This window comes from Aphis gossypii, chromosome X (assembly GCF_020184175.1).
Source record: "Aphis gossypii isolate Hap1 chromosome X, ASM2018417v2, whole genome shotgun sequence".
Classification (NCBI taxonomy): domain Eukaryota; kingdom Metazoa; phylum Arthropoda; class Insecta; order Hemiptera; family Aphididae; genus Aphis; species Aphis gossypii.
Genome location: NC_065533.1, coordinates 6171616 through 6382309, shown reverse-complemented (window position 1 = coordinate 6382309; position 210694 = coordinate 6171616). Strand labels below are relative to the sequence as shown.

At 31.3% G+C, this 210694-nt stretch overlaps 5 protein-coding genes, 1 long non-coding RNA gene and 2 pseudogenes across 14 annotated transcripts; 6 read left to right on the top strand and 2 right to left on the bottom strand.

Moving 5' to 3' along the window:
- The first annotated feature begins 8076 nt into the window (after positions 1-8076).
- On the top strand, positions 8077-11384 carry LOC114132290 (uncharacterized). Its single transcript, XM_050206994.1, has 2 exons — positions 8077-9692; positions 11036-11384. The coding sequence occupies exons 1-2, from the start codon at positions 8077-8079 to the stop codon at positions 11382-11384; spliced, it is 1965 nt and encodes a 654-aa protein (XP_050062951.1).
- Positions 11385-29640: 18256 nt separating this feature from the next.
- Positions 29641-87679, bottom strand: LOC114130439 (putative nuclease HARBI1). Of its 4 annotated transcripts, XM_050205540.1 has the most exons (8): positions 87450-87677; positions 87276-87379; positions 79269-79378; positions 34134-36726; positions 33765-34054; positions 33189-33584; positions 32110-33107; positions 29641-32045 (listed from the first exon to the last, which is right to left on the bottom strand). In XM_050205540.1, the coding sequence occupies exons 4-7, from the start codon at positions 34218-34220 to the stop codon at positions 32933-32935; spliced, it is 948 nt and encodes a 315-aa protein (XP_050061497.1). In that variant the 5' UTR covers positions 34221-36726; positions 79269-79378; positions 87276-87379; positions 87450-87677; the 3' UTR covers positions 29641-32045; positions 32110-32932. The 4 variants fall into 4 exon arrangements, with proteins under 4 accessions (XP_050061497.1, XP_050061496.1, XP_050061495.1 ...); XM_050205539.1 differs by having other exon boundaries at positions 34134-34230; positions 87276-87679; XM_050205538.1 differs by having other exon boundaries at positions 87276-87677.
- Positions 37571-38938, top strand: LOC126552301 (uncharacterized). The gene has a single exon (XM_050206993.1). The coding sequence runs from the start codon at positions 37571-37573 to the stop codon at positions 38936-38938; it is 1368 nt and encodes a 455-aa protein (XP_050062950.1).
- On the top strand, positions 41206-43704 carry LOC126552300 (uncharacterized; annotated as a pseudogene).
- LOC126551635 (uncharacterized) lies at positions 44897-45901 on the top strand (annotated as a pseudogene).
- LOC126552299 (uncharacterized) lies at positions 64355-65332 on the top strand. Its single transcript, XM_050206992.1, has 4 exons — positions 64355-64492; positions 64828-64905; positions 64963-65040; positions 65099-65332. The coding sequence occupies exons 1-4, from the start codon at positions 64388-64390 to the stop codon at positions 65330-65332; spliced, it is 495 nt and encodes a 164-aa protein (XP_050062949.1). The 5' UTR covers positions 64355-64387.
- A 7612-nt stretch (positions 87680-95291) lies between the features above and the next one.
- On the bottom strand, positions 95292-100633 carry LOC114131882 (uncharacterized). 3 transcript variants are annotated; one of them, XR_007606092.1, is made up of 5 exons: positions 100383-100633; positions 99753-99945; positions 99281-99593; positions 97698-99218; positions 95292-96486 (listed from the first exon to the last, which is right to left on the bottom strand). It is a non-coding gene; the product is annotated as an uncharacterized LOC114131882 (long non-coding RNA). The 3 variants fall into 3 exon arrangements; XR_007606091.1 differs by lacking the exon at positions 95292-96486 and adding an exon at positions 97257-97625; XR_007606090.1 differs by lacking the exon at positions 95292-96486 and adding an exon at positions 97257-97608.
- An 8121-nt stretch (positions 100634-108754) lies between these two features.
- LOC126552874 (homeobox protein ARX-like) lies at positions 108755-176323 on the top strand. Of its 4 annotated transcripts, none has more exons than XM_050207970.1 (4): positions 108755-109535; positions 159444-160143; positions 161613-161658; positions 171635-176323. In XM_050207970.1, exons 1-4 carry the CDS (start codon positions 109292-109294, stop codon positions 172937-172939), a joined length of 2295 nt encoding a protein of 764 aa, XP_050063927.1. In that variant the 5' UTR covers positions 108755-109291; the 3' UTR covers positions 172940-176323. The 4 variants fall into 4 exon arrangements, with proteins under 4 accessions (XP_050063927.1, XP_050063926.1, XP_050063925.1 ...); XM_050207969.1 differs by having other exon boundaries at positions 159441-160143; XM_050207968.1 differs by having other exon boundaries at positions 159438-160143.
- The last annotated feature ends 34371 nt before the right edge of the window (positions 176324-210694 follow it).

Below are 210694 nucleotides of genomic sequence, written 5' to 3'. Positions count from 1 at the left end.
AAGGTGAATTATAACAAAAATTTACATATATATATAAAATAATTAAATTTCAATTAGATAGTAGGTATAAAGCTTTTGTTTTAAAAGATTCACGAGACATGAAAAAGAAATCGACTTCATTACAAATAGAATTACATAATAATAGAGCTTTAGGAAAAAATGAATCAGAACATATTTTTTTTTTATAAAAAGGTACAAAAAATAAATAAGAGTTTTTAATCGAATAACTATGAGTACAAGTACTAATTTTACTTAATAAATCAGAACAATCAATATAATTATTAAGAAGATCATACATAAACATGACGTCAGATAACTTACGCCTATCCTCACAAGGCTGAATATAAATAGAATTAGCTACTAATGAAAATGAATCTCTAGAAATGGGTAAGTTTAAACGAAACTGTATAAACTTAAGGAATTTATACTGAACATTCTCAACCAATTTATCAGTAAAATTTTGAGCCCAAATTATTAAACCGAATTCAGTATGTGACCTAACAGGAGAACAATAAAGCATCTTTAATGCAAATACATTTTTGAATTCCTTAATATTTCGTAAAATAAAACCCAGCATTTAAAAACATTTATTTATAACCATATTTGTATTAATAGAGAAAAATAAATTATTATTAAAGAGAACACCCAAATCTTTAACCATTTCAACTCTGTTAATATTAATATTAATAATTTGATAGTTAAAAATTATAGGATATATTTTTTTAGTGAAAGAGATAGCATTGCATTTATCAATATTAATTGGTTATTTATTTTGTTCACACCAAATACTAAACTTATTTAAATTAGCTTGAAGATTAAGTGCATCATCTTGATTTTTAATAGTAGAATAAAATTTAGTGTCATCGGCAAACATTAACATATTGACTGAAGAATCGAGAACAGATGGTAAATCGTTTATAAACAAATTAAATAGTAATGGCCCTAAGTGCGAGCCCTAGGGTACTCCGGAACTTCAAAAATAACCTTAGATAATGAATTAGACAACTTAACTAACTGACATCTACCCGTTAGGTAGAATGTGAACCAATTAAGAAAATTACCATGAAGACCAAATCTTTGTAGCTTAATTATTAGTAAATAATGGTTTACTTTATCGAAGGCTTTACTAAAATCTGTGTAAACTGAATCAATTTGTACGCTATTTTCAACAGAGTTAATTAAATCAATATGGTAAGTCAATAAATTCGTAGACACAGATTTTTTAAGCCGAAATCCATGTTGGTTAGAACAAATATAATTAGATAGTAAATTAGATAATTTTTTTGTAATTAAAGACTCAAACAGCTTAGGTATTAAAGATAATTTAGAAATTGATCTATAGTTAATAACATTACATTTATCGCCACTTTTAAAAATAGGGACCATTTTCCAGCGTTAGTAGATGAACAACATTACTTTTTATGGTATGAATTTCTTTCTGCTGATTATTTAATTCATTATGTAATGTTTTGTTACTTGACTGAATATCTAATATAATTTTTTTAGAATCACCAGCTTGAGAACCTCTAGACACGTTCATAGCTATAACGCGACTGATACTATATTTTGTTAAGAACCCCTGAATATTACATATTTAGTTTTTATATATATAATAGAAGTATTTCATAATCAAACAATCATAATGCAGAGTGTGTGTCGTACGACGCTGCTACCGTGGGATCCGCTGAATAAGGGTTTTTTGATGTACATGGGGCAACGTCTCGACGACACACAGGGAGCCAGTCAGTCGTAGAATAACCAGTGTTAGATCAACATTTGTAGCTATACTTAAGATTTTTTACTTCCAATTATATAATAAATATATTCATTATTTAAATATACAATTGGAGCGTATTTTAATTTTGTGTTGTGCGTAAAATCCATAACATTTTTGGTGGCAGCGGTGCGATCCGAGTATTCCGGTGTTACGCTTAAAGTAAAAAATTTCTTTTTAAGTGTTAAAATAGCTAAGTCGATCACGCACTGCGTCGGTATAAACAAAACACGACTCACGGAAAATTCAAATCCTCCAGATCAACTCAGAAATTTCAGACATTCTACAGAAAATTCCAGAAAATTACGTAAATAATATATTTTTTCCGGTGTCAGCAAATTCTTAGGCTGGGCGTTGGTCGCCGCCTGATTCCGACATCGATCGAACCAGTGTGAGCAACGGTAAGACATTGAAATCGATTATCGTTATCGATAGTCAAAATTGAAATCGATTATCGCAATCGATGATCGAATTATCGATATTGATAAAGGTTATCAAAAAAAAAAAATTGATAAGATTATTGATAACACTGTTTACATCAACAATCAACAATAACGGAACGATATTCGAAACCCATTACCAGTAGTGGTCCCTGCGCCAGCTGTTTCGGGGCAAGCGAACGTCCATTCCACAAGAGCTGTCGAAGAGGATTTACATCGTTTATGATTATTTTCGCTGAAGACATCCAGAGCTAATCGAATTTACCCAGACTCTTTCAACGACAACACTCATGGCAGCATCAGTACAGTTAGCGGTGTTGTGAGTAGCAGAATATTTACTAACATACTAACAATTTAAATTAGTTACATACTGAAAATACTTTTTTTTTTTATTCTTACTCTTAATATTAATATTACCATCAAAGCTAGTAGTGATAACAGTTGTAGTTTTCTGCATAGATCGTTAGTGAGTAATTTGTAGTTCATGAGTGATACAGGAGACAATAGTAGTAGGACCTCTACTCCTGAATTAGGAGATAGTAAAGAAACTCCTGAGGACCCTGTCCCTACCCCACGTCTTAGTCTTCCTGTTAGATTTGCAAATCCACAAATGCCTGAATCTGAACGACTCGTTGCAGAGATTTCGGTTGATAATCTTTTTATAGACCAGACCATTGAAGTCATAGACTGTAACGAGGCGTTATTGCAAAACGTAAACCAAACATTAGCTGCCGTAGATAGAGTGCTTGTTCATACGAACCATACTTTGCATACAAATATTCTAGATCGGACTATCGCAATGGACAATAACGGAACCTTACTAGAACCAATAAATCTCGAGACAGAAAATTCTCAACAGTCAGAAAATCTAGCGACAACTGTCTTATCACCAAAAATTTCACAAGAACTTTTATCGCAATCAGGGAAGCCAGTAGACACGATCGGATTAGAAGCAGCCTTAAAATTATTACCGACGACATTCAGTGGGGCAAATCAAGAAGACCTCGAGCTGTTCTTAGAACAATGTGAATTTGCAATTATGTGCGCCAATGAGAAAGCCAGACAGCGACTACTCCAAGGCATTATTATTCGGCTTACGGGAAAAGCCAGAGCTGCAGTCAAATTCCGTTCGATTCAGTCATGGAGTGAATTGAAAGAAACCTTAAAGACTTCGTTAGAACCACAACGGACTACGACCCATCTATATCTTGAACTTTATTCGAGTAAACAAAAACCAGAAGAAGACGTTATGGCGTATTCTACTCGTATTGAATCCTTACAGACCCTTATCTTAGAACAAGAAACTAGCGGAAAATCAGCAGAGGTGGCTACAGCATTGGAAAACAGCTTGAAAGCACAGACTATTCAGGTTTTCATTGAAGGCCTTGGAAAATTGAAAGATTTTATCAAAGCCCGAAACCCTCCGACCTTGGAGAAGGCAATTCAAGCTGCGCGAGAAGAAGAGAGAGTAAGGAGGTCACTCGCAGAGTCAAAACGATTCTACGAAGGAAATGGTAAATCGAGTACAAAAAAACCAAGCACGCCCTGTTTTCACTGTAATAAAATGGGACATTGGGCCCGAGATTGTAGGTACAAAACTAATACAACCAAGCCATCAACCGGAGCATCAACAAGCACTGCACCTAAAGCATCTGTGAGCACAATTACTTGCAGATATTGTAGAAAACCGGGCCATACAAAAGAAGAATGCAGAAAATTAAAATATGTAAATGCTAAACGAGCAGGTGAACCTACCAACTCATTAACTCAAAATTCAAAAAACTCTTCACTGTCGGGAGCCGACGGCGGGCGACCGGCAGGCAGCCTCAAAACAGCCGCAATCTCATTCGCAGAAATATTTTAAATAATACAGCTCGTCAAAAAATTGAACAGGATCATGTACAGTGTCAAAGCCCTCAGACCATTCCAGCAGACAGCAAATTTTTAATCGACTCCGGCAGTGACTTAAACTTAATTAAACTTTCCTCATTGCGCGATGAAGTAATAGTATACGATCATACCGTATACGAGCTCAAAGGAATAACAGAGAATTTTGTGACAACTCTAGGATCCGTCACTATCAAACTTCAAATTGGAGGAGAAAAAAGAAGTGTTGAATTTCAAGTCGTTGATTCTGATTTCCCGGTTCCAAATCAAGGAATCTTAGGCAAACCATTCATAATCGGACAAGGAACCATAACTAACTACCAGTCAAACGAACTAATCCTTCCTCCGCTTCCAAATATAACAATACAACCACGAACAGAAACTATCGTTGCTATTCCAGCTCCAAACAAAACAGAGGATTCAACCATTTTAATTTCTAACCAAAACATTACAAATACCATCACCTGTGGAAATTGTATTACTACTGTAAGAAATCATCTTATATACGTCCCACTTATTAATACAACAGAAAACCATGTTCAATTACAAATCCCTCAACTAACCCAGATTGAACACGAAGATTTCAATGAAACTAATGTTTACCTATCACAAGTCTCAGCAAATACAGAACCTTGTGCTGATGGAAACAGAATACCTCACTTACATTCAGCCCTTCGAACGGAACATTTAAACCCAGAAGAAAAATCCTCATTGCTTACTATTTGTGAGAAATACTCTGATGTGTTTCATTTAGAAGGGGATAAAATAACAGCAACAACCGCCGTGACGCATGAGATCAAAACTTCTGAAGCCGTTCGCCCAATTCACGAGAAACCTTACCGTCTACCTCAACGACATCGGCAAGAAATAACAGAACAAATGGAGGTTTTAGAGCAAGAAGGGGTAATCGCATCTAGTGATTCTCCCTGGAACGCTCCTCTCTTAGTGGTTCCGAAGAAACCGGATGTTAACGGGGTGGTAAAATATCGAGTATGCGTTGACTTTCGACGGCTCAACCAAGTTACGGTGGGAGACGCTTTTCCACTTCCCAATATTACGGACATCCTCGATCAGTTAGGAAAATCCAAGTATTATAGTACACTTGATTTAGCTCAAGGATATCACCAGGTGCCAATGAACCCTGCGGACCGAGAGAAGACAGCTTTTTCTACGGACAAAGGCCATTTCGAATTCCTGCGGATGCCGTTTGGTCTGAAAGGTGCCCCCGGAACATTCCAGAGGATGATGAACAAGGTACTTTCTGGCCTAAATGGGTTAAAGGCGTTCGTGTACCTTGACGATATCATTATTTATGCTAAGGACCTCCCAGATCATTCACAGAAACTTACAGAAATTCTGGAACGACTAAGACAATTTAATCTAAAGCTACAGCCCTTGAAATGCGAATTTTTGAGGAAAGAGGTCACTTATTTAGGTCATCAGATTACCGACGAAGGTGTTAAGCCCGACCCAAAATTAGTGGAATGTGTTCAAAATTTTCCAGTACCTCAAACCGTAAAGGGAGTAAAATCATTCTTGGGACTTTCTGGATATTACCGACGTTTCATACAAAATTATGGACAGATCGCTAAACCACTAACTTCGTTACTCAAGAAGGATGTACCCTTCAAGTGGAGCGATCTATGTCAACAATCATTCGAAAGACTGAAAACCCTCTTAACAAACTATCCAATCCTTCAGTATCCAGACTTCACCAGACCCTTCAATCTTACTTGCGATGCAAGCAATTATGCAATAGGTTGTGTACTTTCTCAAGGACCTATTGGGAAGGACCTACCAATTGCTTATGCATCCAGAACATTAAATAAAGCAGAAATAAACTATAATACTACCGAAAAAGAATTAGCGAGCATAGTATGGGGAGTTAAAGTTTTTCGTCCGTACCTTTTTGGTCAACAATTCAATATTATAACCGATCATCGGGCATTGGTGTGGTTGTTCAACTTAAAGGACCCTGGTTCACGGCTAACGAGGTGGCGTTTAAAATTGGAGGAACATCAATACACCATTCATTACAAACCTGGCACTAATAACACAAATGCAGATGCTTTAAGCCGAATAAATCAAGTCGTCACCAGATCATCAAAAGATGCAGAAAACTCCAAATGTCCAGACAATACAGAACCCTTAGAAACTTCCGAATCTCTTGATGTCCAAAACTTACATCAAGCTAGTTCTTCTGGAGCTATAAAAATCACCAAAAATTATCAGGAATTTCTGCAAGCAGATTCCAACCTTAAGAGACCAGCTAAAAATGTTTGTGAAGTATCGGGGAATATATTTGAGATAGATTCCAATATTTCCCTAGTACATTGCGTTTCGGCAGATTTCGAAATGACCCACGGAGTAGCTTTACAAATGAGAAGAAAATTTGGCAATTTGGCACAGCTACGTAGTTTACATAAAAAGGTTACTGAAATAGCATCACTAGAGATAGCAGACAGACACATATTCTATCTCATTACTAAAGAAAAGTTCTGGCAGAAGCCGACATACGCAGATATCTTCCAGAGTCTTCAGAATCTCAAGAAAATTTGCCTAGAGCGGAAAATAACGCAACTCGCTTGTCCGCGTTTAGTGACTGACACGGACGGTATCAAATGGGAAACTATCCGGAGTATGCTATACTACATATTTCGAAATTCGGGAATAGAAATAAAAATCATAACACAAGAACAGTTATCGAAAGATGACCAGTTACGGATCATTCGAGAATTTCACGAGACCCCTTTAGGGGGACATCAAGGAATAAATCGGACCTTTCAGCGAATATTACAACAGCATCATTGGAAAGGAATGAGACAAATGATCAAAACATATATCCTTTCCTGTGAGACTTGCCAACGTAATAAAATACCAAATAGATCAGTCAAAGAACCAATGGTTATAACCACTACGTCTTCCAGACCCTTTGAGAAAATCTTCATGGATATTGTAGGACCATTTCCTAAATCTCACAAAGGAAATATGTTCATCTTAACTCTTCAGGATGACCTTTCTAAATTTGCATGGGCAGTTCCTATGATCAATCATGAAGCAAACACTGTAGCATATCATTTTGTAACCCAATTTGTGTGTTTGCATGGAATCCCTAAAAGTCTTGTCACAGACTGTGGTACTGAATTTCTAAGTCACGTATTTAAAGAGGTCTGTCAACTCCTTAAGATTAAACAAACTTCAACAACTCCATACCATCCTCAAAGTAATGGCTCCCTTGAGCGAAGTCACAGAACATTAGGAGACTACTTACGAAGTTTCGTCAACAAAGACCCTCAAAACTGGGACACTTATGTTCCATTCGCAATGTTCTGTCATAACTCAACAGTACATACTGCAACAAAATTTCAACCATATCAATTAGTTTATGGTAACGAAATAATAGTTCCTCATTCATTCACTCGAGACCCAGAACCTCAATACAACTATGAGGACTATCACTTTGAGATGAAGAAACAAATGCAGGAAACTCACAAATTGGCGAGAGCAGAGCTATTGGAAAGCAAACATAAATCTAAAGAGCATTATGACAAATCGATTACACCTCTAACCCTAGTCGAAGGAGATAGAGTCTTGATACAAGACAAAGCCCGTAAAGGAAAACTAGCTCCAAAATGGTTAGGCCCTTATCCCATCATTGATAGCCAACCAGATTCTCCAAATATTACGATACTTAAGAAAAACAAACCTGTAAAAGTACACCGAAACCTCTTAAGACAATTTCATGAAAGAACCTAACTATGTTTCAGACTCATCCTAATTTCAACAACAATCGCAGAACCTTTAATCAATCATTTGGATTCCGATAACTATCACCAAGTGTACAATCTAACTCTATTCAAGAACCAACAAGGAATCTATTATGAATCGCATGGAGTAGCTAGATTATCTCATGATAGTTGGGAATTAGTGATTTCCTTGAATGTACAGTCACTGATTTCCAAATACCATGTTATTATGGACCACTATGAAGCAACCACGACCATTTGCAAAAAGCTGTTAAACAAATTCGGTAATGTGGAAATTGAAGAGATTTGCTCTCTATTTATGCAACAATTTTCAAGAGCAACTTTGCCATATTTAAACGAGATCGAAGCTAATCACAGAAGTTTGATGTTAGCAATTGATAATGATGGAAATAGAGTTCAACGGGGACTAGGGCAAGCCTTCAGGCGTATGGCCAACGTTCTGTATGGTGTATGCTCGAAGATTAATGTTGAATTCATTCTAAATCAAATATCAGAACTAAACCGAAGCAAAGGACCTAGCATAAGCAATATTTCAGAAAAGACCAGATTCCTACAAGCAGAAGCAAACTCTACACAACAATTAGAACTTCAACAGCAAAAATTAGAACAAAACCTCCAGTACCTACAAGAACAAACAAATACTACTATCCAAAACCTTAATAAACTGGTGTTCCGAACAAAAGTATTAGAACAAGCATTACTATTTGAACTGGTATTGAATAAGTACGCTTATGAAACGCAGAACCTTATCTCTATAATAAACACAGCCTTAGATGGTAAAATTCACACTAGTGTATTTACTCCGCAACGCATTATTAAAGAACTTCTCGAAATTAAAGTAGACTTGCCAATTGGAAATACTTTTCCGTTGGATATTAATACAGAATCTCTTAATGATATCCTCCGAATCTCTGAAAAAACTATATTCTTCAAAGATAGCTATCTTATCTACGTAATAGAAATTCCACTAATTTCCAGTGAAGAATATAGTATATATCACCCGATACCTTTACCCATACCCCACAGTAAACAAGCCATCTTCTTAGTCGACCCTGAAATAGATTATTTAGGTGTGAGTAGAGACAACGAAAATTTTATCGCTTTAGACAACGGAAAGTGGGAAGAATGTATAACATTAAAACCTTATAAAGTTTGTAGAGGTAATCATCATATCCAACATTGTGCAGGAGCAGAAGTATGCGTAGTTTCATTACTAGTCAATAACCAACTTAATCCCGACCATTGCAAATTTAAATTCGTTTCCTTAAAAACCCCTATATGGCATCAGTTGGTGCAAACTAATTCATGGATCTATTATACCCAACCGGAATTAGGTATCATCACTTGCACAAATCCAATAAAAAATTCTAAGATCGAAATTGAGGGCGTAGGTAGAATAACTATACCTCCATTTTGTAAAATAAATTTCAGAAACTCTATATTATTTTCTAATAATAAAGCCAGCAGGGATATGGATTCAGATATTATACCAGAAAATTCTAGAAATGAACTGTTACACGCACTCTCAGACAGAGTTACAACAATTATTCCTCAGAACCTCCCTAATAAAATTCTAATACGAAATTTGAACCAAGTGACTAACAACGCAGTTGAGTTAAATGAACTTTCACATACCTTGGCTGAACCTTTCCTAATTTTCAATATCAAAGTTTATATTATTATTGTCATTTTTATTATGTTAACACTAACAATATTAACAACTAGTATATTAAGTTTTAGATTAAGAAAAAAAGTCATAAAAATATACAACCCTGAAATACCAGAAACAGAACAGTCTAATGGTATTCAGGAAGACACAAAAGTGTATTTTATTTTATTTTTTTTTTCTTCATTATTATTATTATTATTATTATAGTTTTTTTTTTATTTTTATTGTCAAACTGAACTGACTCCCAAATAACGCAAATTCGAACCTTACGGAAAATTTTAATTTAAGTGAAACACCGTGATCATTAGACCCCCGTGTTTCATTTAGTCTGGGGGGTGTTAAGAACCCCTGAATATTACATATTTAGTTTTTATATATATAATAGAAGTATTTCATAATCAAACAATCATAATGCAGAGTGTGTGTCGTACGACGCTGCTACCGTGGGATCCGCTGAATAAGGGTTTTTTGATGTACATGGGGCAACGTCTCGACGACACACAGGGAGACAGTCAGTCGTAGAATAACCAGTGTTAGATCAACATTTGTAGCTATACTTAAGATTTTTTACTTCCAATTATATAATAAATATATTCATTATTTAAATATACAATTGGAGCGTATTTTAATTTTGTGTTGTGCGTAAAATCCATAACAATTTTAACATCACGTAAATTTATCCAACTATTATGTGTGTTATCAAATCCAAGCTACTTGACAAGCATTTTATTTAGTTTTTTACGTATAATTTTTCCAATCAGATATTCGTACGGGTGATCGGTTTTATGTATTTCCGCCGAGTAAAAACAACAGGCAATCGGTTTACCCATATAATCTTGTAACTGATAAGTGACGGGCAATGTTCTATTTATTTTGATAATCTCGAATATTTCCGTTGACCAATTGGTAAATAACCTTTTGTAAACAAACCTTTTTGTGTACTGATACGGACGTAATCACCAACTTTGAATTAAATTTGTAGGGAATATAGTGTGGTCACACTGATAAAAACTATGCATGATAATAATCTAGTTGTTATTATATTTTATGTTGTTGCTTTTTCGTTGTTTTTACAGTACACACATGTGCTAATAAATATAATCTTTTTTTATTAAACTTATACAGTTTTTCTTACTTTTATTAAGTAAAGGAACAGTCACTTTACAATTGGTGACCTCGATAGAATAAACACGCAAAAATATGGAGAACACGAGCACTAACAATTCGAACACGGTGGACACGACAGTAGCGGCAAACGTTGGTCGAGTATCGGTAAAGGCACCGCCATTTTGGAAAGGTGATCCAATATATGGTTCGCGCAAATTGAAGCCCAATTTGCACTGGGCGGAATCACAAACGACAAGACAAAATATTATCACGTTATAAGTGCGATCGATACGGAGATTTTAACACAAGTAGCAGATATTATTCAAAGACCACCGGAAGTGAATAAATACGACACTCTAAAGGTACGGTTAATTAATTTTTTCACGGACAGTGAGGAAAAGAAATTGAGAAAACTCCTGAGTGAAGTCGAACTAGGCGACAGGAAACCATCGGCGCTATTGAATGAGATGCAGAGCTTAAGTGGTAATGCACTGAGTTCAGAATTACTTAAATCGCTTTGGTTACAACATCTGCCGGTGGCCACACAGTCCTGCCTTGTCGTCACAAACGGTACCGTTGAAGAGTTATCTAAGTTGGCTGATAAAATCGTAGAAATAGGACAACCACGGTCAGTCGCAGTAGTTTCAAGTGATTCGACAGCTGAGTTACTAAAACAATTAATTAAAGATGTTGAGGAACTCAAGATAGAACGCCTTTCCAGAAGAGAATATGGTAAATAGAAGAGAAGTTCTAGCTCGAGATCACGCTCAAGTTTTAAAACATGGGTACCAGCTAGTGATGGGTTGTGTTTTTACCACACTAACTTCAAACATAAGGTGAAGAAGTGTGTGGAGCCATGCAAGCAGTATGCCACTTTTGTTGCTAAGTCAGAAAACTAAAGACTGTATCTACTCGGGCAGTGGTAGATACACCCGCATCAGACTGCCACAATGTAGACAACAACAACGCAAGTTACCGCCTTACGGTAACAGACAGACTATCTGGTCAACAGTTTCAGGTAGATACTGGTTCAGATGTCTCAATAATTCCATGCAATGCCAAGCAAGGAAACACAGCAAACCTCAAATTATTTGCAGCCAATAATACAGTGATTAACACATAATATATGGTAAAAAAATTAACTACTACGGCATGTGTTTAAGTGGGAATTCATTAAGGCACCAATATATAAAGCAATAATATTAGCAGATTTTTTGCACGATTTTAACCTAATCGTAGATATTTGGAATAAAAGGGTAATAGATAAAATTACTAATTTATCTACTCTATGTATCGAATCGCACAGTTCAATATGCTCTATCAAAGTATACGAGTCAGAGCAGAATTTTACGAACTTAATTAAACAATTTTCTAGTATTATTACAGCACAATCATTTACTACAAAACATGCACATAGTACAGTACACTATATTGAGATCTAGGGGTCACCAGTATTCGAAAAACCGAGGCGTCTGGCACCAGACAGATTAGCCATTGCTAAGAAGGAATTTCAATACATGATGGAACTTGGCATTTGAAGAACTTCAAAAAGCCCGTGGGCATCTCCCTTACGAATGGTGAAAAAGAAAGGACAAGACCAATGGAGACCATGTGGGGACTACAGGTGGCTTAATGGAGTAACGATTGATTACCGTTATCCGATAGCACGTATACAGGACTTCAGTCACATGTTGTCAGGTAAAAATATATTTTCAACTTTAGATTTGAAGAGGGCCTATCACCACATTCCAGTACATCCGGAGCACATACCAAAAACTGCCATCACTACTCCATTTGGGTTATATGAGTTTGTTCGAATGGGATTTGGTCTGAAAAACGCTGCGCAGTCATTTCAACGATTCATAAATGAAGTATTCATTGGACTTGATTTTTGTTTTATATACATTGATGGTATATTGGTTGCTTCACAGAACAAGGAAGAACACAGGGCGCATTTACTTTTAGTCTTTCAACGTTTAGAAAAATTTGGCTTAACAATTAGTTTACAATAATGCTGTATTGGTAAGAAGACTGTGAAATTCTTGGGCTATAATATAACTGATAAAGGCACTGAACCAGATCCAGAGAGAGTATCAGTTATACAAGATTTCAAACGACCTAAGGTAATTAAAGACCTCAGATGTTTCTTGGGGATGATTAACTTATACAGGAGGTGGATCCCTGGAGCGGCAAAGAGTCAAGCAATTCTAAATGATTATCTGAAGCAATCAACAAAGAATGACAAGACCCCTGTCCAATGGACATCAGAAGCAGTAGAAGCTTTTAATATGTGCAAAACCAAGTTAGCCGAGGCAGCTATGCTAACACATCCACGAGTAGGTGCTAAACTTGCACTAACCACAGATGCTTCAGACAACGCATTGGGTGCAGTGTTGGAGCAGAAAGAAACAGATGGCACCTGGGCACCGATAGCATATTTTTCTAAGAAGTTGTCTTCTACACAACAAAATTTTAGTACGTATGACCGAGAATTGCTGGCAATATATTCGGCAGTAAAACATTTTAAGCACATGCTAGAGGGACAAATATTTGTAATTTACACTGATCATAAACCACTAGTTGCAGCGTTTGAACAAAAGTCATTGAAGGCATCGCCAAGGCAATTAAGGCAATTAGACTATATAGGACAGTACACTACTAGTTTGGAGTATATAGCCGGAAAAGATAATATACCAGCAGACTTCTTATCAAGAATTGAAACAATAAACTTTCCTGGTACACTAGATTATGAAAAACTGCAGATTCAGCAGGACAGTGACCCAAAGCTGAAACACCTGCTGACATCCAAAACAGGTTTAAAATTGAAAAAATTACAATTTGGTTCCAGCAACACATTTATTTATTGCGACATTTCCACCCATAGCGTTAGACCATATATACCAGTGAACTTCCGTAAGGCTGTGTTTGATTTGATACACAATATAGCACATCGAGGACAACGCCAAACAGCAAAACAGATTGCATTGCGATACGTATAGCCATCCATGCATAAAGATTGTGCGAAGTGGGCAAGATCGTGTATACAGTGTCAGAAGGCAAAGATACAACGACACACGAAAAGTCCATTCCAAAAGATCAGTGTTCCGACTGCCAGATTTCGACATGTCAACATAGATTTAATTGGACCATTACCGCTAGTGAAAGGTAACAAATACTGTCTGACCTGTATTGACAGATATACTGGTTGGCTGGAGGTTATTCCATTACCAGATATGACTACGGAAGTGGTCGCAGAAGCATTTTTCGGTAGATGAGTTGCGAGATATGGAACACCAGAGCAAATTACAACAGATCAAGGAAGAACATTTGAGAGCAACTTATTTACCGCATTTACAAACCTACTAGGTATTAACAGAACATGTACAACACCTTATCACCCACAAGCCAATAGTAAAATAGAACGTTTCCATAGGACATTGAAATAAACCATTATGGCATATGGCAAGGCAGACTGGGTAAGCGTTCTACCTATGATATTGTTAGGATTAAGATGTGCGTTGAAAGGTGAAGATGGAGTAACACCAGCTGAAATGGTTTATGGACAAGTTTTACGATTACCAGGTGATTTTTTTACTGAAGAAAGTACAGCAATATTACCTTCCACATTAGTAACACGACTGAAAGAAAACTTTAATGTAATGTCACCAGTATTGGCGGTACACAATATACCAAGAGATGAAACCATTTATGTCGGTAGATCTTAAGTCCTCATCTCATGTATTCATAAGACATGATGCGGTGAGAAAAACGTTGCAAATGCCTTATGATGGTCCGTTCAGAGTGGTCGAGCGTGCAGAAAAATTTTATAAGGTAGACATAAACGGGAAGGAAAAGAATATATCGGTGGACAGACTCAAGACTGCATTCATGCCATGTTAAAGTTCAACGCAACATGATCACTCATACGCAGCAGAAGTAACAATAAAAAAAAAAGTATGAAGTCAGTACATTTTAAAATTTAATATGATATTCCTATTAATTAGTATACTTGTAATAATTTTAATTGTATTATTATTATTATTTTTTTTTATGTTATTTTTTTTTTTTTAACTTAACTTAGCAAAAGAACTGAGAATTATTAAATTTTATATAATATTATGTATTTGATATTTTGTTATTATTATTATATTTTTTATTATTTTTATATAAATAATATACGACCACAATATTTTTTTTATGTTAACCCGACTCCGTCTCTCGGAGGGGAGTAATGTAGGGAATATAGTGTGGTCACACTGATAAAACTATGCATGATAATAATCTAGTTGTTATTTTAGTTTATGTTGTTGCTTTTTTGTTAAATCTTACCACGGGCATGACGAAGTGAAAACTCTCCTGAACCTATCAGATTTCAAAAATCTGTGTCCGATTATAGTTGTTGATATGAGCAAGCAGAACGATAATGTAAAAATGTCAACTATCGACCTTAGGATTGAACAAAAGCAGACGAAACGTTTCCAGCTTCCACTTCAGCAAATTGTATAATATTACACGACCAAATTATAACTTATAATCCGTTTAACGAAGAAGTATGAACCTTATAAATATTGTAAAACTTAATATTAATAAATGAAAATACTATTTTTTATACATATACATGTCTTTTTATTTTACACAATACCTATCTTAAATTAAAATAGTTTACGTTTTGGTATAAAATACATTTCCGATACGGCTGAATCAAAGTTACGCGTTTCCGATAATATTCGTATGTTGAAATGTAACGGCCCATCGTTTTCATCGACTGCTCTAATAGAAGATGCTCCACATTTAAAGACGCCCAAATGGTAGATGGAGATTATTATTCAGAAATCATCGAATTAGGACATGCGAGATGTGATGATTTACATCAAAAATTAATTTATCAGACCCCATTCGGAGATATAATATCTGGCTTAAGAATAAACGAAACTTTCATCACTTTACTTACAAGTGGGGATATATTAGAAAAATCTCAAATAGATTTTTAAACATATTAGAACGCGCGAAAATACGCCAAAAGTCAATGCTGTCAACATGTGGTTGTATCGCAATTACCATCAACTGTCACCGGTTTGCGGGGACGTCCAAAATTCGGAAAAATAGGAAAGATTTTAACATCGTTACATTTCGATTGCATTTACGTCAAAGGCGAAGAAAAACGGCAGATCATTCAAGACTTCATTCCCAATGTCAAAATCATCGAGATGGGCACAGATTTGGACTGTCCGCGTCTCGACCAGCTACATACGGGGCCGGGAAAAAATATACAACCGTGCTGTTTATACCATATGAATTTAGATAGCACGCAATGTACATATAATCGAGTTTTCGCATTGCTTAAATGGTTTAAAAATAATATGTAAAAATAATGTGTTATATTATTTAATTTTTGTATATAATATTTCTGAAATATATATATATTATATTATATAATCGTGTAAATAACGGGGACCACCCTTTTCGACCGTGATACTGACAAACACATGTGTTTATCAATCACTGTACCCGCTAAATATTGCGCGCGCCGAACGGTGTAAGTGGGGTTGACCGTCGATGACAATAATTTTGGACACTTGTCCACTGTCCACTCAATATTGAATCAGTCCTATTTTCTCACTACAAGACTAAACAGACCTCTCCAGATATCATCACTCGTCAGTTCAAAACATAAATATTACAACATCTCCGTACGAATAAAGTGAGTTTTATTTAATAATTATTATTATCATTATTATATGCAGTAATTGTATTTGATTCTCAGTGGGAAATTTTTATATTTTATATAAAATTTAACAAACGTTTTTTTTTTTAGTTCTGAATTAATTCCCTCGTCACATTCAGCAACTACGTCAAGTCATCCACACACAAGATCTACTAAAAATAAAAGTGAGTTAATTTTTACTCTAATCAAATAATAAAAATATCTATTCACGCATAGCGGTACACACGTGTATACAGCTATCGTTTAGACGATATAATATTTTTTATCTAACATTTATTTTTTCTATTCCCAGTATGCCATTTTTACAATCGTTGAAAGCACAAACCATTTGCAGAAACATTTCAGTTGGGGATCTCTGTAAGGACGTTCCTTACCCAATTAGAGCGATGAATAATATCGATACTAAATTCGGAACTGCGGTGTCGTGCACGCTAGCGGATCCGGAAGGCGTTGGTTCAATCAAGGTGTTCCTCCCGAAGGCGATCCGGATGAGCGATATAGACTTAGAAACATATAATCTGGGTGTAGTACCCACTGTTAACCTCATTTACAAGGGGATGAATAGAAGGAGTTTTATTATAGATTTCGAATGAAATCACCATTAATTTTGTAATGTAACTTTTAAAAAAACAAAATAAATAAATAAATATTTTGATGTCTTGTTTTTAATAAAAAAAAATTAAAAATATGTTTTTATTTTCATTTTATCTAGATCCTATAGTTTTAAGGGACATATAATATAATTATATACATTTAACAAGTTATATAATTATTTTGTCCGAGCAATGAGTTGGTTTTAAAAAATATATTATTTAATAATTATTATAAAGTTTATCCTCGCAAATACGAGATGGTGAAATATTTTATATTTATAAGGTTTTATTATTTAATAGTCGACATTTGTGTATACGAATTTAAGAGACGTATAATATAATTATATACATTTAACATGTTGTATAATTATTCTCGCTAAGATGAGATGGTTTTTGAAAAAAATAAATATTTTATTAAATATATTTTATAAAGTTTGTATTATTTAATAACAATATCGATACGCATTTAATGTGTCGTATAATATTTACATATAATAATAATTATATGGAGTACAAGGTGTCTTGACATCATAATAATAATATTCTACAGTGAAAATCTAATATCTAGATTTGGAAAAAAAAAAACTAGACTTCAATATTCTAAATAATAATATACTTGATGTCTTTACGGCCTAATAATAATAAGGTAAGATAAGATAATGATGAGAAGATAAAGATAAGATAAAATATGATAAATATTGAAAGATGGATCTGTGATACTAAAATAATAACAATTTAAAACCATAGATAATAAAGAATGGATAGGCCACGCCTATGCTTATAACATTAGGTGCCTCGTTCCTAAAGAGCAGATATCTTCTGTCTCACAAAGGTGCCTGTTATCTCAACTTTCGGTTATCCCTTATTGAAAATCTGATATATATATATATGGATTAATAATAAAAGCACCTACATTCATAATTGTTTGAGAACGTATGATAAGGTCGAATGGCCTATCCATTCTTTATTATCTATGTTTAAAACACGGTATTATATACAAAATGTAGTTAATATAATTTTTTACAATTTTTCATACGCATAATTTTATATACGTCGAGCGTATTTCTTGATTATACAATATATATATATATTCAGTTATTTTATCGGGTTATATACGAACATACATGTGATAATTTAACGATAATAATAAAAATAATAACAATATAATAACAACAATAACAATTTAATAATTTATGCGGTGATGACCGTGAGCGTACGTGGAAATGTTATCGGGTAACACATGACGCTTATCGTCAGCCCTGTTTAAAACTAATTTCATAGTCTTAATCGTACGCAATTCGTGTTTAAACGACCGAATAGAGACATTTTGTCTATACGGTGTAAAAGGCATATAGGTATAACAATGTGACGGATGTGTGGTCGACGGTGAATTTGTTGCAGACGTTGAGGCGTTCCGATGAATTTGAGCGACAGCTTTCAGTGCGGAATCGGCTGCGATCATTTTCCCCATATTTGCGTCGAACTCATTGTCACACTCGTCGGATTCTGTATTGTCGTCCACGTCAGCGAATAAGCACCGCTTATGGTCGGCGAAAGTGAGGTGATTACGAATCACGTGCCTCATAACACCCTTCGCGCGAATGGTAATCTCCTCTTCCACGTCGTACGCATAAGACTTGGCGCGCAAAGCTACAAATTCGTAAACGGTTCTGGAGCCACACTCGAATTTAAAAAGATAGACATACGCTGACGAAATATTGGAAAATCAAGCTTGGGAAGTGTTTAAATCTAAAAACACTGGTATTAAGGAAAAAGCTGCGTCCTGGTTGGTTACTACAGCTATGAAGGCGAAACGCAAGTTGGGCGCTGGTTGCGGATTTAAACAGATGGTTTCGGCAGCAAAAAAATCAATCAAAAATAAAATTAACGAAAAAAATATAACCAAGTTAGTAAGAACATGTCTGTCGGCTGCGAAAAAAAATCAAAAAAAATCTAAAAATAAGAAAACTCCAATACCGATACCGAAAAACGGCGGTGTTCTACCTTTAATACATATTTTCGCTGGTTTATCGGCGTTGGGCGCTCTTACCGGCGGTGTCGGTAATATAGTTAAAGTCGTAAAAGAATTAAATTCCGGTAAAAACACACCTATTCATTTAGGGAAAGGTTTATATCTTACACCGCAAAAGGAGCAGTCTTATAAAATTGTTAAAGGTAAAGGTTTATACCTAGCACCTTACAAAGGCGGATCGGTAAAGAAAACTAGAAAAACGACAAAAAACTAATTTCCACGTTACCCAAGAGAACGTTGTACGACTATGAGATTATAAAATACGCTGACATATTGAAAATACCTCATTTCATCAGTGTGTTTTCCAGAGATAAGTTGCCTCCAAGAGCTAAGCATCAAGAGTCTGCTGTGGTTAATTTAGACATCGAAAACGGTACAGGTACGCATTGGGTAGCGTATAAAAAAATCGGAAAAAAAGTTAAATATTACGATAGTTTTGGAAATTTAACGTCACCGTTAGAAATACAAAAATATTTCAAGGGGTTGTGATATCGAATATAATTACGATAAACACCAAAAATATAATACGACAAACTGTGGACACTTGTGCTTAAGATTTCTGTCATGTACACCATAACCTTATTTTTCTAAATTGTCTTGCGACTTTTTCCCGCCGATAGAAGTCAGTAAAAATGCTAAGATTTGTCTGCTGGGGTTTCAAACAAATAACTCTATTCCAAATATAAACGACAAGTGTAATAAAATAGGATTCGCATACAACGAGCACACAGGTTATGCGATCAGTAGCGTTTTTACAATACCTACTGGTTCTTACGAATTATATGAAATCGAGTCAGCAATACATCGCATATTACATGATATAGATATAATATTCGAATTGAAAGCTGATAATAATACACTAAAAAGTACAATGTGGTGTAACGAAGCTATAGATTTTACCATGCCTAATAACATTAGTCAGTTGCTGGGATTCAAAAATCGAAAATATGCTGATAATGTAAAACATGAATCTGATACGGTGGTTAATATTACAAAAACAAACTGTATATATATCGAATCAAACCTAGCCACAGGTTCATTCATCAACGGGAAGCAGTGCCATACAATACACGAGTTTTACATGACTGTACCTCCAGGTTATAAAATAATAGAGGTGCCGCCGCATTTGGTATTTTACTCACTTAATTCTACATCTATAACGCATGCTAGTGTTACGGACCTGTACTGTCCGTATCAATTATTTTATATGCATAAGATCATACAATGTCAAATTCCCTAACTTATAAAATTAATACTACAGGCACACAAGTACAGGACACGAGACAGTGGAATATTATATTAGTATAATAATTTGACAATTAAAGTAAAATCACACGTCTCTTTACAAAAGTCGAAACTCGGTGTCTTAACGATTCGATAAGAATCATGGGTAAGAATACACAAGCAGTCATTCCGAGACCCCTCGTATGACGGAATCACCGCCCACTCTTGTAAGAAATCATATATAAGAAGGACCGAGACAAGAGCTCGACAGACGGTTACTGTATAACCAACGAATAGGGATATCTATGACACTCAGAAGCCGGTCGTAACACCACTCAAGTCATTTTGATATCAGTTTCTGAGGCAGGTCGTAACACCACTCACCATCTTATTTTATATATTTTACTTTAAGCTTATAATATTTGTATTCGTGCAAGAACTATTTTAATAAACAATTAACTTATACTTGAACAACACGACGTATTTATTTTGTACGTTGATGCATGAATCGACCTAGTCGGGACGCAACAGAAAAATTGGCGCTGTGGACAGGGTTGATTTCCGAGAACGAGATAGATGATCAAAAATATTACTAATATTTTCCTGTCAACTTCTTCAAACAGAGGCAATTTCACCAAGTGGATCACCGTTGGATTGAGACGTCTTTCCAACAACTCTGTGGAAATCGATCTACAATCATTGTTGCAGTTCAGGCACGGCGAGAAGATCAAGCAAGCAAAATGAAAACAGCAGTCTTGTAAGCATAATTTATATATGTAATCGTCTCCTTTGGTCTATTGGTCCATCGTAGTAGGAAAAAATTTATTATTTTTATTTTGGGAGTATATAACAGTAAGGTTATTTGAGATTTTTTTTTATTATTTTGAGATTTATATGAGATTATTTGAGAATTTTTATTGAGAAATTATGAGATTATTTGTGAATTTTATTTGAGATTATATATGAGAATTATTTGAGATTTATTGAGAGAAATATTAATTAATGAGTACGGGTTCTGCAGAAAAGGACGCCGAAATTATTGACGAGTTTGAAGAAATACCTCGAGAAACATTAGATAAGATAATAGGTATAACAGAAAACGATAGTAGTATTGTAGATATAAATGATAGTAGTAGTGAATTAATTACTGAAGCAGAAATAAGTAGATTAATTAAAGAAGATATAGAAATAAGTAACCCAGCAGATTTAAATAAAAGTATTAGGTTAATTAATTTAAAGGAGTTTGAAAAAAGTCCTATTACAAATAATACGTGTATGATAGGATTAAGAAGCAATAAATATATTGTTCATTCAGAATATATACCAGTAAAAAGGGCGGTAAAAATTAAAAAAATGGCAACTCCAAAAATAACTACACTTAAGGTAACCGAAGCTTTAAAAATAATTCTCCAATACTCAGGTCTAGCAGAGACCACTTTTCCGTTTATTTCCGCATGCAAAACCATAATTGATGCAGTAGAACCCGATCAATTACCACTTTTATTAAAAATGATTTGCAGCAACTAAATTAACTGGTAAGGCTTACAACGCGACTAGGTACAAAGAAATTAATGCCTGGGAGGACCTTAAACAAATAATTTTAGACGCGTTCGAGTCACCATATGGTGCCGCGAATTTACAGATAGAATTAAATATTATAAAATTAAAGCCTAACGAGTCCATACATTCTTATAATAATAGAGTAGAGGAAATATTTCAAAAACTTTGTAATGCGGTAGCCGTAGGAAAAACATCATCTCAGACAATGACATTACGCGAAAATATTGGAGAACAGACTCTGATTAGCTACATTAATGGATTAACAGGAGAAATACAATTTGAAGTAAAAGCAAAAAATCCGACTACCCTTGAACATGCTATGCAAATAGCTCTAATGGCCGATAAAAATATTCGAACTTATAACGAAGTACAAGACATTTTTAAAAATAATGAACCGCCTAATAGACCTTTTAATAAAAAATTTTCTTATAATGAAACACAAAACATGTTTAGAAATAGCGACCAGTATAATAATAGACCGTATAATCAAAGCTTTAACCACGAACGGAATAATAATCCGCCGAATTATAATAGATACAATAATATTAATAACACTAACAATGGGAATACTAATGGCAACCAAAATACTAGGTACAACAATTTAATTGTTAGGCGCTGTTTTACGTGTAATCGCGAAGGTCACATGCCGCATGAATGCAAGACCACCCAATCGATATAATCAAACGCACGACGGAAATGGCTTCGTAATATATGCGAACGAAACGTGTTCTTATTGTAATAAATGGGGACATATGGCCGATGTATGTTATAAAAAACAGCGCGACGAACGTGGAATTATTATTAACTCGGGAAACGGACGGGTGTCACACGTGACTCGCGGAGCTCGTGCGATAAATTACGTATCCGTGAATCCGACAGAGATTGCTTCCCAATCATACTCACAACAATAAATAATAAGAACCATGTTAAATGCATTTCACCTGTTTGTATAAACGAGTTAGAATTTCTTGTAGACACAGGTAGTGAAGTGAACGTTATAAAAATTGATGTTTTACGTAGCGGGTTAACTATAGACGATACGCGAAAAATTTATTTAAAAGAGATAAGTGATAAAACAATACAAACGTTAGGCATAATAACAATACCTTTAATAATACAAGGACAGGAAATAAGTACAGAATTTAATTTAGTAGATAAGCATTTTCCCATAAGGAAGCATAATAGTATAATAGGTAATAGTTTCTTAATAGGAAATAATTCTATAATAGATTTAGCAAATAAAACATTAGCGAATAATATAAATGTAGACAATAGGAATATAGTATTAAAACCTAGGACAGAGACTATAGTATCTATACCTATAGCTGCGAAATATGTAGAAAATAAGGACATTTTTATTCATAGGCAAGAAATTAAGGAGGGTGTATTTTGTGGAAATATTGTAAATACCGTACAAAACGGTGAAGTAGTAATAAGTATGTTAAATACAACAGAGGAACCTCAAAATATATGGGGATACGATCTAAACAAAATGCAATATGACCGCGATTTCGATTATAACATTCAACCGGTAATAACTAATAACAATAATAATAAGCGCGTAGATAAAATTAAACAATTAATTAGAAGTGGGCATATGGATAACGAACAAAGGCAATCCATAATAGAAATTTTTGAACAATTTCAAGATATATTCCATTTAAAGGGGGATATATTAACGCACACAAATACTATGACGCATAAAATAAATTTACAAAAAAATCAACCACCTATATATAGGAGGCCATACCGCCTACCCCATTCGCAAATGGAGGAGATAGATACACAAATAAAACAAATGGAAAAAGACGATATTATAGAGCCATCCTTTTCACCATGGAATGCTCCATTATTATTAGTGAAAAAGGAACTTGACGCGAGTCTAGAGGAAAAATTTAGAATAGTAGTAGATTTCCGAGCTTTAAATAAAGTAACAATTAATGAATACCACCCGTTACCTAACATAACAGAAATATTAGATCAACTAGGACAATGCAAACTATTTAGCATACTAGATCTTGCATCAGGATTTTATCAAATAAAATTAGATAATGACAGTTAGGAACTTACCGCCTTTTCGACTAACAAAGGGCATTGGCATTTTAAAAAAATGGCCATGGGGCTAAAAACCTCTCCCTCTACATTCCAACGTCTAATGAACAATGTAATGACCGGAATAGTTGGCATAAAATGTTTAGTCTATTTAGACGATATAATAATATACGGGAAAAACCTAAGTGATCATAATAATAAGTTACGTGATGTGTTTGAACGATTACAAAAACATAACTTAAAAATATAACCGGATAAATGTGAATTTTTAAAACAAGAATGTTTATACCTAGGACACATAATTAGTGAACACGGCATTAAACCCGACCCAAATAAAATTAAATCAGTATTAGAATTTCCGATACCCGCCACCGTAAAACAAATTAAATCATTCCTTGGACTCTCTGGTTACTATGGAAAATTTATAAAGTCATATAGCTTAATTGCAAAGCCAATAACAAACTTATTGAAAAAAGGGGTTACCTTTAACTGGGATGACAACTGTCAAAAGGCATTTGATTGTCTAAAAAATTCGCTTTGCTCTGAACCTATATTACAATATCCAGACTTTACAAAACCATTTATAGTTACCACCGACGCAAGTGGAAAAGCACTAGGCGCAATACTATCACAAGGGGAAGTAACACAAGAATTACCTATTGCATAAGCATCAAGAACATTAAATAAAAGTGAAAATAATTATAGTACAACCGAACTCGAATGTTTAGCCATAATATTCGCAGTAAAAATCTTTAGGGCGTATTTATATGGTAGAAAATGTATTATTTTGAGCGATCATCGCGCACTTTCCTGGTTATTTCATCTAAAAAAATCACCCGTTGGCGATTATTTTTAGAAGAATATGATTATGAAATTAAATACAAACCAGGCGTACAAAATTCGAATGTAGATGCGTTAAGTAGAATGTATACGATAACTGAAATAAAAAATGAAAGCTACCCAACATTTTTAAATAAATTTGAAACACAACTTATTACTAATAAAAACATAAAGGAGGTGCACGGTACTTTACAAGAAGCACCTGAAGAATATTATATAGTATCGGAAATAGCAAAACATTACAACTTCATGTCAGGAATAAATTATGAATTGAAACAAAAATTTTGTAATAATCAAATATTAGCACCGTGTAAAGCTGTAGGTGAAATTAACTATATAAAAAATAAAGACAGGTATATAATGTTTATGGTAACAAAAAATAAAAATAAACAAAAAAACACATACGAAAATATCTATTTGGCATTATTAAATCTAAGAATGTTCTGTGAGGATCAATCGTTACATAAATTATCAATGAATAAATTAGGAGTTAACGACAAACTAGAATGGGCGCAGGTACGTGCTATGATTCGTCATGTATTCCGAAGCACTGATATGAAAATTATAATTTGTTCTAAGTTCGAATTTAGTGACGATGAAAAGTTAATAATATTCAAACAATGTCACGATTCTAAAATCGGTGGGCACGTAGGTATACACAGGACGATAAAGAAAATAAAAAACCAATTTAACTGGAAAGGATTAATAGAAGACGTTGTAGAATACATAAAAAATTGTGAATCATGTCAAAAGGGGAAGGTTACAAATAAAAGGGTAAAACAACCTATGCAAATTACATCAACAAGTTCCGAACCATTTGAAAAAATATTTCTAGACATCGTAGGCCCACTAGTCACTACGTTATCAGGGAACACATATATATTAACATTACAAGATGACCTAACTAAATATTCAATGGGGATAGCATTGCTCAATCACCAAGCTAATACAATAGCCGAAGCATTTGTAACGAACTTCGTATGTTCACACGGCATACTACAAATAATATTAACCGATCAGGGAACCGATTTTCTAAGTAAAATATTCACCAAAGTGTGTAATTTATTACAAATAAATAAAATAAATACTAGCCCATTTCACCCACAAACAAACGGTAGTTTAGAAAGATCGCATAGGACGCTTACAGAGTATCTAAGGCACTATGTCGACAAAAAACTCAACAACTGGGACGAATATTTACCTTACGCAATTTTCATATACAACTCTACTGAACACACATCAACAGGTTATCAGCCATATTCTTTATTATTCGGAACACGCTTAGAAATACCAGTAAAATTATCCCACGAACCAGAACCTAGATATAATTATGACAATTATTATTTTGATTTAAAGCAAAAAATGCAAGAGTCGCATAAAATAGCTAGAGAAAATTTAATAAAGAGGAAAATAAAATCTAAACAAAATTATGATAGTAATGAAAACCCTATAGAAATACACGTAAAAGATCAAATATTGTTAAGAGACAAAACACAAAAAAATAAATTAAATCAATTATGGATAGGTCCCTATGAGGTAACGGACGTATTAGATAGGGAAAACATTGTAATATTAAGAGGGAGGAGGCACGTAACAGTGCATAAAAATAATATTAAGAAGTTTAATGAAATTAATTAAATTATATAAAACAACAGTAAATAAATAAAAGTATATTAATTTAAAATATATATATATGCGTAATTAAAATAAATTTTTAGGATTATAATAACATGCTCCACGCTCCAGATGGCGTTGGCTCAAACAAAACCATATCGTATTTCAAGGCTTACCCAAGAGAATGGGATGTACTTTGAAAACCAAGGGCCACTACGTTTAACTAACTCTGGCTGGAAATTACTGATTTATGTTAAATTAGATAATTTCAATCGACGTACTAAAGACACAATGAACTTTTACGAAAAAACTTTAAATGTATGTAACTACTTAACAATAGCATACGAAGGTATGTTTAAAGCTACTTGTGACAACTTTAAACTAACATCTAATAGTCTCGAACAGGAAGTTTCTAGGAAAAGATTTTTTATGTTGCAATCGATAGATGAAACAGATACAATTAACCGGGAAAAGAGGGGCCTAGTAAACTTAATAGGACGAGTACAAAAAACATTATTTGGAACATTAGATGACACTGACGCGGGACTATACGATAGACAAATTAAAAAATTACAATCTAGTCAACAAAATTTATTAAAAATAATAGAAAAACAAACTAGTGTACTAAAGGCGACAGCAAATACATTTAAAGAGGCAAGTCAGATGGAGGCTCAAATAAATAGATTAAGTATACTATATAATCGGTTGGCAGATACAGTAAATCAAACAGTAATAAATTTAGATATAGTAGAAGCTAGAACTAATATCAATGAACAAATAAATACATTAAATCTATTCTTTCAACAATTAAGTTTTGAAACCGACACAATATGTGAAATAATAATTGCTGCACAAGGTGGCATAATGCATTTTAGCGTAATAGCCGTAAATTAATTAAGACAACAATTAAAAGACATTTCACTAATAGTTCCTAAAGAACAAAGCCTACCGTTTAATTTAAACCAAGTATCACTATACGAATTAAGTAAAATATCAAAATTTAATATTATTTATAAAAACGAAACCTTAATCTTTGAAATAATAATACCTTTAGTAAATTCAGTAGAATTAACATTGTATCACGTAATACCACTCCCCGTAGTAAAAAATGATCACTATATTCATATTATTCCTGAATACTCATACATAGCAATCTCAAAAACACACGAATATTATCTTACATTATGTATGAACCACCTTATGTTATGCCGACTAATAAACATGGGTACTTTATGTCCCGAGACACAACCCCTTAGACTAGGAGCAAGTGAATTACCATGTGAAGTTGAATTGTTCGTAAAACCGTCAAGTATACCAACATCTTGTCCCATACACTATCTTGACATCACCCGTAGTATTTATCACCGATTAAAATATCAAAACGCATGGATTTATACAATAAAAACAACTGACAATGTAGCTGTCTCATGTGAAAATAGGGACCAGGCCATAAATATACAACTAACTGGAAATGGGGTGCTAGCATTATTCGAAGACTGTAGGGGTCATACGCCACAAATGGTGTTAACACCAAGTAGACATTTAAATTCAACACACTACAAAGATTTAATCTCCGATGTAGGTATCACAACAAACTTAACAATTCCCACGACTTTAAAAAGAAAAATCAGTAATAGCAACACACACACCAACTCCGTAATAAAATTAACTGACTTAGGACAATACTCGAAATCCATAGAGGAAATCGAACAACTTATACAAGAAGAGAAAGACAAACAAAACAATAAAGATACTACAGACCTTCACTCATATCTATTCTATCTCATTCTAATAATAGTAGCCGGGATACTTATAATAAAATATAGACATAAAGTAAATCAAATACGATCAATAAATAGAACTAGACGACATCTAATATTATCAAGATAAATGAATGAAGTTACGCGAACATAATAAATATTACATTAAATCTTCTCATGTTACAGATAAGAAAACATTGAGAGTCAAGATAAATTTTATTGTACATTTCAAATAATTAAGTAGTTGCCAAATTAGTAAATTAGTAATAATGCCAATTCAAGAAAGGATACCCAGACGTATACTATACCTAATAATGCTACGCCATTCACTTAGACATGACAATCACGTATTCCAACACGTGCTAAACAAAAATAATATTCATAATGAGCCTACGTGTTTAACAAACCATATATACATTGCAAACGAACAACTAAAAATACCTTATACAATGATTGAAATGAATAGAATAATCGAAATTATTACGATGACACTTAATTTAATAATACTAGTACGCGATATACGTGAGTCAACGTGTAACCAAATAGCAATATTAATAGACGAACTAATACAAGCTTCTGGAGCAGAATAAAATATATAAAAAAAAAAAAAGAGAGAGGAAGGAAGGGATTAATATTATATATATATATTAATTATTATATTATGTTACAGTGACAAGATTAAATTTGTCATAGTGGATTTTGAATTCACTATGATGAATTGGAAGGATTTACTACTTGTATCGGGGTCAATGTCAAACAGTTTAGAAAAATATAAACCAGTAAAATTAGAAGGAAAACCTATAGTCTTAACCACGACAAACAAACTCAAAATGCTTCAGGATAGGGAAGTTAAAAAGGTAATGCAAAGTGTTGGTAGAATATTTAGAAATAAGCCAGAGTTGTTACTACCATAATTGGGGCAACTAGAAGCTAGTCTAAAGCTTAAAGGGGGAACAACTCTGTCTACTACATATATAAACCAATATTTGCACACTGACAACAGAACACCAGTCATAGTTTTTTGGAATGGGACAACAGACAAGGAAATATTACAAAAATTAGGACTAAACAGGAGAATGCTAAACATTACATCATACAGCGATAATAATGACAACTATTTCAACCTAAAACTTCTAGAGATAACTGGACCAACTAGTAAATTATTGTACTCAAGCGAAATAGGTTACCAAGAAAAGAATGGGAGAATGTTAAATTTAATGGAAACCCATGTTCTAATTTGTAAAACCAACCATAATATAACCCATAGTCATGACCCCATAGCAGATGTAACAATCACAAAATGTCTGTTTAACTTAATTATAAAGGATATGGGACCGATACAACTTTATAAGTTGTGTAAATGAAAGAAGTTAGAAATATTTGACCAATAGATTAGGGAGCGTCACATATATATATTATAAATTATGTATAAAAAAAAAAAAAAAATGTTTATGTATTTTAATTATAAGACAAAATTGTATTTTAGTTGTAAGACAAATATATATATGCCATATAATATATTGTTTAAAACTTAAAAGACTAAAAAAAAAAAAAAAATAATAATATTTTTATGTTAAAATTTTAAAATTTTGTAAAACACTAACACTAAGTATTAAGAAATCTTACATGTAAATTTTATTTTAGATTTCTGTTTAAAGATTTAAACATAAATCTTTTTTTTGGTAGGGAGGTGTTACGGACCTGTACTGTCCGTATCAATTATTTTATATGCATAAGATCATACAATGTCAAATTCCCTAACTTATAAAATTAATACTACAGGCACACAAGTACAGGACACGAGACAGTGGAATATTATATTAGTATAATAATTTGACAATTAAAGTAAAATCACACGTCTCTTTACAAAAGTCGAAACTCGGTGTCTTAACGATTCGATAAGAATCATGGGTAAGAATACACAAGCAGTCATTCCGAGACCCCTCGTATGACGGAATCACCGCCCACTCTTGTAAGAAATCATATATAAGAAGGACCGAGACAAGAGCTCGACAGACGGTTACTGTATAACCAACGAATAGGGATATCTATGACACTCAGAAGCCGGTCGTAACACCACTCAAGTCATTTTGATATCAGTTTCTGAGGCAGGTCGTAACACCACTCACCATCTTATTTTATATATTTTACTTTAAGCTTATAATATTTGTATTCGTGCAAGAACTATTTTAATAAACAATTAACTTATACTTGAACAACACGACGTATTTATTTTGTACGTTGATGCATGAATCGACCTAGTCGGGACGCAACACTAGTATAATTTTAAAAAATCAGAACAAAGAGTTGATCGATCTACGAGGTGAGCCGATATCGGTAAGTTTATTAATTCAAGACTCGTGATATGGGTTTGCAATTTTTTAATATATATAGGACTGCACGTGTAAAGTCCATTAGTCGCGTTAATAACACAAACCGGACAACAACTCTGAAGAAAAATTCGACACGAAGACAAGTTGTACACAGTCTAACAGCATCCAATTTAGCTTTTTTACGTTCGTTAAACGCTATTTAATATGGACGACATGTATTTAGATGTTACGGCCGGATAAACCGACGATTGCAGAATAGCAATGATAACTGAAATTGAATATCATTCTTTTTTACCTTATTCTACGTCAGCTCTCTCCAATAACGATGAAGTGCGTATCGCACTACATAACACAGAATCTTAACTTTACCATGTGAGAGTTATATTTACATCGAAGGAACAATAATGAAACCTGCAGATATTACTGATGACATCCGATTTATAAACAACGGGCTGGCGTTTCTTTTCTCCGAAATGAAATATGAGATAAACGGCATTCAAATTTAAAAACTCGCTAATCCAGGTATAACGACTACATTAAAGGGATATTGTTCGTATAATAAAACGAATATTACATCACATCACAACTCTGGCTGGGATCACGATATTAAAAATGCAAATAAAGATTTTATTGAAAGCGCCAATTTTAATGGTTGTAATAATCTTAAAGATTTGTTCGGTTTTTGTGAAGATTACAAACGTATTTTAATAAATTGTAACCAACAACTTATATTAAACAGAGCATCACTGGATATAAAGCCGTTAAGCAGTATAAGAATAATGAAGTTGTCGCAGACGCTCCTAAACTAAAAGACGTGAAAATAAACATAACAAAAATATTATGGAGAATGCCCATAGTCAAGGTCAGTGATAAAGAAAAAATAAGATTGTTGAAAGTAGTAAACAATCAGAAACCGTTGGCATGCGCGTTTAGATCGTGGGAGTTGTGTGAATATCTTTTTTTACCTCAAAACACTTCGCATTCTTGGAAAGTGAAGACATCTAACAAATTAGAAAAACCTAGATATATCATAATCGGATTTCAAACTGGTAGGTTGGCTACATTATACCGCGCCTATGTAGAGTTTCAAAAATCTTACTGCGGCCATGACGAAGTGACACCTCTACTGAACCGATCAGATTTAAAAAATCTGTGTCCGATTATAGTTGTTGATATGAGCAAGCAGAACGATAATGTAAAAATGTCAACTGTCGACCTAAGGATTGAACTAGAAGCAGACGAAGCGTTTCCAGCTTCCACTTCAGCATATTGTTTAATATTACACGACCAAATTATAACTTACAATCCGTTTAACGGGGAAGTAAGAACCTTGTAAATATTGTAAAACTTAATATTAATAAATAAAAATACTTTTTTTTATATACATGTCTTTTTATTTTACACAATACATATCTGAAATTAAAATAGTTTACGTTTTGGTACAAAATACATTTTCGATACGGCTGAATCGAAGTTGCACGTTTTCGATAATGATCGCGTGATGAAATATACGGCCCATCGTTTTCATCGACTGCTCCGTTCGGCGATTGCATTGTGAAACTCGGTGGTGGTGATGTCGGTGGTGGTGTTGACATCGGTGTAGGTGGTGACATTGGTGTTGGTGACGATATTGGCGAAATGACCAATGACCGTCGTTTCATTGGAATACTAAAATTTAAAAAATATATTTAATAATTGTTGTTTAAGGAATAATAATATATTTTTTAATTACCTCATGCGAGTTGTTTACCCTCTGGTGTAACAATGATTCAGCTAACTGTTCAGCTGTACACATCTGTATTTGATTGGAGAAATTTGGTGTTTGCGCCGCAAAACAAATTGATGTTGTATTATTTATGTTATCATATTCATGTGCATGTATCGGTGCGTTCCACAGTTGCAGCCTTGTCGGCAGACGCTTATCAGGCGTTCGTGTGTGACCGGCCAGCTGTGGAACCATTATCAGTGTTTTCTATTTTATTCGGTTATGTTCAAAACTTTTAAGTTGTTTCGGTTTGTCATGCTTTCAGTGTCACAAAGTTTCTAATTTTTCCATTGTTTAGTGTTTGGTGTGGTGACACTGAAAGACCGTTCATTTGAGTATCTTCGTGTATTTCATCCGTGACATGTAAAAGTCAACTACTTCACTTTTTGTCGCTGTCCAGTCAGCATTGTTTTTCGTTCTACATATTCTGTTTGCAGTCGTCCCAAACCACGTTGTTATGATTTTGTGAATTCGTCGTCTGGTAATTATCGTTCTCAGCATTTTTATTGCCTTCATTAACTTGTTTATCCCCAGTTTTGGGTGGTCAAAATTACCAGAGATTTGTGTAGTGATTTAACGTGTTTTGATGTACCTTGTTGCTCGTGGGGACAGTAGCGTGTGCTAAAGATCCTGTCCCGGCTGCATTCAGTGTTTCATTGGTGTGAGTTCTTCGTGAACAGTTGTCGGCACACATTCGCAGGTACGCAGGGTCAATTTTGTTTTTATTGTAACTTATTTGACATATTTACAGGCCCTGGTGCGGTAGCGTGGGTGTAAAACCAGGTGTGTCTCAACTGTTATGTGAGTATTGGTATCTTTCAATGGACTGCCTAGCACGTGACAATGAAACATTAAAAAACTTTTCTTGTTCAGAAAGGGTACCTCTATCAATATATGGTGGAATGCACCATTCGAGTATTGGATATGCCTTATCTGCAGCAATGAAATATTGACCTGGAACATATCTAATTAAAATACCATTATTTATATAATATATTATGTAGGTACAATGATGTACATTTAATTAATGTAATTAATATATTCACCTATTTTTGTTTTGCAAGATTCGTTCATAAATTAAAGAGTTAGTGAATATTCTTCTATCACCTACAGATCCAGGATAACCAGCAAATGCATCAATAAATCTCAATCTATCATCACATACACCTTGTAATGTTATTGCATGAAAACATTTTCTAGTAAGATAGGAATTTGCTGATTTCTTAGGTGCAGGTATTGGAATATATGATCCATCAATAACACCTATTATATTATTTAAACCAGTCTTTGACATCTTACCAAAATTAAGTTGAATTTGATTCATTTGTTCAATTTCAGGCCACTTAATAATTGTAGGGAATAATCTATGTAAAACAGTAGTTACACGGACAAAACTATCATGCAGAGAACTTTTACCAACATCAAATCTGTCAGAAACTGATCTAAAAATTAAATACAAATTTTATTTTATTAATCATGTAAAAATATGGAGGATATTGTCATTATATCAAAAAATAAATAGAGGAGATATATTTTATATGTACAGGAGTAAATAATACTATGACATCTTTTAGTAGGATAAACTGTCTAATTTTATTAGGTATTTAATTCTTTACACAAACCGAAAACTATCTGGTGTAGCCAATAACCAAATAACTGACAATAGTTGTAACCTCTCATCTGAACCTTTGCGTCCTTCTACACAAGTTTTCTTTAGAAGGGGAGCACAAATTTGTAAACATCTTTCAAATGAGGTTGGTGACAACCTAAAGTGCTGTTGAAATTGTTTATGTGTGAAATTTGGTATTGTCTGAGAGATAAAATCTTGCACTCTAAAAGGTTTTACTCTATTGCCCCGTAAACGATTAATAAATTCATAATCGAATTCATCATCTGAACTATCAACGTCAATCTATAAACAAATTGTAAAATAAACTACGAATTAACAAAATTGTATTACAAATGTATGTTATTATAAATGTTTATCTTACAAGAACAAATTTTCTTTTTAACTCATTGTTCAATGTTTTCCCCATTGAATCTATCATCATAAATAGTTCTGTACTCTCGTGACTCATCTTGCAATACCTAATTGAATGTTATGTATAATTGGTAGACAAACAATAGGACAGGTAGTAATTAATTAGTTTAGTATAATTAATGTTTCCAACTCCAAAGTGTATATTTAAATTTAAATTGATTTTCTTATTTTTAAATATTTTATAAATTGATATGGTATAGTTTATCATTTATCAGTACGTAAAGATTGATAACAATATATCGTTCGGTTATTCGGAGTAATATGGTTTAGAGTACAGCTGATAAACTCTACTCTACTCTAACTCTACCCTAATTAAACGTACTTTTTTTAACTATTCATATTCGAACGCACCCCGGGGAGGGCGATTTGAATTCGTCGTTATCAGTAGTGAAAACGCGCGTGATAACGGTCGTTACAGGCACGGCTTCGTCAAGTACGTCATTATATAAAAAAACGGCGAGCTCAAATTTGCTGCATTAACTCGGGATCATGGATAAGGAGAACAACTCGACAGCATCATCGCCTACGATATTGACGGATATAATTCAAGCGAGGACGAATATCAAACAAAAATATAACGCGTTAAAAACGGGCAGGTTTGAAACGGATGCGTTAATAAATAACACATTAGTAGTATATAATAGACAGTTCTGAAACATAAGCCCCTGAGCCCATGAGCCTAACTGAGCCTTACCAACCCCGCAAACCCCTCCGCCCACTACGTGTGTGACGTATGTTCCGCATGAGCCACACCGCCTGATCCACTACGTGTGTGACGTATTTTTACACCACTGCCCCCTGACCATCATATACCCCCGCCTCCTGCCGCAGACCCAGCCACTACGTGTGTGGCGTATTTTTACACCGCTGCCGTGGTTATCAATTACGCTTATCATATTACCGTACACGTACCATTGAATAATTGCATTTATATTTTATATTAGTTACCATTTTGTTCTGCATTTACATTATATTGATTAACAATTGTTTGCATTTATATTATATTGGTTACCAATTATTTTATATTATGTTGTATTAGTTTATATCATTATAATCAAATAAACTAATTGCTACCAACTCTTCATATTATTATTATTTTATTTGAACGCACTGAGGTAGTGCTTCATATTATGTTGCCTACCTCACAGTCGTGAAGGCACAACTTATTTATATTATTAAGCGCTGAACGCGGTATCATTTGGTATAGATTTAACAACTCGATCGTCTTGTATGTTCTTAATGAAAACTACCATCTCGTCAACAGTTTTCGGTGGTGATTTATGCTGCCTACATTTCTTGTCGAGGTACACGACAATTTCTTCATATTGTTTTATAATCAACAGAGCGGTGAATACTTCTTTTCGCACGATGCTCTCGAAAATAGAACATTCGAGATATTGAAGTCGAAGAAGGTCGCTCCGATTCAACAGTACTCTACATCCATCACGATTTTTATTTCGATCACCAACACATTTTCTCCGCTGTACGTCATACCTACTCGATAGTTTCATTTTTTCGTCTTCATAAAATATAACTCGCTTATATTTTTGTGGTGTGTCTGATATGAACGACAAGATATTATGTCCCATGAACCCGAATATTTTTTTCATAAAATCTGTAGTAATATGCACGTACCGCGATGAAGTTAATAAATGAACAACGACTTGTAATTTTTCAATTACAATATATTACACGTACCATATTACCGTACACACACCATATTATTGTACATTCACCATTTACCGTACTCGCACCATATTATTGTACATGTATTCGAGCCACCACCGTAAATTTCGTTTAATAATATTATTTAAAAATAATTTCGTATGTTTCTCCAACTATCATACAATTCTCAGTATGTCATCATCTATTCTTCAAAGGTTTTACTGATCAGCCATTGTGTATAAATCTTTAGGTGGGATATATTTTTAAACCAGATGTGTTATAATACACATCACAAATTATTTTTACCAACACAGTATACTATTAGATTTATTCAGATACGTTTGTAGCGAAACATTATTTTATTTGACATTACGTTTACTTAAAATATTTTTTTATATTTATTATTTCGTTCGTGATTACTTTATCTATTATGTCTAATAATTCAACACCAAGTTTTGACGGGTATGAATATCGAAGAAAGGACGATTACGAACAAGATGAAAACGGATATGGGGCCGTAGTAAGTTTATAATTTTAAAATAATAAAATACACAAATAAAGTTAATATTATTTATTATTTATTATTTAGACTCCATCCGAAGATAGTGGGTACTCCACCCACCGAGTGTCGCAGATGGGTATTTGGTATCGTATGTTTTCACCATTTCATTCACCCGCATCACCATCATTACCACGGTCACCTCAAAACCCTTTCCGATCTTTGTCACCGATTCAGTCTGAACCATCCTCACCCGACATGTTCGTGGATACAACGCCGAGACTGGTTGTGCTTAGAGTGGGAAACGATTTGTTGCTGGAAGGTGAAACACAGTCAACTATCTCACCCAGCATGTTAAACCCGCCTTTGCAAAGACCACCTGGGGAACATAATTTAATTCCTGATACATTGCAACGAAACATGAGTCCCGCTCCAAATGAATCCGATGATGGGTATGACATACATTTGATTGAACTTATGAATGCGTACGAGAATAATTGGAGTGAAGACGGTAATAATGAAAAGATGAATCGTCATATGGATGCATACAAAGGTTCAAAAAAACAAATGTAAAAAAAAAATGTATATAGTAATAATAAATTTTTCTTTATAACCATACGATAGCTTATATTATTTTTTAAATTATATTTAATAATAATATCATTTGAAAATAATATCGTATGTTTCTACGAGTAACATACAATTCTCCGTATGTAGGCATCTATTCTACAAAGGTTTCACTGAACAGTGAACAACCATTGTATATAAATCTTTAGGTAGACTATATATTTCAAATCACATACATTTATAACCAGTCGTGCTATATAACGTTGACCAGTCGTATAGTGTTATTAAGAGATTAGTTTTACTATATTATTTTACTTGAAAATTGAATATGTGTCGTGTTCACGAAGATGACCGTTTACCGACACCTGTTGGATTTACTACAACAAACGAAAACATTTTCCTCAATGGGTAACTGTTAATATTTAAATTATATTGATATATATATATATTTAATTTATACATAGTGAGATAAGCGAAAATAATGTTACTCGCCGCATAAATACCGCTTTGAGAGAGGTCTACTGTTTGTTACTACAAGCGCGTATATCTGGTGAGGGGATAAGGGAATGGACTTATCGAGTTACATCGATGTCTATTTGTGAATATTTGTTTTTTTCTTGTGTTTGAATACATTTTTGTACAAGGATCTATTAAAAATGTCTTTAAGTAATAGTGATACACGCAGCCAGAGTAAACAAATTGTTTATAATGTTTATAAATATTTAAAAGAACTGTCATCAAAACCGGATTTAACTGCCGATTTCTTTAAACAAGCTCAAATACGTACCGGCGAAGCTTGTGGATTGTCAGAGCGCACTGTCAGACGTATTTGTTCTGAAGCAAAACATGCAGAAGATAAACCCGATAAATCAAAGTCAGTTGTATCATTCAAATCTCCACGCAAAGGCTACAAACGTGCGAAAATTGTATCAGAGCTCGACGATTTTGATTCAGATGTCGTTAGAAGAACGGTACATGAGTTCTACGATCGAGGTGAGTACCCAACTGCGAATTTAATATTGAACGCTTTAAGACAGAAAATCAATTATACTGGGTGCTTACGTTCGGTGCGAAATCTATTGAAGAATTTGAAATTTTCTTATAAAAAGTGTAATGATGGTCGAAAAATTTTAATGGAGAGAAATGACATTGTTGCACTTCGATGTAAATTTCTTCGAGAAATTTGTACGCTGCGCAAGGCAAAAGATGATCGCCCTATCGTGTATATTGACGAAACATGGGTCAACCAAAACCATTCGAGGTCAATGATATGGCAAAATGAATGTAGCACTGAAGGTTTGAAAGTTCCTACAGGAAAAGGAGGTCGGCTTATCGTGTGTCACGCTGGATGTTCTCGTTACGGGTTTATTCAAGGGTCCAAGCTAGTATTCCGTAGTAATACAGGCAATACCGCCGACTATCATAGTCAGATGAATGCTGAAGTATTTCAAAAATGGTTTATTGAACTATTAAATAATCTTGAAGAACCGTCTGTCATAGTTATGGACAATGCGTCATATCATTCCACGTTGGCAGAAAATTATCCAAAAAGCAATTGGAGAAAAGCTGACGTACAAAAATGGTTAACTGAAAAAAATATTGAATTTAGCCCGCTTGAAACGTTACCAGAACTTCACCAAAAAATTAAAGCCTTAATTCCACGCGAAAAGCAATATTTGCTTGACCAAATTGCTTTAGAAAATGGACAAGAAGTAATACGGTTACCTCCTTACCATTGCCAATACAACCCAATCGAACTTATTTGGGCCCAAGTTAAGAGTCGAGTGGCGAAAAACAACAATACGTTCAAGATGGTGGATATCGAACGTCTTACCCACGAAGCGTTAGATGCGGTAACCAAAGAGGATTGGGAAAAGTGTGTAAGACATGCCGAACAATTACAAGAGTTAGATAACCAAAAGGAAATCCTTAGAGACACCTTAATGGAACCAATAATTTTGACGATAATGCCTGATGATAGCGATTTCAGTGATGAAGAATCAGATACAGAGGAATTGGAATAACTATTATTTTATTATTTTATATTATGATTTATTTTATTTAATGTATATATAAAATATATTTGTAAATTGTTTTGCAATTATTATTAACAATAAATAAATTGTATGTATAATATATATATTGAATAATGTTTTATAATAATAATTTTTTTAACCATTTTGTCCCATCATTCGTATAATAATAAATGAATATAATATACCATGTTAATAAATTAATTTAAAAAAACGCGCCAATTAGTTTTGGAAGTATAACGACCCCTGAGTGGAAATGGCCGCTAGAGTCGCGCCGGTCACCAGACAGTTTTCGTTGCCCGGACTATAGTGTATGGTCTGCGAATAATTGCGTCTATAGACTCCGAATGCATAAGGGGGAACATGAGCGTAGATCGGACGTAGAATGCGTTAACGATATTATCATATTTTGATTTTGATTTTGACACAGCTAGATTTATACTACAAAGAATAAGAAATTTAGCTTAATTTAATTTAAATAAAACAATATAAACCTATAATGTATAAATATGTAGTAATAATAAACTTTTCTTATTAATCAAACGATAGTTAATATTATTTCAGAAATCCCAACAACCTGTTTAATTTATAAGTATTACATTTAAGAATATACTGTGTGAGATAAAATACGTAGAATATCGATACCTTGAAATACGTCTTTATCATCTTCACCGAATATTTCACCTGAATCGTTTGCAGTTGTATATCATCCATCAATACCCATAAAATAATTTTTATTAAAATCACAACGCGATCATCATTCCTCATAAGCACATCTAATTTTTGATTATAATCAGTCCTGATAAGTATATTTATTTATTTCTATATCAGACATAATATAAAATCTTTTCAATTCATTTTCAAAAACGAAGACCAAGTGTATTATGGATACTGAATCATGTAAGAATATTTTATATTATATTATTTTATGTTATATTAGATTGTTATTTTTTTTATTTAGTCAATGAAGTATTAAACATTATTTTCGGAGAATCGTATGAGGAAAGATTTATAGCTACATGAGGTGTGGAATGCTCGATTTCATTTTTATGCAATGATTGCCGAATAAAAAAAGGAGGGTTTTGTAAAAATTATCATTTAGTTAATAATTCAAAGTGCTTTTCAATTATAAGTAGGAAATTTAATAAGACTAAATTAATATGGTTAATAGACGAGCTTTCGAAATTTTCAGGATATGATTTCGAGATATTGTTACGTGAGCTATTTGAAAGCGTATATGAGATAAAATGTGACAGAGGACGTGATTTTTGGAAAAAAAAAATTAGTCTAAAATGTATCACTCAACGATCAAATCCGGTTAGCTCAAATTATTGATGTAATCTAATTTTTAAGATATTAGAATTAAAATGTAAAGATGTCGATTTAAATTGTATTATAAGTAAAAATAATTTAATTATAAGGAATAAAATTAATGAAAATTGAAAAAGAAATAAATTTTTAGACGAATTAGATATTATATACGATGTAAAAAATATATCTACTATTGAAGATGCACGTAATGCGGAATTCGGATCAAGTAGATCTGAAATGTGGTAGTACTTCATCAGTTTTTATTATTTTAATACTTACGTATCTACTTGATGTATTTTAATTAAATAATCTTTCCTATCAATAAATATATCTATATAAGCAAACAAAATTTATAATTCTTTAAGTATAGCGAATCTTAAAGAGGTATATGTCGATAATAACAACTATTTTTATGAAAGTTAGCTCGAAATAATATAATAATCATAATTTTTGTCAAATGCTGCGTAAACAACACGACGGCACGGTATGCGTTATATAACATGTTCTATTGTTAACGGAATGGCCTGTCCCAGCCGGTCTTTCGTTCAATTGTGCTCAACACGCGCAGGTCAGTTTCTAGAATCGGTAATGAAATTCTGTCCATTACATTGATACCCAAAATAGTTAAAAATCTATAGCGATGTATACAATTACCATGGTAAATACCTAATTAATAATTTACTTAGCCCTGGCTGAATTTGTCTTCACCACCGCAAATACTAAGACACTTGCTCCGTTGTCGACCGATGGACAATCAGTCTGTTCTAGACACCTATAGCGTTTACTTTGCCTTTGCTCTCTCCATATTTTCACAGTCCTTACACTACAGTATTATCAATTTTTCTCAGTGTAATTTTTTTCAAGTGTTTAAACACTTTATTTTCATCCGTTTTATCTTAAACATTTACATCATGTTTAATTGTGATCAGTGTCAGTCAGTTTTCACCATGAAACATAATTTGCTCGCCCATAAAAAAACTCATCTCGGAATTCGATTCCCATGCACTATTTGCCCAACGACATTTAAATACAAGTCAGATCTTAATAGACACCAACAAAATCTTCATGGTACGTATTTATATAATATTATTTTTCATCATTCATGATATTAATTTATAATAATTTTTTCAAGATATCATTAACGTGCCCGCACATCGTCAACCCGCCGCACGAGAGAGCGTTATTCGGTATGCGCCTCCTATCGCTCCTCAGATCCAGATAGCACCTCAAATTTTTGTACCAGATGTCCCGGCTGGCGGATCGCACGTGTTAACTGAAGATGATATTTGTATGTTCGCAATGGATGCATATGAAATGCATGACGCCGATACAGGTTAGTTTTATTTATTAGCGATGAATTTATTAGATTTGTAAAAGACCCACCGATTTTCTTCCGTAGATTTTTTTTTTTTTTTTTTTAAATAAATACATCAGTAGATTTTATTTATCAGACGTGATATTAATTAGAAATTTAATAGATTCAACATTAAATTTAACGCAGTAGATATTAATTAGTTTTCTTTTTTTTTTTTTTGTTAAAGAATCTTACACTACTGGTGAAAATGGTAAACGCGTTTCGACGGTCAATACCGTGTCGGCTGCTAGGGCGAAGAAAGCGCGTATGGACCTCGTTAAATCCCCTGAGTTTAATGAAATTTCGTCGTCTGCAAATAGGAAGATCGTGTAGTACTACGCTAAAAATATTAATTACGAAAAAATTTATTCTGACTTTCTCCGTCCACTTATACCTGAGCTAATAAATTTATTGAAAACGCATATACAACACCATGCGATTAAATTTAATTTGAAACTTGAGGCTACCTATAACCGTCCGAAAGTACCAAATTCGTCGGAGAATAGAGCGTTCAAGACAATGGCGGTTGAAATTTTTTCTGACAGTGATATTAGAACGATTGTAGAGATAGCGTGTATGAAGTTGATGAAAGAGAAAGATGAGTACAGCGAGAGAGGTAGCGGTTTTACTTCAGAGTCGATCGATGGGCTGTTGCTGGCGGTATACAAATATACTCCGATGGGCGGGTCATCGTATATAGAGTTACCGGCGTATATCGACAGGAAGCGGGCAACTATCAACCCACAGAACGTAGACCGGTATTGTTTCAAGTGGGCGATTCTCGCGAGGCATGTGACGAAGCCACCGGTATATCGTGTCAGAGAAAATTACTGGCAACATGAAGATAAATATAATTTTGATGACATCACCTTCCCTACACCTCTCTCAGATATACCGAAATTTGAAAAAAATAATATTAACGTGTCAATAAATGTATACGGTCTAGACAAAAAATTCCAACCACCTCGTGAGTACCCGACATATGAGGTTTACCCACTGCTAGTAGCCGACGAAGAGAAGACCGAACATTTTGACCTGTTGCTAGTAACGGACGGTGACAACTCGCATTATACCTTCATTTCAAATTTTTCCCGGCTCATACGTAAACAAAAAACCGGGCATGATGGGCGTGTCGTGTTTTGTAAAAGGTGTTTTACCAGTTTTGATAATCAAAATTTAAAATACAAGCTGAGCGGGCAGGAGGCCCTGGACCAGCAAAAACTGATTTGCGGGACGCACAAGCCGATTCTACCGGAAATGCGGTATGGAGGGGGAGTGTCTACAATTTGAAGCGTGGAAGAAGACTCAAAGACATTCCATAGTAATTTATGCAGATTTTGAGACGATATTGATAAAGACTGACAAAGGCAAAGGACACAACACGAGGATAATACATAAGCACGAGGCAATGAGTTATGGACTCATTGTGAAGGCGAGCGACGACGTACCGGCGGAATTATTGGATGAGTATGAGATAACGAAAGAACCAGTGATATACAGAGGAAGCGAGAGTAAGACGGACGTGGCGAAACATTTTATTGAAACAGTGAAAGAGTTAGCGATAAAAATTGAAAAATTATTGAAAACCAATAAACCTATAGTTTTCACGGATGAACAACGGCAGTCACATAATACATGTACAGCTTGTAATTTATGCAAGATAAACTTTACATACGAAAACCATAAGGTTGCAGATCATTGTCATCTCTCTGGAAAATACCGACAAACTCTATGTAATGTATGCAATCTAAAGCTTCAAACACCTATCTTCGTACCTATATTTTTCCACAACTTATCCAACTATGACGCGCACCTGATAGTGATGGAACTGGGTCACGACACGAAAGCTATTAACGTTATTCCGAACAGTGAGAAGAAATATATATCTTTCTCTAAATACGTATCAAATACATTTAGCATGCGATTTATTGGCATGTTCAGATTCATGGCTTCAGGACTGTCAACTCTGGCCAAAAATCTCACAACGCCGGGTCTAGAGAACTTCCGTGAGACAGCCAAACATTTTGTCGCCGGAGATATGCCGCTGGTTACTCGTAAGGGGGTGTACCCGTATGAGTACACTGATAGTTGAGGGCGGTTGGAGGAAACGAGTTTACCGCGCAAGAGGGACTTTTATAGTAAGTTGACAGAGACCGGGATCAAGGAGACTGAATATGACCACGCGAAGGAGGTCTGGGACCACTTCGGATGTAGCAGGTTGGGCTAGTACAGTGATTTGTACCTTAAAATCGATGTGTTACTGCTGGCAGACGTTTTTGAGAATTTCCGAGACGTATGTATGAGGACGTATAACTTGGACGCTGCCCATTACTTCACCGCCCCAGGACTTAGTTTTGACGCGATGTTGAAGTTCACGCGGCAAAAGCTCCAGTTATTACACGATTATGACATGTTGTTGATGTATGAGAATGGTCAGTATATTATTTTTAAAATGTATATATAATAATAATAATAATAATAATAATCTTATATATATTTTTATAGGTATACGTGGTGGATTGGTGCAAGCGAGCAAACGGTATGCGAAGGCGAACAATGTTAAAACCCCGGGCTATGATGAGACTAAAGATAAATCATGGATTATATATCAAGACTGTAAGTATAATTTTTACAACAAATTTTTTCAAACTTAATTTTTTTATTTTATAGGTAACAACTTGTATGGATGGGCGATGTCACAGTACATGCCGTACGGTGGGTTCAACTGGGTCGAACCCAACTTGAATGGATTAGATGATTTAAACGATACCTCACCCATAGGATGGGTGTATGAGGTAGACGTGGCGTATCCTGAAAGTTTGCACGATCAACACAATGACTTACCTTTCCTACCGCAAAATAGTGTGCCAAGTGGTTCGAAAGTGCGAAAATTGATGGTGACATTTGAGAGGAAGACAAATTATGTTATACACTATAGGAACCTACAGCAGGCTATTAAAAACGGTCGTCTAGTTGAAAAAGTAAAAAAATAAAAATATATTTGTAATTATTAAGTTTCATTTAAAAACATTTTTTCTTATATTTATAGGTACACACTACACAGAGTTATTCAGTTCAATCAGTCGGATTGGTTGGCTGAGTACATTAATTTGAACACTGAAATGAGGAAAAAGGCGAAGAATGATTTTGAGAAAGACTTTTTTAAACTTATGAACAATGCTATTTTCGGTATTTTTAAACTTTTATAAACTTATTAAACTTTTTTCAAAAAAAGATTTTTTAAAAAAATTTTTTTTTTTTTAATTTTTTTTCTAGGGAAGACTATGCAATCGAAAAGGAAGGAGATGAATATGGAGTTGGTATCGTGTGAGAGGAGGTTGCAGAAGTTGATAAACAAATGCACATTTAAACATTGTACTAATTATAATGAAAACCTTAACGCTGTTGCTTTAGAAAACAAATTGATTCGATTTGACAAACCTATCTATATTGGTAAATATACTTTTTTAAATTACATTTTTATCATTTATTAACACATTTATTATTTACAGGATTCACTGTGCTGGACATATCCAAGACGATGATGTACGAGTACCATTATGATGTAATGAGAAAACATTAAAGAGACAAAATTGAGCTAATGTACACTGACACAGGTAAATATATTAAAAAATACTCTCTTGTAATAATATATTAATTATTAACATTTTTTTTCCAGATTCACTTGTGTATCATATCAATACAGATGACTTTTATGCAGACTTGGCTGCTAACCCTAGCTTGTTGAACCGTATGGACACTGCCAATCTTCCCAGTGCCCACCCATGTTATGTGGCAGATAGGAAGAAGAGCCCAGGGTTCTTCTCTGATGAGGTAGACGGTAATATAATTACCGAGTTTTGTGCCTTGAGGGCGAAATCGTATGCATTCAACGTTTATACAGGAGAGAACAATGTTGGAGAAGGAGAGAAGATCAAGGCGAAGGGTATCAGGTCTCATGTGGTTAAGAATCACATGACGTTGGAAGACCATAGAAAGTGTTTGTTTGGTGAAGCTGGAGTGGAGGCATACAAGGAGAATGTATCAATACGGTCATTCAAACATAAACTCATGACAATCAACACAAAAAAATTGACATACAACAGTTACGATGACAAGAGGGTGGTGTTAGAAGACAAAATAAACACATTAGCCCATGGTCATTATAGTATAGAGTAAGTTATTACAATATATATTTAAATTATTTTACTAACATTTTCTCTTAATTTTACAGGAGAGATGAACCCTAGTACGATTGCCCCAAAATAGATGAAGAGCAGAACTGGAACCTTCTACATTACTTTTCTTGATTTTATAGTTTTATTGTAAATATTATACGTTATATAGTATGTTATATTTGAGATAGATTATTGTATATAACCTTAGTATATATATTTTTTAAATGCAACACATAAAATTAAAATTATTGTAAATATTGTGTAATAATATGTTTTTAAGTTAGATTAGTGTATAAACTTACAGTATTTCAGTTTGATTTTTAAGTTTTTTCATATTTATAATGTGTAATTGTTAGATATTTAAGTTAGTTTACAATGTTTTCTTATAACATTTTTTTTCCTGTTAATAATCATGTTTTTTCTGTTTCAGGTTGATGGAAGCCCATACATATTTAATTTAAAAACCTGTGTAAATGCTATCATATATAAATGTATGTTAGCATATAAATAAAAACAATGTTAAAAATATAATATAATCATGTTTTAAATATGTTAAATAATGTTTATAAAATAAATTGTATACAATTTTTAAGAATTATTTATAAACCATTTTCTTATAGCAAACACTTTATAGAATGTACACTGTTTAGAATTTAAGTCCTTATGAAAGATACAACAAGGTAAATTTTCTTCATCACATATTTTATCCAGTCGAGGACAGCCCAGGTCTTCAATGTTGATGACTGCGACGTGTGGTATGTACTCTATAAGTAGTTGTTTTTTCTGTTCGCCTTTGGTGTAAATGCAGTCAAACTTTAATGAATTCAATATTCTGTCAAGTTCTTCATATTCTATATCACCATAATCTATAGATAGCTGATGAAAATTATGCAGTAGCCACTTGTTAGTTTTCTGACTCTTGCTGTCTTGCATAGATTTTGAATTTTTAAAAATCCAGTGTTGAGTCGCCCATGTCTCTGTGTCTACAATAGACATTTCCTTAATAAAATATTTGTTGTTTACTCCAAAACTGCATTGAAAATCTATGATGGCTGTAGACATTATGACTTGTATTTAATATAAGTTTCATCAGTGTTGAGATGACTTTGTATGCTAGGAAATATATTTTTTTTTTTATCCCTTCGATATTTTCTCTGATATTTTCTAGTGAAGCTGCACTAATACTTATACGTTGCACTATATCTACACACGTTAATTGTAGGTTTTCTGTTTGTTCTTCCAGCACAAGCATAGATTTGTTATTTTGCTCGATTAAATGTTCGATTTTATCAATTTTATTTGTATATAATTTGATCGACTGTTCAAGATTTGAAATATTTTTTTTTGTTTCACTAGCTGGAGAACTTCTGAACACGTTCATGGTTATATTACTACTGACACTATACTTTATTATCGCATGTATTTATCCAACTATTATGCGTGTTATCAAATCCGAGCCACTTGACAAGCATCTGATTTTGCTTTTTACGTATAATTTTTTCGATCAGATATTCGTACATGTGTTTGGTTTTATGTATTTCACCCGAATAAAAACAACCGGAAATCGGTTTACCCGTATAATCTTGTAACAGATAAGTAACTGGCAATGTTCTATTCATTTCGATAATCTCGAATATTTCCGTAGACCAATTGGGTAAATAACCTTTTGTAAACACACCTTTTTGTGTACTGATACGGACGTTATCACCAACTTTGAATTTAATTCTCTCATTATTAATCTCACGATGTTTTATTGTAACCGATGAAGGATTTAAATCTGCTTGCGTCGGAGTCATTCCTATCGTTCTATGTTTTGAATTGTTATATTCGTTAAGCAGCTTTGGTAAAATTGAAATCCATTCGTGTGAACCTCGCGTCGTAAATTCTCTAAACATTTGTTCTTTTAATGTATGACTAAATCGTTCGACAATGCATGCTTTCATGATGCTAAACGTAGAATATTTGTGAATATTATATTTGGTCATCAATGTGTCGAAAATGGTGTTGTAAAATTCTTTACCGTTATCTAGTTGTAAAAGTTAAAGGGTCCTTTAGGTCAAATGTATTCTAAGATTTCGAAAACCAGAGTTATCGAAATTAGTTGTATTTTTATCGATCAACAAGCAACATCACATTTCTACTTACATTTTCTTTACATTTTTTTTCTTTTAAATATGGATCTCATGACACGTAAGTACCTTTATAGTTTTTTTATATGTAATACATCTAAGATTTTTTTTTTTTTTTATTTTTTTAGTATATGAAGTATTCCATTTTTATTTAAATACAACATTATAGTTAGTAGTTACTATATTTTCCAAATAAATCATAATAATTGGATTGAAAAATTATTAAAAAAGTGTTTTTTTTGTAACTCCTCCTCCATAGGAAAAAACTATTGGGAGGAGTTATTATATATGATTTATATTAATAAGTTAAATTAGTAAAATAATGTAAAAATTAGTTTAAGTAGTATTATATTTAATTTAAATTTAAAATTGGGCGAAAAATTAGAATGTAAGAAAAAATTAGAATTAGTAAAAACGAAAAAAATTTGATGTTTAGTTTTAGATGTGTTAAATATAGAATATAGTTATAAGATTTTAGAATACATCAACAAAAAAATAAAGTTCCATAATAAAAATGATGAGGAGGAGTCATGGTGAAAAACGTATAATACAATCATATCTTAAAGTGAATAATACATCTGATTTTTTTTGATTTTTTTAGTATATGAAGTATTCCATTTTTATTTAAATACTTCTTTCGAAGAATTAATTAAGGTCACTTGTAAAGATTGTAGTCTAGATTTGTTATGTTTCGATTGTAGGTTAAGAAAAAAAAATTTTTGTAGTAAATACCATCTTGTAAAAAACTAAAGATGGTATAAGTTTATTATAATAAGTTTTGGTAGACCGCAATGGTTAATCGAGGACATAACCAAATACTCGAGCTTCGATGTCGAATTTTTCTTTTTCTACGTGAAATCTTCGAAGAAGAATATCAATTACATTGCGACGATGGGAATTCCCAATGGAAGCTTCATTTATTAGATAATAGTTTAGTTTGTAATTTTTATATATACCAAATAAATCATAACAACTGGATAGATAAATTATTAAATAAGTGTTTTTTTTTTCGTAACTCCTCCTCCATAGGAAAAAACTATTGGGAGGAGTTATTATATAATTTATATGTATAAGTTAAATAATGTAAATAATGTAAATATTAGTTTAAGTAGCATTATATTTAATTTAGATTTAAGATTAGGAGAAAAATTAGAAGATAAGAAAATAATAGAATTAGGAAAAAAGAAAAAAATTAGCTGTTTAATTTTAGATTCGTTAAATATAGACTATAGTAATAAGATTTTAGATTATATCAATAAAAAAAATAAAGTTTCACGATAATTATGACGAGGAGGAGATATGGTGAAAAACATACAATCACAAACATACAATTTTTCTTTTGTGAAATCTTCTAAGAAGCCTATCAATTACATTGCGACGATGGCCATTCACAATGGAAACTTCATATATTAGATAATAGTTTAGTTAGTAGTTTCTATATTTTCCAAATAAATCATAATAATTGGGCGAAAAATTAGAATGTAAGAAAAAATTAGAATTAGTAAAAACGAAAAAAATTTGATGTTTAGTTTTAGACGTGTTAAATATAGAATATAGTTATAAGATTTTAGAATACATCAACAAAAAAATAACTAGTAGTGGACGAAGTTTTCACTCCGACACCCCCTCCGACGAAACCCGATGACGTTTACGAGTTTAACGGGAGCGACGATGGTACGCAAGCCGTAACGCTGTACTATTTATTTGTCTATTTTATTTTTAACGCAATCACGCTTGTTTCAGAATTCCAGTCAACACCACAAGCGCTCAGGACTCGGACCGATGCACCAGCGGCACCGTCAGTCTCGCCGTTATTCAAAGGCCCGGTCGCGTCGGGAACCTCGCAAGACCAAGACGAGGAAGACGACGACGATGAGCGTTTACTGCGGCCCAAGCGGCTATCAGTCGTCGAAAAATTCGCCAACTCGACCGACACCCAGGTACGTCTCGTCCACCTATTCGAATCGCAATCGTTGTTAACGATTCGTCCTTGTTCCGTAGCTCGTGAAATACTGCCCGATGTGTGATTTTATGACGTGCGGTCACAAACTCGGCCGTCACATCGAAAACAAACATTGGGACCAGATGACAAGGCCGTGGAAAGAGAACTTGAAGAAGATTAGCGACTACATTGCAAATGAGTCACGAAAATCGTATTCTGTTGTACCCATGAGGGCCGTGAAAAAGAAAGTAGGTCCCTACTGGGACGACCGGTTCTACAGGGAAATCGTCCACGGGTGAGTTGAAATACGGGTTAGTGCTTTTTAGTAACGATGTTATTCATGTGTTTCGTTTCAGGCTTACGCTCATGGGGAGAATGAAATGTTACGGGGAGTCATAGAACCTCCCGGGTGTCAGAGATATGCCGAATCCTTTCGCCGGTCTCTTCAGGTCGGAGGGGGATGACGCTGTCTCTGGACCAGAGCCGGTCCCAGAACTGCCCACGACAAGTGCACCTCGGACGCGCTATGTACTTGTAACTTCATTTATTAGATAATAGTTTGGTTAGTAATAACTATATTTTCCAAATAAATCATAATAATTTGATTGAAAAATTATTAAAAAAGTGTTTTTTTTTTCGTAACTCCTACTCCATAGGAAAAAACTATTGGGAGGAGTTATTATATATGATTTATATTAATAAGTTAAATTAGTTAAATAATGTAAGTATTAGTTTAAGTAGTATTATATTTAATTTAGATTTAAAATTGGGCGAAAAATTAGAATGTAAGAAAAAATTAGAATTAGTAAAAACGAAAAAAATTTGATGTTTAGTTTTAGATGTGTTAAATATAAAATATAGTTATAAGATTTTAGAATACATCAACAAAAAGCGAGAATATACGTCGTAAAAAATCGGATGGCATATTTACGTACCGCGACGGTGTGATTATTTGGACTATGATATTGAACTTGTCTTCCGAATCAAGTCCTACATTCAAAAACTTACGGCCAGTGAAGTCAAGTATAAAATTACTGCAGTCGATGAGTTCGGCAGGTGGTGTTGGTGGAACATAGGTAAAATTCTTCTTTTTCTTGTAAATTTCTTCCATGTTTCTGATAGAACCAGCCATGTTTAAAATTATTTTTGAAAATAAAAACTCACTAAAATTTAAAAAGACGGAGCGAGCGAAAAATACGTGTACACCAGTTTAAGGTGGCAGACGGACTAAAGACAAGTGTCAGTTGTTTCAGCGTAGTTTGCAACATTAGTATAATAGTCATGTGAATTGTCTCTTCTACGATATTTAAGTGTATTCTAATGTATCCGCTATTAAAGATCAATTAATATTGCTAAACATAATACATTTTTAAACTACTAGTTATACTATTAAAATATTATTAAGAGTATGCGAAATCCTTAGGCTTTTTGTTAAATAAATATCTTAATGACGGGAAACTTAAGCTGTCAGAATATAATCAGAGCTATTAGTGAATATTTAATTGAATAAGGATATGTCTCTTAATGCCGATAAGGCGGAAGTGTCTTTCATTATAAATGGTCATTGTGGCTATTAAGATTCCACGACATCCTGACGACCGGTAGGGCACATTAAGAAGACATTTATTTGTGATTATTACTACCATTATTAAATGTCTTTCAATCACTAATGTCCAGGTGGTATGTGAATAGGTATTTAATTGAATACGGATAATATACCTATTATTGTTAAGTGTCTTTCAATATAAATGGCCATTGTGGCTATTAAGAGTCGGCGACGTCCTGGCAACTCGAGCGAATATATATACAAAAGTATATTCACTTATTTTTCTAAAATTATAAGTGGAGACTATAGAGTATTTATATGATTATATTATTTAGCTTGTATTTAAATGTAATAGTTTCAATGGGTGGTGGTGGTAATAAATATATAACTGAGTCTAAATTTAATTACATTTTTTGTATATGATTTTCCTAAGTATAAGAGTAGCTATAGAATATTTATATGATTATGTATATTATTTAGCGTGTATTTAAATATAGCAGTATTGACTATATTGTTCAATGGTTAGAGTCGAGGTGGGAAGGTGGTAAAATGATACGCTCATACCCTCCCGGATCGATTCTAACGCAGAATATTATATTTTTTAAATATATGATAACTGATAAAAATAAATGATTGATAACAATTTGATAACTGATAAATGATTGATAATATGTGATAACAATTTTATAACTGATAAATGCTTGATAACAGTGATAAGAAAATGATAATGCTTGTACGATATGTCGGTTACGTAGGGAATATGGCGGCGCGGCGGGCGAGGAGGGATGTGGGATGCGGTGAGGGTGCAGTGACGCGGTGGGCGCGGAGGGATGCGGGATGCGGTGGGATGTGGATGCGGTGGGATGTGGATGCGGTGGGATGTGGGATGTGGATGCGGTGGATCAGCGGTCAGAATCCCCCAAAATATACTACTAATATAGTTATAAGATTTTAGAATACATCAACAAAAAAATAACTAGTAGTGGACGAAGTTTTCACTCCGACACCCCCTCCGACGAAACCCGATGACGTTTACGAGTTTAACGGGAGAGACGATGGTACGCAAGCCGTAACGCTGTACTATTTATTTGTCTATTTTATTTTTAACGCAATCACGCTTGTTTCAGAATTCCAGTCAACACCACAAGCGCTCAGGACTCGGACCGATGCACCAGCGGCACCGTCAGTCTCGCCGTTATTCAAAGGCCCGGTCGCGTCGGGAACCTCGCAAGACCAAGACGAGGAAGACGACGACGATGAGCGTTTACTGCGGCCCAAGCGGCTATCAGTCGTCGAAAAATTCGCCAACTCGACCGACACCCAGGTACGTCTCGTCCACCTATTCGAATCGCAATCGTTGTTAACGATTCGTCCTTGTTCCGTAGCTCGTGAAATACTGCCCGATGTGTGATTTTATGACGTGCGGTCACAAACTCGGCCGTCACATCGAAAACAAACATTGGGACCAGATGACAAGGCCGTGGAAAGAGAACTTGAAGAAGATTAGCGACTACATTGCAAATGAGTCACGAAAATCGTATTCTGTTGTACCCATGAGGGCCGTGAAAAAGAAAGTAGGTCCCTACTGGGACGACCGGTTCTACAGGGAAATCGTCCACGGGTGAGTTGAAATACGGGTTAGTGCTTTTTAGTAACGATGTTTATTCATGTGTTTCGTTTCAGGCTTACGCTCATGGGGAGAATGAAATGTTACGGGGAGTCATAGAACCTCCCGGGTGTCAGAGATATGCCGAATCCTTTCGCCGGTCTCTTCAGGTCGGAGGGGGATGACGCTGTCTCTGGACCAGAGCCGGTCCCAGAACTGCCCACGACAAGTGCACCTCGGACGCGCTATGTACTTGTAACTTCATTTATTAGATAATAGTTTGGTTAGTAATAACTATATTTTCCAAATAAATCATAATAATTTGATTGAAAAATTATTAAAAAAGTTTTTTTTTCGTAACTCCTACTCCATAGGAAAAAACTATTGGGAGGAGTTATTATATATGATTTATATTAATAAGTTAAATTAGTTAAATAATGTAAGTATTAGTTTAAGTAGTATTATTTTTAATTTAGATTTAAAATTGGGCGAAAAATTAGAATGTAAGAAAAAATTAGAATTAGTAAAAACGAAAAAAATTTGATGTTTAGTTTTAGATGTGTTAAATATAGAATATAGTTATAAGATTTTAGAATACATCAACAAAAAAGTAACGTTCCATAATAAAAATGACGAGGAGGAGTCATGGTGAAAAACGTATAATACAATCATATCTTAAAGTGAATAATACATCTGATTTTTTTTGATTTTTTTAGTTTATGAAGTATTCCATTTCTATTTAAATACTTCTTTCGAAGAATTAATTAAGGTCACTTGTAAAGATTGTACTATAGATTCGTTATGTTTAGATTGTAGGTTAAGAAAAAAAAATTTTTGTAGTAAATACCATCTTGTAAAAAACTCAAGATGGTATAAGTTTATTAATAATAAGTTTATTGGTAGACCGCAATGGTTAATCGAGGACATAACCAAATACTCGAGCTTCGATGTCGAATTTTTCTTACGTGAAATCTTCGAAGAAGAATATCAATTACATTGCGACGATGGGAATTCCCAATGGAAGCTTCATTTATTAGATAATAGTTTAGTTTGTAATTTTTATATATACCAAATAAATCATAACAACTGGATAGATAAATTATTAAATAAGTGTTTTTTTTTTCGTAACTCCTCCTCCATAGGAAAAAACTATTGGGAGGAGTTATTATATAAGATTTATATGTATAAGTTAAATAATGTAAATAATGTAAATATTAGTTTAAGTAGCATTATATTTAATTTAGATTTAAGATTAGGAGAAAAATTAGAAGATAAGAAAATAATAGAATTAGGAAAAAAGAAAAAAATTAGCTGTTTAATTTTAGATTCGTTAAATATAGACTATAGTAATAAGATTTTAGATTATATCAATAAAAAAAATAAAGTTTCACGATAATTATGACGAGGAGGAGATATGGTGAAAAACATACAATCACAACATACAATTTTTCTTTTGTGAAATCTTCTAAGAAGCCTATCAATTACATTGCGACGATGGCCATTCACAATGGAAACTTCATATATTAGATAATAGTTTAGTTAGTAGTTTCTATATTTTCCAAATAAATCATAATAATTGGGCGAAAAATTAGAATGTAAGAAAAAATTAGAATTAGTAAAAACGAAAAAAATTTGATGTTTAGTTTTAGATGTGTTAAATATAGAATATAGTTATAAGATTTTAGAATACATCAACAAAAAAATAACTAGTAGTGGACGAAGTTTTCACTCCGACACCCCCTCCGACGAAACCCGATGACGTTTACGAGTTTAACGGGAGCGACGATGGTACGCAAGCCGTAACGCTGTACTATTTATTTGTCTATTTTATTTTTAACGCAATCACGCTTGTTTCAGAATTCCAGTCAACACCACAAGCGCTCAGGACTCGGACCGATGCACCAGCGGCACCGTCAGTCTCGCCGTTATTCAAAGGCCCGGTCGCGTCGGGAACCTCGCAAGACCAAGACGAGGAAGACGACGACGATGAGCGTTTACTGCGGCCCAAGCGGCTATCAGTCGTCGAAAAATTCGCCAACTCGACCGACACCCAGGTACGTCTCGTCCACCTATTCGAATCGCAATCGTTGTTAACGATTCGTCCTTGTTCCGTAGCTAGTGAAATACTGCCCGATGTGTGATTTTATGACGTGCGGTCACAAACTCGGCCGTCACATCGAAAACAAACATTGGGACCAGATGACAAGGCCGTGGAAAGAGAACTTGAAGAAGATTAGCGACTACATTGCAAATGAGTCACGAAAATCGTATTCTGTTGTACCCATGAGGGCCGTGAAAAAGAAAGTAGGTCCCTACTGGGACGACCGGTTCTACAGGGAAATCGTCCACGGGTGAGTTGAAATACGGGTTAGTGCTTTTTAGTAACGATGTTTATTCATGTGTTTCGTTTCAGGCTTACGCTCATGGGGAGAATGAAATGTTACGGGGAGTCATAGAACCTCCCGGGTGTCAGAGATATGCCGAATCCTTTCGCCGGTCTCTTCAGGTCGGAGGGGGATGACGCTGTCTCTGGACCAGAGCCGGTCCCAGAACTGCCCACGACAAGTGCACCTCGGACGCGCTATGTACTTGTAACTTCATTTATTAGATAATAGTTTGGTTAGTAATAACTATATTTTCCAAATAAATCATAATAATTTGATTGAAAAATTATTAAAAAAGTGTTTTTTTCGTAACTCCTACTCCATAGGAAAAAACTATTGGGAGGAGTTATTATATATGATTTATATTAATAAGTTAAATTAGTTAAATAATGTAAGTATTAGTTTAAGTAGTATTATATTTAATTTAGATTTAAAATTGGGCGAAAAATTAGAATGTAAGAAAAAATTAGAATTAGTAAAAACGAAAAAAATTTGATGTTTAGTTTTAGATGTGTTAAATATAGAATATAGTTATAAGATTTTAGAATACATCAACAAAAAAGTAACGTTCCATAATAAAAATGACGAGGAGGAGTCATGGTGAAAAACGTATAATACAATCATATCTTAAAGTGAATAATACATCTGATTTTTTTTGATTTTTTTAGTTTATGAAGTATTCCATTTCTATTTAAATACTTCTTTCGAAGAATTAATTAAGGTCACTTGTAAAGATTGTACTATAGATTCGTTATGTTTAGATTGTAGGTTAAGAAAAAAAAATTTTTGTAGTAAATACCATCTTGTAAAAAACTCAAGATGGTATAAGTTTATTAATAATAAGTTTATTGGTAGACCGCAATGGTTAATCGAGGACATAACCAAATACTCGAGCTTCGATGTCGAATTTTTCTTACGTGAAATCTTCGAAGAAGAATATCAATTACATTGCGACGATGGGAATTCCCAATGGAAGCTTCATTTATTAGATAATAGTTTAGTTTGTAATTTTTATATATACCAAATAAATCATAACAACTGGATAGATAAATTATTAAATAAGTGTTTTTTTTTTCGTAACTCCTCCTCCATAGGAAAAAACTATTGGGAGGAGTTATTATATAAGATTTATATGTATAAGTTAAATAATGTAAATAATGTAATATTAGTTTAAGTAGCATTATATTTATTTAGATTTAAGATTAGGAGAAAAGTTAGAAGATAAGAAAATAATAGAATTAGGAAAAAAGAAAAAAATTAGCTGTTTAATTTTAGATTCGTTAATATAGACTATAGTAATAAGATTTTAGATTATATCAATAAAAAAAATAAAGTTTCACGATAATTATGACGAGGAGGAGATATGGTGAAAAACATACAATCACAAACATACAATTTTTCTTTTGTGAAATCTTCTAAGAAGCCTATCAATTACATTGCGACGATGGCCATTCACAATGGAAACTTCATATATTAGATAATAGTTTAGTTAGTAGTTTCTATATTTTCCAAATAAATCATAATAATTGGATTGAAAAATTATTAAAAAAGTGTTTTCTTCGTAACTCCTCCTCCATAGGAAAAAACTATTGGGAGGAGTTATTATATATGATTTATATTAATAATTTAAATAAGTTAAATAATGTAAATATTAGTTTAAGTAGTATTATATTTAATTTAGATTTAAAATTAGGCGAAAAATTAGAATGTAAGAAAAAATTAGAATAAGTAAAAACGAAAAAAATTAGATGTTTAGTTTTAGATGTGTTAAATATAGAATATAGTTATAAGATTTTAGAATTCATCAACAAAAAAGTAACGTTCCATAATAAAAATGACGAGGAGGAGTCATGGTGAAAAACGTATAATACAATCATATCTTAAAGTGAATAATACATCTGATTTTTTTAGTTTATGAAGTATTCCATTTCTATTTAAATACTTCTTTCGAAGAATTAATTAAGGTCACTTGTAAAGATTGTACTATAGATTCGTTATGTTTAGATTGTAGGTTAAGAAAAAAAAATTTTTGTAGTAAATACCATCTTGTAAAAAACTCAAGATGGTATAAGTTTATTAATAATAAGTTTATTGGTATACCGCAATGGTTAATCGAGGACATAACCAAATACTCGAGCTTCGATGTCGAATTTTTCTTACGTGAAATCTTCGAAGAAGCCTATCAATTACATTGCGACGATGGGCATTCCCAATGGAAGCTTCATTTATTAATTTATTAGATAATAGTTTAGTTTGTAATTTTTATATATACCAAATAAATCATAACAACTGGATAGATAAATTATTAAATAATTGTTTTTTTTTTCGTAACTCCTCCTCCATAGGAAAAAACTATTGGGAGGAGTTATTATATAAGATTTATATGTATAAGTTAAATAATGTAAATAATGTAAATATTAGTTTAAGTAGCATTATATTTAATTTAGATTTAAGATTAGGAGAAAAATTAGAAGATAAGAAAATAATAGAATTAGGAAAAAAGAAAAAAATTAGCTGTTTAATTTTAGATTCGTTAAATATAGACTATAGTAATAAGATTTTAGATTATATCAATAAAAAAAATAAAGTTTCACGATAGTTATGACGAGGAGGAGATATGGTGAAAAACATACAATCACAAACATACAATTTTTCTTTTGTGAAGTCTTCTAAGAAGCCTATCAATTACATTGCGACGATGGCCATTCACAATGGAAACTTCATATATTAGATAATAGTTTAGTTAGTAGTTTCTATATTTTCCAAATAAATCATAACAACTGGATAGATAAATTATTAAATAAGTGTTTTTTTTTTCGTAACTCCTCCTCCATAGGAAAAAACTATTGGGAGGAGTTATTATATAAGATTTATATGTATAAGTTAAATAATGTAAATAATGTAAATATTAGTTTAAGTAGCATATATTTAATTTAGATTTAAGATTAGGAGAAAAATTAGAAGATAAGAAAATAATAGAATTAGGAAAAAAAAAAAAAATTAGCTGTTTAATTTTAGATTCGTTAAATATAGGCTATAGTAATAAGATTTTAGATTATATCAATAAAAAAAATAAAGTTTCACGATAATTATGACGAGGAGGAGATATGGTGAAAAACATACAATCACAAACATACAATTTTTCTTTTGTGAAATCTTCTAAGAAGCCTATCAATTACATTGCGACGATGGCCATTCACAATGGAAACTTCATATATTAGATAATAGTTTAGTTAGTAGTTTCTATATTTTCCAAATAAATCATAATAATTGGATTGAAAAATTATTAAAAAAGTGTTTTCTTCGTAACTCCTCCTCCATAGGAAAAAACTATTGGGAGGAGTTATTATATATGATTTATATAATAAGTTAAATAAGTTAAATAATGTAAATATTAGTTTAAGTAGTATTATATTTAATTTAGATTTAAAATTAGGCGAAAAATTAGAATGTAAGAAAAAATTAGAATAAGTAAAAACGAAAAAAATTAGATGTTTAGTTTTAGATGTGTTAAATATAGAATATAGTTATAAGATTTTAGAATACATCAACAAAAAAGTAACGTTCCATAATAAAAATGACGAGGAGGAGTCATGGTGAAAAACGTATAATACAATCATATCTTAAAGTGAATAATACATCTGATTTTTTTAGTTTATGAAGTATTCCATTTCTATTTAAATACTTCTTTCGAAGAATTAATTAAGGTCACTTGTAAAGATTGTACTATAGATTCGTTATGTTTAGATTGTAGGTTAAGAAAAAAAAATTTTTGTAGTAAATACCATCTTGTAAAAAACTCAAGATGGTATAAGTTTATTAATAATAAGTTTATTGGTATACCGCAATGGTTAATCGAGGACATAACCAAATACTCGAGCTTCGATGTCGAATTTTTCTTACGTGAAATCTTCGAAGAAGCCTATCAATTACATTGCGACGATGGGCATTCCCAATGGAAGCTTCATTTATTAATTTATTAGATAATAGTTTAGTTTGTAATTTTTATATATACCAAATAAATCATAACAACTGGATAGATAAATTATTAAATAAGTGTTTTTTTTTTCGTAACTCCTCCTCCATAGGAAAAAACTATTGGGAGGAGTTATTATATAAGATTTATATGTATAAGTTAAATAATGTAAATAATGTAAATATTAGTTTAAGTAGCATTATATTTAATTTAGATTTAAGATTAGGAGAAAAGTTAGAAGATAAGAAAATAATAGAATTAGGAAAAAAGAAAAAAATTAGCTGTTTAATTTTAGATTCGTTAAATATAGACTATAGTAATAAGATTTTAGATTATATCAATAAAAACAATAAAGTTTCACGATAATTATGACGAGGAGGAGATATGGTGAAAAACATACAATCACAAACATACAATTTTTCTTTTGTGAAATCTTCTAAGAAGCCTATCAATTACATTGCGACGATGGCCATTCACAATGGAAACTTCATATATTAGATAATAGTTTAGTTAGTAGTTTCTATATTTTCCAAATAAATCATAATAATTGGGCGAAAAATTAGAATGTAAGAAAAAATTAGAATTAGTAAAAACGAAAAAAATTTGATGTTTAGTTTTAGATGTGTTAAATATAGAATATAGTTATAAGATTTTAGAATACATCAACAAAAAAATAACTAGTAGTGGACGAAGTTTTCACTCCGACACCCCCTCCGACGAAACCCGATGACGTTTACGAGTTTAACGGGAGCGACGATGGTACGCGAGCCGTAACGCTGTACTATTTATTTGTCTATTTTATTTTTAACGCAATCACGCTGGTTTCAGAATTCCAGTCAACACCACAAGCGCTCAGGACTCGGACCGATGCACCAGCGGCACCGTCAGTCTCGCCGTTATTCAAAGGCCCGATCGCGTCGGGAACCTCGCAAGACCAAGACGAGGTAGACGACGACGATGAGCGTTTACTGCGGCCCAAGCGGCTAACAGTCGTCGAAAAATTCGCCAGTTCGACCGACACCCAGGTACGTCTCGTCCACCTATTCGAATCGCAATCGTTGTTAACGATTCGTCCTTGTTCCGTAGCTCGTGAAATACTGCAAAATGTGTGATTTTATGACGTGCGGTCACAAACTCGGCCGTCACATCGTAAACAAACATTGGGACCAGATGACAAGGCCGTGGAAAGAGAACTTGATGAAGATTAGCGACTACATTGCAAATGAGTCACGAAAATCGTATTCTGTTGTACCCATGAGGGCCGTGAAAAAGGTAGTAGGTCCCTACTGGGACGACCGGTTCTACAGGGAAATCGTGCACGGGTGAGTTGAAATACGGGTTAGTGCTTTTTAGTAACGATGTTTATTCATGTGTTTCGTTTCAGGCTTACGCTCATGGGGAGAATGAAATGTTACGGGGAGTCATAGAACCTCCCGGGTGTCAGAGATATGCCGAATCCTTTCGCCGGTCTCTTCAGGTCGGAGGGGGATGACGCTGTCTCTGGACCAGAGCCGGTCCCAGAACTGCCCACGACAAGTGCACCTCGGACGCGCTATGTACTTGTAACTTTATTTATTAGATAATAGTTTAGTTAGTAGTTTCTATATTTTCCAAATAAATCATAATAATTGGATTGAAAAATTATTAAAAAAGTGTTTTTTTCGTAACTCCTACTCCATAGGAAAAAACTATTGGGAGGAGTTATTATATATGATTTATATTAATAAGTTAAATTAGTTAAATAATGTAAGTATTAGTTTAAGTAGTATTATATTTAATTTAGATTTAAAATTGGGCGAAAAATTAGAATGTAAGAAAAAATTAGAATTAGTAAAAACGAAAAAAATTTGATGTTTAGTTTTAGATGTGTTAAATATAGAATATAGTTATAAGATTTTAGAATACATCAACAAAAAAATAACGTTCCATAATAAAAATGATGAGGAGGAGTCATGGTGAAAAACGTATAATACAATCATATCTTAAAGTGAATGATACATCTGATTTTTTTTGATTTTTTTAGTAAATGAAGTATTCCATTTTTATTTAAATACAACATTCGAGGAATTAATTAAGGTTACATGTAAAGATTGTAGTCTAGATTTGTTTTTTTTTGATTGTAGGTTAAGAAAAAAAAATTTTTGTAGCAAATACCATCTTGTAAAAAACTAAAGATGGTATAAGTTTATTAATAATAAGTTTATTGGTAGACCGCCATGGTTAATCGAGGATCTAACCAAATACTCGAGCTTCGATATCGAATTTTTCTTATTATTACGTTGGTGAATACTTTATCTACAGGTTAGATGTCTAATAATTCTACAACAAGTATTGACGGCTATGAATATAAAAGGATTCTAGAGGGAATGCCATTCGAGGATGACCTTTTAGCTCAAAGAATGAACAATTATGAACACGACGATAGCTGATATGGGGCTATAGTAATTTTAAAATAATAAAATACACAAATAAAATTAATATTATTTATTATTTAAACTCCATCCGATGATAGTGGGTACTCCACTCACCGAGAGTCGCTGATGGGTATTTGGTATCGCGCGTTTTCACCAATTCATTCACCTGCATCACCATCATTACCACGGTCACCTAAAAACCCTTTTCGATCTTTGTCACCGATTCAGTCTGAACCCTCCTCACCCGACATGTCCGTGGATACAACGCCGAGACCGCTTGTGCTTAGAGTGAGAAATGATTTATTCCCGGAAGTTGAAACACAGTCATGTTAAACCTGCCTATACAGAGTATTAACGATGCTTTTGCGTGAATATCATTATAATCGTTCGATTCCGGAAGATACAAGCATAGTAAGTTAAAAAAAAATATTTCGAATAATATGTCACGATTTCTAATACCAGGTAAATCATTATAAATACAGATTACATTTCATGAATTATTGACCTCCCAAAGTAGGATCCGTCGTCATACACAATATTATATAATCACGCAGCTAGTGTATGGTCTGCGAAGAATTGCGTCTATAGACTCCGAACGCATAAGGGGGAACATGAGCGTAGATTGGACGTTGAATGCGTTAACGATATTATCATATTTTGATTTTGATTTTGACACATCTAGATTTATACTACAAAGAATAAGAAATTTAGCTTAATTTAATTTAAATAAAACAATATAAACCTATAATGTATAAATATGTAGTAATAATAAACTTTTCTTAATAACCAAACGATAGTTTATATTATTTCAGAAATCCCAACAACCCGTTCAATTTATAAGTATTACATTTAAGAATACAATGCTTTAAATAATAATATACTGTCTGAGATAAAATACGTAGAATATCGATATCTTGAAATAGGTTTTTAACATCTTTGCCGAATATTTCACCTGAATCGTTTGCACTTGTATATCATCCATCTATACCCATAAAATAATTTTAATTAAAATCACAACGCGATCATCAATCCTCATAAGCACATCTAATTTTTGATTATCATCAGTCCTGATAAGCACATATATTTATTTTTATATCAGATATAATATTAAATCTTTTCAATTCATTTTCAAAAAACGAAGACCAAGTGTATTATGGATACTGAATCATGTAAGAATATTTTATATTATATTATATTATTCAATGTTATATTACACTGTTATTTATTACTTAGTCAATGAAGTATTAAACATTATTTTCGGGGAATCGTATGAGGAAAGATTTGTAGCTACATATGGTGTGGAATGCTCGATTTCATTTTTATGCAATGAATGCCGAATAAAAAAAAAGAGGGTTTTGTAAAAATTATCATTTAGTTAATAATTCAAAGTGGTTTTCAATTATAAGTAGGAAATTTAATAAGACTAAATTAATATGGTTAATAGACGAGCTTGTGAAATTTTCAGGATATGATTTAGAGGTATTGTTATGTGAGCTATTTGAAAGCGTATATGAGATAAAATGTGACAGAGGACATAATTTTTGGAAATAAAATAGTCTAAAAGGTATCACTCAACGATCAAATCCGGTTAGCTCAAATTTATGGTGTAATTTAATTTTTAAGATACCTATTAGAATTAAAATGTAAAGATGTCGATTTAAATTGTATTATAATAATATTTAATTATAATAATTTAATTATAAGGAATAAAATTAATGAAAATTGTAAAAAAAATAAATTTTTAGACGAATTAGATATTATATACGATGTAAAAAATATAGAGTATTATATATTTATTAAACAATATTAATTTGCGGTATTTATATTTTAGTTCTGTAACCATCGCACTTGACAGTTACCATTCACAAGATCGACATCATCGCACGACTCCGCGTCAACGTTTTATCGTTAGAACACCCCCTTAGATAAAGTGAGTTTATTTAATTATTATTATTATTATTCTAATAATAAATAATTATAGCCTAGCGCGTATAATACGCAGTAACGGAGTAAATTAATTTTTTCTAACATTTTTTTTCCGTTCATAGTTTAAAATGGCATTCTTGACATCGCTGAAACAACAGACGAACGTGTGCAATGCTTCAATAGCGGATTTAAGAATGAATGTAGAATACCCGGTGACCTCAATGAAGGAGGTAGACAAAAAAATTGGATCTTCAATCGTCTGTGCGTTGAGGGATCCGGACACGGGTGGAATCGTTAACGTATTTCTCCCTAAGACCATATCATTGAGCATGGAAGAAATAACCGCATATAACTTAGGAAACGTCCCACCGGTATCCCTTGACCCTTATATATAAAGGGAAAAACCATAACGTTTCAAGATCCCATTTTAAGAAAAAGACGGACATTCTTTCAAGGTAAAAACGTACACCCCCTACCAGTGGGGTTGTTAGGTACATTTTACGAAAAGCAAACATAGTTTTCAATTATTCAGTCTGATATTTTCCCGCGTATAAGCCAGTACAAGATTGCTTCAGCTAAAGAAAAATTCACCAAATGCAAGCTGTTAAACGTAAGTATTTGGTTTTACAATAATAATTAAAATATTTTATAAGTATACATAATCTAATTCTTAGATGACGAACAACTACGATGAATTCGATATTCAAGAAATAATCAACGAATCGCCGATATTCCCGTCATCAATGATAGAGAGTACGACTATTCCATATAGTCCCATAGTAAGTTATTAATTTTAAAAATTATTTTTTTTTTAAAATTAAATTAATTGTTATTATTTAGACTCCATCGGAAGCTTTTTCCCCTGACATGTTCCGTCATCAATGATAGAGAGCATAACTGCTCTATATAGTGCAACAGTAAGTTATTAATTATAAAAATTTTTTTTTGAAATTAAATTAATTGTTATTATTTAGACTCCACCGGAAGCTTTTTCACCTGACATGTTCCCGTCATCAATGGTAGAGAGCATAAATGTTCCATGTAGTGCAATAGTAAGTTATTAATTTTAAAAAATTATTTTTTTTTTAAAATTAAATTAATTGTTATTATTTAGACTCCATCGGAAGCTTTTTCCCCTGACATGTTCCCGTCATCAATGATAGAGAGCATAACTGCTCTATATAGTGCAACAGTAAGTTATTAATTATAAAAATTTTTTTTTGAAATTAAATTAATTGTTATTATTTAGACTCCACCGGAAGCTTTTTCACCTGACATGTTCCCGTCATCAATGGTAGAGAGCATAAATGTTCCATGTAGTGCAATAGTAAGTTATTAATTTTAAAAAATTTTTTTTTGAAATTAAATTAATTGTTATTATTTAGACTCCACCGGAAGCTTTTTCACCTGACATGTCCCCATCGCCAAGCATGTTACACATGCTTCCGTTGAAGACTCCTCGCGAGTTTCACAATTTGATTATCGGGGTTATTAAACAATGCGAGATCAAGACTTCTTCCTGGGGTGACGATGAGGACGAAAATCACGCGCTGAATATGGCTATGGAGCGGTATGAAAATACCATCACCGCCGCTTCCGACGACGACTGGGGGGGGTAACGAAGAAGAAAATGTTAGGTTAAATAACCTTATGGATATTTATGGTATTTAGGAATTGTAATATAAACATTAGAGAGCATAGACGGGTTATTGTTGACCATATATAAATATATGTCGATGGGAGGATCGTCATACATGCAGTTGCCGGCGTTTAATGATAGGAAACGGGCCACTATTAACCCTCAAAATTTAGACCAGCAATGTTTTAAGTGGGCGATTCTGGCGAGGCATGTAACGAGCCCGGTGGCATGTCGTATCGGTGACAATTATAGACAACATGAAGGCAAATATAATTTAACAGCCATTTGTTATTTACGTTGATTTCGAGGCCTTATTAGTCAAAACGGACTAGGCAAAGGGTGGAAATACAAAAATAATTCATAAACATGAGGCGATGAGCTACGGATTTTTGGTAAAGTCAAGCGATGACGTGCAGATGGAGCTCATCGAAGAATATGAAATACCTACAGTACCGGTAGTATACAGAGGCGACGAACAACATGAGGACGTAGCGAAATATTTTGTTGAGGCTATAGTTGCGGTCAGTGGGAAAATTGAAAAGTTAATGAAGACTAACATTCCTTTGACCATGACCGAAGAGGAAGAAAAAACACATCAAGAGTGTAATACGTGTAATTTGTGTAAATGTATTTTAGTCAGTGGCGAAAAAGTTAGAGATCATAATCATCTGAACGGCAAATTTAGACAAACTTTGTGTTCAAAGTGTAACTTAGAGTTACAACAGCCTAAATTTGTACCGGTTTTTTTTCATAATCTCTCCAACTATGACTCACATTTCATAGTCACTGAACTTGGTTTTGATACTGAAAGCATATCCGTTATTCCGAATAGTGAAGAGAAATTTATATCTTTTACAAAACATATAAGTAGTAAGTTCACTATTAATTTATCGATACGTTCAGGTTTATGGCGTCTAGTTTATCGTCTCTGGCTGAAAACTTAATTACACATAATTTCGAAAACTTCCGTGAGACAGCTAAACATTTTGTCCGCGAAGATATGCCTCTTGTTACTCGGAAAGGTGTTTACCCGTACGAGTACACAGATAGTTGGGACAAGTTGGATGAGACATGTTTACCGGGAGAGGACGAATTTTATAGTACACTGACCGAGTCGGGGATTAAAGAGGAAGATTTAAGCACGCGAAGGCGGTCTGGGACAACTTCAAGTGCAAGACGTTGGGCGAGTACAGCGATTTATATTTAAAAATTGATGTTTTGTTGCTGACCGACGTTTTTGAAAACTTCCGTGACGTTTGCATGTCCACGTATAATTTGGACGCAGCCCACTATTACACAGCACTGGTGCCTAAGCTTAGGGTAAAGTATACAGGTCAAAAATTAGAACTTTTGTCTGATTACGATATGTTGCTGATGTGTGAGAATGGTCAGTACATCAATATTATATTTGTAAAAAAATGTTTTTTTAATAATTTATATGATTAATTTTTAGGTATTCGTGGCGGATTGGTACAGGCGAGCATGCTATATGCAAAAGCTAATAATTTAAAGTCCCCGAATTATGACGAAACGAAAGAGAAATCCTGGTTGGTGTATCAAGATTGTAAGTATAATTTTATATACATTGTTTAACAATTTTTTTTTACTTTAATAAGTAACAACTTGTACGGTTATGCAATGTCGGAGTACATGCCGTATGGTAATTTTAACTGGGTTGAGCCAAATTTAGACGGTTTGAGTGATATAACTCCCAAATCGGCTAGAGGTCGTGTATACGAAGTAGATATATCATACCCGAAACACTTGCACGATAAGCATAATGATCTGCCATTCCTACCACAAAATAGTATACCACGAGGCTCAAAAGTGCGGAAACTTATGGCGACGTTTGAGCCTAAGGTAAACTATATTGTGCATTATAGGAATCTGCAGCAGGCAATCGATAACGAGTTGATAGTTGAAAAGGTAAATATTTCATTTTACATTATTTTAAAATAAATGTTTTAACTTTTTTTTTTTTTATATAGGTACATAGAGTCTTGGAGTTTAGCCAGTCGGATTGGCTTGCCAAGTATATTCAGTTAAATACCGATATGAGAAAGAAAGCGAGAAATGATTTTGAAAAAGATTTTTTCAAGCTCATGAATAATGCGATTTTTGGTAACTACTGTTAAACTTTTTAACTTTTTTTTTTTAACTTTTTTTACAGGGAAAACGATGCGGTCTAAACGTAAGGAAATTAAAATGGAGTTGGTATCATATGAGCGGCGACTCCAAAAACTTATAAATAAAACTAAATTTAAACATTGCACCAGATATAGCGATACCCTTAGCGCTGTCACTTTAGAAAATAAAATAATCAAATTTGAAAAACCTATATATAATATATGTAGGTAAAAATTTACTTTATATTTTATATTATACATTGATCAATAAATTTTTATTTTATTTTCCATAGGATTCGCGGTATTGGACATTAGCAAAACTTTGATGTATGATTATCATTATAATGTGATGCAGAGGCACTATGGTGAACACATTAAGCTTATGTATACTGACACAAGTAAATGTATATTAAAACTATTCTCTTGTGTATTTATTATTATTAATTAATATCATTATTACAGATTCACTAGTGTATCACATTATGACTGATGATTTTTACTCTGACTTGTTGGAAAATCCAAATTTGATGGATAGGTTAGACACGGCAGACTTGCCATCTAACCATCCGTGATATACAACAGCACGTAAAAAGGTACCGGGTTTTTTTTCTGACGAGTCAAATGGTGATATTATATCAGAGTTTTGTGCGTTGAGGGCGAAATCTTATGCCTATAAGATTCACTCATCAAATACGTCCGATACTGCAGGAAGGGAGAACATTAAAGCTAAGGGGGTCCGACATCATGTGGTTAAGAATCACATGACATTAGAGGACCACAGAAAATGTTTGTTTGGGGAAGCCGGTGTGAAGGCTTAAAAAGAAAATGTGTCTATTAGATCATTTAAGCACAAGCTGTTGACAATCAGAACAAATAAATTGACGTCCGCTGCTAGTTAAAAAAAAAAGCGTATAAATTTTGTTCAATCCTCCGGTTTTGTAGAAATCTCAGCCTCCAAAGCCCGAACAGTTGTGTGGTACTATGCTAAAAATACAGGGGGGTATCAAAAATTATACGGACTTTCTCCGCTCTCTCGAATCCGAATTAAAGCAGTTGTTAAAAACATGAGTACAGGAGTACCCTATTAAGTTCAATTTAAAGCTTGAGGCCAGCTATAGTATACCATCAGTGCCTAATTCATTGGAGAATAGGGCATTTAAAACATCTGCGGTCGAGATTTTTGTAGAGAGCGATATTTCGGCGATAATACAGGGGGCGTTTGATAAATTGTTAAGTGCAAACGAAACATACGCAAGTAGAGGGAGCGAGTTTACATTAGAGAGCATGGACGGGTTATTGTTAACTATATATAAATATATGCCGATGGGAGGATCGTCAAATATACAATTGCCGGCGATTATTGATAGGAAGCGGGCAACCATCAACCCTCAAAATTTAGACCAGCAATGTTTTAAGTGGGCGATTCTGGCGAGGCATGTAACGGGCCCGGTGACATGTCGTGTATGTGAAAATTACTGACAACATGAAGGCAAATATAATTTCAAAGATATTTCCTTTCCAACGTCTCTATCTGATATAAAAAAATTCAAAAAAAATAATACGCACGTGTCCAATGTCCATAAATGTTTACGGCCTTGAGAAAAAATTTAATCCGGCGAAAAAATATCCTACTTACAATATATACCCAATTCGTGTAGTTGATGAGAAGTCGGACCATTTCGACTTGCTATTGACAACGTGTGATGACAACTCGCACTACACATACAACTAAATTATCACGGCTAGTACGGTCACAAAAAACGAGATATGAACATTCGGCATGATTTTGAACTTTTGATAATAGAATTTATATCTTATTTTTCATCCAAATTTTTATTCAATGGTATAGCCGTTAATATTTGTATGGAGATGTAGTCATACAGAAACAATAAGATAAATTTGATAAATATGATAATTCTACTATTATGCTATTAATCTATTTGTTTTTTTTTCTTAAAAATATTTTACAATTCTGTCAAATTATGTATAATATGATAAACTAATATATTATTAAATATATATGATGCAATATACAAACATTCTATTGCAACATTTAAACAGAAATTACTTGATTATACAATTAGTATTTAGTTTTAAATTAAATTTATCATCAAACACTTTAATGTATTCTCACCAAAATACAAATTGCATATAATTGTATTTTTATCTCAATGTATATTTAATATATAAATACACATATTTTAAAATTACTAATTATTCATAGTTGTCCACTTTGTTGCATATGTGAATACTTTTCTAGTTAGGTAGGTACTTAAAGATACACAATAATTTTTCTGTAACTGTTGCAATACATGCACAATGCTATTTTAGCACTAGCCTATGTTCATATTTAATTTGTAATTTTGATCGCAAAATATTGATCTCTCAAAATATTAATAGTATGACACAAAAGCAGTTTTATATACATACATTCAATAACACTAAGAACTTACAGACCGCAATGTCTTGCCAGAGGTTCTTATAGTGTACAGACTTGTCAATTTTGAACTCTAAGATCAAAAACATACGGCATAATAAAGTAAAAAACCAATGGTATGTATTGTACCTATTTATTATATGTGAATGTAATGCCTACATAAACAATAGGTCAATCAATCCATCTTGTAAGTTAACTACTTAATCTCAAAGTTTTTACTTTTGTCTAAGTAAATACATCCCTAGTAGCGACACTTGTACATATTTAAAAACAGTACTAAGTACCCCTATACAACAGATACAAGTGGACAATCGACGCAAAGTCTCTATAAATAATTAATTAGTCTTGTGGTTGGTATATTTTGATTAAATTTCATATTATGTAAGTATATGATGAATTACTGTTCCAAAGTAATTTTAAATGAATAACAATTAATTTAAAACTAAATAAAAAATGTTATACATATAAAACAATACAAATTTAATGCTTTGGTATAACACATATAACTGATATACTTATTGACAAATTAAAATTATTTTTTGATTGTAAGGTTTTTATTATTTTTACTAGTAATCTACATTCAAATATTGTTTCTATATGACTACCTACTTTTAAGTTAGCATTAATAACAATTAGCTCGGATTAAATAAATACATGCGATGTCATCAACTTTCATTAGTTTTGTATTTTAACATGAATGCTCTATTCTTATTTAAAAATAAAAACAGATCGTTTTGTTGAATGTTTTGAAGAAAAATTAACTAAAAGAAATAGAAATTATTACTTGTGCTAATTATTGTCATAATCAAATGTACGAGTATATGAATTATACGACAAAGTGGTATATTTTTATTACTAATGACTAACAAAAACAATTTATGTATGTGTAAAAAAAAATGTAATCCCTAACAACAGTACTAAGAATATTATATTTAATATGAATTTTAGATATTTTTTTTTTTAGTTGGGAGGTGTTACGGACTCCGTACTGTCCGTACTGATATAACATATAAGAAGGTGCAATGGCACATTTTTATATATAATAATTAATACTGAAGGCATACGAGTACAGGAGTATAGGACACGAGAGTGTGGAATATTATATTAATAAATGAATATATTAAAATAGAACCGAAAGTCTCTTTGTTAAAAAAGTCAAAACTCAATGTCGCTTCAATTCGATAAGCTTCGTGTTTTAGAATAGGTACACAAGCAGACTTTTCGAGACCCCTCGTATGACAGAGTTACCGCCCACTCTTTATGACAAATCATATACAAGGGAGACTGAGACAAGAACTCGACAGACGGATATAAATGGTTAGAGATATCACTGACACTCAGAGCGCGGTCGTAACACCACTCAAACTCTAAATAGCTAAATACTTACAATATATACCCAATTCGTGTAGTTGATGAGAAGTCGGACCATTTCGACTTGCTTTTGATAACGTGTGATGACAACTCGCACTACACATACAACTAAATTATCACGGCTCGTACGGTCACAAAAAACGAGATATGAACATTCGGCATAATTTTGAACTTTTGATAATAGAATACTTGAGTTCAAGTCTAGTGTACATGAGGCGTTGGAAGAGCACAAATTAATCTGTGGGGCACATAAGCCTATTTTTCCGGAAATGCCAAAAAAGGAGGAATGTACAAATTTTTAAAAATCGAAATATAATGTAAGACAGCTATTTGTTATTTACGTTGATATCGAGGCCTTATTAGTGAAAACGGACTAGGCAAAGGGTGGAAATACAAAAATAATTCATAAACATGAGGCGATGAGCTACGGATTTTTGGTAAAGTCAAGCGATGACGTGCAGATGGAGCTCATCGAAGAATATGAAATACCTACAGTGCCGGTAGTGTACTGTCTTTTTGATTTACTACAAATTTTACTCCTAAAGAAAAACATACTCGTGTACATCAACGAAATACACCTGAATAGGTAAATAGACAACAAATCTAAAACAATGTTAAACTTGGGTTTAGAGCACACAAACAGAATAGGAAAAAGATAAAAGCAAAATAAATGGGTGCACCATGTAAATGCAAAAAGAAATACTCCAAAAAAGTTAGCGAGGAAATACGTAAGGAATTTTATTATTTGGTGAATACTGGGGTTTAGGAGACCATTCAAGACAATGGGACTTCTTAGCTAGATATGTGAAAAAATTTGATAAAAAAAGTCTTAACAAACTCATCTTCAGGCAGACAGATTTTCAAAAAACATTTTTTATCCCTTAAAAATAATAAGATTCAATGTGTGTACAAAATTATGTTTCTAAACACTTGCTATATCAGTAAAAGTAGTTTCTAATATGGGGAAAAAACTAGAATTATCTCCAGCAATAACAGCTGACAAAAGAGGTACACATACAAATTGACAGTATTGGGGAGTAACTTAACTTAAGTTACAAGCTACTGTAACGCAATTACTTTTTAAATAATTTGATGGTAATTTAATTACATTTTATTGTAAGTAATTTATATGTAATTTGAGTTACTTTTTTATAGTAATTATTACAAAATTACTCGTTACTTTTTTTTTTGGTTTAATACAACTATATAATACAAATATTTTTAAGAGGTTTGTAAATAATAACTGTTAAAAATGAAATATTATTTGTAATACAATGATTTAATTGTTTAAATCAAAAATGTAATGTATCTAAGTGTAACCAGAAAATTATAATTTCTGTTTCAGAAGTTATATTGGTATAACACTACATTGGTATGAGCCAGAGAATCTTCAGAGATTATCTGCTGCACTTGCTTGTCGTCGCATAAAAGGTAGACATACGTTTGATGTCTTGGCTAAAATCTTGCATGACGTAATTTATGAATATGGCATTTTTATCAAAATAACAAAAATAGTTACTGATAATGGTTCAAACTTCATCAAAGCTTTTCAATAAGAAATAATAACTTATTACTAGTAAACTGATTATGTCTTTTACAAATACAATAACTTGTAATTACTATCAAAGCATTAGGACCTACTTAATTACATTATATTTTTTAGTATGTATTCAGAATCTGAAAATGCAATTGAAAATATGGAAGAGAAGCAAAAAGTTGAATTAATTGAAATAAGTAATGTTTTAAATGAACAAATTACATTTGAGACAGATTCTCCATATTCCCTTCCTCCTCATCATCGTTGTGCCAGCCATACACTCAATTTAGTAGCCACTAAAGATTCTGAAAATGCAATGTCTGATCCAGTGTATAAAAAACAACTTAGATCATCATTTGCAAAAATGCATGCACTTTGGAATAAGCAAGAAAGGACAAGTTTAATTGCTGATACCATACATGATAAATTAAATAAATGTATTATTGTACCTAACACTACTAGATGGAATTCTACGTTCCAAGCCATAAAATGTCTGAAAGATCAACTTATAAAATCAGAAAGTGAAGTCCAACGTATTTGTGACAAAGCAAGTTTACCACGGTTAAATAAAAAAGATCAAGCTTTCATGGTGGATTATTGCAAGGTAGTAATTTTAAATCTAGTATAAAAAATAGTTAAGAGGATATTGTACCCATATTTCGACACCCCCTACGAAGAAGGACGTAACTCAATTTTTTCATTTTTCGGTTTATTTCATAATCTGATAGCCGGTTTTTTTCTTTATCTCCGACGAAAACGGCATTAACTCAACTCTACCAGAGAGGTTATAAATCAAATAAAATATTAACTCCTATTATTTGACTTATCAGCGAAAAAGTACGTAACTTAAGTTACGTTTATTTTTAAATATAAATTGCCGTCGAATAAAGACATAACTCAGGAAAATATTAATAGTATTGTTATTAATATTATGATCGTTCTAAAATTAGAAATACTACAACAATAAAGATAATACAATTATTATAGAATAATAATGATTGATATTACTAACCACAATAAATTGTTATTATTCATATCATCGGTATACAGCAGTGTTGTTAGTTTGTTACAGCATTACTTATATTATTAAGTACAAACTAATTATTAATGTTATTATATTATATTTTTTGGTTTGAATTACTTGTGTTATTGGTAGTTTTTGTACTCAATAATTAATATGGATAACATTACACCAATATTTATCAATGAAGATGAAATGGTAAGTTTCTTATTCTTAAAACTATTGTACCTAAAATCTAATGACTAATATTATTTGGTATTTTACTTTTTCACATTACAATATAAGTGAAAATAATGTGACAATAAAAATATGTTATTAGATTTTAATTGTATGGTAATTTTAAGTAATTTATTGTAGCTATTGTAGTTTATTTATTTATTTATTATGATTTTATTTCAATAAATTATTATTAATTTTTTTGAACAGTATTTGTCATCAGGTGGTGAAACTGAAAGTATACTGGATACATATGAATATGGGACTATAAGTAGCGATGAAGTAAGTAAATATTTTTAAATTGTAACCAAGCAATAACTCACCTGTATCAGTGTCATGGTACTTCAAAAATTTCTGATTATAAATTTATTTCAGTATAATTATGAAGATATAACGTATGACAGTGATAAAGGCCCTGAGTTTATACCTGCAGCTATTATATCAAGTTCAAGTTCTGATGAACTATCAAATACTGCAACCCTCACTGTAAGTATATTATTGAGTTTATTTTAACGTATTACAATGATTATAATATTTTGTTATTTATATTATCCTTATTATTTTCTTAAGTATTTTGAGCTTTTGGAACTCAAAACTAATTTAAATTTAAAAAACAACATTTTCAACAATTTTCATAGAGTATTTTATTTTAAACAAATCATAATATAATTTATTCAGCCTTTGAATTATAATAATAATATGGCCTAAATTAACATAATGTTTAATCATATTAATTTATGAAACTACATTTCAAACAATATTATAATATTAGGTATTACAAAAACAGTATTTTTTTGAATCTGGCATTATATACTTGGCATGTTTCTATCCACAATACAAAATGTTTGTATTTGGAAAACTATAAAAAATAATTTTTCATGCCTTGAAATAGGCGTATCTCTACCTACCTATGTACCTACAGCTAATTACATTTAATACACAATTATTGTAGTTTTTTGTTTGATGTCAACAGGTTGAGAATGCTGTCATTGTAAAAAAAAGAACACATACAACAGGCATGGAAAAATCTCCAAAAAGAAAAAGGTAAAACAAATAGAAAAGAATGGAATGATGTTAAAAGTAAGCAACTATTGAATGCTGGGGTTGAACATTGTAATCGAAAGGGCAAAATTATAAAGGCAAAAAAACTGGGATCACCTTGTATAGATAAATGTAGAATGAAATGTATTGACAAATTTAATAATGATGTCTGTAAAACCATTTTTGATTTGTACTGGGGATTGGGTACTCATACAAGGCAACGTGATTTCATAACTAAATATATAAAAATAATTGAAAAAAAACAAATAACTATCTCAATAGTGCCGTAGTCAAGAAGAAAGAAGTCTAGAAAATATTATTTACCAATCAACAATTTAGAGATTCAGGTTTGTCAAAAAATGTTTTTACAAACATTGGCTATATCCGACAAAGTTTTTGATAATGTCTGCAAAAGATTAATAACATCTCCAGTTTTAAATAAAGATATGAGGGGAAAACATTGCAATCGACCACTATCTATAAAAGAAGATGTTAAAAATGCTATTAGGAAGCATATAAATAGTTTTCCTATAGTTGATTCTCACTATGTTAGGGAAAACACAGCAAAAAAATATCTTGAAAGTGGTCTCTGTATTTCTAAAATGCGCAGGTTATATTTGAAATGGATTTTAGATGAACCTTTGACTAATTCCAATAACAGTGTAATAAATGCAACTTTAAGGCAATATACTGATATATTCAATACTGAGTTTAATTTGTCTTTTTTTACACCTAAGAAAGACCAATGTGATGTGTGTGAGGTATACAAGCTGGCTTGTCCTGAAGAAAAACTTAAACAAAAAGATTTATATGATGAACATTTACTAAACAAATCATTAGCAAGAGAACTTAAAAATGAAGACAAAAGAAGGGCATTTAGCAGATCCCACATTTTGTATTGCTGTATTTGACCTGCAGAAGGTATTGACAGCTCCTCAATGCAAAGTCATTAATTTTTAATATAAACGTAAATATGCAACTTACAATTTCACTATATTTGACATTGGAAAACGACAAGGTTATTGTTACATGTGGACTGAGTCTGATGCTAAACGAGGATCAAACGAAATTGCTACATGTTTGTTAAAGTTTATGACACTTATGAAGGACAGTGGTATTAAGGAATTCAGTTTTTATTCTGACAACTGGGGCAGTCAAAACAGAAACCGATTCATTTATTCTATGTGGGAATATGCATCTGCAACTCTTAAAGTCACCATTGTCCATCGATTTTTGGAGGTGGGACACACCCAAAATGAAGGTGACAGTATGCACGCTACAATAGAGTGTGCTAAAAAAGGTAAAGTCATTTATGTACCGTCTCAATGGGTTACATTAGACAGATGTGCCAAGTTGAATAAAAATTCATATTTGGTTTTTGAGATGTCAAATGAAGATTTCCTTAACTTCAAACCCATGGTTGAAAATGCAGATTTAAATTGGAAAAAATCAACTAACAACGAAATCGTTAAATGGAATAACATTAGGGAAATATCGACATCTTTTGAAATGCCTTTTACTTTAAAAATTAAGTATGATTATTCGAACACAGATTATGTCATAATGGATATGATTTTAAAAAAAAAAACCAGGGAGATATCAAGCACGGACCCATTTCCCAGTAAAAGCATATAACTCTAAAATTCCTATAGATACACTTAAATTGCAAGATTTGTTATATTTATGCAATAAAGGACTAATTCCATCAATGTATCACTATTTTTTTAAATCTCTATACATTTTTAAGATGTTATTGTTTAAATATTATTTTATTTACATTGATCACAATATTATTACATTGAGTTTTAAGTTTTATTATTTTTTTTATTTTCATAATATTTTATTTTGTGATCTTGACAATGAAGGGACTGATATTAATATTGTTATAACCTAATATTAAGTATTTTATTTTTAAATTATCTAAGTTTACTGTTAAAAGAACATTACTTTTTGTCATATTTTTTTTTCTAACAATATTTTATTTCGTTTTGTTAACAGTAAAGGAACTGATATTATTATTATTATAACTTAAGTATTTTATTTTTTAATAATCTATGTTTGTTGTTATAAAACAATACTTTTATAGTAGTATTTTTGTAATTACATAATACAGAACATTATGGCATTGAATTGACAGTTGTGTCATTTTATTTCATTTAAATATATTTTTTGTTAATATTTACAGTGAAGGGACTGATAATATTATTACGGCATTGATTTTTAAGTTTTATTATTTTTAAATTACCTTAATTATTTGTTATTAAAAAAAATACTTTTTGTAATTAATGATTTCTTGGTATTTAATAATTAGTAAAGAAGGAAAACTTAAGTTTCCTAATGAAAGTTTATAATATATGATTATACACAGTTATGTTTGCATATTATTTAATTTTATCCTCAAATAATGATAATATAGTTAGCTTTATGTCTTCATTAAAATAGTTCTTTCCTAAAATAAATCGACTCATCATTAATTAAATCGAGATATGTCTTCATGAAAATTAAATATTTCCCACGAAAAAAAACTTAACTTGAGTTACGTCCTCGTTAAATTGAAACATTTCCAACGAAAAAAGACTTAACTTGAGTTACGTCTTCAAAGTCTCAAAAAAAAAAAGACGTAACTCAAAAACTTAGGTCAACAAAAGGTAATTAAACAAAAACAATACATTTCCAGCAAGCTACAAAAGAAATAAAAACTAACTAGTAAAAAAAATTTTAAAAACAATCACCATGGGAATAAGAATTTAATTCCGAAAACGTCTTAACACTCTCCTGAAAAGTAGTGAATATTGAGTTATGTCTTTCTTTTTAGGGGGTGTATGTGTAATGTCAGTCTTTACACATATACAACATAACAAATTTTTGTTTTCCAATTTAAATAGTGAGCTATTAGTATTGATGTATAAATAATGACTTTTAAAGTCATAAAATATAATCAATTGATGTATTACAAATCTTTTTAATAAGTTAACTTAATACTTAGTATACAATTTATACTTGAAATTAAATTAATTGTAATCTGTTACATTTCAGGTAATGCAGCCGTTGGCCCAGGCTTTGGATTTACTTTAAGGAGATAATAAATTTGTAGCTATGGGCTACCTTATTCCTACAATAAAATGGCTGAAAAAACGACTTAAAGAACTTCTTGTAACAGCAACAATTTGTAAAAGTCTTGCAAACGCATGTTTAGATGGTGTCTGTTCTAGGTTTGACCTAATGTTGCTTGACAAATTTAATATTTTAGCCACTGTTTTTCATCAAAAATTTAAGTTCAAAGGTATGTCAGTAATAGAAAAAGAAGAAGCTACTGATATGCTTCAAAGTGAAATGGAATATTTCAGACCAGTTAATGAGAATAATTTGGAACTTAATCAACTTGAAAAAGTTAATGATAACATTGTTTTTGATTAAGATATAAAATATGATTTAAGTGCTTCAGATTTTATCAAAATCAATATAACACTTAAAAAAAACATAGGGAAAGACATCAAAATTGCTGTTAAACCAATAAAAGCATACAATGGAAAATTACATATTGAAAAACCAAAAATTGCGGATTTGTTATCACTATGCCCAATGGGACTTGTTCCATCAACATACTATGACTTCTACAAGTCTCTTAAATCAACATAACATAGGTAATAATAATATTTGTTTTAATTATTTACTTTTTATTATTAAAATATTTTGAATATTATGATGTTGTAAGAAGTTTATTTTATTTTATTTTGTTATAAATCTATAATAAAAGTTATAGCATTTTTTTTTTATCATTATTTAACCATGTTTAATTATTAATCTGTGCTAAAAGTTACAACATTATTTTTTTATATTTAATTTTGTAAGAAAGTTAAGTTCTTTTTTATTATTTAATTTTATAAAAAGTTAATTTTGTATTTTGTTACTTATTAATTTATTCTCTTAAAGAATATGATAAATGTTTATGTTTATTTTCTTCATACTGAAAAGTTATAAAAATCGAATTACGACCTTTTTTGTTGGGGCAGTGGAATACTGGATATATATACAAATTTTTCATGAAATTTTCTTACTACATAATTATTTTAAAAATATATACCTATTTTAATGGTTTAATAGGTGATAATAGATTAGACTATACAGTATATAATTATTTGTTAGTTATTACAATTAATGATTTACCGTATGATACAGCAATTTCATTTTCAGGTACAGTTGATTAAAATTGTAGTCTTCCTGTGTCTCATAGGTAGGTAGGTACATGATTCAAATCTGACGTCATAAGTGGTATGCTGCAAAAAATTTAAAAAAAATCATGTTGAAATATTAAATTGTAATTAATATTACCCTTTAAAATGTTGTTATATTGTAGATAAAATAAAATTATAGGTACATTTATAAAAAAAAACATAATTAAAAATAACATTTAAGAAAAGTAACAATAATTAATAAGGTATGTTAAGACTAAGCAAAGTACCTTAAGATTAAATATTTATCACTAAATCTTAAACAGTGAGGTTGCATAATAATACAGATCCACAGATATTTTTATATATCTGAGTACCAATTATATAATATTATCATACTTATAAATTTTCGAGTATATTTAATTATTTTTCACAGCATGATAATTTTTTAGCATTTTTTTTTTCTTAAACATTTCTGAATATCTGAATACAAAAAAAAGAACTGAAATAATTTTGACCAAAATGGTTTAAACCACATCCTTGGCTCAAATACTGTGAATTGGGTAATGCTTATTATTGCTTTTCTTATAGATTTTTTTAATAACACAAAGTCAATGTTTTTAGTAGTTTCTGCTACCACAGAACAACACAAACAGCACTAAGACTTGCTATTTGTTGCCATTGAAGTTGTTGTCATTGTAAATTGCTATTATCATTTACTATTAATATTTATCAACATACTACTGATAACTAAATATTTTGTGTGTAATCAATTATAATTTTGATTTGTATGTGTGACTAAGACGAATGGATCATAGCAGGAAAAATTCCTTACTGTCCATGACGTCATTATACTGTTTATCACTGTTGATAATTATTGGAAGTAATGTAATGATATTATAACTGGTGGGGCGTTGCCTAATTATACAATATTAATATAATATAGGGTAACTCCAATAGAAATAATAAACAGGTAAATGTAGTTAAGTGGACTGTATAATTAATAATAATATAAAAAGATCACACAAGTAATAAATAATAGAATAATACCAACTTGTTTAACAATATAATAATAACAAATAAATATATCAAATAATATTTTGTGCCTCAGACGGCTCTTATAACAAATATAGGTGACAATATTACAATTAAAAAAATATATAATAGTAAAGTTAATGATAAATAATAAATATAACCATGTGGTGCACCACGTACCTTATGGTATGATTATGGTGTCATGTGTTGCCCAGATCCGTATATAGTAAATTTAACAGATTACAATAAAAAAAACAGGTTGATCTGGCACAATCACATGAACACCGCTAAAACATATGAGGAGATCCGCAATAACCATATAATTTAAATCTGCAGCAAAGATACAATACAACAACCGTACAGGACAAAACCAGAATTCGCTCGATAAGCAGACTTAATATAAAATGACACTCCTGTAAAAATAACAATATTTACTGACTGCAGCAGAAAGTAACCGAACGATACATACCAGATAGAAAATAATAATGTTCACCGAATATTAAACAAGACACGTGGGAAAGCCACAAAGAAAAAATGGCCGCAGACAAAACTGACACAACCGACAACCGAAAATAGAACATAAAGAAAACCAAAACAAGCATTCGTCTCGAGAGCACTGAGAAAAGTGAAGAATAAAATGGCAAGGCAGACCACAACAAATATAACGTTTAAAATAATAATATGAACGTAGAAACTAACTTTCAGTGTCACACACACAGTTTGATAAAATATAAGAATAATTGTACATTAGATGGCATTGATACAATAACTACACAATGGATTTAAAAATATAACACACAAGGTACTACATAACATTTACAATCATAATAATAATAAACAACATTGGTTGCAAATACCCTGCTTGTGTGAACGTGAACAATAACCTTAAACCTAACTACCAAGACATCTACCATGACATCGGCAAATCGCTGTCCTACGCGTCTTGTTATTTATTCTTAATATAGAACAGTAAAAATGTAGCCTTTGGGTATTATTCTATTCTGTGGTATTATGTATTATGTAAACAGTTAAGCAGCAGTTGAGCAGTCATTAACTTGTTACTTGTAGTCATTTTTTGTGGACTGTTTACGGTTAAAGTTTTTCTTTTGGGTTTTAAATAATAATGATGTATTGTTGTGAAATTTCAAATTTGTGATGCAAATTATGTCCCAGAATTTGGGTACTATAAACACAAACGTACCAAACACAGTGAATTAATTTCTCTCCAAAAACTTAAAAGTCTGTACTCCTATAATAATTGTAATATGTCATTTAATATAAAAAAAAAATAATCCAGCACGTTAAATGCCACTTACAACAAAAAACTGGTAAATTAAACATATATGTTCATTTCAACATTGTCTGAAATTGTTTTATACCATGGCTGGATATATTTTACATTTAAAATCTTATCATGAAAAAAAAAATTGAATTGGAAGTGTTAAATTTTGATACAATGAAAGGTAATGTTTTATTTATAAGTTTATAACACTATGTATATTTTAGTATGTATAATATAAAATAATGTTTACAATATTTATATAGTACACTTAAACTAATTATTAATTTGTTAGTTTATTAACTTGATAATATATTTAATTAATTGAAATCAGAAATTTTAATATGTAGCTACTAATTAATCTCTAAGTAAGTACCTCCTAGTTGGTATTAGTTAAATCTAATATATAATTCAATGTTATGAAAATATAACAAAATAATAAGAAAAATAATGAATACGAAGTATCAACAAATATACAAACTATAAAGTATAAAGACATAAAATATTCACTGTTGTTCTATATAAAACAAATAAAATTTAACTAACACTTAAAGTTAGATTACATTTGATGCTATGCATAATATAGATTCTTTTTTTTGTCTGTTGACTGTCATCACCAACACTGATTGTATTACTAATAGTAAAATAAATTACTTTAATGAAACAATATCATATAAGATTAGGTATAACTGTAAAATTGTTTAATCTTTAATATTTATCAGATTTTAAAAAATGGAAAAGATTTATAGAAGAAAAGGATAACAGCCAATATGTTAAAAATACAGCTGTAAAAACAACTCACAATAAAGAATAAATTTACTATTTTTGTCATAGATCATTTGTCCCTAGAACTTAAAATAAAGTAAAAAAAGTAAAAAATATTTTGCAAAATATTAAAAGAGTAATGAATGTTTGTACTTTGTATGATTTATGTATGTTTACAGGGGTGTAATAATTCTAAAAACAGTGGATCTATTAAAACTGGTTTTGTATGTCCATCAAGTATAAAAGTACATGTAAATAATTTAAAAGTGAATGTACAATATTGTAGCACACATATCTGGCATGATATGGAAATAGGTAAACAAAGATTGTTTACATAAGATAGAAGTATGATTGCAGGTACCTTTATTTCATTTTTATTTTTTATAATATATACTTACATACATTACAATTAACTACTATTACTATGGTTATAGTGATTTATAATTTAAAATAATTAGCCACTTAGTCTGATATTACAATAATTAATGTTTAGGAAAATTGGCAATGGGTGTTCCTGTCAACAGAATATTATAAGACATAAGAGCATCAACACTTCAAGGAGACTTAAAATGAATCCATTTGTTAGAAAAAAAAGATGTGCATAACATTAAAAGGGATTATAATATCACATATTCAACAAAAAAACATGAAAATGATGCAGTTAGTGTTAGACTTTGGGTTGAAGAAATGAAGAAAAAAGGCAATTCAAATCCTGTGTTGTACTATAAACCTCAAGGGAGTATAAATAGTACTGTTCCTCATTTTACAGTTAATGATTTTTGTTTAATTATAATGACTCCATTACAATTAGAATTGTTTATATAATTTGGCAACAATAAGGTGTGTATTGATGGAACGCATGGGCTGAACGGATACAATTTTCAATTGTATACAATTGTTATAGTAGATGAATATGGAAACGGGTACCCAGCTGCCTTTTGCTTTTCTAATAGATCTGATACTGATACTTATAAGCATTATTTTCAATGCATTAAAAATACTATTGGCACCATTATTTCTTTTATTTTCATGTCTGATGATGAGCCTGCCTTTTATAACGCTTGGTGTTCTGTAATGGGATTTACAAATAAACAACTTTTATGTATGTGGCACATACTAAGATATTGGGTAAAAAATTTAAACAAAATTAATGGTAATGAAAAAAAAAAATATTATTTTTAAAACATTAAAGTCACTTATGTTTGAAGTACATGAAAGTTCATTTTTTGTTGAAATTGATCAAGTTCTAAATGATCTTTTAAAAGATCCAGACACAGTAGACTTTGGAAAATATTTTGAAAAATGTTATTCAACACGAGTAAAAAAATGGGCAATGTTTAATAGAAAACATGTAGGGATAAATACCAATATGTATTTGGAATTATTACACAAAAACATTAAATACTGTTGCCTTGAAGGGAAGCATTGTAAACGTACATCTCAAGGTATGATTACTAAAGTTAATGACTACTGGTTGGTGATTTCTGAAAATGATATAAATATTTAATATAAAATTGAAAAATGTCAATCTTTTGATGGCTGTGCTTTGCAGTGTAAAGAATATCAGATTTGTGTACATTCCTACAAATGTTCATGTATGAATAATATTATTTATTTGAATATATGCAAACATATACAATATACATGCATGTATTAAAACAGAAATAAAGATTCCAGCTCATAATGACAATACCATTGTTCCACTGTCACGTGATTTGGTAAGTGATAATGGTTTTATTCAAACAGATACTGAGAAAATCGATAAAAAGAATTGTGAGATTAAAAATAAAATGGAAATTATGTGTGGTATGTATAATTGTTCAGATTTAAATGAAGAGGATCAAGACTTTATCATAAAGCAATGTGATAAAATAATTTCAACGCTATCCAGGGGCTCAAGATTTAAAAAACCAATCAATGAAACGTCAAAAAGAAAAATTGAACCACAGACACGCTTTTGGGCAAAACAAAAAGTGCAAAACCAACAACCTGCTCTCATTTACTGAAGCTAAACATATAAGACAATCTTTAAAAAACATTTCAAAATACACTTTAAATGTCAATTAAACTCCAGCGTTTGATCATTCTTACATAAAATATTAATTTTGAATATTATTTTTAATAGGTATACTGAAATAAAATAAAAAATTGTTACTTGTTAGTATAATTTAAAATTGTATATAAAAATAAATAATAGATTTGTTATTTGATCAAAATAGTAATTGTTGTTATTATTGTAAACAAAAATTAAGAATACCTAAATCCCACAAGAATTGTTTATGAACTTTTAAATTTTTATGAAATGTATATTTAATATTTATTCATAAAACAAAATTTGTTTTTTTTTTTTTTTTTTGTTCATAAAGTATTAACTATAGGAACTTGAAACTAGGTACTTAAATTATCATTTTCTATATTCAATGTAATCTCAAAATATTTAAACTTATTTTAAGCTCTTATGGGAACAAACATTTTTTTTTTTTTTTATTAACTGGTAAAAATTTGTATGCTAATCTAAATATTTGAAAATGTAATAGTAGTTTCCTCATCAGTTGTCTAATTGCTATTAATAAATATCAAAAACACATTGTTGTGACAATTACCAAGTGATTAAAGTTTAAATTTTGATAAAATTTGATATTATTTGAATAAAAAGTAATATTTTATTATTATCATTTACTTTGTTGTAATTCAAATAACTGTTTGTATTTCATAGAGTAAATGGATGATTTCCACTCCCGACTATTTTTTAAATAGGACATTTTCTGTTCCATTTAATTTGAATATAAAATTCTTTTGTCTGGTGTCAGATTTTTTTTTTAAGACAATATTTCGAAAAATCTATCTAACATCTTTTGGAAAATCTTTTAGTATCGTATATAATCAGGGACACTGCAGAAATTTAGCTAAGAAGGGAGAATATTTCAAGTACCTAAATACTTATGGGAAGATTTACCGCTAGCTAGTAGCTACATCTTTCATCTACTCATACTTTGTAATAGTATCGTTAATATTTTTTTAAAATCAAAACTAATTTGTTAATATAAAATTACACTATTAGTTTCTAATATTTATAAGAAAAAACATTATAAAGTTTTAATGAAAAACAACTTTATTTGATTGAATTTACATATTCTTCATATTTTATTATTTTATTCAAAAAGTAATGACAATCGTCTTTTGTTCGAAGCAAATAAATTAATTGAATCATCAATTTGTCGATTAAAACATTTTTAAGAACTGAACTCTTATTTGTGCGTCTTAACGAATATTTTAATTATTTTAACTTAAAAAATGGTTACTTTGTAAATTGTAAATTTATAATCGTGTATGCTTTCCAAGTATTTTGATTTTATTATTATGTTTTTCATACACGATTCATATATTCAACCAGCTTTATGTAAAAAACTTCCAATTTAGATTATTAAATAATCAAAAATTAGTATATAATATTTTAGTATTATTATTGTAGAAAGTTTTAATTATTAAATAAATATTATCAAATACTTATACCTATTTATCTGATATTAGATACTTGATAACAAAAACAAATAGTATAATGACGTCATGGACAGTAAGGAATTTTTCCTGCTATGATCCATTCGTTGACTAAGTGACTTGTGTAATGTAATTTGAATGTAAATATAATTGCACCTAAATATTTTATATTTTTAAGATTTTGCTATAATAAATCTTTTGCATGATCTAGTCGTCTTGTTACAAATACTCCATATATTAACTTAGGCACGGTAAATAAACTTCTGAATAAACTCATCTTTTCTAAAGTATTTAGTAGATAAATAGCCATCTGGAGCTATGAGAAAAACAAGAAAACCATTCAAACATTCCAAAAAATGTATCTTCATATTATTACTGGGCCACCATGGTATGTTTCAAATAACTCACTTCAATAAAATTTTAAAATTCTCTCGTAACTTTATTTTAAAAACATTTTCATTAAAAACTCAAGTCATAACTAGTCAAACTAGCTTATACAACTTGCCTCAAACATGCTTCCCAGAACGGCTCAATTCAAAACTGATGCCAATCAAATAAACTCAAAGCCACCAAATATCTTGGCTATGGTACTTCCTAACATGCCATATAATTGCTACTTTAAAATACACTTATATAAATTATTTATTGTACTGCAGCAGTTCTCAAACTTTTTTTTCGCGGAGCCCTTGAGATGCTAAAAAAAATTGACGGAACTCCAAAAACTTGAAATACCAATTTTACAACTCATAAAAAATATGGATCAATAAATGGCTAATATACAAATGTTATGCAATATAAATGTAACTTGTAACAATTTAACGAATAATAATATATGTGCTTAATTCAGATGTTCCCGTGGAGTCCCTAGAGTAGTTTCGCGGAGCCCCTAGAGTAGTTAGCGGAGCACAGTTTGAGAACCGCTGTTGTACTGTATATTATATTGTAATTTTAAAAAAAATGTAAAGTAATAGTGAACATTTATGGATATGTGGCAGTCATTATCTACAAAATGTATTTTGTTAACCATGTAAAATATTCAAAATGTACCAGGACAATTAAATTATAGACTAAATTGTTTATTTAATAATTATTAATGTACCTATTATTACAAATTATCTATTCGACAAAATATAATTTTAAACTGTTTGATTTTGAAAACAACACATTATTTAATTTCACTTCAATATACCATTGACATTATTAATTTTGTTGACATGCGAGCAAATCAAATAGGTATGAAGAAAATGTTATTGCTATATAGCTTATAACAGCTTAAAACTATTACGATTCGTAAAAATCACTTAACAAAAAACTTAAGGATAAACTCCACGCTTTACTTATAAATTAAAATTAAAATAGTGCTTACATCTATAAACATAGTAATATAATATACATTACCAATCCCAGTATCGAAAAAATACTTACAGTTCGATCGTCGTCATTCGGGGGTTTTTCAAATATCGAAACAATCCGGATCTTGCAGTAGATGAACGGAAATACGTGTAGGTAATTACAAAAAAATGAATTGTCTGTTGTGCACGTTCAATAAAAACAGTTAATATAAACTATTTAAATGACTTATTACAGTCAGTTACCTACATTATTATTTAAGTCTGAACGTGGGAACAGAAAGCGTCAGACGCCACAAGTACGCTGTACAGAAGACGAACTGCAGAAATACAGAATACAGACCGGCTATCGTTTTCGTAGCGTGGTCTCATTGTCATTTGGCCGTACCGGGCTCGACAGGCACGTAGCGGCGCCTTTCGGCGGCACAACTCTGGAGGGGGTGACTGCGATAGTCACTGGCTACAGAGCTATGTGAGAGCAGCTGAACATTTGGACAATATAATACAATACGTTTGACTATATAGGTATACGACAATGCGAGTGGAATTCCGACGACACGCATCGGAACGTTCTTGGAAGGCAAATATGAAATAACAGATGTGTACAGAACATCTGCAACGTATTATTTCTCTGTTGGAAAAAAAATATAAAACTCCCTATTTTATTTCTTTTCGTATCCCGTAACATTCCCAGTGTACACAGGGTGTACGATTTTTAATGGCTCACCACTAAATAATAAAAATATGTTATACACTTAGGTTACACCCTGTTATTCATACAAAACGGCTTGTAGATATCGTTTTTTTCCCTATATATAATCATTTTTGTTATAATACAGAATAAGACATTCCTATAGCCATAGGCTATCTATATATTCTATGGATATTTTGACACAGAATCGCGGAAAAAATGACCACGGAAAAAAAACCCACGGAAAAAAAACCCCCCAAAAAAAACCTACGGAAAAAAAACCCAAACTAAAAAACACACGCCGGAAAAAAAGCCCACGGAAAAAAAGCCCAAAAAAATATGTTATACATAATATATTTACATTTATTTATAAATACATATTTTAAATAATATTTACAGTAGTAAAATATAATACTTTATTAAATTATACATACATACATACATACTTTTTAGCAATTCAATTAAATTTTATAATGTTTTAACTTAGCTTTTTATTAATTATCATTATTATACAGTTAAGTTAATTTTAATTTTTTTATGTATAGATATAGCCTACAAGTTATTATTATAATTAACCTTATAATTCAACAATTTAATATTGTATAAAAGTAGTATTAGTAGTACTAATAGTATTAACTATTGATTGTTATCGTTTTGACACTATTTTATTATTGTCTCAAATGATAAACAAATGTAATCAATGATTATTAATTAACCCTTAATCAATGTTGATTTTGCTTAAATGAGTTTAACTTTTTTTTTATAGACTACTATCGAAAATTATTTTTTTAAATTATTATATTATTTAATTATTATGACTATGCGATCTCTCGTATTATAATTATTAGTTATTATTATGTTACCACAAACGAAAATATTTTGTATTTTTAATATTTTGTTCCTATGTTCTATTAAATAATTATATGATAAAATTATTTTAAAAATATTATTATTTATTATTAAAAATATATTATATGATTGTAAATCCATTGTATAATTAACAATCAACTACAGTTTATAAAATATTTCATAATATAAGATTACAATGATAGCACTTTTTTTCCATGGGCTTTTTTTCCGGTGTGTGTTTTTTAATTTGGGTTTTTTTTCCGTGGGTTTTATTTTTTGGGCTTTTTTTCCGTGGGTTTTTTTTCCGTGGTCATTTTTTCCGCCTCCCTTTGACACAATTACAGTAGTTTTAGCAGATTAACGCAATGATTATGAATGTTTTTACAATTTAGTAGTAAGTAGTAAAAGTAGGTAAAAACTAACAATAATAAAATAATATTTACAGAAATTAATAACTACAAGTATAACAGTGATTAATGTGTATGAGTGCTTTGAAAGAAACGCATGTGTTGTATGAAGATTTACATAAATATTATGAGGATGGATTAGCGTAGAAGATCGTGTGGAACACCTCGTTTTAATCGACGTTGAGTTGGATAAGTAAGAAGATTATATAGTTTTCGTTAAAATGATGGCCCCGATATAAAAATCACATATTTTCAAACTCGAATAACATTTTTTGCACTTCGGATATCAAAAAATAAGAAACGATATTTTACAACTAAAACAAATAAATACTAATTAATTTTTAATTAATAAATAACTAAATTTTTCTCCTTTATTATGTGGTGAAAATTTCGTTTCTTAGTTATGAGTTATGAATAAAGACCAGATTTTTATGCAGCTAACAACTAAAAAACTGCAATAAATTGCTGAAATATGAAAAATCGTGAAAAACAATTTTTATAAGGAATAATGTTACACATTTTTTATTATAGCTAGTAGCTACTTCAAATTTATTTTTATTTGTAAAACTATTTATTTTTATAATATTATTAATAATAATATATTTAATAAATAATTATTTATTATTTATTAATTTATTAATTAACATTAACTATTAAATATTACATAAAAGTATAAAATTTAAACTAATTTACAATAGTTACCTATTTGATTAAAATTATTTACATTCATTACCAATAACTTTACTACACAACGTGCAAATAATAATTTTACCTTCTGTTTTCAGTTCTGGATATTTTTCAATTCAATGTTTTATTACCTAATTATTTTAGAACAGAGCTTAAAATTTAAAATTTTCTATGTTTCGAACTATACACAATATTCTTTTTTAACAAGTACCGTTCTATATGTGTACAAAATGCCTGCAGTGGCTAGTCTATTAGTAAAAGCAATTAAGTCTATGCTAAATTCTAACTGATAAGTGATAATTAAATAGATGAAATTAAAATTTAATGTATATATCTATGAATAGATACAAGATACTAAATGAATAGTAATAATATAGAAAAAATATTATTATTTGCTACACAATTTTGAATTTTGTAGTACATATTTCATTTCTTGAAAACAAATATTGTTTTAATCCCATCAAAAATAGATTTGTAAAATGAGAGCCAAGTTCTATATTACCTATATCTTGGTTGTTGACTTTAATGACAAAAGATGTGAGATCTAAATGGGTGCCAAGTTCAATGGTCAGGTTAATTATTTATAACAACTTAAAATATATTTTCTTCTTATAACTTAGAATAATATAACGAATCCATCATCTGACTTGGCTTCTTTTTATTTAATTATTATTAAGTATCTACCTACTAAAAAATTAATAGAAGAGACAGAAGAGTGAAGATGGTTTTCGGAAGAATAAAATAAAAACTCTCAGCTTTAGAACTTGCAAAGGCTATATAGGAAATATGATTCATAGCCAGTCAGAGCTTAAAGCTTCAATATATTATCCCAAGTTATAAGAAGAAATTATATTTTAAGTTGTTAAAAAATATTTTATATTGTTATAAATAACATATAGATATATTAAATATTATAATATTGAACTTGGCTCTCATTTTACATTATATGTTTTTGATGGGATATCATTACTTTTTGTACATGCATTATTAATAGCTACTTATTCATAATAAAATTATTTCCAAATGGTTTTTGTTATACTATTGTATTTTCATACGTCTACGAAGTGAATTGTCTTTTTTGTGTTATTATTTATATTTTCTTGTACTTTTGAAATGTTTGTATGACTTTTTGAGTATATTTTTAAGTATCATTTTATTTACTATAATATTTACTAGTCGGTGGGTAATTCATAATCGTAAGATAAATCACATAATTATTTTAATTTTAATTTTTTTAAAAATTAATATTAATTACTTAGGTACATCAAAGTATGATCTTGTTGCGCGCAGGTCGCCAATATCGACACATATTAATGACTGGACTAAAACAATTAAAAAACAAAAAAAAAAATTAAAAAAGTCAAAATTTTTTGAAAATTTAACTATATACGGATACCACTGACATTAACATTTGGTGAAAATTTCAAGTATTTTCAGTGATTAGTTTTTGAATTACAACCATAAAAAAAAATCGATTTGGTCGAAAACTGGTTTTGCGTAAAAACTTTTTTTGAGTTATTTATAGACAACTGAAATTTTCAATTTTTCTGAAAATTGTTTTTTTATGTGTCGATAAAATCTTTTTGGCCCTATCAAAATACTTGAAAATGTAATGCAAAGTTCCTCATAAGTTATTATTATTGTGATTAAAAAATTATAAGAATACATAGGCACAATTTTTTTTTATTAGCATTGAACTTCAAATATTGACAAAAATTCGTCAAAATTATGAATACTTGCAAATTATTTTGTAGGTATATTTCATAAAAATTTTTGTATAAGTAGCTACGAGTTGAAAATTTAATACAAGGTTTTTCATAAGTGTAGCTTACAATTATTATAAAATAACTTAAATTTTGTTGTATTCAGGCCATTAAAACATAAACCACCTTTTTCACCAACCACTAAAAAATTATATTCTAGGCTGACAAATCATCTTCGTTCAGAATCGTTTTTCGTAAACAATGATACTTATCATTGGATTCAAATTTAACACTTCTATAATAATATATAATAGTGATCCACGCACGGCACCTAGTGTACAGCAGAGCGGTACCCACTTACCCGCTTTTTTTTATTTTGTATATTTTTCTTCTTTATGCATATTTTACTACGGTTTTGTGTCACCGCTGTACGGAGTCGTTGATGACGCCTTGGAGGCGGACATTTCCGATGAGCGGTGATTTAATATTATGTGTAAAAAATCTCTTCTTGTTTAATAAAACTTGAGTAATAGCAAGTATTTTGTATGTTTATTCCGACGAAAGAGTTGTAATTTTTATTGCTTTGTGTATGAATTGATCAGTTGACATATGCAATTTATTATTTCTATAATTTTTTAATTTACAATAAAAATTTACGATATAGTTGTCAGCTTTTATCGCTGTTACAAAAAAATAAATATATATACATATATATATATTATATTGCTTTTGTATAATATGCTTTTGGTAGTAATATATTATAATATATATTATATAAATAAAATTATAAAATATATCGACGTATCATTACCGTTGTCGTCGTCTTTGACAGCATATGGCAACGATATGACTAAAAATCAAATCTAGGCAAGGTAATGATTTAACTGGTTAAGTTAAGTTAAATTAAAAGTTACTCATATTTTTTTTCGTTAACTCGTTAGTTTAAACATAACTTTGAAAAAAAGTAGCTTAACTTAGTGTTAAGTTGAAATTTTCTAATTTGCACTTAATTAAAATTAACTTAACGTTATTTTAACTTACTTTTAATTTTGTATTCGTAAATGTACAGCCTTGCTAAAAATAACAAAATAACCTAACATAAGTACATAATATAAAAATTTGAAATTCTTATTTCTTTACCTAATAGTAAATAATATTGCATTGATTTTCATACCATAAAAATAATGAAATTTAAAAATATTTAAGCCACTTAAGTTTTTTGAATTTTTCAATAATGTTTTGTGTATTTCTAATCGCTATAAGACAAAGTGTATATTATTATCATTATTACAACTATATCATACGACTTACAGCATTTTCACTTGTCTAAAATATTTTTGGATATTTAGGTATATTATATAGGGTTCACAATAACCTTTTGCTAAGTATCTTGTTTTTTCAGTATTATAAATATATATGAATATATGATTAAAGTTAGCTCACATTCAGACATTCTAACTTTGTACTTGTATTTAGAAGCAATTTTTTTTATTCCCCTTTAACTTCGATTTATCCCAACCTAATTGTAATTTTATAGGTATTTAGATTTTAGACACGTAGTAGCGTATCAAGCCGCAAGTTCTATAGCGAATAGAACTGCAGGCGAGCAGTACCGTGTGTAATATTACACGAACCATTTGGAGCCACTTTTGACCCATAATTAAAAAACTACTCCACATAAACATGTCAAATTTGGCTCATATATTGAGACTTACGAGATACATATGTACTCCAAATTTCATAAACACACCTCAAGCCGTTATTTAGATATTAACGTCCCAAAATCGTCATTTTTATGACTCAAGGCAGGCCTATAGCTCAAAATTCTTACCCAGTTCCAGATGACCTTGAAAGTTTAAATTTGGAAACCAGATAGGTAGTTGGGTGAATACAAAGGAATAAATCAGAAACTTGTAAATTTTTATAATTTAATTATATTTTTTAAATTAATTGACTTTATTTTAATTTGATATAATAATATATTAGTATATTAATTTTTCAATTAATTTATTCTATTAGAAATACTTAAATAACTTATAATGCCTGTAATTAAATGTAATGTAATGTAAGAATCTAAAGATTCAGCAATCAAAATTATATGTTGACTTATATAGTTATATAGTTAAAGTTAACCCTTTTTGTATCGCCGCGCCAAAAATACGTCCAGTCAAATATTAATATGTGTCGATATTGGCGACCTGCGCGCAACAAGATCATACTTTGATGTACCTAAGTAATTAATATTAATTTTTAAAAAAATTAAAATTAAAATAATTATGTGATTTATCTTACGATTATGAATTACCCACCGACTAGTAAATATTATAGTAAATAAAATGATACTTAAAAATATACTCAAAAAGTCATACAAACATTTCAAAAGTACAAGAAAATATAAATAATAACACAAAAAACTAAAAAAGACAATTCACTTCGTAGACGTATGAAAGTACAATAGTATAACAAAAACCATTTGGAAATAATTTCATTATGAATAAGTAGCTATTAATAATGTATGTACAAAAAGTAATGATATCCCATCAAAAACATATAATGTAAAATGAGAGCCAAGTTCAATATTATAATATTTAATATATCTATATGTTATTTATAACAATATAAAATATTTTTTAACAACTTAAAATATAATTTCTTCTTATAACTTGGGATAATATATTGAAGCTTTAAGCTCTGACTGGCTATGAATCATATTTCCTATATAGCCTTTGCAAGTTCTAAAGCTGAGAGTTTTTATTTTATTCTTCCGAAAACCATCTTCACTCTTCTGTCTCTTCTATTAATTTTTTAGTAGGTAGATACTTATTAGTTACTACTTAGCTATTTATAGACAACTGAAATTTTCAATTTTTCTGAAAATTGTTTTTTTATGTGTCGATAAAATCTTTTTGGCCCTATCAAAATACTTGAAAATTTAATACAAAGTTCCTCATATGTTATTCTTATAGTGATTAAAAAATTATAAGAATACATAGGCACAATTTTTTTTATTAGCATTTTAAGTTCAAATTTTGACGAAAATTCGTCAAAATTATGAATATTTGGGAAATATTTGAAGTTGAAAAATCATAAAATTTTTTGTGTTTATAACTAAGGATTAAAAATACAACACTAAGTTTTCCATAAGTTTACCTTCAAGTATCTATAGAGAAAACTCGAAGCATCATTATAGGAAAAATTTTAAGTGCGTTTGAATTTTAAATTTTAACGAAATAGCGTAACGATAACGATTTATCCTCAAACGATTTTAAATATTTGTTATTATTCAAAAAGTATAAGTCGTAGATACTTGAAAATTTTACCAGTTATTAAGATTCGAGTTTTCTTTACGTGATTTAATTTTCAAAATATTTTTTAATATAAGCTGGTTTTTTTAAACCACCTTTTTCACCAACCACTAGAAATTATATCCTAGGCTGACAAATCATCTTCGTTCAGAATCGTTTTTCGTATACAATGATAACTATCATTGGATTCAAATTTAACACTCCTATAATATATAATAATGATCCATACGGCACCTAATGTACAGCAGAGCGGTACTCACTTGCCCACTTTTTTTTTTTTTAATAATATTATAATACCTAGTAAACAAATAATAATATATTAAATAATAGAATTTATAATCAATGATTCAATGTTTACAAATTAATTTGATTGGAATCGTGAGTTAACTTAATATTCTTTTCCAGAAATTAAATAAAATGAGTTCAAATGATTTAGTTCCAATTTCGGTAAGAAAATACATAAACGTGTTCACTTTAAAACTGATACATTTGTCATTATTATTTTTTTAATATTGGTAATTGAATGTTGTTTAAACAATAGGATATAAGCTCATCAAATGGCAATGCAATAATGACAAACATTAATGCACATATTTTATAAATTAAAAATACTGTTATTTGAATGTTATATATTTAATTTTATTTTGCCCCCCTCCCCCTTGTAGAAATCCTGGCTATGCTACTGCTATACTCGATTCATGTAAAATGTCAATAATGTATAGAAGCGTACAAAATAAAAATGAATACCTGTATATTTTACTTAACATACACTTTTTCATATCTAATTATAATTATAAATAATTATTCTATAATTTATTATTTATCTAGTAAGTAAAGTAATACATTATTAAAACAATAGTAGGCAAAATACGTCTTAATAAAAGAAGTAAATTTTAATTTTTAAATACTATACGTCTTATTATCTGTATCTAAATATTATAATTTTTCTACTTTTATTAGATATAAACATTAAAAAAACATATTATACATTAAAAAGAACCTATTTAATTACTTTGCAACTGCATAATATAGTTTGTCAAGAACACATTCTTATGTTTTGTCATTTCTTTTAATTTGGCTATAGATATGTTTTCATTCAATTTTAGCAATTTATACTGAGTAATGATTTCATTAATTAATTCACATTGTTCGTTATATTTATTCTCCCAATAGCATATCTATTAAAAAACATTACATTAAGTATTAATTGGAGTTTCATTTTACCATACTGCAGCCACCTTAAAAATTGTTCTGATTTTGAATTCATTATTTATAAATTTATACTTTTGTATTAGTTATAAAAATTATAAAAATATAAGCAACCCTATTTTGTTTATAGCTACTGTATATGTTAATAATAATATATACAATTGGCTCAAACAATTTATTTACTTTTAATTTTTTTTTCTATATTTTGTTGTATTAAAACCAATTCAAATAGCAATATATGATGTGTAGAATATCATTTTTTTCTTGTATAAAAACATGAAAAATATTGATAGTATAATAGCATTAGATAGATTCCAATAAAGCATTGCTTCCAATGCTTCCATGATCGTTATGAATTGTTTTATTTTCCAACAATTTCTTGAAGTCGAATGCATCATACTAGGACATGTGATATTATTGAAATCTTCCCTGACAACTAAGTACAAAATCAATATTTGAATGTCAATTTGTTTGTAAAACAAGTTGTATGTGTAAAGTATCATTATAATAAAATAAAATAATAAATTATAATATATTATATTATATAATTTATAATAATAACTAGTTATATATATTTTTTATACAAAGATTTTGTTTTAGAAAAGTATTTTATAATAGAAGATTAATAGCTGACCTTTATGACTATTTAAAAAATAATAATTAGTATTAAGAATTCCAGATAAGTATTAATATTTTATTAAATACAATATGTATATATAGGTATTGTATATATATCTTTTCAAAATGATAATAAATATGAAGTATTTCATGATAGCAAATAATTGTAGTATTTTATCTATTTAAATTATATTTGTATGGTTTGAATACTAATCAATTTAAAGTTGTGAGTGCATGAAAATTAATTTTAATTTTATTTAATTTTAATTTCTGTATAATATTTTATTTACATATTTCATAAATTAAAAAATATCACATCAGATTAAATGTTGCTTCTTAATTAACAGATATTATTTTTTATTCTAAGTATTTATGTCTAGTCTACTTCAAATATTATTTGCACTAGATGTAATTTTTCTAATTACATAGTAAAGTTTTGATTTAATTATTACTATGACACGTCAAATTTAATATCTGATATCTGAAATTTTGTTTTATTTAATCTGTTTAATAAATTCTAATGTACTTGTAATAATGAAATATTTTTAAACTAATTAAGTATTTGATAAATCCATAATGGTAGAGACATTTTAATTTTTTTTGTGCCTTATTTTATTATACTTTATTTAAGAGTATAAAAATGTATACTTAATTAATTAAAACTATAGATACTAGATAATAATATTTAAATTGTATATGAAATATTGATTGAAGTTAACCACCATGTATAGAACAGGCAATTTTAACATTTCTAAATACATACAAGTAAAAAATGTCTGCTTGACAAATAGTGATAGACTTAAAAAATAAAACGGCCATCGAGTTGTATATACCTATGCCCTATGGTTATAACTTATAATACAATTAGAATATTGAAACAAACTGTCATATTCCCATTTAGAAATCAAATTGAAAATATATTGTTTGCATTGTTAAGTTACTGCAAATAAATATAAACTAGGTATTAAAAATAATTACTCGAAAACAATTGTTTAAGTACAAATAATGATTTAAAAATAAAATACAAACTGAAGATTTTGTAGAGTACATCATTGGATCTCTTCGAGCTTATTTGGATCTTCACCAACAATTCTTTATAATCTTCTCCAATTAATAAAATTTCACTCAAGAATTGAAAAAATTGACCATGTTCATATTTTGAGTTTAAATCTCTGCAAATAAATAAATTCTTTAATTTTTAAGAAAGTTTTAATAAATTTTAACAAATTGACCTAATAATAAAACTATGTTAATTCAGCTGTTTGTGTCTCAATAAGATATCTTTGCACTTTCTTCGTCATAATTATAATTTAGATTATCAAAAATACCAATTTTGCATTTCTGCAGTAATAATATATATGACTAATAGATTACTAATACTTATAAATTATAACCATTGATTTTATACTATATAGATATGCCAAACTATAGCAGTTTTTGATGACTAAAATATTGTTTTAACTCGTCAGTACGTATTTTAGTGTCATATAAAATTATATTTTCTGTAAAACCACAATCTATTATAATTATTATTAATCGATTGAAGTGGAATCACAATAAGAAGGGTACTGCATATCCACATCATAAATAGCTTACTATTAGTATAGTATTGATAAACATTAAAAAAAAATAGTAATCAAGATGGAATTTGAATAATACATTAATGATTAAAAACAAATAGTAAATATAAATTAATATAAATAATATACCTTAATACAATAATACAAATGTTAAAATATTGAAATAAAAATTTGATCATTTGAGTTAAAATGCTATTGTTAAATCTATCAATCTATCTACTGTATAACTTTTCAAAACATATAAAGTAATAGTAAACTGACATAGTTGTAATAATTATTCAAATTAGAAATTTATTATTTTTAAATGAGTTTAAAATAAATAATAAAAAGTAATTAGTAAGTACAATAACCAAATTTCAGATATTATTCGTCTTTAAGAAATTGGAACATACTTAGGCCAGAATACTTAACCGTGGTTTTTTAACAATAAAAATAAAGACCAGATATTCATAACCAAACATAGAATTACATTTTAATTAAAAAATAATAATAATGGAACATTTATTACTTAAGATGTTTTACTACATATGTAATGTGTATCAAAAACCATCATAGTTGTCACATTATTTAATTATGTAGGTGTTGTTATACTATATGATTGTTTTTAAGAATTTATAAAAATATATTGACTGAACAATGCTTCTATGGCAAGTTAGGTCCCTACTGAGCTTACATCAACTAAAACTGTGCAATAAGGCAACTGACTGACTCAGTTATCGTTATTGTCTAAGACATGGTTTATCAGTATATTTTAAAATAACACTAAATGTTTTTTAAAACTTTTAATAGAGTAACATTTTGTTGAAAACATTGTAACTGCGAAGAATAGCAGCTTTGATGTACAATCTTTAAGTATCATTCTGATGTCCATCCTGGATCCATTTCAAAAGACTGATTTTTACAACTTTCATTTTCTGCATCTGACACAATGTTGGTAGTAAATTAATCCGGGAGACTGATTATACAAACACTAAAATATAAAATTATGATTAACATATATAATATATTGTTTTAATGTAACTATATCTATACTCAGTTGTTTCTTATTTAGAATGAAGTCTCTTAAATAACGAATCTTCATCTAGCTATGTGTTGCGTGCCAATATTAGAGTTGAATCCAAATGTTATTTAGAATGAAAGTTTACAACTTAATAATGAATAATGTTTTTATTACTTATAAATAAAGTACATGTAACTAGTATAATAAGTGGCTGAGTGTCGTGAAAGTGCTCAGATGTTGATAACTATGGTACATTTGCCGTTGCTGGTCTTCGGGCTTCCTTATATATTGTGGTGCGTCTCTTGTTTGCATTGAATCATAGCCTTTTGGGTGAAACCAGGTGTCCTTATAAATCAAATTCAAATAGATCAAATATAAGAACAAATTTACTTGGATAAAATTCTAATATCATAGTTTAAAATTTTGATAAACTAAAAAAACTCTATCTATGTATAAACAAAATAAAAACATGAAATACAACTAAAACCAATAAATAATACTTACAAAACTATTTTAAATGCGTTTAGTATTTATTCATTATTCCATGCCTCTATAATTTAACACAAATTGTCCATATGTATCATTATCTTACAATGTTAAGTTGTATAGATTTCTTATAAATCCTTCATTTAGCCATAAAATTCTTACAGTTATTTTAGACGAGATCATACAGTACCACTCTGCACTGTTTTCAAAACTGAAATAATATTAATAATGATAATTAATAAGTAACAGGTAATGATTATGATAAAATGGTAATATTTCACTATATTGACATGTACTATATATTTATATATATATTGATCTAATGGTGTGAAACACTATTACATGTGCTTGTATTTTATTGTTATAATTTATTTTAAATATATTTGTCATCTTACATTCAAAATTAAAATTATTAATGTCTAGACTGGAACATACGAAAATTTATTTTCGGGACACCAGTACGCTAAATCAAAAACCAGCAACGTTTCGGTTTTCCGGGACATACAGTAACCTTACTCTAATATACAATTACGTTTGAAATCAATAATTAGTTTATTCTACCTCACGAGTTAATAAAATAAAATAACATAATATAACAATATAACATAGTTAATTTATATTCGAATCAATAAAAATGGTCTTGCTCACCAATTCAACTCATGCATAGGTACAAGTCGAAGAAGATGTAGATATAGCGACGGTCTATCAATTTCCTGACAAGTTCTACAATCACAGCAAACATCAGCGAATAACAGTATTAATTTCTGTGTATTTTACAAAATAATTAAAAGTTTAATCCTCATATTGTGTTGTATCCATTTTATATCTAGGCCTACATCACTAACAAAATAACATTTTTCAAAAATATAATTGCTAACATAGTTTAATGCTTATCTGATTATCTCGCACGTATCGTCTTATCAAAAGCCACTGGTAGGCCCCTATCAGTATACTAGATTTTATATCATTTAAAAAATGTACGTAAAAATAATAATGTCGACTAAGTGGTCAGAAGATAATATTACAATAAAGATTATTGGATTAATATCTAAGGTTGAAGGTTTATAGTCTTATAGATAGATTAGGTGATACACACCTATAAGGCTATATAGGTTTATTATTAATTATTGTCCTTACTCCTTATACTCCTTAGAGTGTTGTACACTGATATATAAGATAATATTAAGATATAATTTTAATTTTCTGTAACGAATCATAAAGCCAAAATCGATGGCATATTGCCGTTGCTATGTATTATATTTCAATTCTAATAATACACCATATCACGTCTTCACTATATAGGTAGAATGTAGATATATTATGAAATATTACAACTTATAACTATCTCACTTTAAAACAAAAATATTTTTAAAAAAACAGATAATGTTCTTAGCTTTTGTAATAGGCAGTTGCGTATATAGAAATTAATTTCGGAGGGGTTTAAAAAAAATATAAGATAATATTATATGTAATATTATAACAATCAAAATCAATGCCCATACCAACCATACATTTCAGGGGGGGTTTGAATCCCTAAACTCCCCCTTATAAACGCCACTGGTAATAGGTCACTATAATATTAAAAATAAAATAATACAAATTGGAACTGGTGAACTTAAATTGAACATGCTAATGTAAAATTGTCCATTTGTAAGACTGTGACCAACACAATATAAAGACAAGGCGTCCTGCAGGCTACAGTATTAGTTAATAAGTTAAAGTTAAGCTACATAACAAGTCAGTAGCAGCTATCTCAAAAAATTGTACAGGTGCTCACTTAAAAAAAACCTAGTACAGACAGTTACCCTTACCAATATTTAAAGTTTATTTTAATCTAGTTTTTGATTTTTCTAGAATTAATTATATAAAAACTTGAATTTTAAAATGTACCTTCACTTCACACATATTATGTACCAAGTCTACATAACTTGGTATGACTAAAGTATGCGTTAATACATTTAATTATCCATGAAAGGGGTGCTTGAACACCGTTTTAGATATGTGATAGTCACCACTGTAACAAGTTACTATTTTTTAAAAGTAATTTCTAACTCCACAAGTTAAATTATTTTCCAATGTATCTTGTACCAATTATACTTATACAGTTACTTAATTTTTTTTCTAATATAATTTATTTTATATAAATTGAAATATATTTTATTTAGTAATTTTTTTTTTTTTTTTTTGGTAGGAAAGTGGATAGACTCTGTTGTATATTATGTGTCAAATGGGTCATTATTATGGGTGTATTAAACTTGAATTCAATGATATAATATCATTGTATATGAAAAACGAGTCTGAGCGAAGGTCTTATGGGCTTATGATGACCTATATATTACCTACTATAACTAGTAACTACCAAGTACTTATATAACATGATGTGTTTATATATATATAGCTATTAAAGTTTAAAATTATTTTACTTTTAGTATTTTGATAGGTTGATATATTTTTTTCTGAAAATTTTAATTTATAATATAATCACTTATTAGTATTTAATTATTATAATAATATATATTTACACAATATTATACACACTTATATAAATTAAAATGTAATAAGTTATACAATTTTTTTGTAAATATTGTAAAACAGTAAAAATAAGTACAATAATTGATAGTTTGTAAGTAGATAATATCTTAAAACAAATAAAAAATATTAATGCATTTAGTATGATTTACACTGATATAAATAAAAATAAAGATTTTAAGTTTCTACGATTTTAAATTCTAACAAAATAATTATCATCGTTAAATAAATAATTTTGTTCAAATTTGAAATGAAAATGTCTAAAATTATTGTCTTTATATAAATGTTTTAGAATTTTAGATATTATATGTTTCCAGTTTATGGTTCAGTATAAACTTCTAATGAGGTATCTTGTCTTAAATCGTCAAGATTTATATATTAAACAAAAAGCTTTTATGAATTTCTAACAACAAAATAGTTATATAGAATTTTTTTGAGATTTTGATGAATTTCATTAAAATCCAACTTCAAATGTATACAAAAATGTACCTATGCATTTTTTAATGGATATATAAGAATAACTTCTGTGGGATTTTGTATTAATTTTTCAAAATTTTGAGCCAATGAATAATTTAATTGAGCTGAACAAATAATTTTTTTATTGGAGAATATCGAATATCGTAAACATTTGAACTGGAAATGCTCATAAAAAGCTTTCCTGTAGAATTTTTTTTTTTAAATGATAAAAATTACATAGGTAATGTGACATTGGCAAAGATATAAGATAAATGTGATGTTAGCAATTGACCTACCTAATTATTGTTGAGATGTTTATAAAAGTTCTAAAATGTCTAAAATGTGGGAGAAAGCTTTTTTGGCAGGAACAAAACCGCATAGTGTAACATTGTGAATACCGTCCGGTCAAAATGCATCAGTTTTACCCGGACCCGCTAAAACGCATAGTGATGGCTTTATCTACTCTTATTAGAATAAATATAAAAGTTTATTTTTAATTTTTTAATTGTTTAATGTTTTACAATTATGTGTGCAATTCACATGAGTTACAGCTTATATAAATTATAATAAATCATATTTTGTTGTACGCTATTTATTATACATTATAACGGAATTGACAGAAAAGATTAGCGAATAACAAATTATGTAAAATGGGGACATTTTTCGTTCACCACAATCAACAATAAAGAATTTGAAATTTTATCTTGACGCATGTAATACCGCTCAATCACAAATAAATTTACCAGACTTCTATTTTGTCGTTATAAAAATACAATTTTGGAACAATATTACGACGGCGGCGTGATATCTTTTATCGCTACGGGTTCGGGGATCGCCCGCTGCGACCGAAAGAGTGAACCACGATTACCATGCAGATTGCCTATTAATGATTACACACACTACCAACACCGCTCTCCCATCGAATAGCTAATAATCACTAACTATCAGACCGTTGATTGAACCCTGCCGCAGCCTATTACAATTTTTAAAAAACCACTAATAATTGTTATTAATCGTGCATGTTTACATTAATATGAACGTATAATATTATTAATAGGTATTGTTTATATTAATGTCTTTACTACGACGGGTGTGTGTATAATAATCACGTGTGTGGGTGTGTGCGTATAAATGTATAATTGTTAATTAATGTGCGTATTCAGTCACCAGGCTGGTTATTTAAACTATTTGTAACAATATAATTATTTAAATTATTGTTGGTGACTTGTTTGAAAGTTTTATTTAATGATGGAGTAGAACATTTTACTATCTATTGTAAATTTCGTAAACTATACTCGTTTTACATTGGTTAGGAATTTAGGATAATAGAGCTGTATAGGGAAGGAGAGCAGAGTTCATATTAATATATTATGGTGACTACCGCATATTATAGTCAGGTGGTATTACGTGAACAGTTAATAAAATATAATAAAAATAGATATAAAGATTACACACGATGATAAATTGTGTTATTATTTAAAAACATTATTCTTGGTACTTCAAACTATTGTAATTTATAATTAGTATATTATTAATTTTATTAGGTATAATTTTTACAATGACATTTCCAAAACACGAATTAATTTTAGATAATATTTTCTATTTCAGCATGGACCTAATCACAGTGTTTTATGGTAAGGTGTTGTTTTAACTCAAAAATTAATAACAACAATGTAATATGGTATAAATTAAATTTATTACCTATTATTATCAAATATTAATACCTAATACAATAAATGCAATGTTTTGTTTAATAATTAAACCAATATCCACCGTTATAGTGGTAATACTAATAGTTGAATAATTTACTTTAATAGTAATATCCAAAAACATAATATTATCATGAAAATATTTTGTAGTTGTTGATAATTGATAATATAGGCTGACAGACCATATTTGTTCAAAATTGTTTTTCGTATATTTATACCGGTTATATTAGGATATTAGTATATTATATCATTGAATTTAAATTTAATACATTCATTACCTATACACTATTACATTGACTCGCTCGACCCCTAATATACACCAAAAAGCCTAACCCACTTGTTAACTTTTTTAAATTTAAATTTCTTATATTTTTAAAACCTTACATATTTAATTAAATTACAAAAAGTAAAATTAATGGTTAATAATTATTAGATGCATGGTATGTAAGTGAGGAAAATTACACATTTTTCATTAAACATTGGTTTACCAGTTTACCACACGCCTTATCAAAGTTTAAGAATACGTCTAATAATTAATAAAATATTACTTTTTTAAAATAACGTAATTTAATAGTTTGTACATAGTATTAATATTTAATATATTTTCACCCGCGCAATCGTCGTACCTACGTTCTCGCCAAATTACTCAGCGACATATGGACCTGTCCGCGACAACGAGACTGTCCGTGACTGCCGTACGCGGTGTTATATATTAAATGTTATTGTCGCATCAGCACATTTTGCTTCGCCGGCCTTATATTAAAATTGTTAAATTTTAGTTTGAAATATTCCCTCATATATATTAAATAATATTATTTTGACGACTGTCTACAATATACGACAAGTCTTAATGATGTATATAGGTAGGTGTAAATATTATTCATTAATCATTGCTTAAATTTTTAAATCAAAAATATCCAACATATTAAAGTTTGATACATATGTTTAATTTTATATTTAGACATAGAAGTACGAATTAATTTTTATATTTTTGTATAAACTGTTAAGAACTTTTTCACTGTCAAAAATTATATCCCATTCTATTTGTAATGTGCATATAGATTAGTAAATCTAGTCAGTCACATTGTACTCCTCATCCTCATCAATTTGCAATTTTAGTTCTGTAGCGGAATCAATTTCATACTATTTGATTTAATAGTACATTTACTAATTATACCTATTCAACTTAACGGTAAGAATATTATCTAAGGCATCGTATTTTTAGCTAGGGGTATGTCGTAAGCGTATCTCTTGGGGCTGAGGGGGTACATATAACAAGGTACGTACAAAAAGCGTAATGGCGGAAAAAATAAAATTTGATGTATTTGAAATAGTTTGTTATTTATAAAATATTTAATAATTTAATAATTGTAGATACAAAAATAGGTATTTTTTATAATATATTAGATAGACAATAGTATAGTGTATCCTAATACTATAATTTATAAATACCTACAAATTACAGTATAATAATATTTTTTTACAATTGTTTGCATGTCAATTAAAATAAATAAATATTTGATAATTGTTCATTTATTTCAAACTTATTTTATAACTTCTTATCTATCTTAGGTAAACATATAAGCCATATGACAAATTGACATTTTGGAGTATGTAAAACAGTGGTGAGGGGTCAAAGGGTACGTAAATGAAAAAAGGTTTGAGACACAATCTAGGGCATCACATATTGATATTTTAATTTTAAACTATGTTATAGCTATGTATTAAAACTTTAAAGTAATCATAATTAATTTTAAAATAAAAATAAAATCTTACGTGTGATGCCCTAAATAATATTCTTACCTTTAAATTTTATAATAAGTCAATTGACTCTATAAATATAATAAATTCTTGGCTTGCCCATAAAAATAATTAAACAAAGATTAATTCTGTTTCTAGACGAAAAAAACTAAAAACCAATACGGATTTAAATCAGGTAAAGGCACTGGGGAATGAGGATGCCCTATTCAGTACGACTATAAAAAATTAGATAACTGCAGAAACAAAGCGAAAGTGGTGGTTTTGGGCTAAGCCAAGGCTCTTAATACTACGGATCACTTCATATAGTTTTGTTTTATATGATAATTATTATAACTGAACTTTAATTCAAAGTTATCTATTTATAGTAAAGAAATGGTTAGAATTGATGACGTAATAGGTCAAGAAAGTATATCGTTGAACATGCAATTCTACAAGGAAATGTTCTAGACTTGATTTTATCTATATTATAATATACTAACATTTCATTTAATCAATAATCTAAATTTTATGGGTTAGTAGTTTAATATTATGTTTATGATATCTGTTTATTTTTACCAACAAGTCTTGCAATAATTCATCATCAACTAAATGTTGGTATAAATATAGCTGTGAATAAAGTTTATCAATGCCAATAAATGACATAAATTTGACACTCATGAAAAAAAATATAATATTCATGACTTTTTCTATGAATAAAACTAATTAATAAGAATATAAGTAAATAAAAAGTTGTCGAAAAGCTGAGTTGTTGTTACTCGGGTACCCAGTGCCTCAAAAAGGTATTAAAGACGACACTGGTATCAATCAATATTTAAAAATAAATTGTTATTATAGTATGGGATAGATTAGGATAAATTACAAATAAATCAGAATATTATAAATACGAATTTGTTTAAATTATAGTATTCTTTATAAGGATATATATACATATACAAGATAAAAATATCTTTATTGCATTAATAATATATGTGAACATTTTACCTTATCGTTATGGGCGTCGCAAGGGGGGGGGGGGGTACACTCGCACCCCCCTGGCTTTTTAAAAAAATTTAAAAATTTAATGGTATTATATAATATAATATTTATAATATCAAATAATAATAATATAAATTATAATTATTACATAATATATATTAGAATTAGAAATCACCGTATATACTATGCACAAATGCACCCCCCTGATAAAATTCCTGGCAGCGCCTATGCTTATCGTCGACAAGTATAAGATACTATATATAGTATAAAGTATAAATAAGATATCAATAAATTCTAACCAGTTTTTTGCCTATATACCTATACATTTTAAATATTATAGATAGGTACATTGTTTCATACTTAACATTTATTTTTGTTTTTTTGTGCATATTATTAACATGTATTTTTTTTTTAGAATTTTGAATAATGTTTTAGAAAAATTCTAGTTTACGGCTCAAGCTTATTTTTTAAACTTTTATTTCAAAATCAAAATGTGTTTTTTTAAAAAACAGAATTTGAGTGTTTGAAAAAATTGTCGCTCTTTTTTTACGAAAGTTATAAAAAAAAACTGTAAAACAATTAATTTTTTAAAATGTGGTATCTTTGAAAAAAGTATCGAGAAACTACTTTATTAATTATTATTTTTTAAGCGTGCACGTTTAAGAACGTGAACATGTTTACACATATTTTTCTACACGTTTAAAACATGTTCTTGTACTCTTAATTTTTTTAAGTAATCAGATTTTGGCTATCGTACTTATTTTTATTTTTCACCAAAAAAAAAACCAGTAAATAGCGGCAGAACGAAGATCTTAAACAATTTATAAAAAAAGGTGTACAGCCATTCATACTAATTGTGTAGGTTTACCTATTAAATTATTGTGTAGTTAAATCTATGAATATATAATTTTTAAATTTGGGCGGGGTTGAAATTACATCATTCCAGCCTCATCCGTGTATAGTGCACTATTTTTTTTCGATAACTGAAAAATTGAATACAAATTTTGAACATTGTAAATAGACCGTGACAATGTGTGTGGAGGTACATGTCACGTATAGTCGGTATATTAGTCAATAATATTTTACTATAGATAAAATAGTAGTTATTACTCATTTATCGTTGACATCTTTTAGACATGATATCTGTAGGTATACGTATTTATAGAATATAAATATAAATATAATATTTCAAAATATTTTTCATTTTGTAATTAATTTTATTGCTTTTACATAATATAATCATATTCTGAATCTAAGAGAATATGACGTATTTAAGTAAATAAGTTTTTGCATATTTTACTACGATTTTTAATGAATGTTGGATAAATATTTTCAATTTGCTAAAAGAGAACATTAGCATTTTATTTGGTTGTTTTAAGAATATTATTTCTGGTCTCTCTAATTGTAATATTATTAATAGTTATTAAATAGGAGGAATCATGTAGTCGCCAATGATTGGTTGGCCGACGTTGCTCCTCCTTCAGACAGACACCATGGTTACCGCCACTGCTACAAGACGTCGACGCTACCACCACTACCGCCTACAACATATAACAGCGCAACTACCATGTTGTGACCATGTACCATTAATTGTATACCTTCTCCGGCGGCAGCAGGTCGCTGTGGTTGTGTATACTAATTATTATTATTATTATTATTACGCGCTCGTGCTCGGTGTTTTCTCGCGCAGTACAGCGGCAGCAACGGCGACGGTAGTGCGTGCGTATCTCAGTCGCGGCGTACAGTGACGTGACAATACATCGCCTTGTATTATTTTATTTTAATCATACGTTTGAATTATAATTATATTGTTATTTATTTATAACGTCGTTAGTAAAACATCTTGTACACGAACGAGTAGATCAATCTTACGTAAATTCAATTTTAATTAAAAAAAATCTTATTGACGGTCTTATTTCCGGCTGGCCGAAAGCTCCGGAGAGAAGAAGTTGTGATAGTTTCTTTGCGGTTCTAGCGTCTTCGGTACTTTTAATAAATTGTATAAGAATAAATAAAGATCCAAAACAGTTTACGTATACAGTCGAGTGCGTTATTTGTGTCGGCGTCTCGCCAGCCATAAATGTCATCGGCACCGTCCGAACCCATACCATCAGCACCGTCAACGCGATGATTGCTTCGGAGACCCGTAACCATTGCGCCGCCGTAGTCATGGATTTGAGCACGCGGGCCAGTTCCGGCGGTGGAGGCGATTCCAACGACGGCGGTAACCACGGTCGCAGGCGTAGCGGCGGTGGTAGACCGGCCAAGTCGGTGTTTTCCATCAGGAGTTTGGTCGGCGAGGACACCGTTCGCGGCCATTGCGACCGAGACGTCGACGGCAGCGGCGACGACGACGACAAGGAGGATCACGGTTAGTGTATTTCAATTGATATACAGTAAGTTCCCGTTACAACGAATACCGATATACCGAAAAATCCCGTTATAAGGAAAGTTATAGAGATCCCCTACCGAAAAGCTACATACAAAAGCTATTTCGTTACAACAAAATTTCAGTTATAACGAAAAAAAAATTCGGTCCCTTAGAGTTCGTTGTAACGGGAACTTACTGTTTCTGTGTTGTATTATCTACATATATATTATTGCGTATTGTGTAAAGTATACATACGCGTGTACCTAAGATAATACAGAGTGTTTTTAACATAGTTGGTATGTAATATATATAATATTATAGTTGACATAATAGTGGCAATATCAAATAACATCGTAGGTATTATACTTAAAAAACTACATGCATGGTGCATACACTAATTTAACCTGACTAGAGTATGTAAGTGATTATTTTACTCTTCATAATCTTGTATCAATTCAACTATGTAGTCTATAAATTTCCTGGTGCAATATATAGGTACTCCGTACTCGCGTCATTTCACATCATTCCGTTGAATGTCATTTTTCATACGATATAATATAATAGCCATTGCCTATACCAAAATCCCGATAGCTTATTTTTTTCAAAAATAACAATATTTATGTATTTTACATAGTGTACTATAAGGGGTGTATAAATTATGTTTAATATCATAGATTAAAAACGCAACAGTAATGACACCTATCACTTCTACATATTATATAGGTAATATAGTGTGTCTATAATATGTAACCATGTGAATAAATTCGATAATATATCGTGTACTTTGTAGGTAAATTATAGTTAATACATTGAATAGTTAATTAAATATCGCGGTGGTACATTATTTAAATATATAAGAAAAATTCGCATAAATAATGGTCATATCTCTTGTATATATATAAAACGTAAGTAGTGATATGGCAGCAACAGCAATTTCTGCTGCTGCTACGACGACAAGGGCACGAGAGATTGATCGAGAAGGCAAATAAAAAAACTTATAAAAATATTATTGATACAACACTGCAGCCGCAAACTGACTTTCCTCTATACGTTGCATATTTACAATAAAAATTAGGTAGGTGCCTATTTATACTTTTTCCAAAAAAGTGTGCGCACATGGTTGATACACAGTTTGTTTGTGGAATTTATTAAGTATCGAGGTGTAAGTCGTCATTACGCATCATTATGATACTTTATTTAGATTTTTCTTATCTTGATTATTCGAAAATAAAGAAATTAAAAATGTGAAGGTCAATTTATTTAATGACTATTTTAAACAAAATAAAACTATTTCCTAAGTTATATCTATTAAAAATTAAAATTGTATTCTTTACAAAATAAGTGAAAATTATTAAAAAAATGTCTATATCTACAGTTAACTTTATATTTGCATTTTTTCTTGGTTAGATATTCTATAATGTTTACATAATAATATGTGCTATGGAACTATATAAAGGCTCTGCCGAGAACAGTTATTGCCATGTGACGTTAAGTATATGACGTCCATAGTCTATGTGCGACTAATATCGTAGCGTACGAACCACGTTGTTTATGGCGTTTATGCAATATGCGTTTTATTTAAATAATAAATTTTTAATATTTTATCAAAATTTAAAAGAGTATAAACATATTAGTATAGTCAGTAAAAACCAATAATAATAATATCGGTACTTTTGGTACGTATGATCAATCTACAAACTGTCATTGCTATGTGTTATCGTTAATATTGTATGGAATGTTTGTTTAAAAATAACGTGGAATTAATTTTATTTTATTTCAAACATATACATAGTCAGAACGAGACCGCTATATTGACTGTTCTTGTCTTGTTCTGTGCTTGTTAAAGTGCCTTTTATTATATTGTGATATTATCTATAGTTCTATACGATGTCTCGTGTCGCGCCGACTGATGGGTGGCGATAATCGTCGAACGCAGAAGATTAGTAGTTTTAAAATAACTTACAATACGTTTGTTATTATTATTTTAATATTATAAAAACGTCGATTTTTGTTGATATGTTTATTAATTATTATAATATAATCCAAACATTCCAAACACCCGTGGGCCTTTAACACAATTTCCATAATTCTTGAAATCGTTATCATTAGAATTTTCGTTTTTATAACTATTCTGTCTCAAAGTTGTAGGTAAGCGTCCCCAATTCTACTTTCGATTTTCCAAAAATAGAGATTTGTCAATTTATGCTATAAATCTAGAACCTCCCACTTTATTTCTTTTGGAAAATTTGTCAATAGTCATATTTCATCATAAATTAATTAATCAGTCTACGTCCGTACTACCACGGGTATTACGACTGTTCCAAGAAATTGCCTACTTGTTTGTCTAACTGGAATAAGATAACTTCTGTGTAAAATCAATTCAACTATTTCGGTTAGCGAAAAATTACTGTAATTTTTACCAATAAGATCAATATAATATGAGAAAAAAATTATCGGTGCACGGTAATCAATAAGCTTGGTAGCCTTTTTTAGTACATCTTAAAGTTGTTGTTTTATACTTTTGTTTTTCTATCTGAAACCCATTTTTTCTTTTTTTCGTAGTTTCTTACTATGTTACTTATTTGATTTTTATTCGGTAATAATCCTTAACATTTCAAGTAATTTGTACATTTAATTTCGTTACCTACTTATAAGTTATAATAATTCCATACAAAATATCCATTTTTAGTAAATAATAATAAAGTCGAACACCACTGCCGTGTATTATCGCCTGCTTACTTGCACCATATAGGTAGATCACACGTAACAACTGTAGGTAGGTACCATGATATCTAATATTAATGGCCATATAAAACATCTTAAATTACTAGTACCTATAGGTAGGTAAGCGAAATTAGTATTTACTAAATTACTATTTCAGAGCGTTTTATACAGTTTTTCTGTATTTTGGAGTTTATTTTATTACAATAAAACAAGGCATTATATTCGTGTGTATTCAAATATTATCAAATTTTATATTAATTACTATAGTGTTCTATGGCCTATGCTATAGCGTATGCCTACGTAACATGTTAGAAAAAAAAGACTTAAACGCCTGCACTTGCATTCGATACAATAATATAATATAAGTAATGTAATATATAATACTCGATTTAATTATAGTTACGCGCATTGCAGTGACTGCAAATTGTGAAATGGTAATCAATGATAATATATATATATATATATATATATATATATATATGTGTATAATAATTATATAAATATTTACCTAGGTACCTATTGTTTTCCATATATATTTCCTATGTAACAATTTATGAGTACCTAATATTAATGATTTTTTTTATATATTAAGTTATTCAATCATTTAGTTATTTCAATTATTCCACCTATAATTCAATTAAATACCTCTTCTAGTTAACAACGCGGTTCCTTCTATATTCTTTAATAATGTATTTATTCTGGTTTTTGTAATTTTTAGAAATACCTGCGTATAGACATTGTCGACATAGGCGTCCATAAGTAAAATTTTAGGGGGGGGGGTCAAAATAAAAAATTCTCAAATGTAAAGATAATTATATTATATTATGGTAATATTTATTGAGTTACAAGTTTTTAATATTTTTTGTCCAGGGGGGGGCAAGTGCCCCCCCTAACCCCTCCCAATGGGCGCCCATGATTGTCGACAATAGGCGTAGTTGAGGGAGACTGAACAAAAATCAAATGATCCTTCCCACAAATTAAGTCCTCATCAAATACCAAAAATAAATATAATATTTTGTTTCAATAACTTTTAAATGAAACCTAATATAAATTATTAAAAAAAAAATACCTAATTGAAATTATATTTTTCGTTACAGTATTTCTGATATACCCCTGATATACGTAATACGTATATACATATAATTATATAATATAAACATTTTTTAAATACGTTAAATATCTAAGTCTATATAGGATGGGAAGACTATCGAGGAAATTAGCTAGGAAGTTTTCGTAGGTCATCAAAATCTAATGTTCATGATGTTAATCTAAATAAGGTGAAATAAAGATCAAAAAATCAAATGAAAATTGATGACATTTCCAAAAAACAAAAATTTAAAAAATGTCTTGTTTGAGGCCAGCGCGAGTATTCAGTTTATATGATAAACTTATGTATTGACAGTTTTATAGTAAACACAATACAATAAACTATAAAGAAATATTATATTCTTCATATTGTAAATATCTGATTTATAATATCACACTCACAATATAAAAACGCACTATGAAATAATATCTTATGGCATATATACCTACCATTATGACTTACTTATTCCTATTATTACTTATTCGTTTATTAATATATAAATATATTAAAAGTAGAAAGTAAAGATGTATTTATGAATTATGGATATAAATAAAATATATTTCCATTTATATACCTATATATGTGTAAATAATAGATAATAGTTAATAGTACCTACTTAATACGTTATTGTGCTCACAATAATAAACGTCTGTATTAATTTTGAGGAAAAACAATTTTTAGCACTTACTAATTTTCACATAGAAATTCTATGATAGAACCATACAAAAAATTTATTGATTTTAACAGGTGTATAAAAATAATACGTATTCTGCTAATATTCCAGTTCTTTTTTTTGCACATCGATTTGGGCGAACGAATTTCTTAATAGTTTATAATACTATTATATCTAATCTAGTTTTCAATTTGTCATTTTCTTGAACACCGACAACTGTATAATAATACTTTCTTAATATACAGTTTTTATAAACAAATAACTTACCCTAAATTAAAATTTTTTGGAGAATAAATTTGCAAAACTACACGACTTGCTATGTGTGTCATTACTTATTTTCTAATACCATCATTTTATATATTATAATGAATGAATTGCCTTTCCTATTTGTTTGTTACTAATAAATGCTTTTATATAGTGTCTTTGAAATAACTGCAAGTAAACTTCCTCATTTGTTCTTATTCAATATTCTCCATTTTCAACAATAGAGTCTAGATACGGTGGAGTAATTTTTTCAAAGATCATTAGCTTTTTCATATTACCTATTGTTACCGACCACGTTTCGCATCCATAAGATTTTTTGTATGTACAATTAAGCATTGAATTTAAATTAAACCGATCCATTACCGTCAACACAATGAAGAGGTACACACTCAAAACCTACTATACAGCAGAACCGAATTCTACTTTTTTCAAATAAAAATCGTTCTTTTCAGCGTGACCCAAACGGCTGCCGTCTCCAGTCCATTGTTTACTTATTTCCAACCGGCTCCCGCCAAAAAAGGTTTAACAAATTACAAATATTTAAATTTTAAACGGCTCCCGTAGAAAAAAATTAAAAATTAAATTAAAGCTCAGCCATGTCAATACACATCTTGTTTTTTAAAATATAGGAGCTCATTAGAAATATCATTGACAAATTTTCATCGAGTGAAATAACACGTAGATATGGATTATATAAAAAATACCCAATATATGATTTGTTTTATATTTCTACTAATACTTTCATTTTTATTTTCATTTTTTTAACTCTAAAATTGAATATTATTTTAATAAAATTTAATTCACAATAACGTAATATGATTTTTTAATATGATTTTTATAATTTACTTAGTTTACACCTTTTGTACCAACCAAAATGTTAACACATTTTTAATCATCTCATTTATATCTCTTTTGAGACAGTTTTAAGTCTGTATGAAATGGAAATGAATTTTGTGTTGTAAAAAACTGGAGCCGTTTGGAAATTGACCTTTTTGTAAAATGGGAGCCGAATGAACTACTTCTGTTCTTTTTACTGTAAATTGTGAAATTAATGATATTTTTAAAAATGTTGATGTATCTTAATCGGAGAAAGTAGTTTTTGAGTTATTAAAATTCGAGGGTTGAACATTAGGATGTACGATGTACCGATTTACTTACATGTGTTATCTTACTGTAACTGTTATGTAAATTAGCGGGTCCGATTGAAACGGATGTCTCGGACTGCAACATGAGTGTGGCATCGATAATATTAAAAATAATATGATTTGTTTTAATTTGAATGCTTAATGTATACTAACTATTAAGTACCTTAATTTCATATTGTATATTTAGGAGCAAGACTAACATTTCAATCATTAGTTATTTATTACTTATATAATATGATCTATAATTACTTGTCCGTCCCTCGCTGTTTTTTCTCATCTATAGATGGTAATTAAACAGAGTATACGCTATTAGTCCATATATATTTATTAATTGTAGTTTTTTATGCATACCTGGTCCTAATAAAATTTGAAAATTTCTAACTATTCTTATGAAATTAGTAGGTATAATACTAAGATAGGTAATATAATAACAATTATGTTGATTTGTTGTCTAATCGCAAAACATGAAATAATATTATTATACATTTGCAGTGGTGTAGAACGTAAAAAAGAATTTTAATCAAATGCGATTTATTATTTAACACAATCTGTTGATAAATTATTTTTTGTCAATTTTTATCGATACCATATTATGCAACCTAACGGTTGTCATTTAGCACCATGTATATCTGTTATGTTTCTTGTACCTAAATGAGTTGCCAATAGCCATACAATGTATACGATTAGTCTATAATAACGGTTGCTTTTATATTAGCACACTTAATAAGTACTAAACTGTACACATTACGTACAATAATACAAGTACTTAGTACATTAATATGAGTATAAAGTACATTAAAAATTTAAAACCGGTGTACCTTTATATTTTTATGTGAGTATAATGAGACATCAACACGGTTTTGTGTACATACGGAATGAAATCACCAAAATATCCAAGGATATCGTATACCTATATCTACTGTTCTTCGCCACTATACTTATATAATATATATGACAACGATGACGTTATAACCGTAGCGACGTCGGTCAGCAGACCAATAATGCTCGTGCGCGCGTTTGCTATCTTAATTACCATTATACATAATATATTATAATATGTTGTATATTTGTGTACACATATAATGCAATATGTTTATATTATAAATTATACGACAGTCTCGCCTTTGTGGTCGTCGTGGTGGCGGACGCCTAATAATCTGGGGTGGTCGACCGCCGCCGAATTCCATCGCGGTGACAGCCATAAATTTACTAATAATCTCTATAAAACAACAATAATAATAATAATATCATAACAATATATTATAATATAATATTTGTTATTATAGCTATCGTAAAATACGATACAGATATAGGAATGGCTACGACAACAAGAATTGCTAGTCAACAGTTAATTGAAGGCACTGTAAAATTTATTCATATTTTATACGCGAGGTACACATTGTAAAAAAGTGCTTGAACGGTTTAATGGCGAAGATTACAATTAATTCGAATCTAGGGCGTCTAATTAACATATCCATCGGTTATTATAGGGCATTTTTTTACTTTTGTAGTATTCTGAAGTTTGAAATTAATTATTGGCAGAATATTTATTGAATTATACATACACTATGTTTATGTCTAGAGGTATCAATAAATATTTCAGTTAGATGACTTTGTTTAGGTAAATGAAAGAAAGTACCGAACTAGGTATACATTTTGGACAAATTTAAAGTTTTTAACCCTTTTGGTACGTGCATGCGGAATATAACTTATTTTTTTAAAATGTATAGTCCCGATTTTGATTTTTAAAGCACTTGAAGTTTAAATTTGGACCAAATTAGTCAAAATCATTAAAATGTACAAACAATTTTGTTGTTAAAATTAAATTAAATTTTTAATTTTTACAACTAAAGTTTGAAAATTTAATACAAATTTTCTTATATGTCATAGTAATTCATATACTGTAACCTAAAATTCTTAAATAAACACAGGTTTTTTATGGTTAAATTAAGGTTATTTAGATATTTATTATATTTGCCCGTTGCCACATTGTACACGCTCACCTAAAAAACTTATAAAGAACTTAACATACAAATTTATAACATTTATGGTTTTTGAAATATATAATAGCTAAAGATATGTTTGAAGATCTTAAATACGTTTAACTTGCTAAGGGCCATTTGAACAATCAAATTACCAATGCAAACCAAATATATGTATATATTATATATATTTATATCTAATGTTTATCTATAATTAATATTTATATATTATAATATTATAGGTATACGATTTAATTAAAACTGTTTAAAATCGTTCACTTTCTCATTGCAAGGTAGACTATGCAATACCGAATTCCGGGTTACTATAATCCTGCAGAAGTATCATTTATAACAACTTATAAGTCCCTTTTAAAATTTATTGATGTTGCTCTTATACCTATATTATACACATTTATCAGTTTGGTTTTGATGAAATTAGAAGATAGCTAACGTTCTATACATTAAAAACATTAAAAACAAAATACGTAAATTATAAACAATAACTCTACTCCTTTATTCTTCCGATACCAACATTTTTATTAGATTAAGAACATGAGATAAATTCGTGTGATTCTGAACTGTTACAGATTTCAGCACATGAACTGTATTACTGTAGTAATCAATTTAAAACTAGTTGATTATGCACTAATAAGTATTTATTCCTCAGTATTGATTTATTGTATTTCAATGCCGTATTACAAATAAGACATGACATATTATATCCGATGGATTTATTCCTGAAGAAGGCGTAAAAGGCGACAATAACAAAATATGTTTTATATTGAGATTTAAAATTTAAACATTTTTTTTTTTAAATTTTAATAGAAATCTCAAAATGAATTTTTGTAACTTATCGGCAAAATCCATTTTTTGCTGTCGCACTAAATTTGAAAGTCCTCGTGTTTGATTATTTAATAGGTACCAATTTGTATGTTAAAAACAAATTTAATAATATTATTTACACGATTTGTTAATTAGGTACATTAAGTAACACAATATGCATGTTGTTAATGTCGAAATAAGTAATGTGAGTAATATCGGAAAACGATTTCGATTTTTGTCGCTGGTGGCATATAGGTATTTATTTATACGGTCGGCGGATATACATTTATATTTTTTTACATTATTAGTCATTATTTCCACATATTATAAGTCGGACAAAAACGACATTCGTACCGTATAGTCAATGTACCGAAAACGTATATCAATAATATTATGTGCAACTAAGATGACGACGACGACGACGACGACGACTAACGTTTTGGGGCGTGTGGTCGCGAACTTAATAGCATACACGACATATCATTATAATAATATTATGTATATAAGTATAATAATAATTATACATCACGCGCGGAGAGAAAAGAAAACATTAGGTACCAATATAATATAATATTATACACGTAATGATATTGTTAATATTACCTATGTATAGAAATGTCTCGGAACACGCCGCGAGAGAGACTGAAAGAGACGATTGCAGTCGAGTATGGTACGCGGACGACGACGACGACGACGACAACGGTGCGACGGCGACGACCCGAAAAAAATGTTATCTATTAACGCCGCGCGCGCGCGTTCGTGTGTCGTCTGCCTTGCTCGTGTACAGGTATAGGTAATCTCTCACTAATGTCCGTACGTGTAATATTCGACGACGACCCCGAAAAAAATATAAATTAATGTATGTTTTAATGCGTGTAATGATGTTAACGCACAAGACGACCCGGGCAATTAATCGATACGAATGTGATACGTATACAGTCGCGTCGCCTATAATACGTATATGGTATAGTACGGTATAATAATAATATGTATATACTTGTTGTACTGCTATCACTACTTACTACGACTACTACTACTACTACTAATAATAATAATAATACTAAATACTAATACTACTTACTACTACTACACGTATTATTATTATTATTATATTAATATTATATTATATAGTAGATAAATGCTCTCGGCGGCGAAACCAGTTTATCCATTACCACTGCGGTGTGTAGTACGCACGCACACACGCGTCTCGCGCCGGAATACAACTCCTCCGGCGGCGACAATCTCGGCCGTCGCGTACGATAAAAAACTTAAAAAACTGGTCGCACCGTCGCCGCCGCCGCCGCCGCCCTTATCAGTCTACGAATGTTGCTATTACTTACGAGCCGGTCGCCGGACGCCGACGACACCGAAAAGCCCGTGTCACGCGTTGTAATATAATTATTGTGCTCTTCTGAAACTATATTAATATAGTCTACTGGGTATACTATAACGGTGAAGAAAGACACGAACGCGGACGCCCTGTGACACGAGACGAACTTCAACAGTTTGTTGTCGTCGAAAGCGTTTTTACCACGGAAACGTTTACGCTCATCTCGGCACAACGCTACGGCAGCGGCGACGGCGTTTTTCAATTTCAAATAATATTATTGACATAACATCGTCATTGTAAATAATAAAAATTGTAGTAAATAACATTGAATACGGAGAACCACTGGTTTTGCTTATTCGCGTCGCCGCCGTCGCGCCAAGTTATTTGCCAAACGACGAATACTAAGAATACAAGAATAGTTTTGCGAATACGGTTTTTTTTTTTAAATAACCAAATTATTGGAAATGATGGGAAGTGCGCAACGAGACCGATTATATCACGTACATTGTCATTATAAAATTATCAACTGTGGTACTGAATACGTGACTTGTCGTCCAATCGACGCCAACTATATAGTGAGTTGTCTATGGAGTACGGATAGGCAATTGTTAGTTTTCTATGAGTAAAATCAATCTGGGCTTCACACATTTTTTTTAAAAATTTAAACTTAAACTTTGTACAACTGATCGAAAACAAGCATAATTCAATAAAGGTGATGACTGCATGTACCATATAACTGGCACAAAAATAAATTTTGGCCTTCTTTCAAAAAGAAAAATAATAATAATAATAATAATATAAAATATTATGATTTATGATTATGAATAACAACCATGTTATTTTAATTTTAAAATTTTAATAAAAATAACGTATCTACATGCGGTTTAGACCGTGGAAATCTAACCAAACCGCGGAAATCTGCAGCGAGCGTCTCGCACTTTCAATACTTTTTCTATATTATTTTTCGATATCAAAGTTTTGTATAAAATAATAATACATTTTAATTTTTAAATCGAACCTCTGTGCAATACCGTTGTGTTGAGTGGAGATAAGAAACTATTAACATTTCTGTTTTCCACGATTCCCGATGAATAACGTGAATGGGACATTTTATTTTTAAAAATCAGGTCAAATCAATTCCTAAATACGCTATTATTAGTCTTTCTGATTAACCTAACCTCGGGCTAGCCCAAATCTCTGTACTTGGAAAGATACCATAAAATCAGCATATTGGCATTCTATAATATTTAGTTCAGTATCTGTATTAAAATTAAGCCATATGGCATATACAATTGGCACTTTTTGAAACAGCGCCGTACCTCCGTTTTTAACATAATCCATTGTTTTGTTATCAAAAATTACATTTAAAAATACAATATTGTACTCATAACACGTAATTCATTTTGAAAATTGTAAATTCACAATCTCAATCTTTAATACAAATATGAAATAGGTACATAGTATATTACACTATAGTATTATAGTATAGAATAAATTATTCATAGTACTACAGGCATGAGTTAAAATTAGACATTTCATTAAACATAAAGCTTGCTAGCTTTACAAATAGTTTTGTTCTTATTGATAAATACATTTTTTTTTTAGTATTCATTTCATAGATTAATTTTTAATAAAATTATCTTTTCGCGATTCCCTTAAATTATAACCTTCTAGTTTTACTATAATTCTATGGAAGTTTCTCGGTGTGTTTCAGAAACTCCTTGAATACATTAAATACATAAATGCAATAATTTTGATTTAAAAACTAACAGCACACGTCCATAAACTGCAGGGATCATTGGATCAAGTATTTAATCACGAATTTAGTGTATTTAATGTGTAGTTTATTACTTATTACTTATTATAATACGATTGTGTTGTATTGTATTTTTGATAGTCAATAGAGACTTTTATGAAACTAGCTAAAAAAAATTGTGAATTAGGTCCTGTTTTATAAGTAGTCGCCTGGTAATCAGCTTGTGTGGTTTAGCTCTCCTTCCCTAAAAATAAATAAATAATATAAAACTATAAAACATTACTTGTTACAACAATTACACTAATATCTCAAAGCGTTTTTTTTTAGAATTTGTCAAAAGTTTTGAATAATATCCATACACTATCACGCGATTTTCATTCAACCAATGTATAATTTCCCATAATGGTTCACGGTTCATTAATATCGCTCGTGATATCATTACCACTACTGTACCTATCATATTTAACTATTATACTCTGGGTCTCAGCCCCCGTGGGTCACTTTACCCCGTAAAATACTATCTCACACTTCCACCACAGATTCCTACGTCGTCAGATCTCTGCTTACGTCGAAACATAATTTTTTTTTTTTTTTTTTAACACGTATACCAAACGGGTACCATAATAACCAGTAATCGGAATACCCGCCGATAAACAAAGTGTATAATATTATAGTGTAGTAATATTATCGTGTCGTCGCGATAAATTTACATAGGATCGCGGACAGCCGCAGCGTGGTGTGTTTGTCGAACACGATTACAATACAACCGTTTGTCAATACACCCGAGACGACGCGATCGCAGCAGCCATCCGATCGAAATCGAATAGCAAACGGACCGGATCGCCAGCGACATGCCCGGCACAGTGTGTATATGCGTTATACACACACAATATTATTATAATGGTATAATACACATTATCCGCGCGTGTATTCCCGTCGGCGGCGGAGGCGGAAGTAATTACCACCTACCCGCCTCGGTTCCGTGTTATATACCACTAACCGACTTTAACGGGCCACCGGGCGAACGGAAAACCCGCGGCACGGTTCATTAGGGAAAAACCCGTGCGCGCGCGTGTGCGACAAGCGCGCAGCCGTCGACGTTTTACATCGCGTGTATACGTATATAACGTTATGGGTATACGAATATATATATATATATTATTTTAATAATAATCTATACATATTTTATTGTTGTACAACGCACAGCCGAGCCGATGAACCGCGGCGGACTGCGCTGCACCGGTTTTTAATAATAATAAAAATATACACCGTCGCGTCGTGGTGTACAAAGCCGGGCCCCGTCGATCGGTAGGTCGCGGGCGCGCGCCAAGCGTAAAATATGTAATTATTTGTCGTTCGGTGCAACACACGCACACGGACGCAATACTCGCCGCCGCCGCCGCCGACTCTGACTGACTGAGTGACGCTACTCATTTCCTATATTTAATAATATAATTTCGTCGCACACCTGCCGCCGCCGCCGCCGTAGGGTTTGCGCTCCGTCGCTCGTCGCGCCGCGTTTTTCACTAAACATTTTTTTTTTTTCGTAGTTTTTTTACGTCACATTTTTATTGTTATTATTGTACACAGTCGTCGTCGTCGTCGGCGGCGCTCGGTGTGCGCGCAGGAAATCCTCGTTACGCCGCCGATCAGTGTTGTTGTTATTATTAGATTCGTCGATACACGACGCGGCGACGACGACGTCGTTACGCCTATTAATAATAGCGCACGACAATATTATTGGTATTGGGTACAACTCCGCTCGAACTTCGCCGAAGCCCGTTTCTGTTATTTTCGTCATCGTAATCGATAAAATCGTCAGATGGAAAATACAATATAATGTTATCGACAAATCAATTATTACAAACAATGCTTCTTGCTCCGTGCGTCGAGTATTACCCGCGACGACATAAAATTAATTATGTACACGAATAATTTATAGCGCTTGGTGGAGCCAAGCTCATTTCAAATGTTTGCTCACTCAAACCTCGGCCTGAATCCGTTGTGAATATAATATTATATTTATAATTTAGTGTAAAATTACTAGTTATTATCCAGCTATTTGATTACTTAAAATCAAAAACAATGAATTATTATGCTTAAAAGAGAAACCGGGAGTCGTAATATATGTTTGTACATGTCAACTTACGTGAAGTTTTATTTCATATCAATATTTTGTTGACCAAAGTTATATAGGTGTCAGGTGTCCATTTTAAACTTGATTAATATAATTTGATATATTATGTTTTTACACTTGTATTTACGTGAGTACATCATGTTTTATATACTAATGCTATAATACAATAATAAGAGATTAAAGCGTGGCTTCAGCCTCTAAATAAGTTTACTTCCGCTTATCGAAGAACGACAAAATATTATAAGACTTGGCCACGGATTGTCGTCGAATGTGATTTTTGTGAAAGTGTACCATTATAGATACTATTTATTGAGTAAAAACTAAAAATATCTTTCGATTGAACCGGACGAATCCATAGTTTTCTCCATACAACTAGTATAGAAGTCTGTGGACGAATCCGTACCTCGTTCATAGTTAAAACGTTTAAAAATGCATTTACGATATAAAAATACCGCCACGCTAAAACTTATGTTGGTAGAAAGCAACGACTTTACTCAAAATCCAATGAATGTCTTAGTGCCTCGATCGGACACTCGTTCGGCACTTTGGCGTTTAACTATATTCATATATTCGGGAATTACGACCTGTGCTCATTTGCCGGGCTGTTGTGGCCCATTGGCCATAGTAAAGGGCAAACAGAGATCAGATATACATAATAATATTATCATGCATGATATACGAGAACTCGTCGTGTCACGCCCGCGTGCAATACGCTCATATATTACACACACGTAATAATGATAATAAGAGTGACGTGCTTTTTTTCTGCGCCGGGCGTTGTCCGGTCTTGACTGCGGTCTGTGTACGGATCGTGTCTGCGCGAGACGCCCCAAAAAATAAAAATAAAAATCGTACATCTCCGCTAAACATTAATAATCGTGCGGCGGCGGCGGCGGCGTCGGTCGTGCTGCGGCCGTCGTATACGCAATGCATATTATACGTATCTACTTATAATATTATTATTATAACCGCGGCGCGACGTCGACCCGAGGCAGCGACCGATTGCGGTTATTCCTACGGGCTATGTACCTAATATTATATTAATACCGTGGATAGTTAGGTGCGCACTAGAACGGACCGTCGCCCCTAATGGCCGTGTTTGTAGACTACGTGTTTGTACGATGGTTTTCCGACCAAAAACAAACACTCTTGACCGCAGCGACACCGTGTTGGCGAACGATTTCCGTTTAAGTTGCGTCGTTAAACACGCGCGAGCGTAGGCACCGATCGCGGGTTATAGGTGTCATTATCGCGGTCGCCGTATCCGTAAAGCCACGATGGTTATTATAATAACGATCTCGTGTTTCTCGTTTCTTCTCGTCGTCGTCGGAAATCAGAAAAACAAATATTATACACACGATAATGACCACGACGCGATCACGACGTGATGCGCCGCAATGATATATTTTTATGCCCAGTAAATTATAAACCGGAGGTGTATTCCTTCACCGCGAGCGCGCGCGTTATCGGATGTAATAATAATATTATAATATTATTGCGCTCGGGCACACGCATTGTGTACTCTCAACTCTCGTAATAAATAATAATTGCGCGTGTACACCTCCCCGACGAATTAGTAGTTAGGTCCGTGATCGTGTGTGTAATAATCGACGTCGACGAGTGTCATTGTTTTCTGTACCGTACCTATGTATGGCGTGTATTATTATTATTAAGCTAATAACCGCCCGACGGCGACGAACTGAGTATGACGAACGGACGGAGATAGTCAGATATAAATAGAGAGCTGAGAGAGGGAGCGAGAGAGAGGAGACGATTGGATGAAAAAAATGGGATTGCGTGTTCATGACGTGTTTTGGTCCGCGGGACGTCGAGGAGGTATCCTCGTGTGCTGTTGTAACACGTGCGGTGTGGTGCGGTGTAATCGTCTCCGTGGCTCGGAAATTTGTCGCCGACGACCAGACGACCATTTGCGCCCATATTATAATATCGTATACGCCTATTATAATATTATTATTATTGTAAAATATTATTGACGACAAGCGGCCCCGTACATATCATTATTCTAAGGTTAGGTGCACGCCTCCGATTTGTATACGAATAATATCTATAAGCAACGAACGACTTAATTTCTGTACCTCTCCGTTAAACCCGGATTAAGATTTTTGAGAGCGCAATACGAAATAAAATCAAATTGTCTATAATATTGTATTTTAATTTTCATAAAACATTTAATACAAGTCATACAAATATTTAATTAAATTTCTTTCCTATCTTATTGCTGAAGCTTATTTTTGTACCATATCGTATTCATCTTTTTTAGGCTGACAATAATATTACATTTTTAAGAAAGAAATTAAAACAACTGTTTTATTAAAATTTTTTTTTTTTATAAATATTTTTATGTATACTAAGAATTACAAGTATTAAGTATTTTCTGTTACACACAATATTTTAGAGTAATAATTACAATATACAATATTCCGAATGTATGATGGTGTAAAATTTAAAACCCCAAAAAATCTCAAGCTTTATAAGACTGGGGGTTATATACCCCCTCCATCCATTAATTCAGACTTGCTATTTTTGTGTATAACATATATAGTATGACCAGATGTCTCCGATTTGATGATTCACGTCTCCGTTTATAATCCCATTTTTGCGAAAATTCTAAATATCAATTTTTTTATCTTATTTTTATGATTAGAACAACAGTTTACCATCTATTATTCTATATGGTCCATGGGCTTATAGTCACAATGTTTATTTTCTCTACTTATGCTAAATATTTTTATACCAATTTTATTTTTTAGTTATAATTTATAATTTTGACACCGTAGAAGCATTGACTACTATCATTATTTAAACACCAAATATCATGTTATAAAAATAACTCGGTACTTCTATTTTATTATTATTATGTTTATCATAAATTGTCTACAAATATAAAAATATGTAACTATTTTAATATATAATAATGCACAATATTATAATAATAGATTCATTCATATACATATACTATAAAATTAATTTAACCATTTTATAATGGTTATAAATATATAAGTATCGATAGTTCTCAATATGTGAGTGTATACGATTGGACAGGAAAATCATTTCACACTAAAAATATATTGTATTCGTCATAGTGACACTTATACGTACAGTATGATGATATTATGTCGAAGTGTAGTATTGAATGATACGTATTTGATGATCAAGGTATTCATTTCCCGTCTACAAATTTTTCGATTTTCTTACCACCAATGGCATTATATTATTAGGTAGTTATTAGTGTTTTAACTTATTATTTTGTTCCGCTTACTAATAACAAGTATCTAACACCGTAACCAAATTATGAGTTATGACAGAAAGATTCGTCTGCCACCGTCATAATAATAATAATATTATAAATTATAAATTATAATTCACGAGATCGACTTCAGACTTGTAAACAAAACCAAAGAAAACTAGTGCAATATGTATCTTGTCGATTCGTAGCTTCCCCCCCCCCTATTGCGTCTCATAATAGTATTACGAAATTGTATTATATTTTATCGATCGTTGACGCGACTTGTTTCGTATCGGTTTATGATGATAATGATGATAGATTTACGAACGACGACGTATAGTACAATAACAACGTGCGGTGGTGAACCAGAATAAAAAAACGTACATAATATTATAATAATAATTAGATTGGAGGTTAGGTCGGTCGCGGTTGGATGCGAAAATAAAATAAAAAACACGTAGATAAATACAAACAAACGACAGTGACGACGACGACGACGACGACGATTGCTGGTAATAATAACCAATTACCGTCCTAGCTGTTACGACGGCGATAATGATAATCGTCGCGGTTTTCCGCCACGTTCGTCATTACGATAATAATAATAATAATCCGGAAAACCGAAAAAACCAACAAGACCGCCGCCGCCCGCCACATCTCGAAGAACGGCCCCGTCGACCGAGTGCGGTAAACGGCGATTGACGAGGAGCTCGTGCTGTGTACCGCCGCCGCCACCTAGCGCGAACAAACACGACTAATTGCGGCTTAAAAGGCGTACACCACCGCCACAACCACCGTCGTCGTCCGTATTATAATAATAACAAATAATACAATGCCCCGGGACACATGGATATTATAATATTTATTATTATATGTAATATGTATATCATAATGTGTGTGTGTGTGCGCGTATGGAATGTTTAATATCGTTTTTATCGTAACCACGCGCGCGTGTTCGGTACACGTTATTATAAATTATATACCCACAACAAACCGAAACGCGATATTGTACATAATGACGGGACTGTGACTTTGGGGTCAAGCCGCAGAGACGACTGTGTAAACAAACTTTTTTTTGTTTGAAGTCTTTTTGAGCGCAGACCAACCGCTAATCGTTGTCTGAGGAGCAGTGAACACTTACTATTATACGTTTACAAATAGACTATATTTTACACTCGGACACGATAATATTGTTATGTGATATTAATACGCGGGCCTGGTTTATAATATTTCGCGTTTATCTGCCAGGACCAACCTCGACTTTGCTGTCGAAGGGTAAAAAATTGAGTACCTAAATTAGTTATTACTTTTGTTGTGGACTCGACATTTCGACGACATTCCGGTTCAAAACAGATTTTATCACTCGACACGAAACTTTTCCAAACATCATTTAAATAACAATTTCTCTTTAGATTATTGGAAAGACGTAACGGTTCTTAAGGGTCCTTTAAATCTGAGGTATTGCACTTTTGAGTCGTACACCAATACACCAGTGACCTTGGCCGTATTGAAAATTTAATTAATTTTTAACACATTCCTTTCTTTCGATGTGTATGTTTATGTGGTAACATATTATATTCTGCATAATACATAGTCTTGATGCACAAAACAGTACTATACATTATAAATCACTTATCAGTAGTTCTAAACAGTATATAAATAATATTTAGTATTTACAACAAATTTATTATTGCATAATAAGTGAAATTAATCTTTTCTAATTTATTAATGTATAAATAATATAAAATTTCCAGCTTTAACGTATGCATGTTATAATACCGGTTTTAGTATTATTTTAATTTATCGTTATTTGAAAACCCATTTCTTTAATAATTATGTTATTACTGCGATATCTTGAGAATATTTATTTTCGCGGTGTTTTGTTATAATTTGTCTAGTATAGAGATAAAGGCTTATTTTTCAATTTAGATAGAAGTTAAAACTACATTTTTGTTATATACTTTTATATAAAACAAATATACTATATACATTTTGTATTATTTAAATATATGGAAATACGACTACCTAGTTGTTTGTATTTTATAAAAAGAGATATAATGCGAATAATACAATGGAAATATTTAAATCTATATTTATTATAAAAATATGAAGCTGATTGCAAAATACGAAAAATTATAATAACTGATTATAAAAATTAGTTGTTCTTTCAAAAAAACCCTGAGGGTTTAAATGATATTATGTAGGTATAACAGTTGATGCGAAAACCGTTTGAAATAATGACCTAGCTACCACTTACCTAATGAGTAGACACGACTAATTGCGGTTTAAATATTGCTTAGTGGCTATTTATCCATAATAATGAAAATAATAAAAAAAATAATTTTTAATAGTAATAATACTAACAACATTACAAATGTAATTTTATTGTACCTATGTGTTTAAGTATAATACCATTATGGTTTATTCTATAATCAATGATTATAATAATTGACATAATTACATCTCAAAAAAAATATAAATGGTATAAACTATAAAGGTATAAATGTAAAAAAATAAGTTAACTAATAGTTTGTATTTTTTGCCTAATAAACGACTTAAAATTTCAATATTCAACTTTAATTTATAAGTCGAAATTGAAAAAATTAATTTAATTATATACAAAGTATTGTAAATTTATTATTATTATTTATCTACCCATACATTTATTGTATACGTATACAAAACGTATTTCACTTAAAAAAAATATCAACACAAAAAAAGTAAATATTATTTAACAGAAGTAATAAGTCCTAATGTTCACGACGTTGAGGGTTGTTCCCTTGAATAAAAATAATATGTTTATAACTTTCATATTTGTACTAACTGAATGGTATCCAAAGTAAAATATAATAACTATTATTTATTAATAATTTACAAAAGTATTTTGTACTGGAAACTAATTATATTGTAGTATAATCTACTTGTGCAAAGATCATTCATAACGAATTGTTTCTACGTGTTACATGTTAGTAATTTTTTAGTGTTATTACCTACTTATTATTATCTATACGTTAATACAAAAGTTCATAACCGTAATAAACAATTGAAATGTGATTTTCAATTTAACAGCTAAAACCTGTTAAAAAAATTACATTTCATATTTAAAATATTATAACGTTATATAATGTATAACCGTTTTTTTTAGTAATATTTATGTATAGTTAGTCTTTTTTTTTATAATGTTATTATGATGTAATATGATACTTAGAAAATATTAAATTTGATTGACGTTTGATGGAACATAGAAATACTTTACTGCGTTTAATATTTAGGTATACTGCCATTTTAAATTTTAAAAATTATTTTTATTTATATACTCAAAATAGTAATATAAAAATATTTTCGACATTTTTAAATTACTATAAAAGTTTATGAGAAACTTTAACACTTTTTAATCAAAAAAATATTTATTAAAATAAATCGTAAAAAATGGTGAGTATCTGAATATGTTTTCTGTATCATATAAATTTCGAAGATTTGAATGTACCTCATATATTAGTAGGTCACTGTAATAGATGCGTTAAATTTGAGTTCAATGATAAATTATACAATGGAAAACTATTTTTACCGGAGACTGTTAGCCTATATTTTTAAAATTTTATTATTTTATTATACATTTATCTGGCTACCTATTGAATTATGATATTACTATTATCAATTAATTTTTTTATTAGTACCTATATTACGGTAATTATGTTGAACTAATTTTTGTCATAAACATCGCAAATATGATATTTATTTATTATTTTAATTTAATAACATACATTATTGTTATTAATTTAAATTACATAGAACGATTGTAAGTAAAAATAATTAAATATTTATGTAGAACCCAACTAAAAACTAAAAGTCCCCACGAATAATATTTTTTGAATTACAACAAGATATAGCCATAATAAATGTTATTTTTGTCAAAATATCAATTTTGTCAACTTTGAATTTGAAAATTGTACCTATTTATTTTGTATTTTTTTACATTTTTTTGAATAACTTTTTAATAGTTTGTATTATATCTTAATGATTTTTTACTCTGAAATAAAAATTATACTTTACATAAAAAATAAACAAAAAAAAAATAATAAGCTTACAATTTTAATATGTAAACAAATATGACAAATCATTGTTAAACTAATAACTAATATCTAGGTAAATCACTCCGTTCAAATTCTAAAATTTAAATAATAAATATTGCAGTTTACCTTAATTAGGATTATATTACAACAATATCCGTTGATTGTCACGTATGTGTAGAATGTTTTCGGGTATATTATTACCGATATGCCGTTATTTTTAAGTCCATGATACTCGCTTGGTAATTTTATTAACATTGAAATGAAGACGACGTTTGAGTGCACATTATAATTTAAATAATACTACATTATATTTTAGGTACGGCTGCTATAATTATTATTAGTGATTATAATATAGAGAGGAGTCGCTCCGACCGAGACCGTCGACAATTACACAATAACGCGGTTATGCACGTCGTCACTACGAATCCGTGGTGACGATGTTAATATATTATAATAATTTATAATGTAGATACTTATTATTAAATTGTAAAATTTTAAACATTATGCACCACCGAAATTTCTAACCTCCTGCACATTTACTACCGAAAAGTTTCGAAGAAATTCCAATACAAACGCATAATTGTCGAAACTCGAAAATAATAATTTTAAATTTGTCTGTAAAATTATTGTCGGACCACTTGTCAAACAGAATACTAAATACATGTGTTGAATTTAACAAACTTGTACTATACCAAATCAGTCGCAACCGTTGAGTTTTACTAGAATTTACATTTTTTTTACATTATAATTCTATCATACTATTAATATTTTTATATTACTCACCAATATAATCATGATAGGTATTAATACTTAAATTTCTAGTTATTTAAAAATAATATATACTCCACCATACGTTTAGGTTTCTCAAATTGCCTGTTCGGGTGCTGAGGTTCTTTTCCTAGATGTTCACATTGGGTTTTGTTGTTTCCGACTATATCATTATAGACACGTCGATTTAAAAATAATTATTCTAATATAAATATTTTTGAATATTTACAATCACTTACCGTCAATGAATAGGTGAATGTAATCTGTAATCATGTAATTGTTCATAATTAATAATATAAAGTGTATACTTTTTAGTTAGGTATTACTTATAAAAATAATAATTTGAGTAATTAAATTCTTTTAAATAAATATAATTTCCTTCATATGTATTTTTTTTAGTATAAAATGCAAAAAGTAACAAATAATAGGTATGTATTAATTATTTAATTATATACATTATTCATACGTATATTATAATATATATATTACATATTATACCTAAAAAGTAATTTTATAGAACGCTATACCTAATAAAACCAACAAAGTGGATAATTTTTGCAATAATAGGTAATATATGTATTAAAATTATAATAGTTGATTTGTATATCTGAATATTTATTATATTAATTTTATATTTTTAATTGATTATAAGTAAACTGAATCAATTAGACAGTCTTTCATCTTTATATCAACCTAAAATGTATACATTATATACGTATTATTGAACTTACTTATAATGTATTTTTTATTTACCTAATTAACAAAATAAAACTATATACATAATTTTATTATTTTAACAATAAGTGTAAATAAAACTAAAATAGTTGTATTGTTAAATTATTGTCAGTCAATGTTAGGTACTATAAAAAAAAATTATATAGTTGGTACAAAAATTGCATCAGTGTTTTCTATACTTTTCAAAAATATTTTTTTTCTTAGTATAATTGACTATATAAATATATTATAGATGTATACAATATACAAATTGTACTACCTGGTTAGGATTACATTCCAGACATCATAATATCAGTTCGTTTATATTTTTATGGTTTTTTTTTTTTTTACTTTTTTATATTAATGTGTGTGTAATTGGCTAATGTAATTCACTAATCCACAAGTAATTTCAGTAAATGCTGTAAGCAGTAAAATTAGGAGTAGCGATAATATGTGTGTAATGTACCTAATCAAATTAGACGAGTGTCTATATTACGAGTATATGAGCGTATATCTGTATTTATGTATATAAATCGGGCGATTTCACGCGTTCGCGTCAGTTGTGTTGTTGTAATAGTAACAAACTAACAACTAACAAGACGTGTAACCTGTAGTAGTGTAGTTATATAGCACCTAGTTCTGTTAATCGGCACGAGTAGGTAGATTTCAAAAATAATAATATTATTTTAATTATTATTGTTAAAAGTATATAGCAGTGAGTAAACAACATACGCTTTAAAATGAGAGATTACCAAAAACTCGTCCATTTTAACGTACACTGATAACAACAGCCAAAAATCAGAATTGCGGTCAAGTCAAGAGCGCAAAAAATGCAAAGTTAGTTGTTATCTTTCAGTAGCAATGATGGTTATACATATGATGTTCAGAGGGGGGAAATAAATTCAACCCTCCTCGACCACATGACATTTTTAAATATAATGTATAGGTTATATATCAGTATATCAGTCTATCGCTACGATTATTAGCAACCTTTTTTTTTAGTCGATCGTGACGACCTAAAAAAACTCAGAGTACCATCAAATTTTACCACCTTTGCTTCTTGCCATATATAATAGGTATAAATATAATAAAAAATATACAAAATCAAATCCCAAAGGGGGTGGAGCGATCCCCCTTATAACCGCCACTGCTCTGAGTAGCAAGTTTATAGTATTATCTATTTGTTATTTATATAAAAAACTGTGAGACGTCAGTTTACTCCGTCATCTCAACACAAATTTTCCAATATAAATTGAACTCGATTAGAAGAATTCTATTTATAATTTATACAACAGATTTGTCATTGAAATAATACCCAACGATCAATTTTTCAAATAATGTTATGACTTGAGCGTGTGATGAGCCAGAAAATAAATTGCGAGAAAGGCTTAACTTATAATGCGTCGTGTGAAGACGGTTGTGGTACTCAGCAGCATTATGATTATCGCGGTAAAAATTATTTACAATCTGATTGCTATACGGTTGGTCACGATAGTTGACGGAACCGTAAAAGAAACGGTTTGGGTATGAACAATTTTTGTGTAGGGAGGGTGTCTGTTTACTCGAAATTGCCGGTCCCGAAGTCCTCCGGTGATATGTTGTAACTATTACTTATAATAATTATTATATTATATATTTTATGTTAAGCCAAAATATACTGAACGAGTGCGTATCAATTACCGCCGTCGAACTGTCGTGTTTTATTCCATATCCTCTGCACTTTCGTGTTATTGTCATTGCACCGGCCTTCGCGCCACGATATGATAATAACAGGGGACACAGCCGCTGCAATTATTATGCAGGTACGATAATAATATTATTTGTTTCCTGTGTGCGCGTCCGATTATCGCCCATCGGCGTTGGTATTATAGGTAACATATAATAGTATAGTTAGGCGTACAGTTGTTCTAGTTGGTAATAATAACAATAATAACATAGCGATAATAATGTTATAATTTTTTTTTTTTTTTTGTAATAATTTTTTAATTTGGATGTACACGGCTAGGAGATATTACATGTATTGTACATACACATGGTGGTGGTGGATTGTGGAGAGGAGTCGGCGGTGTCGGCGTAATGCGATTTAATATAATTATATTACAGCTGGGCGGGGTGGTACGCAGGTCTGACGAAAGGAAGGGCGGTGGCGGTGGCCGTAAATATAATTAGGTTATGTACAAGACTACACAGCACAACACAGAAACAACTATACACAACAACGATAGAGGCGATTATATTATTATTATTTTAACTATATACATATATATATTGGTGTGTGTGTGTGTGTGTGTGTGTGTGTGTGTGTGTAGCTATTACCCCACCAGCCTCCGTACGCCGACAGCACCGACTTGGTAATATTATTATTTAAAAATTCCGACCGACATATACACCGGAAACGGACTCGCGCGCACAATCAACGAGTAGATACTTATTGTAGTGCACACATTATAGCCGTTGTAGCAATAATTGCACACAACACAACAATTCGAAATAATATTTTCGGGTTCTTTTCCCGTTTATTTCGTACACATAGGACATATTGTGTAGTATTACCTCCGTCAAACTGCAGTGTACACACATATGTATTATAGTGCGATAATATAATTAAATAACGTCGGCGGCTTAGGTTATAACTCATAATAATAGGGTACACGCCACACGAGCGCCTTTTTTTTCCTCAATTTTTTTTCCCCGGTTGCCAATTTCGTGGTCGCCGCCTCGTACATGCCGTTGTTGCAGCCATCACCGCGCACCGCCCTATATTTTATGACCGTGTCTTGCGATTTTCCCGCGACCTGATCGCTCGCCGTTTTCATTTCATTTCCGATTTGTGAAGAATACTCTTTTTTTTTAAACTAATTATATAATCGAAACGAATGACTGTGTCCAGATTTGAATACCTAGTTCTCGTATAAATATTATATCAGAAATTCTGATTCAGACTATAAATTATACTTTTTCCCTGTGAAATACTAGTGTATTAGCTGTATGTTATAATATATTACATTACATGCTATTAAAGTTGTATTAATTTTCTGAAACATTTAAACAAAAAGATTATACTTGAAAACGTTTTCACAAAGCGCATAAAAATCAAATGTCCAACTTAAAATGTACATCCTAACGTTTATATTTAACAGTAAAAAATACGTTTTAATTTACCTCAATATTTTTTCTGGCATTCTATACTCTAACCATTTATATACTTTTAATGTAATTTGTCAGTTGTCTAATAGTTTAAGTATATAAATATTCAATTTAAAGTGTAATCGCGTCACATAGAAACAATATATAACTACATACATAATATACCTTTCCACTATTCAGGGTTCGGCGTGTATTTGAAAAAGTGTAGATTCCAAATGTATTTTTTTTACAAGTATATCCTTAATAATATTTAGGTGATAAAATTAATTTTTAATAAATAGTCATAAAATTAAAATTGATGAAAAAAACTACTTATTTTAAAACATCTTACTCTGTATATTATGATTTCATAATATAAAATCATGTTATTTTTTAGTGAAAAAAAATCACTCACGTATGATAAATTTTGCCAAAAATCAGATAATAATTCATATCTTATAAGTGAAATTTAATTTTCTCATAATTCTCTATTTCATTTATACACTGCACGCAACCAAACGTCGATGAAATAACTATGGTTTACTATGGTAGTGGTGTGTGAACAAATGCTAGCCTTAGTATGCACATTGGTATTTCGTGGGTTTACTTTATAATCAACCACACAATTAACTAAATTCAAGGAGTGGATACAAATCGTAATAAGTTATCATATAATAACTAATAATTAAAAAAGACATGTATAGTATGGAAAACTCATTAGAATTATTAACATTGTTATTTTATGTGAATAGTATTCAAAATGTTAATTTTTCGTAAAAAGTAAATGTAAATTAATATTATTATAGTTATTAATTATAAATTATAAATTATAACTTATGACTAATTAGTTTTATGCCTTAAATATCATAAAATCAGCCTGGCCTCTTTACATATAGTAAATCAGACTAATTGCCTAATATAGTTTTTATTACCTATATATTTACAGTTCTCCATAAAGTTTATTTTAATTGGACGTTAGAAATGTAAAAAAATTAAATTATCCCCACTAAATTTAAATGCTAAACAAATAATAATAAACTAATAACTAATAAGCGTATAATATTTAAAACAAAATTTACTGTGATATATTTGAATGATAAATAGTTTTACGGTTAAAAACTAATAGAACCGTTGCGATTTATTTTGATTCAAATTTCTAAGTTAAGAATCTTAATTAATCGTATTAATTGTGTAATTTTAAAGAATATAATTTTTTCGTTAACATATAGTTGGTAAGATAAATAATAAATGGAAAATTATCAAAATATTAATTAATGAAAACTTTTACTGTAGTGTATTCCGTACCGATACCTATTACCTAGCTATTGAGATTTGAGGTCGATAAGTTCGTATAGTTATAGTTAAATGCAAGTGATTATTATATCGTGCACATCATAACATTTGTGTACTTTAGTGTTTAAATTATAAGTTTTACAAGTGCACTACACAATATAACCCACGTAGTAGGCATACTAAATTGTACGTATACTGTATATACGTAACATTTAGTACACTATAAACAGCTACAATACACGATATATTATAATTATTATGGTCCATTATGTAATAAAATAACGCACCGAACATTTTATTATGACTTTCAGTGATCAAAATGATAATTGATTACAGGACATTAGGACATTTATTTTATTTTATAGCATAGGTAGATAAGTTGTACATCCCATGAGATTGCTGTAAATAGTTTATTAATTGATTTCAGTATACATCAACAGATAAATATTGCGATGTAATTATTGACAATAATATAATATAAATATTTCACCCAGTATACTGGTAATTACCGCGATATACCACAAACAACCAGAAATATTACATATACGTATATTATATTATGATATACCTAAGTATAGTATAGTGTAACGTCGCCGCACCGCTTTGTCTTCGCTTTGTCGACAAGGGTGGTCGGCGACGACTGTGATTGTCGTGTTGGCGCCGCCACTGTCGGCGCGGCGCGCCCTTTAATAAAACAACACGACGAGTAAAACACACACAATAAACAAACGCAACCGTAGCATATAATAAACAGAATAAAGTTTTAGAGGTAATTTTGAAATCTTCATGGGAAAACCCTTCAAAATTATCGCTTACGTATTATACAATCTGGGTTCGTTAGGACTTTGCAGGACCTACAAGATATCGTTCATAATTTAGTAATAATCATATTATATTCACATTTTCAGTCAGGGGAGGAGGTTCGGGAATTAAAATCTTGCTTCGTAAATGTTTTTATATTGAACTATCGAACAACGCTTTCATGTCGTATTATTAATATAATGAATGTGACGACAATCTATTTGTTTAGCAAATTAAAAATAATAAACATAGACAAATTCAAATTTTAATACGAGCAACGATAAGACGATTTGCAAGTTAGCAACATGCCAACACCCCAATCGTGAGCTAAATTGTATCAGTATCTCTCTTTCAAAATCCAAACCTCTATGGTTTGAAATTTGGATCATAATCTAAAACCTATAAAAGCGGTACTTTACTAACACTTATTATGCAGTAAATTTATATAAATCAGACTATACAAAAATAATATTTTTCATAACTTAAAAAAATTGAAAAAAATGTATGAACTGCAAATTATTTTAATAAAGTTTTGGCCCAACTTTCGCTTACTTATTCCATAATTGACCTATCTCGAGTTCACAGTTAACGTTATTATTAAATAATGTATCATTGATATACTTTATTACTTCATTATATAATTAAAGTTTAGTACCTATATTATTATGTTATTCATTGCTGCATAATATTATCTATAAAGTATAAATACTATTATTGCGTACTTATGCAATATACATAATATATATGTATATATATATTTTTTTTTTTGGTTGTCAGACTAATCGAAGAATCAAGTAGTTTTATAAAAGGTGTTTTATCATGCCACGAGAGCCTATTATATTACATTATCGAAAAAATGATGTACCTATAAAGAATTTTATTTTCTATTGTAGTGTATCCTAATATAGTTGCTACTGATTATGTAGTTCTCCTATGTATATTAAATAATGTATGTAACAGCATACTAATATATAGTATTATAAATGACCGTGTTAAAAAATGGTATTAAGAAGTAGTATTAGCGCCCTCGGTTCTTTAGGTATAGTACCTAGCTATAAAGTATATATTTAAGTATAGCGTTGCAGTTTCTTTTCCTTTTATATAATATATATCTTTTTTACAAGACCAACCCCTAAACATATTTACATTCATAACTTAACGACCTACCTATGTGTAAGTGATAGGTACTAAAATAAACATCACATCAGATATATTTTTTCGTAGTTTATGGTCGTGATATTCAGAATTATAAAACTATACAATAACTCTACTAAAATTATAAACTTTATAACATTATGTGACTTAAAATTTAATTTTTTAGAAAATGATTCTAGCTGCTGTATATATATTTTATTATACATTATACTTAAATAAGTATAGTTGATTTAATTTAACTGCACATTTGATTTTTATGGTGCCCAAGGAAGGTACCATTGTTTTTGAGTCAAATTGAATCAAATAATAAAAAAAAGTTGATGGAATTCGAATAGATATATTAAAAACTAAACCAAACAGTAAAATCGAATGTGTATAGTGTAAACATTTAAATACAAAATATTATAGGTATTTCGTGAACAATTAGTACTATTATAAAAGGATGTAAATAAATAAATAATAGTTATAATCAAACATAGAGTTCTAAATTCTTATACCTAATTAAATATAAAAAAATCTTTTGCAGTAATCTCCTGCAGCATATGTTCAGATTTAGTTTGATTACCTATAGGTTTTAATTTCAATTTTTTAATTATTTTGTTTAATTTAAATTTGGTAAGTTTTGAATATTATTTGTACTTATATATAATAACAATTTTATACATTATTATGCATTATGGAGGAATAAACATATTTAAAATATATATAAAAAAATGAATAGGTAAGGTATATTTTAAAACATTAGATGTTTTTATTTTTTTTATTTTTTTATAGATTTTTAATCGGTTTGTGAACTCGTTACTCAAATCCTTACTACTTTCATAAAAAATTTGATTCCGTTTTTTTAACGCTATTGCTCTCATTTATTCATCTCTGATAATCATTATTTTATTTTTTTATACAGTGTAGTTGCTGCTTCGTAATTCTTTTAATTTCAGATAATTGTTAAATCGTTTCGACATTAAAAACTATTTGAAAAAAAAACGACATGGTTAGATCGATATAAATTGTTTTATTTTATCCGCATAGAAACCAGTATGTTCGTCACTTTATGTATATGAGACGTATATATACGTACGGTCGTATTAGGGAACGGTTTTTTTTACATATTAAATCGATAATTTTAAGAATAATAGTAATGTGTGTAATATATATAATCATAAAAAGTTAGGGTCTTGGAAGTGAAGTAAACAGTGTACACGTGTGCGTGTGTCATCCTCGGCGGTGAATTTGGTGCACAGTATAATATAATAGTCACGCCGCGCATATCGATGTAGGGTCACGAGACATACATGATATATATAGGGTTGAACGGAGGTCAAATTACGACAATAATTAGTACAAAGTGGCGGCTGTATAATATATATATATATGTCTACACGTTGGAATAACGTGGTCCGGTCGTCGAATTGACGGCTACGCTTATAGCATTATCCTTAATTTGTACATCAGGTATTACTACGTTATGCAGCCTGTTTCGCGGTGTTCTCACCAATGTGTAACCCAGCGATCCGCATACCAAACGAATTTAAAACTAGTAAAATAACTTTGCGACTCACCCTGTATAACTCTATTTATATAGGTAATATTTATAGTGGACTCGCAATTAGCGGTAGAGGGTAAACCACCACTGGGTTGTGCCGGACCCCTCCCATATCCGCCGGTATAACCCACTTTAGTCTTCTCTCATCCTCTGCTGCAGCCGTCGCCGTAATTCGATTAACTCTCGCTGCATCACAGCTCATACGGGTAAATAATATAATGCCTATACTTAGTACCTACACATAATGTATAGGTGCCTGCGCCTCCTATACACGCACATTATATTGTTACATGGCGTATTATCTATGTATAACGACTGCGGCACGGTTGGGGGGGTTACGTGAGGACGTAGTATGACTGGATCGCGGTGGCAGCGTAGTCCTGCAGGTTCTAATATATGTGATTTTATTTTTATTTTTATTTTATCCACTTCTTCTTTTTCCCGCCGTTTCCGTTCCGTTTGGTTCATCCAAAGACGTCTCTAATGTCTATTACTATATTATACGTATTATATACACGACTGCCGCGGACGTGTACGCATTATATATGCGCGCCCGACTATATCATTATTCCGATTACGTGATTACACCACGACTGTTACAATAAAAATTACACGTATAGGAAATTATATATACAATAATAATGATGATAATAATAATAATAATAATAATATCATACGATCTGGGGCAGCATCGAAAGTGTATTATAATACAAGCGGAGAGGCGTCGTGGACCAAATTTGTGTGTGTGTGTGAGCGCAGTGTAATAAACGTGTCGTAATCGTTCCACCGTCGTATAGTAAACCGCAAAAAGTAATTTCAAAACGTGTACATATTTAATATGTGTGTGTATATATTATATGTGTGTGTGTGTGTGTGTGTACGTGCGAGTATGCATCGAGTTATGGCTGAGAGAGGGGTGGTGGTCAAGGGGTGGTGTACGAAGGTATAACTATTATTTTTTGTTATTAGATTAAAAATAAATTCCCGCGAGCGACGACGTAGATCGCGAGAATGATTATTACGTTATTATTTTATTTTGTTCTTTCGTTATTAGATTAACGAAATTCTCTCCGCGGCCGCCGCGACGACCGTGAACTTTTTTTTTTTTGAGCTCCACGAAACTCACAGTCATAGTATGGTTGTTAGGTACTACGTTGTATGGTTTGAATCTCACACGGACAGTTACCACGTATGAGCATATCACGTAGTATGCAGTTTACTCGTTTTTTTTTTATTGTAGTACCCATGTAATGTTAGAGCTGCTTGGATTATTGATTTTGGCGTGTAGATACTGCAGATGGGATGTTTAGTTTTTTTTCAATATTGACGAAATTACGCTTAAAGATAAATTTAATCAATGGCTATAGCCTATAATTTGATTGATTATAGATATCAAATAAAAAAAATTCACAAAACTGCATGTAATATACTTTGGAATTCTATTAAATCTGAATAATCAGAATAATCAAAACGAGCAGAATCGATGACTTGCGAATCCTTGCATGTCAATTTATCTGATCGAAAGAGCATTTTCAGCTCTATTGGTTATAAAATTATAATTCATAAAAAACAATATCGACCCAAGTTAAATTTATACAGACGCAGACACGCAGTCTCAAATATAAAACCTATATTACTTTAAAGCAATATAATGTTAAAGATATATAATATACAAGTGCAAGTCATTCGCATCAAATATGAACAAATAATAAGTTTGTCATTTTTTACTTCTAAAACTTTAATCGGCAAATAATTTTGCAGCATTTTATATTTTATTTTCAAAAGTTAATATTATTTGTTGTAGCGATGAATTAAATTAAATATCACTCATTTTAACTTGCTGCTTTATATAATATAGAGTAGAGGTTTATGCTCGCACGAATTGAACAACGCGTATAATTGCACGCATATAATATTATAATATTAATTTTGATTGTCTCGTCGAAATGAATCTGGTGGTCACAGTTCAAAAAAGATACCTTACAGTCCTAATAATATGCACACGTCGATTAGTGGTATGCGGTCGCACTTTTAATTTTTATCTCTCAGTTTGGGTTTGACTCACAAGTCACAATGATATTATTATTTACCATCGTCCATCGTGCGAATTTCATATCGTGTGAATGTCCGCGTTTGTCATAATAATAATTATAGTGACAATAATATAATATTAAATAATAATAACAATTTATATATGAGTAGTCGTCGTTGTCGTCGTCGTCGTCGCGCCACACTCTTCCGGTGTGTGTGGCAACGGAGCGCACACGGCACCTGTACACTTATAATTACGCACACTCGTATATAAGTGGTATGTACATATAAGTTGTACATATGTGTATTAAGAATACACTGAAGTAAATTACACTTCCCGTCGTCATTATTAATTAATTCGATTATACCGATGAGTATAACTCACTTAATCGCAGTGAGTTTACGTTGTAACACCGCGCGTCGAATACGCATATTATGTGTAGGTATATCCGGCGTCATGTCGTGTACACACTGAGTGCGTCGTTGTGTAATTAGTTGTGTACTTAGTGGCTAGTGTATACACTGTGTAATCGAAATTCCAAGATCATTTCAAGAATTAATATCATACCTATGCCTTTTTCACGTAGAACATTTTATTTTATACAATTATAACATTACAAGAATGTTTTAAAATTTTAATGATATCGAAAACAGTCGACTTTTTAAAAATAAATTAACAATTTGGTATATTACACTTTTTGCAATTGATGTCGCCGAGTCAAGATCACCCCCTCTTCCACCGATTAGTCGTCTGCAGATAATATGGCACTGATAATATAATAATATGTCCGTGGCGAGATTCACGCACGCAAGCACACGAATACGCAGCAGACCCTATAGTCTTATTACCGTATAGAACTGCAGGGGTCACCAAATAGCGGGCCACTATTTGTTTTCAATTCGATATTTTGATTTCGTGTTTATTTTTTTTCGTATTTTTATGGCCCCAAAAACTTCCTGTATATTATAATTTAATGTGACCGTTCAAAAAAAATTAACTGGTGACCCTTGGTATTCTGGTTTTCCCTTAATGGGCTATTCGATTTGTATAGCGTGATAGATGTACAAAAAAACTCGTAATATTATTCACGGCTCACTCTGTATATATTAAGGGTTTACACTTGTGTAGCTAGTATACAGCAATATGCGACTTTTTCTTTGTTTTTTTTTTTTAATTATGCGATTGCCTTGTAATAATTAATATGTAAAATAACAGCGTTAGGTACACGACGATACACTTTACCCGACGACGACATAATTACAATATATTAAACGGTAACACAACTGCACACACGGCGGTCCGCATTTCTGTACATAATAATATTATAGTGGTGGCATCCTATACATATATATTTCCTGTGTTATAGTATAATGGTGTAGTCCGGCCGCGGACAACGACAAGTGTTTGCACTTAAAAACAAATATCGTATTTTAAACAATACGGCGCGCGGCGCTTCTCTTCGCACACGGAAACGCACAGTATATATAATAATATTCGTTAAATTTGCTCATTGCCGCTTCAATATAGTAATATTAAACAGTAACAATTGAGTCAGTAACAATTGAGACGTTATATTATTATACAACTATTTATTATTATTTAGATTTTGACGTAGCAAGCCTTACTGAAACAAGAAGCTAATTTTATTTATGTACCCGTCCTACGCCTTATATATAATAATGTTTAATATAATAATGAAATGCTACGGAGTCCAGAAAAAAAATAAAACGGTTTTAGCCGTACACTCGTCGAAAATCATATACGAGTACACAACTCGTATAACTAGATTTAAAACATTTTATACGTGCTGATCATATAATGTTATTAATAATTTAGTATAATCAATGATATTACATGTATTATATTAAAACTGTTCGATAATATATTTCTTGTTTGGTATACATTCCATCTAAAAACTAATGGGATTTTTTTTTTTTGACAAATTTCAATGTTAATATATATAATACATATCAATGCCTTATTAATATTACATAGGTATTATTTTTTTATTTTGCTACTTCGACGTATATATTTTAATTATAGAGAATTTTTATTGGATTTCAAATAATTAATTCACAGCTTACAAGACATTAACGGTTCTTTTGAAACGCCATCCACTGTGCACTATAAGTTTAAAAACATTCCAAAAATTAACATTTTATGATATTTATTTGTAATATGTTTACAAATCAAAATATAATTATTCATTCCGTTTTAATAAGACAAAAATTTAATATTCACTTCGAAAATCTTCATAATATCACAGTGCACCAGTGATAGATTTATAATTTTTAAATTATAAGTTACATATAGTTGTTATACTATTGTGTTCAAAAACAATATGAATTGTTCCATTTTAAACTTATCAGAAAAAATTTCAATGTTTCAATTTTTCGTAAAAAATATTTTTTTCAAATGTTTGCAGTATTCTATAATTAATATACTCGTTCGGAATGTTCGGATTTACCTATAATAGCTGTATCACCCACCGTCCACCACAGAATTGCGCCGATTGACTGTGTTGACCGACTTGTGCATTAAACTACTAGCGTGAACATGTTTTATAAATGTTGACCGTAAATTTAAGAAATAGTATATTGGCAGTATCGTATATCGATTAATTAGATACCTCTTAATAGATTTTAATATTTTATAGCTTTAAATTTATGCCGTGAATGTATTTAATGTAAGTTATAACTTATAGAATTAAAAATACAACTACTATAGAATTAATAGAATTATATATGCAAAATACTTGTACATAGTACTTGTACTTATTAAATATTATAATCAATAATCCGCTTGGTCAATTATATTATGATATATATTATAACATATTAACATATATGTTAAAGATTTATGAATAACTATCCACAACTATTAAATAACTTATAAATGAAATAATCATTTATAAAACATACGGCATGTTTCATGTATATTATTATATTTAACGATTAAACTACCTACTTGTTTGTAATTTATTCTCCTTAAAAAATACACTTGTAAACCCATTCATCTTGATATATATATACCTACAAATTAATGAGATTATATACAAGTCATATATATATAATAATAGCCTAGGCGAAGGCCACAAACATTGAAATATTTAATAGGCCGCAGAAATACGTTCATAACCGACGTGTTATAAGTTGTCCCATATAAAAATTAAAAGTTAAATGATGATATTTTAAGCAACTTTTTTAAACAATATATGAAACATATTTTTAATAATTTAATGTTCATTCCAAAAACGAGTAATATCTTATATTTTGTTTATTATAATTTATTATATTATTATTTACATTATTTTTTATTGTTATCGTAGTTGAAAAGTGGTTTTAATTAAAATCGCTGTTGACCGAAGTTGGAGTATTAAATTTTAAATTTTGAAATTATAAAGATATTAAAATCCAAAGATTTAGTTTGGTACAGGTCGGTGACGGCATAATATATTTTGTAGTGTTGTGGATATTATGTATTAATTATTAAAATAATTGAAATTTGAAGTAGTGATAACACTTATATAATTGATAACCGTGAATTAAGTTACATAATATTATATTGTGTTTATTTAATATAATAATGCCGTAACACGTCGTTGTTGTGATGTATATTTCCTGTTCAATTTTATCGGTTTTATGGTAATTAATGATTATTAATTACAATATGTAACCGTTAATAATCAACTTCAATATAAATAGTAAATATATTACGTCCTGTTTATATTATAATCCATATCTGTGTAATACTAATATCAAGCATGTATAATATTATGTATTCTTATTTCTGAAATTTCCCTATTGGTTTCGGTGTTAACTACAATGCTGATATGTGTTATATTTTTATTTTGTTTTACTAATTTTTGTTTTGCGTGTTTGTGCGATGAACCTTATATTTTACATAATATAGAGAAATGTTGTCCGTAAGAATATTTTATAAATTTATATTTACATAAAATAGTAATACATATTCAAAAAAAAAAACAAATTAGGGAACTCGCTCTGTTATATACATAAAAAAAATAAATATATATAATAGGTGTTAAGTGTACCTCCTCATTGAATAGGTCACTGTATAGACATATTAAGTTTGAATTAAATGATAAAGAATTGCATATAAAAAATGATTTTGGGCGGAGGAGTCTCAGGCTCAAGTGACACATATGTGTCTGTGCCAGTATATATAATATTACTAAGCATATTTTATTATATATATTTATATTGCTATAAGTCGTATTCATTTTTTCTGAAAATATCGGATTTATTATAATCAAATGTTTTCGATTTTGATTTATTTTATCAGAATTTTAACTTCAAATGCTTATTGTAAAAAATTGTGTCTTTTGATGCATTTAAATTACCATAAAAATATTTTATTTGGAATTTTTCATTAGATTAAGGTTTTTGATTAGGCCCAACATTTTTTAATACTTTAAAAACTACGAAATAATTAGTAAATTTCAAATGCTTTAAAATACCATATAATTAAATTTAATATGTATATTTTGAAAATTGTGTTGTATTTACTGTTAAATATAAAAAATAATGATTTAATCAATTGTGAATTGTTTTGAGTTTCTAGTGTTTCTACAATGAATATTTTTTGAATAATCACAAAATTACTTAAATTGTTATTATAGGTATACCTTATAATGGTTTATATACGTCTGAACTCTAACGCTAAAATTTGAACTTCAATCTCTCATATCCGTTTGAACTAGTAATCTAGTTACGATTTTTATAAGTAGCTATATAAAATTTAATGAATTAGAAACACTTAGAGATAATACTATATTACATCGATGATGTCTATTAATATATCGAGCAATGTGTAGTATATTTACTTTTTCTAAGACGAAAATTTCTATTAGGTATATAATATATGGTTCTATGTCAACATTAAATGTGAGAATAATATACGTTTTTGTGAGGTAGGTACCTACAGCGATAAGTTTTTTAATAATTTTATATTAAATAGTATAAATGAAAAATAATTATATTTAATGATTACCTTCTGTATTTGGTTTGCGATAACCACCATATCTGAACTCCTATAATGGCCCTAGGCTAATGGTCAAATTAACCGAATAACACTGCTTTATCAGCCTAATAAATATCCACACATTAACTCATTTATTATAATAATTAAAAAAATATGATAAACTATACAGTTTATGTTTTGGTGGTTTGGTTAAAAGCGCATTAAAAACAAATTATAGTTTTTATTATAGATGCTACATTGGCGTTTTTTTATGTCTGCAGATCAATGATCAATAATTCCGTCCCGTCGGACCACCATATGATTTTTCACGTGATTAGTTATACTTGTGTCTATTTCTTTCAAACATACCAAAAAAAAAACTAATTAGTTATTTTAATATTTATTTCTAAGTATCATAATATTTGTTTTTAATTTGACAATAAACCTTGATATACCAATAAGTCATTTAGTACTATCGAGACCATATTGTGTTTATAAGTCAGGATTTATCGACAATGTAGAAGTTGTTGCTGGGGGGCTAATAATCGTTTTCATAAATACTGCAGAGAGCACATCAAATTATCAAAAATCTTAGATATTTTAATTAACCAATATGTGTATTAAATTATTCAATAAAAGAAAATGGAAAACAAACATACCCTCGATTTCGCCATTATATTTTATAAATAAAATACAACCAATGCGATGTTATAGGTACCAAATTATTTGAGTGGTTGCATTGGCGACATTTTCTGATACAATCTTCTTTTTTTACTTTTCATTTTAATTATAATAATACTTTTCGCGGCGATATTATGCACATAATGATAATTTCCCTGATAATAAAATATTACCTCGGAGAAAGCCCGAATTTATATTAATACATTATTAATAACTATCAAACGCTAAAGATACATATTGATATAATAATACATTTTAATATTAATATTTTATGGATAGTACGTACTTGAAGACCTTGTCAATTTTCGTTTTATATACTACCTATTTTTTTTTATATAATAATCGTAAAATTATAACTATATAGTACATATACGCTTGTTTTTTTTTTACTACGGAACCGATAAATCGATTTAATTAAAAATCGATTCGACATTTTTTTAACAGTTTTAATTTTCTAGACATACAATGGTGATTAATTTTAAATTGACTGTGTTTACCGCGTGATGCTGCGAGTTATGCGGATAACAACAACGGTTTTATATGAAACCAATTTAACAGCAGCTCCAACCGTAATAATAACTTAATATAATATTATTGTACCTAACACGATATAGTACGGTAGTACGTGATATCGTAAATATCTTTTAAGTTCTTTATGAATAGATGTATAATATGGACGTTACCTCGTTAAAAATATTATATTGTTGTTGGCTTATTGTCTATGTATTCATTACTACTAACGTGCTATGAAGGAATTAAATAATATTACTAAAGAGACATTATAATTTGTAATAAGTAATACACGAAAAATAATGAAACTGCGATCGTCGCAATAGATTGATTTTTCCGCGGTTTTTAGATATACAGTGGCATTTAACAGCCGACTCCGTGGTACCCTCGCTGCTAATCGATTTATACGTAAAAGTACGAAAAGAAAAATAAGAACGACCCGCTGTGCACTTATTTGAGGTGCGGTGTGTTTTGTACGGAACCGTTTTTCGTCGACGAGCATATTATATACTATACAGTATACATAGGTACTAATCATACTGCAGACAACAAATAATTTTCGTAACATATTATACAACTATAACGTACGAGTATGTGTGTATAGACGCGCGTATCATACTCGCGGTGTTCACTAATATTATACTTTTTACGTTTCGTATCGCACAATGACCACGTTAACTGCTGTGCGACGACGACTTGACATTGCTGACGGGAAATTATAAGCCGGCTAATAATAATTACGGTCACCTGCTCGTCTCCTCTCACACCCAAACTCTGCCGTCAGTATTTTGTTAGGCGTATTAGCGTTATTACATATACAAGTCGCTCTCGAGTATGTGTGTTTGAGCAGTGCGCTTTGTTTCCGGTTCCGTTTCGGCTCGTCACGGTGTAAAGTTGTCGATTGCCAGGACGATACATCGGTGCAGTGTGTGTATAAATGACGGAATGAAAGTGCCCCTCGAGCTGTCACGTCTCCACGCCCATAGGTATGTACCTATACAGAGTCGTCGTCTCGCGTACTAATTGCTTTCGTCGGGGTTGACGGGTGAGCGATTGTAATTTGGACGGTTAGGACGTCATACCCGGTATGTGGTATATAGTATAATTGTGATGTAGGTAATTTTTTATATACACATATCGGACATCGGTGCAGTGGCGTAACTGAGGACCCGCAGACTACGCGTTGCGGTGGGGTGTCCACGGTAATTTGGGGCCTTTGGTCATAGGGTTATATTTGGTATGACAATTTTTAGGAGCCCATTTTTATTTTTGCGAGGTTAGACCCCAACTTTTTTGTCGCGTCACTGTATCGGTGACCACGATTGCGATTATGACGATGGTAAATCATTCTCTACCATCGTATAAATGTGTTTTATACATTTATAGACAGTATATTCTTTTTGGCTTTCCGTCATTCGTCTCTGCAGGGCCGAGTCGAGTAAACGGTGTCCTGTGCGCGGGACTACCTATATCGTACTCGTCGATTTGTCGTCAAAATAATACCTAATATATATATATTTTTATATTTTCGCGTCGTCGATAACGTTGCACGTGTTGTTTTTTCGGCCGTCGGTATGGCGCCAGTCGTACTTAATATTATACACACTCACACACGGTCAAGACGGCCGACCGGTACAGGTATGGTATTAGTGTATACACGTATAATGCATATAAATGCACCTATATGCGTGTTTGTATATTAGCCCGGCGCCGATTGTGTTAATTAAATGTCATATATATGTTGCCTCGTAGACAATAATTGTAATATAATTGTCGCGCCGGTGCAGACGCGTATTATATACCGCGCCCATATACATACGTATTATTATAATGCATATAACAATAACACAATAATGTACCATATACCCGGTATATTATGAAAGGAAACACTCAATATCTTTTATTATGTCGAGTCCGACTTAGCCGCGTTATCCGCATCCAGTTTGTTTAAATAAAATAAATAAAACGAACTATCCCGGCTCCTGATCCTATATATTAGTTAAAATCCACTACGGGTTTTGGAATGTTTTTCGAAACGCCATCGGATTTCTTCGCGCTTTGACTGCAATCGTTTTTTTTTTTTTTTTTTTTTTGATAGAGATTTATACGTGCATAATAATATTATATGTTAAATGTCAATATTTGATACTCTTAATATTTTATGACCTATGAGTAGTTCACACGTGTTTTGGCTCTGTTCACTGCGGCGCTTTGAGATAATTTATTGTCGGTCACATCTGACTGACCGAGTGTACATGCAGATAGATCATATAATATAATTTGGCCGGAAGTAAGAGGACGTTTTTTTTTTTCAGAAGTACAAGAAATGGTAGTCGTATACAAGAAGTTTTATTTTTCTTGTATATAGGTACTAATCTAAAAATTATACACAATTTAGATAACTGATTTAAGTGTGTATATTTAGTGTATACCCCTAATAAAATTGTATAAAAAAATAAAACATTTAATATTTATTCATTGAAAATATTTTATTATTGAACCCAATCGTAAAATCATTAGTACCTATATAGTTCTATACCGAACGATCCGACAAACCTATAAAATACTTAAAATAAATATATATAGTTATATAGGTACCGCTGCCGCCTTGTAATTGGATTTATGTTGGTTTTAAGTGCTTGTGCGCCAATTGGTAAATTTATTGCCTCAATACAAATGGCTTATATTTGTTACATATATTTTATGCCATACAGAATTTGTATACGTATGTGACGGTGCGCACACGTGTAGGATAACGTATATATAATTTCGGGAATTGGCAAAAAACCGCATTATTTTTCTCACATATTTTGTCGGACACTATATTATAATTCCCAACATTGATTTTTATTTTAAATCGATGTTTCATGGCTAGTCCCATACACGTGTGCAATGGGCGTTTGATATATTAGTACTGTACGAACTATATAATATACAATATACATATAATATATATATATTTATAAAAACGAATGAAAGAAAAAACAAATTTAAGTATATTATGCGAGTCATTGTGTGTTATATTATTATTATTATATACGTTAGTAGATTGCCAAGACGCTTAATAAAATATACATATTCTCAGAAATCTTAAGGCAATAATAAAAATAAAAACATACCCATCACAAACGGTATTATTGTAGAGATCACACACACTCAAAGGATATAGGTTCATAACCTAACCCTCTGACCTTCATATAACATCGTATTTACAGTCTATTACAGATAATATTATATGATATATTGATATATGAAAGTAAATATTATAATACGTTGTGTTACTACATTTAAAAGTTAAGAATAGCAATAATTTTTGTATCCGTGTGGGGGATAATAAATGATGATTAAGTTTTTTTTTGGCCAGCGATATCGCTATAAAATTAATAATTAAAAAAAATAACGTCGTCACTGCCGTGCCGCTTATTAAAATAGTCAAAAATAGATGTACTACGATAAAATACAATTGCAATTATATTAAAAATCATTAAATACTAAATGGTTTAAAATAATATCAATAAATTCGGTTTACCAAATTATCTACGTGTACCTACCTTGCAGAGTAACGTTATTCGCGTGCTATGGGTTCTCAATAACTACGTCATCGCTACAGCGGACAAATATATATTATATTTACATAGTAATTATTTTTACGGAAGCTTATCAGATAACATCTTTACAATATTATTATAGTCGTTTAATATATTTATTAGTTATTAGTTATTACTTATTACCTGACCGAGAAATACAGACCGTGTTTTATTATCTTCTTGACGTCTCGTCGGACTGTTGTATCCACCATGACGTGTTCATGTGTATAATATTATTATAATAATACAAACATGCATAGGTACATATAGGTACCTATATCGTCAATTATGTACATTCGAAAAATCGTAGAACGATTTACAAGATTTTCTTCGATCGATAAGAAATTTATTTTATTACATTTTCAATCTGTGCGAATCCAGTTTCTAGCATCGTAAAACCACCGGAGAGGCTGCGAAGTGTCTGCGAGTTGAGACTTGAAATAGACTTATTAGTTTTAATAACGCAATGGCTACAACTACAGTTGCGTACCGACGTACCGTAAGCAGCCAGGGACCAGAACGGAGGGAAGTATAAGTATATTACGAAGTCGAAATTCAGATAAAACAGATTTTTTTTACATCTATGATCTGTCTCTCTTTCGTTTCGTCTAAAGCCAATTCTTTTGCCCGAGCGACCATAAAATAGATCATTTCCGTTCAATCGACGGATTTCCGCTCTATACTGCCGCTATATCCGTTCTATATCGAGATAATACTATAACACGTTACTACTATATATATAATCTACCTACATACCAGTGTTTGGTAACCTAACTAGAAAATATTTTCCACCATAAAAGTATCATTGATTTCTAATTAGGTATTTTGTTATTATATCATAATAAATTGTGTTAGAAATTGGTATTATCAGACAAATGAAAAATGACGATCATAATTATTTGGTATATTATATTAACCTAGGTTTTAGAATATTTTATAATTAAATAATGTACCTATAATCTATATATGCGTACCTAATATTATGCCTGAACTTTAAAATGTTTGGCAACAGAATTTTACCAGCGTTTACCAGAAATCCTATATCAAAAAATATTTTATTTCCACGAACACTCGCATCACCGTTGAATGTTGATAATGATAAATATTAATAAGCAATAACATTTATTAAAGATGTATTTTTGGATTACGCATAATTGCATAATAAATTTTATTTTCTGGTTTATCAGAACTCAAAAATATTTAAATTATTGTTTTCGTGCGGGTTTCATGGAAATTTAATGATTAAGTCAAATAATTTATTTTCATCGAGTTCTTAATTAATATATTTAGGTTATGGAAATATGGAATGATAAGAATCTTTAAGTTGCAAGAGCTGATTATTTATATAAATATATTATTATATACATGTATATTTATGGATGGCAGAGTGGAGACGTGGGGTTGTACTTACGAATGTTCATCAACTTCGCGTTTCGGGGAACACCTTTGTGATGTATATAAATGTGAAAATGGAAATCTTTATCACGCGTGTTCTCTGAAACTGCTCATCCGATTATCTTGATCATTTCATTTAAACGAAAGAGTAGATCGTGGAACAGATTTTAAATCTATTTAGTATTTGTTTTTGAGTTTTTCTATAAGTTAGTGAACAATTGAATTATTAATTTTTCAAATATAATCGAGAAATACGCACAAAAAGATATTTCTTTTAGTCCTAGTTACCAATTATTAGTTATTATTAGAAGTTAGTTTTTTAGTGAATATAGTTGATGTAGTACGTATAACAGTACAAAATTTTTTCGTTGTTTTTGGTTCGCACTTAGGTTACCCTCAACTTTAGCAGCAGTGTTTCCCAAAGGGTATGTCGTGAAATTTGAAAGATGTGCCGCGACAACTTGAATTTGAACATCATTATATACATATTATTCGATAAGTAGATAATATTTATATCCAAAGTGTGCCGTGACTCATAGTAACTAACTATTGTTAATGTGTCGCGATGGGAAAAAGTTTGGGAACCGCTGCTAAAGTTAGCATTGGGCAACTTAATTTAACACGGATGCATTTTGTACGTGTATCAAAGTGCACCGTGATAACTAGTACCTCCTATACTATAGTTAATTTGACATTTTGACTCGTTTCTATACATAACACTGTGCTTTTCTTAAATGCAAACGTTAAACCTATTCCGAATTTCATAATATATAATATTATAATATTATATTGTTTGCGTGTACTTGTTTTATTCAGCGTGTTCTGTGATGCATAATACAAAATCAAAAAAGCGTTTTCTGTGCATAATACAAAATTAAAAAATCCGATCTACGACGACGGTGCAGGTTTCATAATATTGCAGCCGATATCGTCGACTTTTGAGCCCCTCCTCCGGCGCTTGGCGCACCCGTTGCCTAAGCCGCCGCCACTGTCGTCCTCCAAGCAAGCGCCGCATCCGCAGCCGCAGTCGTACACCACGCGGATCCGACCGGACCGGACCAACCGCGCCAGACATCGGCGGTACGCTCGCGACGCCCGTCGATCCGCCCACACGCAGTAGCAACCGTCCCTCCGGGCCCGCGCGGCCATCGTCTCGTCCCGGGCCAGCCTGTATTGTACCGTGTCCATGACAACGTCCGCGTGCACCGGAAGTCCGTCGCCAAAGTGTTCCAACAGTATGGCCGTGATCAGCGCCGCCGCGATTTCGTCTTCCGGTTCGTGTAGGTCCGAGTCGTCGTCATTTGCGGATTTGAGTTTCCGATGAGCCATATGCTTTTAAATCGCACGTTAACCCATCAATGTGTCTACCGTGTTTTGACGAGGAGTGTAATTTGTGTTATTGTCGCGTTGTACGCGGTGTTTAATGTGTTATATTATGAACGCCGCGCATGATCGCTATGGAAATGGTCACGTGCGCGGTCCAGCAAAGTCATGCTAAACAGGCATACCTACGTCTGTTTATCATAGAGTTGCTGTATAATAGTACAGTTATTTCATGTTCTATACGAACAATGTTATACGACGGTGTAGGGAAAGTTTAAAGTCGGGTGGGATTACTTAACCGGCATTTTTAAACGCCAACAACGGCTTTAATATTTCTAAACCATCATAGAAATTATAATACATGCGATTAATATTATTATAAATACAGTAATCGCGTTACCGTGTTTATTTTTTTTTTAAAATTATCTATCAGTAGTCAATAGTACCTAATACCTATATTATAATATACACTTATAAGGGTCGTTGTCACTGGAGACGTGATTTTCGTTTCTCCGAAGTAAATAATATATCTATTCTGTGAGAGAGTACTACCGAGTTGGTTCCCGTTTGTGTTCAGGTCAAATAATATTAGTTGTAATAATTTAATTTTTAATAATTGGTACAAAATATAAATTAGATAGTATAAAATATAAATGCACCTACTAGCAATAGATTGTTGGATGAGGCTTAGCAAGTTATCACTAATATCTACTCCGATCGATTAAGTTAACAATTGATATAATATTATATACGTACTTATATCACTGTATGGTATATCGTACCTATATAGTATATATATATCCTATGTATATGTATAACAATAATGTTAAAGAGCATATACTGTACTACAGTCTCGAATCATCTTCATTTATACTTGTACTCGTTGTACCTATATAAATTTGTTTTCGTTTATACATTGATCATATTTTAATTTATATTTTTTAACTTTATTGTTCGTTATTATAGAGTTTGTGTTTAGGGATAAGAGAACTAAGTTAATTATTATTTTTAACCAAACTTACTTTAAAGTTGATAGTCCTACAAAAAAAAAAAAACTAGTAGTATATTGCTAAGTATATCTAAATATAATAACATATTAAGTATTGCTAAATATCTATTTCTTTTATACCACATAAATTAACTATTGGATATTCGTGATCGGTGAGTAGGGGAGAAATTATATAGTATCGCATTCGTTATATTTTAGTTTTTATAATATGTGATTATTGGTGCTTATATATTGCGCAGTACGTAGGTACAAGACGGTAAAGTTTGGAATCGAACTTTATTATTGCATTAATTCTGTTTTGTGTTTTTGCATACTCGATTTATTGCTTATTATACCTATAAGCTACATATTAGGTACAGTTCACGCAACTTACGTCCTACACGTTCTATGGAACAATACCAAAAGTTTTTAACGTATTTTTAATTTTTTAATTTTTTAGAGCGCACATTTTATTTTATATTTTCAGATAATTATTAAAATTGTTATATAATACTATTTACCTATATTAATATGGATATTGAAAACTGTATAAATAATAATAATAAAAAAAAATGATTTGAAATTACATGGCCGTGAAGTGAAAACCTTGATCAATGAGGATATTGAAGCTCATGTAGGTACTTATTTTTATTTATTGGAATAAATGCCAATCAGTGTTTATATACATTTTAATATATGGATATATTATAAGTACTGCACAATAATGTAAATAGTGCATTTATAGACTATAGGTATATGAGTAAACAAAACAGTGCTGTATGGTATAATTAAGTTGAATGAAAAACGGAACGACTGCGCAGCAGATACGTGCCTATGATGATGAAGCATTTAATTGACCGAAGGTCGGACTTGACGGCTTACGGTGAAGTTGAAATGTAAAAAAAAAAATTATGCTAATCTTAGAAAAGTCTGTATTATCATATTACGCGTATTTAATAGCGTATAATATGTGATTCGTATATTATATATACTATACGATGTCTATTATAAAATATCATACAGCTTAGCCGAGCTCGCGCAGATGTCGTAATATATGGTCACGGACAGACGAATAACGAGAAAAATTATGATGTATCATTAGGTCTGCTGATGATATAGGCGGGCTTTTCGTCGTCGGGGGGAAAGTCGTACGCACCCGTCTGTCGCTGCAATACGCTGGTCGCGGTCGCGGTGGGGACACGGTCCGCAGTGGCGTGTCTTCCAGCACCGCGTTTGCGTGCGCGTCTAGACGACGAGGACAATATAAAAAAAAAAAAATAATAATAATAAATATGATAATGATGGCGGCCGCCATCGCGACCGAACCGTAATAATAATAATAATAATAGTGAAAATATATTATTATACAGTCTTATATTATTGAATATATTATAAATAGGTACGTGATGTGTTTAATAATGTTTTTTCGGTCGATAAATATTATTTTATCGTACCTATCTATATCCACGCGATATAATATGATAATATATTTTTTACAGTATACCTACGTTACGATCGGGAGAACCGCGCGTACGCAGATCACCAGTGCCTACGCATGCGCGCGTGCAGTATATTATATACGTTATATTTAATATTTTTATATGCACTCGTACGTCATAATATGGGTAGGTAGTTATACCGTCGTCGATAGGTAATAAATAATAATATCGTGAGCAGTGTTGATCGATCGAAATTATTACATTATTATTATTGTTATAGTTTATACTGCAGGTAGGTACACGAGGTGCCTATTATCTTGTGTGTATAATATATATGTAATATATGTATATATATATAGGGCAGAGATAATATTATAAAGAAATCGTATATTAAATAAGTATATATGGAAAAATAATCGCATTTTATCGTGTATTATGTACACATGCGTTAATAAACTACAACTCGTCGTCGTCGTTAAATTTATGTATATAATTATAATGCGAGCGCACTATATACACTATTTTATTATGCTGCAGTATATACGCTGCATTGAACAACGATACCACCTTTTTACATGACGTGTAGATCTGATGATATTTTCACGCACATATTATTATATTATGATAATATAATAATATATGATTTGTACGTCGGTTAGATTGTTATATCAATTATTCGCGCGATGTATATCTTATATAGGTATACTATATAGATATACACCTATATACGCGTCTATGAGATCTGAAAATATATGTGTAAGTAAATTAATAATATAATAATACCATGGCAGTAATACTGCTGCAGTATAATATATATATATGCATACGCTGCAGCAGAACACTGCACTTGTCCTATATTATGCATACGCGCAATATTATTATATATTACATACTAATTATTACACCGCTCCACTGCACAGACGATTTACCTTCACGAGTTCAATACATGCATATTTTTACCTCGTCGTGTATCATATCATCATATATTTATTATGAATTATAATTAACAGACATCCCGGCGGTACCAATTTATATAAATGTATATACGATAATAATATTATATATACTTATAATAGTATGACGCGTGTTTCCATCATATTATACCTATATCGTATTATCATAATATTATAATTCATGTTATGCACATTCAAAGTCCTAGGTACTCTATATAGTAATAACTATAATACATATATATTATGTGTGTGTGTGTGCATAAGCAGATTCTATAAATTATTTATTACCTAATCTAGTGATTCTCGAGCTGATCACTTGTTTGCGAAATCCTAACTTTTTTACCAAACCCAATACCGAAGCTATACACGATATCTTCCGACCTCCATATCAATAAATATATCGACTTAAAATAAACTTACAACTATTTTGTATCGTTTAATGATGTATTTATAATAAATATAGTTACAACACTATCTCCTTGTCGTTTTCTCCTTTTTTCTATCTGACTCAAAACCTCTCTTGTGTATGCGCCTTGTGAATAATGTGTTTATGTAGGTAATTATATTTAATTACTCTACCTTTTATAGACCTAAATAATATAATAAAAAATCTTAATTTGGATTTTTTTTTCCATTTTTGACTGGCCTAATACAAAATAAAAATATAGGAAGGTACTCGGTGTACTATACCTACTTTTTTTTAGCTTTCGACTACCGATTGTATAATAACTTAATAAACTATTTGCTGTATATATAACTATTTAATTATATTATAGTGATATTTAGAAGTCGTAGTTTTCTGTAAACGCCCCCTAAATTACTTATATTATTCACAAGCCTGTGGCTTATACCTATTATATGTTAGAAAAACTTTTTTCTAATCGATCAAATCGCAGAAGTTAAATGCTCATAATAGTATACCCGGCTTCTTTTCAAATATTATAAATCGATCCACTCCGAAGTTGCAATGCAGCAAAATGCATTTATAAGTGATATTATATAAGATGATATTTAAATGAGTGATGTCAACACCGCATCGCTGCAGTTACCCATCATGTACGTCGATTGTTCCTATGTCTTTGTATATACGTCTATGTGTAATGTGTATACAATGAACTTGTCAAATTTCAAGTTACCAATTTTGAAGCTGCCATCACAGCAAATGATAATTTATCACCGAAACGAATTCGCGTCAACCGAATAAGTTTATCTATAAATACTAAACAGTAATACTTTTTTCGATTCCGTTTCATTACACATTCGTCATTTTAGGTCTCGTCGCGAGTATATAACTTTATACGAATTTAAGATTAACTATTTAAGTTTGCTATTTCTTACTAAACTTATTGTGTGTGTATTATGTTTCAGTAGCAGCAGCAGCGGCAGCGGCGGCAGCAGTGTCGGTGGCGGTATCGGCGTCGGGAGTGTCGGCTGCAGTGGCCGCAGTGGCGTCGGCCAACGAGGGCCACGGACTTCAGAAAGACGATCATCCGCAGTCGGGAGAGTGTGCGCTTACGCACGCGGCGGTGCCGTTCGACGATCAGCGACGCACGGCCGCGGCCACCGCAGTGGCCATGGCCGCAGCCGCGACCATGATGCGAGAGAGGTCCGCCGTCGTGGCGGCGGCGATGGCTGTTCAACAACAACAACAACAACAACACAAGCAACAGCAACAGCAACACCAGCAAATGCAACAACAGCAGCAACACTGTAGGTCTTTGATGGCGGCCGGTGGCGGTGGCCGCGGTCCGGCGGCCGGTTACGATTATTATTCGTCACCGCCGCCCGGTTACTACGGCGGCGCCGTGGACGGCGACGATAACGGCGCGGACGACGACATGGAAAACGGCGACGACCACGCCGACGGCGGCGACGGCCGAGACGGAATCGTGGACATGAGCGGCGGCGGCCACGACGCCTCGGCGGACAACGATGACGATTGCTACGGCGGCCCGCCGTCCGCGGGCGGCACCAACAAGAGGAAACAGCGCCGGTACCGGACCACGTTCACCAGCTACCAGCTGGACGAGCTGGAGAAGGCGTTCGGCCGGACTCACTACCCGGACGTGTTCACCAGGTGAGTTCGCCGAGTCTTGAAGCCCTCTATAAACGCATATTGTATATTCAACGCGTTTCCTTTTAAGTATTCTATCGGCACGTTTAGATGTCTATACATACGCGCATATCGAATTCCGGTATTAATATGGTAAAATACCAAATTTTCTGCAAAGTTTCAAAACTTTCCGATTTAATTCCTAAAAACACCTTTTTTGAAGCTTAAATGACTGGACTAATAGTATACGTCATATAAGAGTAATATCGTATAATATATATTTATTAATAATAAACGTATAGATTTGTTAATTCGTGTTACACCTACAATGAGCAAAATAAACGCGGTAAAAAAATATATGGGTCCACAACGACCTACTATATAATATAAGCTTTACGTTTCGTTTATTGTATTAATTCTGAGAATAACGCGAAAATATCATAAATCTAGAAAATATATAACGTATTGATGTGTGAAATAAAAAAAAATCATAACATTTGATTCAGTAGAGCATGAATGGAATTTGTATAATATTATTGTATCTAGGTTATCATTAAATCGGATTACTAAAAAAAAACATGCTATTTCATAAACACCTAATTATTATTTTATTATTATTATATTTACGACGTATTAAATTGCAATGTATAATATATATACTTGAAAATTCCAAATGGCAGTATGTCTGCAGTAGGTATGTAAAATGCAATCAGGATTTTTAGGTTAATATATGGGCGGAGATATTCGATTATACTATTTATGCATTTCAAATCATGTAGGTATATATCTAGCCTATGTAGGTACCTACTCTTTCGTCCTTCGACGTATACCTAAATGGCTACTTATAATATATTTTTAAGTTTATTTGTTGATACTTATAATAGAAATGTATAAATCTAACAATCATCAATAATTATTAAAAATTATACGTTATATAGTGATCCATGAGTTAAGGAGCGTGTAATACATACTCATATTATATACATATACGATGTTCGCATGTATGTAATGTGCTTTCCAATGATAGATATACGATCGTATATCATATATATATATATATCATATTTTGTCATATTATACATAATAGGTACATATCAATATATTTAGTATTTACACAAAAAAAGTTTATTTATTTTAATTTTTTTTCCAATGCGCTGAATTTAGTTTGCATCAAATCTTATTTAATTGAAATTTATTTTCTGTCATAAATTTCAGAAGATTTTTTTCTCTGAAATTCCCTGCTTGTCTTTGAAAAATTTTATTTGAGCTTATTTGTTTTATGCTGCCCAATGATTTTATTTGTCTCAACTAAAATTAAATTAAATCTAACCATCAATGTGTAACAAAGAATCAACAATATGTATGTATGTATCGGGATTCAAAAAACTAGTACTGCGAGTAAAATACACCCACAAACATCCTCCGTATGCATATCCATATTGACAGTTGAATGTAACATAATTTTTTTTAACGAGCTTGTGCGTTTGTTGCAGAGAGGAATTGGCGTCGAAAATAGGACTGACCGAAGCCAGAATACAGGTAACTTATATTATTGTGTATTACCACTTAGTATTTTAGTGTAGTGAATTGTAAACATAGTTAATTTACGTCTTACATAGTATAGTATGAAAATATGTAATATTCATATTTCATAAAAAATATGATTATTCGATAGTAAAGTGGGAACATATGTGTAGGATTTAAATGTTTGATAGACTATCAACATTTATAAATATATTATATAATATAATGAGTTATTTATTTTCAGCGTGATTAAATGATGATAATTATCATTAAAACATTTTATCAGTAAATTTTACATTAATCATTTGTAAGATTGTAAAATAATTTCTTAATTTCTTTTACTATATTTCTAAATAATGCTTGAAAACTCTTACGCTCGTCCTAACCCTCGTATACTACACTAAAACAGTAATAACTGTAGACTGTAGTAGATGATATCTAATAAACGTTAATTAATGCATTTATACAAATATAAATCATATATTGCCTATAAAATAATAATATTCTATTATACTTATACTGCAAAGTCTTATTGTACATTATTTAAACAACTTCTGATTTTCTTATAAATTAAATTTTTTTCTTTTAATAAGACAAATTTTTTTTACATTTCCATTGAATTTTTTAGATAAAAACTTTTTTTTATTAGAAAATGAATTTCAATTTATTCAAAAGTACCTATATATAATAAGAAAATTAGATGGCTAGGCTGGGATATAAAAATTGAAAATTAACTTGAATTCTTAAATGAAAAGGCAACCAGCATTGTGACACATAGATTTTTTATGGAATCACTTTAGAGGAAGTCATTATTTTTTTAGTATCCTAAGGATATTATTATCAGGAAAAGATATGAAGGGATAATTTTTTAATTCGTGAATCGTGGGTGAGTATATAATTTTGAGTGAAATTTATTTATAATTCATTCCAATTGTTTAATATAGTATGACAAGCTTTTTCAATCATTATACTTCAAACATTTGTATCTTATAACTGCATGTATGTTATAGGATAATATTTTCAAGATTTCATCTTATATGCTTGAAAATATTTCAAAATAAAGATATGGCATTTTGATGTTGATTTAATAGAATAATCCTAGTTAGTCGATACCTAAGACTTAAAATTCTTCTAATATTTTATATATAAAAAAAGGAATGACATGAAAGTTAATTATCATAATAATTTATACACCTATATATATCTAATAATTTACGATAACGACACCTGCCGTTCCGCTAGAGTCGTATCTTAGTGGGACGTGTATTCCCTAGTTAGTTATGAGATGAGTTAGTTGAAAATTTTTATAAAGTTTTGCTTAGAGTATTTACAGGCACGGCACTAGAATTTTTTTCCAGGGGAGGCAGAGTGGGGCAAATATTTTTTTTACGTGGGCTAAAATTTTTCAACAAATACTGAGGTTATTTTAATGAAATATAAATATTTTCGTATCATATAACATAATATAGCTATTATCTATATAGTACATACGTTTTATATTGTATGCTCTAAGAGTCTAAACAGATAATATATACAAACTTTTGAATAGTTAAAAATGTTTTAAGAATAATGTCAAATATTTTTTTTTGTACCTTATGTAATAAAATGTCTAATCACAGACCTTCAACAACTATATTCATAATGATGACATGATACACAAAAATGATAAGTTCTTTATGACTTAATATTACATACCTTTGTGAATGAATAATTATGTTTCTTTTACTTACCTACATTTCATAAATATAAATTAAAGTAATTGTGTTTAGTAATGAACAATTTGTTTCAATCATTTTTAATGCAATGATTTGGGATAAGTTTATTTGTTCATTTTCATCTAGTAATTAGTACTCAATAAAGGTAATAAAAAATAAATAAAAGATTTTTTCTTATTTTAAAATTTCAAAACACATTTTATTGAAATTGTAGTAAATTTTTTCCTTATTAGACAAATAATAAATTTAATTTATTCCTCAATTTTTTTAGTTATGACAAATATATTATATAAGCTAAATATTGATATTTTACACAATATCGTACATATTTTTTAGTGGGGGGGCTGGCGAAGGGGCTGATCTGTTTTCTGGGGGGGCTAGAGCCCCACCTTGCCCCCCCTTGGCGCCGTGCCTGAGTATTTATAAAAAAAGTTTTTTTCGTTGATTGAATATTGATTTTTAGATCAGATTGAAGTGTTTCGTTTGATACAAATCCCGGGATGTTCATGGACAATGACGTAAAGTCTGATATTATGGAAAGTTTAAATGTATTTAAATGTATTATAAATTATAATTCGTTTTTATAATAGCTATTGCCCGCGTCTGAATTCTATCATCGTCACGTGTCAATAATTTGACTACAGTTTTTTAATGTAACAGATAGTTTTTTCTTTGTAGGGTTGAAGTCGTATACATAAGTGTCTATCGTCAATAAATGTTTTTTTCTAGTTTTCAATGGTACCTATACCAAGAGCCGAACCGCGGTCTACTCGTAACATAATTATATTACACGCGTACATATTATCATCGTAATATTGTATTGTAAAAAAACATAATATGATATAGAAACGACATATAGGTACATAGCGCCGGATCGCCGTGGGCCGTTTGTTTTTTGAACGTTTCCAATTATAATATTATTATTATTATTAATACTATCATCGCCGTCGACGGTAATTTATTTGTATTTATTATTTCGTCGTCGTTTATTTGTTTTTAATATTATTATTTTAAATTAACCACGGCGCGCGCGGTTGATGCAACCCGACGGCAGCGTACACGTATGATTTATGTTATATACAGAGTGATGGTGATATTTTTTTTCGTACATCCGAGCAATCACATCCCCCGGCGTCGCGTGATCGATTATATACGATCTGAAATTTTACCGATTTACTCTCGAGGGCTTGGTAATGCGCACGCCACATTATACACCCGATGTTATATTTAAATATACTGCCTTACAGTTTCTCGAAAATATTTACACATATTGTTAAAGGTTAAGAGCAAAATGTCGTATATACTTAGGCAAAACGAAAAATTCACCCTGTATAATGCAGTATTATGTTAATAAATGTGCATGCATTGGCCGCTCGCCGGTATTTATTATTATTTATATAATAATAATAATAATAATGTATTATTGAAAAGCCGGCGGCGGTTGCAGCAGGGCAGCATCACCGGCGTCCCGTCGCGACCATATTACATTTAGTACTTATATGTGGTAAATATTATTATAATGTTTTATTTTCTATGTATATGCATGTGCGCGTCCGTACGTTGTCGTATATTAAACGGATTATCCTATATAATATTATTATAAATATATTATTATTGCATCGTACAACGGTCGTCAATGATATTAAAACATTTATATAGCACTAACGAGCCGCCGCTGGATATTTAATAATAACGAGATAACGAGCGGCCGACGTCGTTATTTACATATTATTATTATTATTATTATTGTAGGAATATTAACAATGTGTACACATTAGAATTATACCTACTCGGTGTAAGTGTATTTGTGTTGCATATAATATGTGAGTGTGTGTCAGTAGTTGATCCTAAGCTCATTAACGGATGGGTTGATTTAAAGTTTATCCTATAGCGCCTTACAAGAATGAAAAATGGTTTATTTACTGTACGGGACGTATGGTTAATTTTTAATACATGAGGTTCATGTTGTATTCTTTAGAAGTAGCCGGCACACGCCGCAGATCGCATTACTTTATTTCGGTTTAACAAAATCAAGGATGATATATAGTTTAAAATGCCTATTCTCTCTTTACAAAAGATTCTTGTACAACATCACGTCAACACCGTATAATATCTATCATATACGAATACCTCGTGATAATTATATGAGCATTTAATTTTTTTTGCGTATCTCTTATCGTCTTTCAATGTGATATACGACGACGCCTTTTTTTAGAAAATATGTTTGTTCAATATTTATCATTTGTCATATAAAATTGTAATATCTATAACTTTTAAGAAAGATTCTGTTGAGTTACCTTGGCATGGTTTTAAACAGTTATAGTTATTTATATTTAAATCTTATATGTTAATTGCATGTCACTGTAATGGCTACCACCATCGGTATAATGTTTCTATTATAATTTTTGCGTTCAGGGTTCAGCATGAACCAATGTCGTATAGTTATTAAAGCTTTAATATTAGAACGAATTGACCGTAACGAGAATCATCAAAGTCTAAGGTAAAAACATATTATTATGTGTCAGTTTTTTATAGTGTTTTAATTTTTAAGCAAGTAATAAGTATACGCATATAAAATAATGCGATTTTAAACTCTCATAACTCGTTAAAAAGTTTAATTATTGTAAAAAAATAACGTTTAAACATTGAAACATACGACTATATATAGTCATATATGATGTTCTTATCTTTAATTTTGATAATATATTACACATGTGTTTTCTGAAGTTTTTTCCGATTACTAGGAATATAGGATATAGTAAATATTCGATATAATTAACATTTTAGAAATACAAGATAAGAATGAAGTATAGTTATCTACATATAATTGCATTTTGGTAAAATTCATATTTAAGATCAAATCCTCTTAATGAGGTCACAAAAATATGAAAAATCTATAAATTAATTAGAAAAATTACTATAAAATAACTGCTCCACTGCAGGATAAATGATAATAATACTACCATAATATTGTAGACAAATAGTGCAGTATAAATTATTTATTTTTATGGTGAACTAAGATTTTATATAAATTAGTGATTTTCTCTTTCTTTTATTTGGATAAACACCTATTTAAATGTGTATTGAATTTTTAATTTCTTGAGGATATGATTTCACCTAAAATAAATTTTTTTTTCATTTTTCTGGGTTTTATAAATAATTTTCATAAATTAGGTTTTTTCCCATTGATTTTCCCCACCTTTCGTCGTTTCATCACACACAAAACTTATGTATATACAATATACATACATTATAGGTACACACTTTCAAAGGGTCATACATAATCTTTATGAAATATAGACCTTGATGTATATTATGTAATCGAAATAAAAAAAAAATTAACCACGTTTGTACTGTATAGTGTATAGGTAGGTATACCATATTCATATAATTCGATTTACTCATTCCCGAAATATCTATAATACGAGTGTAATATAAACTAATTTTAAAAATAAATTAAAAACATATTCCATACCGCAAATGTGTGGATATGTGTTAGTTAATACTTAACGCATTACATTCTCGAGTAGCTACCTATAGTACCTATCTATAGTTATATTATATCTATGTACCTACAGATTTTGACGCCATCTCAGGTTTTGCGCAAACGATTTTGCAATGTTTGTATTATAAATTATAATATATTTGAAAATTGAAATCGAGGTTTCTCATTTTGTTTTTCAATCATATTATTACAATGTGTAGATTCTTAGTGAAGAAAATAATATTAACATCTCACTCGTGGTACTTTTTTGAGCAACATCGTAAAACCTCTAAATTACATGATTTATTATTATTAGAGACTCTAATAATAATAAATTATGTATACCTGTATACCATATTAAGTAATCTAAATATCTAAATGGTATTTTGAAAAATGTATTTGTTTCTTTTTGAATTACTACTGTATAGTATTTTCGATCTTTAACTTATTGTACATTGTAACATTTTTTATAAGAAATCTCAGCTAGGTATAGTGCCGTTTCAACTGACAGCAGTGAAGAACGTCTATCGTCAGTGTATAGTGTATAGTACAATACAGTACTGACGTATATATTGCCTATTAATTTATTATCATTGATTCCAATGAAATTATAAAAATATCGTCAAATATTATAAGAGCGTATTATATTATTATTATGTTAGATATATATTATTATTTTATACTGTCGATGGGAAATCGATTTTCGTATATAATAGCCATCATTCATGGAACATGACGACTCATTCGCGCGCGGGAGAGAAGCCGTTTTCGCATGTAAAATATTAATATATACATAATTTAACAAGTCACTCGCAGAACAAGGCGTATTATTAACCGAAAACTTCCGAGAATTTTCAAAAATGTTCTCGATGTATATAATATAATATTTAGAGTGACGTCCATGTGCACTTTCCAATCTATTATATTGTATAGACGAATGATGATGATGGGACATGCTCAAAATTGATCGCGTTATACTCTCGGTTAGGTTTTGTACATAAATACGAACATTATACGTATTATATACGCACTCGAGAGACGTCTTTATTTTTCTACATTAAATATATTGTATTATATTTGCAACTAATATATATTATGTCCGTGCAGTGTTTTGTGTATGATGCACCTACACAATGTATATCGAATAAAATATATTACTATTATATTATACATAGCTGATGGTTACATATAATTAGAAATTATACTGTATAATATACTACCGTGGTACGATGCAACTATGCAAGTGAGATGCGCGATGGTGCAGAATATGGTGCGCCTATATTATAATAATATAGGCACTAATCGTGACCGAGCGTAATGAGTAAGCCATATTATGTACCTACTATAATATATACATTTGTATAAGGCCTTACAAATTGCGTGAATTCTATATATTCTGAAGTCTCGATTGTTTCGATTACGTTCTAAGCATTTTGTGATTGAAAATATAAATTATGTTTATTATTTCCATTTATCATCTGCATTCTACCTACATATATATTATGATCTATAATCTATATAATATAAGTATCAAACTACCAATCTGCTACATGTATAGAATATTCGTAACTTCAATAGGAAATTGTCATTATAGTTTCCTCGTGCATGTCATTGCATTAAATTCAATATTTTGTTCTATAACTATTAACGAATCATGACCCGAAAATGATTGAATTTGAATCGATTTCCACATGAATTGTATATTACTATATATATTTGTGTTGGTTTTTGGTATAACCGCAACTATTGCTGATACCGGCAATTTGATTTTGGCCGTTTATTGGCTACTGCAGTTGTCTCGTTTGACGCATTTATTGTTTATTCGCAATATCTCAAACACATCCGTCATTTACTTCGATATTATATTATAATAGTATCCTTTAACGGCTAGGTTCTGATGATACGCCGCCCGATTACGACTGTTGTCCTGCCTCCAGGTACAGTATTCCTGCGGGAAAACGTCTACAGGAATATTGCTGAACGTTTACAATTTTTTTCATTATCTAAATTCTACAACATAGCGACACGTGCATATATTATTATATAGACGTATCGATATCCGACGTCGAACTTTCTTCTGCGGACAATCTCTTTCTTTCTCTCTCTCTCTAAATTTGGCATAAAAATTGTATATCAAAAAACATCGCGGTCATCTATTTAATTATACGGACGGAATGTTTATATGACGCGCGAGTGATGTGTGTGTGTGTGTGTGTGTGCATGTGAAAATTTTCACACATATGTTATTATAATACACACATTATCGTCATAACATTACGCTCTATTATTCGGCCAAAATATTATATTATTACTATTATCATCACGGTATATATATATATAGTGTATAGGTACCTACTAACGCGAACGGCAGCACAAAAACCGCGTCGTCGCGCCTAAACAACCGTAGATATTATATATTATAATATTGTGTTGGCATTTTATTATCGCGTACGTGTATGTATAACGCGCGTTAAACGGTACTCGTTCGCGAATTCATCTCACACACGTGAGTCTTACAATATAATAATAATAATATAATATAATATGGCCGCCGCAGTCCATTGTCCATTGACGACACATCATACGATATATTATAATAAATAATAATAACGCGTACCCGCCTATACGTCATATTATAAATATCGTACACCTCGTATTATTATTATTTCTTTTTTTTTTTTTTTTTAACACACCGCATTAAATTTTTTTATATTTTTTAATATACCGTGTTATATTGTTATAATGTAATATAGTACTCGACACATATCGCCAGTGTGTGTGTGCATGTGTATCGTGTATGTATTATATTATTATTATAAATCTTTCCACGGTTTTTAACACACGCACGCGCATATCATACATACTGTGTATTATCGTCGCCGTCGTCGTCGGTCGTACTCGTCGTCGTCGTCGTCGTCGCGATACGTTAATACGATTTATGATATATATTACGTTATTATAATGTTATTATTATTTTATTATATACCTACTGCATCGCGCTGGATGAGAGGCCTCGTTTAAATTGGTTACCGATGACTGGGCGTTTTATCCATTTTTTTTTTTCATTTTTTTTTTCTACATTCTCACACCGCGCCGGGGCCGGCCGATATTTTGTATTAATGTTATTTATTATATTATTATTGTTATTAAATATCGCCGCGGTTAACCCGCCGTAACGACGATATATATAAATATGTATTATAACATATATATTATTATTATGTGTATGCTGCTGTAGTCGACAGCGCTCCTGTGTGTGCATGAGTGGTGTATATACGCGCACATTTTTTTTTCTACCGGGACAATACAAAATTTATACCATATATATATATATGCATCGTCTAACCTTACGTGTACCTATATTAGATTAGATTAGATTAGACGTGGTGTATTGCCGTGCTGCTGCTGCCGTGTACCACCTCCGTTATGTTATATAACAGGCGATGATGCGACGATTTTCTGTGTTACGCATTATACCTAACCTATACGCCTATATATATGATATATTATATTATATATTTAATATTATTATTGTTATTATTATTATTATGTTCGCGCGTTGTTAATAAGCGTGAGATTTCCACGCGCCGGTTTAATTAACAACGAGCGGTTACGACAATAATGCGCGTTATTATTATATTATAGGTATCTGTACTATGTATGTGGAATATATAGAGAGGATGTCAACGCACCATTATAATATTGTTTTCTCTCTGTGGCTTAAGCGCTGCTACATGACGGCAAATTTGCGTTCAACAGACCCAATTTTGTGTTGTTGCTATTTGATATAATATTATATAAGAATTTATCGATTTATTATCTCTTTTATACGACTTTATTACGACACAAAATTTGATTTGTCTACATGTTGCGCCTGGGTTAAACTTATAGATAAATGGGAGCCTCCGTGCTTTTCGGATTCTTGTATAGATGGTTAGGTATATATAACATTTATAATATGCATACGTGATTATTATCTACTGATGCTATGTAGGGACGAAATTAGAAAGACTTAATAGAGGGCAGAAAAGGGATACTAAAAAAAACATAAATAATAAGTTTTAGTCCCATACGAAATGGTATTTATATTCTATATACACAACTATATTTGAAAAAGTTTATCATAAAATAAATAGTTCTGGTCTAGTGGTATAGAATAAATAGTACATCAATAAATAATATTCATTGTTTAATTATTATAGTAACACATACAAATATAGCAAGTGGTGGATCAAGAATCTTTACGGTTTATATGCTCCTCCCTTAAATTACACCCCTGCTACTGCGTTACGCTTATAAAGCAAATTACTGTTTAACTCACTACGCGTTCATTTTTTTCTACTATAACATTATACCATTTTAATTTTAATAAACTAAACACTTTAAAAAGTTAATATTAAACACAATATTTTTTAAACTATCACAGCCTTCTTATTATATCAACTAATTATAAAATTTAAATAATCAGTAACTATATATATTTACTCTCGTTCGAAATTTGTATAAGTTCTTTTCAAAAACAAAATCGTATTTCGCCTTAACATTTGATAATATATGAGGGTAGATATACCTATATCTACATGTATGGTTTTCATTAAAAAAAAAATTTACATTAGGTATTTATAAATCGCATATAAAATCTATACATTTAAAATATCTTCCTAAAGTAAATGTTCGATTCCTACAATTTGGAAAAAAAATAGGATTTTATACAAAAATAGCCTTTAAGTAATTTAACACCATATTTTATTTTCATGATTTTTTAATAAATATTTTTCACGTCACGTTGCAGGTGTGGTTCCAAAACCGACGGGCGAAATGGCGCAAACAGGAGAAAGTCGGTCCACAGGCTCACCCGTACAGCGGCGGCGGCAATCCGTACTTGGGCGTGCCGAATTCCATGTCGGCCGGCCGCCACAGCCCGTCCGCGGCCGCGCTTAGCCCGCTGCCGGCCAACCCGCCGTTCATGATGACGGGCGGCATGGGCCTGGGCGGCGGTGGCCCGCTGGGAATGGGCAACATCGGTCTGGGCAGTCACCATCTACTGCACGCCGGTCACCACCATCACCACCATCACCAGCAGCAGTTGCAAGCCGCCGCCGCCATGGCCGCCGCGCTCCGCGGCCACCACCACCAGCACCATCATTCGGGCAACGGCGGCGGGGCGGGCAGGTCGTCGCCACTGCCGCCGACTTCGCAAGCCCTGTCGACCGTGGCCGCGGCCGCCATGGAACTGCAACTCCAGCAACAGCAACAGCACCAACGCAGCAACGGGGCCGCAGCGGCCGCGGCCGCGGTCGCCGCGGCGGCAGCCTCCTTCCGCGGTTATACGCCTCAGCTGCAGCAGCAGCAGAGATCGCCGCCCGGAAACGACAGCGCTCCGACCACCCCGCCCGCGCCCAACAGCAACTCGCCGCCGCCCACGATTCCGCTCCAGCCGACGCTCTACCATCCGGCCCCGGTGCAGGCCGCGCCGCCGGCCGTGCCGTCTCCGCACCATCTGCACCATCACCATCCGTACGCGGCCGCCTATCATCAACACCTCCGCGGCGGCGCCGGTGGCCAAGGGTACCAACACCACCACCAACAGCAACAGCAGCAACACTTCAACAGCCTGCTGGCCAACATGGCCATGGCCGCGGCCGCCATGCGACCGTCCGCCGGCGGTGCTCGGTCGCCGCCGCCGCCGCAGCCGCTGTCTCTAGCGCAACCGACGCCGTCGGCCATACTGCCCCCGCCCCCGCCGCCGCCTGCAGGTCTGCTCGCCGTGCCGCCGCCGGCCCCGCGGTCCGACGCGTCCACCACGTCGCCGCCCGCGGTGGCCGCGGTCCGCGGCGGCGGCAGTCGGAGCTGCAGCGACAGGAGCAGCCCGGCCGGTTCGGACGGCGGCGACGCTTCTCCGGCCGACCCGCTGGCCGCGGCCGCAGCCGCCGAACTGAACCGCAGGTCGTCCAGCATAGCGGCGCTCCGCATGAAGGCCCGCCGTCACCGGGACGAGATCCGCTTGCGCGGCGGCAGCAACGCCGGTGACGACGTCGCGGCCAACGGCGGCCGCTGTTCTTCCTCGTCGTCGCTGTCGTCGTCTACCTCGTCGTAATCGCACCACGAGCCCTCTCATCCCCGCCGATGTCATTATTTTCAACCCTAAACACGTCCCTCGGGGCGTAGGGTTGAATATTATTATAATAATATACGGTAAAACGTTGACGACGGTAACGGGGAGATGTGTTTGGCATCAATTTTTTACTATACATATAGTTACATAAATATTTAAGGTTTAATATTATAACTACGTCTTCGGACGTCATATATTATGTTAATCGTTGTACAGTGTGCAGGTTACACGTTAATTATTAATTCTGTTTAAAAGTAAGTATGTATTATTACGAGTACGCGGCTATATAATTTATAGGGTCTATGTGTAAGTACTGTCGCTACTACTGCCGATGAAGTATATTTTCGTATTTTCATTACAATATAATTTTTACCGTTCTGGAACGGCCGCCGCCGGCAGCCAATAACGCAGCGATATTATAATAGATAGGTATACGGCGCTATTATATGATGATGCGATGATATTATTATTATCGTGCGTATTATACGAATCGCTCCCGCGTATAAAATAATTAAATTTAATAACGATTAGGTCGGTTTTTCATTTCTTTCGTTCCGTCACTGCAACGATGAATCGGGAGGCGGAGAAATCGGCCCCGCGGTATTCGCTGCGCCTCCCGATAAAGTTAGGTTTTCACGCCGCATGCCCCCTCCCGCGCGACGACAACGGTGGCACAATCTGTACCTGCCCCGATGGTTCGTTTCTGCCGCCGTGGTAGTCATTGATACTTCGATAATAACGACGACGTTCGTCCGACATATACCTATACCCGTGCGTACGCGCTGGCACAATGATAATACTATAATAATAACGCGGTACACAACATTTTCCCGAAACATAATGTAATAATATAATGACGACGAGACAGGTAATTGGTATTTTAACGAACCGAACGTGACGTTGCTCAAAAGCGAGCGCGACGCGCGGCGGCGCAAAACGAATCGAAAACGAAATCGAATTAAAAACCATAAACGAATCCCATCTGCTTTATAAAATAAAAAAAAAAACACCGCCCACAAGAATCCGCTATGCGTAAGCTGCTATGCGACGTCGGCTGTTGAGTATATATACCTCGCGCATATTAGAAAATCTGTATTTTCGTGTTGTATCGTTTTGCCGTCAAAATTTCGTGATGGAAATTTCGAAAAATAACTCACAGAAAAGATTTCAAGTGCTCCAATACCGTGTTAATCGTTATCATGTGCGTAGGCCGTGCGTGCCAAACACATGCCGTTGTATCTATTTGGGCATAGTGTAGGTACATACATGATGTATGTGTGTGTGCGTGTGCGAGCGCGGAACTAATTAAAAGAAACATTTTTATTATCAATTAATTTACATATAGACAACGGTGACGTTTTTAAAAATCATTTATCAAACCATAATAGCACGGGCAGAACGACATATTATTTGGGTCGACTTTTTTTATTACTATGACCTAATGTACATTATCACATAGATACCGCGTCTACACGGCAATAACTGACCTTAAGGCATACTTGCGGTCGGCCCGGCCAATCACGTAAAGGCCTATTTTTCTAATACTCTCGAGTCGAGCACGGGACGGCTGCCTAGTGACCGCACTCAATTTTAAAATATTGTATTATATAGGTGTACATTTGTTTAAAGTTAAACCGTCACCATCAAACCTATGTCTCGGATCCAATCTATATAAATTCCCAGGACCGGTCTATTCACGAGTCTTCATGTATAATAAATAAGGTCGATGGTGCAACGCAAGCGCTGTCGTTTTTTAACCGTAAAGTCGGTAAAATTCGACCGTAGTTGTGCGTAAAAATCGTATTATATACTTTTTCAATTTTTTTTTCCGAGATCATTATACCTACCTAGTAGTGTACTAGTGTCTCGTATTAAGTTAGGCCGCGCTAATCGAAACTTCTTGTAATTATACGGTAAACCGACGACGACGATATTATCGTGTTTATACGACGTAGGGTCTGTAACTAGTAGGTAGTAGTTGTATATAGTATAGTAATAATCGTAATGTAATTATCTTACTATCGTATTTTCGCGATTAATATGTATATATATATACCTAATATAATTATACATTTTACTGTGTCCCGTATACGGTATGTTTGTGCAACGCGGAATTAAATAAAAAAAAAAAACTGTAAAAATGAAGTAGTGGCTGCAGCAGCTATATTATGTTTTCACGGATTCGGTGGCCGTGATAATAATAGTATTACTGTACAATATATATTATTATATTATACACTATTACAGCTATTATATTGGGACGACGATGTATTACGAGTAGTATAATGCTGCTGAACGTGCACAGTATCTATAAACGTACAATGTATAATATGATAGTATTATAGATTAAGGGGAAAATATACGTTAGGCGAGCACAGTGATCCAATTATCGTCTCGAGTGTATAAAAAATATGACATGTGTAATCAATCGCGTGTCCTCGCATATTATTCATTTTCTTTCTCAAACCGTTTGTTGTCCATCGATACGTCTTTGTATATATCATTATATTAAGTAGATTAACGTTTCAAACATGACTTGCCAAAGCTCCAATATATATAGTCGTCGTCGTGAGTATTGTACATACACATTATAACAACCAAGTCCAAGATGAATATATACATTTCTTATTACGAACATAAGTTTATTATAAGTTATATTGTTAATTCATATTATTTTATTTTATATTTTGTAATATGTATGCTTAGTCCTATTTATTGTTACGCGTGAATATATAATACATTTTATTATTTTAATAATATATATTCGATGTTTATATATATATATATATATATATATCGTATTATGTACATAAGTGAACAAAAGTGTAATAATAATGCTCGTGTTAATCTCGACTAATGTCGTTCGATTAACATTTTTTTGTAATAATTATATTATTAATGTTGTTACGATTATGATTATTAATTAATCAAGTACATATATTTACATTTTATACACATTATCATATATAATATCATATATTTTACATACCAATTTTTATATACAATTATTATTAATAGAGCCGTACGAACAATTTCAGGTAAATGTGTTATAAATATAATATTCAATAAACACGTGTATAGTGTATTTACTATGTAGTACTATATTACCTATAGTATTATGTATAATCTGCCTTGTAACAAGCTGGCGACTTTAACGACGTGCATGATTGTTTACGGCAGGTGCACACGATTGTTTTGCGTGCTCGCCAAATATTATAATATTTTTTTATTATTATTATATCATCATTATACCTATTATTTTGTATATATATAGATATATAAATATTTTTTTTTGGTTTAAAAAAACAATAATAATAATAAATAAGGTGCGCGCGTTGTAAACGATGCATATATTTTTATTGTAAATATTATGTTTTTATTTATTTCCATCTTTTTTCCTCTCCACGACAACCGTGTTAACTGCAACAGCGGTGGTATACATCACATGGTTTTACCAAGTACACTTAATGGGTAAATATCAGTGTCTTTAGTTAATATTCATTACACTTCAGTACAAAATTCAATGATTTATCGTAGGTACAGAACAAATTTCAATTTAAGCCCGCATCATATCTATGTTGGCGGTGAAAACTATCGATTGTTAAATGTTTTGTATACTTTATATAAATATATATCATAACATTTAAACAGTGTAATACATATTAAAATAATATCATGTTATAGGTTTATGATTATATAGAATCTACAGTATATATATAGTACAGCAATAGTCGTAAAACGTCTTGAAGGTCAAAAATACACAAATCAATGGCTATATGTGCCCCCTGCTCCCAACTAAAGGTACTGCACCGTCTTATTGACAAAAGTTCATGTATAAACATCAATTAATGTTAATTTTTTATAAAAATAATGTCAGCTTACTATTTGCTTTTTCTGTCAAACCCACGTGCGCAACATGGCAAATTTGTATTCAGAAAAACCAATATCTTCTGTTGTTAACTTTAGTATTAATAATTAAAACGATTTATATCATCAAGCATAAAATTAAGAACATTACGTAGGTATCTATGTTTATACTTTGTAAATTAGCCGTTTTAAGATATTTTTATTTTAAAGCGAGGTATGACTGTAGGTATAAGTATAATTTTTAAATATTCTGATATGATTAATATATAATATACGAATATGAATTTAATAGATCTAGAAGAACGCTAAGAAACCTCAAAGTAAGTATAATAAGGAAACAAGTACGGATGAATTCACTTTACTATACTCAAAAAACCCCATTCCAAAGTGCGATTTTCAAGGAATATGATTTGTAAGGCACACTAGAAATTATTAATTATAGGCTTAATTCATAATTGGATTTTAACTCTTCATAATCGTAACGATTAGTAGAATTTCTTAAAACGCCAATTGATTAATAAATAAAATAATATATTCCTATACAAATAGTATTCGACAGTCTTCTGTTAAAATAGAACGATGAAAGCTTTTCACTCAAAATGTGCAGCATAATAATATGTAAATTAAATTATTTCATCATCAATAACATTATACCAGGTGGCGGGCATGCAATTCAAACATATACCAATTTATGTTTTTTTTTTTGGCATGCAATTCGACTTCCAAGCATCCCCTGTAATCAGTGTCAATGGTTGTGCGGCGGACGCAACGGACATGTTGTGATCACACATTTGTAAAATAATTATTAATACTAAATATAGCTAACTTTGTAGGTATATACTTAACTATGATGCTCCCAGCATCGCAATATCCCACTTGGGCCGCATTGTTTACAAATCCTTGTCATTTTATTTATACTATCCTAATCACAGATGAATATTATCTGTATATACTATATAAATACTTGAGTATTAGATAATGTGGACTTATGACGAACCAATATTTGTATCAGACCTTTTACTGGCTTATACATTGTTCGTATAAATAAGTTTAATACATATAAACCTGTGCGTTCTGCAGTACTACTACTTGGGCGGAAGCTAAGGAATTGAGAAATTAACCAATGGACGGGCTTTAGACAAATATGTATAATAATATATAAGGGCGACGACGTCCATAGGGACACGGCTACTATAGAAATTTCAATAAAAAACATGTGATTAGCTGTGTATACTTGTTACTTCTATAGCCGTCATTTGTACGAGTAGTTAACACTTTCCACCAAGTATATTACACCATGTGCAGGTTTATGCCGAGCTTCATTGCGTTTACAGTCAACACAGACGGCTATCTTAGCTACAGTTATGATGATGGGTATATACAATTTTTAGTAGGTATGGATCGCGCGAGAGAAACGGCGGTAAAGCAAACGGCGATGAAACGCGATCGGACGGCGTCTCGACCGGGTCACGAACAAACGACTGCATCAACGCGCGGGCCACCCAACATCGCCGGCATTAAACGACGACTTACTTGTATCAATAATAACGGAATGAGAAAAAAAAAAAATATCACAAACGTCCAAACGCGTTTTCCCACACGGCGGCGGCTCGGACAGACTGAAATATATCGTTATGGTCGCGTCAACTGCACGACGACGAGTCGAAATCGAAATGGAGTCGTATCCGTTGTCCGCCGAACGAATTCGCCGGCGGCGGCAGCTGCAGCTCGCGTGCGTTTCTTTTAGTCTTATAGTCGTCGGGCGGCGAACAAAGCGGTGCAGCGGGCGCCACCGCCGCCGAACGCGTCACAAAAAGTCGTCGTAATAATATTATCGTCTTCGTCGTCGGCTGGCCGCGGTTTAGGATTTTTATTTATTGCGTACCTCTGCTGTCCGATCGTCGTTTTCCTCCCAATAAATAAAACGAAAAAATACTTCGTTTTCGATACGTCGTGCGCACATATATATCGTGTCTAATATATATATATATAGTAAGTACGCGTATATGTAAATGTGGGATTAATTTTTAATTTATTGCCCGTCCGTCTGTCCGTTTGTTTTGTCGTAAGGCGCGCGGCTAATTGGCTTTCTCGGGCCCGCCGCCGCCGCGGTCGCCCCCCCGCACAGCATAATATAATATAATATTATATTATTATAATATTATGACGCGTTTTACCGGTAATATTATTATCGTACTATTATTACGACGTAACGATAATGTTTACGTACGTAACAATGTATACATATAATATACTGAGACGATAAATTACATCGGAAATATCGGTGTGTGCGTCTGCAGTGCAGTGTTTTATGAGCGAGCCCGCGCGCGGCAGATCGGCTTTTTTGTCGGCGCGGCCGTCTGCGGTGCAGCGGTTTAATTGGCGGCGCCGAGCTCACGAAAAAGTCCTCGCTTGTACCACCGATATATGTGTAAGTATTTGGTACATAATATCATACTTATCCATATCCGTATTGTACGACTTTTTTTATAAAATATATTATATATGTATAGTGAACGGTCGTCGTTGTGTAAAAACGTGTATCAAGACATATTAATTCATATTTTTTTTTTCAAGTCTATATATTATAACAATTTGGCCAACGTGATTTTTGAACAATTAATTTAGCTATATCTTTATTATCTACGTTTTATAGCTTTTTCACACAACGACATGATATATTATTTATTTCGTATTCTCTAATAGCAGAGTTTTATTATCGCGAACGCACTGATTCGCATTTCAAACAAGTATACCTATTATTACCTGTATAGTTTTAATTACTTATAAATATTTACGATTTACGCTTAAATAGAATATATTATGAATATACGTATATAGTATGCGAACACTATCTATAGAAATTTGTTGGAAATTCGATTGGTGCACATTATTATTACATTCAAATTGCCAGAACATATTTTGCTTTAGAATACAGATCGACTGATATATGTTTATCGCTATTATACGCGTTCCCATACTTTCTAACGAGTAATGAATTCGAAAAATAAAATGCTTAAGTATTTTTGATAATTACAATAGTGAAGTTGAACGTGTTTATTCTTGAAGAATCGCCTATAATAATAAGTGTAAGTAGTACGTATATACTTCTGTTTTCTATCGTCGACTTGATGTCAACTTTGAGGTATATGCTACGTATACATGCAGAGACGGCTTGAACATGTATGCCTCGACAAATTTAGGGTAGGTGGTCGGGTGGCCATCATAAATAATATTGAAATTGCTTGAAATAGCTATATAGGTAGGTACGTAACTTATTATTTATCCTGCAGAGACGTTTTAATATTTTTTTAATTTTATCAGTTATCTTATATATCTTTGAATCTATCTATTTATCTATCTTTATTTATTATGAATACCTATTTAAATAATATGTTTATTAATACATTATAATATTGAAATATAGGTAAAAATAACTCAGTCAAACTGATTTTTCATTTAGTAAGTTATCAAATTTGTGCAGTGGCGGTGGGTGGGTGGTATATTTTAGGATTGCCCCGGTCAAATAAAATTGTCGAACCACCACTGTGTACTTATAGTCGGACGTTTGCAGGGTTACTTCGACAGATAAATCCTATTAAAAAATAAATAAAATAAAAATCGGACTAAATACTATGCCGGTGGTCGTATATACGCGGTCGATATTCGATACGATAATAAATTATTATTGTACTATGTACATATAAACCATCTCAAGTCACTCGCACTCGCGTAATGTCTAAAAATATAATATTGTAATTTGTAATATATATAAATTTTGTTATTGGAACATTGTTAATGGACGGACGGACAGGTGTTTGCGGTTTGGTGCGGGGCGGCGGCGGGGAATAGTGAGCCGGACTCGCGCGCAGTAAATTATCGTAATAAATATTCGGCGACGGACCAAGTCGTGTAGAGAAGACCGCGACGTGGGTTATAATAATAATTATCGTATATTCTCGTGTGCATTGGCATATACACAATATTACGAGCGCTGCGGGTGTGTTACAATACCTACGCGGTGTAACCGCCGCCGCCGCGTTTATGAATAATAATATATATTTTTATGATATTTATTATAATTGTGTTTGTTCGACGCGCGGCGGGTGTGTGTGTAAATATTATTATTACTATTATTATAATTGTATTTGTGTAAAAACAAACATCGGCCGGACCAGCGGAGATGATGAGGTTCCGCCGCCGCCGCCGACTCGTCCCCTCGCCATCGTCGGTCACATAAATCTGTCGGCGGGCTGGCGGGCGGGCGACTCGGTCCACCGCCGCAGCATCGGTTGTACGATACATTATTATTATTAATAATAATAATATATTAATATTATTATATTATATTCCGACGAGAAGACGATTCCGAGTTGTTCTAGGTATTATATAATAATATTATCATTAAACTCGGGACCGCCTACCTTGGGGACGCGACACGGTCGAGCACGAGTCGTAAAAAATAAAAAAATAAACCGCAAAACGAACGATTCCTCGAACCACAATCGACGGCGCGCGGGGATTCCCAGAAGAGACGACGTCCGCCGACTTATTTTTAATTTTATCATCGTACGATGGGCCCTGCCACTCGGCCGCAGTGCGTTTACTGGATCGGTGCGGCGAACACGGGACACCGCCGCCGCCGCTAAGTCTAGCCGTTTAGAACAAACCATAACTATACAACGGGTCAACGGTATATGAGGTAAGAGTGGTAATAATAATGATTATCGTTATTATTGTTATTATTATTTTTTCGGTGCGGCGAAACTGCCAATATAGACACGTTAATAATATACATTATTATTATTATTCTACACGTTTTTTTTACACCTGCAGCAGGTCCGGGCCCGGATCGAACCGGCAGATAATGTTATATATTATATTGAGCTGAAAAGACTTGAAGTACCTATTCACGGAGACCAATATATTCGTACGTATAATTTCACATTTCCGTGTAACTGGTTCAAATCGCCGTGTTAAAACAATCAAATATATAGTATAATATAACGAGGAGGAGGAGGGTAATGTGAGCACAATTTTTTTTATTAGCTTTTATCGTTCAAATATTGACAACATTTTCAAAATTATGATTATTTGCAAATAATTTTGAAGTTAAAAATGTATAAAACATTTTGTATAAGTAGCTAAAAGTTGAAAATGTAATACAAAGTTTTCCATAAGTTTGGCTTACAATAATTATAAAAGAAGTTGAGCTAATTAAAAAAAAATTATCTTTAGTTTAAATTTTTACGAAATCAAACATTCACGTGGAAAATAACGATTATTTACAATCAAATAATTTTAGATTTTTGTTATTATCAAAAATTACTAGTCGTAGAAACTTAAAATATACACCAGTTGTTTAAATTGATATTTTCTGTACATGATATAATTTTAAGTCATTAAAACATAAACCACCTTTTTCACCAGCCAATAGAAAATATATCCTAAAATCTTCTTCATTCAATAAAAATATCAATATATTTTACAAATAAATAATATAGTTATCATTGTTGTAGCGCCCCCTATTAGTTAAAGCTTGTTCTGAGAGATCATTTCTTATGATGTCAATACTAACATAATCAGTAGCGTATTTTCAACATTTTTCTGGGGGGGGGTCCACAGTTTATACATAATTAAATAATTTACCTATATAAACTATGAAAACAATATTACCTATTGCCTTTATAGCTTTATCGTCACATTATATTACACATTATATTTAACTATAACTTGGAAACCGTCGTCAGAATACACAGAATACCAATTTCTATACTTATTACTAAAGACCGGATTCTCGTGCAATTGCAACTTTTTTTCCTTTTCTTTAAAACATTTAATTACAAATTATAAATCCGAATCAAGAGAAGTAGATTAATTTAAACGTAGTTTTATTTTGCACGAAATTGCACGTTTTGCACTTTTTATTCTAAATTGCACGATTTTGATTTTTGTTGCATGAAATTGCATATTTTGAATTTTTAAAATTAAAGTAGATAATATAATACAGTGGAACCTCTATAAGTCGAATTTTCGATAACTCGAAGGAATGCCTTGGCCCCTGCCTTACAATATATATTTTATATTTTTTCTGTAAGTCGAATTAACATCATTAACATTAATTTATTAGTGTTTCGTGGTAAAAATAAATGACAGCAACTACTAGTTAGTTAATAATTTGGAATTCCCGGCCATTAGCACTTTAGTTTCTGTCTGACATTGTGTTTGATAGCGTGTTTCTTGAATCGGTTAGTGTCGTGATAGTTTCATTACGAATAATTTACGTAAAAAGTATATTAAATAAATTTTTAAAATGCCAAAAATTGGATCAAGTCTGTCGTCAAAACTTAAATCCTGGATATCAATTTACCCAGAGTTGAAATTTGATGGGAAATTTGTGTTCTGCACTTCTTGTGAAAAATCAGTCGGATGTGAAAGGAAATCTCAAATTGATGCTCATTGTAACACAGGTAAGAAACAATATTTTATTTAACCTGTCAATAGGCGCGTGTGTAATAAGTTATTACTTTACTATACTGTAAGGATATGTATCGATATTTTTTTCTGAGGGGGTCCAGTACCCCTGGACCACCCCCGTAAATACGCCACTGAACATAATATAATATATAATATAAGTATATAACAAACACTAGTACACTACCATAATACATAGTGCATAGGAACCTTTTCTGATTATCAAAAACAACTATTTCATATTATACATTATACAATGATTATTATTATGTATTACAACTAGTTATGAATGGTATGGAATGATCTGGCATACTATATACGTACGACGTACCTATATATATTATGAGTCATGTACGATGTTCACATAATGTGTGTATTATTTTAATTATTTATAATTTGTATAAAATTATAATCATATTGCATGCTTTTTTTATTTTTATACAAATATTTCATATTTTAATAATATAGATAATAAACTAATATCTCGAGTGAAGCAAAGAAGAAATTATCCATTAGTAAATAAATACACTAAACCTTATTGTGTTGATTTATAAAAAACAAATTTCAATTGACAATATTACACGAAATTAAATGAGAAAAAAATGTATTTTTTTTATTCTGTTCAATTTATATTTTCACCGTTTTCATGACACGAAATATACCTACGCCCACTAATTATCGTATCATCGTATCATTAGGTATATTATAATAGTACCTATAATATTATTTTAAACGTTAATGGTCAGCCGGATATACGTATCGATGCGTCTATAACCTATATCGGTACGGGTCGTCGTTCAAATTTACCCGTACACAACGCACAGAGTGTTACGTGCTTAAAACAGCTGGTTCCCATCAGTCCTGTAAATAATTTTAATAACGATTAATAATAATAATGATGATGATATTATAATATAGCGCTTAATTTCCGTCTGTCGGGGGGAGATTTGCAGACAAAACCCGCGCCCGTTAAATGCGCCTGCGCCGGTCGTTAATTAGGTGCGTATATAATATGTCTATAGGTGTTCAAGACCATGTATACATGCATAATATGGTTAATATTATTGAAACGTAAATTATATTATTTTAATTCATAGTCAACGGAATAATGTAAAAACGAGGGCGGGTATGGACGGTGGCGAGGCGCCCCCGCCGCAATGATAATAACAATAATAATACTATCGATGCAGCGTCCGTTTAGATATATAGTACATATTTTTTATGTATACGTAATATTATAATATTATCATAGGTACCTATATATTGTATAATATAGAAATATGTAAAAACGTTATTTCCGTATATATATACTCGTCGAACACGTTATTAAAATAATAATAATAATAATAATATTGTTACGACGATACGAAGAGTTATGTCTATAAATATATTTATATATGTATAATATCGTGTGTGTGTGTGTGTACGACGAGATAAAGTCAATTAAAAAAAAATAAAATAAAAAAATCATCCGCGTTGGCGTGAGAGATTACGCCGGGCGCACGCGGGTTATAACTTATAATATAGTTTAATTAAATTTACCATAATATTGTAATAATCGCTGTGCCCGTAACCACGGACACTGCTGCGATATACCCTACCTACCTGCCTGTATATAATATATTTTTATAATATATGTACACGCAGGCAATATCGTTAGAATACGACGGGCCCGATGAGATTATACGCACGCCGTCGTCGTCGGTCGGGTTGTTTTAATTAAATTTACCGTGTTATTATCGCGTATTTTAATATAATTATAATTATTTTTTTATTTTTATATTATTAATATTATTTTTCTCTGCTTTTTTACGTGTAGGTACGCGTCATAGGTACACGTCTGCCTGCAGTGCACTGTACATCCGACCAACAACTATACGCCGCCGGTAGTTGCAGCGGTGCAGTCATCCGCTACTCCAGTTCATTTCTCATTTTTCGAGTACTAAATACACAATAATACATCATATTATTATTATTATTATGTTATGTTATACATCAATTTATTGTAGGTAAATAATATACTGAATTTATTTTCTTCCATCGACTGGGTAAAATTATTGTTCGGAGTTGAACACCTATTGCACGATTTTCAATACTTTATTTTTTTTTCATTTTTACTCTTACTCTTTTTTATTTTTATAATAGGTAAATGGTTTTTGATGTACTTCGATATACTATTTTGTTTTTCTATTAATAGTCTAAAAAATAAGCGTGCAAATGGAAATGTGCTGACGGGCAACGAGGAATTTAGTGTGTCATCATAAAGTGTAACGATCGACTGGGCATTTACATTTTCCCCTCGAACTATGATATACGTATTTTGCTTTTCGGATTGTGGCTTGTGCTACGACGGATTTATTTAGTTATACCAACAATACATAGATAATACAGTAAGAACTTAATGAGGCAAAAAGTCATTATAATGTTATTACAGTATTAAATAAATAATTAATAATGATCTTGACCATTTAGCCGCCCGGCGCGCGGCGCCTACCTACCAATCGGATAATAAATATACTTAAAAATTTTATAACAAAGATTTAAGACCAATCTGTCTTATAGACTTTGTAGTATTACTTTAAATATGTTTTAATTGTGTACTAACTATTGTATAATGTATATTTGTATGTTATTATGTAGTTAATCACAATAATATTGAGAATTAATGTCTATACACTGGCCAGTCACTATCGGGATCTCGTCAAACCTTTCAAGCTCGTTCAAATTGTATATAATGATAATATACATAAATTGGATAGATGGACATAATTCACTATTGATATTAATTTTATATTATACCAGAGCTAGATATTATAACGCGCGATTAATTTCTTATGTAGGTACACTTACAGACGCTTACTAGCAGTGCATCAGTGCATCACACACGTGCGGCGGTGCCTTTTATAGGTTAGATAAATAGGTACCTCGATTAAATCCGTCTTATATGGATAAGCGTACGCGCGTGCTCTGTCTGTATACTTGATTAATTTTCTATTCATCGGAAACGATTTACTATCACGAGATCCTGACCGGTGCAGTATACTCTGCTGCTCGTCGGCGGGAAAATATCGCCCGGTCCGTTGGTAAAGTATGATGCAGCAGTATTATATTATATATTAAGTAATAGACCTTGTTCGGCGCGTCCAGTTGGAAAAACTGCTCCAAATCTTACGGACTTCCGGTATGATATCGTATAGACGCAGGACTACGGGAATCCTTGAAATCGTATAATATACAATCGCTGTAATAATATTGACCGTCGTCTTTGCTGTCGTCGTCATCATCACCAGTAGTTCTGTACACTCGGATAGTAATTAGTCAATTAATTAATTACGATTTTCGTCCGACCGGAGAATATAGTGAAAAAAAAATACCCGACGACGTTTCGGCGGCCGTGGCGGCCTTGAGCGCTCCACAATGACGCCGCGATGCGTCGCCTCGCCTCGCCTTCGTCGGATAATTTCCCTAGCCGAGTGCACACACATACACCCGTGCGCGCGTACTGTAATACAGTTTGCACGCTATATTACAATAATAATGATAGCAGCAAAATTAAACATTTTTTTTTTTTAAATTAAATTAATTACCGCCTAGAATTTAAATTAATTACATTATCTATTATGTCTCGTTGACGTCATTGTTCGTCTTTGTTTTCCCCCACCCACATCACTACTTCCTCCGCCTGGTGCATTATTGAACTATCCATATATGTATAGGTACTCCGTATATTGTCGTAGGTACACTGTATAAAGTGGCGTAGATTGTCATACTTCTCCTCTCCCGGTTTCACAAACTTACGCGTTCCTGTGGCTATACATAATAATGGTCAATGGATTTAAGGAAAAATTTAAAAATCGATAATTTTTTCCGTCCTTCGTTTTAATATCGCACAATGTATACGATACTCATTGATATGTGCGTAGGTACTTCGAACTGGAAATGTGCAGATCCCTTAACAAACTAAGAAAATGTTCCATATAAATCCATTTATGCCCTACAAACTAAAACAATGCGCGCTCCGCGCTCGTGTTACTATTGTATTATTAACGACTATACAATAGTCTTATAAAAAATGTATGATATTGTATACATTGTGACATTGGATACAAAATATTTAAAATTCAACAATCATTGTACAGTTCACATAAAAATATATTTTTTATTACGATGGTAATGTTTGTTTCATTAATCTGAAACACATACTACATCCATGAAAGTAGATATTATATTATTATAATATTATGTAGTAGGTATTTGCCAGCCCATATTGACATTATTAGTTTTATGGTATTTTAAATGCATAATAATATGTAACATACCTAACTGCAGTTTTCTTTATAATTATTACGTAGTTAATTAAAATTATTTATAATCATTTATTTTTCTTTTAAATGCAGGAAATAAATATATAAAATTCTCAAATATCAATAACAATACTTGTTACCATATGATTATATATTGTGACTTTATAATGCTTTTTTGATTCGTGAAAAATACAAGAATTTTACCAAAAGAAATTCACACAATATAAGTGTATAAGCTGTTTACTTTCTGCTAACTTTTTTATAAATTTTACAAGTATCTATTTTGTATTATTACTTATTGCTTATAGTGTTCATCTCACATCACGTGAAAAATGAGTCGATAGTCATTGGATATGGATTTATGATTTATTGATTAAAGACTATAAAGAATAAAATATTTGATATTTAAAAATTTTAAAAATGCTGATAGTCAGAGCCTGATTTACCAAATATATGGCCCAGGACAAAATAAAAAATAAATCTTTATTTCAACAAAATAATTTATTAGTATATAATATTACATAGTTAGTGATAGTCACCGCTGGGCCCAGAATACAAATGTCTATTTTGTCCGTGCGTAAATATGGCCCTGCTGATAGTACGAAGATAGTCTAGATTTCCAGAACATAAAATCTTATAATTTACCTAATTAGGTAAAACACTAAAAAAAGATCGAAATGTGAATTTATGGTTTAATATGGACCGTCTGAGCCTATAGTAATACAAAAATTAGTTGTTAATTGTTGCTGCTATAAAGACATTGCTTATTATGAAAGTGTTTTATAACATATCACATTGATCAGTAAATGAAATCACAATGTGTAGTACGTAGGTTTATTTTTAATGTTAATAAATTAGAAAATGTAGGCGTATTGTAATCGTTAATTACATTGATGTTGATAGTCGTTGTGTACCTACATATTCGTATTACCTTGATATACTTCTTAATTAGTTATTTTAGTTAGATTTCAAAAACCTAATAATTAATAGGTACCTTCCTATCTATCTAAATACTTTAATCGGACCACTGATTGCATGTGGTAATAAATTATAATATTATAGTAATATTACCATATAAATAGTTGTGCTATAATGAAAATACAACGATAATATAGTAGCAATACCATGATATGTATTACAATAAATTTAAATATATAATACAGTATTGACTGATTAGTCATTAAATTACTTACAATATACGCATGTACACGGTACAGGTACATTTATTGTCTTTGATTTAATTTAATTACATTATATTTGATTTTGATTCATGATTAATATGTAATTAAATTAATTACTTTTTTTTTTTTGCAGACAGTGTTTACTGATGTAGTGACCTCAGGTACTCCCACTGTGTTTAAGAGAACAGCAAAACCGCGTGTGTTGTATTTTCTTACAAGTCGAGTACAACATAATAAATAGTAAAAACCGTTTCACGAGAGCAAGTACCTCTATATGGTACTATAACACAAAATATTGTGTATTAAAATTTAAAAAACTTGTATAAAATTTGTGGATAAAGTGAAATAAATCTGTCCTAGAAATTAGTTACATGTTAATAGTGGGACTTAGATAACAAGTGGCGATGTAGGGCGTGGCCCAATGACTCGACTTAGTTCAGCTTGGAGGTAAAACTACAATTCTGATCGTACAGCATATCGACCTGTCACTTGTATATAAGCTGAGTCTCAACTGGACGGATCCACGGAAAAGACTAATCTATAATTGATAATTAATCATTATTCTATTGTACTACAGTAACGAAGATACGTACGTATTAGGTACCTATCTATGTACACTAGTGTACACACAAAATACTAAATAGACGTTGAGTCTTAGTTAACTATACAATAGTTTTGTATATTATATTTTACATGTTTACAGACATACCCATATAAATTGAATTAAAACTAAAATCTCATATAGGTATACCTATCAAAATACAAGACTCAAGTTTAAACATGTTTATCTTTCCACAATTAACAGCTCTTACCAGCAAAACAAAAAAGTACACTATAGCATACAGATATGTAGGTCAGTGTATTATACTTTTCAATATTTATTTTTTAATATTTTATACATTATGTGGTACTTGACAGGCGAGTTCACGATCCCGGATATTATATATATATATATATATATATTATTATTATTATTATTATAGAGTTTAGATTGTCTATAAATAGCTAACTCTATTACAGCGTACCTATTACATGTTATAACTCAAATAAATCTTTGAAGTTTATCGATTAGATTAATAGCCAACAGGTTAGGTTAGTTTATTTTATGTTTTCAATGGGTACTTTATTAAATTATACAATTATACATTTGTGTTCATTAATCTTAATTATAAACATTATATGTGCATAATATATTTTAAGTATTTAAATTAATAAATCTTAGCTCACATGGTCGCATTTTATAAATTAATTCTAGTTTAGAGAACATTTGATTTCTTATAATTAAACTTAGATTTAACTGAATATTCATAAAAACAATAAATTATAAAATAATTAAACTATATTTTTACCATCTCAAGATGTTTAATTTCATCATCATATACGATATTAACGAAAAATTACTAATTTGTTCATATCTATGAATCGCAAAATGTAATTTAATTTAACTTGTATTATAAAAACAATAAATCAAATATGTTGAAGAAAAAAAAATTAAAAGATAATTCATATTCTTTGGTGCAATAAACAGCATTTAAATTAAACAAATAATAAGGAATACAATTCTGCAGTTTTCAACTGCCGTAAATAGTTACGGCTATATACGTACTATAATGTACAAAGGAGCCAGGAGGTGTTTGATGTAATAACATTTTGTTAAAATATTGTGTACATTTACTTTAGCACGGATAACCAAGTTTAATGTGAGCATGAAAAAATATGTTTACGAAAAATTAAACTTTCAAAAATACACTATACTTAAAGTTTCACTTAAAATAATTTAAAATATTTTATAAACCGATATGATAATTAGAAAAATTAATAATTATAAGGTTCTATTCGCATTTTAAGCGATTACATTCACAATGATGACATATGCCTGACGCCTGTGTCTCGTCGATCAAAAAACTGTGACGGATATCTTACATACTTATCATAGTATAGGTTATTTATTTCATTGTCAGTCGTCGTGTCCTTGTTACGGCAAGGAGAAGAGGGTGATCTCCAGTACCCCTTTTGTGCCACATGATGGAACATATTTCCTTCATTATAATGAGTTAAGTTTTTTTTAGCAAATATAAGATTTATTCTCCCTCTTCTCCGTGGAATTAACACGAAGACGTCGCTACTGTTAACCACATCGTTATTTACACAGTCAAACTAAAAACAATAATAATAGACATTTTATTCGGAATTAGGACAAATAATTTATCATTATATGTATAATAATTGTCATTTGTCATAGATATTATTTTATATATTATATAATATAATATATTTAAAAAATTAAAATGCATTTTTTACAATTTTTTATTGCATAAAAATCCTTAAATCCTAATTAGGGCCCGGATTAAAGTACTAACGTCTCCTTAGTAATTTACAACTTCTAATTTTCACACCTTCAGGATCAATTACTTTTAAAATACTTCGTACAGTCTCTTGTTTACCCACAAATCCACTATTAATACATTTTCTATGCATCCACTTATAGTTATAAAATTGATTTGAACCCTGAATACAAATTTCTAAATAACGACTTACAATATTTAAGGGTATATAGTCTATACGTCTGGACTCTAGACAAACCTAGTTCTTTTAATCGTCTTTTCAATGTACGAAGACTAATCTTATGATATGTTTTAATGACAAATTTGTTATTAAATTAAAACTTATACGGAAGTAATTTTCTATTAAACCACTTAAACTTATTATAAAACGCAAAATAAATTGGGAAAGATAAATAACATAACCAAGAAATATAACAATTTTTACTCAAAACCTCCGAGTGTTTTTGTTGTCAAAATACTAAGTTGATAAGTATCAAGAGTTTTACATCAGTAAAATAAACAGTCAAACGTATTATACCTAATGCTTTTTAAATCAAATTATTGTTATTTTAGTTAATTGATTGTTTTAAATTATTTAATTTATTTTTATAACAGAAATTAATAAGGAAGAACAGAAGAAGCAAAACAGAACATATTGAACAGGTTAGGTTAGGTTAGAATGGAACAGACCGAATAGTTACAGAAAATATTACACGGGTGTGGTGCATTTGTTTTTCATCATATTACTATAATCATATAAATTTATACTAAAAAATTAATTAAATAAATTCCAGTAAAAACTCTAAAGTCATAACTAATAAAATAAAAATGAGCATTGCGTATGTGTGTTTGTGTGACTAGTTATTCTTGACATTACCAAGGAAGATATTATTTATTGTTATCTTATTTTGTTGTGGTACAGAAAGAGGATTTGTTTAGAAAAAATCTTGCTTTTCTCACGGTGAATTATAAGTCACCTGTTTGATCCTGTGTACACGCCAAAAAATTGTATATTATTTACCTACATTATTCTACACATTTTCTTCAAAAAACAAGGTTTACTGCCAAGTTGTGGAATATTGATTCCTTTGTTATTATTTATTATTTGTTATTATTATGTATACATATATTTTTATTTTTTTATTTATTTATCTTTCATATCACAAATACAAGGTATTTTAATTTTATACGCTGTGATGTAAGCGTGTACGATTAAATTTAATATTGCATGAAACACACTCATTATGTGGCTGTCTGTTTGTTCGGGAAAGACTTCGAAACGGATTAACCGATTTTGACTGGGTTTTCACAAGGTATTGTATTTATATTATATATAATAATATGTAAATTATACAACGGAAAAATGGACAATACTAGATAGATCGATTACTTTTAACTACATGTCTCTATTTTACGTGAATCCATGAATTTTTTTTTATTAATACACGCTTTTATTATTGCACTTGAAATTTTATTTTTAATATATTTTGTATATATTTCAATGGTTTTAAGTTTCTACACAGCGTTGATGTGAATAGATATTTTTAGTTTTATTCACAGCAATAATTATTTACATATATTTTTTATAATATAATATAATTTAAAATATAGGTATGTATAATAAAATATATTATGTTTTAAACACAATATATGAGATAAATATCTGTGATTTACCTACTCGGGAATTAAATTCATGTTAAAACCCGTGACCTTTAATATTTTTAACCCGAGTGGTCAGTATATTAACACCTTAGAGTTTCAACAATTATTGATCGATTTTAACGAAAACGTCTGAGATTTTTCTTAGGAAATTTTAGAGTTATAGCTCTAGTATCACGTTCGATATTATACCGACACGGGCGGATTACCCATCTCAGTCGAAATACGCGAGACATAGACGCCGATTTGTGTCGTGAATTGAGGTAGGTATTGTATCTAGCGAATAGTGATATGTGTGACAGAGACGTACCGATATAGCACCGTATTTTATATTTTGTTCTGTATTTTTCATTTTTTTCACAGTAAAGCAGAGATATACAGCTATTATAGTCATTGTGCATGAATAATTTGGATAAAATTAGAAGGAGGATGCAAATGTATATGAAAAAAATATGCGTACCTGAGCGTATTGAGGTATTGTATTAGGAGTCAGAATGGGCACCACGTTATATTTTTTAAAAAACAAGAGGAATTTCGCCCCTCTCGATTCGATCACTTGGCGCCGCTCTATGTACGTACGAGATGTAAACAAAACAAGACTTTGCAAGTACTTTCAATATCATTTAATCGCTAATTTTTAACTATCAATAATATAATAATAACAAGGAATATAATATATTATACATTATAATCGTATATTTATAACATATTTAACGTAATATTTTGACGTATTTATACAGACGGACCGCGCTTTGATCGGCCCGTCGTCCTCTCTCCGCCGCCGCCGTCGTAGTCTATTATAATATTACTATAAATTATAATCTACAGTAGTTGTTTTCGTTGCAGCTGTATACATTAATAAACTACACACACACACACGCACGCACACACACTCGCGCACGTATGCGGTCTCGCAGTCGGCGGTTATTAAATATTAATCGAATTTAATAATATTTTATTTTTTCTCGCGGGCTGCCGCCGCTCGCTCTCCGACCTCACAAACGCGCACACACGCGTCATGATATCACGACGTGTATACCTATATGTACCGGGCTCGTACGTGTGTAATTTATATTTTAATGCCTCCGCCGCCAGACTCGGCAGAGTTAATAACTATTATATTATTATTATTATTACTATTACTATTATGCGATAAGCGCGCGCGCGCTCGGGTATCAGCAGCGGCAACGATATTATCATTATTATACGACGGATCGGTCGGGGCGGCAGCAGCAGCTCTCTCGCGCGCGCGCTAATCGATTTAGTTAGCCGGTTAGTTAGCAGCGGTCTAACCTCCCTCTTTTGGTCCGCAGTCCGTCTCGCTCTCGTCCGTCGATCTCGCGGGCTGGTCACATAGACCTTATACCTACTAGTGTAAGATCCGTGGCTGGCCATCACGTCGATCTCTCCGCAGACTCCGCGAGTCCCCACCACCCCGCGGTAGGTCGTCATCAGTCGATGTCCATCATCGGATCTACATAATAATATAACGTATATATAGGTATACATGTATACGACCGCCGCGGGTCAATGTAATTTAGACGATGATTAATAATAATAACGACGACGAAAATACCGCATATACGGCGTGTACATAAATAGTAGTGGATAATAATAATTCATAATACGTACGTGAAACATATATATACGTATATATGCGTGTGCGTGCAGTGCGAGCGCGCGCGCGGGATTACTAACGACGATAATTATTGTAATGAGGACTCGACCACTATACAACAGTATTATGCGCGCACAGTACAATAAATATTCAATTATTTATTGTTTTCGTATATGCGCCTGCATCGCCGCGACTCACTCGCTAATTAGTGCACACACGCACTTGTCAATACGTTATTATAATATTAGGTATATACGCGTCATGGTCGCGTAAAACAATACGATTATCGGTTTTAGATCCGAATAGAGAGTCCGTATAGAGTGCAACTGTTACAACTTACAATAGCCAATATAGGTACCTACGTGTGTGTGTGTGACAGGTCCTCGATTTTAGGTATAATCGTAATATAGATCCGATGTCGTGTTTGCTGCAGGACGAGGAGTGAACAAGGAGACAGTTATTGCAATTTATTTCACGCTATACGACGATTTGGCGCTGATTTCAATAACCAAATTGAATACATAATTTATCGCCGAATAAATTAGATTTTTAAAAGTACACAACGAGTTTACACCAAATTCACGTGCTTAATTATTACTCAAGTCTTAAATTTACTGGTAAATATAGCCTTACGGCTGTATGCTAAATCTTTCTTACTCAAATTGAGGCTGTACGTTTCACCGCACGTAAGTACATATCTGTACACATAAACGATAAACACGATAGTCATCGTCATCATATCAATCCTAAAAGTGTCCAATTATCATTATTCATCGTTGCTGCGAGCGGCCGGAACTATATAATACGGGGAAGGATTTCTAAGTACGGCAGTTCTAAATAGCGGCGTTGCCCCGAATATATTATAATAGCCAAAGGTGATCAGGGATCTATTATAGCGGGAGGTCTATAATGCATTTTGTTTGTGGATGATCAGTAGACATTATTTAGAATCCAACGGTATATGGTGGTTAATCGCTCGTTAGTAATGCACGCGTGCGCTGTCCGTAAGCCTACGGTAGAACGACCACCGCTGTCTCTTTATAATATCATACAACTAATAGTATAAGTATTTGGAAAGATCCAATCACAACACAAAAATCCAATAATCGAGTTGGATATTGTCATAAATGCACGAAAGCTGCCTACAAAAAGTGCAAATAATTTTCAAGTTTGTCGCTCATATAGGTTATACATTTCAATAATTTTAGTTTTGACTTTTAAAGTAAGCCTGAATGGCCAAAACGAAAGTTGTATAATAAAAGATTTTTTTGACTTGTGAAAAGAACATAAAACTAATTTATGGAATTTTGAAGAAAAAACGATAGAACTTAATGCGTTATACATTACTTAAGCATATAAGTAATATGTCATCAGTACTCATCACTATGTAATAATAATCCTTTTAATAATATTATATTATAGTCGTAAATTGTAATGTGTAGCTTATTTTTGGATATTTTATTATTTTATACTATACTCGTACGTATTATAACACATTTGGTAGTACACATTTATATTTTTTATATTTTAATATCATAGTTATTCTGTGAATTAATTTTAGTAGATTTAGTATATACGTAAACTAAAAACGAGGTCGGTAACCACTGACGTGGACGAATAACATTATAATATTATGTACTTAATTCAATATTTGCCCAGTGCACAGTGATTATAATATAGTGATATATCCTGATTCGTGATGTCTGCATGCGATTTTATGACACGTTGACACGTACCTATAAACTACGGTAAACGGTTCTCTACGCCCTATTCGTTTCAACTACGTTGCATACGACTCTGGCCGTAGATCACATTGGCCATTGCTATAATAACTTATTAGAAATAAATAATAAGGTATACAACAGTCGGTCGTTGGCGGTCACTTGTTTATTTATTATATGTACCGCGCACACCGAGTCCTGACGTAGGTATTGTGTGCACAATTCATAATAATGTACCTGACATTTGTACGCGGTGTCCCTAATAGATTAATTATTATAATAAACGGATTTCGAACGATCCCAACGCAATTCACGTGGTTAAATATCCCGTAAAAATATCGTTGATACGATACTGTTTACACAATTAGGCGCAATGCGCGTGTGCTTATATTACAATGAATATATTATAATAAAAGAACCCAAAAGTATAATATAAAAACCCGTAAGTCGTAATGTGCACACGCACACAAACGCGTGCGCTCTCGTTTGTGTACACGTAAAGATACGAATTCAATAACGTTAATCGCGTGATTAGCCGACGTTGTCGGCCACGGCTTATGTAGCCGTGTGGGTGTTTACGTAATGACCCGAGGTGGGCAGTAGGGTTACCGGTCAATGGGGCCGGAGTACCGAGGTTTTTTTTAATAATTGATAAAACATTTATATACACTATACAGTATACATGGTATACGCAACGTTCATATTATATAGGAAGGGGTAAAGGAAGCTAATTGTAATACTGCCCTTCCTCTCGCAGTGTCGCGGACACAACTGGTTAGACTCTGCTGGTAGAATTCAATTTTTTTTTTTTTATTGAAAATGACGTGTTTCACCGCATAAAAATTAGATTTAGATGTCAACTATTGTGTTATCGACATGTACTATGACAAAATGTGGAAATTATTGTTCACCGCAGGTAATGGGTATTTCCGGCAACAGTTATGAATGTTATGATGTAAATGATGGCTTATTAAAATGATTTCTATAGCGTATATTATATAGTCTATAGGTATGGTCCTATAGTACGGCATATTTTCAATATTTTCATTTCCGGTAAGAGTTTTTTGTCCGACATATTCCCAATTATTTTGGAAAATTTTCTAGCGTTTCGGTATACGTATATAACTATACATCATATTAGAAACGATCATTTTATCAATGATGAGCGTATTACAGATGCACGAAATTTACTAAAATTGTTTAATAGTATATTATATACTGTACACGACGAGTGGGCTATAGAAAAGGTTTGTGTGCATAAATATTTCTAGAATCGTTGTCGTATGATGGCATGTGGACGATTAAAAATTCTGCCGCGTTTATATTCGTGTCGTCCAGGCTCTACCCTTATTCCAAAAAACACAGCTACCACATCACGTCAATAAACAAATAAATTTCCTACCGTCCGTGTCTTCAAAAATAATACACTTCACCAGGGTGGCAGGGTTCTCCTACGTAGTACCTGACTGTCCTGACCCTATCCGATTTCCATATACGATAATAAATAATATAATAATGCTTACGATAATTATAATTTTCAGTGATTAGTGGCCCGTCGGCCGGACCGGCTATAGTGCTATACATACGAGTGAGGGTAATCTATATTATACCCATCAAATGCCATATAGGTACATAGCGTGTATGCCCATTTTAGATAAAATATATATATTATAATATTATTATTATTATCATCTAAATACCGAATGTCTCGAGATTAAAATATTATAATATATCGTAGTACCGACGAGCGGCGGCGGCGGCGGACTACGCCCAATTTCGTACGCCGGAGAATTTCATTAACAAAACCCATCGGTGGCGGTGGCGGGCGCGCGCGACGGGGTAATGACGACGAGAATAATAATGGAAAAATTAGTAGCCAACGACGAGTAGGCGGAGGGTAGGGTTTACCAATATACCTATTATAGACGAGCGGAAAAAAAAAAATTAACCGTCTAATAGGTAATAACAGTAGGTAGTATACCTAACTCGGTACCTGCATTGCGATACAATATTATTTACGTATAATAACACGTACTTGGAGGAATATAATATAATTTCGGTGCACGATGCGCGCGTAGAAACTTGTTATAATATTCGTCCGTCGTCCGTCGTCGTCGTCGTCGTCGTCGACGTCTTCGCCGTTGTCGTCACTGCCGCCGGCGTCCTTCATTACCATAATATAATAAACGAAATAATAATCATAATATCGCGCGCTCCGCCGCCGCCCGGATACCTCGTAGTAATATTTTGTAATTTAATTATAATCACGGCGGCGGCCGAGGCGCGGTCGCGGATACTCGTTAGCGTTTCCAACGAGAATTATTAACTGAAGCCGCCGCCGTTGACCTTGGCCTATAATTACTATACACACCACCGGGTTATGTTATTATAAGCGGTAGCGAAGCGGTGTGGGAAATTTAATTAAAAAAAATAATAATAAAAATCATCCTCGATCGTTTATTATTATACATCGTCGTTATTATTATTAGTTATAACTTATAAGTTTCTTGAATTTTTTTTTTTTTTTTGTACATTGGACCGCTGAAGAGTGAAGAGCCAATGAGACCGCGAGGGGGAGGTAAGTTTTGGTGAGGCCATAACGACAAATTTCACGGTGCTCCGTTTCGGTTTTTACACACACCTCGTGATGGGCCGTGACAAGGGACTGCAGTTTGTATCTATATAGGTTATATTTCAAAGGTTGTGGTAAAATTATGCATTTTGAATGGCAACTGGTGCAACATGACCTATTATTACTACTTTTCAGGAGAGCAAAATAAAAATGTTCGTGTTATATGTTAGTGGTTACTTAGTATCTCGTACCTAATGTCGGTTGTTCCGAAAATTAAATATTTTCTTAATGTGTCTATCATGTTATCTCGTAAGTAGTTAATACATACTCCACATCGCTAATCCTACACATATTATTTTCTCTTTTTGCCTTTCACTAGTCGTATAACTTCAAAAGTCTGTAGTTCTATTAACCGAGTGCTTCATCATAACGTAATCATGGCGTGCCGATTGTATTATTGCAGACAGGTTGGGCTCGAAAGAAGAACACGTATACGTAAAAGAGGTTATACCAGACAACGAACTATATAAATACAGGAATACACTATTATAACAAGCGTAGGAATACAACACAAACAAAATGGGTGTGAAAATATTTTCAGTATACCTCAGATCGTTTGCCTAAAAGTATTCAAGTGTGTCTTCAACGACAAAGAAGTAAAAGCATTCTTTTATTTTATACACAGTATACCTAACGTTAACAGTATATACTTAAACATTATGATGGATCAGAAGGAATACTATTGTGTGATTCAAATATTAGTTGTGACGATTGAAGAGGACCTATAGAAGAAGCCTTTGTAGCCGTTATACACATCTAAAGTAATTGAAATAATGGATTTATTTTGGGTACCTACACTCATAATAAATAAGTTTAGAAATGAAAAAGGAACTTTTGTAACACTATTTATGTAACAGTAATAATACCTATCATTGTCGTCTTCTTTTGAACGGGATATTAAGCGTAGTTTACACGATGCTAGAGTTCACTAGCGACTAGTAAGCTAGTTCACTATCTGATAGTAAAAAAATCATTGTCTAATTGAGTGTGGTAACTGCTAGCAAACTAGTTTACTATTTTGATAGTAAACACTAGTTTGCGCGTTAAGTTGAAACATTTCAACTTTACTAGCAAACTAGCGCGCTATTAAACTAATAAACTATAGTAATGCTAGAAAACTAGCATTGTGTTAACCACGTTTAATATAGGCTCATGTATCCATATTGCAGGGTAGAATTTCACCCCATGGTAAGATCATTATGTTAAGTTCAAATTAGTATAGTTGGCTTAGTTACTTTGGTTTACTCTTAGTACATATTATACCTTTCTTCCTATTTTAATATACCATAGTATACGAAGTATACGTAATGATGCAATTATTACAATTAGTCCGGTAATGTTATAGATTTATTAACATTTTTTATTTATTTTTTTTATAAACTATATTACTTGTGATAAATATGCGATATTAAAATGATATCGTGACATACAACATACTGACACATGGTTAAAAATATTCTCAGGGATAAACTGTGGCTTTACTACAGGGGTGTCAATGTAAAGGTTTGGGCAGAGAATATCTTTCACATACCTAGGCTATGATTGATTGTAGTTGATCGCTATATTATATTATTGTAACTTATATCAATAACTGTCCCCAATCGAATTACAATAAACACAGTATACAGTATTTAAATTTTCTTGTGAAAAGTAATCAGCAGTATGCGGGTATGATGCATACAAATAATTAAAACAAAATTAAGATAGGTAATAATAACAACAATGTAACGACATTTTACAACAAAAGCACACGAAAACACGAGCTGTAACAAATTAGGTATGGTAAAAGAAAAAAAAAACCAGTGGCGCGCAGGTGACGTTTTCGTCGTCATGGTATATAGATACTTGTCCATTAAGTGTCTATAGCAGGTGATTTACACTTAAACACTTTTAAATAGTTTTAATACTGCGTGTTACATGTATATATATAGCTATTACAGTTACGGTTGTCGATATTGTCCACGCGTACCTATATAGTAAAATTATAATAGTTTTTATTGTTATACATGGTAAGTCATAACAGTAAATACCTAGGTACTAAATAGCTGCAAATCACCACGCGCCGTCGCAATAAATAATCGTGAAAAAAAAACAAACCTAATATAGGCAATCGTCGCCGTTGGGTCGTTACGCACGGTGATTCCAATAAATTAGTATACCTACCTCTAGACTTAATATTATGTATACTCGTAGAATATGCCCGGCGTTTATAATAAATACCAGCATAATTAGTAAGTATTTTTTTTATTTTTTTGATAATTACTAATTAGTTATTACCTACGATAATTAGTCGTTTCCTATACATTATGACGCATATTAGTTTCGAACGACAATAATTATTGTTAACAATTAATTTTTTATACATGCGTGTGAATGTGTGATGGTGTATACCTATAGTATTATCGCAACACGTCTTGAGCAATAAATGCTATACACTTGTCTCGTAAAATTTAATAAATTAATAAAATGCATAAATTTGTGACCTAAATATACTTACCTATTAAAACTATAGATATAAAGAATGGTAATTATAATAATATATTACAGTCCATGGGCGTTTATACAAGTCAAATTCAGTGTGTATAATATATTGTATTTTTAATTATTTTAGTTCGATTTATTTTAGTATATAAATAGTAATATATATGTATGTAATATGTATAATGTACGAGTATATTTAATACATTAAAATTTTAAGTGTATAATAATATATCATGTACACGTTACCTTGTAATTATTATAATTATGGTTTTGTAAAAAAAAAAAAACTCAACAATTATTCAATAAAAATAAAAATAATATAGATTATCAATAATACCAATAGTTTTAAATCATAAATAATCGTAAAATATTAACTATTTACACTTTACAGCATTATGGCCTATGGGGATAGGTAGATTGCCGTTTTTAATCGATTTCAAATTTTAACTTTGATTTAAGTGAGTAAAATTTTCTAATATTTTCATCATAATTAAAGTTTTTCTTTTATTAGTATGATATATAGTTCTATCAACAAGAGAAAACATTTGAATTTAAAAGAAAATATCTACTGATAACAATTTCTGTTGATTTAACGTCGTTATATATAGGTAAATCATTTAATTGCTTAAATAAACATGCCGCATAAAACTAAAGCGTAGATTAAGTTAAAAAATAAAATCAATACATTATAAATTAATAAATAATAAAGATAATTAGGTATAGGAATTGATAAAAAATAAGTAAAATGCTCCATAGTCCATACTCCATAATATGAATATGGGTAATATATTCAAAAATAATAAATTGGTATACAATAATAAATTTTCAAACATTTTGAAAAAGAAATAATAATATACCTACCTAGAGTCCTAGAACGTACATTTGACATTTCATTATTATAAGCACATATTTTACATAGGTATTTTCATTTCACTATTTATAGGAACTTTAAATTTAAGTTTTTATCCCTTAATATTATCCAGTAAATTTTTCACAAACTGCGTTAAAGAGTTTGGAATTTACAACAAAACTTATCTAAAATCCTAATTATAATCTTAATTCAAAATACTGTGGACTATGGACTTGAGACTTTTAAAGAGTTAATTGCCATAGGGGGTGACTGGTTCATCGTTCATGTATACTTGGCACTCATACATCTTGTTATATTTTATAAGAAAAAAAATATTACTGTAGAGAAATTTCTCGTTGCCTTTTTAAGTGCACAAAAAGTGAAGAGTTCACAGATAACTGGAAACATATAGTAGTCAGCATAGCAGGTATACATAGCATGTTTACTATACAGTATACAATTAGTACAAAATATTTTAATGATAATTTTAAATGATACAGTAACATTTTATTATTTTAATAGAAAAACGTTTTTATTTTTATATGTGAACATTTTAAAGCTTGGATTACATAGGACACTTGTTGCGTCAATGATTAGATTATTTATCGTTATCGTTATATATGTTTATTTCAATTCAAACTAACATTTGGTTCCTATGAAATTCTTTATAAAAACTACAATAATATTAAACCTTATAGCTTAAAAATGAAGTGTGAAATGCAAATGTGTATTGACGATATTTGGTGTTTTATAATGACAGATTTATATATGTGTGATAAACTTTGAACATGTCAACACCTGTTAACATCGAATACACAAAAATTGAGGAAAACAAGAACTAGATCTAAATTTCCTGATGTTTACAGTTTTTGATCGGGCAGGAAAATGTCTTTACAAATGGTAAAAATTTGACGAACATTGTGTTAGGCAACATATTAGAAAATGTCGTCAAATTGTTTCTTTTTTGTCTTATTCTATTCGTCTTAGACATGTCCTTAAATAGAATATTAATTGCTGTTGTGTTTAGTGCAGTAGTAGGTATTATACTAATACAGTATGATGGTGGTGGCGATGTCGACGAGCCTTCACCGCGTGTGAATAACAATAATATTATGTAATAGTAAAATTGTTCAATAAACTTACATAATTATAAATATATAATATATATATATATATATATATATATATATATATATATATATATATATATTATATTATGATTACAGAAACTAAATACAATTATTTCGAAACAGGACGCCGTCGGCAGTACAACAGCCCCCTATGGTGGCTGGGGAGAAGAGGGGGCGCTGGTCGATTAATTAACAACGTAAACTCGACTAATCGGCATTTAACCTCACGTCTATCTCTCTCCCGCCCACTATTCCTACATTTTTTCGAGTCCGAGGCCTAATTGCGCGTGTATATAATATAATAACATAAGGCCCGCCACAGTCGTTTAAAGAAATCACATACACACACTCGAATATAACGATCGTTAACGACTCGCACTAGATATTATATAATATAATATATTATAGTAATTTAGCTCCAATATATTAATTACACATCACTATAACGTTTCTACTATACATATATATCTAATATAATATTACCATTACATATAATAACATAGACTAGTCACTAGTTTATAGGTTAAGTACTATTCTGTATCTACTGCAGCGTATATTATTGTATACCAAGTACCTATATACTATATATAGTATATATATACAAAGACTACCTTAAATAGTTTATATGTATATACATTATACGTTTATAAGTATAATACCTATCTAATAGCAAAAACCTATTTCTTATATATTTATCGCGTGTTTAAAATATGGATTTTTATTCGTAATACTATTTTGTTCAATTGGTTTCAGGTGGCGACGAGTATGAGTAAATAATAAAAATTAGATTTTTTGGAAGACTAAATAAGACACCACTAGCAGTGATCAGGTGGTTATAGATTATTTTTTGTTCGGATGGTATACACACTTCCATATACGAATGGGATACAGACAGTTGCAAGATTATCGAATATATCCAATGGATTGTTATTTACTAGCAATAACGTATAACTATAGCGGTTGAGGTATTATATTCAATTTAAAAATTTGTATGAATAGCATAATTTTATTTTATTTGGAAAACAATTTTGTACCGATCTCAGTGGATTTAGTGTGTAGTATGACGTTTTTCAAAAAGCACTTGTAACTTTAAACTTTATATTATGTACTTCCGACTGCATAGTAAACATTCGTAGTTTCAATTGGATATAGTAAGCATTTTAATAAACACAATGCCCGTGTTGCATGAGAAATTCTTCTATATTTTTCAAACAAACCAAATATTTGACACCTTATCAACTAATTGAAAATAACCGAGCTTTTTACATCAAAGAAAATTAGTAATTTTAAAACAATACTATTGTAATATTAAAAAAAAAGCTAGTAAAATTTTACTGCTTACAGCACAATTGATTGGCACATTTTGAGTTTGAATATGTACGATCAATCAGATTTGTAATTTTTAGCGATTTATGAAACTATTTTTGCAGTAGGTAATTTATGCATACCTATTACCTATATTACATTTGTATCTACCTAAACGAAAATAAACGAAAATAATGCAAAACTGTCAAGGACGATGAAAACAAGTATAGGAGTACCTTTATACTTAATTTAGATTAATGAATAGAAACAATAACAAAAAGTAAAAACATTTTTAACTTATTTCCGGTTGGTACGAAATTATCGAGAAATGCGTCGAGTGTTGCGTCAAATTGAAAAAGAAATAGTTGGAAATGGATGTACTATATATTTTTATTTATATTAACATAAAAAAACATAAAAGTGACAATAAAATGATACGGTTTGAGTGCTCGTGTATAACCTATATGTATGCAAACTGATTATTTTAAAAGAAGTAAATTACTCAATTTATCGGAAGTTATTATACTATTTTATTATATTAAAATTATTTATCTTAGATTTCTTAGAATAATTCGAAATCATCAAAAAACAACGTTTGAAAAAAAAATATTTTTACTATATTTTGTATAATTATAAATTAAAAAGTTTTTTACTTTTTCGAATGATGACAATAGATAAACATACGTCATATTCCGTAACAAAGTATATTTTTTTAAGAATTCAAATTTACAAGTTATAAATCTCAACTTATAAATATTTTATGTTAAAAGTTATAACTTATGAATACTAATCGTAATTATATGAATTATAATTATTTATTCTGTGTATTAAAATTCTCAGAAAAATACCATACTTTGAAAAATTGAAAAATTATAACAACGGTAAAAAGTAGAAATAATAATAATAATTGTTGTTTATTAATGTCTTTAACACTACTGCAGGTATGTAAAAAAAAGATATTTCCAAAAACGTTAGTACTGTGCAAGATATAGTAAGTGTTTACTTTAATAAAATAATCACCTTGTAAGGATCACAGTGTCGCTTCTCGTTTATAAAACTTTATACCCAGCTTAGTGCAGATTTAGTGATTTGCTCTCGGCTCCTGCTTAAATCTTAAAAGCGCTACATAGAAAAAATTTTGCAAAAAAAAAAAAAAAAAATGTATGTTGCTTTGACAAACTGCATGCGGTGAGTCTGCGGTTATGACTGCAGGTGAGGTATCCTGTGTGCTCGTTCACGGTATATTTATAGCCTTACAGGTATAGCGCATCGCATAATTATATTATAGCCCCTGAAAAATACTAAAATAGTAGTAAAACGTGTCGTGGTCGCGTATAAAACACTATCGCCGGCGGTCAATGTTTTATCACACTTATTCTTGTAGGATATTGTACATTATTTTACCATATAAATGTATACTTCGACGTAGTAACTTCGTATATTCGTGTAGTACAGCATCTGGTACGTTCTAACACTCGTTGTCGTCGTACATAATATCACACGCTACGGTTATACTCATATTATTTTAATATATTATATTATGTACCTGCAGCGTATACGCACAGATATTATGACGTGTGCGGCGTGCGGGATTTTACGGGAGCTCGACGCGATAATTGGTAATTTAGTGAACTAACTATTACCAGAGACCGTTCACCGTATATATAATAATAATATATTATATTGTCTAAAATACGTTATAATATATTATACGACTTACAGTAGCAGTGCCGCAACGAGTATAAGTAAGTAGGTAGCTGTTAATATAATTCGAGTGACCGGGTGTGTAATGCGTGTAGGTGTGTGTGTGTGTGTGTGTGTGTGTATGTTAAGGTGATGGAGCGAAAACACTAAAAATAGTATACATAGGTAATAATAATAATAACAATAATAATAATATACAGTGTAAAATATATTTTAAACATTATTAATATTATAATAACAATAACGATTACCCATAGCGCGGTGGAATCCGACGTTGAAGATGACGAGTGATGGGACCTGCAGCAGTGTAGTGGCGGGACCGGGGGGCATGAAAAATCGCCGTCGTTTACTGCTGCAGCAGCTCTCCGGCCGACAACAGCAATAATTCCGGTAGCCATTTTCCCATTACTGTCGTCTACCGCGGTCGTGGTCGTCGTTTATTATAATCATTACTATTATTGTAGGTACGTAATATATTTTATTATTTATCGTGTACGTTATATATTATTCTGCCTCCGCGCTGTCGTTGCAGTGCACGACGAAGAGTGACGAGTGACGTATCGACACAATATTACGATTATCTCTGTCACGTTATCTCTCTCTCTCTCTCTCTCTATTTCATCACCCGGGGCTTAATAATTAGGCGTATAATATAATATACGATTTACCGCAATAACGACCGTGGCACGGCGGGTACAACGTACCGGCCGGTATGATGGCTGCTATATGCGGCTACCGACGCGGCTCGGGCGCATAATAATAACAATATAACAACAACAATAATAATAATAAATAATTTAACGTATAAGTCTCTGCAGCATTCCTCGCGGTACGTCAAAAACGACGTGTGGTACAGCTAGCGTGTCTATATACCTACGCGGTCTCCGCCGCGATGATGGATAGATTTCAATATCCTATATGCATGCCGCGGAGGCGTATTTACGGCAGAGTAGTACACGAGACTCTCTATACGTATACCATACTTGTGTCTGGATACTGTTGGTCATATTATAACTTAAGCTGATCATATAGCTCGTATGGGTTGTGTATAATGTATACATATAAGACGCCACCGCCGTCGTGTACGACGTACGTATAGCGTTTTGCAATAATATAATATGTTTCTAGAGGGTGTATGCCAAACCGAAATATTTTTCACTTTCTGGTTATTATTTAAAATATTTGGAAATTTTATTTTTAACATATTTCTCATCAATTTCCATAATATTAGTACGTTATTTTTCATCGAGTAGCAATTTTTTTTTCAATTTTACAAATTTTGGCAATGTTTTAAAAATTCCGAATATAAGGAAGATTATATAAATTCAAGACACATTTAAGATATATGATTTTGTTTCGGTACACGAAAAAAATTAAAAAACAAGTAAGTATATGTGTATTGATTTTCTTAGCATGAAAATGCGTACATTTATGACATGCGTGGTCTGGCCTGTAGTACCTAATAATATTAATTTTTTTTTTTTTTGTAGGATTTATATTAGGTATAGTAGTAAGCTAGCTCGGTTATATCAGCAGTGGAAGATTTAAGATTCAAATTATAGTTGGTAAAACAGTTAGAAAGGCCTCATACACAACTTATTCGTGAGTCAAACATATAATAGATTATAAAATATTTTGGAAGGATCTCAAAGCAAACATAGGCTAAGTCCCTTTGATATTTGTTGACTAAACGACCGCTAAATCCGTTACAACGGTGTTATTTACATAAAAGTGTCTTTCGTGGTTTTTGCAGGTATACATCAAATAAATTATCTCTCGATTGATCTTTTCAAAAAGTTGTATCGTATACATAGTCTATAAAATTCATAGATAATATAATACATGTACATCCGTGATGAATAGATAACTATTGACTATTATTGATTATGTTATGTACATTTATAAATGTGCGGAGACTTATCACATACTCAAATATATAGATATTTTAAATGTAAATTCAAATAAAAAAATAACGCGACAATAATGGTCCTAATTAAATTTTAAATTTTTAACACGCATTATCATCTATAAATTAGAATATATAATAATAGTGTGACGATGTATACTTGGCGAGTCTTTATGTATAATATTAATAATTATTAAGTAATTAGGTTTTATTATAGATACAACCGTGTAACCGTAGTCCATAGCAGCGGGCAATTATGTTGTAGGCGTATATAATTAAAGTCTTTTTAAGTGGACAAGTGGCGCTTGGTGGTGATCTGTAAAACACTGACCTTTACGACATAATATGTTGGTCGGAAACCTTATTAATGAATTACACGTGTTGTTCAGTATTATTATTGTTTAAAATATAATATTATACGTTGACGTATTTTAGGGTGCAATATTTTGGTGATTTATGTGTCGATACACGACAAACAACTTGTATATAGCTGTATATAAGTATAACACATAAATAAGATAAAAATGCCATATTTTACTATACATTTATATTGAGTTTTATGAATCGAATGGCATGCGTATTATAATATATTGGCGGTAACCAAAAAGCGAACCAGTTAATTATTCTGCGAACTTAAATATTTTAAACCATCCATTTTTTGTTACAATGTAGAGATGACAATAAGTATTTATATTCGCATTCAATCGCAGTGGTAAATTGGCATTGCACGTGGTGTAGAACAATTTTAGTGAACAACTTATTCAATAAAAATGAAAAATAATGAAAAATTTGTATGAAATCAAAACGTAATAAAAACAATACGTAGTTTTAAATATTTAATAATTATTTTTATGTTATAAAATATTTTAATTTAAACTGTGATAATTATTTAGTGATTTTAAAAATTCCATTGCATCCGCCATGTTCTGTGTATGCAACGAACGTCCTTATATATCATTATAGCAGGACCGTATAGCCCTTAGGGCACTTAAAACTTAGTGCATAATTTTCTAAATCAATTTAATTAATTTTTACATAACATTATATCAGTGTGTTTTGTTGATTTATATATTATAATTTATAGCACATACTGTAGTATTATATAATATGTTAGGATATATTATAATTATATTATATAATATTTAATTAAAGGAAAATATAAATTAATAAAATATGGATTCTCGATTACTATGTATCAACGGAATTCCATTTACTAATGTTGCATCGTTTTAAGTCGAAGTCGTGACTTTATGAGATATCTGCATACCATACTGGTTTTAGGCGACGATGTATAGAGTTTTAGCAAGGTTATTGGAACCCGGAATGCCGGAAGGTTTGTTGTCGAAGGATCACGATGTCCTATACACGGAGACGATTTTAAAAACAATGTTTAATTGAGTTTGGTCATACATCGCTGATCGAACTAATTACGGAGGTTCGTGTCCTCGTGGAGCGTGTCGTCGAAAGTATAATACGGTGGTGCGTTTGGCTATAGGGGAGTCGAAGCAGGGCTCGACATTGGAATATCATTATTTTATCGAGTATAATGTAATATAATTATATAACGTCGTAATACAGGGTTAATCGTCGCCGTCATAATATTAAACACACACGCGTATTATTGTTATTAACATGAGCTGCGCAGCTCGTGGTCGCGTGAAGTTAGCCCCCCCCCCACTTTGGCAGGATCTCGATCGCACCACCGGTGTAAACGAAAAAATTAAAAACGTTGATAAAAAGTAATAACATATAACGTCGATCTACCGACCGATAAAACTCGACGCACGAAAAATAAAACGCGTAGAGCACAATAAACGGAACGGAGCTGAGCTGCTGCTGCGAGATAACCGCGCGCAGTCATTAGGCACGATAATCACATTATAACGTATATTATACAGGTACACGTGTTTATTGCCACCGCTCGCGGAAATCAATTAATACGCGTTCTCAGCAGGCGGTTGGCTCTTAATTAGTTTTTTACGTATTCAATCGTGTAAAAAACAAACGCGCGGCCAGGTAAGCGCATTAAAATCGCCGCAGTATAAATCGGCGGCGGCGGCGCGGGGACGAGATGTCGACTATAAAACCGCGCGTATATAATATGACATCGAACGCACATTTTAAGATACGTGTGGGTACACGAGTGGTATACACGAAAAATATTATATGGTACACATCCGCGGTGGCTGTGTACCTATTATATACGATATTATTATTATTATTCACACGGGTGAAACTCGTCGTCGTCGCCGCCGCCGCTCGTAATAAATTCGTTTTTCGATGAAAATCTAATTAAAACCAGTTTTGTTTTTGTTTCGCTTTGTATTACACATATTTTTATTATGCATTACACGCCGCGTTAATAATAATAATAATAATAATATTATGTGTGTAGTAATGTTTTACCGCGCGCGTTTTTTATTATATTAATATTATTATTATTTATAATGGCACTCGTCCGCCGGCTATATATTTTAATATATTATAAATTACAATATTATGTACATTGCTGCAGCAGTATACCTATAGGTATATTATGCATATAAATGTATAGGTAAATCGCCGAGCGCGCGCGCGGTAA

Bases quoted from the DNA above. Each gene is read 5' to 3' on its own strand.
- LOC114132290 (XM_050206994.1), top strand. From the start codon at position 8,077: ATGGACCACTATGAAGCAACCACGACCATTTGCAAAAAGCTGTTAAAC. The intron at 9,693-11,035 runs GTATTTTATTTT...TTTCACGGACAG, and splicing joins ATTCAGGAAGACACAAAAGT to TGAGGAAAAGAAATTGAGAA.
- LOC114130439 (XM_050205539.1), bottom strand. From the start codon at position 34,220: ATGAGTCACGAGAGTACAGAACTATTTATGATGATAGATTCAATGGGG. The intron at 34,055-34,133 runs GTAAGATAAACA...ATTTGTTTATAG, and splicing joins TAAAAAGAAAATTTGTTCTT to ATTGACGTTGATAGTTCAGA. The intron at 33,585-33,764 runs GTTTGTGTAAAG...TTTAATTTTTAG, and splicing joins GCTACACCAGATAGTTTTCG to ATCAGTTTCTGACAGATTTG.
- LOC126552301 (XM_050206993.1), top strand. From the start codon at position 37,571: ATGTCTTTAAGTAATAGTGATACACGCAGCCAGAGTAAACAAATTGTT.
- LOC126552299 (XM_050206992.1), top strand. From the start codon at position 64,388: ATGACGAACAACTACGATGAATTCGATATTCAAGAAATAATCAACGAA. The intron at 64,493-64,827 runs GTAAGTTATTAA...GTTATTATTTAG, and splicing joins CTATTCCATATAGTCCCATA to ACTCCATCGGAAGCTTTTTC. The intron at 64,906-64,962 runs GTAAGTTATTAA...GTTATTATTTAG, and splicing joins CTGCTCTATATAGTGCAACA to ACTCCACCGGAAGCTTTTTC.
- LOC126552874 (XM_050207967.1), top strand. From the start codon at position 109,292: ATGATTGCTTCGGAGACCCGTAACCATTGCGCCGCCGTAGTCATGGAT. The intron at 160,144-161,612 runs GTGAGTTCGCCG...CGTTTGTTGCAG, and splicing joins TACCCGGACGTGTTCACCAG to AGAGGAATTGGCGTCGAAAA. The intron at 161,659-171,634 runs GTAACTTATATT...GTCACGTTGCAG, and splicing joins TGACCGAAGCCAGAATACAG to GTGTGGTTCCAAAACCGACG.